Genomic DNA, 232,580 nt, shown 5'->3' on the forward strand with positions numbered 1-232,580 from the left:
TCCAAAGACCAATTGCCCGTTGAGGGAGCAAAATGCCCGCCTTGGATCAGACGCAGTGGCTGCTTAAAATCGACCCAAAACATGATTTTTTAAAGACATTTCTGAGCGTTTTGGCCAACTTTGAGACAATACTGCTCCCAAACTAAGACTGATAATCGCACTCCGTAACAGAGGCATGCTAAAGGAAGGTCCAAAGACCAATTGCCCGTTGAGGGAGCAAAATGCCCGCCTTGGATCAGACGCAGTGGCTGCTTAAAATCGACCCAAAACATGATTTTTTAAAGACATTTCTGAGCGTTTTGGCCAACTTTGAGACAATACTGCTCCCAAACTAAGACTGATAATCGCACTCCGTAACAGAGGCATGCTAAAGGAAGGTCCAAAGACCAATTGCCCGTTGAGGGAGCAAAATGCCCGCCTTGGATCAGACGCAGTGGCTGCTTAAAATCGACCCAAAACATGATTTTTTAAAGACATTTCTGAGCGTTTTGGCCAACTTTGAGACAATACTGCTCCCAAACTAAGACTGATAATCGCACTCCGTAACAGAGGCATGCTAAAGGAAGGTCCAAAGACCAATTGCCCGTTGAGGGAGCAAAATGCCCGCCTCGGATCAGACGCAGTGGCATGCTAAAGGAGGGGTCCCGTGGGGTCGCGAAACTTTTCCTGGGGGTCGCGGAAATTTTTGGCTACAAATTTGGGGTCGCGAGCCGAGAAAGGTTGAGAACCGCTGTGCTAGCTGCTGCAGGTGGTTTCGGCGCGGCCCCTGTCGCGGAGTGCGCGGTGCACGCCGGGAGGCTGGGCGGCGCGGGGACTCCATCATCCCGAACGACCGGCCGGCGAACTAGAAAGGGCGTGCCCAGTGGCGTGCCCAGTGGCCGGGGGACGGGGGACGCAGCAGCGCGCATTACACAATGTGGAAGTTCTCACGGCGCTCATACCTCCCTGCGACCCCTCGTCGGGGCGGGGCGGAGGGGGCGAGCCCGCTGCCGGTGCCAAGGCCTTCCTACACCGTCGCCTGCCCGGGCACCGTGGGCACCGGGAACGGGGCGGGGTGGGCCGGGGCGGGGCTGAGAAAGCGACTAACCAACTTCGCAAGATAAGCTAATAGGTCCAAGAGAGGCGGCTCGAGTGGCTGCCTCTCTCTCTCTCTCTCGCTCCTTCGGGCCTGAGGGTGCGAGGCAGACGGCGCGATGGCCAACGCCACCGTCGGACTTCTTCTCTCTCTTCCCCGAGGATGCGTAAGGACGCGGACCTGTCCAGATAGATTAATTCCTACCCAGACTTGTTAATCTTCTGATAGCCATGCGACCACCATTCAGCGGGGATGCGGACAGTCCAAACAATCCTCGAAAACCGTAAATGGCACCGCTCGCTCCACTAAGTCCGCGGGCGAGTCGTCTTCTTTTCACAGTCCCTCCTCGTCGACGAGCTGGCTAGAGCTTCGAACAGCTGGAGAGTCTAGCACACTGCGGCGGTGCAGTAACCAGGTACAACGCTGCGAGCCGCGATGCGAAGTAGCTGCTGCTCCGAGCGGCAGGTGCTTCACGCCAGTTGAACCGTCACTAAGACTCTCAACCAAACCGGTCCTTATAAACCTCGGCCAACTTTTAAGCGACTCCCTGCAGAATTGGCATAAGTCAGCAAAGGGGCAGTGTGCGTCCCGAAAGTGCCACGGCCAGGGTATGAGCGGGCTCCAGTACGGAACGTGTTTTCCCGTTTACTTTGACCGCAAATTTTGTGGCGAGAAGGACTACTGAAGCGCCCAAATAAGTCGTCCTGCAAATGAATCCTTTCCCGGCATTCCAAAAGAAAGACCCGTTCCCTTCCATCACCTGCAGCGGCTCAGATAAGCGCTTGAAAACGCCGAAATGTGCCACCGAGCGTTGGTTCCGACGCGTGTCGCAAGAGGGTCAAGGCTCCCGGCCGGTGCGGCGTCCGCCTGCCTCCACGCCGGCACGTCCCCGACGGCAAGCCGTGCTCGCATTGATGCGGCATAAACAGTCCATACATTGCCGGCTGGACAAGTCTTTCCAGCGAACGAAACCGCCGCCTGTCGCGCTTGTCTTGCTTTGGGTAGGCAACGCCCGGCAACGCCAGCAGGTCTGTCTCTCTCGCGACCACGATCGAGACGCCCCAATGATGCGAGAGAGGTACCTACTGGCGGAGCCCTTCTCCGATGCCCCGCTGGGGCCGTGCTGGGGCAGCCAAGTGCCACTGTGCGTGATACCGGGCGATCATTGCGTCGCTGTCTCTGTCTCGTTGTGCACTGCCACGGCACTGTGGAGGGGAACGCTGCCAGGGAAAATACTTTGGCGAACAAAACGACCAGCAGCGTCGTTCCGGAGATTCGCATCGCAGTGTCCGTTCCTATCAATGGGCAGTGCAGCTGAAACGAAAGGAACAACGCGTCCAATCAAGCTCGCGCGGTGACGTCATCCTTGTCAGTTTCCCGCCGTGGCAGATTCGCACGCCCTCGCCCCAGAACCGGCCCGAAAAAAGATGACATGCATACAGTGTCGGCCCGCTTTCCGAGTAAAATGGAAACAAATTAAGGAGATTGCCCGCTCCTTTCAGGGCTCAACACCTCCTCATTCACTCCGCCGCGAGTCGAGCGCTGTCCGTCAAACGAAGACAAAACGATGATTAAATGAAGCTCCGCGAGCTCCGTGGTCCCGGAAACGCCTGTAACCAGGGGCCGCCAGGGGCCGCCAGGGGCGCGAGCTCGCCGGGGGAGCATCGCATTAGGGTCGGCAGAACACTAATGCTCTCAAGCGGGCTGTCCAAGGCGTCCCTGCGAGCTTTCCACGCGCTGTCCATCACAAACTTGCGCTTTCAATTACCATAATGCGAGTAAACCGAGAGGCGGGCGGGTAAACTGCGAGAAAAACGGGTGATGAATCGCCGTCCCCGGCGGAAGGCGGCAGAACCAATTTGCCCTCTATGGATAACAGGAAAAAAAAATCCACGCTTGTCGAGATGAAATACGAGTTGCAGCCCTTTCCGCGGTGCAGATGCAGATAAGCCGCGCTCATTACAAACTAGGACTGTTCACGCGTTATTGGCTCGTCACCGCGATGCGAGCGGAGGGGGGCAGAGGCGTCTCCCTGCGATGCAAGGCGTCAGATAGCGGCCCACAGCACCGCACGGGAGCGGCAAGGAGACAGCCGCAAAACGAAGAAGTCTCACTGCCGCCATTAGATGTGCCAATCCCAATCCCGACCCGAATAGCAAGCCGTTGCTGCCGGCGTCCACCAACACCCACGCCGGCTTACCGGCATGGATCCCCCGCCGCTGCTATTTACGTCGAGCGGGCACCGCAAGAAACTAGGTTTTTATGACTCTGGCCATAAAAATTTGATACTCAGAAGACTTTGTTCTTGTCCTCAAGAAGAATGACGTCAGCAGCAAATCAATTTTCAATTTTCAATTTCCTTTAATTTTTAAGAACATTTATTAGTTGTTTTCTTTCTTTTTATGTACACCGACGAAGGTCACTGGACTGTGTGCAGAGGTCAATTTTATGAGTCATAGTCCTAAAATACAGTGCACGTTTACAGGCACGTTTAACAATCACCTATATGACTTGACTGGTAACTAGGTGATCGCCTTTCTTGCTACTTTTTTTTCTGAGCTTGTTTGTTTGTTGCCTCCTCTTTGATTTGGGGTCCGTTCTGAATCTAGCAGCCCGCGAGGGAACAGGGAACCGGGCGGGTCAGGCCGCTGCCCCCTTTCGGGCCGCCCGGCCCGGCTCGGCCCGGCCTGGCCTGCCGGGACTGAGGCCCACCCCGGCAAACTCGGCCGCTTTTTCGGCCACCGCCGTGTCGATGTTGACTTATGGCGAATTTTACTCGGCGGCTCCTAGCGCCGTTCGCAGGGCGGCCATAAATCCTGGGGTGTCCGGGCCGCGGCGGGGCCGTGGCGGAGGCCGGCGTCCCGACGTGGCCCAGCGTGGCGACGCGCTGCCGGAGCGTTGACACTCGTCCGGCCCGTAATGAAGCTAATTAATAGAAGCACCCGATTGCAGCACGTGACGGGCCTCGGTATCGGCACGGCGAGGATGCATTGCTGGGCGATAACGCGCTCCTCGAAGAAGTGGCAGCACTGAGGCTGCCGTCCCGGGGGAAGGCCCACCGCGCTAACAACGGGGCGGGCCATAGTAGTCAAAACTAACGAGCAGTGAATTGATTTCGCGCTCGCGTTTTGACGTCCTCATTATTCCGACGTTGAAATACCGCCCGCTTCCTCCGTGTGAGTCACGCAGCCGAATATCCAACAAGGCACGGCCCGGCGCGGCAGATGCCGCGAGCAATAATTCTGCGCTTTGAGTGACGAGGCGGCGGAACAGCGATAAGCACTCCCGGCCAAAACAACGACACGCAACGGACACGGCGGACACGCGCGTGCGGCGATATCGCGGGGGAGGTCCGTGCGTCACCCCGCCTTGCCGAATTGCGTGTTTTCGTCGGCGGGGAAGCGGCGTGTCGTCGCGCCAACTTACATGCCGTGGTGGTCGTTGTCCGGCGTCCCGGTGCTCCAAATATATTCAAGCTGGGGTTTTTTTTTTCGCGCACCTCGCCTCCCCAGACACCTAGATGTTGTCGTACGGTAAATGTAAAAGCGGCGCGGACGCAGATGGATGGAGTGGCGGCGAGTTTAGGCGGAATACTGGAATCCCAGCCGGTCTGCTAGACCACTCCGCGGCGGGCTGTGCCAGGCTGTGCGCGCCCTGCTCCCACCCACGTCCGGAATGCCAATCTGAATGCGAACTAGGGGACGGCCAGTGACCCGCGCACCGCACGCGCACGCTCGGCGGCCATGCGAATGTGAATGTGGCGCTCGCTTGCAGTAGGGAACCGCTGCTGATACGAGGTGCCGATACGAAGCCCGCCAAAATTCCGTCGGAAATTGTGATCGCAACGGCGGACGGTGCCAAGGCCGAGGCCACGCCGCCCGGGGCCACGCTCGGGGCCACGGCGCTGACACACTGAGTCGATTGGCAGAGCCGCAGTCCGGGCGCCGGGTTCGAGTCCCGGCAACGGCAGCCCGTCCTTTCTTTAACGGAATGGCGAAGATCCATTCCCCGTGCCCGAAGGGCGTCTGCGTCACAGTCATCATTTGATTTTGTAAAGTCGCCGTTGGAAGTTGACTCACGCTTTTTTCCCCTTGCCGGCAAATTGTTTCGGCGGGTCGACCGGTGTCAACTTTGTCGCCGCGGTAGGAGAGGAGCCCCCCGCTGCGACAATGGTAGTAATGTGTGTGTGCCCCTGTCACCCAAGCCGTGAATGGGTTGGGGGAAAAACCGGGCAGATGAAACGATAATTCAATGACCGGCCGGCAGAGCAAACGCGGCAAACGCTGCACCGCGCCGGGGGTTACATTCGGCACGCCGGGTGCCGTGCACGCACTCACGCACACACACGTGCAAGCCTCGCCAAAAGGGTTTACCGTTACCGATGCGCCCCCTGCCTTGTCTCCCGGAGTCGCCGCGCCACGCCACTCTCCCCGCCAGGCGGCGGGCAGCAAATTTTAATCCGATTCTGCGGCCGACAGGCGGACGGCGCGGACGGCGCGGCCTGACCCGTATGGCACGTATCCCGGCAGAGATATCCCCGCCGATACACGGATTTGCAAAGGACTCCGTCGTCGCGGCCGCGGCCGGCCCCGCCAGGACCCGCCAGGACCTGCCGGTGACGCGGTGCGCCACTTCTGGGTCTTCTCGGAACCGCGGAGTCACACGGTGACAATTTCCCCGCCCTCGATCTTCGTTTGGCTGCTAGTTTGACCCGGCCCTCGCCCGTGGGGCCGCGCCGTCGGGGCTCTGCCTTGCACCGGGACGGCCCCGCACTTGATTCGAACGGGCAGGGCAGCGGGGTGAATTAAAGCGCCGCCGACGGACTGATTGCAGTGAGCCACGCCGCCACTCGCCAACACCACTCACACACATTCTGTCTCTCTCACACGCCGCAGGGACGCCTCACGAGGAGTGGGAGAGAGACGCAGCCCAGAGTCCAGGAGCCTCTCGAGGCTGCCCGGCTAATCTGTCGGCTAAAAGAGCGTCCATTAGTGGAAAGGCAGTCCTGCCCGATAGTGTCATGTATGATTCCCTCGTGCTTTATGAGAAAGGTGCCCACTCCGGTAGGCCACACATGCCGTTTTCAATGCAGATAAAAGTTCCTAGCAGAGGATATCTTTTTTTGCTCCGAGTCCTTCCCACGCTCCTTAGGCTTGCATAGCTTTTTTCGAGTCTATATCATTTCTCCTACCTAAATGTTCGCCTACCTGTCTATTTCGCCTACCTATATTTCGCCTACCTAATAAAAATATTCAATAAAATATTGCCATTTTTCGCCTACCTATAGTTCGCCTACCTAATAAAAAAATTAAATAAAAATATTCAACAAAAAAACGAAAAAATCGGCGGCAAAAAGTGGCAATACGAAAGTCTCAAGGAGACCCGCCGATCAGCTTCGGTGTTCTTATGGGAACCGGGCCTTCATCCGACGCTCCCTGCCGCGCAATTCGACAGATTAGTGGGTTCGTATTAGGCTGGCCCACCCGAAGTGCGCGCGGTTTCTGTGGTACAGTGAGAGTCCAGATTCAGAGGCCTTACCTCAGAGGGGTCACATTGGGTATTTGAACCCGCGACCCGAGGCCGAGTCTAGTCAACTCCTCTACCCTGACCGCTCAGCCACCGAACCAGCTTGTCGGCGGCGATGTCGCAACTCCTCTTGAGCTGCCGTTCGAGAAATCTGGTCCCGAAAAAATGGTACTTTGAGCGGTCTCGAACCCGGGACCTGCTGCTTCCCACATCATGCTCTTAACCACTGAGCCACCGGGACGCCATGGCACCCGCCCTGCCTGCGCTGGTACTCAATCTTCTCTGGATATACCTCCCCAAGCAATTGGTCGCCGAAAAAATTGTGTATACTACCGGTCCCGAACCCGGGACCTGCTGCTTCCCACATCATGCTCTTAACCACTGAGCCACCGGGACGCCATGGCACCCGTCCTGCCTGCGCTGGTACTCAATCTTCTCTGGATATACCTCCCCAAGCAATTGGTCGCCGAAAAAATTGTGTATACTACCGGTCCCGAACCCGGGACCTGCCACTTCCCACAACGTGCTCGTAACCGCTGAGCCACCGGGACGCCATGGCACCCGCCTTGCCAGCGCTGGTACTTATTCCTCTCTGGATAGACCTCGTCAAGAAGTCGGTTGCCTCTGCCGAAAAATATGCTCATGGCACTAGCCTTGAACCCGAGACCTGCCAGTCAGGAACGCAGCACTCTAACCACGGCGCTACCAGGTTGCTATGCACGCCACTAACCTAGCGCCAAACTTCAATAGCCACCCATCTTGCTTGATGCTGGACAAATAATAACTTCGGCGATGGGGTGAGCGCTGTGCGTAGCAACCAAGTAGCGCAGTGGTTAGAGTGCTGCGTTCCTGACTGGCAGGTCTCGGGTTCGAGACAAGTACCAGAACCATATTTTTTGGCAGAGGCAACCGACTTCTTGACGAGGTTTATTCGGAGAGGATTGAGTACCAGCGCTGGCAAGGCGGGTGTCATGGCGTCCCGGTGGGTCAGCGGTTAAGAGCATGATGTGGGAAGCGGCAGGTCCCGGGTTCGGGACCGGTAGTATACACACTTTTTTCGGCGACCAATTGCTTGGGGAGGTATATCCAGAGAAGATTGAGTACCAGCGCAGGCAGGGCGGGTGCCATGGCGTCCCGGTGGCTCAGCGGTTACGAGCACGTTGTGGGAAGTGACAGGTCCCGGGTTCGGGACCGGTAGTATACACAATTTTTTCGGCGACCAATTGCTTGGGGAGGTATATCCAGAGAAGATTGAGTACCAGCGCAGGCAGGGCGGGTGCCATGGCGTCCCGGTGGCTCAGTGGTTAAGAGCATGATGTGGGAAGCAGCAGGTCCCGGGTTCGGGACCGGTAGTGTACACAATTTTTTCGGCGACCAATTGCTTGGGGAGGTATATCCAGAGAAGATTGAGTACCAGCGCAGGCAGGGCGGGTGCCATGGCGTCCCGGTGGCTCAGTGGTTAAGAGCATGATGTGGGAAGCAGCAGGTCCCGGGTTCGAGACCGCTCAAAGTACCATTTTTTCGGGACCAGATTTCTCGAACGGCAGCTCAAGAGGAGTTGCGACATCGCCGCCGACAAGCTGGTTCGGTGGCTGAGCGGTCAGGGTAGAGGAGTTGACTAGACTCGGCACTCGGGGTCGCGGGTTCAAATACCCAATGTGACCCCTCTGAGGTAAGGCCTCTGAATCTGGACTCTCACTGTACCACAGAAACCGCGCGCACTTCGGGTGGGCCAGCCTAATACGAACCCACTAATCTGTCGAATTGCGCGGCAGGGAGCGTCGGATGAAGGCCCGGTTCCCATAAGAACACCGAAGCTGATCGGCGGGTCTCCTTGAGACTTTCGTATTGCCACTTTTTGCCGCCGATTTTTTCGTTTTTTTGTTGAATATTTTTATTTAATTTTTTTATTAGGTAGGCGAACTATAGGTAGGCGAAAAATGGCAATATTTTATTGAATATTTTTATTCAATATTTTTATTAGGTAGGCGAAATATAGGTAGGCGAAATAGACAGGTAGGCGAACATTTAGGTAGGAGAAATGAACAACTCCCCTTTTTTCCCAGTCGTGCTTTATTTTTCAATTATTGAAATTTGAGTAGGCACGGCCGCAGACGCTGGTCTTGTCCGGACACTGAGCATGCGCCTGGCTCGGCCTGGCTGATCAGCCCGTTTTTGTTTTGCTCCGGGACTTGCATGTATTTCAATGCTTGCCTGCCCTGCCTGCCCCGCCGGGGCTGGCCACCCCGCCGGGCCGCCGGCCGCGTCCGAGACTGCTGCATCGCTGCAACGCGCTGCGCTCGTGGCGCCCCCTGCCGAACGCGATTCGAAGAAGGCCGCGACCGCAGAGCCGCCGTCTATCCGTTTCACGAGAACCGCCTTGGTTTATATCGGAAACGATAGGCCAGAGCCACGAGCCACGGGACCCATTTGACAGACGGGTTTAGGTTGGCAAGTGTGGCGGCCCAAACGCAACAAGTGTGCCTGAGTTGGCAGCACTGGCGTGACGCACCCGACAGGCTGGCCATGCAGTGGTATGTAACTGATGCGGGCCCCGGCCGATAATTTTGACGGGACAAACCCATGCACGCTAACGAGGGGGACGGGGAGGCTCCAGAGGTGTGCGTATAAAGCTCATCTTTTCATTTATTTGCGTCAGGACCGTCAGGACCGTGAGGGCGAGAGGGGTCAGGGGCCACCCGGACCGACTTTATTCGCAGGGCGAGGAGGCGAGGCGTTATTTGCACGACGCTCCAAATAATGTTCTCGCATTCCTCCTCCGAACCAGGAAAGGCCGACAGTGATGCGACTCGCGCACTAGTGGACCGTAAACTTGGTGCTGGACAGGAAAGGGGAAAATGTCCGCGAGATGTCCGCGGCCTTGGGGGACTCTCCGAGGTCGTATTTAGGTGGCACCGCGGGCAGCCCCCCGCCGGGCGGCCAGACGCAGCAGCCCCACCGCAAAACGACAACAAAGTCAAATAGGGCTGCAGTGCAGTTCATGTCTCACGTCCATAACACGTCCTTGGGCCGCGCCGTCCGTCGGTCCGCCCGGCCGTCAGTCGGAGAGGGCGGCGCAGCGGCGCAGGCCTGGCCGGCCCTGGACGGCCCTTGCAGACGTGACGTCAGCATGCAATGTAGAGCTGCCAACCGGCGCAAAAAAACAGACCTAAGCGCACGAAAAATATTCGTGTTTCTGTGCGGGATTCCAGGGAAACGAACTGACGGCGTTGCCGAGACCAATCTAACAGCGCAGACCCACGGCTTCCTAAAGACGCGAAAGTAAATAAAAATAATTAAATTGGAACCCACGATGCTCGCAATTAGTTTGCAGAACACAGACAGCGACCGGGGTGTCACGGGCCTTCAAGGATCGCCGGACCGAGCGGCCCCTCCGTCTCCCAGTCTCTCACCCACCGCCTGTCAGACTCTCAAATCACCCTCCAGTCAAATTACCAAGCCAAATAGCCCATCATCCAGATTAAACATGTGTCTTCCTTCCAGCCCGGTGTTACTGTTTCGGTACGTAAATTCTTTCCGTTTTATCTCCCGTGAATTTATTTCCTGCTTGAAAGGAGAGAAAGAGACGATCGAAACGGGAGCACGCGGCGACTTGTTTTTAGGTTATGTCGGCCGCTAAAACTTTCCTCGGAGGCTTGGAAATGCGCGCGTTGTTTATCAGGAATTTATTTGGTCTGGCTTTGCTTCGCTTTGCTTCGCTTCGGCTGTCCGGACTCCCGAACGGACGGGGTGACAATGCGCGAGTTACTGCGCCAGTCCCAGACGTGTAAACACGTTTATATTCATTCAGCGTGATAAGGGGCGCAGGCGGCCACGCCGCGGCGCCGCGGCCGCGCCGCCGATTGCACTCCTTAATTGCATCCTCAATAATAACAACAGCCTGTTCGTTACCCAGCAACAATAACTAAAGTCTGTCTAATGGGCGTCGCATAGGCCAGGCCATGGCCAGGCCGGTATCAAAGGCCGTCCCGCCCAATCAGGGACACTCCTTTTATTATGAGAATTATTCGCATCGACGTTCCGCGGATGTAAAGAGGGATAATATTATCGCGTCCGAGTGATGAATAGCGCCGAGCGGCACCGGGGGTACCAACCGTACCAACCCAGCAGCGCGCGCACCACGGGGCTCCGACAGGGCTACCAACCGAGCACCATTCATCATCACCAGCGCCAGCCAGCGCTGTGACAAAGTGTAATTTTTCGCGCAGCCCGACCTAAAGACGTCGTAGGGTAATCCCTGGTCGTCCGCGCCACGCGGCTCCGGGCGGAAAGGGGAGATTACGCTGCGGAGGCGTGCGTGCTGCGTACGTGTCGTCTGCGCCACGCCGCGTTGCCCGTCTGCATTGTCTTGTCCGACACGCGGCCAGGCCGGGGCCGCGCCGCGCCGCGCCGGGGCTCCAGGATGGATGCGTTCGCGACCGGGTACAGGTGCATCGTCTGGAAGAATGCAGGCCGGCGGGCGGGCGAGTGAATAAACCACACAACCCGGCCGGTACTCGAACCCAGGGCGAGATGGGATGGAAAGAGAACGACCCGGCGGATATCTGGCTGCCTGGTAACGAGTGCCCCGGGGCCAGGCGGCCAGGCGGTGGCCAGGGCAGTGCGTATGATTCAACCCCCTTAATGGCGGCGATAAGCGCAAACGTTATTCCCTGCCAATAACGAAAAGTCACCACACCCCGCGGCGCGCTGCCGGGCTCCCTGCGAATACCGGCGGTGAGTAAGACCCGCTCGCGGGAGGTCCGCCCGCCGCACCGCCGCGCCGTGAGCATGATGCCGAGACTCGGCCGAGACGCCGTGACGTGGGCGTGCGTGCTTGCGTGCGTGTGTGAAAACGCCTGTAAGCCCATCGGCCGTTATCGCTTTGCATTTTTCCGGGTGCCGCGCGGCCTGGCCGTGGCGGCCGCGTCTATCGGTCGTCCGGCGGGACTTAGGCGGGACACTCCGTGGCGCCGCGCCACGCCGCGCCACGCCGCGCTTTCGGCGATACGCGCAATCGACGCGCCGCGGGGGTGAATATTTTGGTTGGGCGCGGAGTGACCCGGCGATACTCCGGTGACGTGTGCGGCGTACCGTTTTCCACCAAAAAACTTCTTTGTGATTTTTTTCGCTGTGCGCTGAATGAGGATGAGCCAAAGGGAATGTGCAGGGCGAAGGAGTTCGAAAAGAGGAGAGGGGGGGGGGGCGTCTGCCGAAGGACATTCGAGTCCTGCTCGGCGCGCCGTCCCGAACAGTACGCGAATCACTCGGGCGTCTTCGGGAAGGTGAAGGAACACGAAGACAGAGGAAAGGAAACAACGAAGTACAGTCGTAAGTCCGGGGGCCGGAGGCGGGGAAAGGGGGTGCGGGGCGGGGAGGCCGCCTTGCTCCGGTTGATGAGAACGAAAAAAGGGGAGGGGAGGGGTGCAGGCAGGAACCAGACGGGTCTGCGAGGGTCTTCGGGGGGCTCCGGGCGGAGGGGGCGGGCGGGGGGCGGCCCCGGAGTCTCCGGCGCGGCCGGCACCACGGCCGGCACCACGGCCAGCACGGCGCGCGGAGGGGCGGGCAGGGGCTGATGACCGCCAGGGTACGGCCGGGCCGGGGTAGTGGGGGCCCGGGCCGGCCCGCCGTTTCTGCACACTTAAAACCTTGGCGGTTGGCCGTGACATTGGCTAATCCCGTCCCTGAGTCCGCGCCGTCCGCTCCTCTCGTGCGCGCTCGTGTGTCCTTCGAGTCGAGGGGGTTGAGGTTCAAGAAGCAGCCGGAAGACCACCGCCAGCATGAGGACGACGTGGGTCGCGGCCGTCGTGGCCGCGCTAGTCATCGCCAGCGTGAGCGCCGAGAAGAAGGTCGTGAGGATATCCAAGAGGCCGTACCAGGGTGAGTACCGAGCGCCGTGCCGGGGTGGCCGTCGACGCCTACGTGGTCAAGTAGGACCTATCCGCCAATCGTGTGTTCGGGATCATGCTCTCCGCGACGAGCCCCCGCATCATGTCGCGTGAACTCTGGATTTCGCTCCGTCTGCAGCTCTGCGCTGTGAAGCAGCCGAGCCCCAGTCGCGCTGTCTAGCGATGTCTAGAGCTGCGAGGGCTGTGCGGGGCGGTTCCCTTGGCGGTTCCCTGGGCGGTCCCCCGCGGCGCCTGCACTGGCCGCTGCCCCGCGATCTTGATTCAATCCCCGGCGAATAATTATTCGCGCCGGACGGCTGTCGCCGGGGCCGATAGCGCTACATGCATTCGTCATTTGCACCGGAATGAGTTGATAACCTGCGACGCGCTCTCGTGTTTACTTTTCGCCCAGAGGAAAAACTGACAAGATTGATCGCGTTATTTATTATGCACCATTCCGCCGCGTCCATTTTTTTTCTCCGTCCGTCCGTCCGGGACGCGGGTCGTGCGAAATGCACCCGACGCCTCGTGCATCTGTATGCGGCTCTGCCTCGGCTCTGCCTTGGCTCTGCTGCACCGCCCGCCGATACGCCGTCCGCCCCGGGCTGGGCCGCACGTCCGAGCTTAATGCCATTTCGGCGTGTGTATTTACTTTCGGGAGAGATGCACGCGCTGGACGTGCGTGTGCTGCGTGCGGCCAAGCGGCGGTCCGCGCGCCGAGGGTGGCAATTGGAGATCTGGCGATAGATTGGCACGAGTGCGGATTGGCTCGCCTCGGCGTGTTTTCGCATTCCCTCGGTGACCCTCTCCGCGGCACGGCGTCCCCAGAGCCCAGTCCCCCGGGGTCCGTCCCCAGAGAGGTCCCCGGAGAGGTCCCCGCGCGGTGGTCAGCGAAGTCGACCGAGTTCAATGACTCTGCCGCGTATCTGGGTGGGGCGCGGTGGCCGGCAGCTTCCCTTGCCTTTCCGTGGAGCCTCGAGCCCCTTGGCCGCCGTGCCCCGACACGGTGCCCCGTGTCCGGGAGGCCGAATTTATTGTGTAAAGGCGCGGTGACCGGCCGAGCCCCGAGCCGGGTGGACACCCTCCATAATGATGAGAAATTGTTGCTGCGTCCGCGTCACTCGGCCGGCCCGTCAGCCCAGCGGGAAGGGTTCGCCAGGCGGAGGCTCGCGTCCCTGTCGGCAGAGCGTCTCGCACACGGTGGGCCAGTCCTTGGCCGGGCCTTGGCCGGGCCTTGGACACGCTGCCGCCGAGGGCGAGGCCGGGCGAGGCGAGGCCATTGGCGGCACCGGGCGTCGCTCTAATTTGGGCGTCACGACGCTCGATAAAACCTGTTGCGGCGATCGCGACCAGGCTTCGTCTGCCGGCTCAATTAGGATCGGGCCGCGCTGCTCGCGCTGCTCGCGGACGACAACCTCGACGACCTCGGCGCGGGGTTCGCATGCGACACGCCGCCCACGACACGCTAACGGAACGCGCCACGGCGCCAAAATATAAAAATCCAAACGCGGGCTGCTGCGGCAGCACGTCGTGTGCCCTGTCACTCAGCGGCAGGGACGGCCGGCCGGCCGGACCAACCGGCCCGAACAAGGCGCTGTGTCTTAACGGAACGCACCTCTCCAAATTCATGGCCTTTCTCAAGCGTGTCGGCGTTGCTAGTGAACGTCGAGCTGGTTTGGGCGAATGTGTGCGTGTGCGTGTGCCGGTCGTATCAGTTATGGGGCGGGTAAGGAATGACCACTGTTTTGCAGCCCGTCGAGATTAAGGCTCCCCACTCGGGCGGGACTCGTCGGAATTTCGCTGACAATGAGAAATAATATGCAGGCAGGTTGAACGGCCTCTGCAAGATGCCCGGACGTTCTCCGAGGCGGCAGCGCGCCACAACGGCGTTCTCTTTATTCCGTCGCCCTAACGGACCGTCGCATCGGGGGAGGAAGGGCGACACCTCTGCTTTGGTAACTCAATATTCCGGGCGTTTGTTTTACGCGCTCCCCGTCAAGTGCTCCTTTATCACTTTATTTTATTTTGACACCATCTATCAGCAGTAAAATTTCTTTATACGGTCGCCTTTATGGCGGCACACATCGGCGAGGTCTAGCGGCGGGCGCGATTCCCGGGTTGTCGCCCCGTCTCTGCAAACACAGGCGATCCGCTGCACCGGTCCCGTCCGGCCGCGTCGCGTCGTCGGCTTCGCGGTAGTGGCGTCCCCGTCTCCCCTCCCACGGACACCTTCCCTAAAACACCTCGCCGGCAGGGTTGTAAAAGCCAGACGTGCCCCCGCCAGGCCGCCAGGCCGCTCCTCCCCGCGGCCCTCGCGTTTGCTTTGCGCGACTGTATATCGGTCCACTTAGACACGCGTTAATCGGCGCGGCGCGCGCGGCAGGACGAAGCGGACGAAGCGCACTGAGTGCTCCAGATCGGTTTGGCAGAGTCCGCCATTGCCATTCCAACTTCCCGCCCACCAGCGGCAATAATACAGCGGGGAAGCGGGTCAGCCAGCCAGCCTCCCCACTCGCAGCACGTGCTCCACTTGGCCGAGGCCGCTGACCCCACCGCCTTTTGGCCATGCAGTGTGCAATTTGGCGGTGACGAAAAGCGGCGTCGTTTCGGCCGTTTCGGCGATGCAGGCCGATGACGAGGACGGCCGCGGGGCGTGATTAGAGCTTGGTCGCGCTGTCTCTCTCTCTCGCGTCCCCGCGGTGCCGCCCCACGAGTGCGAGAGAGACAGAGTGGCGCACACTGTTCGGAATCAGTCGGCAGGAGGTCGTCGGGAGGCTCATGGACGCCGTCGGGCCGAGGACCCGGGGCCGAAAGATGCCATAAACCGTCAACAAAAACAACAACAAAATTGGCGCGACAAGGCAGCAAAAAAAAATGGAAGAGGACAGCACTGCTTTCGCTGGGCCACACAAACCAGATATTTGGGTGCGTGTTTTTTCCGGTTCGTGCTCCACTTCCTGTAAATCGCGACACCTTTCTACGAATCCTGCCCCGCCTGGCCTCCGCGCGTGGCTCGCGGAGATTTCGCACGTTTGCACGTGTCTCGATCGAGACTGCTGGTCAGGTGCGGATAAAGCCTTTACAGCAATTTTCTGGGAACGGCACCTGCTCCCCGGGTTGTAACAACAAAGTGAGCAAAAAGGGGACCTGCGAAAATCGACAGGTCCCTTCGCTCGCAGTCATTTTTATTTCCCTTCTTTTTGCGAGTCCTTTCTCCGCGCTGGTCCAGTGCGCCGATTCCTTTGTTGCCCGGGTCCCCGTTTTGGTCGCACTGGCTGGAGCCAAATGTTCGTCGGCGGCGTGCCAAGTGAGGCGGGCGGGGCGGGGCGGGGTGGGGTGGGCGGCCCGTTTTCGCGGTCGAGGCCATGCAGCTGGGCCAGATTCGCGATGCATCCCTGCATAGCGGCCCGGCCCGCCCCCCAAAAACAACAACAAGTAACAAAAGCAAACATGCCCCGTGACGCACGCAGGCGGCCGCCGCGCCGCCCGGACCGCATTCTTGCAGCCCGTCTCGCTTTTTTTCGGCGGGGGCGAAGCGGGCGGAGCGCATTTCGGGCGTTTCGGCGCGACGGCTTCATCGCGGTGCTGCCGATCACCACGCCGGGCTACGAGGATGCGAGGGCGTGCTGCAGTGCTGGCTGTCGCCTCCGTGTAATCCTTGGGCCGACAGCCGCCGCCCTGGCCGCCGCCTTCCTCTCCACGCCGCTGCCGAGCGGTTCCGCGCAAGGCGTTCCGTCGCTCTGCCTCTCTCTCTGTAGGGCGTCCCCACGAGTGCGAGAGAGAGGAAGAGTGGCGAAACTGCGGCCAGTAATCGGCCCGCTCGCTGGAACGCGGTTTTAATTGGCGCCGCATCGGAGAGGGTCGTCCTGGACTCTAGTCCCGGTGAGTCGTCGATAGAATCGACGAGTGTCAGTCCGGAGCTTCTGGCGGGGCCGCCGCGGGGCAGCACGAGTAGTGTCTGATTCCCTACGACAGATTAGCGATTGAGATGGAACGGCGTGGAGGCAAACTACACGGCCGCGGCGCCTTGATGCGCGTGCTGGCTGCCGGCAGCCAAGCTGGCAGCCTGGCTGGCAGCCCTGGCGGGGCGGCTGGGTGCGGCAGGCACCAAGCAGGGTGAACGGCACGGGCCTTCCCTTGGTTCGCGTTCCCTACAACGCAGCACGCCGTACTCCAACACGACTTTTTCTCAAGGGGTTGTTCTCGGTTTCGGCGGCTGGGCAATCCTCTCCACTCCAACCCGACTCCTGGATCCTTCTGTAACTTTTCGGTTGCTTGCTGCTGCCAACAAATCAGACCTCAAAGCCCATTCCCGCTCGACTCGGCAGTGTGCTAGTTCGGCACCGTGGGCGGACCCACCATTGGCCCACCACGGCCCGCCCGGCCCGCTACGGCCAAACGACCGCCGCGTCGCCTGAGAATTATCATGAGGCGCCCTCTGGGCCAACGATCCCGAAGTCTCCTACGCGAAATATTAAAATATTCAATGATTCGTGTTTGAGTCATCGGTCACGTACCAGTTGGCCAACCGGGGGCGTGGTGCCGCCGCGCCTAGCCGGCCCGGCCGCCCCGCCGCAGGCTGCTCTCTATCTCTCTATTACACTGTCTGGATGTGTGCACTCCGCACCGCATCACCGCCGACTGGCGGGCTCGCTGTCAAGCGGACGCATTCTTACATTCTTGCGGTGCGCGAAGTCGCCGCCAGTGTGCGCCGCCAGAGCGCGCCGCTTGCCCCGTGACGTCTGCTAGACACGGTGTCCTCTTACTCGGCTTGTCAACACGACGCCGTGCCGCGCCGCGCCTCGCGTATTAACATCCACATTAGGCCGTGTCCAACATCTCATATGAGTCGCCTAGCCGACTGCCAACCGCGGCCCGCGCCCGGCGCGGCGGCACGGCGGCGGGCGCAGCCAAAAGTGAGGGACGACTCTGAAAGAATACGATTTGTACTCTTTTGCGTTGGTGCACGGACTGCGCGCGGCTCGCTGGGAAGGCGAAGCTGGTCGGCATGATGAATACGGTCCCTAGGCGGCCCTGGCCAAGGCCCTGGCCGGCCGGGACGCGGGGCGGGGCGGCGCGGGGCCCCTGGATGCACCGCGGTTTATTTTGTTTGAACGGACACGGCTCGGCTCCGCCTGCCTCTGCCGGGCTTCCCTCGACCTGCCTCGGCTTATGCTTTATCTGCCGCTCCTTTTGCGTGAGGGCCGAAGTGTGTTCGGCGCGCCGCGCTGCCCCGTCCACTCCGTCCACTCCGCGAGCACGCCCGCCAGTGCGTGTTCATTCCTCACTGTTCGATCGCGGGGAATGCCTGCCTGCCTGCCTGCCCGGCTGTCCGGCTGTGCGTAGTAAGGGTGTGGTGTCAATGCGCCATGATAGGCAAGGCCCCGGACTCGAACGGACGGGGGTACACAGAGACACGGGCAGGAAAAAGGCGAAAACGTATCTTGTGCGCCGTGTCTCAGCCTCGGCGGCTCGATTGTTTGGCCGCGAACACGTACTTCGTATACTTGGAGCAAGTTTCCGAGGATTTACCGCGACCGGCACGACTATTTGTCTGACGAGGCACTTGGAACACGTCCGGTCCCGCCGCCGCCGCCACCGCCGCGAACCGGCCTTCGTTTCGTTGCTTCGCGGACTTCTTTCAAGTCGCCGAGGCTCTGCGAAGCACTGCAAAGCTCGGGGCTCGCGGCCGAAAAGCAGTCTCCATGATCGATCGCACGGCTGGCGGTGCGTCGCGCCAAACTAGAAGCAGATCGCCAAAGCGGCCGATGAGTGGCTGACGCTGGCTGACGCTTGTCGTCGTTTGACGAATGGCGGCGTCTTCGTTCCGCGCACGCCCGTCGACGCGGTGGTCGTGGGGGCGGCCGGCTCCAGGATCGTCTCAGATTCCCCCTCACGATAATGAATTTCGGGCCGCTCCGGAGGCAGGCCAAGGCAGGCCTGGAGGCAGACAGCCGACGCAGCGGGGAGGGGCCGCGCCGGGCCGGGCAGCGCCGTGACCAGCATGGCGGCGCGGCCGGCCAGACCACACCCAGGCCGACCCCGCACCGCGCGCCGCCAAACTGATCTAAGTGAATGTAATGAGTTCCCCGCGAGATTCACGGCGTACTTGTTGTTGTTTCTGAGCATTTGGCACGCCGCGTTCCTGCTGCAGTCACTCGGGCAGTTCGTTCTGGCCGCGTCCCGACTGGATCCCGGTGCGAACGCCTGCGGCCGGCGGCGTAGGCCGTGCTGCACGACGGGGGTGTTCGGCGGGTCGGCCTGCCCGCCAGGCGCTCCAGCCGCCCGACGGGTAGGCAATGCCGCCACACTGCTGCGCTCGGCGGGTCGGCCTGCCCGCCAGGCGCTCCCCCCGCCTTGCCTGGCAGCCCCAGTTCCCCGCCGCCGCCAAGACCGCCGAGCGCGTGAACGGCATGTGATTGCGCGCGCCGTATCAAGATCCTGGCAGACGCGCGGCGCGCACGTAGCATGCAAACTTGTTCGCGTTCCTCGGCGTGATGGCTCGACGCGGCGCTCCATTGTTGCTGGCCGCCTGCCTTTCCGGCGGCGCGGCGGACGTGGACGACGGGGACGACGGCGACGTGGCTGCGGATGGGACCCGCACACTCTTTCCCTGAGATATGGGTTCATTACAGCGTGTGCCTGGCGTGCGGACGGTCCGGACGACCAGGACGCGGCCTGGACGCCGGCCAAGGCGGGACGGCACATAGTATTGTAGCGAAATAAATGCATTAGGTACACGCCAGTCATATCGGCCGGTTATTTATCGGCGACGTCGCGGACGCTCCCCTCCTCGCAGTGTGCCGGTGCAGCGCGGCGTATCCGCTGCGATCGACATGGCGGCTTCATTTCGGCGCCGCCGTCGCCTCTCCGAGTGCAGTGTGGCAGCGCGGCAGCGTGGCCGCGTGCGTCTGCGGCCGCGTGTCTCCGGCGTGTCCCTCTCCGGCGTGGTGGCGGCGGCGTGGGCAGGAGAAGAATTGCAGCCGCTTTTTTCCAGGAATGTCGCCTCTCGGGGCTCTCGGGCCTCTGGGACCGGTCGCGTGACGTCACGGGAAGGGGACGACGGCGACGGCAGCGCGGAGACACGGGACGCGCGGTGGGTGTGGCGGCGGAGGCGGCTCTCTCGGTTCCTCCGGCGTTCAAGTCTCCAGCGCGCTGCGTGCGGCTGCCTACCTCGCGGGCGCCGAATCGAGGCGTGGCCGTGCGGCGCTGCCGCCTGCTCAGGTAGCAGGTGTGATTTGTGGCCCCCGGCGGCCGGCCGTCGCCGTGGATGTGTTTCGGCCTCGCCGTCGTCGTCCTCCCCGATTGCGTCGCAGTGCCGGGCCCGGGGCGGCCGGGCCCGGGACGCACGCTGCACGCTGTCCTCCGCAACACTGCTAATGAAGACTATTGCGCCCACAGTGTAGCCGCAGTGTCGTCTGCATTAATTGCAGCATGCCGCCGTTAATGGCGCGCGGCTTCCTGGAAAGCGTTAAGTGGCCTACGCTCTGCAGAGCATGCTGGCTGGGCTGGGCTGGCTCGGCTGGGCTGGTCGGTCACGAGCTTAATTTGGCGTTTAATTTGCTTTCCAGAAGTAACGACGGCTTAACCGGCCAGCCGCTGTAGTTTCATTGTGGGCTCGGAATGCGCGGCCGGGCGACGACAGAGGCGCGAGCGCGAGGCGTTTGGAGGGAAATGTGTCAAGCCGAATTCCAGTGGCCCAGTGGACCAGTGGGCCGGGCAGCCAGCGACCGTCAGCCTCCAGTGTCGTGTGTCGTCTGGACTGGACGGCTGGACACGCCGTTCCGTTACATTTTGGCGAAATCGCGGCTGGCCGGCCCCGACCCCGCCCCGCCAGGCCCCGCCACGCCTCGCGCCTCTCCCTAGCGGCGTATACGTCGTCACAGGGGGGCCCAGTCGGTTGCCAAACCGTTACGGAAACTGTCCCTGCTTAATCCATCCAGAGATGGCCACAGAGTCAAGAAGCAACCTGTTTCTTTCCTTCGATCTTTTTTTTTGTGTCGTCTTTTTGCAAACGAGGCCTTTACGACGGCCCCCCGAGTCCGGGACGAGGCAGGCGAGCTCGAGAAGTGATGCCACTCTTCTCGCCTGTGCTGCAGTGACACACACACACACACTCACACTCACACACTGTCATGAGTTGTCGTCCGAGGCCCTTGATGACCAGCAGGGCACCTCACTCACGGGGAAAGTATCGAGTAGCAGCAGTGCAGCAGTGCAGCAGCCGTCCCCCTTGCGTCACTCCACCCGTCTGTTTTGCCTTCGTCTTCGAACCAAACGCACTTGCGCGGTTAACGCTCCATCCGCCGCAAACGTTACGCAAACCGATAAAAAATAAACAGGAGGCTTCTCTCCTACCCCCTGGCGTCGTGGACAAGCTGCTTAGGTCCACGTCCGGCTGTGCAGTTCGGTTCGCAAGCAGCAGGGCTCGGCCGGGCTCGGTGTGACTAGACAAATGGCGGCCGACGCCGTGCCCCGCGCCCCGCCACGCCGCCACTCCGCCACGCTCCCCACGAGCGGCGGGTATTATATGGAGTACGTGGAAGGGACGCTAAATTATCAGCGCTTCACGTGCCGGGAGGAATTTGTCGTGCGAATAACGTCCGCCCGAGCGGCCTGAACGCGGCGACCGTGCCCCGGTCGGCACACCGGCTCCGTTCGGCTGCTGCGCTGCTTCGACTCGGCAGTGACCACGCAGTGACGCCGACAGCCCTCATCTCGGCGCGCGCTCCGCAATTCTTTCATGCACTTCACGACCTTCTACACGTCTAGAAATTAGACGCGCACGTCGCCCGTGTAATAAAACCAAAAAAAGGGGGGAAAGGCACTCTAATAAACGTTGTATCAATCTTCGTATTAGACAGCGCAAAAAAAGAGGAGAGCAGGGAAGAAAGGAATGAAGAGCGAGGGCCGTCACTTTGTCCGCTCGCTGAGCGCGAGAAACAAAACGTGCTAATCCCCCAAAGCGGCGCCGCGAGCCGCCGAACGCCGCCATCGCCGGCCTCGGGCGGCTTTGCGGCCGTCCTGGCGGCGATGCACTTCTTGGAGCGCGCCGCGCCGCCACAATCGAGTGCCGGCCACGCCAGACACGCCCGCCCTCGCCGTCTGCAGCAGACCCATTCCGAGAGTCGTGTTCGACGCTCCGTCTCTCTCTCTCTCGCACTCATAGGGCGTCCCCTACGGGTGCGAGAGAGACGACGAGAGCGACTCTCCGCGTCGGTCTGCTCGTAATATGGCAGGTGGTGGCGTGGCGGTGCTGCAGGGCCGTCGCCGTGCTGCAGCTCCTCGCCTCAGCCTCAGCCTGCAGCCTGCTCATGCGTCCTATTGTGTTACAGGCGTGTCGGGTGACGACAGCCGCTCCAGCCGGCAGCAGTTCACGCTGCTGCAGCCTGTCTACCAGCACCAGCGCGGCGTGCACGCCAACAGCTTCCTGACCAGCAACGTGGTCAAGTCCGTGCCGACGGTGTGGATCCAGGTGCCCGCCGACCGCGTCTTCCCCACCACGTACCAGGGCTACCCCGGCCAGCCCAGCAACCCCGGCCCCATCATCATCCCCGTGGAGCCGGAGATCCCCTCGGAGGAGCAGAACAAGCCGCCGCCGCCGTCAGGTGGCTACCCTCAGGTACGAGCTGGAAAACCAAAACCATTCAATTTGAAGTAAACTTGTTGTTGACGCGGGAGTATTCACCACACGGTCTCTCTACCTCAGCGCCCCCCAACCAACATCCCCGACGGCCCGGAGCCCCCCCAGCAGCCGCAGCCTCTGCCCGAGCCCCTGCCGGTCCCCGAGAAGCCCGAGAACCCCCTGGCCAAGTACTGCAAGGCGGAGCGCGGCCAGTTCCCCAGCCCCAACGCCTGCAACAAGTTCATCAACTGCTGGGACGGCGACGCGGTGGAGCAGGAGTGCCCCGGCGAGCTGCTCTTCAACCCCGACGCCAAGCCACAGGCCTACTGCGACTTCCCCCAGAACGTCAACTGCGGCGACAGGCCCGGCCCCGCCCGTGAGTACCGGGACCGCCGAGTCCGCCAACGACTACATTCCGCTCGGTCATCGCCGTGGTCCGCCGCGGACCGCCGCTGACTGTGACTGATTGTGCTTCGCTCTCTTCGACAGCCACCCCCTACCCCAGCCCCCTGCCCCCCACGCTGCCCACAGAGCCCCCGACCGGCACCCCTACCCCCACCCCTGGCGAGCCTGAAGGATGCGTCGGCTCGTACAGGGACCCCAAGAAGTGCGGCACCTTCTACGTCTGCGCCAACGGCAAGCCCTACGAGTTCCAGTGTGCTGGCGGCCTTGACTACAACACTGTAAGCACTCATCCTTTGCGCAGCTTTATGGGAGTTTGATAGCCACCGTCAGACGCAGACCCAGACGGTCCTATTTACTGAAACTTTACAATGAAATGACTTTTTTCTCCACAGGAGCTCGGAGTGTGCGACTGGCCCGCAAACGTAGACTGCGGGTACGCCGTGTCCTCGTCGGCCACCCCGGCGCCACCCACTGAGGAGGGCACCGACGGCGGCGACGGCGGCGACGGTGGTGACGGCGGTGACGGTGGTGAAGGCGGCAACGGCGGCAACGGTGGTGACGGCGGCAACGGCGGTGACGGCGGCAACGGAGGCAACGGCGGCAACGGCGGCAACGGCGGCAGCAGTCCTGGTGGCTACCCTGTTCCCGCGCCCGCCCCCGCACCCGCCTACCCCGCTTACCCCAAGCCGCCCCGCCCCCCAGTCGGCTACCCCCAGAGATACTACTACGCCATCAACCAGCCCGGCCAGTACAGTAAGTAGTGCCGCCCGCCCAGCTCGGCCGCGTCGCCGCGTCGCTGCGTTGGCGGTCGAGCCAAAGAGATTCACTGCAAATGCGACCTGTCCCTGTCTGGCTCCGCCAATTACTCACACGACCACCTTGTGTTCGCAGTTCCCTATTGAGCGGCCGCTGCGAGGCTGCGACTGACTCGCCATCTATCGGCGCGCGGAGGCTCGGCCCTGCCTTTCCCCGCCCGGCAGGCCCAAGGGCAGGCCCGCAGCGCCCCCGCCGCTCCTAGATGGACCCTGCCTCCGCCTCGTCGCCGGCACAGCGGCCCGACGCCCTCCGCGCCTTGGGCGCCAAGCGGCACCACGCCGAACGGAGGGCGCGGCCGCCGCTCGGCCGGCCTGCGACGCGGACCCGAAGCAAACTCGATTTGCGTATTGATAAGCTGACAAGGTGCCATTAGATTTACATTTCCCGACTCCCCCGTGTCCGCTGCCCTGCGGTAGCGGTGCCGGAGACTCGCCGCCCTCCGGGAGAGCGTCAGCGAGCTCCCCGGGGGACGGCCTGCCCGAGTCCTGCCCGGCGGCTGCAGAGGACGGCGGCGGACATGGCGTCCGAGGAACTATAGGGAGAGAAGCGGACTGTGCCTGTGTGCGTGTGTGACTGTGACACTGTGCGTGCGTGTGAGCCTGTGTGCGTGTGAGTGCGTAGTTCGTGCTCTACTTAATTGTCTGTATTGTCCATGTGATGCTAACGTAATTTATTCTGGATTCTACTTTCTTTATACGCTAGAGTGAGTTTATGAGCCAAAAGAGAACTTCGTTTATGGAGGAGAATGCAATTGTAGTGAAGCGAGAGCTTTTGTGGAAATAAACTGTTTACTTTAAGTTTGTCTTTCGTTTGAACCCCGAGTCCTGTTGGTCCTGTCGGCCTCTCCACTCCACTGTCAGACGCGTCGCCCTGCGCCCAGGCCGTGCCGCTCCACCGGGACGTCCGTTGGGTTGCCTGCCGTCCGGGCGGAGCGCAAGGCGCACTGCCACGAACATGGCTGCCCTGGAGCGGCGATACCCCGCGGCTCCAGCGAGTCTGCTCTCCGCATAGAAAATAAAAGTGTATGAAACTCGTGCGTACGGAATCTGGTAAATTACGAGCTCTAGCCGACTCCCAGACTCCCAACTACCCACCGGGAAAGCCGCCTGCTTGACCACTCGAGCGGTCGGACGGAAATCTGCAGAGGCAAACCACGGGCACCTCCGTTCGGCAACAAAAGGAAACCCAGTCGCCTTCCTCTCCGCCCGAAGCGGAAACCACCCGGAGAGAGCGGAGAGAGAGACGGAAGGCGTTCCCGTGTGACCCCTCAGCATTATCGGGCGTTATAATGAGCGGGAAGGGGGAAAACTGAATCCACTGGCGCTGAAATGGCAGCCCCCATTGGTTCGGGAATCGAGTCTTTGCGCGATGCTAAGCGGAAAGCGGCGGCTAGGGGTTCCTTGGCGTTTCGAAACGTTTGGAAAGGCGTCGCTAATTGGAAGCCAGAAGTACTTGACTAGAATCCGACCGCTGCGTCCAAGCGGCTACGCCTTGGCTGCGCCTTGGCTCCGCCACCCCGACCCGTCGCCCCGTTGATGTTGATGCAAGCGCCGATCGGACAGGAACTGTGATGGATCTTGCGACACGCAGCGGAACCGTGTGCGCGTGCGAGTGTGTGAGTGCGTGCCCTCATAAATCAATCCAGCCACACCCCTGCAGTCCCTGCAGTCCGCGCAGTCCGTGCCCCTGCACGGCAGCGTGGCGCGCAGCGTGCAGACTAGGGGGCAGCCGGGCTGAGCCAGGCTGGGCTCGGCTAGAGCAGGAAGAATCAATCAGCCGGCCATGGCGGCCGCGCAGTGCAGTGCAGCGAAGGCCAGGCTGGGTCCGAACAGCGCTTTCGTCGCTCTGTCTCTCTCGCACTCTTAGGGCGGGCCGTAGGAGAGCGAGAGAGACAGGGCGACGAAGCCCGGTCGGCAGGCCGGCGCCGCGTTCGGCGGACAGGAGGGCGGTGGCCGCGAACCGCGGCGGGCTGGGCTGCCGGTCAGAGTCATTGACTCGCGCTGCGTGCTGCCGCTGCGTGTTGGCCGCGGCCCGCGTGGCGCGTACGCAAATCAGGTTGCTAGCTGCGCTGCGGCGCTGCCCTGGCCGGCAACCTTTAGCGCCGGCAGCGCGGCACGCGGTCGGGATGGCACATGGCTCGCCTGCTGCGCGCCGCTCGGCGCTGCTGCTGCTTGCGACACGGCCGGCCTGCCGATCTGCTTCGGGCGGAACAGCGGCTCCAGCAGCGTCCCGAAGCACCGCGTCGTCCGTCGCGCCCCGCCCGGCGGCCCTCGCCGGGTGCGGCCAGGACCAGGACCAGGACCAGGAGCCGGGCGGGCCGGGCCGGGGCGGGACGCGCTGCAGCCAGCCCAGCCATGGCCCAACCGACTGCACCGACTGCCGTTTCGACACCAGACTCCACATTATGCCCACCCGTGCCCGCCGTGCCCGCCGCCCTGCAGGCTGCTTCCGAACATCGCGGTCTCTCTCGCACCGCCGCGGAACGGCCCCGAGTGCGAGAGAGACGAAATGACGAAAGCACGGACGCAGCCCGGGGCCACCCTCGGCGCCACCCTCGGCTCGCAGGGCTGGGCCGAATGAATGGGAAGGTGAACGGGGCGACTGGCGGGTCGCGTCGCGGGTTTCGGTTTCGGGTCCGGTGTTTTGTCAATCAGCCACTAACTGCGACTCAAGGCCGCCTTTGCCTGCCTTTGGCGTGCCGACGTGCCGACACTGCGACCCGACCGGTCCGTCTGCCCGTCTGCCCGCCCAGGGCCCGCCGGCCGGCATGCCTGCTCCATTTCGTCAAGTCGAACGAGCCGAGCCCCAAACCGCGACGAGGCACCGGCACGCCGCGGCACGCCGGGGCACGCCACCGCGAGGCGACAGGCGACACTGCCGGACCACAATGATGACACCGCGACACCCCGCCGCACGCGCAGCGCGCAGCACCCCGTCGTGGAGTGGAGGCAATCAAGCATTTGGGTCATGCTGGCGCGCGCCGCCGACGGAAGGCTTCGTTTCGGCAGGTGTGCCCGGGTGTACCCGCCGACCGGAAACCCCTCGGCCGTCTCGGCGAACTTGGAGCGGGCAGGCCGAGGCGGCCGAGGCAGGCAGTCCCGGATGCGATGCACCCCGGCCCCGTAACCACGGTCACCGGGGCGCGGCCGCAGGTCGCACGCCGGCCGCGGGTTAGGTTAGCCAGACTGTGCTCTCGGGCGGCCCCTGCACGCCGGGTGTTATGTTTGGGGTTCCCCTGTAGACAGTGGCGGGGCCGAAGACGAGTCCAGCGAGTGAGGGGACGGGACGGGCCTTACGCAAGCCGCGCCTTCTGATCGGCAGCATTCCGACCCAGAACCCAGAACGCAGGCCACATGCCCACGCCACCCGCGGCTGGGGCTGGGGCTGGGGCGGTCCCGCTGCCGCCCGGTTAGGACATACCCCGCGTGTTCGGGGCCGCCCGGTGTCGACGCGGGGTATGTCCGCGACGCTCCGGGACGGGCAGCTGCTCCTCGCGGCCCGCGGGTCCCGCGCCGTGCGGGGTATCCACGACGGCCCGGCCGCGCCGTCGCCGAGTCCGTCCGCATCCGGGGTCCAGGACGCCGTCGACGGGGCTTCGGCGTGCTTCGGCGTGCTTCGCCTTCCCCGGCGAGCGTGACGACGCGGTTTGCAGTGTGAGGGAAAAATGCGGTGCGTCACATAATAAGGCTCGCCGCCAAAAAGGTGAATGAAAGGAGGACCGCGAGTGGACCAGTTTCCGGCCAATCAGCGGCAAGAATGGCCCGAATGGCCCGTATGGCGGCGCGGACGTGGAGCGTGGAGCCGTGGCCACGGGCCGGGGGGCTGGGCTGCTGGGCTGCTGGCTGGCCCGCCGCGCCCGCCTCGCCCGCCTCGTTGCATTCGCTTACTTGTGCAATACTCTACACACGCCGGCCGCCCCGCCGAGCCCCGCCGAGCCCCGCCGAGCCCCGCCGCCGGGCTGGTTCCGCAGACTGGCTGCAGCAGGATTCCGGGGTGAAAGGAATTAAGAGAGAAGGCGGAGAGGGAGGCGGAGGGGTGTCCGTGCCGTCAAGGTCCGACACGGGGAGCTCGAGGTGCACGAGGAGCACGAGGTGCGGTCCACAATGGTCAAAAGAGACTGTGCTCGGTGTGACATAAGGGGATGGGGGAGGGGGCCCGGGCGACCGGCGAGTGACAAGCACTATGAAGTGGACTGAGTTAGAGACGTGTTGGTGCCCCTCCCTGTCGTCGCGTCGTTCAGAGCACGCCGTCCTTCGCTCCGAGCTCCGCGTCGGCGCCTGACTCACTGCAGAGCTTACGCGCTGCCCCACCCGGCCCCGCCCTGCTACACCCAAAGTGCCCCCCTCCCCAGCCCCCGGCCTGCGCGGCGCGAGTCTGCTGGCTCGAACCGTTTTACTCCACAAATCGCAACCGGAAACACGTTAGCCAGGAATGCAGTGGGCGCCGGGGAGGGGGTCCACCGGGTCCACGCATCGCGGAAGGCGACGTCTGTTTATCGCGGTGGTGCAGCGCGGCGCCCAGGCGAGCGGCCCGGATCTGGCTCGCCGGGGTGCTGGCCGACGCGACGCGTCACGACGTCACGACGGCCTGCATGGCGGCCTGCATGGCGGCCTGCATGGCGGCCAGCGCCACCGCCCCTTCCGGAACAGAGCACGCCGTCGTCGCGGGCGTCACCGAGGCCAGGCCGGCCAGGCCGGCGGCCGGAACCCACGCGGCGGCGCGGCGCCGTGGCCGTGCGGCGCCGACGTGCAGCCTGAGGTCACGCAGCGCTAGTCCGTTACCGTTCCGTTAACGCAGCCGCTACGAGGTGTGGGGTGTGACCTCACAGGTGTGACGCCACGTGACGTCACGCCAGTCGTCACGCGCACGGCCCGCTTCAGCTGCTGCAGCGCCCCCTGAGCACTGCGTCCTAGGGTGGCTCCCGCGCCGCCGCCCGCGCCGCCAACGTGACAACTTAAATGGCGAACTTGAAACGCGAGGAATCGGCGGGCGCCACGCCCCGCACCGTGGCGTTGCTGGCCGCGCAGGCCGTGCAGGCCGTGTTGCACTTGTCAGGCGATAGCGATCAATTTATGGCCGCGGCATGGAGTCCGGACCGCTAACCTTTTGTTATTCTGGCCGACAGCGCGGCGGAGAGTCGTTGTCGTCGCTCTGTCTCTGTCGCACTCTCGCGGAGTCCCGCTCAGGTGTGAGAGAGACAGAGCGATCGGGCTAGGCCGGCACTGCGCGGTGCATGTGCGTGGCTCCGTCACCGCCTCGCCGCGCGCTGCCAGTGGCGTGCCAGTGGCGTGCCACGGCCCGGCCGGACGATAACGCCATTTTCTAATGGTTCCGCCGGGAATATTCAACGCGCTGCCCTGGCCGTCTGGCCACTATCGGCCGTCTTTTCAGGCGCCCCGCGTAGCCGCCGCGCCGCCGCGTCGGTGGGCGCTGCAGCGCTGCAGTTGGCAACCGCGTATCCGGGCCGCAACAACGGCAACGGCTAGCAACGGCCAGCAACGGCCAGCAACGGCCAAGGGACGGGCAAGCCTGCCAACCCCTGCCACTTCCTGCTCCGCGCGGGACGCGGGACGTGTCAAATGCTGCTTTGTGTGCCTCCGCGTCTGGTACTGGTGCAGTGCGGCGCCCGGACGCGCCTCGCCGCCAAGGTGGTCGAGGTGGTCGACCTCCCGGTTACACTACTCATGACGGCTGGCAGGGCGGCTGGCGGGGCGGCCAACTGCCGAGAGGGAAAGCACGCGTCTCGCGTCATCGAGATGAAGCGGTGCCGTGCCGCCGTGCCGCTCTCCGCGGCGACCAGAAGGTCACCGCCCGAAAAACAGTTTCCAATTACTCTCCGGCAGAAGCAGCGTTCTTCCTCGCAGCCGACGTCTCTGCGCTCGCACAACCACGCACGACCGAGATCTCGGCGACCTCCGCAAGAAATGAGTCTCTTATTTTTGCTGCCCCCGTCGTGAGAAACTTGCGCGGCTGAGCCCCAACCAATGTCGCGGGCACGTGTTGGCACTGGCCCGCACTGGCCACTCCTTTTCCTGACGGGCGGCATTCCTCTGAGAAAAAGAAAGAAGAGGGGCAGGGAAGAACGTCACTGGAGACGCCCGTCTGTGTGTCAGAGGCGCTCAGTGCGGACCACTTCAAATCCAGCCGACCGACACCTTGCTGGCCGCGCTCCACTCCACATCCTGCGCCACGCCACGCCGCCCACCCAGCGGACTGATTCCGCTCGGCGCTGCATCGCTCTGCCTCTCTCGCACCCGGACGGAGCGCCCCGCGAGTGCGAGAGAGGCAGAGCGAAGTGCGGCACCCCCGCTGTGCTCCGCTGCCTTTATTTTGACCGGAAGAGACGCCGCTTCCTTCCCTTGCCGCCCTTTTCGGACAGCCGCCGGACCGCCGAACCGCCGAACCGCCGCGCCTCACTCGAACGCACCCCCAACTCCACATCGCGTTGCGTGCCGCGTGGCCGCGAGCGTGCCGGGCGGGGCGGGGCGCGGCAGGGCGGGGCGGGGCGGGGCGTGCGGCAGGGACGGCCCGCAATGCACATGGCGAGCGCGGCGGCCGAGCGCTCGTCCGAGAAAGTTACGCGATTGGGCCGCGGAGCGAACGAAAACGCTTTGAAGGGAAATCGAATCGGAACGACGGAACGCAGGCATTAAAGCCCGCCATGCGTTTGAACGGAACGCACCGAGAATGACCGGGGAAGACCGGCGTGGTGCGAAGCGGGGTGGGGCGGGGCCGGGCGTGGCGGGGCGGGGCGGGGGGGGCGCGCGCACCGCCGGCGGCCAAGGCGGCGGCCGAGGTGCTCGCTTACTCCATTTCCCTAATTCCACCACATGCTATTCCCGATCGTGCGTAGCTGCCGGTGGCTGCGCGGCGGCGTGGCCGTGCTGCCGAAGGCGCTGATGGTGCTGACGCCGGCACCGAGCCCTCGTGACGCAACGCGCACCGCGCAGCCGAAGAAAGGAGAAAGGGCGCTCTATTACGGCGCGTAAAAAACATCCTCTCGGGTTCCCTCGGTGCGATCCGCCTGCTTCGTCCCCAAGGTCAGCTCGTCGCCGCGTCGCCGCAGGGCTCGTCCCCGCCGTCCCCCAACGCCGCCGTGCCGCCGTGCCGCCCATGCCGGCCGGGCTGTGTGGGGCTGGGACGCCTGCGAGGTAGGCAACCCGTCGACGCGCGCCGCCGCGTGTTGCCTACCCGGGATTCGCAGGCGCTCCGGCGCGCGGCGACGGCGACGTCGAGTCCAAGACGGGGTCAGTGGGGACATTTTTGCTCCGGTTTCTAAACGGAATTGGGCCGGTGTGAGCACGGGTCGCCTTTTGGGCCATCGGGACATGGTCCGGTCCCGGTGGGCCACCCCCACCCTGCCCCACCCCTGCCCCTCCCCTCCCTCTGGCGCTCCCCACGCCCGGCCCGGCCCGGCAGCAACACAGGCAGCAGCCGGTTTCCATTCATCGGTATGATGCAATTGTTTGGGACGACAGCGATGACGTAAGGAATGGCTTGGCTCTTGGCTGGGGCGACCCATGCGGGGGCGGCGCGGGGCGGGGCGGCCGGTCAGATGCATTCTCGGAAAATTCGGACAATGCGCGCCGCGGCGAGGGAAGGCCCACCCGCGGAGAAGTTTTGCGCCGAGAAAACAGGACTTGTTCGCGTGGAGATGGGCATACGAGATCATTCTGTGGACTGAATGAGGTTGGCTAAAAAAGTTCAGTGGAAAATTTCGGAGCTGCGTCTCTTTCATTCTTCGGAATGTCAACTTGAGATTTGTGTTTTAGGGTCCAGTCGTCGCGTCAGCGCTGGAAAAAGTGTGGGCGTAAAGAACAAGTACGTTTTAGTCTCTCAGTTTGTCGGGCCTAATTTGTCGTAAATCGATGATCGTGAACGAAGGCACACCGCTGCACAAAGATCTTGCCAAATTTTTAGGTCAGCCGCGGACGTGTGGAAATGCAGTCGGCGGGTTAGTCGAGTGGCTATAGTACCGTCTTGCTAGCCTGTCGGTCGCGAGTTCGACTCCCTGGGACTTTTTTTCTTTGCCTCTTTTTTCCCTGGCCCCCACTTCTGGCTCCAGACCAAAGACCCGCCGCCGCCCGTCGGTGCAACGACGCCGCGCAGCCCGGCGCAGCCCTCGCGGCACCGCGGCAGCGTCGCCAGGCTCTTATGTGATTGATGAAAAATATGGAAATGCAATAGTATAGGAAGGCCCGGCCGGGCGGGCGGCGATTGGTTTTTAATCGTGCACCCATTGTATGGTAAGCGGGCGCTGGCGGGGCCGCGGTGCTGCCCTGCCGCCCTGCCCCGGCCAGGTCAGCCTCCAAGCTCCCTAGACCGTGCATCGCATATTGGTGTTGCCGCCACTGCCCTGGCGGTGCTGGCGGGCACGGCCAGCAGGCAGGGCGCCGCGGACGCGCGCGGACGCCTTTGCGCAATTTCGTGCCTACGGGTCAGCCTGCTCCTCTCCGTGTGAAAAATGAGGCAAACGTCTTCTGTTTATCATGCGGCATAGCAGAGGCAACACGCTGGAACAGTTCCTCGCTTTTGCATCATAACAACGGTTCCAGAGATGCGCATTGAGTGCGTAGGTTTTTTTTTTTCAGGGTTTTTTTTCAGCGTGATGTGTCGTAGCTTCCGCGGTGCATTCGTTCGCCCATGGTCGATAGAATCAACTCGAGATTCAAATCTTCAAATGAGTCCAGTTGACATGGCCGCCGCCAACGACAGAGTTCTGCAGCTCGCTGCCCGTCCCCCCTCCCCCGCCCCCTGCCCCGCCGCCGCCGGTCCCCGCGGCCCAGAGTTCGCCGATGGGTGTCAGTGTTCGCTGCCTCGCCGGGAGAAAGTGGCCGCGCGGTGACCTTGGCACGCACTGGCCGGGGCCGCGGCCGCTGGCGGTGGCGCCTCCGGGGGTGCGTGGGAAGGGGTGCTGATGCTGTGTGTGTGTGTGTGAGTGTGTGTGTGAGTGCACCGCCGCGCGCCCCGGGGGTAGCTTTCTCGTCAACGACATGCAAGGCAAAGTAGTCATCAATTCTGGTGACAGTGGTTTGTTTTGTTGGCCGACCCCGAGGGCGGTTCGCAGCACAGCCGAATACCCGAGAAGTAACGCCAAGTAGCAATGACCCGCGGTGCGTGTTTGTGTGACTCCCCTCGGCCACACACCGACATCGCGAAGTGTGGTGTGCCTGATACGCTTGCATTTATGGATGTAACCTTCGCTTGAAAATTGTCGTGTGAACATCTTGTTCTCCAAAATCAGAACTGTGGCGGACTTAGTCTGAGCCCGCATTCCTCCGGATTATCCCTTCATAGGGAATAAAGTTGTGGACATGCGCGCGCGCACACACACACACTCGGCTAGCCTTGGCATTTGCCCCGCCAGACGGGCCGGGTCGGGCCGGGTGGCGGCGGCCCCGAAGAAGATGTTTCCTCCAGCGCGGCGCGCGGCGGCGGGCCACACTTTTCACATTATCATTTTGATAGAGCCCGCCTCGCCGCGTCGCCTCGCCGCCGCCCCACCTCCTGCCAGTGCCTTCTGGAACGGCGCTCGCGGCGGGACGTTTTCAGGCGTCGCCGCGTTTTCAAGTTCAAGATGAGACGGCCGGCCTTAACAGTGTGCCGCGTCGCCCGGTGTCGCCGTTTGTTGCTGCGGGCCTGCCGGGCCTGCCGGGCCTGCAGGTGCGGTTTCCGGTTTCCGCCGCCAGTCTCTCGACGTCTCGGCCGCGCTAAGATGGCGGCTGAAATTTGAACTTGGCCGGCCGTGCGCGTCCTTGGGGCGCCCTTCCCGACCTTGACCTTGGCAGTGCGGCGGCGGCGGCGGCAGCGGCGGCAGCGGCCAGGCCCCGGGGGCAGTGGCGCCCAGGGGCCAGGGGGCAGCCAGGGGGCAGCCAGGCCACTGTTAACCTGTTAACGCCGCGCCTTTTCCGCACCACCGCCGCCCTGCAGCCTGGGGCTGTGGCCGCCTCGCCGGACAATGGCCTTTTGTTGTTGTTTGCTTCCACCCCCGCCGCCGCCCCTCGGCCGCTGCAGGCTGCAGGTGGGCGTCGGACTGTCGGACACGCCATTGTGCGTCGCGGCGACAAAAGAATCACACATTCCACCAATCGAATCAGCGAGAGGCTCATCTCGCGGTGTGTCCGTCCGGCCGGAAATGCAGGGCGATGCAGCGCGTCTTGGAGGATGGCGCACCGCGGTCGGCCGCCGCCCCTAGAAGGAGAAGCAGTGCTTTCTCGGCGACGAGAAAAAAAGCGAAACGGAGGAAAATGTGCGCAGTGGTGGGTAGCAGTGGGTAGCGCCGGGGGTCGGCGTCGGCCGCATCGTCTGTCTCAATGGTCTCGACCTGCACCGCCAAAAACAAGCAGCCTCCGTGGGCTTCGACTGAAAAGAGGTAGGAATCGAGTACTAAGGGGGGTACGGAGACAAGCCCGAGCGAGATATTTCTCTTCCGTGGAGGGGAATTTCCCGCCGTGGGCAGCGTTAGTATGCATTGTTGAACAGTGTCGACACACGTGCATTGTGCATCAGCATTGTTCCCTGGAAGGGTGGGGCGTGGCGTGCTGGGGCGGGGCGGGGCGGGGCGGGGCGGGGTGCGGTGCAGCGAGGCGGCAGTGGTCGGGCGCGGGGCTTGGCGGGGCGGTGCGTGCGGCAGGGCGGCCCTACAAGGATGCAGAGCTTGTGGTGCTGGGCTAGGCTGTACTAGGCTGTACTAGGCTGTACTGGGCTGCAGTGGGATGTGCGAATGCGAGCACCGCGATGAGAGACGGTCCCCGGACATGTGCGGACGTGCCGCTTGCCCCAGGCTTGCCCGCAGCGCACGCGGTGCCGGGAACATCCCTCCCACTCTCTCCTCCAAGGACGCGCACCTTCTCCCTTCCTCTTCCTTCCCTTTCACTCAGCTCCTTCTTGCCGCCCTTCACCGTAAGGACGACCTTTCGCTTTAGTTCGCAAAACCTCACCACGAATTTCAATCACCAAAAATTGACCATCTTCAAAAAAAAAGTTGCCGGGTGAATTATTTTGCCCGTCGAGCGTGCTGTCGTTAAACTCCCGTTTTCAATCGGCCCCTCATTGTCGCAAAGTGAAGACAGCCTCCACGACACACACACGCATACATTGTGGGCACTAACGCTTCCTCGCTGCCCGCGCTGGCGCGCTGGCCTGGGCGGGGCGGCGGGGCGGGGCTCTAGCCGGGCCTTGTCTTGCCGCCACCACCCACCAGCTCTGACGCCCGTTGTGCTGTTACCTCACACACTTCACGTGTCCTGTGCTCACCCGCACACAATGCAGACAATGTCTTCACTAAACGCTCGAGGAAAATAAAAGATGAGTGAATGAATAGTTTGGGGCTGCCGGTTTGTTGAAACTGAACCGGGAAAAAAAGGTATATCTTCCGCCGAAGACTATTTCTTCTTTCTTCGGCCCAACAGCATTTCTTCTGCCCCAGAGCACTTTTTCTGCTCAAGAACTTCTTGCCTGCCGGACTTAAGGGTATGAGAAATTGAGGAAAGATGTGACCGCGCAGAAACAACATGATATTTCCTGTCTGATTTCAATTTTGGCTGCCGTAATGGACGATACTTGCGTTTCCCGAGCTGCAAACGAGCCCGAGCCGCCCGAGTCCCCGGCCGGGTGATGCAGGGCGAAGTGCCTGGATCGACCTAACCTCTTACGTCTCGGCGGCACTCTGCGCGGCGGGCGCTGCCTCGGGCGCTGCGCGCTGCGGCGCTAGCTGCACCCGAGTGGAATGAAGCGTTTTGTGGAGTGAGTGTTGTCATGCGAAAAAATGAAACCGCTCCGCGAATGGCGACACCGTTAATTAATGAAGAGAAGACTCGCAGAAGGCGCTCCGCGGCGGGGCGGCGAAGGCGAAGCTAAGCTACATTCGGCAACGCCGCAACACCCTCGCCGCGGGTACCGCGGGCACGGCGACCACCAGCGGGCTCGTTCCGAAAAGGTGCTCTCGTCGCTCTGTCTCTCTCGCGCTCCTCGGGTGCACCGCAAGAGTGCGAGAGAGACAGAGTTTCGGGATCAGGCTGCAGGAAAGTGCCCCACCGCCGCCAGGACCGTCAGGCGACGCCGCGGCAATGGCCGCAACCACCAAACGCGGCAAATTTGGCAAATCGCTTGAGAAAGAGCCACGTGGCAGCAGCATGGTTCGAGCCGCGGTCCGACACACTGCCTGCTTTGCATTCCGTGAGGGCCTGTCCGAGTGATGAGCATCCGTTGCATCCCCCCCCCCCGTCCCTTTCTGGAGGTGCCGCACGTCCGTACGCCTCGCGGGGACGTGAACCCCAAACCAATGGGAGCGACGCGCATCGGACCGCTGCACTGTTCGAGGTTCGAGACCGAAGCCGTGGAAAGGAAGACGGAATGCCTCGAGTTTCGACCGTTGACACAAAATTGTGGATAGTTGGAAACGATCGACATCCAGCAGGAATCGAACACAACGACTATCGGTCAGAGCAAGCCGTACAACGTGCACTCTGCGCAGCGTTGAAGGAATGGGCTCGGCGAATCGAACTCAACTGTTGGCAACCATGTCCTGCCAACACACTGTCGCCGAGTCGCCACCGGGCATCGTGTGTATTTGGACACTTTTGCAGAAAACATTTCCCTGTTTGTTTTCAAGTTTTCCAGTACATCGATGGAAACTTTTAATGGATTGCAACCTGTGTACTATCGACAAAATGTTGTCGAGAACGCTCGCTAAGTGGCAGCGTTGGTGGTCACAGCAACTAACCAGACCGCTTTGGTTTTCATTTCCAACTAACGTCGCTGTTTACGGGGAAGAACAGCATCGAACCCTTGGCCGGTGGGGGCGGGCCGGGGGCGGGCGGCGGGGGCGGGGGCGGGCGGGGGCGGGCCGGGGGCGGGCCGGGGGCGGGCCGGGGGCGGGCCGGGGGCGGGCCGGGGGCGGGCCGGGGGCGGGCCGGGGGCGGGCCGGGGGCAGCCGGCGTGTGGTTCGCGACTCGGCCGCGGGGAGCGCCACTGCCGTTGCCGCCGCCGCTGCCGCGCCGTGTCGGCCGCACGGCCGTGTTGTGGTGGTGGTCGGGGCAGTCGCCCCTGGAGGCTTGGCGGCGCGGCGGGCGGCGCGGCGGGACTGGGGCCTGCACTATAAAGGGCGGTGCGCCTTGGACCGGGTAGCAGTCAGTCTGATCCACCGCCATGAAGAGCATCGTGCTAGTGTTTTCCGCCTGCGTGGCCGTCGGTACGTACTACCGAATAGTGTCCAGTGCAGCCAGTGCAGCCAGTGCAGCAGTGCAGCGCACAGTGCATCATCCTCTTTGGTCGTGCGAGTGCGACCCGCGCCGCCACCCGCGCAACGCCGTTCACCTGTGCCACCTGTGCCACCTGCGGACTCTATGGATATATTCAGCCGCCAGTGCTGCCAAGTGTTACCTCGATCTTTGTTTGCCGTCAAAGTGGTGTTGTTGTTGTTGTTGACGTACTACCTTCGCTTCAGTGTTGTTGATGTCGAAGTGCTCGCTTCAGTAAACTGTCGTGTTGAAAACATGTGAACGAGTAGAATTAATCATCTTGGGGAGAAAAATGACCTCTTCAACTCTGAAGAGAGGGGGAAGGGGGCGGAAGAAATGCTATAAAATTATCTTTATTGTTTGACTTTTCGGTTTTTATTTGCTTTTATTGTTTTTTACTGTGGATTGATTGTTTTGGCATTTGTGCCATCAGCCACATAAAAGTCCAGTTAAATTTTCAATGTCCTTATTAAAATTTCAAATGAATGGCCTGTATATGCGGGGTAACAATGATGAGGCCTTGCAACACCTCGAGGCGGGAACTGTAGCTTGTTGGAGAAGGCGGTGAGCCTGGTCGTGGGTGTGCTCCAGTGTGCTCCAGTGTGCTCCCCGACACTCGAAATGGGCCCCTGCTTTGCCTGCTTCGCCTCCACGGTGAAAGCGGAGCGGGCCGTCGGCGCTCCGTGCCGCGCTCCGTTCCCACGGCTGTCTGCACTTCGATATGCACTCCGGGGAAATCGCTTTTCCGCTCGACGCGGACTTTTCTCGCGTCTCATTTCTCCTTCCGTTTGTCGAGAGCTTCTCGCTCGCATGAAGCACGTTCCCTTTCGGGAGAGATCAAGGTCGCCCCAAGGAGAAAGAGAGAGAGAGAGACGATGCTGTGAACTTCAAAGTAGTCCTTGGACTCTTTCTTCTTCTTTCTTCGTCCTCCCCGCCTGCCCGTCATGGCCTGGCACGTTTCACTTTGATGCCGTTTGCGAAGCCAGTCCGCCGGCTAACTCTTGATTTCCTCCATAAAAGCTGACGACAAATAAGGACAGGGTAGAGGAGGGGGAAAAGGGGGGGGGGGGCGATGCCGGTCAGCTCCGAAAATAGCTTTAATCGTGTCCGAGAGTCCGAGCGTCCCAGCCAGTGGGGCAAGGTTGGCGTCGCTTACACTTTCTGGTTCGGGCTGTAAAACGGTCTGTGCTGCAGTCACACGGCTTTTCACTCAAACCTGCATCGGAAATGCGTGAGAAGTAAAAGGGAGGGGGGCATGGACAGAAAGCTCTAGATGCGTCGGGGAAAGGTGCTGCGTCAAGGGACGAGGGGGAGGGGGAGGGGGGCACGGAGAGAGCATTGGCCTGTGTCCGCACCGTGGCGCCATGCCTATCACCTTGCCCGGCACGGCCCGGCACGGCCCGGCACGCCACGTGGACTCGGGTTCAAATCCCGCCATTGTACGGCCGCCCCTTTTTTTGCGAGTATTATTGCAACTTCCTGGTGGAAGTCCCCCCTGCCCCCCCCCCCCCTTTTCCCCTCGCAGTGTCGAAGCGGAAGAAAGTAAGTGCATGTCCATACTTTGCAAGGCGACCCGGTGCAGTGCGTGGCGCGGCGCCGCGCGGGGAGAGCTTCCTGGAATGGGACCATTGGCGGATCAACAAATTGGCCTTCAGTCAATCCGCTTCCTGGGCGGGGCGGGGCGGGGTGGCGCACGTATGTGGAGCGGGGCCCGCCCGAGGGCGCTGGGTGACATCCCCGTCCCCGTCAGTCACGCCAACAGGCGGCCTCCTCGTGGCCCGCTGGCGGGATCTCGCACACTTTCGGTGAAATAGACGGCGTCCCTCGTGGAACTCTGTGGAAACCTGGAAAAGCGTCGCGTCCCCATTGGCCCACCGCTTTGGGGTCGCCGTCGAAATGGCGGTGCCGGGCCCCGGACCCCGGGCCCCGCATCTGCTGGCAGCCGGTTTGGCAGCCCCGCGGCCCCGCGGCCCCAGCATGGGACCGGCCGGGCCGGCCCGGATCGCCGGGGGGGGCGGGGCGGGGCGGGGCGGGGCGGGGCGGGGCGGGGCGGGGCGGGGCGGACGGGTCGCGGCGGGTCGGGCCATCGACATAACCTTGAAAAGGCAGGGCGCAGCGGCGCAGCGCGTCGCGACGCCGGGCGACGCGAGGCGGTGAGGCAGCGACCCTCGCGACCGCAGACACGCGTGTTGAAAGTGAGTCAGCTAGCCAGACGGCGCAGCGCGACGCGTCGCGACGCCGGGCGACGCGAGGCGGTGAGGCAGCGACCCTCGCGACCGCAGACACGCGTGTTGAAAGTGAGTCAGCTAGCCAGACGGCGCAGCGCGACGCGTCGCGACGCCGGGCGACGCGAGGCGGTGAGGCAGCGACCCTCGCGACCGCAGACACGCGTGTTGAAAGTGAGTCAGCTAGCCAGACGGCGCAGCGCGACGCGTCGCGACGCCGGGCGACGCGAGGCGGTGAGGCAGCGACCCTCGCGACCGCAGACACGCGTGTTGAAAGTGAGTCAGCTAGCCAGACGGCGCAGCGCGACGCGTCGCGACGCCGGGCGACGCGAGGCGGTGAGGCAGCGACCCTCGCGACCGCAGACACGCGTGTTGAAAGTGAGTCAGCTAGCCAGACGGCGCAGCGCGACGCGTCGCGACGCCGGGCGACGCGAGGCGGTGAGGCAGCGACCCTCGCGACCGCAGACACGCGTGTTGAAAGTGAGTCAGCTAGCCAGACGGCGCAGCGCGACGCGTCGCGACGCCGGGCGACGCGAGGCGGTGAGGCAGCGACCCTCGCGACCGCAGACACGCGTGTTGAAAGTGAGTCAGCTAGCCAGACGGCGCAGCGCGACGCGTCGCGACGCCGGGCGACGCGAGGCGGTGAGGCAGCGACCCTCGCGACCGCAGACACGCGTGTTGAAAGTGAGTCAGCTAGCCAGACGGCGCAGCGCGACGCGTCGCGACGCCGGGCGACGCGAGGCGGTGAGGCAGCGACCCTCGCGACCGCAGACACGCGTGTTGAAAGTGAGTCAGCTAGCCAGACGGCGCAGCGCGACGCGTCGCGACGCCGGGCGACGCGAGGCGGTGAGGCAGCGACCCTCGCGACCGCAGACACGCGTGTTGAAAGTGAGTCAGCTAGCCAGACGGCGCAGCGCGACGCGTCGCGACGCCGGGCGACGCGAGGCGGTGAGGCAGCGACCCTCGCGACCGCAGACACGCGTGTTGAAAGTGAGTCAGCTAGCCAGACGACGCAGACGACGCAACGCGGCGGCGAGACGCGCCGAGAAGCGCCGAGACGCGACGCGTGAGCCGAATTTAAAGCAGTGATGTCGCAGTCCGAGAGTCCGCCCCGCCGCCGGACTGGACTGGACTGGACTGGGTCCGCTGGATGCGCTCGCACGGTTTCCCAAGAAACTGGCCAGAAAGTCCGCGGGTGGCCCCCGACGGCTCGCCTCCCCGCCCCTGCCGCCCCCCTGGCGGTCCATCGCCACGTACGTGCCAAGTCGTCGACGGCCTGGTGCCAAGGACAAAAGAGACGCCGTTGGAACTTGGAACGCCCCTTGCGCACTCGCTCGCACGCTCCCATAACCTCTGAGGCAACTCGCTCGGTTGGGCTAGGTCGGTTGGCCATGTTGCATCGGCTGCTGCAATAGATGCACCACTTGCATCTGGAAGTCGCCACGCGGAAACTTCCTGCGGGCTGCGGCTGCCTGGCGGCTGCCAGCTGGGCGCCCTCCAAGTCCTCCGCTAGCGGAGCTACGACGGCGAGCTTGTTTGGCTCCCTTTTCGTTTCCGCGGTGGCTGTTCCATGCTGACAGCGCGGCGCAGCGTGGTCCAGCGTCTGGGCTGGCGAGCCTGGCGAGCGTCGTGAGAAATGCAGTCCCCCTAATGCTGAGTCCGGACGCGGTCCTGGCCGGATGCGGTCATGAGGTGATGTGCACCGGCCTTGCTCCTTGCTGCTCCGCACCTCCTGGGCCGCCAGTCCCGAGTCCTGGCTGGGCGCCTCCGCATTCTCAGTAGAAAGTGAATCTGGAGGTTATGTAACCGGTTCAGTGCGGCGGGGCGGGCGCTGCGGGTGGGGCGTGGCGTGTCGGGGCGGGGCGGGGCGGGGCGGAGACACATTGCCCGGGGGCCGTCCTGCAAGGGTGTACACGCCCCGCACCGCCCCACCCCACCACGGTATAGCACGCCGCGAGAACATTTCGTCATGTTGGTTTGTCTTCCGGGTCCTGGCGGCCTGGTCCTCGCGGCCCGTTCCCGACTCGGTCCCCGAGGCCCAATCGAGTCACGACGGTGCACCGCCACACCGCCACGCCGCCACGCCGTCGCCGAGCCGGGTCAACGAGCTGAGTGCGGGCGGTGTGGGCGGTGTGGGCGGTGTGGGCGGTGCGGGCGGTGTGGGCGGTGTGGGCGGTGTGGGCGTTGTGGGCGGTGCGGGCCGGCGAGCCGTCTGGGGCGTTCAGGCGTGTCGACAGTTCGATCGGAGCGGCAGGTCTCATCGAGATATCGATTAGAGGAGTGGGATTTATTTGCATGTTCATCGGTGTGGTAGGGCTTTGTCGAGAGATCGATTAGAGCAGCTGTCTTACTCGAGAGGTCGACCAGAGAGGCGGGCTTCGTCGAGAGGCTCGCCCGTACATTACCGAGAGTGACCGTCCCAGGAGCGGCAAAATTAAAGCGCGCAGTATCAAGGCGGATCGATCACGGAGCCGCGCGCGAGCCGAGTCGCATCGAGAGGAAGGCGCGGGAGGCGCGGGAACCAGGTCCCGTTCGGACGCCTCGCGAGGCCCACTAGCGCGACCCCTCGGAACCCGCGGCGCGCAAACCCAAGGCAAGCCGAAGGTGCGGGCTGCACGCTGTAAGGTCAAGTTGCGTAACACGCACCCCGAGGAGACCGTTGGAGGGGGGAGGAGGAGGGAGGGGACTAGACGTCACCGTTTAATCCCATTCTCATCTGGAGCAGTCGGGTCCTGTATTCACCTCCGACGCCGGGCTCACGCTGAGTCATTGCTCTCACTTTCCTCGGCCCTTGTGTGTGCGTGTGTGTGCGTGTGTGTGTGTGCGTGTCCCCGTCGGACCGATTGGCCTAATTTTGAAAGGTTGTGTATCGTTCGCACGCCGTGCTCGCGTCTGATGGGCGTGTGTTGGGCCGGGGGTGGACGGGGGGGGGGGGTCTGTCCGGCTGTTGAACGGCGGTCCGCGCGGCACTTCCCGGTCCGGCGTTGCGCAACACTGCTACGACCTCAAGCCGCCCCGCCCCGCCCCGCCCCTGTGGTTGTCACGCTTTTGTTACTTGTCTCACTGTACTCTCAGTTTGGGGCGTGTGCGGGCCGCCCGGTCCCGGTCCTCGGCGTGCCGGTCCTCGGTCCCGGTCGTCGTTGGCGTCGTTGGCGTCGCTGGCCACACAATCGCAGTGTCGGCGTGGCGGCCCGGCGGCGCGGCCGCGCGCCGTGCAGCAAGCCGAGCCATTCCTCACGTAATAGTGTCTGGCGCGCGGCCCACAACGTTTACACGTTACGCATGTGGCGTTGGCCACTTTGGCGAGTGTCGCCTCGTATTTATCTTTGTTTTTATATTATTTTTTTTCGTGACTGGCGGTTGCGTTTCCTTCCCCGTTGTTCGCGCGCGAGGTGGCGGCGGCGGTGGCGGCGACGGCGCGGAGGGTGTGGGAGCGGTGTCGCCATGTGGCAGCTGGCTCCTGGAGTCCTGGCTCTGGCGGCGAGGTTCAGCGCTGTCGGAATGCGGGCGGCCGTGCCTTTGATGGTTCGAGTCTTGGAGTTCATCGCATGTTCAATTCGAGGCGCTCGTAACGGCGATTTCGTCACCGGCGGCCGCGCCGTGTCGAGCAGTGCAGTGCCCAGCAGTGGCCCAGTGCAGCCAGCCGCGGCGCGAGGCGAGGCGCGGTGCCACACTTTTCGCGGGACCTTGTCCGGGTCAGCAGCTCGATTACGAGCAGTGCCCTCGTCGCTCTGTCTCCCTCCCACCCCGTCCCACCCCGCGCGACGACCCAAGTGCGACAGAGACGGTGTGACGTGGCCGACGTGGCCAGGGCGGTCCAGTGCCACCAGAGCCGCCGCGGGACTGCGTGGGACAGCGGAACGCAAGGTGCACCTTGCACGTCCGTCACAGACCTGCAGTCTGATTCCAAACGGTGCGCTCGTTCCTCTGTCTCTCCGCCCTACGGGACGCCCCATGAGTGCGAGAGAGAAGCAGTGTTCGGAAAGTGCCTGCAGGGGCCTGGCGCCCGAGTCGTGTGAGCCCCGGGGGAACTGACCTGCCTCAAGGCTGGGACCTGCACTGCACCGCGACGGCCAGGCGGCGAGGCGCGCCGAGGGGCGTGGACGTACAGTAGCCGCGCCGCACCTCGCCGCCAGGCCGCCTGGGTGCATCTCGGCCACATGCACAGCCCCACCGAATCGGAGCCTGCCGAACAATTATCGATGGTTGCGCGGGGTGGGGGTGGGGTGGGGTGGGGCAAATATGTGCACACACACGTCACACCCCGCCCCGCCCCGCCCCGCGAGGAGGTCGGCCACGCTTCGTTTTTAGGTCAGAAAACCGGTTGCTCTTCTCGGAGAGTGGACCGCCTTTTTTTCAAATGAGCATCTCGCGTGTGCGTGCTCCTGCTCAAGTTATTGTGGAAACGCTGGTGGGGTGCGCGCGGTGCGCGTTTCGAGTCCAGGCGACGCACGCCGCCTTCCTCATCCTCGGCATCGGGGCGTCGGCGGGGCGTCGGCCGGGCCGTTTCGAAAGCCTTATCGGCGTGTTTGCATCTCATCGAGGCTCATCCCATCCCAGCCATCGCAGCGCGCCTCGGCCCGGGGCGTAGCGGCGCGGCGCTCGGGGCGCAGGAAGCGTGTCGACATCCAGGACGTCCAGGACCCGGGCCGCGCCAAGCCGCGCTCGCTGCATCGCGGATCGCGGCGAAGCGCTGCGAAGCGAAGCGTGTCGAGAAATGGGTCGCGTCTCCGGCTGTCATAGAGGGCGCCGCACCGCGCCGCCTGGATCAACCAACGCCTTGCACGAATAACAAACACGCCTTGCACAACGGCCCGCGCACCGCCTTCTCGCGTGTGGCTTGCTTGGGCTTGGCGCGGCTCGGCGCGGCTCGTCGTAGCGGGGCGCGGCTTGTCGCGACAAGGCGGTGGGTGGCGTGACGAAACGTCGCGTGCCGGCCGCGCGGCAACACGCGGCGCGCAGCTCGGCGCAGAGCGAGGCGCCGCCGCCTCCGTGCCCAAATCGGCACGCCGCCGCGCCGCACTAACTGGATGGGGCTCCGGAGGAGAGCGAGAGAGTGCATAGTCCTGCACCTCACTTCGGCCGCGTGTTGCCGTGCCACCGTGCCGCCGTGCCGCCGTGCCGCCGTGCCCGCGGCGAGGATCCACAATGGCACTGACGTCGTGCCGAATCGCGCCGGTTTCGTCACCCCGCGTCTCCGCGCCGCGCCCCGCCTCGCCGTGCCGCCGATTTGGGGACAGCGGCGCTACCTAGCTAGCGCTGCTAGCGAGTCGCTGGAGCAGGAAGCCGCCCGCCGCGCCCGGCACGCCTAGAGGCACGCCCAGAGGCACGCCCTGCTGGGGCTGGGGCTGGGGCTGGGGCGCCGCAAGCACTACACTGCCATGCTGAGACGCGGTGCCGCGCGGTGCGCCAGTTCCTGGGCGCCCACACTGCCAAAGCCCAGAGCCGCCCCTCCCCGCCGAAAAGGGGATTTCGTCAAGCCGATCCGCGGACTGACGGCCCGGCGGCCTGACGGCGACTGCGACGTGTGTAGTCCGGTCTCGCTGCACCGCCACGGCGCGGCCCCGCGGCCCCGCGGCCCCGCCCCGCCACGGCGCTGCCCGCTGCCGTTTAGGAGTGGGGTTGCGCAAAAGCCGCGGGTCGAGTCCGAGTCCTCTTCGAGCCGCACCGCACGGTTTGACGACCGCCTGGCTGGGCGGCCGGTGGCGGCGGTGGCCGCGCGTTCGGTTCAATCGGAGGATGGCCGGCCGTTCACCGTGACACGCTTCATGTCGGCGACGGCGACTCGGAGACCCGCACGCCGGGCGAAGCGCGAAGCAGGCTGTGGCGGGTGCTGGTGAAAGTGGCGGCGGTGGCTGCAAAGTCCGGCGAAGCCACCGCCACCGCCGCACTCGTTGTTTCCATTTATAGCCGTCCAGAGCTCCAGAGCGCGCTGCCATCGATAGGCCAGGCCGACTCGGTGCACTCTGTTGACTCTGTTACGCGATTGGGGCGTAGGGGAAAAAGAGGCTCGATGTCTCTCCTTGTCGCACTCGCTGGCTGGCTGGCTGCCTTTTTGTAAAAACTGTCGGAACTCGCCGTGCCTGACTGTCTTTGTCTTCCCGCAGCGCTGGGGCAGGAGAGCTTCAAATGCCCGGACGACTACGGCTTCTACCCCCACGGCGTGTCGTGCGACAAGTACTGGAAGTGCGACAACGGCGTAGCGGAACTCAAAACTTGCGGCAACGGACTGGCCTTCGACGCCAGCGACGACAAGTTCCTCACTGAGAACTGCGACTACCTCCACAACGTCGACTGCGGAGACCGCTCTCAGCTCGGTGAGTCACCCAAGACAACAAAAATACTCGTCTCAAGAACCCACACTCGTGTCGGGGATGTTTGGATTGTAAACGTTGGTTCCCCCTGCAGAGCCCGCCATCGGCACCCCTCACTGCCCGCGCCTGTACGGCATCTTCGCCGACGAGAAGAAGTGCGACACCTTCTGGAACTGCTGGAACGGCGAGGCCTCCAGGTACCAGTGCTCCCCCGGCCTGGCGTACGACAGGGAGGCGCGAGTCTGCATGTGGGCCGACAAGGTCCCCGAGTGCAAGAACGAAGGTGAGTGCCGGTTTCAGAGCGCCTGCCGCGGTGCGGGTGGGCCGTCCCGCTGCACCGGCGTGTTGAGCGGGCCTGCCTACCCGCCGTCGCGCAGGCGCTCGCTGCGCCTTGACTTCCCTCCGCCGGCCGTACTGACGCCATGCTCCGCCATGCCCCGCCCCGCAGAGGTCGCCAACGGCTTCGCCTGCCCCGCTCCCGGTGAGATCGCCGGCGCCGGCGGTTCCTTCTCCCGCCACGCGCACCCCGAGGACTGCCGCAAGTACTACATCTGCATGGAGGGCGTCGCCCGCGAGTACGGCTGCCCCATCGGCACCGTCTTCAAGATCGGCGACTCCGAGGGCTCCGGCGTGTGCGAAGACCCCGAGGACGTTCCCGGCTGGTGAGTTGAAGACCGCCCCTTTCTTAGGGAGTGACTGACAGCGACACTGACGACGGCCATGCCCACACTGCGCACCCCTGGCGAGCCGGGAGGGTGTCCCGGTGGCCCTGGTGGTCGCGGTGGCCCCCGGTGTCCTGGTGACGCAATGTGGCGCGCAGGGCGGCCATGTAACCGCGATGACAACAATCGTGCTTTCCATTGAGCGGACCAGAGCAGCGGCGTGCCTCCAATGCCCGTGACGCCCGCGGCTCGGCGCGGCCCAGGGCCATGCCTGCCATGCCTGGCACGCCACGCCACTGGGTGGCGCCGCGCCGGGGTGGCACTGGGTCGCCACTGATTAGAAAGTTGAGATAACGCCACCACTGCGGTAGCAGTGCACGCTCGAATGGACCCGGATCACTAACAAAGACAATTTCGTCCTTTTTTTACTCACTTACGTTACTTTGGACCATCAATTCAATGTGAACAACTTCCCTCCTTAAAAAGACACTCGAATTGTATATTTGTTACCTAATCATTGTTGACGAGAAAACCGGGATCTGCCAACGCCTGCATGTCGGCTTGTTTCTCGCCTTGACCCTTTTTGCCTCCACTGTTGCTGCAGACGCAACATGTTTTGTCGTTCTTGTTTTTTCGGGACAGGAAGCCTTAGACGCTGTTCCCAGTCCCTCCGGCTCGTCTGGAAGTCTTTGCGCATGTGCAGGGCTGCATGGGACGCTTCAATAATACCTTTCCGTGTTTTCGTACTTCCGTACTTCTTGCCAGTCCAGGCTCCCCCACCCACCCCCTCTTCGTGTTCTTTCGATTCCGCCTTGATTCGCGCCAAGTCCGATTACTGGTTGGCGCCGTGCTGTCCCCGGTTGGCAGTGAAGGCACTGAGGGCCACTGCCGTTAACGCGTCATCGCGTCCGGCACACGCTCCCCCGCGTCCGGCCGTAGCGACCGTTGCTCATCCCGACATCACTTCCAAGCCGGCAGTGTGTGGCGGGAGCGATTTCGATTCCGAGGTGTCTGTGTGCAAAGCATGCCATTTCTGGAGACAGCTTGTTGCAACCAACTCTGTCGTGCCCCACAGCGAGGACTACTACGGCGACCTGGACCTGAAGACGATCCGCAAGAGCGAGCTGCTGCAGGGCCTGCAGGGCGCCGGCCAGAGCCGCGCCAACGCCAACCAGCCCGCCCCCGCCCCCAAGGCCGCCGCCGCCAAGCCCAGGCCCGCCGCCCCCGCCAGGCCCGCGCCCCAGTCCAGGCCCGCCACCGCCCAGCCCGGCCAGGGCTTCGACGACTCCGAATAGAGGGAGTGAGAAAGAGAGAGCCCCGACCCAGTGGGACCGAGACAGCGTCGTGTGATGCGAGGACTCAGTGTGCCGCCATGTGCTTCAGTGTGTGTGCGTGTGTGTGAATGTGTGTATGTGTGACCGTTGAGAGAGTTGGCCGGCCGTGCCGAGTCGGGCTGAGCCCCAGGCTGGCAGCCTCTGGCAGCCTCTGGCAGCCCCAGGGCTGTGCCGAGCCGAGCCGAGCGGGGCCAGCCGAGCCATGCCGCGGCAGGCGGCGCCGAGCCGGGCCGGGATGCCCGCGCGAGAGTACCTGTGATGGGTGCGACCCTACCGGGCCGCCCCGAACGCCGCTGGGCATGTCAGCGACCAGTGGCGCTAATTTAATGACCAACCCGTACAAACTGAACGTTTATAATAAAATGAGAGAAAAGCCCAAAAAATTGTCCGCGGACGAGGTTCACTCAGATTTGTTGATGTTGTATGTGTTGCGCCGTGTTTCCCCCATCCCCTTTTTTGTTATTGTCATGCTGAAAATGAAATATATATCTGTGTGATTCCTTCTTTTTAAAAAGAAACTTTTTACTTCTTCCTTTCCGTTGCATGGCGTTGGGCTGTAAACTTGAACATACAGCTGTACAGACTTTTTTGTTGTTAATGCTGCTCTATGCACGCTGCACGATATCTTTTCCTCCATGCTGTTTGCAAATACTTTGCGGGGAAGGTCTTCAAGGCAGAGCTCAGCGTTAAAAAGACACGACATTTATTGAAATCGACTTCGACGCATTTACAGGACTATAATAACGATAACAACCACAATCACAAAATACATCAAACAAGGCAGACACAATTACATCTATAATTTGTCGTGAGATAAGTCAGTATGTCTAAATTACAGTAGTCCACGGACATGATCACAGACGAATTCGTGGACAGGAAATAGACGATCAGGAACCTTTGAAACCTGCGACGGCAATGTTTCCCGAAGGACAACATGGTGGGTTTCGCCCCGCCGGAAGGACGCCTCTGGCGCACTGCAAGGCTGACGGGACGCGACGGGACGGACACCGCGACGACCCCTCCCTGTGAATCTAGTTTCTTTCTGAAACCAGCCGTGCGTCACATCGAGACACGCACTTTATACTCAGTCCTGGTTTTCTTGTTCCCCCGCAGCGAGGACTACTACGGAAAGCTGGATCTGAAAGCTCTGAGGAAACTGGGGTACTAGATCGCGTCGCTGCCATCGCAGGAGCGACATCTTCATCCACAACAACAACGACAACAACAACATCCCCTCGGCGGTACCCGTCTCCGCCACGACTGCATACCGGCTGCCCAACTCTCCCGCCCAGCCTGTACCACTCCTTTTTAATATATTCCCTTTGCAAAACCCCGCGCCTCGAGCGACCGCCGCCGGCCAGCGTTGCAAAAGCTGACACGTCCAATTTGGTGAACTGACGACACGGCGGCGTCGCGGCGTCGCGGCCTCAGGCGACTACCAGCCCGACAGGTCGTGGAGGAACCCACCCAGTTCACCGCCAAACGCCTCAGTTTTCATCATTATTATTGTTTTTCTACAGTTTGTTTTTTATAATTTAGTTTCGTTTAGTCCCTTTTTTTGCTCAAGGCGCCAAACTGCGCTCTTGCAAGCAGAAAGCCTGAAAAATACGCTCACTCATGGGTTTTATGCATGCGCCCAAAATGCGCGGGAGGGATGAGTACAACTGTCACTTTATCAGACAGTCTTGTGCGGCAAAAAGCTTTAAAAACTATAGTCTTACATACTATCTAACTAGTGGGTACATAGATTTAAAACTGCACAGAACTCTGTGACTGAAAGCCATAAACGCCATACAAGTGAAATAGCCATTCTAGTAGCCTCGGGAGCAAATTAAAATATATAAAAGCCATAAGCGAAAATGCAAGTGAGCAGTGACAAGAAAAACATATTCTGTTTGTCACGAGTGAGTCTCTTTTACCTAAATGAGTGTTAGAGTGCGTGCGCGCGTGTGTGTGTGTGTGTGTGAGAGAGAGAGAGAGAGAGAGAGAGAGAGAGAGAGAGAGATAGAGAGAGAGTGAATGAGTGAGTGAGTAGCATGTGCAAATGTGTGCCAGTGTAATAGACTCCTCAAGTGTGACGCCAAGCCTGTAATTTATAAGACCACCTCCGAGAGGTGTAAAACAACGTTAAAAATAAATCTTTTTGTAATTTATACCCTTTTTCCTCAGTCCAATACCCCCACTGTGGCGTGCGCAAAAGGTTTTTTTTTTTTCAAGGGAGGCCTTGATGTTTGCCTACTTTTAGGCGGAATGTGTTGCAATTTACGTACCTTCCAGACGCTAGCGACAAAAGGGGTTCCTACCCCCCCCCCATACCTTCCCGTTTAGCACACGCCTGTACCCGCAGCAGGTACCACCCCGCGATGCGACACCTGGGCCCCCCACAATCCGGCCCAAGCCTATCTCAGTGTCTACTGATATACCCCACTCCATGTCCGTCCCCTCGACACGGAGTATCTCCTGCGAACTGCCGCCCGAGGGAAAAAAGGGGGGCTGAACAGCTCGGTAAATACCCGGCACCACGGCGAGGCGTGTGGCCTCCGCCCAGGTGAGTCTACCCTAGCCCTCGCTGGCCATGGTGGTGTTGGGCTTGGCGCGGTTGCTGCCGCTGCCGGGGAACTGCAGCATGATGACGAGGTAGGTGGTGACGGTGCCCACGGCGCCCTGGATCATGCTGTAGTCGAGGTACATGAGGCCGCACGCGGACAGGCGCGTGGGCAGGCGCACCAGCTGCAGCGAGAAGTCCTGCAGCTCCTCGACCAGGCGCTCGCTCAGCCGCCGGTGCACCAGGCCCCGCTGCAGGATCTGTCGGCAACGAGGCGCAAGACTGCAAGGTAGCAGGTTCAAATACCAGCGAGGTTTTTCCTTTCGCCAGCGCCAGTGACCTTTGACTCGACGCAACTTCGACGTGGGCATGCCCTTTCGTAAAAATGAGTCCGCAAACGGAATCCCGATTCCCTCGATGCCCGGGGCCGGGGCCCGGGGCGTCCATAAATCGTAACGCAGTCCGCGGTGTACTCACCTCGCCCATGCGCTGGGCCTCCTGGCGCACCATGTTGCCCGACGTGAGCACCAGGTACATGACGAGGACGTGGATGGTGCCGATGAGCAGGCCCGCCACGTCCACCGAGATGCGCGCCAGCAGGATGTACAGCATGGTGGTGTAGTCGAGCAGCGTGCTGAGCAGCACGAGCAGCATCTGGGGGCCGTACGCCGACTGCAGGTAGCCGCTGATGACGTGCATCTTGTGGTGCAGCAGGCGCAGCTCGCGCACCGTCTCCAGCGAGGCGGCCTCCACGTCGGGGTGCAGGGGCGGCTGGCGCAGCGGGTTGGCCGCGTCGCCCAGTCGGCTCCACATCTCCAGGGTCTGCGGCGTCAGCCCGGCGGAGACGGGGCCCAGCATGGTCAGCAGGCGCTCGTTGGCGGACACCAGCTGCGGCAAAGGAGCTCGTTCAGGCCCGCGGACACCTCGGCGACGACGAGGGCCCCTCCAGTGCACGCACCTGCAGCGACAGCGCGTGCGCCTGGTTGGCGAACTGCATGCACGACAGGTGCAGGAAGGGGCGCGACACCGCGTACGCGCGGAAGCAGAAGGAGATGGCCATCTCGGAGCTGGGCTCCTCGAAGCAGAAGTGGAAGACGGCGAAGGCCACGGACACGGACGCCCACAGCAGCAGCTGCAAGCGGACACGGCGTTACACGGCGTTACACGGCGTTACACGGCGCGAGCAGGCCGGATCTAGAGCAGCGGTTCTCAACCTTTCCGCGGTTTGCGACGCCACAGAGAAAATCTGGCGACACTAAAATACTTTTTCGCGGTCCCAAGGCTGAGAACCCTTGCCAGTGTACTGGGCCGGGGCGGGGCGGCCGGGACGAGGACCTGCACGACGATCCAGATGCGCGCGTTGCGGGTGCGGGACGGCGTCATGGTCTGCGTCTCCTCCTCGCAGTCCAGCAGCCCCTCCAGGCTGTCGATGGCGGCGCGCGTGGACCACAGGGTGGCCAGCTGCACCAGCACCGCCACCGTGGCCTGCCAACACACGCTCATTGACTCGGCGTCCGCGCCACTCGAAACAACATTCCATCCTCGGGGGCGTCATGAGGGTGAAATTCAAACTCGGCGCGAAACCTGCTGACAGACCTCGTTGTGTTGTCATTGTTTCCCTCTCTTTCATGTGCGTGTTTGTGCGCTTGGCTCTATTTGGCACGGTCGCCAACGCCGCCGCCTGCGGGTGCAGAATCGACCCACCCCGCCGACGGGGCCCTTGACGTTGACGGCCCGTGGTCACGAGGCGTCACGAGGCGTCACGAGACGTCACGAAACGAAGTACCGCGGCGCGTCACGGCGCGTCACAGCGCGTGGAGTGTGTGAGGGTGCGTTCCGCACTGCTGCCCCGCGCGGGGAAACAAAACGGGGGCGGCTTTCGAAGCACCTCGCGTCGCAGGATCTAGCCAATGAGGCGGTGTTGTGATTTTGGTTTTATTCTGTAGACGATTTTCGACGAGTTTGCGCGGTGTTGTGTGCGTGTGGACTGATTTGAGAGTTGCTAGCGCCCGCCGAGCGGGGGATAGGCAACCCATCGCACCCGGCGGACTCCCGACTCCCCGGCCCCGCGGCTCACCGTGAGCAGGCCCGAGGCGTAGATGAGCACGTTGGCGAGCTTGTTGAGCTTGATGGAGTCGTCCCCCGACGCCTTGAACACCAGGTAGCTGGAGAAGGAGACGCCGGCCAGGACGGCGAGGGAGTAGATCTCGAGCCAGACGCTCCTGGAGAGGATGTGCTTCTTGCGGATGCCGAAGGTGGCCGCCTTCTCCGTCTTCTCCGTCGCCAGGCTGGGCGTGGCGCTGCTGCCGCTGCTGCTCTGGACGGGCGCCATGCCCAGCATCGCGGACACGGCGATGAAGGGCATGGCGACGCGCAGCATGATGGGCGTGGCGTCGCCGTCCAGGTCGGGGATCTCGGGCACGCGGCCCTTGGCCGAGCGCATCGGCGACGACTGCGGCCGCACGAAGAACACGGGCGCTTCCTTCACCACCATGGTGTCGCTGGAGAGTGGCGCCTGTAGACGCGGCTGGGCGTCAAGGGGTCCGGTATGACGGGGTGCGCGTCCGCCGCTGGACTAGCCGCCTGGCGAGCCGGCCGGCGCGCAACACCTCTGCCTGCCTCGGCCTGCTTCAGCCCCGCAGCAGGTCGATAGGATTCTCATCGGACGGAGTGCTCAAAGAGCGGAACGCCCTAGAGCCCAAGAGGGGCGTCTCCGCTAACTGAAGAATGGCGGCGCGTGAGGCACTGTCAAGCTGTCGGGGCGTCGACGAGGCGTTGAGGGTTTCCAAAGAAAACGCCGCGCAAATGTCAAAATAAATAACGGTGAATTTTATTTCACAACAAACAGAAAAACAGAGTAGGACGTAGTGACGCTATCACACGTTGCGCATATCACATGAGAGTCAGGGCTGCTGGGCTGCTGTCGACGGCGTGGGTCGTCGGACGGATAGGATGGGATGGCGGGTGGGAGTTAGAGGGGCAAGAAGAACGCCACCGCGGACTGGGGGCGCTTCGGGGGCCCCATCGGCGCGTCCACGCCCTGCCTGGGCTGGTACACGAGGCCGTGCGGCGGGCAGGGCCTGGTGGCGGCGGCGGGCGAGGTGCGTGGCCGCCCGTAGAACATGTCGAAGTCCGGCAGCACGCCCAGCCCGCCGAGCCCGCGCCGGTGCAGGATGCCGGCGGGTACGAAGGGGGGCCGCGTCGGCTGCATCATGCGACGGTCCGCCAGGCGCTGTCGCGGCGCGCAGGCGCCGTGGTCCACCACCAGCTTGCCGGCCCCCGCGCCCAGCGACCCCGTCAACGGCGCCCCCGTGCCAGGGGGGCGCGTCCGCGTGCGCGGGGGGCGGCAGCTCGGCATGCCGGCGGGCCGCTGTAGGCTGCAGAGCGGCCGGATCCTGGCCCCAGAGTAGCGGCCGCCGGGGCCCATCCCCGGCAGGCAGGACTCCAGGCCGGCGGGGCGCGCCGACGGCCGGCAGGAGGGGGCGGGCCTCGCGGGCAGCATGACGGCCCCGGGGACCAGGGCGGGGACGGTGCCGCGGAGGTGCTGCCCCGCGGGCCACCAGTGGAAGCCGCCAACGTGCGCCACCGCATTGCGCCGCGGTCCGCTGCCGGCGAACCTGCGACGTGCCCGTCATCGCGGCTTAAAGTAAAAAGTCCACGCCGGGCGCGAGATTCGAACCCAGGGCCACGCCTGACCTCAAGCCCTGAGCGAGGACGGGGCCGCGAGCGGCGACGGCGAGATGCTCGTGCCGCTGCGGCCGCTCCTTCTGGTCCTCCTCGCGCCGCCGCACGTCGCACCACGTCCACCGCGGCCGGGTGCGGAACCGCGACTGGAACTTCTTCTTCTCCGCCGCGGCCGGGCCGGCCGGTGGTGGCGGTTGAGGTTCTGGACCGTCGGACGACGTCCCAGCCTCGGGCGGCGCGGCGGTCGTTGGCCGGTGCTCCTCGGGGGAAGCCGTCTTCACCTTGGAGGCCATGGTCTTCTTGACGCCGTCAGCAGCAGGACACCCTGGACACGGCGATCGTCGGCGCCCCCGCCGGCGCGGTGGCGGCACCGCCCGGCCCCGTGCCGCACACCGCCCCGTTGAGCGTGGGCCGGTCCACCAGGTTGAGGTAGGGGATCTCGGGGGCGCGGTCCGTCTCCACCACGAGCAGCGTGTTCTGCGTGGGCGGCGGGTGCAGCAGGTGGCCCGGCACGTACAGCGTCACTTGCGGCCCCACGGACGGCCAGTAGCGGCCCAGGTTGAAGCCGTTGACGAACACCACGCCCTGAAAAGGAACGAAGGGACAGACGGTCAGTGCATCGGCCTGCACGAGGAAGCAGGGACTAATTGTGTACAGTACCTTGCCCCAGCCGCTCGTGTCCAGGAAGGTGTCCGGCAGGGGCGGCTGGCCGTCGTGCTCCTCGAGGCGCTCCCTGCTGGGGAACGCGTACTCGGGCGGCAGCACGAAGCGGCCCAGGTACACGCCGGGGACGTCCTGCTTGGGGTCGCGGGGCGCGGCGTTGGCGCTGGCGTTGGCGTTGGCGGCCGCGTTCAGGCGGCGCTCCACGCGACGCGCGGCCCGGCGCGCCAAGGCGTCGATCTTGGTCTGGTTGTTGAGCGGCAGCTGCGTCATGGTCCAGCCGCGGAGAACGCGGCCGTCCAGAGTCACGTTGCCCAGGCCCTTGGTGTCGTTGAGGCGGCCGCCGTAGTTGATGCGGCCCTGGTTCTCCACCAGCACGGACAGCCGCTGGCCCGCCTGCACCCCGGACAGCGACAGCCCGGAACGCTGCGGCTTGGTGCGGCACAGCACGCCGCGCCGGGCCTGCGGAGGCGAAGCGAAAGGCCGGGTGAGCAACAAATGGCACCGGAACGAAGAGGAACGACGCCCCTCGAGAAAAGGGCTGCTCGCTAACGAATAGCAGCAAATTTGATAAAAATCGATGACATGGCGTTCATCGCCGTCCTCGGTCTTGCGGACCGAGGGTGGCTCGGATAGGCGTGCCGTTCTCAAGGAGGCGTGCCGGGCCTCAAAGCCGCTGTCAGAGGAAGTTCTGAAAGGTGATGGCGTAATGGGAAGAGTAATTGTGTAATTGTCCCTCGGTCCCCCGAGGGACTGCGTGCGACCGGGGCCCCGGGGGTCGCGACCGTCGCGTCCGTCGCGGCGGTCGATGGGGGGCAGCACGTTAGCACGCCGATTACACCCGCCTTCGATTACGCCACCGGCCGCTGCCCGCCGTGCCCGCCCTGCCCATCGGACGTCAAAAGGGCCTTTTGAATGGGCGCGGCGTGCGGCGAACCTGGGCGCGTGGACGCGTGGACTCCCGGACTCACCCCCCAGCCCTCTTGGCCCTCATGCCGGCGTACGGGCGGTACGGGCACCGGGCAGGGTGGCCGGCGTGGCCGGCAAACGCCAGCAATGGCACCTCGGCTGCCATGGAAACACCCGGGCCTCCGCACGCTTCGCACTGGCTTCGCACCTTCGCTCGCTCGGCGCGAGGGTAGGCCCGGGGCTACACACAAAGGCTTGCGCAGGCCCTGGAAAGCATTGGGTGGCGGCCATTCAGGGGCTGGGCCAGGCAGGGCGAGCGCCGAGGCGAGCGCGTGGCGCGTGGCGTGGCAGCTCGTCAAAGTCGCCGCCCGGGCTGCCGGTCGCCAACGCGGCTGGGGCGCACGGTGGGTGGCCTACCCTGCCTGGCGCAACGCGAGCGCGCACGCACACAGACACACAGACCTGGTCCACGAACACGACACCCCGGTCCCTGATCTTCTGCGCCATGAAGAGGGCTTTGTTGTCCTTCTTGGGCGTGTAGTCGGCGGGGACGCGCGTCTCGTACAGGATGTAGCCGAAGGCCTGGCGGAGCTCCTCGAAGTCGCGGGGGTAGGTGGCCGTCGTCGGCGGCCCCGTGGCCAGCGCCTGGATGTCAGCCACGCGCTGCAGCAGGATGGGTCCGTACGACAGCTTGGGCGACACCCGCAGCATGGGGCTCGCGTCCGCGCCCGTGTACTGGAGAACGGAATCCAGTCAAATTAATCCAAGCGAAGGAGACAACTAGGTGATTCCAGACGCCCGAACGCACCTGCAGGATAAGGCCTCGGATGGCGTGGTACTTGTGGGTGGTGTCGCCCGCCTCCGACAGGGGCGCGTCGTAGTCGTACGACGTGAGCTGCGGCTGGTAGTCCTTGCCGAAGTTGGCGCCCGCCGTGAAGCCGAAGTTGGTGCCGCCCATGAAGACGTAGAAGTTGAAGCTGGCGTTGTTGTCCATCATCCAGCGCAGGCCTCGGAGCACGTCGCCCGACGCCACGGTCTGCTCCTTCTCCGCCCAGTGCGTCAGCCAGCCCGTGTAGTACTCCGAGTTGACCAGCGGCCCGTGGGGCTCCACCTGCGGTGAAGGGTAGTGTGTTTTAGCGCGTACAGGTACCGTGTGCCGGAAACACCGCGCGACGCGAGTCGAACCAGGACGGACCTTCCTCTGCGTGGCGAACGCGGCCGCGGGGTCGCTGGAGGAGCCGAAGTCCACGGTGGCGTACACGCCGGGGATCTTGCCGCAGTTGAGGTAGCTCGCGCCCGCGCCGTCGGTCGTATACAGCACGGCGGCGTCGTGGACGTGGCCGCGGAACAGGTCGCGCAGCCAGATGAGGTAGGGCCGGTCGCACGCCGGGTAGCTGCCGTACTCGTTCTCCACCTGCAGCACAGAGGCGAGGGTAGAGCGCGCCTTGGCCGCCTCGGCCGGCCAAGCGACGCTGCATTGCGCGGCCGGCCGGCCCAGCGATTCCGCGGGGTCGTTCCGTTCCGTCGCTCCGTCTCTGTCCCACTCATGGGGCGGCCCGCAGGGACTCGACTTGCCTGCACCAAGATAATGGGCCCGCCGTTCCCGTACAGCAGGGGCCTGACCATCGGCATGAGCACGTCCAGCCAGCGCTTGGTGTAGTGCATGAACACTGCAAAACAACACCTCTGCGTTAGGTCGTTAGGTCCATACTCTCGCTGTCCCCTGTCCAAAGTGGCTAAATAGCGACGCCAGGCTGCCGACTCAATCTTGGCGCTGCGTTTTGTTTTTCCCTACCAGGGTCCCGCGTGCGCAGCTTGATGTCCGGCTTCAGGGACAGCAGCCACGGGGGAAGACCGCCCTGCGAAAGGAATAAAAAATTGCGTCACGGAGGTCGTCGCGCAGAGCGTCATGCAGTGCAGGCGCCGGTCGCCAACACGAAAGCATTATCATCATTCAGCCAGGAGTGCGACGGCGTGACAAGTGACAGCGCGATGTCCGGCACGCGCGGCCATTCAAAGGGCTGAGTGCGCATGTGTGTTAGTGCGTGCGTGTACGTGTGATGTTTTGCCAGCAGTGCCCTCCTAGCGACAAGCCAAGCTGGTAGTTGGCGCTATTCACTAACCCTCCCCATTCAGGCGGCACGTGCTCGTCCGACTCACCATGTCGCGCTCGGCGCAGATGTAGGGGCCGACGCGCAGGTTCACGAGCAGCCCCTCCTCCTCGGCCAGCTGGATGAAGTGCAGCAGGTTGGCCTCGCCGCCCAGGTCGAACTGGTTGGGGGTGGGCTCGTGCAGGCTCCACTCCACGTACCTGAAACCCAGCGAGCGCCGCGTCGTCACCAGTCGGTGTCTCTCTAGCCAACCCAGAAGACCGGCGCCGGCGGCCGAAATTCTACGCGCGGTTTGAGCTACAGAGTCGCTAAACAGGACTCGAACAGAACGTGTGACCCCATCAATGGATTTCCCTTTCGGAGAGCAATCCATTGGTGGGGTCACACGTCCAATTTAACGACTCTGGAGCTTAAGACCCGTCCTGGATTTTGGCCGACTCTATCGGTTTTCCGGCCCACTGTGCAACCCCGGCCCGGCTCGCCCTTGCACTCACGTGGCCACGGTGTTGAGCCCCGCCCGCTTGAGCTTCCGCAGCCGGTCCCGCCAGTAGACGCGCGGCACGCGGAAGTAGTGCAGGGAGCCCGACCGCATCTGGAAGGGCTGGCCGTCCTTGAGGAAGGCGTCCTGCTCGTAGCTGATCTCGAAGCTCCGACCCCGGCGCCTGCAAAGCAGAACCGAGTTCAGAGCGCCCCGCTGGCCCCGGTGCCACCGCACTGTGTCACTAGTGTCAGCCGGTCCTTACAGTGGCGGCGCGATGGGCGGCGGCGGCGCCGTGACGGCCTCGTTGGCCTGCACCTGCAACGACCAAACAGTGTAAGAGTCTGCGGTCCACAGCCCGCAAGGGCCGCAAGGGGGCCTCGGCGCCTCGGTCACCACACTTGGGAGAAAGGGCGTTCGCTTTGGGTGAGGCGGCGGGGCGGGCGACTGCAGTGCCCGGCTCCACAGGAGAACTAGTCAGCATCCTAGAGAATTTTTTTTTTTTCGGGATATTTATTTTGCTTATGATGGTTGCCACTGTGCAGTAAAGTGGAAGGAGTGGTACGTTCCCGGCCGCTCTGTTCCTTGTTTTCCGGCCAGGCTCGGCGTGCGTTCGGTTCGAAGTGGTTCGAAGGCGCGATACGGCACGGCTCGTCGTTCGCCGCGTCGCGCCGTCCCGGACGCGGCATTGGCGGCGGCACGCCGCGCTGCGCTCTCTTGATTCAAACAGATGACAGGTTGGCTTGCAATGAGGAGATGCCGTCTTGCTCACTGACTCACTGACTCGGCCTAGCTGCCGCCGTGCCGCCGTGCCGCCGTGTCGTACGCCTGCTCAATGAGTCACATTAGTTTGAGCAAGAGGGAGGCTTTGAGGCGGCCAGTGCACCGCCGCCTAGAAGCCGGCGCCGTGGAAGGCCGAGACCACCCAGTCTCTGCCCTCATTCACCAAGGGAGCCAAGGGGCTGAAAATGGCCGCACTGGAACGAGACTTCGGCGCCGAGGCCGAGGCCTTCCCCCGAAAGGCGCGGGCGGCGGCACGCGACACATCGCACACCCGAATAACTGTGCGGTGCGAATGCGGGCGGCGGCGAGCGAGCGAGAGGGGGCGTAAGAGAGTGTGTGCGAGCGAGAGGGAGCGAGCCGGGCGCGGAAGCAACGGGTCCGGGTCCCGGTGTCCCGGTCGAGGTGGGTGGCCCGGCAAGCCCGGCAAGGCCCAGCAGGCCCAGCGCGACGCGGCGACGCGGCCCCCAGCGTGCACACCGTCCGGGCAGTCCCTGTCCCTCCCTTGGGCATGCCTTGGACGAGGATAACGGAAACGGCGAATATTAATGACCGGCCGCGACGGCCACCATGATGGCCACCATGATGGCGGCGGCTCGGGTTACGCCGTGCCGGTGCGTCCCGCGCATCCCAGCGCGCACCGCGAGCGACGACGTCGCGAGGCCCGCGAGGCAGACAAAGAAAAGGCAGCGAGCCGGTGCTCGAACCTCGGACCCGGGCCGGGACTCGAGCAGAGGCCCTAGGGGCGGTGCCGGGCGGTGCCCTGTGCTGCCCGGAGTGTGGCGACGGCCAGGGGAAGCGGCTTAGGGATTGGGATTGGGAAAGGCGCCGCTAAGTCTGCCCGCGAGGCCCGGGGCACGGACTACGGACACCGCGCTGCCGCGCTGTCTAGGCGGCGGCGGGGTGACGGGGGAGGCGGTGGGTGACGGGGGCCGCCGACAGGCAGCAAGCAGCACGATCGAGCTGGGCGGCTTGCCCACCTCAGCCTCGCAGTGCGCCCACCCGAACCTCCCCCGGTCCACAGCTTGCACATGGGACTTCCCTCGGGGAAAACAAACCACATTATTTTTTGTGGTCACAGCGGCGCGGCGCCTCCTGAGTAAACGAAGCCATCCTTGACCAGCGTAACCCCTGCGGCCGCGGCCTGCCTGGAGAACTCATTGAGACCGGGCGCCAGTCTCTGGGTCACTCGGAGCAAGTGGCATCAGATGGCAGGAGTACATAGTTGAGATTTGGGCCGACAGCCAGAGAGGCTTCGACTAGGACTAGGCGGTCACACAACCATTCGTCGGAAAGGACCTGTTCTAGGTTTCCCGGTATTAATTTACAAATCATTTTATGATACAGGACTAAGAAGGACAGCTAAAAATACCCCTGTTTGTTTTGTCTCCGCCGATAAAAACGTGGATGGGGAAGTGGCAATAAGTGGCAAGGCAGGCGTGCACTGCATGCACCGACTGAATCACGCTAAGTGTCTGATAGGGTTGAGCGCGACGCATGACGCGCTGTGCAGCCAGGCACCAGGGCCGGAGCGGAGAAAACAGCGAGGCTCGACGGCCATGCCAATGCCGTCCGCAGGCCGTCAGCAGATCGGCAACTGCGACGCGACGACGCGGCCCGAAGATACGGTCAGTCATGATCCGTTATTGTGCATCTCAGGCAAATCAGTCGACGGACCCGCGACCGATTAAGCGGCCCCATGACGCCCGCGCGAATCGGCCACCGGCGGCGTGCCGAGTGCCGAGGGACGGACTGAGAGGAGAGACCTTGAATCGCCTCGTCCACTGCCTGCTACTGCACTGCCTACCCAAGGACGCAAACACCTCAGCTATCGAAGGGAAGTCCAGGGCGACGCCACCCCCTTCCTTTCCCCAGAAGGGAAAGAGCGCTAACGCAGTTTACTGGCATCCGAACCGCGCCACCGCGGGGATTCGAACCCAGAACCCGGGCTTGGTGCCTAGTCAACCACCCACTCACCCCCAGCAGGGCCAGCTGAGCCAGCGATACGAGCACCGCCGCTGCGCACACGGGGGCCCACGCCATGGCTGCGGAGCCTGCAGATCCCTGGCCGTCCGTTGTATCGTCCCGTCCGAGCCGTGCCGTCCCGTCCCGCGTCTCGACTCACACTGCTGCATGCGCGGAGCGAGGCCATGCCGGCCGTGCCATCCCTGCTGCTGTGCTGCTGCCGCCCTGCGGTGCCAGTGTGCCAGTCTGGTGCCAGTGGCCGTATGGTGGCCGGGCCCCAGGCCTACAGAGACGCTGCTCCAATCCCCGACTTCCATTCATCTTTCACGCAAATCGTCCGCGTTTAACCCTTTAACCGCTATCGCGTTCAAAAATATTAGAATTGCTGTTTTTGAAATAAAAGTAGAGGGGAGGGGATAAATAAATAATGGCGTAACTTTTCAATTACAAGTGATTATTAAGGTTGAGGGAAACAGCAATTTGTTTAACCGGGCAGAACATACAATACAAGTAGTGAGAAAAGAGGGAAAGGCGAGTATGTTAAATATCAAACTTACAGCTATCATTCACAACAGTCAAGAAGCACATAACTCTTAACAATACTTATCCAGTAAGAAGAGCTTATAGTTTCCTCAAAACAAAGTTACACACAGTAAAAGTCATCAAGAGTACCATTTGCAAACACTGAGGAACTAATCAGGGTTGTCCCATTTGTCAAACAAAATATTGGTACACTTCAAAAACAAAAATGTGCACAATGCAGACATTTTATAGTCAAATTACAGTTTGAAGACTAATACGAAACCTTCCCATCACCATCACTCAAACTTCAAACCAGAGCACTCCAATATAACAAAACAAGAACAAAAATAATTAGCATGTTAGCAAAACAAAAATCCCTTTACTTCCACTACTGTACAATTTTTTTTAAGCGGTATTTTTTAACAGAAATCAAACTTAATTGATTATATGGAAATAAAAAGTTGTTTGGAAATTGTCAGATCTCAGAATAGTAATAATACAATTGGTTCTCATTCCAGAACTACTGTTCCCACACATCAGCAATACACAGGATAAATCAATTCTATTCAGCATCAAGGGTCACAGGTAAACATCACACTAACTGGCAGATGAAAAAAAAGCAACAGATGGTAGTTGATTTTGTTTGATTGACACTGGGTAGAGTACCACTTAAAATCTAGTATGAGATCAACTAGTTTTACAACTTTCATTTCATGCCGATCATGGCAAAAGGGGTTAAAACATTAGTTTGGTTTGTATTGGTATTTTTAAAAAAGCCTTTTCCAGAATCTGCCACATTTTAAGGGTTACAGACTTAAATTAATACCTCAGTAGCAGTTTAAAATAAACCACAAGATCACTATGGTCACTGTACTTGTGAAGCAGGCTGCAGTCCTGAAGGTGTGAACTCTTTAACTCTAAAACATTACACTACATTTCTACTTACACATTACAGTTTATCTACACATTTAAACACAACTCTAAACAAAACAACAGTACACATCCAGATATATTCCTCCAAAACACAATCAAACACTTTGAGGAAGGAGGAATATATTACTGTGAGACAATGAATTTAGTCCAAGAGGAGAAAAAAAGTAACAAAACAAATAATACTGCTGCCATGTTATCTTACTTGCAGGTCTAAAAACAACACACAAAATAATTGTAAAGTAAATCAATAAATAAACTTTAAAGGCGGTAACTGAAACTGGCAGGGTTATCAGTAGAACACAACAATATTCTCATGAAAACGCACTTAAATCTCTTTGGTATAAATTGGCTTAGGCATTCACAACAAGTGCAAATAAGAATGATCTGACAGTATCATAATGGCTGACAATAACATGACAAGTTCAAAACAGATTAGTTTGAACGCTTGGTTTAAAAGAGAGCACATTAGAATGGAATTATGAAGGTACAAACTGGACAATGGACCATAGATACAGAATTACCAGAAAAGTTGGGAAATCACACTACCTTCTTCTCTGAAAGCTCTGGTAGTACAAAAGTGAGTGGAACTATGAGAAGCACCATAGTATTCTACCATAGGACAAGTTTGTGCATATTTCCTATACAATCAAACTTTGAGTTCTTAACAATAAAATGATATAAATAAATATTGTAATGATACTACCAAGGCCTACCAGGATAAAATAACATACAAAAAAAACCTCACACATAACAGATCAACTTAAAATAAGGGGTAAAAACAAAGAGAACAAAACACACACACACAAATTAGTGTTTAACTTGAAAGGTACATTTTTCACATGCAATGTCAGGAGTTCAATCATCAGACTTATAATTCCTATCTGAAACATAGACACTGTCAAAAATGGGAATTGAGCACACTCTCTGCCATGTAACGTCATACTCGAATGCAAAATTAGTCTTTGGTAATACAGATAATAGTTGTATTATAGAGCAACAGAAAGAACTATTGCTACTGGAATGTTCAATGGATGAAGACCAATCAAGGATTAGTTGTTGCTGCCACTCCTGTCTGCAGTCTGTACTTCTGCTGCAGAATATCTTCAGTGTCACATCAACAATAAATATTAAAGAAAGGCATTATGAAAGCAGCTGATGAGTGTGTTAAAAGAGCACACTTCAATGAGATGTGGCAATGTGAGATTTATAAACCTTAAGGTTATGTGTTTCTATGACTACCAATTGCTGCACAAGGCGAGGGATGCCCCATAACAGTCATAAAATGAATTAAGGACATAGTCTTTCAAAGGACATTTAAACATTGTCTAGCGTACACCAAATCTTTGTACCACAACAAATATCCAATTTAAAGAAACCTCCAGCAGAGAATTACTACGTATTTAAAGGTGACGGCAATATAGGTAAAGATCATGGCTACACACCCATTAAATGGTCTAATCTATGCCCATTAAAATTTTTTGCCTGAATTTCCATTAAAATTCTACTGGCACAAATGAAAGTGTGAAATAATGTGGAGATTGGCAGAAAAGACTCATCTCATATCTCCCATTCAATTAACATCACAGAGGGTTTGTATGACACTAGGCTGCCCTTACAAGCAACAATTGTCACAAGGTATTCGCAGCTGCATACTCCTTCTAAGTGTGCACTGCGCTTGCACAATCACTATCTTTCTGGGCTGCGCTCTGCTGTAAAAAAATAAACAAAAGAAAATTTAGAAAACAAAACCACAATAAAATAATTTGGATATTCCAAATTCAAGTTATCCTTACTGATGACTAGCAGGGGCCAAGCACATGCTGCAAAGCGGTCCGCGCCCCAAGCGGCCGCTTGCTACAAAGATCAGTGATTGCTGTGATTTTTGCGTTGTGGTTTCACTGAAACCAAAGGCTTTTTTGGTTCCTCCATATCTTCACGCTTCACTTCAGTAAAGCGTTCTCCCTTCAAGCTCACTATTTTGTTGTCTCTGTACCGAACAAGTTTCTTCGGCTCCTGAAAACATTGATTTGAAAGGTCACAATCATGAACAAAGAAGAAACATAACATGAAGCATATGATAAAGGTACCACTTACAGATTTAGGCTGAATTGGGTGGTGTTCACGGTGTTCAGCCTCACGGTCAACATAGCTGTATTTGGCAATAATGCGTGATTTGAGCTCATCATCATTCACAGGTTTCTGCCGCAGTCCTGCCTAGAATCACAACATAAAACAGTTCAGCAAATTGAACTCTTCACCTTGTTTTTATGCATTCTATCATGATTTATTATGTCTTTACTTGTATAACAGCAGTTGAGGCCAGAATACTCAGGCCTGCTTCCTGACGGTCAATGAGGAGCTGAGCTGAAACACCAGGGTCTCCATCGCCAACAGAAACACAATGCTGAATCTCTGGGAGACTTGCCATGGGGAAAAGCTCTTGCAATATAAAAACAGCCTCCTTTTAAACAGAAAGAAAGGAACAAAAATTATAATAATGCCACAAAGACCTACTTTACCTCCTTCAATAATAATGAATACCTACATCATAAACACTTTGGCAGTCACCATTGCTTGAACCATCAGAAGACCCATCACTTGTTTCTGATAACAAATAAACTCGTTTTGGTGGAGTAGTTTCATTGCCAGGGAGGCTAGATTCAGAAGAGCGTGGCGTGCGAGATGGTTGTTTGGATTTGTCCACAGCAAGTGGTGCCAGCAGGGCAGACAGCAGTTCGTATTTGTGATCATCACTATTGACTGCAAATCAAAAAAGGTAAATGAATAATATTTATCACAGCAATTAGTCATGATTTAATTAATTTAAGAGGTGTATACCTTGGTTTCGGAGCTCTCGCAGCCTGGCTTCCAGCTCAAACATCCAAGTAGCCACCTCCACTTGAGGTATTGTCGAAAATTCTTGAACAAACGCTTGCATCATTTCACAAAATCCTTCTATATCAAACTCATCATGATCCTGATTTTCTCCAAGTTCCTCAAGAATGCTCACACAGTAGTTGAGAACAATCTCGTCCACACTAAAATCCAAACAAAACAACGTTAATCCATTAATACAGGCATTTTATTTAATAAAGACTAAATATAAGGACATCAGCTTGCAAAGGTAAATTACCTCAGTTGAGCTGTGGGCACTCTCGTTTGAATAAAAGAAAGGAGCGATTCCTTGATGAGATCCTTTTGATCGGCAATAGTTTGCCCACTCATTCTAAAAAATAAATGACACAAGAATTATGAGGGCTGTTCCATGAAAAGTTTGAATGGAAATGTCACTTTTGTTTACAACTTCGAGGTTAGAACAAACCCTACGATTGTTACCTCAACAAATGCAGGCAGCCGCTTGCAATGAATAAAGAACGGTCCCTCACAAAAAGCAGGAGTCACGAAAAGCAAAAACCTTGAAATACGGCTTGCGGTTCTCCTCACAACCACGAAACACAAATCGCTGTCAAACCACTGCGTGTATAAACAAACGGAATGAAAACTATCAGAAGACAGCGCGGGTGGCGCGGACGGTGGAGATAACCAGAAGCTCGACCCGCTCCCCGCCCCGCCCCTTCCCCTCGCCCATCGCTGGCACAGCAGGTCGCGGCGGCAAACCCGGCCACCCCCCCTGGCCACCCCGCACCCCGGCCGAGTGAAGGGAAGGACGGAGGGCGGAGGGCGGCCCCAGCCCCAGGCCCCTCAGGGGGTGGAAAATCAATAGCCCTACACCAGAAAGGGCGAAAGGAGGCGAGCGGCAAGCGGTAGCGCGGTAGGGCGTGCTGTCTGGAGCGGTGCGGTGGAACAAATGCGAAGAAACACCGCAGCGGTCTATTTTTACTCCGAGGCGGCCACCGACGGAGAACAACAGTGGGGCAGGGAAGTCTTCCTTCCGAGGCACGCGATCCCGGCAAAACGATTCCCTGCGTGCCCTTCACACCCCGGAATCCGCCCGCCACTCGCAAGACCCTTCAACGAGGCGGGAACTCTCCTGGGGAAGTCCCATGAAAGAGACTACCGTGACACCTTGTTTTCGTCATCCGAAATAGAGAGAAACACACACTTACGACCAAGGAGTAAAGCACTAGTTTCGACACTTATAAAACTGAAGTCGGTTCTCCCCAAAGCGGCATAGACCGGCATTGCCTCATTTCACACCTGGACGGCTCGCCGCCGGCGAACATTTGATTTCCTGGCGCCATCTGAGCGGCTGTCCCAGAAGGCTCGAGCGAGCATGTTGACAGTCGTTGGATGGCCAACGACACAGGTCGCCGGTGTTTACAGTCAGACGAGACTCGACGCAGCCGCATCGCCCCGCTGCCTCTGGACTGCAGCTGGCAAGTCTGACCCGCCCAACATGGGGGACATGAGGCCAACAAGACCGCGACAAAGCGGACAGCACAAACATCGGGTGAGAGAAGAGTTCCTCTAGGTTTTTACGGTGCCGTATTTGAGAGCTCGGTTGTTCTGTTGACTGACGTGCTTGCACCGACACCCAACTCGCAGATCCTGGACCGCTTCATACCGCCCCGCTCACTGCGAAGCCACGACTCGCGCTTGTCCACCCTCGCGGACGCGGAGTGGGCGGACGTCACCGCGCAGAGCATCCTCGAAAAGGTAAACAAACCGAGTCTGAGTGCGAGGCGAGAAACGTCACGACGCCGCCGCGCCGCGGTGTGGCGTACCGTTAGGCTCACGTAGCGTCGCAAGGAACTTGATTCGGATTCAAAAGAGCTGTCTTTGTTTCGGTGCAGGACCTGAAAAGCGACCGGCGCGTCGCGTACCGGCGGCTGCTGGAGGACGCCCTGATCGGGGAGCGCCGCTGCGCCCGCGTGCTGCCCCTCGGGCTGGGCGCGGCGGACGGCGCCGAGGCGAGCTCGAAGCACGTCAAGGTGGTCGACCGCCAGGACTGGCCCGTCCGAGCGCGCCGCGACCCGCTCGTCGGCGCCCCGGAACTGTCGGTCTGCATGCCGGAGCTGCCGAAGGTCCCGGTGCGTCGGGCTGCAGCAAGCCGAGCTTGTCAGCCGAGCCATTCAGAAGAGTCGTTTCCTCGCTCTGTCTCTGTCGCACTCATGGGGCTCTCCGTCAGGGTGCGAGAGAGACAAAGCGACGCTCGGCAGTGCGCTCCTTGTCTGACGCTGGGCTTGCCGACAGGGCTCGAGGGCGCGCATGGACCAGCTGATGTCGTGGGGGGCTTGCGGCGTGCTGGCCGTGGCGGGCCGGTTCGGCGTGTACCTGTGGCGCCGGCCCGTCGAGACCAACATGCCGGGGACCGCGGGCGCCTCGGAGCTGCTCGTGAGCCTGAAGGACTACAACAAGCCCATGTCGCTGTGCTGGAGCCCGTCGCCGGACCGCGCCCTGCTCGCCATGGGCACCGGCCGCTTCAGCCAGGTCCAGGTCAGTGTCGGGGCAAGTGCTGCAAGTACTACAAGTGGTTCACCGGGGCGCCATGATGATGTGCGCATGTGCGCGTTGTTGGCAGATGTGGGACTGCGACTTGAAGAAGGAGATGTTCTCGCGGCAGCTGCCCGGTCCCCTGGCCCCGATCAACGCCATCTCCTGGCACCCCTACGAGGACGTCATCGCCATGTGAGTGTGCGTGGCGGCTTGCCGCGTGCGGTGGGACTTCCCCGACGGCCTGCCTGACCGTTCTCGTCCTCTGCCGTCAGGGGGTCCTGCTCGGGCATCGTGTTCCTGGTGACGCCGACGCTGGCGGTCCTCCGGTCCACCCGGGTGTTCGACCGGGTGTCCGGTGGCATCTCAGTCATGTCCTTCTCCCACGACGGCGTGCTGCTGGCTTGCGGCGGCGTGATGGGAACGGCGCTCGTGTGGGACTGGGAGACGGGCGTCGTCCGCGGCGACGAGCTGGACTACGGGTCGTCCGTCACGGTAACGAAGTAACGAACCGCGCGGCCGACGCAGCCGTGTGCGGCGGTGTGCCTACCCGGCCGTTGGAAGGGGCTTCGAGGGCTCAACTCCTGTGTCTCGGCTTGCAGTCGCTGAGCTGGCACCCGTGGCGCAGCTCCGTGGTGGCGTTGGGCACCTTGGCGGGCGACGTCGCGCTGCTCAACTTCTCGTCGCGGCGCACCACGACGGCCACGTACCAGGGCGCCAAGCGCCAGCCAGTGTCCGTGACGGCCTTGTCCTTCTCGCAGCGGACCGCCGAACTGGTGGTGGCTTTCTCCGGCAAAGGTGGGAAAGGCGCGATCAATCAACAGAAACAGCGATGAACACGGCGCACAATTTATTTAGTCCTCTGTTTGATTTTTGTTGCCCAGGCGTGTCGCAGGTCGCGGTGCTGTCGGACTTGACCACGGTGGTGGACCGCCTCCAGGCGCACCAGGACCCCATCAACTACATTTGCTGGAGCCCCGACGGCGCCATCGTGGCCACGGCCGGGATGGACGAGATGCTGTGCATGTGGAACTTCCTGGGCGCCAAGACCACCAAGGAGCTGCGGCGACGCGCCCTGCAGGAGTCCAGGGAAGACCGCAGCGGCGTCAAGAGGCAGTTCGGGTGCATCATTCGGTAGGGCAACGCCGGCACGGCTCATCTCGTGATATTTTACCCATGTGATAATGTACAGAGTCTTTAGATAAGTGTTTGATTTTATTGACTGTTAATTGAGTTTTTATTTTACCTTTGTCAATTTTAGATTTTAGTAATTGTTTGCATCCCCTGTATTTTATTGTGAAATGTAGGCATAAGTTACAATTTAATTGAATTTATGTAGAGCTCACCTCCTGTAATCTGTACTGGTCCAGCTAGATTTTAGCTTTCGTTTGAAATAAATGTCCATCTTGATTCAGAAACCTTGGAAAACGCGTAGGAAAACGTAGGCGCAAGCCTCCCCTCCCCCTCCCCCTCCCCGCAATCCTGTTGGAGGGGGAAGAACAAAAGAAAGAAGCACGAACTTCTCATACTTCGTGTTGTGTTTGTAAACAACAAAAGTACCCCTTAACCTGAAATATCACGTGCATTAGTTAGCACCTTGTTGGAAGTTTTTACTCTTTAGACTTCACTGTACTCTTCTTTAGTTGCGCGACTGCTGCCGAACGATGTGTGTTTTATTCGTGTTTTAGAAACCTAATCCGCTGGCTGGGCGCGGGAAGGGTAAAGGGAAATGGTCGTTCTGAATCGTGCCAAGACCGGAGTGGCCGAGTGGCCCGGACTGGACTCTGGTCACTGGTCTGACCCCCATAGCTGCCCCCGATTTAACTGGTAGTCGCCACACCACGAGCGCACGTACTTATGAATAAACCAACGAGGTGACTGGAGGAGGCGAGTGCGAGTCTCGTCTTGCCCACCGTCCCCAGAAGACGAAGGCGGCGTCAGGAAACAGATACCTCCCCTCCCCTTTTCCTCTTGACCGCAAACCCGCAAAGTTACTCTGCCGCCGTGACCCTGATCTGCTTTTTTTCTCGACCCACAATCAAGATCAGAGACGCGAGGAGGAGAGGAGAGGTCCACTGAGCCACAGGCGAGGCGCGGCGAGGCGAGGCCCTAACCAAGCCAGCATGCAGGAGCTGGTGAGAGCGGTGGGAGTGCACGGCCCTCGCTCCTGCCGCCAGAGTCAGCCTCTGGCCCAGTCTCTGCCCCGGCAGAGTCTCGGCGGTCTTCTCCATGCGGGGGAACGCTGGCACAGTCCGCCCCCCTGGCTAGGAAGCGCCAAAGTCGCCTGCAGAGAAATGTCCCACAGCAACAGTTCATCTGGGCGCAGCTATGAGGTAACGCAACCAATGTGCAGTCTTATTCTTACTGAGTTTCGCTGTGTTGAATGATATTTCTATCCCTAAGGCTGGCCCTCTTTTTGCAGGATGCCGTTGCAGCTCTTAATTCACTTCAAAGCAATGCCGCCTACATCAATAAATTGGTCAAGGATGGAGTGCGATCTACAAATGATGATAACCGGTTGTTAAGTTGTGCAGAAATGTAAGCTGTCAGCTATGCCTTCAGTTCTTGGGTATTCCCTCTAGTGTCATGCTAGATAATTGCCTATTGTCATCTAAATGTTTTATTAAAATTATTCTTGTTCTAGGATTGGTTTGGGTCCAAATGAACTTTCAAATCTCTCTGTCATTCATGTGGCTGGCACCAAAGGCAAGGGATCAACAAGTGCTTACTGTGAGTCCATTTTGCGGCACAATGGTTTTCGTACTGGATTTTTTTCTTCACCACATTTAGTATCATTAAGGGAGCGTATTCGATTAGATGGACGCCCCATATCGACCCTTAAATTTACAAGCTACTTTTGGAAAACATACGATTTGTTGTTGGGCCAAAAGGTGATAGAAACACATCAAATTTTTAAAAATTATTTGCTCTTGGGCTGAATCCTTTTTTCATGAAGTTTAAAATGCTTTACAGATCCCTCCTTCAAGTATGCCTCCTTACTTTGCATTTTTAACCCTGATGGCCTTCAGGTTGTTTCTCGAAGAGAAAGTGGATGTTGCTATTGTAGAGGTAGGAATCGGAGGAGAGCGAGACTGTACTAACATTTTGCAGTAAGTAATGTTTAGAGGAAGGAGAGGCAGAAGAAGATACTGGAAAGTTACTTTGATTTATATTTTTTAATATTTTTTTTTCAGAAATGTATCTGTAGTTGGTATTACCTCCCTTGGCATAGATCACACTGCTTTGCTTGGTAACTCATTGCCTAGCATAGCTTGGCAAAAGGCAGGAATTCTAAAACCTACTGCTGTAGCATACACTGTACCAGGTCATGCTCCTGAGGCTCTTGAAGTCATAAGACAAAGATCTATTGAACGTATGGTAAGTGTCATACTTCTGTTCTTTTTCAGTGACAAAGAAGAAGAGAAAAAGGTTTTTCCCTACTTTTAATTTATTTCATGTTTTCTTTTTTGTAATTTTTTTTTTAAGTGCCCTGTTGAAGTTGTGCCATCTCTGGATCAGTATTTATGGCCTACCCTGCAATCACGGGAAGCTGCTCTATCTCTGTTCTGGACGCAACAAATCAATGCTTCCTTGGCTTTGCAGCTAACAAATGCGTGGTTTCAAAGACGTTTATTGTCAAATTCTGGTTTGTAACTCAAGGAAATCCCAAGAATTCTCATTCCCATGAAGCCATTAGTTTGCTAATTTGAGTTCAAACTAAACACTCATACTAGATTTTTTTTTTTTTTTCAGTCAATACAGTTTTGCCTCCAAATGCCACTCTGAAGGAAGCCCCATCTTTTTCAATCTCTGAAGAAACCGCCACTGGACTGCTAGCTTGTCGCTGGCCGGGTAGAAACCACATTCTGGAATCAGATTGTGGCCGTATTAGGTACTTTTTGGATGGAGCCCATACCGTTGAAAGTATGAGTGCATGTGTGGAGTGGTACAAAAGATCACTGCCCATGAGGTATGTATAATTTTTTTCTTCTTCAATGTTTGAAACCATTTGAATTATTTTCTTCTTCAAAATTTGAAACCAAAATGATTCCACAGTAACTAATAAATGGTTTTTTGGGTGTATTTTAGGCCTGGCCTTCGACATGCCCTTCTTTTAAACATGACAGGAGATAGAGATTGTCTACAAATAATGAAGCCTTTGTTTTCTTGTGCATTTGACAAAGTCTTCTTTAGCCCAAATATTTTCCACTCTCCCATTTCAAAAGGTAGTTTTGTGGTTCTGTGGTTTTTTCTTTTAAAAGTTTATTTGTTTCTTTTTAAATGTGTTAATTTCTTGGTCTTAGGTGACTCAGTGAATCTCAGAGTGACTACATCAAGTCAACTGAAGCAGACTAGAGCCTTATATGATCTTTGGGTGGCCAAGTATCAGAATGTCGAAACTAATGGAAATGATAGTAACATGTGCTCTGCATCTCCTAAAGTATATCTGAAGAACTCAGTCAATGATGCTCTTGCAGAATTACAAGATGAAAATATGGAATGGTGTGTTCTTGTGACTGGTTCCCTACATTTGGTAGGAGCTGTTTTAAGTGTCATTGACCCAGAATTAATCAAGTCTGAGAAATCATAGAATTAGGAACATATGGTGTAACAGATAAAACTTATTTCTCTCTTAACAATTCAATCAGGGACAGCATTAGAATTAATATTTTTAAACTTCATTTTAGATATTTTTGAAATAGACTGAGATTTATATTTTTATATTTTTGTAGAATCTCTTTTTTACTGTGTTGAATGATGAACATTAAAAATGTTTCAAATGTGATCTTGACTTTGATTAGTGACTGTTGGGAGCTTTTGCTGGGAATAGTACAAAAAGATTGCACATCTGATCATAACACACATAATTTATTAGTGACTGTTGAGAGCTTTGGCTCGGAATAGTACAATACATAGATCAAAATTGCACATCTAATGAAAACACACATATAATACATATTTCTTTTTTATACCTGGTTCACAGACCAAATTCTTCACATTCATGCATTCATCCATTTGAATTGTGCAGCAAAAAAGTCTAGTTGGATATACCAACACCTCAGGTCAGGTTTCAGTAACCATAAAGCACACACACGTCTACAAACTTTTAAATCACAGAAATTCAGACATGACCAAAGTAAATCCAGCATAAGCCCAACAAAAGAACATTGAATGGCAAAAATAATGTTGGGCCTAGAAGGAACAGTGGAAGAAATTGATAATGCAACAGGCACAGTGATGTACAGTAGAAAGGATACTCTTGACAGTATAATTAAAAATTAAGCTTGTAGCCATTCAAAATGAGAAAAGACAATCAATCTGAAGCCGATGCTATTATAGAGGGTGTGTGTCTCACCCCAACCGTGGCAGCACTTCTTCCGGATAGTATGTGCGTCTATCAAGCGAAAGGAAACAAGAAATAGGTCAGGATAAAAGCATGATTCAAAAATGTTAGAAGAGTACTTCCAAATTGACAATGGAACAGTCTTAACACACCAAAGAGTCAGGGAGAAAAACATTATGCAACCATTGGCAACAATTTTTCCTCACAACACATCAATCTCACAATATTTTGTAAACTTACTAAGAAACAATCAAGGGGATAAAGACTTAAAGAAAGTAGTCCTTCAGACTACTTCCAACCAGGAGTTCTATTCTATCACAGCCACATTTTTAAAGCCTATAGACCTACATGTAAGTACAGAGAAGTATTTAGGTTAAAATCATTGATGTAAATATGTGATGAACAGTTGTATTTTGAATGTTGATTCTACAAGACCAAGGCATTCCAGTATCTATTGTGTCCTAGATTATTTTCAGTGATTTAAGCCTTTTACTACTGTTATGGTCTGAATATAAGCCCTCCTCCTAAGTCTCCCCCGAAATGAGTTTCAACACCAGGATAAGCTTAGACATAATTTTAGGAGGGCTTACACTCAGACCATTGTGGTAAAAATTACAGTTATGAATGCTGATCATTTTATATATTCCAAGAAAATAAAGAGGTAAATATGGAACAACATAACACTTTAATCATTACAGTAGGCTAGATGGCACTTACATAAAAGGCAAAGTCTGGTGACAAGTCACCTTAAAACCCCCGTCAAATCATTTAAAAAAAGGAAGAAAATAGAAAACCACACGCTCTAGAAATAAAAATGTAGTGCCCTTTGAGCATAAGCCAAGCACTCTGCTTGTAAGGAATTCAGAAAACACAATTAAAATATTAACAAGTATGAATCAATACAGATGAATTGAATTAATTAAATAGACCAATATTGTTCTAAATGCCTTCAGACATTGTTCAATGCACTACTGCAATCTTTTGACTGATTTGGCACGTTTAGGCAAGAAAATAGACTCCATATCCATTTCAGTTTCTGACAAAGACAAGGATCCACCAATTCGACGATGAGCTTCAGCTGTGTCAGAATCACCATCCTAAAAAACGAGAGAGAAATTAAGATCTTGTCTCATAAGACAGTATCTAAAATTTAAAAGCTCCCTAAATACATGTCTGAGTGTAAACTTACATCAAGGATGCCGGCTGATGGTTCAGAGGCATATCCCACTTCATGGGCATCCTCTTCGTCAGCCTCATACTCACTTTCTGAGGAATCTGTCAGTAAGCCAAACAAAATTAGCACAAAACACAAGCAATTTTATCATCTAATAAATACTGTAACCCGAAGGATTTTTAGTAACTCACCACTATCAAGAAACCGGTTGCGTGGAACTTTGCACACTAGCTGAGCTAGATCAGTGAATGTGTATCCTGATGATGATGCTTGGGCTGAATGTGTTGGGTGGTAAGTCTTTTCTGCACTCTGTGATGCTGTAGGATAGGATGGCTGCAGAAGTGGCATCTGTCCTGCTTTCATTAAGCCAGCGTAATAAGTTTTTCCATGATTGTACCCAACATCCTAGAACCCCAAACAGTAAAAATAAATCATTTATAAGTATTTCCATCATAATAAAATGGCTGACATGTTTGAAGGACAGTTGAAATAGGAAGTAGCATACTTGCCTTAATTTCATCAAAACTTCCAAACTGAAGTGTCTTGTATTTGTCAATGGGAGGTCTAATGTACTCGCAATAATCACTATTCTTTACTTCCTGGATGGATATAAGAGAAAATCAAACAGAATGTATAAGAAAGGAGTGCGATAGGTCGAAATAATAAAATCCATGCCTGGCAAGGAAAAAGCCACAAACCTCAAGTTGTCGAACACAGGAAACGTAAGCGAGTCTTGACTGAATATCAGGCATACTGGGAACTTTAACAGGACTTGTAAAGGGGTTCCAGCGTTTCCACAATAGCCACCATCCTGACAATGAATCTCCATAGTTTGTGAGATCCATTTCATCTTGTGATCCAACATCAATAGCCAAAATGTGCTTTGCTCCCATGCTCCTCATCACATCAGCTGAAAATGAAAGCATTGAGGAATAAAGGTAAGATTTATTTGTTTATGGACAAACAACAATAAGCATTACATGTTTATACTCTACAACAGAGGGATCATTATGAAAATACACAAAGCAGCACTCCCAAGCACTGAATGAACTGAAAGACCGGCACAATGATATATCTTTACTGACCAGAATGCTTAATGAAGATTGTGTCCTGACAAATTCATTGTACAATATCCCACCTCCCAACCCACAGCACTTAAAACTTGACCTCAGTCAAATTCCACAGACACCATCACCAAACATGATAAAACACCAACTGACACACCAGAATGAGAATCTGCTCTATAAAAACTGGCAGTTGTTATTCCAGTAACCAGTAATAATCATATAGCGCCTTGCTCCTGGTTAAATTACCTGGCAAATTGTTGACGTAGCAGCCATCAGAAAGAAGATGCCCATCAGTGGGATCACAAAGAGGGGGCAGAATTCCGACAATAGACATGCTTGAACGTACATACCGCCAGGCTTCCCCTGAAATTGTACTAAGCTGTGAATTGTGCCTTCTGAAAAGCACTCACAGCTCGGCACAGGGCACGGGGTATTGTAGGAATAGATTTAAGACTTCTAATTAAAAACCGAAACCGGAAAATATTTTTCTTCATTTCCATCAGTTAATATTCTTTTGATTTAAAATGTATACCATTTTAACTTTTATGCAGTTCCAAATGAAACTGAAAGCATTCATGCCAAAAGTAACATATCTTTTTTTTTTGTTTAAAGTATTAAAGAGATTAGTACAAGTATGCCTATATTCTTTTGACAGTCTGTCTGTTTGCTTGAAACTCACCTCACCCTCCTAGTACAAATGTTGGGGGAAATTGAAACACCTAGCAAATCTATGCCCACAGAGAAGCGATGACTAAAGATTAAGAGAAAAATAGAACTCATTGCCACATAAAGCTAAGCTAGCTAGGCACATTAGCTGTACAAACAAATGTGACCACAACCATTTAAACAGAAGCCCCAAACCAGAAATAAATGCGAACATGCAGAAAAAAATCGTCCGGAACTAAGCTTTTACCTGGTAAGTTGTTGACATAGCCTCCATCCAGAAGAAGATGGCCATCCAGTGGATCACACATGGGAGGCATGTAGCCAGAAAGAGACATAGAGCTGCGACAATAGCGCCATAGGGATCCTGCACACATTTCAAATCAGAACATCCTATGCTCAATAGCATTTTCCCGCACTGCACTTGCGCCTAACAATCGAAATTGAAATTAAGAACAAAACCCAGGTAAAATGGAAGAAGTGATCAAAGCAACTTAGTAAGAGTTCTCTTGTGAAATTGGACTTTTATTTATCTTTAACTTTTTAATAAGTTGAATGGATTTAAACAGTTTCTTAATCTTCTAATTTTGAATTTCAGTATCATTTTTTAATTGCAAAGAATTAAACAACACAAAAAAACCAACACACATTTCAGTGAGGCCGAGCTGTATTTAATTTGTGCTTTAGGAAGCTCACCCAATTTTAAACTTGCTCCAAAGCAGGGAAGGACAAAGATATGCAGAAAAATAAGAAAGCAGGTGTATCCAAAGGGTATGTTACTACCGGTATTTAAGGTCCACAATGTAAGTACAAAGTGTACCTGTGCAATTCATAAGCTTTTGTCACCTTTTGCTGCAGCAAAAATATGCATGCCCACCACAAAAGATGAAGTGGAAAACCACCTCATGCGCTAAGAGTACATTTTAACTTGCACAAACAGGCAACAACTTAATAATTTTTAGTGCAAAATCCAAAAAAACTTATCTCCATGCATGGGAAAACAAAAACAACTGAGTTCTACCACCTACACCTAAGTGACAATGTATCTATCAATACTCCAGAACACAAGAAATACTCAATTATTCAACTTTTTAGCAATGTATTCAGACGAGCGTAACAAAAAATAAAAGACAGTGTCAGTGTGCTAATATTCAGGGCTCCAGTGAAAAAAAAGGAGATGGTGTCAACTATACGAAGATGATGAGTGCTGAGACTTTTTGTTTTCTCTGCTATTGAAAAGGTAACACAATATGTGCATAACTTAACTGGTTTGCAAATGCTTAAAATTTATAAAGGACTGTTTGCATATTTCCCATAATAAAGTTGAGTACCCCAGCAAATTAGTTAAAAAAAAAAAAAAAAAAAAAATACATGAAAAAGAAACCCAGCTGACATTGGTTTGTCCAACATCTGCAAAACCGTAGTTACCTTTCCAACAAAATACTTCTAAAAACACATTTAGCTCATTACAGGCGTAGGACATGAGCATAGAACAAACAGACAAGACAGACTGTCCAGAATGAGTTTTGGCAGTTTTGGGAGTTTCAGAGAGAATTTGATTGAAAGTGGGAAGGAACAATTGGGGAATGTGTCCGAGTGTGAGGCTGAAAGAAGATGATGCTATAAATAAGTTGGTTAATGTCTCAGACAACAAAAAGGAACAGAAAAGTGACTGAGGTTACAGACTACAAGCTGTAGCAGTTCAGCTATGTACGGAGACAAGAAGTCATTTTCCTTTCCAGACAGCTGCAGCTGTGTTTCAGAGCAATGGTCTTTTTCTGGCAGAAATAGAAATCCTACTTTGTGAACAACTTAAACAACAAGACTGCAGAAAGGAAAATAAAATACTTGGTGATCTAAAACACACATTACTTCAAACATCATTGGCTACACTGTATTTTAAAAATAGGCAAGCTTTTTCACTAATATTTATTTATGGAAAATTTCACCCTTTTCTTAGAATGTAAAAAAGGGAGTTATGTACTTTGAAGATATTCTACAGTGGAAGTACTGTAACTTGAGAGAGAAAGAGAGATGAACACTTACCATGTGTATGAATTCTCATGACACTTGATGTGATGTCAGTGGTGACAGTAAAATATGGCAGCCACAAATCTTCTATGTAAGTGTCTCCTAGAGTTCTTTGAATTGTCTGATTAAAGTCTTTGCCAGAAAAAATTGATGTCATTGGATATGTAAGATCTAGAAGTTGCCTCCACCACTGAGTCATTAACTGAGAAAAAAGAAAAGAAAATGAATTATGATACAAGATATAAGTTATCCACAAAGTTGAACAAAAATAATTACCCTTGAAAATTCTCTAGCTTTCTGCGTCATTGTAGTCAAATTTTTTTCCATGCACCACAAGGCACCCATCAAAGCTCCAATACTAACACCTCCTACCATGTCAATGGGAATACCAGCTTCCTGAAAGACACAAAGAATATGGAGGTGAAAGCTGCATACTACAAGCAACTTCTTGAGCAGGCCTTCAAAAAGGATCCATACCTGGATTGCTTTGATCATGCCAACATGTGCAGCTCCACGAGCGCCGCCACCACCCAAAACAAGTCCAACAGATGTTCCTGTGAGGGATCTTGCCAATCGGGAAAAGTCTGAGTGAATGTTGGGTTCTGACGTCAGTACTTTGGCATAAAGCTCATTCTAAAAACGAAAAATTTGCAAGTCAGTAATGACAGAAAGAAACAAATCTGTTCAAGATACATAAGGAAGAGACAAAACATAATATAAGAACTTACAATTCTAAACTGAGAACGTTTAGCAAACATTCGTTTTGGACATTGAATATGGTGATGACTTGAAACCCATGAACGCATATTGAGCCACGTTACGGTATTGTTTGGTGGCTGTCCACCTTCTTTGTGAAGTAAGACAAGTTCCTTTTGAGTTCTGATAGCAAGCTTGTCTACCTCCTTCTCTATTTTGCCAATAGTGGGAGTTTTATCTCCCAAGCCAACTATTAATACACAGTCAGCTTGGCGCACACATCTTTGAGTCCAGGCACTGAATGTGACATCACATTGGTACAAAGAAATGCGATGCTGGTCTTCTTGCTGTGCCAACCAGGAAGTGAGCCTGTACTCATTATTTGGATCCATGATGGTAGCTCCAAGGGTTTTTCGAACCAGCTCTGAAGTGAGTCTCAATGTAGGTCCAATTGCATTTAAAGAGTGATATAGTTCATATGTAAATGCCATTAAAGGAACATCATCTGACACCGCAACTATAGCAACAGTTGAGAAATTAACTTGAGCAGGCCGAGTGTCAACAGTGCGACCAATGCTAGGCTTCTGCCAAGAACCCAAAATACGATGTCCAAGAAGATTAATTAACCTTGTGACAACTATGGGGAAACGCAGTTTAATTACATTAAATAAGCCCTCTGGCAACTTAGCAAGCTCAGAATCTCGCACAGCCATGACAGTAGTACTGCGAGGAGTTTGAGTCACCATTTCAACAATACCAACGAGATCGCCCTTTCCGTACTCAGCAACTACTTCCTTCTTGCCATTGGCATGAGTAATAACCGAACGAAGACGCCCACTCAAAACAATGAAGGTACTGTCTGACTCATCACCTTGCCTACAAACAAACCAAAGAAGTGGATAACAATTATCCCAAAATAGAAGTAATATTACTCAGGATTAAGATGAGACTCTGTAAGACTACCAACCTATACACAGCACGACCACTTTCCATGAAGACCCAGTCAAGAGCAAAGTCCACCTGCCTCACAAACGGAGACAAGCGCTTCACGACAGTATTAGCTATATGAAGTACTACTCTTGGGCGTTCACGCATCAGTCTGTAAAAGAATGGAGCAAAGTTTTAGAGCATGCAGTGATATGAAACTTTATACTAAACGCATAATACTTGTGACTTACCCATAAAATGTTGTTTTTGATAATAGAGCAATACAAGAAAAATGTTTCGCTCTGATAGTGAAAAAGCTTGGTTCACCAGTTAATACAGCAAGGCCTCCCACCATTTCTCCTGGGTGAGCAGTAAACATGTGCACTTCTTCTTGCATATCAGCTAGCTTCTGTGACACAATTAGTGTTCCAGACAACAAGTAAACTAAAGCGACATCCTAGGAAGGAAAGGGGAGGGGGGCAGTTTGGAATAAAAATTGATTAATTTGAGTCAAATAAAACAAATGTTGAAAACAAAATCAAATTTAATTAAAAAGCATACCTTGTGGGATTCTTCTTTCATTAAGTATGTACCTGCAGGGACCTCTCTCAGTTCGACTTTCCCATCTCGTAGGAGGGCATCATCTTCCAAACCTAATTCTCTGACAAAGGCTTCTGTTGCCAATTGAACTTGTTCGGCATGTTGCTTTGGAGTGAGGGAAGGTGCTGCAGTCCTCCTGCGAGAGCTGTGTGCCGAGTGACCTTCTGAGGCTCCCTAGAAAAATATGTTTAACAATTTTAAACCAGTAATTTTGTTTGTTGATTACTGTTATTGAAATAATTTACACATTACCTGACTTGTGCCTGTGGATTGATATGAGGAAGCAGCAGAGTCCCCCTCAGGCAATATATCTGAAGAGATACTAGACTCATGACCAGACCTGGTGCGTCGATGAGTTGGCATAATGTTGATTGGTTGAGAGTGAGGACGACTACTAGATAGAGGAGCAGTATCAGCCTGGTCTCCGTCCTGATGGTCATAAGCTGTGGAAGGTATAATTGAGGTGTTAACTGAGAGTACAGAAATCAAAATGCTATTTTAGCTGATGCCCTACTTCAGTTTAGGGATCTTACCAGTATCTCCGTCTTTCCCCACATCCTTTTGCTTTACTTTGATGGGAGAGCCCATAAAGGGACTCATTTTCCTACGGCCTGAAGTACCCTAGAAGAAAACAAAATCACCAATTGAAACCATATATAAATTTTAAGAAAAAATACCTAAGTACTATAGATTTAAGACAAGTTACTTACAGGATTTACAAGTTCTGCACTAAGACCCAAATACTGATGTAAGGCGGTAAAAGTAACTCGTTGAAGGCGTACCATGATTACTTGCATAACTCTAATGAAAATGTCAGGGTAATCATGAAAAACATCTTGAAAAGCAGCCATAGGAAGACGAACAACAGTTGAGTCTTCAACTGCTTTGGCAGACACTGTTTTGTAGGGATTCGGATGTCCCTAAAATGCAATGAAAATAAATTACATTAGTTTTCTCTGGGATAAAAATATTTAGGAACCTTTGAGTCAAAAATACTTACAGTTAAGACATCAGTAAAACTAAGAAGTGAAGTTACAGATTCTCCTGTCTTCACACATTTTAATGTAAGCACTGAACCATCCTGCCCCGTGATAAAAACATTGACTTTGCCATTTTGTACAATATAAACATTTTCATCAGGGTCACCTAAAATAGATTTTTTCAAGAGTGAATGACTGACTTATGACGGGATTCATAACATGAACTCAACAATACTGCATGGTTGGACCTACCAATTTTGAAAAGGTATGACCCTGCAGGAAGATTAATTATTTCTGTATGTTTACATAACTTCAGAAAAACTGGCTTTTCAAAGTGACCAAACACTCTGATGCTTTGAAGCATGTATAGAGCATCTGGTGGTACACGTTTATCATCTGTGCTTGATATGTCCTCCTCTAAATATTCATTGGGGGGCTCAAGAACTTTGAGCTGCATAGGAGTAGTATCTTTCTTGAGTTGTAGAATACGGCGAGCAAATTTCATCACCAAACGTCTTTTTTTGCCCTGGCCACCATGGACTTGCCCTGAGATGTTTTTCACCTAAGGAAAAAGATATGTTTAAAGAAATAGTTATGGTTTGACCTTAAAAAAAATTAAAAAAAAAAAAAAAAAGAAGAAGTAACCTTGCGGAGCATTTTCCGTCCATAAAATAAAACCTTGTCCCGTTTTCTGAATCGTGGCCGGCCAGAGCCAACGCCAACCAACTCTTTGACTTCTGCTAGGACACGTTCTGCACAACATGAAAATTTACAACATAGAAATAAGAAACTGGATAACAATAAAAATAAATTGAGGGAAGTATTGACAGGCATACCTTTTGTCTTCCATTTCCATATCACAATACAAACAACTGTAGCAAATAATGCTACAGTTAGTGCAAGTGCTGTAATCTAAAGAATGAAAGAGAACAAAATTAACATTTGAAAACCATATTTCTCTTTCAGCAAAACCATGCTCCAAAACAAGAGGTCTAGTGTACCATAACAAGCATGGCCACCCTTTCACCAATACCAGTAGCTAGTAAGGCTTTATGAACTTAGGTCTAAAGTTCTCAAGGCACTTCCAAGAGACAAAGGCATGGATTACAGCTATAGATAAAGACAAGTAATGTAGCAAGAGATTAGATTGGATTGGATGAGTTGAGAGGATCCTTATCTTTTCCCTTCAGAAAATTTTATTCAATTTTCATTCAATATTAGGACAACAAAGTACTTGCACAGTGTGCCAATAGGTAGGTAGAATAGTACTTGTAACTTAATGACAAGCCATGATCATGTCATACCACTGTGTTTCCTTTGAGCATTTGAATTTCAAATGATAGAGAGCTAGCCATAGCTGTGACCTTTCTTTTTTAGGTTCAGTTTCAAAGTTCAATGCAGGAATAGAACAAAAGATGAACAAAGTATAGGTCAATTTTCAGAAAAATGACAAGATATGAAATGAAAAGTAGTTTCACAGCAAAACAAATGTTAGAACATTCAAAAATTTCAATACGTTGGATAGCACATTGACTTCAACAGTTAACAAAGAATGCAAGAGACATTATGAATCATGATTAGTCATATGGACAAGAAAAACTCAGACACAATGACAAGCTTGAGGACAATAGTTTTGATGACATAGTGCTATGAAAGTCTGGACAACATCTGATACGTGAAAGGCTGCACGAAGAAAATGGATGCGCAAATAAAAACAAATACGGGCTTTGTTTGTTTGTAAATAGACTTTGGGCGACACGGAAGTGCAGGGCAGTCCGTGGAGGTTATACTAGAATCCCGCAGACAATACAGCGCATGAATCCCTCAGTGGGATTGTGGGTGGAAACGGTCTTGACCAGGGCACGCTTGCAAATCCCTCTGGCCACTTGAGCATAGAAGAAATTACCTGATATTCGCTGATACTGAACGCCACAGTGCTGAGCGACGACCAGTACACAGACGACAGACCGCCTGTTACGCTTTGTATCACATCTGTCACCTCCATCGTCCGAGCATTCTCTGGAGGTATTGGCGAAGGAGCAGATTAATCCCACCACTGACTCAAAAGTTTTGCGACTCGAAGAGAACACTTGAAGTTGCTCTGCTTTTCAGTTCGTTGCGCGAACTCGAACTTCAATCAGTCAGCTGGTTTACGGTGCGGAAGGGTCTCTTCTCTCCCCCTCCCCTCCCCTTCTCCCCCTTCCCTTTGCTCCCCCTTCCTCTGCACTTCCCTTCTCCCCTTCTCATCCGATTCACATTCACATTCGACCAGAGCCGTCGACGACTGTCATCTGCTGTTCGTTGGCGCGAAAACACTCTTTACTTCAAAACATCGCGCTGTTTTCGTTACCTAGGTAAAGACACCCGCTCCACAAAACTGATTCGGAAGCGTCGTGTGAGCACTTTGTTGGGTGGTCTTCTCTTTGACTTCTCTCGCGGGTCGTACATGCCTCAATATTTGTTTTGAATGGGAGGAAAGCAGCGCGCTGGCCGCTGACCGACCTCCAGCGATACTAGCGACTCCTACTGGCGAAAGCGGTTACTAACCGGCTCCCCTTCCCTTCCCCGTCACGACTGCCTTTCGCTCCGCTATCGCTCTCTCTCGCTCAGTGTTGTTTGGGACTCACTGACGGCAGGTTGCGCGCGTGTGTTTCGTTTCGTGGCCGTCCCGTAGATTCGTTGTTTTGGCCTTTGCGAACCCAACCCGTGAACGAAATTGACGTTTCCTACCTGAAGTGGCGTGACGTCGTTGCGATTTTAATTCTATCGCGGTGTTGGAAACTGTGTGTTTTCGGTATGTTTGTGGTGTCATGGACCGCAATGAACTCGATCATTTGACATCTCTCATAAACTAAGAAAATTAACTTGTCTAGCTGTATTTTGGGAATTTTTTGAGGATTATCCCGGCATAGAATCTCAAAACACTTGTGTGACCCGTATCAAGTTTCCTGCCTCTTCTTTATTTCAGCCTAATTCTGTTTTTTTTTCTTTGGCTTGACAGAATAATTTTGAGGTTATGTCTGTGCCATAGTTTGTGTATTTTTTTGTACAACTTAAAAGTTTTAATTTATGGTGTGAAATTGTAAGACCTATTATCACAATATTTGCCTCTATTCTTCATTCTCCTTTATTGTACAACTGTCAAAGTTTAATCTTAAGGGTTATGGTTGCCTTAATAATATCCTTTTAAGTGCATTATTCTCTAAAATATGAGACTTAGAATATCATGCTATTTTTTTCAGTTAAGAAACAGTACAGTCATTGCTCCAAAGAATTTTGTATGAGAATGAATTGATTCTGCTGGCTTTGAAGTAATTTAAATTTACTGACTTTCAGGAAGTACACTGTGAAATCGCTTCGGCCAATGTGAATCATGGTCAATGGAAAGGAGTGTCGTGTTGAATGCTTTGACACCAATTACAAACCCACGGTCACTTCCCTAAAGCATCAGTAATTGTGCCACAAGGCACAAGTGTTGCTTGAGTTGAGACAAAACGTTGACAAGCTGTGTGCCGCGGGAAGTATGGCATTTATGATGAAGAAGAAAAAATACAAGTTTCAAGTCTCAGTTCTCCTGGAGGAGTTGACAGCCGTTCCATTTGTCAGTGCGGTTTTATTCGCCAAAGTGCGGCTGTTGGATGGCGGAAATTTCAGCGAAACATCTAGCAGGTAAGCACGTCAACATCGCCATTCATTCCTACCCCTTCCCTTTCATTCGGATCCCACTGGAGTAATGAACCACCGCAGCCCCTGTAGACTGACTCCGAGAGTCGCTTCCGTCGCTCTGTCTCTCTCGCACCCGTACGGAACGCCCCATGAGTGCGAGAGAGACAGCGCGACGAAAACGACTCTCGGAATCAGTCTCCTGGAATGGGGCGGGCCGTCCCTCGGCATGAATGAACGACGCGCGTGCGTCTGCCCGTCTGCCGGTGGCGTTAAACCTGTAACCAGGCAGATTCTCTGTTGCTTCTCGCTGTGTGCGGCAGAGGCAGAGGCATAACACAGCCATCAAAGTCGGTCCCGGCCCGGAGCTGGTGGGCGGGGCGGGGCAGGAGGGCCATGGCGCAGCCCATCGGAAACTGTTGAGTGCGGTGGGCGAGGAGCGGCGTCGCGTCGCTCGCGTCGTCCTCATCCTGCCCGTCCTGCCCTAGGCGAGGACCGCGACCCATCCGCCGACCTGGCCGCGGTGCGGCGTGTGACCTTGGCGGCATTATCAGCGCCAGACACTCAAACAGACGCGGAGCGCGGACGGCTTTACTGCATGCGAGGCCCAGGCCCAGGCAGTCCTCCCACCACCGCAAACCCAAAGCCGTGTTTCATTTTTTTCGCCGTGGGCCGATTATCTTCGGCTGCAGCGAGCGAGCCTCGCGGGCCGGGGCCGCGGACCGCGGACTCTGGTGAGGCTGTACGCGGCAGGGCCGGCAGGACCAGGACCAGGACCAGGGCCCTCGGGACGGCCGGGCCGAGTCCCGCGGCGTCACGGCCGAGGCTTGGCCGAGGACAGTGGAGGCGGCCCGGCGCGTCGTCTGCTGGAAACAAAAAGGGCCCCCGCCTGTCCCGTCCCGTCCTGTCCGATGCTCCGCGCCGAGCGCCCCCCACGCCCGCGCACCGCGCCGCACCGCGCCGCACCGCGCTAAGCTCCAGTCAAGCCCGGGCCGGCCGCGGCCCGGAAGTGACGCCACCGAGCCGGAAGCGAAGCAAGCCAAGCAAGCCAAGCGGCGTGTCCTCTTCTCCTTCAAGGTCGCCGTGTATCTGCCCACCGGCCCACCGGCTGCAATTCGGGGGAATGGACGCGGCGCGGCGGCTGGCGTCCCTGTGTGTCAGTGCGCGTTACGCCCCGCGCTTCTGTTTTGGCGTTGGGGGCGGGGCGGTGCCACGACGCCACGGCGCCCCGAAGGCCTCCTCTCTTCTCCTCGGCGCCGCGTGCCGCGTGCCTTGATTGGCGTGCCGTTTGGCCATTCATCGTCGCGGTGGCGTTCGCCGCGTTGGCCGCGTTGGCCTGCCTCGCCTGCTTCTGCTTTTCCGCGAAGTGCTTGGCGTTGCGTTGCGCTGGATTGCATAATGCGAGACGGGGTGCCAGCCCTGCCAGCCCTGCCAGTCCGGCCAGCCCGCCGCTACACTGGACGAGGAAGGACGAGGCGGACGGACGGCGCTGGAGCGGAGCGCGAAGCGCGGTGCGGCGCTGGAGCGTGGACTGCTGGACTCTGGACGCGCACCCTCGCGGTCCTCCTCCTCCGACGACGCGTCCCGCCCTCCCAGTGCTCCGAATGCGGCCCCCTCCCCCGCGACTCCGCGCACGGCTTCTGAATGCTAATCATGGCTAACGTGTCGGGTCGGGTCGGACTGGGGCGGTGCCGTGCCCGTCGTCGCTGCCGCCGTCTTTCGCATTTGCCGCCGTACAGTGGGAAAAGGTGGACTCTTCTCGAGGATGCCGGTCGGCCGGTCGGAGGATGTGGCCTCTTGTCCCTTGCCTTGGCGTGGTTATCGTCAAGCCAAAGCCTTTCCTGTGACGAGCCGCTCGCACTGCACTGCATGGCCGTGGCGCGGCCCAGCGTCGCCCTGCGTCGCTCTGCGTCGAAGCGGAAAATGATAATCCGGAAAAAGGCGGCCGCGTGTCGAGTCGGCCTTGACTCCATTGCCGACTCAATTTCTCTATCCGAAGCCGGGCGAAGCTCTGCTCTCGGTGACGGCCAGGCTGCGAGGCTTCTTGACCGGGCGGCGGGCCGCAGCAGCAGCAGCCAGGCGGGCAGGGCGTAGCGGTGCAGCGCAGCGGCGCAGCAGGCCGGGCATAAGTAGGATGCAGTAATTGGCCGCGTGGCCGGTAGGGCGCGCCACTGATTGACTTTGTATGGGAGCGGTGCTGTGTGTGTGTGCCCGCGCCTGTGTGTGTGCGAGCGCGCGGGCCTGACCCCGCTCGGCAGGGCTCTGGGCCGCTCTGGGCGCGAATGTCGAAAACTGGATCGCGTCGGGTGCCTGCCGTGGTGGGGCGGGGCGGGGCCTGCAGTGGGCGGCCTTGCCCACAGCGCGCGGCTCATAGTCGCCCTTGCCCAACTTTCTTGTCAAGGGAAAAAAGGAGGAGGAAGTGTTTCGGTTTTGAATGTTGAACACTGTTGGGTTTGCTGGTGGGAACGCGGGCTGCTGGTGCGACCAAGGCTGAGGCTGTCTGCAGACGCAGCGCGGCAGCGCGCCTAATCTAATCCTCGGCCGGGGCGTCCGCGGCACGCGCGCAGTGCGCCGCGGAGGGGTGGCCGACCACGCGGACGAGCTCGCCGACGAGGGTCCTGGCGTGGGGCATGACGGCCGTGGCCGTGCCAGACGCAGCCCGCGGGCCGCGGCGGGATGGCAAACCGCTGTGCCGCACTCTCGGGGAGCGCCCTTGATCGCACCCCTTTGCGCCCTGAAATAGCGCGCCCGGTTTATGGCTGCCAAAGTCGTCATGACTCAGCGTGCTCTGCTCCCCCGTGGCCCGTGGCGGCATGGCCCGTGGCGCTATGCTAATCCCTGCTGTACGGCACCGCGCACCGCCCGCCTGGCGACTGCGACACTGCCACCGTCGAGGGGCCGGAGCCGCTTGACTCGCTTGACTCATCCGGAGGCCCATGACCCCCCTCCCCGAGCCCCTCCCCGTCTCCGAAGAAAAACCTCCTTGGCTCCCCCGTCAAGGTGAGCCCGACCGAGTCCGGCGGGCCGACTGGTCCCTGCAGCCTCCAGCGCGCTCCAGCGCCCGTTCCAAAGCTCCAGCCAACGCGGCCACGCGCCGCAGCGCAGCGCGCAGCGCCACTGTCGCGGCCCGCGGCCTCGCCCGGGAAACTGTTTGGCGTTTGGCGTGGCCTGCTGCGTCCTGTGCCCCACAGACCCACCCTCTGCACGTCGGCAACGTCTTGGTCTTGGGCGCGCCCTGGTCCTGGCCTGGGTGCGTGTCGCGGCGTGGCGGCGCGGCCGGCGGTGCGGGCGGCCGTCCGGTCTGGACCGGCTCGGCGAGGCGCGCGCCCTCCCGGTGCCCTCCCGGTGCCCTCTTTGCCCGGCCCGGCCCAGCCTCCCGGTCCAGTTGCCGGACAAGGCGATCCACGTGTGATTACCATACCGCACCGAGGCGGTCGCGGCGGCCGGGAGGCCGGGCGGCTGGGCGGGGCGTCGGCGTGGGCGGCGACACTGCCGGTGATGAGACTATCGCAACGAAACGGACGCGTGACGTCATGGACGCCGTCACCGACGGTGCCACTCGACCGCACGCTTATCGAACGCCGTCGCGCTGTCGCAATGAGCAGAAAGACTAAGTGCCCCGAGGGCCTCTCTGGCGTCCAATCGTCCTGCGCGAGGTGTTGTGTGGCGGCTTTACGCTACGCGTGCAGGGCCGGGCACCGAAGGCACGCCGCGGCACGCCGCGCGTGGGGCAAGGCGTTCGGCCTGGCCGGCTTGGCCAACGCCACGTGCTGTTTCTGCCGCGCGGTCCGCGGCGAGGTCCGCGAGGTGCACGTGCAGGCCCCAAGGCAGGCCCTGTGGGCCGCGGAGAAGGAGGAGAAGGAGGCGCGGCAATTTGGCCGGTCGCTCCGAATGGGAACCGCTTTCGGCCGTTTCCCACGGCACGGCGTGCCCGGCGTGCCTGCAGGCACCGCCACTGCCACGCCTCCGCCGCCGACTGCCGATAGTGCCGATAGTGCGGCGGCGGCGGCGGCATTTCTCATTCGGCTATTCGCAGCGCGCCGTCATGCCGTTATCGGGGTGCGAATTGAACCGGCGAGATAAACAGTGACGCGGCGACGCGGCGACGCGGCGCAGGTAGTGCGGCCGGGCTTATCGGCGCGGCATCGCCCGGCAACGGCCGCGCACCATCCGGAGGGGCGTCTCTCTCCCACCCACGCGCAACGCCCCAACGCCCCATGCGTGCGAGAAAGAGAGCAAACGACTCTCGGAATCAGTCGGCCAGGCAACGCGGCTGCACGCCGTGTGACGTCGATCGGCGACGAGCGATTTGAAAGTCTGAAGGCGACGCGCATTACTTATTTTTAGTCGCGACTGCGTTTTTCGGCGAGTCACTTGTCGCGGAGTCGCGCGGCGAAAATGGTTTTTCCTTCGGGCGGTGACGCGGTGACGTCACGTGGGTGGGCTGTAGTGCCGTGGCAGTGCTGGCAGTGTGCTGGCGCACCGCCACCGCCGCCGCACTTCTGACGTCGCGTGAACGGCGGAGGGGCTGGCGGCGCTCGGCCGGTGGGAAGTTCAAGGCGGCTCGGGCCGGCTCGGCTCACGAGGCGGCGGACGCAAGGCGGGACGCAAGGCGGGACGCAAGGCGCGACGCCCAGAGCGAGATGGCAGTGTACCTTTCGCCGTGTCGACCGTGTCGTGGAGTGTACAGACGGCCGCCCCGCCGCGTCGATTTCGGCTTTTCGCTCGGATGGCGGCAATTGGGCGGCAGACGCCAACCCGCCGGGGCCTCCTCTTCAGTCCCACACTGGAAAAACGCGCTCGCGTGGGCGTGGCAGTGCCTGGCAGTGTGGCGCGCGGCCGGGGAAGGGGTGGCCGTCGTCGGGGGCGCAGCCCAGCGCAGCCCTTCTCAGGGCCCAAGGGCCCAAGGGCCTGGGGCAGCCCGGGGCCTAGGGCGGGCGGGCGCTCTGCGATTCCGCGAACTGAAGGCGAGGCGGCGAAGGTCGGCTGCCAATATCGCCGCCAGCCCACGCCTGCTTTCAATCTGGCCAGCCCTGCGACGCCGCCCCGCCCTGCCCGCCCGCTGTGTTCCCTTCGACAAATCTTTATTTTCGGGTTCATTTCGGCCGCCCGTCGTTTCCGGCGTCGCGGCGCGTCGCGGCGCGCCCGCTTGCTGCTGCGTCCGCCCGATTTCGGGTATTGGCTCGGCGCGCGGCGTGGCGTGGCCGGTCCCCGGGGGCTGGCTGTGCCGAGTGCTGTGCGAACGTCGCGGTCGGGCGCGGCCCCATGGCCGTGCCGGCGGGCAGCCCTGCGCCGCGCTGTGGCGGGGCGAGGCGAGACCTACATTTCGATGGCTTGCTTGGAGGAGGAGGGGGAGACGGAGGCAGAATGGGGGAGAAAGAATGAAAGGAGACGGCTGGAGTGTGCACCCAGAGGGCCTTGCCAAGGCCGTCTCGGCCTGCATTGCCTGCCCCGCTTCGCCGCCGGCGGCCGACGGCCTGGCCGCTTGGCGCGCTGCACCGCGGGCCGCGGCCGACGCCTCTAGGAAAGTGTCTCGCATAGAGTGGAGCGCCCTGCAGCTGCCACTGCTTCGTGGTTGTGACTCTGTGACGACACTCGCTGCTCGCGGCACACCTGTCTGCAGGCCCTGCAGGCGCGCACCGCGTACGCCAGGTGCGACTCCGCCCCCCGCCACGCCCCGCCACGCCCCTCCGTGCTACCGTATGGGCCGCGTCGCCGCGTCCGGGAAGTGTGGCGGGGCGTGGTGGCCCACTGGTGGGGCGGGGCCCGCTCGCCTCTGCGCTGCTCCGCACGCACACTGTCATTCGGCCGCGTCTTCGCGCTTCGCTCGCACGCGTCGCGTCAATGCCGCGCTGATTGGAGTGCCCTGTGATGCCCGCGGTCCTTGGTCCGCGCTCCTCTGGTCCGGGCCGGGGAGAGAGGAAGTGGTGCCCCCGTTCCGTTCCGTGCCGTTCCCTCTTTGCCACCACGGCAGGGCGGCGGCCGTCGTCGCGCCCAGTCGCGCCGCCCGGAGCGCCTGCGGAAGCCCGGGTAGGCAGCCCTGCAGCACACGGGTGTCTGGAGCGGGGCGGCGTGGCCTACCTCGCAGGCGGACTGGCTGGCTGACGGGCCGTCAGTGACGGCTGGAATGAATCAACAATGCAAGACTTGGGGAGCTTTTTACGGAGCGGCTGTTTGGTCTGCCGGCTGGCTGGCTGGCTGGCGGTGGCCTTGACGGTGCGGGTCAGAGCAGCAGGGAGGCTGAGCGCCCTCCGCCGCCCTCCGCCCTTCGGCCGTGCTAAGTGAACGCGGAACGCCAGCACAGGTCGATCGGTTGTAAACAACGTCGAAGGGCGGGTGCGTTGCGTCGGGTCGGAAATAGGTCTCGGGTGCACGCCGTGCATCCCCCCCCCCTTCCCCTCCCCCAACACACACTCACGCTCAAGACCCACTGGCGGGCCACCCGTGTGGCTTTGGAGACTCATTAACACGGGGACTTCCCCGACGTGAAGAGCGACGGCACCGTCTCTCTCTCGTGTTCGGCTCTGCCTGCCGCCAAAAGAAAAACCCTAATGGGCCAATTTTGAAATGCCTTAAAAAGTAACGGGGCCGGTTCAAAGAACGCATCGGAGAAGGTCGCAGCCCGCCAGGCAGCCGGCAGGCCGGCCTGGTGACTGAAGTAAAGTTTTTTTCCTGTTGTTATCTGTGCGATTCTGCGAATGAGCCCCACGCGTGGCTATCGGGCGGGGCGGGCGGGGCGTCCCGTCCGGGCGGATGGCGGGGCTTGGCTCGGGGCCGCTCGGCCAGCCCGCGTTTGCGCGGCGCGAAGCAGCGCGAAGCAGCGCCCCCCGGAAGACGAAAAGGCCGTTATCTCGATGCCGCTGGCTGGGCCCCGGGACGATAAGCATGCATGGAATGTGTCTCTGAACGCGGGGTGCCGGACGCGCCACGCTATGGCTACGCACGCTCTGCAGAAGGCGGCAACTGCGGCGGTCGTCGGCACGCAGAAAGCGGTTTCGTCGGAGTCGCTGGTCGCGGCAGTGGGTTGACTTGACTTTCCTGCTCGCAGCTCCCGCCGTGCCAGTGTAGTGGTTGTAGTAGTAGTTGCGCCAGCCCGGCCTGCCCGGCCACTTGACGGCCCGCGCGCTTAACGCAAATTGCGCGGCTCATACTCGGCTGTACTCGCGGATTGGCGCTGCCACGCTTTTTATCTCCGTTTAGCCAGCCAGCCACCCATCCGTCCGCGGCTGCAGGGAAGTGAAGTGAGTCAGTCCGCGGGAGGCGCGGTGTAATCTTTTGATTTACAACCCCGGCGTTTCATCTCTTTACGACTCTTGCGTCCTCCCGCGCAACGCGGTGCAACGCGGTGCAACGCGCTGTAGCGAGGCGCGGGTTAGTACTCCGTCCGCCAGACTCACGCGAGCAAGAAGCGCTTTTCGGATCCTCACGAGAACCGGCACTCCGACACCGTAAAGGGGAAAGTGATTTGTTTTTGCTGCCGTTTTCCTCGCTCGGCTCTCCTCGGGCCTCGGTCGGCTCGGTCGCACGCCCGGCGTAGCCCGGCGCTCCGTTTAGAGCCTCGGCGGTGCGGCGCGGTGCGATCCTCGTGCGAACTGGAGAGTGCTTCCCCCAGCATGCTGCAGCATCCCCGAAGCCATTGTGCGGCGTTTTACGGTGCCGCTAGCTGCAAGGTAGCTGGCGCTAGCCGCTCGACGCGGTGCTCCGTCCGTCCGCGCCCTCCAGCGGGGCGCCGTGGTGGGCGGGCGTCGACGGCCACGTCCGCAGGATGGCGCCGTGCAAAGGTCGCGCTCGCGGACCCCTCCCTCCGTGCCCTTCCTTCCCCTCCTCGAGTTGCACCGCGTGCTGCCGTCCGACTGTCGCTTTCGTTGGGGTGCCCCGAGGCCCCCGCCGCCCCGCCCCGCCGCGCTTCGCGTGTCGGAAGGAAAGGCCCGGGCCGGCGCCGCGCCGCAAAGGGAATCATGCGCCATCGCATGTTGGCGTGGCAGGGCCTGGCAGGGCACGGCCACAATGGGTTCGGTTCGCGTGGAGGGCCTGTCTGATTCGCAGCCCGCCGTCGCCGTGCCCTGCCGCGGGGCGAGCGAGGCGAGCGAGCGAGGCCCCCTCGCGGTGCCGCGCCACGCCGCCAGCGCCTACACTAGCCTACACCTGCCACAGCATAGCCCAGCACGGGCCGGCAAAGCCCCTGCAGTGCAACACCGCGGCGTGACTGGGCGTGACACGAAGTGTCGCGACGTCACTCGACGTGGCGCCATTTGCAATGACGCCGAGCACTGCGCGACTGCAGTATGCGGAGCGATTGCTGTCTTGGCTCTCTCTCTCTCGCACCCCTGCGCAACCCCTCCACGAGTGCGAGAGAGGCGGAGCGACGGCGACGGTCTGAGTCGAGCACCGTGTAATGCGAAGCCCGGATTGCCGCGTCCACGAGTATTTCAGCGTTTGGCGCTGTGGCTGACGAGGACCACGGCGAGCTGCAGCGCTGCAGCGGGGCATAGCCCAGTGGTTCTCAACCTTAGGGTCGCGACCCCAAGCGGGGTCGCGAAATTTTTTTAAGGGGTCGCGGCGATGCTGGGGTCGTGTTTTGGGCCGATTTTAAGCAGCCACTGCGTCTGATCCGAGGCGGGCATTTTGCTCCCTCAACGGGCAATCGGTCTTTGGACCTTCCTTTAGCATGCCTTTGTTACGGAGTGCAATTATCAGTCTTAGTTTGGGAGCAGTATTGTCTCAAAGTTGGCCGAAACGCTCAGAAATGTCTATGAAAAATCGTGTTTTGGGCCGATTTTAAGCAGCCACTGCGTCTGATCCGAGGCGGGCATTTTGCTCCCTCAACGGGCAATTGGTCTTTGGACCTTCCTTTAGCATGCCTTTGTTACGGAGTGCGATTGTCAGTCTTAGTTTGGGAGCAGTATTGTCTCAAAGTCGATCAAAACGGTCGCAAGTGTCTTTGAAAAATCGTTGTGACTATTTGGTCAACTTTGAGACAATACTGCTCCCAAACTAAGACTGATAATCGCACTCCGTAACAAAGGCATGCTAAAGGAAGGTCCAAAGACCAACTGCCCGTTGAGGGAGCAAAATGCCCGCCTCGGATCAGACGCAGTGGCTGCTTAAAATCGGCCCAAAACACGATTTTTCATAGACATTTCTGAGCGTTTCGGCCAACTTTGAGACAATACTGCTCTCAAACTAAGACTGATAATTGCACTCCGTAACAAAGGCATGCTAAAGGAAGGTCCAGACCAACTGCCCGTTGAGGGAGCAAAATGCCCGCCTCGGATCAGACGCAGTGGCTGCTTAAAATCGGCCCAAAACACGATTTTTCAAAGACACTGCTGACCGTTTCGGCCAACTTTGAGACAATACTGCTCCCAAACTAAGACTGATAATCGCACTCCGTAACAAAGGCATGCTAAAGGAAGGTCCAAAGACCAACTGCCCGTTGAGGGAGCAAAATGCCCGCCTCGGATCAGACGCAGTGGCTGCTTAAAATCGGCCCAAAACACGATTTTTCATAGACATTTCTGAGCGTTTCGGCCAACTTTGAGACAATACTGCTCTCAAACTAAGACTGATAATTGCACTCCGTAACAAAGGCATGCTAAAGGAAGGTCCAAAGACCAACTGCCCGTTGAGAGAGCAAAATGCCCGCCTCGGATCAGACGCTGTGGCTGCTTAAAATCGGCCCAAAACACGATTTTTCATAGACATTTCTGAGCGTTTTGGCCAACTTTGAGACAATACTGCTCCCAAACTAAGACTGATAATTGCACTCCGTAACAAAGGCATGCTAAAGGAAGGTCCAAAGACCAGTTGCCCGTTGAGGGAGCAAAATGCCCACCTCGGATCAGACGCCGTGGCATGTTAAAGGAGGGGTCCCGTGGGGTCGCGAAATTTTTCCTGGGGGTCGCGGAAATTTTTGGCTTCAAATTTGGGGTCGCGAGCCGAGAAAGGTTGAGAACCGCTGGCATAGCCCCTCCTGGTGGCGCGCTGCGCCGTGCTGCGCAGGGCTGCGGACGACCCCTGTCCGCGGTGGTGCACGGTGGTTGTGGCGGTGTGCAACAGGGTGGCCCCGAAGCCCGAAGCCCCGCTAGTGCCTCTCTTTCCCTCCCCTCTGCAGTGTAGTGGCAGTGTTGCAGCACTCTGCAGCGGGGCTCAGCCGCGCGGCGGACACGTCCCCACTTCGACGTCCCCGCCGGGGCCGGGCTGCCTAATGAGGACACGTCTCGAGATGGGTCGCTCTGTCTCTCTCGCACTCGTGGGGCTTTCTTATGGGTGCGAGAGAGACAGAGCGATGAGGACGACTCTCGCAATCAGTCTACGGAACGGGAACGCCCCCGGCGCAATCGCGAATTTCCAGACATTTGTCACCGTTTTGGCCAACTTTGCATTCTCGCAGACCATTCTCATCAGATGTTCACACACATTTACCAGTGCTCTTTGACATTCACTAGCGTTCAGACTAAATGTGTCTACGCGGCTTTCGAAACATACATGAATTCACATTCTCCGCATACGAAATGAGCGAGTGATTCCCCCCTCCCTCGGCTCCGACCGGCGCGAAGTGGAGACTGATTCCGGAGGGTTCCGTTTCGCTGCTGTCTGCACCTATTCAAATACAAGACGCCCCGAGAGTGCGAGAGAGAGAGAGAGACTGCGCGACGACAGCGCGGAATCGGGCGGCGGATGATTGGCTGCACGTGGCCGTCGGTCGGCACGTGGGCGCCACTGCGCCACCGCCACGGCCACCGCCACGGCCACCGCCACGGCCACCGCCACGGCCACGAGGAAGCGCCACGGCCACCGCCCGGCCGAGGCCGCCACCCACGCCACGGCCGCACCGCCACGGCCACCGCCGGGCCAGGCCGCCACGGCCACCGCCACGGCCACCGCCACGGCCACCGCCACGGCCACCGCCACGGCCACCGCCACGCCACCGCCACGGCCACCGCCACGGCCACCGCCACGCCGACGAGGAAGCGAAAGGAGGGTGAATAGAAGCCGCCTGGCCGGGCCGCCTCACGCAGTTCGTCGCGTCGTCGCCGCAGTGGGCGGGGCGGCCCGGCCCACTCGCCGGGATTACTGTGCCCACTCCGTGCCCACAGGGGGTCCGCAGGGAGCCCACACAGGGGCAGCCGTCGCGCCGCCGCCCACGGACTCGACGAGCGCCCCGTGACGTCACGTGGGCTTTGCATCGGGGTGGGCGGGCCGAGCCGGGGCGGCCTAGACGTTACGGGACGGGACGGCTCTCCCAGGGGATCAACCATCATCCCCACCACTGCACGTCGGAGACCTTTCTCGGAGGCCTCGTCGGGGGACCTTGTCCGTCCGGGACCTTGCGGGGGTAGGCGGCTGGCACCGAGCGAGACGACAGCGGGTCACTGCAGCGGGCCTCTGCAGGCCTGCAGGGACCTGCTCCAGACACTCCAGCCTCGCTCCAGCTCCAGCCGTGTGGAAGCCGGGAAGGTTTGCAAGGCCTGGAAGGGCTGCGACCTTGACCGCCCGCTCTCCTCGGTGCCGCCCTTTGTGGAGGGCCCTGCGACGTGCCGTGCCGCGCCCCGCCGTTTGGGACGTTTGCGCCGTTTCGGTGGCAAAGCGAGGCGAGGCTGCGCTGCTGCTCTCAAAGGAAGAACAATAGTCGTGAATTTACATTGGATATCGCAGGCGGTGCTGGCGGGTGTCTCTTTTACGGCCCTCCGCCGCGCTGTTCGCCGTGCTCGCTGTACAGCGCCATCCCCCTTTCCGGCGCTGTCCGCTGCCGCCGCCCGCGGGGCGCGTGTCCTTGGCGGCGAGCCTTGAGGGGAGCTATCTCCTCGTCAGAGTGCCGAGCCGGGCTGGGCCGGGCCGGGCCGCCCTTGGGCGGGTTGGACGGCGGGGCGGACGGCGCCGGCCAGTCAGATGAAGCAAGCGGATTGGTATTGACGTCCCCGCTGCCCCGTGCTGCCCGTCATCCCCAGCACGCGCCCCGCCCCGCCCCGCCCCGCCCCGCCCCGCTGTATTGGTTTTATCTCGACAAGCAGTTTGCCGGGATGAGACGCGGCAGTAAATGGAACTTATTGGCCACTGCGGCTGGGCGGGCTGGGCGGTGGCCATGGAGGGGAGGGGGTGGGGGTGTTGTCGGCGGCCAGCGTCTGTCCTCGCCCAGGCTCCAGGCTGCAGGCCGAGTCCGAACTGTCGGTGGTCGCTCTGTCTCTCTCGCTCTCACGGGGCGTTCCGCAGCGGTGCGAGAGAGACAGCGCGGCGCTTTTCCGTCGTCGCAACCCCCTCGCTAATTAGAGAGTGTCTGCTCGCCGTGACGGCCCGACGGGGCGCCGGCAAGGGCCGACATCGGATAGGAGAGGAAGGAGCGCTGCGTCGAAGAGAGCCCCGCGCCGAGCGCCGCGCCAAAACGCTGCGTTTGGATTGGACACGCGTTGTTTCGGCGCCGTTAAAAATGCACGGCCCGTTTTCGGCGGTGTGATAGGATGGTGTGTGTTACGGCCGGGCGGGCCGGGCGGGCCGGGGCCCCCGGACACGGCAATCTGTCGGGCGGCGGCGGTTGGGGCGACTGAAATATTCATCGGCGAACCGCCGCAAACCGGGATGTTCGTGCAGCGCGCCGGCGTGGCGGGGCGGGGCGGGGCGGGGCGGCAGCGCACCTGTGCGTGGACGTGGTTCGTATTGCGCGCGTCAAAGCCGCGTTCCGTGGGTTCCCTGTTCCTCTTCGGCCCGTGCACAGTGCACAGGGTCAGGGTCCACGCGCCAAGTGCCGGGGCAGTGCCGGGACAGGGCTGGCAGGGCCGCGGGGTCAACGAGGTACAAGTGGCCCGACCGACAAGCCAGGCACGGTCCGCTGCATCGCGCATCGCCCGGCATCGCCCCGCTGTCGCTGCGCGCCGCGACACGGCGGTCGTCGCGCGGCAGGCAGTGGCAATTTAAATCGGAGCGCCGGCCGCTGGAGGCCGGTGGAGCGTCTCGAGATTTGGGCAGGCACCGATTTCTGATTAGTGACTCATCACGGTCCGCCGAAATGGCGTCGCTGACTCGCAGGAAAGGCTCTCTGCACAGTCACACCGGGTCCGCTGGTCACCGCCCTGGGCCAGGGCCCCTGGCGCCGGCACGGCCTGCCTGCCTCGCGGACGCCGAGCGCGACGCGCCGAGCGACGCGGACTTGCCAATCGAGTTAGCCGCTCGTCGCGGCTTTGCGAGGCTTTGGCTGCGCACCCCGCCGCCTCGGTGGGTCGCCGCGGACCCCGGCTGACTCGCTTCGTCGCCCGATCGCGGCCGCCGTCTTCTAATGACGTTCGCCTCCACGTCGCCGATCAGCGCCCTACCGGCCGAGGCGATTAACTTAGTTTTCGACGCAATTTTCTGGACCTAATAACCAAGACGACGTCGACCGCGAAAAGAGAACAAGACAAAAACTGGGGCAATCCTGGATCTGACAAGGAGTGATTGTGCTCTCTGTTTGTGCCGCCTCGCTTTTGTTTTGCTCCTGTCCGAGCCGAGCAGCAGCGGGGCCGCTAGAGCCCAGCCGGGCCGCGCGGCCGGGCGCTGCCGAGCCAGTCTGCCCCGTTTCAATTTGAGCTTACGGCGCCGCGCTGGATGGATAATTACCAGTTAGGGAACGAGCCAGTTTACGCTTCTTTTTATTTTTGGAGTGTGCCCTACTTGTTTTGCTCCATTTTTATTCTTATTCCCTTTGAGTCCTTTTTCCGTCACTCTCCACCTGTGCGGACTTGTGGACCCGGTACGCCCTTTTTTCCGAACGGGAGGGGTGGGGGGAGCGTTTGCTCATTTCACTGCTTTTTATTTCGTTCCAACTTCTGCGCGGTGTTTATTCTCATCCTCTCTGTTCGCAGGTACGGCCCCGCTGGTGACGGAGAGCGATGGCTGTCGGCAGTCGAGTCGACCTGGGTTTGCATACCGGCTGCGACATTTTTTTTCCCATTTACTTTCAATTTGAGCCGCTCGACGAGGGTCAGTGTCCTGAAGGGAAACGGGAGGGCACAGCACTAGGCGTCACTCGGCATGGAACGGGCCGTGCGGTGGTGTGGCCGTGTGCCTGTGGCGTGCGAGAGCGGTTCGCCCCACCGGCCACCAGTCGCCTCTCAGGAAGCAGGGTTGATCTGATGTGACCCTGCGCGCCGCGCGGTGCGAGTGTGCGACGCGCCGCGACGTCTGCCTAGCCTGGCTGCCACGCTCTGTCCTTGTCACCTCGCCGCGGCGCCGCGACGTGGTGCCGCGATGTGGCACATGGCGCCTCCGCTCGGGTGGTCCGCCTCCCTCCCCGCGGCCGCTAGAATTTGTCATACTTTCAGACTATACTTTGAGTGAGGCCAATCGAGAGGAAGGGGAAATGGAGGGGGGGGGGGCATTCCGCGGTCGCGAGGTGCGTGAACATGATAGGCTGGGTCAGGAGCGATCCTCCGCCGCTTGCGGTTTGAACGCGCTGACGCGCTGCTCCAGGACGATGGCGTAGCTGCCTCTGCGTTCCTCGCGACGCTTTTCTTTATTTCATTTTGTTTGGGGGAGGGGGGAGTCTAATCCCGCCAGATTTGCACGTCGCGCTGGCTGACTGCTCGTTGTACTCGTCGGCGTCGCCCGAGACTTTCATCGCGTCGACGCGACGCGCCTCTACAACTTTTCTGCTGCCAGCTTGTCTCCTCAAGGAGCCCCGAGGTAAACGGGCAAGGACAGGGACCGGGGCCCGCGGGGCGGGCCCGCAGTGTCCGGACCAGGCGGAGCGGTGTCAGCACGGCGGAGCTGGAGCCGGATGCACCCGGCTACACCCGGCCATCCGGGATGCCAGGGCAAAGGCACGCCATGACCCGCACGGGTCCGGTGCCGCACCGGTCTGCGGAGGGCAGGCGCGGGCCCGTCGCGTTTCTTGACCCCTCCGAAATGGCCCTGTTTTTGTTTTCCTTGGCCGGGGGCGCCGGGGGCGCTATCCGCCGAAGCAGTCAAAGCAGTACCTGTTGTTGACCCGCCGCCGCCGCGGTTTACTCGTTTTACGGGGCGCTGGCATTCCCCAGAGGGGGCCGCACGTCACCACCAACCCCCTCGGCGCCCCCGACATGAGGGCCCCCGTCGAGCCCGTCACTTTGTTGACGCGCCCGCCGCGCCCCCCGCGGGGCCGCGATGGGCCGAGACGGACGGCGGCGGCAGTGTGGCGGCAGTGGGCCCCATAGGGGTCGATTAGCGGAGCGTCGGGGCCCTGCACGCCCGGCGGGTGGCGGACAAAGGGAGCCCTCACTGCCCTCACTCGTTGACTCGTTGACGGCGTGGTGCGCGAGGCTGCCCAGATGGCGGTCGTCTTGGACGTCTGGGTGTCGGCGGCCACGGCCCGTCCAGCCCGTCCCCGGTGCCGCGGCGTGCCGCCTCTAGACGCAGCGCCGCCGTTGCGTGTTTGCACGCCGTGTGCTTTCGCTGCTTCCTTTTTCGTCGGGCCGGGTTCTACCTGGTTCTACCTGTGGCTGCTTTCTTCTCGCGGCCCCTCCCTCTTCCTTCTCCTCCTCCTCCTCCTCGGCGTCGGCCCGTCGGCCGCCAGGACGTGCATCGGTGCGTGCTGCCGGGGCTGCCGGCCTTCCAGGGGCCGTGGTGGCGTGTCCGCGTGACGTCGAGCGCCGTGCCTCTGGCCGTGCCCCCGCGGGGCCTCGCCTCGCGACCGCAGCACAGTGCAGTGCACAAGGCGGACCGCGCCGCCGTGTGGGACCCGTGCAATCATGGCGCCAAAAGTGGAATGGAGGAGCGGAGTGGCGGGGGAGTGTGTTTTGGAGACTCTCTCGCCACAGAGCGCCCGGCCGTGGCGCGGCGCGGCGTGGCGTCGTCGCGGTGCCTGCGAGTGCCCATGCGAGTGCCTGCCAGGTCTATTTCGGGGAAGGAAGCGACGCGCGCGCTCCTGGATGCACGTGTGGTGCGCGGGGCCGCGGGGGGACGCGTGACGCGTGCGCAGTGTGGTCGCAGGGGTCGCGTCGCGTCACGCGGCGCGGCATACAACGGGGAGGGGGCCAAGGGGGTGAGGCCGGCCAGGCTGTACTGGCGGCTTGGAATCAAGGGCCTCGGCCTTGCCCTTCGCGGCGATGGCGATGGCGAGGCCTTGGCGACTGCTGCCACTGCTGCCTTGGCACCTGACCGCGGTGCTGCCAGCCAGGCCGCGCCACGCCACGCCACGCCAGGCCGAACCCAGCGAGGGCTGCTGCCATTTAGCGCCGCTCTGCATGGCACCGTGCCCTACGAGCCGCCCGCCGCCACCGTGCGCGCGCGCGCGCGTTTGTGTGTGTGTGTGTGAGTGGTTATTGTTTGTTTTGGTGGTCGCTTTGCTGTCGCTGCCGATAGGGTGTGACGTCACTGCCAGATTGCTCCGCGGCCAATCGGACTGCGAGCTGCTGCTGCTGGTGGTGGTTCCGCTGGTGCTGCAGGGGGTGGGGGCGCTGCGGCTGTTACGCGGGGCGGCGGGGCGGGCGGCACCGCGACACGGCACTGCGTCACGCCAGGTCACGCGGCTGGCGGGGCTGGCGGGGCTGGCGACGACGCACGCCATGCGGGTGTGAGTGTGGAGGGCGTGGAGGGGGTCCAAATCAAAGTTCGGGGTTGCCAGTGGCGGTGCCACCTCTTCCAAATATTAGCATAGCCATTCGCCGTGTGGCCGCGGGGCTGCGGGGGCCCTTAATGATTCTCGCCTGGAAGGGCAAGAAAGTGCGCCGGGGGGGGGGAGTATAGGAGCGCCACTGGGGGGCGCCGCCTGCGTCAGCTGGCAGGGCCCGTGAGTTGAACCATGTGGGAGGGCTAGGCCGGCTCTGACGCGGGCTGCGCCCTCGGCCGCGAGCCACCCCTCCCTCTCCGCCCCCGCGCTCCCTGCGCCACCCCAACACACTCGATGTCTATTGGCGCCGCGCTCCGCTACGCTCCGCTGGTGTGCCAGCCCGGCCACCTCGGCCAGCCGACGGCCAGCCCGATTCCTCAATGCCAAGTTGAGTGACCGAGGGGAATTTCCTTGTTGGCCGCAGCCAGCCCGCTGGCCGTCCCCGCGTATGTAAGTCTGTTTCGAATACATATTTCGGGATTTAAATTACCCAGTGGAGTGGCTGCGGCGTCGCCTGCCGGTGACGGTGTCCACGTTCTTCACGGCCGCTGCGGCTGGGCGTAGGCCGGCGTAGGCGCTCACCCACCCCTCCCATTCACCAACACACTCGCCCGCGTCGTATATTTTGGGTACCCGAGAAGGGAGAAGACCGCGCGGGTGAACGTTTTGAAATGTCGCGTTTACGCGCGTGGGTGGCAGGGGCGGGCAGGCAGGCGTGAAGGGTGGGGGGCGGGGACATTTCGTGGATCACCGCGCACGCCGCGACGTGGTCGGGGAGGCCGTCGGGGAGGCCGTCGGGGATAGTGGCGGTGTGGCGGCCGGGCGCGGTGGTATTTGGCCGTTTTCGCCCCGGCCGGCACGCCGCTCCGCCACTCCGCCTAATGAATGCCGTCGCGGACGTGGCGCCGCCGATGTGCAGCCGCGGCGGTTTATTAATATTTCGGTAGTTTGTGACGGCGGCGACGAGCCTTTCCGGGAGGGGGACGCGACAGGAATAGTTGGTGGGCTTGGCGGCGGCGGCGCAAAGGGAATCCTGAGAGGGCCGTTGCCCTTCCCCGCCCTGAAAGGGGAAGGCGCTGAAGGCGGCCGAAAGCCCTGCTGGGCTCGGGGCTGGGCCTCCCCGCCACGTCAATAAAAGCCAGGCGCGCTTTTATATTATCATTTTTTACGGACTCCGCCATGAGGGGCGTCGTCGGGAGTGCGTTGACATTTTACTCGCATCTGGCATCTGGCAAAAACAAAGTAGGGAAACGGGTTTTATCGGCTGGGCCCGGCGGGCTGACGCTGACCCCGGTCCCCCGGCGGCCCGCGCGGCGCGCGGCCTCGACCTCCCCGCCACGCCACGCTGACGCGACGCTGGCTGCCGGCGAGCGCGCGAGCGGAGGGCTTGTGTCGGTGGTCGGGACCGCCGCACCTGGGCAAGGGAGACGAAATGGTCAGAGTGGACACCGTCGTGTTGTGCATTGCGAAGTCGGAGTGGCGCCTCGCGTGCTGTTCCAGGAGTCGCGACGGTGGCGGCCCCCGACTGGCCCCACTTGACTTGCATTGTTGCAGTCGGCGGGGCGTGGTGGCTGCCGGCACTGCCGGGCGAAACGACTGCCTGCCTGAAAGTGTAATGCCTGATAATGTCCCGAATTAGTTGTGTCGCAGGCTCGGCTCGGCGCTCCGGGCGCGCTCGCCTGGAATACGATTGCCACAGCGCAGCCAAGGCGCAGTCCTAGCCTGCCACCCCAGCAGCACAGCACGCCCCAGCCCCGCGGCTCCAGGCAGGCCGGGCCGGGGCGCCCTGCCACCGAGCCTGCCACGCGCCGACAGGCAATCAGGCAATCAGCGAGGCAAGCGGGGATGAGCAACCGCCTCACTTTCGGTGTCGCCAGATTAGATTCGGTCCTTGCTGCTGCCATGGGGCCCAGCCGCTCGCTCGCAGTTTCTGCCGAATCTCGGTGTTTTCTTTGTTTTCGCTTTGTCTGCACGACACAATGACGGCATCGCCGGTGTGCGATGCAGTGTGCTGTACTCGCGTGGAGGCTATTCCGGGAAGAAGATCATGGACGTCGCGGCGGTGGCGGTGGTCGCTCATGACGGCATGATGTCATGTGTGGCGCTGCGCTGCCGGCGCTGCCCGTAGCGGGGCTGCCGGCCTGCCGCGGGGTCGGCCGGGGTCACTCGCGAGACGACGTCGTGGTCGCGGTGACCCGGTGCCATCGCTAGCGTGTGCCTGTGTGTGTGTGCGCGCGCTCGTGTGTGAGTGTGTGGCGGGCTTTGGCCGCGCGGTATGGCACCCCGTGGCGACCGTGGGAAGGGCGCAGGAGAAGTTTTAGAAATGCGGCGCGTTGGGAAGCGGCGATGAAAGGCCAGGCCATGGACATCGACGTCGCAATCGCCTTTTGTCTCGGCTCGGGCTGCCCGATTGGCTGCCTGCCTGCCTGGCTGCCTGGCTGCCGGGCGGAGACGACCTGACGAGTTTATAACGAAGCCCCGGCTGCGTTATTAAAAGTGTATTGATGTTTAGCGAGGCGCGCGGCGCGCGAGGCGACGGGATGAAAAGTTTGCTCGCTGAAATGGCGATGTCGTTATAAGCGAGTTGACGCGGCGGGGCGAGGCCGGCGAGGCCCCCGGCGAGGCCAGGCCAGGCCTCCGGCTTCCGAGGAAGTGGAAGTGGCGGAGTGAAAAGGGGCAGGGGGGGGGGAGGGGGGACGTTCGCTTCGTTCGCTCGGGGACATTTCGCGGCGACTCGTGCGCGACTCGCGACTCCGACTCGACGATGACGGCACGGTGTGCATGGCGGGCATGGCGGTGACGCCACCCACTGGCATTTGGGCCATTTCGGGTGTCGCCGCGGCGTGGAAAAGGACTTGGCGGCCCCGCCCGTTAACGAGATGCCGAACAGCCAGGCCAGCCAATCAGCCAGCGCGGAGCCAGAGGCAGACGGGCAGACAGGAGCATCGCGTGGGACTCGGCTCCTCTCTCTCCTCTCTCCGATCGGTTTTCGTTGCCCGAGGACGCCGACGAGTCACCGGTTTCGCGAGATTCGCGGAACGCGGACTGACGGCCACCCCACCCCACCCCACCCCACCCCGCGGCGCCCGCTGACAGCAGGGGGGACGCAGACGCAACGCACACCACTTTCGATGTTTTTTTTGGGGGGGTTTAGCGTCTTCTCTTATTTGCCTGCGCTTTTCCGACCAAATAGAAAGGGGGTGGAGCTGGGAGTCCAACCCTCTTGCCGCGGGCCGCACGGTGGGTGCCCCTTGCACGTGGACGAACGCGCGACTCCCTGCCCCGTGCTGTGTTGCGTAGTCGCGTTGACAGTGGCGCTGACATTTGGCAGTCCTGAACTCCTCACCGCACCCCGCGCCGGCCTGCGAGGCTCGCAGCGACGCAGCGCAAGCGACACGGCCGAAGTGTCAACTTGTGTACGTCCGGGTCTGGTCTCGCAGCCTCCGGCACGCCCGCCCAGGCATGCCTCTGCGGGGCCGTTCCGCACCCCCTTTCATATGGATGAGCTGAGCTCCGGACCCGTCCGGACCCCGCCCGGCTCAGCCCGGCCACGCCCAGCCAGCCACGCCCGGCCACGCCCAGGAGCGCGGGGCCAACGGGGCGGACACGGACAGGGTGCCGTCGTCGTGGTGCTGGAGCAGCGTCAGGCAGGGTTCAAGGCCACGGGGCGGCTGGGCGGTAGCGTGCACCGCGGCGCCCCGCCTCACGTGTATAACGTTCTCGTGGAAACGTTTCGGCCCCGGCAGGCACGGCCCCGGCCCGGCGCTTGAACGTCACCCACACTGCGCCAGAGGCCGGCGGTACCCGGCGGCCCCCGGCGGTCGGTCTGTGTCATCCGTTTCGTCGGAACCGCGACCCCAGCTGCAACTAATAACGATGCCGGCGGCGGCCCGCGTCTGTCAGACTCGTCTGGCCCGGCAGTGCAGTGGCAGCGAGCAGAGTGCACTGTGCAATTATGTGCACGGTACTGCCGGGTGCAGGCGAATGCGAGCGTTATTTTTTGGCCGCGCGGCCATTGCAACAGGCGTTGGGCCCGCGGGCCGGGCATGGCGATGGCGGTGTACTGCCTTATGGCGCTGTTTGCGGCGCGGCCCGTCGCGGCGGCGCGGCGCGGACTGCTTTTATAGCTTGTCGGCGCACTTAAAGTGCTCGGGGCACGCCGCGGAGCGCAGAGCCGCGGAGTGGCAGAGAAGAGAGGAGGAAGGTGGCGTCTTGTCTTCGGCTTCGGCCCGAATCGCTCAGCACGGCACTGAAAAAAGGACGAGAAACGTTTTCAGCCGCGCGGACTTTGCTGGTGTAGTCAGTGACTGCTTAAATGCCGCAAAGTTGATCAAAACGGTCACAAATGTCTGTGAAAAATCGTGTTTTGGGCCGACTTTAAGCATCCACTGCGTCTGATCCGACGCGGTATTTCGTCCTCCTTCAACGGGCAATTGGTCTTTGGACCTTTCTTTTGCATGCCTTTGTTACGGAAAGCGATTATCTGCCTTAGTTTGGGAGCAGTATTGCCGCAAAGTTGATCAAAACGGTCACAAATGTCTGTGAAAAATCGTGTTTTGGGCCGACTTTAAGCATCTACTGCGTCTGATCCGAGGCGGTATTTCGTCCTCCTTCAACGGGCAATTGGTCTTTGGACCTTTCTTTTGCATGCCTTTGTTACGGAAAGCGATTATCTGCCTTAGTTTGGGAGCAGTATTGCCGCAAAGTTGATCAAAACGGTCACAAATGTCTGAAAAATGGTGTGCCCTGCACGGCCCCGTGGGGCTGCCCCGTGGGGGTGCGAGGGAGACGGCGGCGCCGTTCGGAATTGGCCTGCCGGCAGTCTGCAAGTTGTGTGCGGGAGATAACGAATTTATTTCGGCGGTACTGTCTGGCCTTATCGCGCTGCCCCAAGCAGTGTGGGCTGGGCTGTGCTGGGCTGGTCTCGGGGTTGGGACGTTGGGCCTCGCAACGGACGGCGCGGCACCCCCGGCCGACCGGATGATGACTTCGGCGCGTGCTCAAACACGACGTCGACGACGCGAACGCGCGCTTTTGCTGCTTTTCCATTTTGCTTTTCCCTCCGCCCCTTCCCCTCCGCCCCTCGCCGCGGGCCGCGAGGCTCGACTCGTATTTCGCGACTCGCTGTACAAATTTCCCGCTAACGCGTCCTCCGCCGCGCGCGCCCCGCCGGGCAGCCGCAAGCACGTTCTCCGAGTTTTTTTTTCCGCGGAAAGCGGCGCTGAAACATGGCTACGCTCTGGCGCGAGGCGCGAGGCGCCCGAGGCTCATTGGGAGCGCGCTTCGCTTCGCTTCGGCGAAGGCTCGGGCGAAGGGGTTCCCGCCTGCCGCCGCCTCACCGCGCCGCTATTCAACGACCACCGACACGTGTTTCCCTACACTCACGCGCTCGGCGCTCGTCTTGGCATCGCGTAGCGCGGCGGGGTGCCAGCCAGTACGTGGACGTGGACACGCCGCCGCGCCCCGCCCCGCCCAAGCTGGGTTCCGGAGTCCCGGCATCCGCTCGCCTTGACCGGAAGGCAATCCGGCCAGGCCCCCTAGGGGCTCGGGGCCCCTCGTCCCGCGGCGGTAGCGGTGCAACGAGGTCAGGCGTGGCCGGGCTGGCCGTGTGGGGGCGGCGGGCTGTGCCGGGCTGTGGCTCTCGAGGGGCGCTGGCTAGCTGGGTGGTTGGTTGGCGGTGCATTGCCGTAGTCCCGCCCAGGTTGGCCAGGATCAGGGCAGAACACCTCGGGGAGGCCGGGGCCAGGCCGTGGTGTGGTCGGGCCGCCATACCGCCACTCCGCCACCCTCGGGACCTGGTGTGGTGGTGGTCGGCAGGCACGCAGCCTTGCCCTTCGGACGGGGGAAGTTCAGGGTCATGGGGGCAGTGTAGGAGCAGTGTAGAGGGACTAGGGACTCGCGGGATTCCCGGCGAGTGTCCGCGCCGCGGCTTCCCAGTGACGGTACGAGGAGGGGGAGGAGGGGGTGTCCTTTCTGTCCTATCCGCCCTATGCGTCACCCTGGGGCTGCTGCACACCCATTCACGCCCCGCATGCCCATTGATGCTGGCCCGCTGGCCGGCCGAGGGTTGGGGCCGCGGGGCCAGCTGTATCGACCACCCCCGCGCGCCGCCCCCGCCGCCCCCAGCCGTCTGGAGAAGCAGTGCCGCGTTGGGGGTGGCCCGGGCCGGGGCGGCCAGGGCCCAGGACACGCGTACCCTGAAGGGCCCTGGCGTCGCCTGGCGTCCTGGTTCGGGCAGCGAGAGCGGCGAGAGCACTCCCTGGGCGGGGATGCATCCGGCGCTTCCTAGAAGCACGGGCAGGCACGGATTGGCGCGCAGCTTGGGCTCGGCTTGAGCACTAGCAGACGCGCTCTCCGCAAGCGGCGAAGGCCGCGTGCACGTCTCGGCCTTCCCCTAAGCACGCCGCCCGCACCACCTCGCGGCGTCGACGGCCGCGATGCGCACCTCGCCGTCAACCGCGGCTTGCACCACGCCGTGCGAACCAGGCCGTGTGGTTAGCGTCGCGGCGTCGCGGGTTGACGTGTTGGAGCATGTTGTGCGAGGGGAGTGGCCGAAAGCCGAGGGCACCAGCACCACCCCCGAGCGGTGAGAGGTGCGTGAGGGGAGAGAAAGGGGGGGGGGTCGTCCCTGCCTTTGCCGCCCTATGGGATTGCCGAGGCCGACCTTGGGAAGCGGTACGAACGGGTTTCGGAAGGGTTGGGGGGAGGAGGGGGTTGTGTTTGTAGCAGCCGTCCCGTCTAGCAGCGCGTCGCGGAGAGGAAAATATATTTGCCGAGCGGCAGCGGCGCGCGTTGGAGATGCGCTGGCTGTGGCAGCCTGCGGCCAAGCCTTCGGTGCCCCGCCTGCGGTGTAGGCAGCGTGGGGACAGGCGCGGCGAGCGGGTTGCCTGCGGCACGGCGCCCTCCCATTGCAGCGGCCTGCCTGCCTGTCGGCCGAGGCGCTGGACTCCCCAGTGGCTTTTGGGCTTTTGGCGCGCTCAAGCGAAAGGGCAGTGCGCTCGCAGTGCCCGGACGGGGACCGGATGGCGACCGGACGCCGACGGGACGGGGGCTGCTTCTTTTTGGGGGCTGCCGTGGTTGCGCAACGACTCCGCGGCGTCGCCCCGGAGTGCCGAGTGTCGGGGCGGGGGCCGCGGGGGCGCTGTCCGGGCTGCAGCCATGGCTCCGTCGGCTCTGCCGCTCTGGCTTTATCGACGCGCCCGCATGACGGCGGCGTGTTTTTCCCGCTGCCAAATTGGTTTAGCGACGGGTGGGGTGGGGTCGCAGCCCCGAGCAATCAGGTGTGGGCCCCGCCAGCCCCCGCAACGCCACCGCGGCCCGGAATAGCGTCGCGTCCGCGATCTTCCTCCGGTCGCTGGAGCGGGGCTTTAAATAGGCGCGTCGCGTGCCCGCCCCGCCCCACCCCGCCCGTGCAGGGCCATGCAGGGTGAGGCGGCGCCGTGTGGCGTGGGCGGCCGGCCGAACGGCCGAACGGGTGATGGATGTGTGGGCGTGGCGACGCCCCGGCGACGCCCGGGCGACGCTCGAGGAGGGCGCGCTTTTGCGGGGGCGAGGTGGTGAGGCTCGGGGTGCGGTGTCCTACAAAGTCCCCCCGTGCCGTGTCGGCCCGGAGTTTGCCGCGGTTCTCGGCCCCCCTCGCCTAGACACCCCGTGCTATTACCGCCGCCGCCGTGCACCCCGCGCCCTGCTCGCCCTGCACAAGGGCGCTCGTCACGCCAATGCTGGCCGGGACCCGGGACGCAGCGACGCAGCGACGCAGCGCGGCGAGTTCAATCGGCACGTCCTCGCGTCCTCGCCTCTGCGCGTGGAGCGCGGCCGGCGCTGTCCGGACGCAGCCGGTTCTCGCTGGAGTCCGGGGGGCTGCTCGGGCTGCTCCTCGGCGGGGAGGTGGCGGCGGGGCGGCCTCGCCTCGCGCCCCGCCTAGCCAGGCTCGCCACGCACCGCACGCCCCAATCGCACCCTTTGGTTTTGTAATTGAGGCCGGCGCTTTGTATCGACCACGGCGTGTCTGCGTCAAGTGTTCGCGTGGCCCGGCGGCCGTGTCGGGCCGAATGGGACTTCCGCGTCGGGCGGGGTGGAAGGAAAACATGACACACTAATGTCACTGCCCGGCCCGGCCGCCCGTGTAGATGCTATCCGTCCTTTCGGCCCTCCCCGAGGTCCTTTCCCTCGCCAAGTCGAAGGCCGCCTCCGCCGTCCCGCCGGATTTATCAATATCCGCATCGCCCTTGCGGTCCTCCCATTCGGCTGTTGTCCGCCCCGACTCGACTTGTTTCCTGACTCGCTGGCCTTGTTGTTGCAGGGAGGAGGTGCAGGAGCACAAGGTGCGGTGGAACGCCAAGTTCGAGTTCTTGTGCAAGATGAGCGCCAGCGCGTCGACGGGCGTGCTGGACCCCTGCCTGCTGCGGGTGTCCATCCGACGGGTAAGATCGGTGTTGTTGTTGTTGTGATGCAATCGCTTTCCGCCGTGTACTGACTGTGTGTGTGTGTGGTGCTCCAGGAGCAGAAGGGCGGCCGGACGTTCCAGAAGCTCGGCTTCATCGACCTGAACCTGGCCGAGTTCGCGGGCGCGGGGCTGACGTCGCGGACGTGCCTGCTGGAGGGCTACGACAACAACCCGCGCCACCGGCCCGACAACTCGATGATCAAGGTGCACATCGGCATGAACATGCTGTCCGGGGACATCCTCTTCAAAGTGTGAGTTGGCCGTCTGGGCTCGGTGCTGCTTTCCGTGTGTGTGCGGTGCGTGCGGTGCGTGTGTGGTGCTGACCCATGTGTGTCTCTCTGTCCCGCAGTCCATCCCCCTCACTGAAGCAAAAGCAATTCGCCACGCAGGAGGACGGCACGGAGCGCTCGGAGCGCGGCCAGTACGGCAACCAGTATGGCAACCAGTACGGTACCCAGTACAGAGAGGACTTCTCGAGCGGCTCGCTCGCGGGGTCTATAGCCAGCGGCAGCTCTGGCTTTGGAAGCCTCCCCAAGAAGCGGCCTGCCCTGCTCAACTCTGGTAGCTTTCTTTTGGGTTTGCGCCTCGCGGCCCGCCAGCACGGACTCCAGGGGGAAGGGGAGAGGAATGAGCTTGCATGTGTTCAGCTTTCCTTTTAGACCATCAGTTTCCTGGTTTACAATATACAGGTCAAATTTTAGCTCTGTCAAGGGAATTCCTTTGAAAACACCCCCGTCTCCTGGCCCTTCCCCCCGGGGTCCGTGCGGCATGCCCTGCCCATGCCTGGGCGGCTTTGGCGGCTTTGTCGCGTCGCCTCATGTCTGCCTCACGTCCGCCTGTCTGTCCAGAACTCATTCAGGGCTCGAACAGCGAGCCGGCCGAGTACACCCTGGCGGAGCCTATGCAGGGCGAGATGGAGGATGGGTATGAGAACGAGCCGGGCCACTCGAGGAACTCCTCCAACACGAGCCAGATGAGCAAGGCCTCGGGGTACAGCTCTCTCAACAGCCAGAGCCAGCACTCGCGGCAGAGCAGCTCCGGGGACTCTGGCCACATAAGGTATTTTATTTTCATGCATTCCGCACTTTTACCGTCATTTGTTTGCTTCTATGTTCTTAATTTAAAATATACACACTCACACCACTGAGTTCTAGTTATTGATACGGTATGTTAGTAAATATTTTTTTTATGAGGTGAATGGCATTAATTTGCACGTGTCACACTACTTTATCGCACAATAATTGGTGAGGTAATCTGCATTCTTTCATGCGGTGTGGGTTGACGAGTAGATCATAGTTCATAGCGATGCAGAATTAATAATTTGATCTTAGCAATTTTTTTGTTAATATTTCACCAATTTATATCTATGAACTCATCACCATGTTTCACTCACTGACTCATTCCAAAATTTAAGTGTAATTCGTCTTTCTTTTTCTGGCGAAATTTCAGTTGCATGCGCTTTTTTTCTTCATGTCATGGGTTATGTCATTCCCAAATTTTCTTGATGCTTTAAGTAAACATAAAACTTGTCCCAAAAGTACTGAATATTTTCTTACAATTATGATTCATTTTAAATTCTTATTGGTGGAGCATGCACAAAGGGAGAAACACTAATGAAATTGTCGCCTGCAGGCGAAGGGTGCGAACGTGCCCTGGTAATCTGTGGTGTGCAATCCTTATGAAATCAGCGTCATTTGAGATCCTTCAGAATAGCAGGTACTGTGGAGAGTTTGGAGGCGTGTACTGTATATGAGTGTCTGTCACGCCTGTGCCTCTCTCCCTTGTAAAGTTTTTCCTGCTGTTTCCCTTTGTGCTTTTTTTTTGTTTTGTTTTGTTTTGTTTGTTTGTTTGATATTTGGATTTACTATGTAGGCTCAATAAAATTTAATCACTATTCTGGCTCCCAAAATGGAATGCAAGATGATGTTTACTCCTAACCCATTGTTTTTTTTTCGTGAGACTGTTTTCATGGATATTCTACTTGGCCAGCATTCAAATTGTACAATCTAACAGTAAAGCCTCTCTTTCGCTGTTTTAACCGTAAAATGACATCCACATGTGGCTTATCTAATCAAGGCTGCTTAAAGCTGCTCTAAAATTGTTAGTTTCTAAACTTTCAGTTATTTTTTGGGGAGTTCTGTTTATCAAATTTCTCATACCCATTTATTTGTAGTTAGGTGCATGTCAGTGCAAAAAAAAAATAATGAGCAACATGTAGCATCGCAAATCAACTCTTAGGGAATGTGTTTCTGATAGAGCATGTCTCTGTGTCTGATTTGTTTTTGTTTGTGTTCTTTGTATCTTGTGCAAGATAACAACTGCTTGAGTTTCTCTTTTTTTCTTGCCTCCTTAAATTAAATAATGATGTTAGTACAGTGAATCTTATCTGAAGTTGCCAAAGAATAAAGCTCCCTTTGGAATGTAGATTGCTCAGGGAAAGGTCGTAACTTGCCCCGAAATGTCTTTGTAGCTTCACACAGCGTACTGCGTGTTATTTGATGATGTGGCATGTATGTTTTGTAGGTCCCCGTCCTGGCCAATGAGGGTGCCCGTGCCTCGGTTGTCGCCCTCGCCATCTCCCTCTAGTCCGACCCCCCCTTCCCCCAAGTCCCCCACAGCCATTCACCGAAATTTTCTCTGGTTGCTGCACAGCCCTTTGAACCGGCGAGCAGGCCAAGCCAAGCACCGAGTCTCTGACCCGAACGGTGATGCGAGTTCGGTCCCTGATTGCAGGAACACTCAGCCCTTGCCCCTGTTCCCCATACCCGGCACCCCAGCCCCTGCACTCAAACCTCCGGCCCCGGCCCGCTTCCCCCAGTGGCCAAGCCCCAAAAGCGCGCCCCGCGCCGCCTCGTCCCCAGGCATGCTCAACCTGCACAGCCCCTGCGGACCGGCCCCACCCTCTGCCTTCCCAGCCGGATGTGTTGAGGCCAACGGGGTTTACAGGTAGGTCGCAGCGCGTCGCACTTTCTAACGCGCCCACTTTCAAACGGCGGCCCCTAGGCCTAGGTCATGAGGGTTGGATTGGTTCACCAACATTCTTACGTTAATCCCTACCAGAAAGTTTCAAATTTTCATTATTATATTTGAAAAATGACAGGAACAAATTGACACCATAAAAAGAGAGGAAACGCTTCTGACTTTTGGATTTTTGGCCTTCTTAGCTCTATGCATTAAAAAAATTAAAGCCTCTGAAGGTTTGCCTTGTGTCCTCTAAATTTGTTTGCTTCCTTTTCAATTGTGTGTATGCTTTTTAGTGTTATTGTTACTGTGCAGCTGTATTATTTTTTTATTTATTTTATTTGACAGTTGTTTTTTTTTGTGAATTTATGTAGTTATGCACATAAATGGTTTCAGTTTAGTGTGTTGGCATCAAAGTAACTTTGTAAAAAGTAGGACTTCGTCTTAGTAGTTTTAAAGATGATATCTGTGCCACCGAGTGTATGTAGAAGAAGTGCACTAGAGTATTGCATGTTTTATTTAACTACAGTACTTCATAAGATATTGTTTAGTTTTAAAGTGCTATTTTTTTATTTATTTTTTTCAAAATTAGATATTTATAGTTACTATATTTTATTGGAAGGTACTGCTGAAAATCCTCTGTGAATTTACTACCACATTTCACCATTCTTCACCATGCTGCCAAATGGTCATCATCGAATTCTTTGCAATCCGTTTAACAGGGGTGCAGTTGGACCTTACCGCAAGCTAGCTGCTGTAGCTGTCACTCCTGATGACTTCCCTGAAGGATGTGAAGGATTAACTTTGCAGTCATTACTGCACCGAAGAAGCAGCACTGTGTATGATCTTATAAAATGTTCTTCAATGCCCGCACATTTTTATTTATTTTCTTTTTCAGCACAAAGTAGTGGCAAGCATTCATGCTTAACTTTATCTCATCTGAATGATAAGATTTTCTGAAGACTTTTGCATGTTTTCGATTCAGAGCATGTTTCATATTTGTGTTTAAGGAGCAAATAGCCTTATTGTTTTTGTAATTTTATTTTGTTTCACTCAACCTTTTTTTTTTCTTTTTGTTGTGACCTATGAAAAATTTACTCCAGCACTCCTTGTTTCTGTATTTCTTATTAAAAAGTCAGTTTAGATTAGATTTTTCCTGTGGTAGATAGGATTTAGAGCGCCCACACAGACATTTTCAATCTGTTCTGTAATAAATGGTAATTTTTCAAAGCTGTGTACATGGTCAGCTTTATTTGTTTTCTTCTGTGATTTATCATACTTTTGATCATAAATACTGTTTACCCAAGATTCTGTTTACCAGATGGTTTTAATGTAAGGGACATATGTTATAGTTATACAACCCCTCTACCCAAGTATCTTTCTATAGAGATTATTATATGTTTTCAAGTTCCATGTACCTAAGAGTCATCTCCATGATGAGAAACAGTATGTTATTGAAGTGTTATTTCTTAAATATTTCTGTGGCATAGATATCATCAAAGGAACAAAATAATGTGCACATGTAATAGTTTGACAAGCAGCATTTAGCACATTACCATTATTTTAATCTCCCATGAGTTTATTTCCTTGTTTCAATTATTTTGAATGCCTCCTCATAATGCTTTAAAATGGCTTCCTGTTTGTCACACATAAGTGTAGTTAGGTGTGCCTGATGCATTCCCACTTTCAAAAGTTATAATTCAAGAATTAAATGTGACTTTCTGTACAATTTTTATTTTAAATTTAGTACTTGACACTTTTGTGCCTGTTGTATTCTCACCTTTTTCTTTCTGGAATTCCAGGAACCCAAGTGGAGGATCAGGCTTAAGTGAAACCGGGTCCTTAGACAGAGCCAAAGCAGCAATGGAGAGAAGAAAGAAGGCTGCCGAAGAGAGTGGGGGTGGAAATTCTGTTGGAGGGCGAGTGGAAGTTACAAGAGTAAACCCTGACAGTTTAATAGACGAGCTTATTAAATCAACTAATTTGGAACATCATGATGATTCTGCAGAGAGTGAGTATATTTTGTTTCAGCTTTCTCAAATTATGAAACAAGCTCTTACACCAATATCCTTTTTTACAGCTTCTGGATTGCAGTTGTTTATTGCCAAAGATGGAACTACAGCACTTGGCAGTCAGGAAGTGAAAAGCCAAATGTCAGCCGGTGTATTTAAACAAGTTGTCATGGAGGAAGACAGATAACACAACGATGCTAGCGGATACTCCCTTATTATCTAAAAAGGCAGTTTCCGCACAGTTCGCATCTTAAGCAGCTTTGTATCAAAGAAATTGTTTTTAAGGCATAAACCTTGAGTTGAGCTGGCAAAGGATTGCTTTTTGGTCTGTCCTTCTGCTATGCAGTTTGGTTGACTTAAAGCAGTTGTTTTATATGTGATATGACTGACTCACTCCATTTCTTAATGATTTATATATTAGCCTTTGTCAATTGTCAACATTTAAGTGACAATGAGGGCAGATCATTCTAATGGACTGAATTATAAATCATAGATGTTAGGTAGTGACACATTCATTATTTGTGGATTAAGACTTGATCTGAAAATCATTGTGTAGAACTCATTTTAGTAAAGACCACTCTTGGCAAGACTTTGATGGTTTCAAGGTGCCATCATTGTAATTGTGATTTTAGTATTGGCTCATAAATATTATTTATCTATTCTATACCATAAATTGTTACTTTGAAGTCTATGTTTGTGTATTCTTGTAGTTTTAACTCGCAAGCAATAGTCTGAAGCTTCATTTGCTGTACATAAGTCAGTATTTCTATTATTATTTTCCTTGTGTGTGTGTATGTGTGTGTGTGTATGTTTGAGCATATATGAGTGTGTGGTAAAGTACACTTTTGAGAAACTCTGTTTTGAATGGAACTCATTGTACTCTAGCAGGGATAGAGCAATCATTGAAAAAGAAATTGATTAATTGATTTTGAAGTTTCAAGTTCTATGATGTGAATCACAAATTCAAGTTTCTCTACATCCCAGTATTGTTATTTCATGCAGCATTGTCTTAGAAAACTGGAAAATGTGCTGGCGGTCCCAGTTCTCTTGTCAACAAGTCAAAAGCCACTGATATTGTTTTGTTTTTGTTGTTGTTTTTTTCCAAACAGTGCTTTAGGAAACTTATATTGATAAGGTAATATAATCTGCCTTTCATTTTTTTATAGAAGGAATCTGTCCTTTAATTTTGCCTTTTGTAAAAGTATAGTACTTAAATGAACGTTTTGCGACAGTTTTCTTTATAGTTTTATCAATAATTGTTAATATCAGCACTGTTACTAAAATACTGTAGATGCAACCAATGACAGAGACAGCTCAGTAGGTAGTGGTTATCAAGCTGCACACTTTCAAGAGTGTGCTTCCTACTCAGGAACTGCGTCAAGTACTGTTGTGCTCAACTCACCTACTGTTTTAGAGAAGTTCTTGCTTTCAACAAGACACTGCCATGTTAAGCTCAAGAGCTTCATTCTCGTGCGATGGTACTGTGAGCATTACCATCATATTCTTTTCTTTTCCATTTTGAGTGAATGTTTCGTTTTGACAAAGTATTTTAGTGTCAAGAAATTTAGAGTTTAGGATAGAAAAAAAATTGAGCACAGGGTAAAAAATTATTTAAATTTAATGGAGGACTTTTTTCGTATATTGTCAAGTATAGAAGGGGCATGCATAAAATTTCTATTGTCTCAGTCATATCCTATTAAATCAGATAACCCCTATTTGTGGGTGTTAAATTATCTGTAGTACTCAAAAAGAAGTTGTACATCACATTTCATGCAGCATCATGCTGGCTTCTGTTTTTCATCGTCTCTGTCATTGTTTGAAAGCTTGTGCCTGGTACTGACATCGTGAAAGTTGATCATTGTGTGTTGTCATTCAACCTATGGCTGGCCCATTGGTGTATTTGTTTCTGCTTGAAACATGATATTTGTTGACTTGAAGATTGCTAATAGGTATGTAATATTGTATATAGTAACCAAAATTGTGAAATATCAGGCCTCAGAAACTTATATTGTCGCTCTAGTGTGAAAAAGAAATAATAACTAGTTAAGAAGCCGAAGACCACATTGATTGAAATACATAATGTGTAGTAGATGGACGTACATACATGGGTACAACTGCATGAGTAGACCTACCTCATTGTATGTTTGTTTGTGTGTCTAAAACATTCTTTGCATTTAGTTTTACTTGTTACACTAAGATAAATTTAATTTTATCTACTTTGTTTATCTCGCAGTCAAAATGAAAATTACATATGCATTCTTTTTTCTTTTTTTGTTTTCTTTGACGAGAGGAAATTTTGTTTCCTAATGTGCTTTGGTGAGGACCTGAGGTTGATCTTTATTTTCTGATTATTTATTGCAGGGCTGCAATGTTGCATTTCAGTTTTGTGTTCTTTAGTTTTTTTGGGCAATAATCAAATAATATGGTGGGACTGATTTAAGATCCGCACTGTCATTCTGCTGCACAAATGCCACATGTTACGTATTTTTGAGTTGCTGGACTTCCAAGCAATCTTCCTTATGCTATTCCTTCAGTGTTCTTCCTGATGCTTTGAGCCTGTTTCTGGTAAAGTGTGTTGTATAGTGCTTATTTATTAAAAACCCAGTGGTAGTTGAAGAGTTTTGCTTCATCTTTGTTGAGGTGCCAAGCATACCCATTGAGTACAAAGCAAAATGTAGCCTATTTTTTAAGTTGGCTGGAATTTGTCAACATTATAACAGTTTCCATATTCCTCTGTACCAGAAGCCCATAATTTCTGTGTTTTAAGATAAAGGTGCTCTCAAGAAATTCTTCATAGCTTCTTTTTCCAGTATCTTCCATCCTATTCAAACATGTTTCTTCCATTATGTGGGTGGTTGATAGTTCTTGCATAAACATAACCAGAAATTGTTCATAATATATATATTTTTAATACTGTCTGAAAGTTGCCTTGTCGATTAATTTTTGTGTTGTGTACGTACTGTACTATTGTAAATTTTCTCATTTCCTAGCCAGCTGCTTTTTAACAGCCTTGTTAGATTATAATCAATGATTCCATGAAGAATGCAGTCTCTTGACATCAATAAGCAATCGTGTAGTACTCTTCATTTGATGGACCAAAGATGCATTTGGGCTGTTTTCTCAGTATGGATTTATGTCTGTGGCGATTCTCAGAGCTGGTCTCTGGTACTGTTTTTGTTCCTTTTTTTTCTTTGTTTTGTTTTCCATTGTACCACCTTATAAATTGATTTTTATTTACTGCCTGACGGGTATCCCAGTTGATATTAGTCTTCTCTTCCTCATCTCTTCTCTGTGTCTGAACGTGTTATACATGCAGTTGCAGGGTGGTGTTTTTCTACCTTCATCAAGATGCAAGTCTGTTACTTATCTCGTAATAATCAGTTTTCTGGATTTCATCCTTTCCAAACTTGCTGGTTCATACTTTAATCAGGGTGCACTAAACTAATACTACTTTCACAATCCTTAAAATTGAGCCACCCTGCAATGGTTTTATGTCTACCGAATATATATGAAAGATAAACAAGCTCTTGCCTGTATTTTGGTTCTTGCTCCTGTTTGAAAAGTTGCACCCCATGTGTGTTTCTGGTTTGGACAACTGTATCCTGAAAAGGAAAAGAAGATGCTTAGTCAGAATGTGTGTTAAATGATTCCTGTCAAGACAAATAAATATAGGTTACTTATGTGAAAATATGAAAGGAGTTCAAATTTTCTCTACCTAAACCACCTACACCGCAAAAACGACAGATGCCCAGTCATCAAATAGAAATAAATGACTTTTAGCTTACACTGATATCAATGTGAAAACATTTCAAGTTCTAAAATTTTACTGACAGGGTCCAGAATCAATCACATCTTGAAAAACAATTTGTAAGAATTGTCTGTCATCCACGACGATCAATGTTGGCTTTGCTAGAGGTGCTGTCAACAGCGCAGTCGAGTCATCGCTTGGACAGGTGCTTGGACGGCATACGAGACACGGCGCGCATAAACAGCCCGCGGTGGAAGCAAAAAACACTCTAACTACATTCAGCCAGATTGGCAGTTACTTGGATCGCTTCTCGCGGACCTGCAGAGCGCCAACTTGTATGTCTGCTCATCTGAGCGGCGGTAATGAAGTGTTTCGTTTCTGAGACACGAGCTTCATGAGAAAGGTGTTGCTGCCCCACACCCCGCCACGCCCTGCCACGCTGTGCCTAGCACTCGGCCTAGCATAAAATGGGAGGACCTCAATGCGAAGGAAGCAATTGGACTCTGCGCGGGCCATGGCGTTGACAACGGTACTCCTCCTCGCCGTCCTCGGCGCGGGCGCCGTCGTGCAGGGTACGTGCCCCTCTCTGGGTGGTTCGGTGCGGCCGCGGCCGTCCCGGCCGTCCAGGCGTCGGGTGATGCTTTATCACTGACCAACTGACCGCGGCACGATTTCGTTACAGGCGCCAGGCTGAACAGGCTGACGGGTAAGTGTCGGGGAAGGCCCAGGGCGTGGTGTCCGTGGCCGACAGGCCGACAGGGTGCTGGCTGACCGCGTAACCGCGTGCTGATACACATTTGCAGCAAAGTACGGCCTGCTGCCCGACCCGCTGCACCTCAACAGCTTCTTCGACCTGCCGCGCACCACCGAGGACGCCGTCAAGGACAAGTGGGCGCCGGTGGCGGGCGTGCTCGCCGGCAAGGGCGTCAGCGTGTGGTGCCGCGACGGCGACTACCGCGTCTGCCTGCTGTTCGACAAGCTCGGCAGCGTGGCGGGCATCCAAGTGTCCGTGAGTGCATTGCCGGCGGTGCCGAAAGCAGAATGCAGTGCAGGAGTAGGCCTAGGGTAGTTTGTACCGGGAGCTCTCTCCCGCGCTTTTGCAGCACTCCGTGGAGGCCTTGAAGCAGACTGGCGTCCCCCAGGACTTCAGCACCATCCCCGACTGGACGAGGCAGACCGTGCTGGGCGAGGACGTCTACTCCGCCATCGCCTACTTCGAAGACCCCAGTACGTTGGACAGTCCGAAATGGCACCAGCCAGCGCGCGTCGCGGGTTCGAATGCCAACACGTTGCCCTTTTTGCGCAGGCGCCCTGCAGCGCGGCGAGGGCCGCACCCTCACCAAGGACACCAACACGGCCGAGGGCATCTGGATCGAGCAGTCCGGAGCTGCCCCCCAGAAGATCGCCTTCGAAGAGAGCGAACTGGCCAGCACCACCGCCTACACCCGCCAGGGCTGCCTCTTCGGCCAGGGTGAGTGCTGAGTGGGCCACGGGCTGCCCTGCTGCATGGTGACAGCTGGAAACTGAAGCAGGAGCGGGTTACAAAACTCCGGGTCTGCTGCAGGGCGCCACTACTTCTACAACCTGACGAAGGAGTCCTCGTGCACCGACCGTCGGCCCTACTACATGCTGTACGAGGCCAAGACCAAGCAGATGCTCGGCTTCGGCGTCATCATCTTCGGAGAGCCGCCGCAGCGGTCATTCCCCCACCGGAAGTGGTTCCTCCACGCGCCCTCCTTCGTGGCGCCCGTGAGTACTGTCAGCGACCGCGCGCGGCTCGGCTCGCCCAGCGCGCCCAGCCAGCGCGCAACCCGAACGCGCCAGAGCCGATTGGGTTGCCTACCCGCGTCACGTCAGGCGCTGATGCCTGCTTGAACTTGATCTACTGAACACTGAACAGCCTCTGTTTCCACTCTCCGCAGTTCGTGACGCCCAACGGCCCCGCCTGCACGCAGCAGTGGATGCACAAGTACGGCACCACCTCGCTGCACGTGTTCTTCCGCCCCAAGCCCTGGAAGATCAGCTGCAAGGAGTAACTGGGACTGGACCACCTGGACCTCCGCGGAGCGCCATTAAACGCATTTGCATAAAGCACCTGTTGTCCTCCCTTGGCGATTGGCTGGTCAGTGTACACGCACACACACACACACACACGCGGTGACTCAGGGTCCACGCGGCCGCCTCGACAAAGCCGTCGCCGTGCCGCTGCGGCCGCTGCTTCGCCGAGTGACACTGTTGGCGCCTCTCCAACAGCCACGCCTCCTAGAGGCCTAGAGACCCCTCCCCTCCCTCGTCTTCCCCGCCCGCCCGGCACGACCGGCACGCAGTGTTTGCGCACGAGGACCATGTGATGGCGCCGCGGAGATACGCCCAGCTGAGCATATCTCTCTTCAGGGCCAGCATCGGGATCGGGCAGTCGGGCTGCCGAAGTGCGGACCGTTTGGACCGGAGGGGAGGTCTCCAGGGTGGACACCCCTTCAGGGAATGCCAGTGCCGGGGCCGGGCCGCATGGCGTGACAGGGGAGCGCGGCGGTGCGCGTGGGCCGAAGGCTGCTCACCCTGCCAGCTTTCTCCCACCTGCTCCCTTCCACCCCGCTGGCGAGGGCTGACGCTCGTCCCGCACTCGTAGTGACGCTCTTCCCAGTGTAGTACGCGCCGGTGTAGGGTACGCGAGTGTACGTAGGTAAAGCAACGTGAACGTGGGCCGTGGGCCGGTGAGTCGCTGCCCCAGCTGCCCCCACTACCGGCCTCCTCGGAGCCGCAGCGGCAGCCGCTCCGCTCCGGCGACCGCGCCTCCCGCCCGCGCCCCGCCCCGCCCGCCGGCCCCGCTGACCCCTCGCCGGGCTCGGCCTCGGCCACAACACGCGCCCCGCCGGGGCTCCGCTGGCTGGCTGGCTACGCCGGGCAACGCCGGGGCACCGCAGACACAACCAGCCCGACCAGGCGGCACCAGAAGACAGCCACAGCCCAGCCAGTAGCCAGTAGCAGAGCAGCCCGGCCAGTCTGCCTGCGCGGCTCTGGGCTCTAGCGGCACCACGAGTGCATCGCGTTCGAGTTCGCGTTCGTCCTCGCGGAGTGCAGTGCAGTGCAGTGTCACGACCACGCCGACCAGGGCTCCACGGCGTATGTGATGAGCGGCGATGAGGACGGCGTCAGTCTCCAGCGGCTCGGCAAGCAGCCACAATGGTGAGGATCGTGGAGTCCAGCAGTCCAGCAGCAGTGACCTGGAGTGTCGAGAGCTCCGTTCGCAGCGTAAGCTCGTGCTGCTTTGAGTCAGACTGCTGCCCTGAAGACTGAAGGCTGAAGGCGGCAGGCACGGCAGGCAGCTGGCGTTCGTGTCTGTGAACATCATGGTGCGGTGACGCGGTGACGCGAGCGCGGGACACCTGTGGCGCGCACGTGCTTTCAGTGTGTCAGTGTCAGCAGGGCCGCGTAGAGCGTCCTGAGGCCGCGGCCGCGGCCGCGCGGGCTGCCTACCCGCACCCGCGTCGCTCCGTGTCGAGCGACAGCGAACAGTCTGCCGGCGCGGCGGAACGGCGGCGCATGGTCGCTTCGCTAGGCCGCCAGGCTCTACGCCGTGGCTGCGCAGCTACGCCCCACGTTGGCGCCTCTAAAATTAGGGATCCGCCGCGGCCGGCGAGGCTAGGCACGGCAGGGCACGGCGACACCGCCGTCCGCACCGCAGCAACCGCGGCGTGGCGTACTACCGCGGCGCCGCGACGCGAGGCACGAGGCGCGGCAAGGCCTTCCCGCGCCGCGCTCGTCCTCGTCCTCGCTGCGTTCAAACAGCTCCAACTGCAGCACGGCGGCGCCATGGCGGCGCCATGGCGGCGTCCTGCACCCGCCTGCACCGCGGCGAACGCGGCCCGCCCGCCGTGTTTCGGTTCGGGCGCGGGCGTGCCGGAAGGATGGTGGGAGGAGCCGCTTGAGCCGCCCGCCCGGTGCATGTTTTGGCCGTGATCTATTTAGGCGCGGCACACGCGGCCGTGCACCACACCGGCGTCACGTCGCGGTGTGACGTCACAGTGGCCCAGCCGGCCTGGCCTAGGCCTGCCCTGAGGGGGGCGGGTTCCCGGGTTCGATTCCCAGCGGGTGCTTGACCGTCAGCAGTCGGGGCGCCGCGGGCTGCCGGGACGTTCGCGCACTCGCCTGCCAATTGACACCACGCATTGCATTGTGTTGACACGGCCCGCGGGCCCCAAGGAGGAGGGGGGGGGGGATCAAAACGCCGCACGCCCCTCCAAGAGAAATCGGTCAATCGACGAGCTGAGGGGGCCTGGGGCTGGGTCCAGTTTGCACCAGGAGCAGGCCGCGGTTTCTGCGGTATCGATGTATCGATGAATCGATGTGCATGCATGGCGCCGACACACGGCCAAGCCTAAACGGCCGTCGAAAAAAAATCCGAGCATTTCCGTGCATTCCCTCCTCCTCAAATCCCTTCCTGGCGGCACATTGTTGCCGCTGTGAGCCGTCGAGCCGTCGTCCAACGGGACGGGCGGGGCGGCGGGGACGGTCCGTACGGGTCCCTACCCGCCCCGCGCCACGCCGGGTGCCTCTTCTTGTCCTTGTTCTCTCGGTCCAGTCTCGCCGGTCCCGGTCTCGGGGTCCCCACGAGCGAACGCGTTTCCTCGGGGTTAGCGAACTGCCCTGCCTCAGCAGCACTCTCTGCACCTCGCTGCGGCGGAGCGGCCGCCACGGTTTCATTGCGAGCGTGGGCGGCGAGAGAGTCCAGGTAATCCCCCCACCCCCTCCCCTCGCATTCTTGGCCTTTCCGTTTCATACAGCAGCTGCTGCTGCAAGCTCAGCCTCCTGCCGCGCCCCGCCGGCCGGCGTGGCCCTGCCTCGCTCCGATGGCCACACTATCAGATCCTGACTGATGACTATGACTGTTCAGACCGCCGCGCTGCCGCTGCCATGAGGTCGTGCCGGCCGCCGGCACTCGGGGCAAAAAGCTTCTCGGCGGGCGCGGGCTGCGCGGCCGATGCGATTCCCGCCGCAAACTTTGGACTGACAGAGGGCAGAGGCATGACGAGCCCGCGATGTATGTGTGCGTTGGACGGGGGGAGGGGAGGGGGAGCGCTGAACTTCGCTCCTTGGTAATGACCGGACAAGCAGGCAGAGCAGGCAGCACGCGGATGCGGATGGCCAAGGACGCGACGACGCGCCGCGGAACGTCGCGGAATCCGGGGGCCGTGGTGGCGAGTAGCGACTGCGGCGCGCGGGGCGTCGAGGAGAGCAGCCTGCATCGGCACGGCCAGCCGACGCCGGCCTCTGTGCTCCTCGGATGCTGCATTGACCCGTCAGTTTCGCACAGCCTGGCGGCCTGCCTGCCATCCTGCAGGCCCGCGGCCAGCCCGTCTGCCCACCCTGACGTCCGACAAGGCGCTGCAGCTAGACCAGCGCCAGCTTGTAGGACTCCGCCATGCGCGCACCGCGGGCAGCTGTTTGTGCCCGGCTGCCCAGCATTGATAGGCAAGGCAAGCCGCGCCAGCCCGCCGCCGGCATGCAGCTCCCGGGCGGTGGCGGTCAAGGCCACGCGCGCCAACGCGTACCCAACCCGCCCACCATGTATGGAAACCCCTTTACTACCATTCGCGGGAAAAATGGAAAACGGAGGCACGCACTCACGCTCAGAAATTTGTTTCGGAAGTTTCCGACGCAACCGACCAACGGGCTGGCGGCGTACGTAGGAACGTGCGCGGTACACTCGACTTCGCGCGCGCCGCCGACGCCACCGCCAGCCGCCAAATGAAATCGGTAGTAGCCCAATTCCATTTGTGTTCGAATTAGCAATTAGCGGGCGGCGGCGGCGGGCACTGGGTAGCGAGTGAGCGAGTCAGTGAGTCGCCCAAGGCCGTCTGCACTAATGATGCAGTGCAGGGTGACGCGCCGCGACGTCACGCCTGCCGCGCAGCCGCGCCGCGTCCGCGAGGTGCACGAGACCCTCGTTGGCGCCGTGCCTGACTTGCCTGACACTTTCCTTGACGCGAACCGCTTCTTTGCAGCGTGGAGAGCCAGCAGCCGCGCGTCCCGGAGGCGACGGCGCTCAAGGACGCGTCGACGCCCACCTCTGGCTCGGTGATCCGAGTGTACCGGCGACGATGGGGCATGCTGGGCCTGTACATCGCCGTCATCTGCCTCAACTCGGTGCCCTACATGCAGTACACCGTGGTCGGCAACGTGCTGTCCAAGTACTTCAGCGTCAGCAAGGACGACATGGAGTGGATGACCATGGTGTCGTCCGCCACCGCCACCCTCTTCATCTTCCCCGCCGCCTGGGTGCTTGACAAGTATGTAAGTGCAGCTCCTGCGGGGCCCCTCCCTCCCCCTCGTCGTCCCGCGCCCTCCCCGTGCCAGGTGGCTGCAGTTGGCTGGACTTGCTCATGTTCTTCTCGTCGTCGCAGGGGCTGCGCGTGAGCGTGCTGGTGGGCGCAGCGGGCACCGCGGCGGGGCTGTGGCTGAAGACCCTGGGCTGCGGCCAGGACGGCTACTGGCTGTCGCTGGCGGGGCAGGGGCTCGTCTCCGTCGCCACCCTGTTCGTGGTGTCCTCGGCGCCGCCGCGGATGGCGGCCGTGTGGTTCCCGCCGCACCAGGTGGCCAGCGCGGTGGGCGCCGCGTACCTCGTCATCATGGTGAGTCGTGGGGGTGGCCGATGTCGATATCAGTCCGACGGGGGTCCCTTTGGGGCTTTATGCTGACTGATTTGTGTTGCAGCTCGGCATCGCCATCGGGTGCGCCATGGCCCCGCTGTCCGTGAGCGCTGACCAGTCCGCCGACGAGAACTACTACAGCCTGCTCACCACCAACATCGGCCTGGCCGTGGTCGGCACCGCGCTCCTCGCCGCGGTGTACTTCGGTAGCGTATCGTGTTCCCTTCGACTTTCCTTCGGAAAATGTTTGCAAGGTTTCGTACACTGTAGGCACACTGAAGCGCCGCATGCCGCAGCCTCGCGGGAGCCCCTCGGAGGTCGTTTCCCCAGCTAAGTGGCTGACGCAGCCGATGCAGCCCTCAAACAGAACGGGGACCGGGAGCGATAAAGTCCAGCTTGTTTTGGGCTTGCTTGCAGCTGTCGGACTGACGGACTGTCGAGGCGTTTTCGTCGCGGTGCCGATAACGCCGTGATCCGAATCGCTGCCTATGTTTACCCTGGGCGCCGCCGCGCCGCGGCCGGCCCGCTCCCAAGCGAAGGGAAGGGTGACCCGACCCGCGCGGCCAGGGCGGCCAGGGCAGGGCGCGGAGCCCCGCGGACGCGCCGACGCCGACCGGGCCGCGGCCTGCCACGATTAGATACCGCCTAGCCCGCCAAGCCCGCCAAGCCGGCCAGAGCATGCGCGTGCACGCTCCAGTTCCATAAAGTACAAAAGGACCACGCTCCGACCAAACTAGCTGTGAGTCCTCGCAGTCGAGGGCTAATGCCTACTGCCGCCTAGGCCTAGGCCTCCAGGGGCCCTCGACCGCGAGAACTCACAGCTAGTTTGGTCGGAGAATAGGGCAAGAGACCCACGCCTAGCCCACCTAGCCTCACGCGGCCTAGTCACGGTGCGCTGGAACTAAGCGGTCGCCGACGCCTCCAGTGTTCCAGGACAAGCCGCCGCTGCCGCCGTCGCCCTCCCAGGCCGTGAGGGCCTCGCCGGCCAGCGAGACCGCCAACAACGCCACGGCCTTCTTCAGGTCGCTGCGGCGCATCGGCCGCGACCCTCACTTCCTGCTGCTCCTCTTCGCCTGCGCCCTGTTCTCCTCCACCCTCATCGCCTACAGCGTGCTCATGAACAGGACCGTCGTGCACTTCTTCGGGGTGAGCCAGGCCGTCAGACTCTGCAGCTATTTTTCCCCCCTCCGTTCCTCTGCGGCGAGAATAACGTTCTTGGTGATGCTCAGGATGTCGGCGCGAAGCACACTAGCTGGATCGGGATGATCATGACGCTGCTGGGGATAGTGGGCATCGTCATCATCGGCATGCTGGTGGACAAGACGAGGCTCTACAAGTGAGTTAGGCACTGGCCCACCCATACTCTCTTGGTACTTCCCTGGGTAGTTCTTTTGCAACGTGTTCCTACTTCGCAGGGAGTGGTCGGTGTTCATCTACGTCTGCGCACTGCTCAGCGCGGCGGCCTACTCGGTGTCCGTCAGCCAGGGCACCATCGTGACCGTTTACGTCTCCGCGTCTATACTGGGGTAAGAGCGAAGGAGTGGGCAATTTTAATGAAAATCTCCCGGTAGTCTGCCTTTGCCCTGCTAAACTGTTGTCATGTTCTGCAGCTTCTTCATGCCCTGCTTCTACGTACCTGGACTAGCCCTGGCTGTAGAACTGACTTACCCCGAGCCAGAGGGCAACCCCACCGCCATCATCAACTGGCTCATTCAGGTGAGATGTTCACCGGCGTGCTTATTGTACAAAAGTTGCCTCTCGCGGAAGATTTTTAACCGTAAATTCTGTGTTTCTCCAGCCCACCGCGCTGCTGGTGAAGCTGATGTACAGCCAACTGTTCGAGGTGGCTAGTCCCGACGTGGCGCACATGGTGCAGTGCTCGCTCCTGGTGGCGGGGCTTGTCTGCATCGCCTGCGTGCCCAAGAAGTACCGGCGGAGAGATGCCGAGCGTCTCGGCCACCACGAACCCGTGAAGAACGTCAAGGAGACCAACGGGTCCACCGCCAAGGCCGAGGACGCGGAGTTGGCGGTCCCCGAGGCCAGCAAGCTCACCGTCGTCGACTGATTCAAGTGCTCAATGACTGATTCCAAATTCCAATTTTTAGGGCAGGATCTGGTTTATTGTTGAGGGTCCGGTCCAAACCCTCGTTGAAAGTCAATTTTCATGTGTATGTATGAAGTGTTTTTGTGCGTTTATGTGAGTGTATGTGTATGTGTGTGTTTGTGCGTGTGTATGCGTGCGTGTGTGAGGCAAAAGGGATGAATGCCCTTTTTAGCTTAAGAGGCTCAAACATCACTCGCCTTCGTGTCTTCTGTCCGCTTTTGACATTTCTCACTCCATTGGCAAGAGAGCGGCTTGTGCAGGACACATTTTTATATCAAGGCTTAGTGTAAATACAGTTCTGTTTTTTTTTTTCTAGTTTTCTAGAACCTAATGTTGTCAATCGCGTTACAAAAATGATATTTAAATGTTTATTTTTTAAAGAAAATTATGAAGTCTATTTTAATGACTACCTTGGTGCAAACCACTCCTACCTTATGCCCCAAGACTATACAGTACAGTACAGTGCCCCGCACCTCCCTGCACCTCGTACAGTGTACTGTACCTCCTTCGACTGGCAATCCGGTTTGGCTGGCTTCGGCCTGGCCAACCTGGCCAACCTTCCCTCTCCAGTTCGTCGTCTGCGTTGCCAAACGCCCGCAGTTCGCAAGCGCCCGCAGTTCCCAAATGGAAAATAAAATAAAAAGCAGTTGTTATAACTTGGGTCAAACTACGTACGGGGACTCTTCCTGCGAACAAAATGCGGGGAAAATACACCCAGCCGCACACAGTAGGGACGAACGCCACCTGAGCTTTTAAGTAAAGCCCGACAGAGGAGGTGCACGCAGCACGCGGCCTGAGTGGCCATCTGATGTCTGATAGTTGGACCAGTGGCGTGAAACGTGTGAAGTCGCGTGAGACACGAGATGGACCAAGTTTTGAATCGTGACCTTGCTTCCCGCTCTTGGTGACGGGAAAAGGGAGGGGGCAGGTGGGGAGAGGAGAGAGGGGGGGGGGATGACTGAGGACGGCTGACGCGAGGCTAGCGCTTTCACTGCGAATAACAGGTTGCCCCTCTATATGCACTGAGTGTTTATCTTTGTGTCTTTTCTGCTTTGTGTTTTTTCTTCTTGTCTTGGGTTTCCTATTCCTTCGGTGTCGTGCCCATTGACAGCGCAAAGCTGCACGTTTGCAGGCCTCGCTTTGAACCTACGGAAGGCCAGCCGCTCCGTCCTGTTTCTAATATGTAGCGGAATGGAGGAGTCTCCCCTAAATCAAGTCAGTTGATGTCCTGACAGTTTTAATAACATAACCTGGTTTTATTGCCTTGGGTGTACTCCAATTTGACACTCATGCAGATCAGTTCTGTTGAGGCTTCAAAGAATTTCTGTCCCAGCTGCTTGCGTTGATGAGCAATCCATGATTGTGTTTCAGGCTCATCGAGAAGATAGACGTGCGCAACAGCACTTGAAGGGCGGAAGGTTTAACGAAGCTGTCAAATGTCACCAGCTAGCTGCTAAGTATATTGAGGATGCTATGAAAGTAACTTCTTCGCCACGAGCCCTCGAGTCTCTAGTATTGCAGAAAGAATTCCACGTAAGACAGCTGGAAATCGTTGAGTAAGTAGTAGAAAGCTTTTTGATTTTAATTCTTTATTTGAGTAGGTTTTGTCACATTATGTACAGGGTGTATACCTATGAGCTGAAAGTAGTTGAATTATGAAGCAGGAGGAGGCTGGACATTTTAATTGAGCAGTACTCTAAATAGGAAGATGGAATAAAAGGACCAGCATCTCTAAACCTCAATGCTCCTCTGAAGTATTAAAAATTTTTGGTTCTTTTTCATCACAAATGCTTTTTATCTGATTGTAGACTTAAGAAAACTCAGCTTGGTTTGCTGAAAAAGGCATTAGAAAACAAAAGAAAAATAATGGCGCATTTGAGAGAAAAGATGCTGATTGGAGATCATAAAGGTCAGGAGCCTAAAAACCTCCAAACAGCAATTTACAGGTTTGTGAATTTCATCTATGTTTACTGAAGTGGGCTTAACAATGGCCAAGCAACACAGCAAATTTTAAAGTTGTAAGCCATTAACAATATTTAATGTTGTGTGATCCACTTACAGAACAATGCAAGAGGCTGATTCCTTGCTTATTGAACTCCTTGGAGGAGCTGCCAGTGAAGACACTGTCGATGGTACAAATCAAGAGACCTCTGACCAAGACTCAACGCCAGCACTTAATCCTCTGGGAAGTAAACATCCTAAGGAAGATCGTGTAGTTATTGAAGAGCTGCATACTTTAAACAATCAGCTTCGAGACCTCATAAATGCTCTAATGACACAACTTGATGAAAGTGAGCGGGAGAACAAGGCTTTACGCATACGAATAACCGAACTTGAAAGTGAACTTGTGAAAAGCAATCAAGCTCATATTTCTAATGAACCTGTTGGTCTTCAAGTTATCACTGATTCTACTGGTGGAAACTTTTCACCTTTTGTCCTTTCACCAGTTAGCCAATTAAGTCCAGATGCAGCAGATACTAGAGAGCTGCCCCCACTGGCTCCTTTAGAAATGCCTAAATTTGACTACACTTTGTAGATTAGTAAAACCTTATATAAAATTAGGAAGAACCCTGAAGTATTTATTGCTTTTTTGTACCCTCATTGCATGTTAATTAACTAAGGGGAATACAAGGTATCATTGGCAAACTGTATTTATACTTTAAAAATAATATTGGATCGGAATATATGTAGTTGAATGTAATACTGGTTATAGAAATCAGTTGTAGATTAAATGGCAGAGATAAAATTAGTTGAGTATGTTTCATTTTATTAGAAATCAAACCAATAAAAACGAATTACCTTTATTTTTCGACTATTTTTTTAATATCCGGCTTGACAACATCAGGCTTAGGTTTCCTTGGAACAGATATGTCCTGCTCTGAATCACTGAAATCATCAGAATCACTCGATTCACTGTCACTGGTGCTGCTGTCACTACTGCTGCTGCTATCCTCAAACTCGCTTTGGAGTTCTTTTTTAAGATCATCGTTCAGGAAATCTGCTTTCATTATCTTGGAGGCTACTTCACGCAGTTCCAACTTTCTTCCAAATGACTCCATGCCGCTAAATGATTTATTGCAGAATTTAAGCACCCACTAGAAGCAAAAACAGAAATTAGTCTCCGATGCTCTGAATTAAAGAATAATTATTTAGTTTATTGGCACAAAACACCTTTAATAATAAAAATATAAGATTAAATAGATGACTTACAACTGCCATGTTTGGATTTGCATGGTCATAACAACTGTCCAAAATTTCTGACACTGCTTTCTCATCTGGAATGAAGTCTTTTTCATGCATAAACTTCAGGCATGTTTGGATGGTACGCCATTGGCATCCCCTCGCAAATAGATGCAGAAGATAATCACACATCTCATGTGTAAGACTAATTCAAAAGAAACAAAAGCAGAAACAAAAAGCAGAATAAGAAAATTAAAATTAATTTATCTTCATGTTTTTTGTAAGACTGAAGTCAAGCTTTACAAATAACTTACGGGATTGACACAAAAACATTATCTTTCTCCTTTTCCATTTTGAAAAGAAAAAGATTAACTGCTGATTCTGAGACAACTTTTCTCATTTCAATAGCTTCAGGGTCAGGCAAACCAGTTAAGTTCACAGCCACTTCCAGCATTTTCAAAAGAGTTTCTTCATTAAATGACCCTGATGACATGTAATGGTTCCAATAAGTAGGGAAACTTTTGATCTCAGCATGTACATCACAAGCATCAAAAAGGACCTGTAAAAAGGTAATAAGTTATAGAACTTCTCCAAATCCAAAATGTGCTTTTATTTAACTTTACCTGATAGAATAAAGGACTTGGAGTGTGTGCATGTGGAACTAATAAATTATAGTATTTTATCAAAGTTGGAAAGTCTGCCTTTTTGCTTAGAACATGGAAGAAATTGTTGCTGCAAAATAATGTTAACATTTGAACACTTTTTTTTTTTTAAGAAAATAAGATTGGACCGAACAGAGCAATAAATCTTAAGCATACTTACAAGAAACTTGTTGACCTATAACCATCAAGGAGCTCTCTATTTCTGGAATGTAAAAACAATTCCAAACCATTGATTGCACTTGGCAAGTCTTCCATTACTGCACAGCACTTTAGAATCCAATCAAAGAACAGTAAATCAGATGGATGTTCTGCCACTAATTCTTTTCCTTTTAAGGACTCCAGGATTGATGGCAGAAATACTGCCAAGTTAGCTGTAATAAACACAATTTGTCAACAATCAAAAACAACAGTGCACATAAACTTGCTAGAATATGTTTCATAGCTTACCATCTGGTCTAGTCCGCCCCACAAGACCACGAGCAATCATTCCATACACTCCAATAGAGGGAGTAACACCTGCCTTTTTGAACTCAGCCACCAGTTGAAGCAATATTTGATACCTTTGAGGCATTCCCATGCGACTCACCGCATCAATAGAATAACAAAGAGTTCCTAGGTTTGGCTTTAATCCAGCTGCATTTATTTCTTTCAAAATATTCTATGAAAGATAAGACAATTATTATTAAATTGCTATAAATTTGCCAGTTCTGGGAGAGAGCATATGGTGAAAATGTGCCTACCTGGACCAGCTGCCACTTTACATCAACTTTATCATAAATAGAAATAGTTCTCTTGATTATAAAGTTATATGCATTAATGTCTAACTTAATTTTCTTTTCCTTAGCTTCTTCTACAAGTTTATCTCCTTCGACTTTGGCACCATACATGTATAGGCCACAAATTAATGCGCAATATGGTGCAGATCCCAAAGACTTCAGTGAAGAAAATAAGCTATCCACAAGGGGGTGGTTTCTGGTTTTCAAAAAAAAAAGTTTGATCAAAGTCAATTAGAAATCATAGCTGCAAGTGTGAAAATGTGACCAGATCAAGTAAGTTTTCTCACTTCCAGTGGTTGATTGTTGGGTCTCCTTGACGTGAGGTGTGTCCATAATAACGTTCAGCAGAATTTTCCATGGGTGTGTCATCTTCACAGTTATAGAAGCAAAGCAATTCCAGCAAAGCAAGCTGAGTTTCCTGCCTTATATCTGTTAGGTGTGGTTGTCATATGATTACTGTCTAAAGATTATTAGATGTTATCTTGAGAAACAGCCCTAAAACTACATACCCATTTTCTTCTCTTGCATGAGCTCATACACCTTAATAGCATCTGAAACTTTTGAATCATGTATTTTTTGGAGAAGCATTTCTTCATTTGCATTGTCTCCATTAATTGGTGGAGAAGGCATGTATGACTGTAAAGTAAGGAGAGGAGGTTCGGCAATGAATTGATTGCTGCTCCACAATTTAGAATCAACTGACATTGTCAGCAATACTCACCATCACAGGAGGGTCCGAAATGACTTGAGTGAAAAGCTCTGGATGCTGATCTCTGACCCACGTTCCTGCCTTTTGACCAGCACTTTTAGCTAGTGAATACATTCTAGCCTGTCTGTCATTGTATGGTGCAAGAAAAGGATCATCAAAAAACTTGTAGGCCGGGCCTGTGAAGTCATATGAAACCGTTGTCTCAAGGGCCTGCAAACAAAATAGTTACTGTAGACAGAACGTGCCACAAGTTTAAAGAAACAAACGTATTCTGGAGACATTACTTTTAAAATATCAGTTGGGCCTCGATGTTTTCTGTTTGGGATTTTAATGGTTTCTTTTGATGGAGCAGCAGTGGATGAATACTTGGACCACCACAGCTGAAAATACTGCAAGTTTGATGACCTGAAAGTCAAAATTAAGAATAATAATGATAAAACTGACTTACGAGGGGTTAAGTCACAGATAAAAATAGCTCTGAATGCTAAACTGAGAGGATTGAAACAGACATGAACAACCAAATGGTAACAAATTAAACACCCAAAAATACTGTTGTTTATAAGCGGCAGGTTAGAACCAATGTCGCTATTTTAAAATTTGGACATGTCGCGCAATTGAATATGAATAAGAGCACCTGTAAGTCTTCGACGCACAAGTAATGGAATTCATTATGATAGAAGACCAAAGCGGTAAGGTTCTAATATCAATAAATTTCAATAAAACAGGTCTATCATAGTGTCTACTGCTGCAAGTTCCACCATGCTTTTCAAGCTCGATGCGATGCTCGATACCACACTCGACCTATCGAAAACGATCATACCAACTTCAATCACCTCTATCAGAAATAAAAGATGCATATGCGAAAATCCACCAATACAAACATAGCTATTTTTTTTAAAAAAAAAATGACATTAATGTTCAGTGAAGCGGCGCGAAGCCCAAAGCCAGCGAAAGAACGCGAAACTGAGGGAAAAGTTTGGTTCTCGTGTTGTGGCGTCCCTGGTGGAGCCATGTTTGGTTTCAGGTTTGAAAACTTGGAGGAGTGAGTGAAAGGTACCCGTAGTACTCAACGGAAACCGAGTGCCGCTACTCGTCGCAACCGTTCGAGCAATATTTCGACGCCCCAAATTCATCCGCCAGCAGTATGGCACCGAGAAAGGCCTCTAGTTTGGCGCGTAAATCCTTGTCCAAGATATTTAGCAAGGATAAAGTGGGCAAAACCATCGGGGACTTAAGCTTGCGACTTAGGCCCCGGGAGCGAAGGACTGTCCAGCCAGTCAGGGTGAGCCACAAACCTTTGTTCACCTTATTTAAGTTTGACTTTCGTGCCAAGGAGTAATGAAAGACATTCATTTGAATGTCGTGGCATTTCCGGACGGGGAGCTCACGTTGCTAACGCCGGGCGGAAAACATAGGTTAAGGGCGCCTTAAGGCGCCACCTGCCAAACTGCAGTTTCGCGGTTTTCTGTCGGGCACTTTACGCCTATTGGTTTCGAGATGAAGTGAGCGGTGTTGTCTTCAGCAGCAAAGCATTGATGGGAGCGTCGGCAAGCACCTGCACGTCGTGCACCTGTTCTTATGTTAAGCACGGTTAATTTGGAAAGGAGGGGGGGGGGTGTTATTGTCTGCGTGCTTGTCGCAATGCGAAGGGGCGGGGCCGAAGAAGGGAGGGCACACATGATGGCGTCCCTGCCCACCGTACATTTGCGCTCGCAGCACTCACTAACTTTTTTCATGCTTTTTCCCCACTGACAAGCTAGTGAATTGTCACTCTGGAACAAGCATGAACCTCAGCGACACAGTACCGCCCCCCCTTTTTCTTGTCCATTTTCCCCCCTTTCAGTGAGATAGTCAGGAGATGGAAACTCTGCACCTGATTACTCTCAGAGGTCCAGCCCGAAATTTCCAAGTCCTTTCTCTAGCCTGCCATGTTTTCTTCTCCTTGCACTGTGCTGTACACGGCTGTACACTGTATGTCACGAATACTACACAATTGCTGAACCCCCTCAGCTTGTTTTGTCGTGACGGCGTCGCACCAGCCGCTCTTCGTTCGGACCCAAAATATCAAAGTCGTTAACCCCTTCGAAGCGATCACCGCTATCGTGGAACCCCGCTGGGGTGCTTCTTAAACCGATATGGGGCACGGTCCGCTGCGCCGAATCCGCCGTGCAACATCGGTGGGGTAGTGTCTCCAGAGCGACTCTGCGTGCACTTTCGAGAAAAAGCAGTGTCGCAAGGACTGGTCACTACAGTACCACTGGTCGCCGGAGAGAACGACGAACGTCATCTGGGACACCCACGACACGCTCCGATGCCCGGTGACCAGTGATTTTCATTTCCTCCATATTTTTTCGGGGAGGGGCCGTGTGCCGTGTTGCCTGCCCTGGGCCCGCCGCCGGCCTGGCTGGAGTCCAGGCGTTGAGTCCAGGCCGCTGGCGCGCCGCCCCTCCCCGCCTGGAGTCTCCAGAGACTCCAGAGCCGCTCCGGGAGGCCTGCAGGCCCAGGGCAGTCAGTCCGCGAGTCCCTCACCTCGGTGGGGTACCTCAGCCCGCCTCAGCCAGTCCAGTCCCTCTTCCCTCACAGTGCCGCCCCGACGTCCGCGGCGAAAGCACGGCGCCGCCTTCCGATCGCCCTGCACCGCGCAGCGAGCGGCGAGCTGCACCGCGGACCACGCGAGCTCCACCTCGCGCCGGACCCGCCGGACCGCGCGCGCGGCTGTGTGTGCTTGTGCGTGCGCGCGCGTGTGTGTGTGTGACCGCGTGTTTACTCCAGAAGAAGGGTTGTTGCTGAACTACACTTCTCCCTCTCGCTTGGAGCAGTGATTGAAAAGAACTAAGTGAAATGTGCGTGTAATTTTGATAGACTCGCTGGTTTATTTTTCACCAGAGAGAGGGAGATCCCGGCGAGGAGGGTCGGAAAATTTCGGAGGTAAAATGCTCCGGACCGGTTCGGTCAGAGGCCGGCTTGTCTTAGACACGACTTGTGTTTACCCTCCTTCCTTGCCGGGATTTTGAGTCGTGGTGCTTCGGATTCCTTGCTTGTGCCTTGGGGGGTTCGAATCAGACGAATGCCAGAAATTGTTAACTCTTTGCCGCAAAGGTTCCCAGAATGCCCTTTTCATACTTCGGACGTGGGGGAGACTTTTCAACGAGTGCAGCCACACTGTGCACTCCTCGAGACTGCATTCTGTTCGCATTGGAAAACGAGAAGTTCGCGCTGGGGACGATGATGACGGCAATCTTTCAAAGTTTTCGTTCAACCGCTTGCTCGTTCGCGTTCTCTTTGCAGTAGGTGTTGTAAGGGTGTTTATAACACCGCGTTGAAAAATGACTCGCGCCGTGATTCATTGCACGTTCAGATATGTTTTTCCATCTGCCTTTTTTTTCTTCTCTTTATTTTTTTTTTTGTCGGTGTAGCGATTGGGAGTGCACTGTGCTCGGAACCGCACGGGGATGAGTAATGGCAGCAGATTCTGATTCCCACACGCCCCGCCCCGCCCCGCAACGCCACGCGTTGCTTACTTCTCGCGGTGAGCAGGTCCACCTCGCGCCCCGCCCAGCCCATCTGCATGCTGGGCAGCTTTCTCAGGGCTTCCGTAGGGCTTTCGCAGGGCTTTCGCTGGGCTTTCGAAGGGTTTTCGCAGGGCTCCCACAGGGATTGCGTAGGGCTTTCGCAGGGCTTCCGCAGGGCTTCCGCAGGGCTTTCTCAGGGCTTTCTCAGGGCTTTCGCAGGGCTTCCGCTTCCACGCGTTGCCAATGCTAGGGTGATTAGGCGCAACAGCGAAATGATTATGACGGCCGGTTGGGTCGGCCCGTCAGTCTTCCAGGGCTTTGCGAGGTGGCGTGGCGCGGCGTGGCCCGAGGTTATCGCCAATCTCTTGTAAGCCGCGAGCAGGGCGTAGCAGGGCGCGACGGCCCGGCATAAAGGTCTTGCTGCCACCTGCAGCAAGCATGCTTGGATTACACTGGGACTGGCGGGCAGACAAACGACTAAACTGGCAAACTCAACCCCCCAAGCACAAGCACTGAGGCATTGACACGGGGTTGGTACGCGCAGCGCGCAGCACGCAGCATGGCCGGCCTGTGAGGTGGACCTGGTCGCTGACGTCCGCGGCGCCGCCATGTACCGCATCCGCCTGTACATCGTCCCGGAGCGGCCCGACGAGGAGGCCGACGTGGGCAGCGACGGCGGCGGCACGTCGGGCACCTCCATCGGCGACGACGAGGACGAGGACCTGGGCTTCTGGAGCTCCGGGGACTCGGAGCGGGGGCGGCGCACGCCGAGGCCCAGGACCACGCCGACGACCACGCCGACGACGCCCAGCCCCGCCAAGGAGGCCGTCAAGCAGGCCGCGCAGGCCGCGCACCGAGCGCTCCGCAGAGACGAGGTGAGGCACACGGCGGAGTCCCGCACGGCAAGATGCCCCAGCGAGTCAGCACACTGCGAGGAATCCCCCTGAGCTGGGATTGCCGTCATCGTCGGAGTTTGACCGGCGCGGGGCGCGGGGGAAGAGCGCAAGGGCTCACCGCGCCCTCGCCGTTTAGGCCTGAGTCGTCGTTCGTTTGGCTGCCGGACCGACGTCAGTGCCGACGCCAGGACTACCGGATTAGTATATGATTACTGGAACTGGTCGAGCATGGCGAGCACGGCGAGCATGGCGTAGTCGTGGGCCGCGCAAAAACAAACAGCGAATCAGAAAATGACGCGGCGCGCTCGCCTTGCTCACGTTGCTCGCTTGCGTCATTTCGCAACCTCCCCGCGACGCACGTACCCTGGAGCCAGGAGCCAGGAGGTGACCGAAAAAAGGATTTTGCCCCGGTTCAGCTCGTTCAGCCTTTCGGCCAGCCCATCTCGGTTTCGACCGGTTCTTACGCCAGAGTCCCTAGCCCGGCTGCGGCTGCCGCCAGAGAGAGACAGAGACACGCTGCGGTGCGCTGGTGCACTGCCTGCCCTGCTCCGCGTTTCCTGCTCGACTTGGGCCGTTTAGCGCGTTGCACCGGGTGGCCCAGGCACGGCCCAGGCACGGCCCAGGACTTCCAGGACCGCCGGTATCGGGGCGTCATTCACGGAAATGTTTCTGGAATCCGCGTTTCGACGTTCACGGGAGGATTTTATGGGGCCAGTTGCGTGGTCGCGAGCAAGCGGAGCACACCGGGAAACGTCGTGGGACATCACTGTGGCCCTGGCTCAACTAAAAATATATTACCTCCGATGAATTTAAGTTTTTCGTTCTTCTTTGCTTGTTTAAAAGAAATCCTCGCAGTGCAGGACCCAAGGGTTGTCATGCGCCGTGCTTTCAGTGTCGAAGGTCCACCTTGGCCGCAATGGAAAGTGAGGCTCCTGCGGCATCGCGTCTTTAGTACTGTATCCCGAAATTGTCCGCCATTCGTGTGGCAAGCTGGCAAAGCATGCTGCGGTCGGGCCGCGGTTCGGCCAAGCCGTTCGGCGCGCCCAGGGCTGCCAGGGCCGCCTGACCCGACCCGCATGCCGCCTCAAAACGACGCGGATACATAATTGCCGCAAGTGGCGATTCATTATTTCGTTTCATGAAAGGTCAATTTCGTGCGTCTATCTCTCGCGCTCCCCTAGGTTGAGTGCACCTCTGCCCCCCCCCCCCCCCCCCCCGCGCGTTGCGGCCGGTGCAGTGCATGCAGTCATGACACGGCCGCACCTGTGACCCTCTGTTCTTGCACCGCGCCGTCAAACATTTAAATTGCACGGCCAGAAAAAAAAGAACAATAATGGGGAAATGCGCAGTACGTTTTCTTTCTGCGACGACTCACGTAAAATTTGCGCCCGATTCGAATCTGAGAAACGAAACATTCTCTATATTCACAGTGTGCTCAGGATATCTTTTCGTGTTTTTTTTGTTTATTTTTTATTTTTTAAGGGTGCCCTTGCAGTGCTGCCATTCTCGTCGAGGTGTTGGCCCTGCCGTTGACAGTGTGGTGACGCGATGACGACACCACGCACGCTGCGCGCTGCCCTGGCGCTGCGCATGCTGTGTTTGTCCTTCGCTCTGCACCGACGGCACCGACAGGCTGTCAATCAGGCATGCACTTTCCCGCCATCGCGGTCCGCAACAACGAGAAAAAAAAAATAAAGAGGGCGGAGAGAGAGAGAGAGAATGATAAGAAGGGGCGCCATTTTATTTCTCCTTGAAGCTGCATAGTGTGTGCGCGTGGCGCGGCGTCGACCTGAAGTCCTGGAGGGCGTGTGATGGCGGTGCAGGCGGTGCAGGCCATCGTCCTTCCCGACGGTGGACGCTCCGCCACGCTCCGCCACGCCGCGGCGTGCATGCCGCACTCGCACACGGCTCGGCGATGATGTCATAATCTCCTGAATGGCCGACCCGGCCGACACCGGCTTGACTTCTCGGCTGCCAAAAGGTTTCGACAAAAAGCCACACACACACACACACAGTGCTGCACCTCTCGGCCGGCGGCCTTCGATCTTCGATGCATCGACCGGGCAACGCGTTCTTCGAGAGCCTCGGATGGCGTCGCGGCCCCGCGAGTGTAAAGCCGTGTCGCCATGCAAATGGGCCGGCGGGGCGGCGATGACGGTGTACTTGGAGGCAAAAGGACGACGATGATGCGCGCACAGTCAGCCCCTCCGCACCGCACTGCAGCACCACGCCGAGGCGTTAGCGGCTCCAAATTCGGCTCCAATTGGATCTGGCGGTCTGCTGCAACGCGTTGCGACACGTGGGACGGCGGCCAGGCCGGCCACGGCGGCCAAAACGCTGCAGCGGTTAATTGGAGGCGCATCGGTGTGGCGGTGGCGGCCGGCCTGGCCAGGCAGACGCCGCTGTACAGTGGGCCAGAAGTCGGCGCAGGCGGCCGAAACTCTGGACGTTTTTGTGCTCCCGAGTCGCTGAACAGGACTCGAACCGAACTTGTGACCCCCCCCCCACCAATGGATTGCTCTCCAAACAAGGAATCCATTGGTGGGGTCACACGTTCTGTTCGAGTCCCATTTAGTGACTCTGGAGCTCCAAACGCGTCTAGTGCTTTGGCCGCCTCCACTGGTCTTCTGGCCCACTGTGCGCTTGGCCTTTGCGGGCACGCTGCAGCCGTCCGTGGGGCTCGTGCTTTGCTTACAGTGTGTCACGTCGGAGGGCTGCAACAATGTGTGCAACGGGGTAGCCGATGCCGCCAGCCGAACGCACCAGCCAGGCGCGTTGCCTACCCCGGGCTTGGCAGGCGCCCGGTGGCGGCGAAAGACGAGACACGCTCGGGTTTCCATTGCGCTCGAAAACAAAACATGGTGCACTGCAGCGCTGCGCGGCGATCCCTTTTTGCTGCAGAGGACTCACGGGGCCATACTTTCCAGTTCCCACGACAGGCATCCATCTCCCAAGCTGCACCGCGCCGCGCCCGGCCAGCCGAGGCGAACCAGCCGAGCCCTGCCCAGCCATGCTGCCCTGCAGCCCTGCAGCCGTCTCGTCACAATGCGACGCAATGCAGTTATGCGGAACCCGTCGCCGCTTTCTGCCCTTGCTCTCTCCCTCCGTCCCTCTCGCATTGTCTCCCGATTGTGATGTTTGCAGAAACATTCGGCCCCGCCGGGCCCCACGGGGATCGGAGTGGGGAACGGCTTGTCCGAGCGGACTGCCTCGGAGTCGAAATGTTTGGCGGGTTTCTTAGCTGCAGCCGTTTCGGTTCTCACAGCCGCGCTGTGCCTGCACTGCAATCTCGGCCGGAGACCTGAACGCACGCTGCAGTCTGCAGCGACTCGCCGGCCGAAGCGGCGCCGCCACAGTGCAGTGCTACAGTGCTGCAGTCGGTGGTAAATTGAAAGCAGCACCGATTGCCCGAGGCTCGAATGAATGAGACCTGTGCCATCGTGGCTCGGCTCGGCTCGGCACTCCAGCGGCGCCCAATTCGAGGAGAAGCTCGTTGCGAGTTGGCTCTGGCTCCAGCAATTCCAGCAAATAGAGCAGCCCCTCCCAGCCAAGCCCATCGAACGGCCCGGACCAACGCCCCGACGGACTTTCGTTGGCTCCGCAATTAGAAAGTCATTATGATTGTCGGTGATGCTCGGTGAAACCAAACTAACCCTCGGCCGATTTAATGGCCACTTTACATTGCAGATGCCGGCCGTCGCTGCTCTGCGCGGCGCCTTGGCTGCAGCCGTGCGATTCGCGCCAAACGGTTTGGCCCGCGTTCGAGTCCCGGCCCCGGCCGATGGCTTTTCTTGGTTTTCGTGAAGAAAATTTCTTCTCAGAGGGTGACAGGGCGGCACTCGCGTCGTGACTCGTTCGGCGTCATTCGTTGTTTTATTTCCTCTCTCTCTCCCTTCATTCCACACCGGAGATGGTTCTCATTTACATGCGGCGTAATCTGTATCATCTTTTTCTTTTTCGGTTTGTTTCTTTCGCCTCGGCCACCGCTATAGGCTCCACCGCTAGGCTACAGGCGAAGGCCGCGAAACAAATCCGGCTAGATAATCCCGATGGAGAGCGAGGGAGACAGGCGGTGCGCTTGTCTGCGTGGGAGAACGAGAGCGAGAGAGACAGAGCGATGCGCTTGTCTGCGGTGGCCGAAGCGGCCGGAGGGCAGCGGTGCCCATTTCGGCCCCCGGGCCTCCACTCGCGCCTCATTCGCGTGATGTGTGCGATTATCTCTGTCTCTCCTCCTCGCGCTCTCTGTCGCACTCGCTCCGTTCCTTGCTCTAATAGTGGAAGGAATTAATGGATAGTTGCCGCCGCCGGGCTGCGAAGCGTATTTCTCTCTCTCTCTCTATCGCACGCTCGGCCGGGGCCGTGAACCTCCGCGGCGGTTCGGTTCGGTTTGGCGCGAAAGGGCTGTTTGTTATCGGTTTGCCGCGGAGCCGCTCCGAACGGCGACGCCGCTCTCCGGTCATTTCGTTCCAGATCCTTGCAGAAGAAAGCGAAGTTGCTTCGGTTACGCTGCTTAATTCCCTCACCTACTCGTTCTCGCTCGTAATATCTCGCGTTTATTGCATCGGCACATCCACCGCTAGACAGACGGACGCTGCCAGACAGCCAGTGCGAGACAGGGGGCTTTGCCGCGCGATCCCTCACACCGACCTGTCGCCTCGACGGCCGTCCCGGGGTCCTTGCCGTCCTCGACATCACGACCAGGAGGTCCAGGAGGGCGCGGAGGGAAAGCCAGTCGGGCAGCCCAGCGGGCGGAGCGCGGAGCGGAGGGTCAAACAAATCGCATCGATTTGCCGTTTTTGCTCTCCGGCCGCGGAAGTCCAAGTCCAAGTTGAGACCTCGGGGCGAGCTTGGAGTGCAGGGCGTCTAAACAATTACGTCACCTCGCGGCATCGCCTTGCATTCCTGGCGGCGGTCGGTCGCTCCGTCCGGAGGGCCAGTCCCAGAGCGTCTTGGGGCCCTTCACGTAACGCGCGGGATGAGCGCGCGTGTACACCTTCACTCAAATTTGACGTCCTTGGGGCGCGCCGCCGCCTCTACTGTATATGAGAAATGGGGCAATTTCATTACGAGTTTCGTAATGTTGTTGTTGTAGTTGTTTCAACGACCTCTGTAAATGCCTGTCTTCGCGGTGCCGGGACCAAGTGGACCTCTTTATATGCAGTTTGGAGGCAAAGTTTGAAAGAGCCGCCCACCCAGCTTGGGGCACGCAATGGGTCATCATCAGTCGGCCAAGTCAACTTCCATCACAGTGTAGTAATTTCATTCGTTTTTAACAGTGGCCATGACAGTGACGGTTCAGGGGCGGTGACAGAGCGTTTCACCCCGGAGAGAACAAATACTCAAAATTTCTATGTACGGGGGTGGGGGTGTCTGCCGGTCAAAAGCAAACGGCTTTCGCTCGTGAACCCGTTAAACGTCCCGAGGTGGCGCCTCGCCTCGGCCGTCTGTACCGTTCCATGCCGTTTTGCCTACGCGTTGGCGGCGAGGCGGCGCCCCTCTGTGGTGCTGCGGCGTACCGAGCCGCCCCGCCTCGCCCCGCCCCGCCTCGCCCCGCCCCGCCCCGCCTCGCCCGCCCCGCCTCGCCCCGCCCCGCCTCGCCCCGCCCCGCCTCGCCCCGCCCCGCCTCGCCCCGCCCCGCCTCGCGCCCCGCCTGCCCACGTCCGCGCTCCAGTATCGCCTCACCTAACCTTCGCTCCGTTAGCCAATCCCGGACACGTGTCCAAACACGCAAATTCGGTGACCGCGGGGCACTGCTGCTCCCGTCTGTCTGTTTCCTCAAGTTACAAAAAAAAAACCAAGCAAAAATCTTTTCTACTTGTTTGTGTTTCTTTGGTTCCGTTGTGCTGGATTAGCGTGTGTGCGCGTTCCGGCGAAAAGGACAGTGAAGTATCTCCGGCATCTGGGTCTGTCGGCGTGCCGTAGATAGAAACGCGTTACAAGGGCACGACGCGCGCGACGAAAGTCCGAACGACCGGGCGGAGCGGAGATCGCATCTCGGAAAGCTCAGAAGGAGGCCGGCACTCACTCATTCATCCGCCTTTTGGCTTTGCGCGGCGGGCCACGCCGCCAGGCCGGACTCGTGGAGTTGACTTGCCCGCTAAATCGTTCACAAAATCCTAAACAATTCGAGAACCCTCAGAGCGTTTTAAGTATATCGACTTCGAATACGTACCTTCAAAATTGAGGAATTTGTTCTTTCGCAAATGTTTCGGCCAGCTCAACGCGGCCAAACGTTATCGAAACGCGCTCACTCCCCCTCGGCGGCACGGCGATTCGAACTCCATTACCTCTCGAGATGGCGCTCGAGGCCCGAAGAAAGCCCTGGGCGCTTTCCCCTGCCCGCGGGGCCCGCAGGCCAGCCTCGCGGCTCTCGGCCCTCGCGCGCCAATTTTTCAAACGCGGGGCCCGGCCCGGCTCGGCGTTTGTAGTTTGTCGTCGGGGAATGCCTTTGTTGGCCGCTGGCAGGGCAGCACAGGGCAGCCACTGGCCCCAATGCGTCCCGAAGTCCCGAACGCGTCGCCCCGCCCGGCTCCGCCCGGCAGGGGTTCTCCGGGCCCTCCAGGACAGCCAGGCTTCGAGCTTGCTTTTGTCGCCGCCATTACATGACTCGGCGGCACACTGTTTCCGAGAGTCATTTTCGTCGCTCTGTCTCTGTCGCACCCATACGCGGCGCCCCGTGAGTGCGAGAGGGACGGAGCGACAAAACAGCTCTCTGCTGCTGCACTTGGGCGCTGTGTAGTGCGCTTTTCGGCGCGTGACTGTGCGGGCGGAGTGCGGTCGCGGAGGAGGACGAGGAGCGCGAGGGGGAGGTCGACACACATTTCTTCCGCGGCACTCTGGAGTCCGTATCTGTGTCGTGGTGTCACGGTGCCCAAGGTTCACTTGCCCTTGGCGGGGCATATTAATGGTTCCCTTTGGCCTGCCCCGCCCCACCCCGCCCCACCCCCGCCCCGCCCTGCACCTGGCCGCGCGTCGGCCGCGCCCCGCCTGACCTTAAAACTAGCGCCTCTTTCAATCAGTGTAGTGCAGCGCTGTTGGGCAGTGGGCAGGCTGGTGGGAAGGCACACGAGGGTCCACAGGCTGCAATTTGCGTCGAGTGTTTGGGGAGCCGCGTGGCATCGACCTCTGTGCGATCAGAGTCGTTAGCCCCCGCGAGGGCCTGGCTGGGCCCCCCTCTGGTACAGCAATTTGCTCTGCCGGCTGGTCTGCGGTACCGTTCGGTCGCTGCCTCCACTAGCGCGTTTGGCGCTCTTCGCTCCCAAGATTCGGGATCGAAGGTTCTGCGTCCCCTGACGCGGTGCAAGTTTTAGCGTTCTTGGCCTGCTTGCAGGCACAGGCAGGCAGGGACGGCGTGGGCCGGCTGAATCAATCAGAAGGTCCGAAGGTCTGCGCGGGCTGGGCTATTGTGGCGCATCGCCGCCCGCGCTGCCGCTCCGAATGTGGAAACGGTCTCACATTCCGTCGGGGGCGTCGCATATCGCACCCGACGGTTCAGCGGCGCGCAGTGGGCCGGAAGACCGGCGGAGGCGGCCGAAACTCCAGACGCGTTTTTAGCTGCAGACTCTGGAGCTCAAACCGCGTCGAGAGTTTTGGCCGCCCCCACAAGGTCTCCTGGCAGATCCACTGTGCGGCAGGGCGGGCCCGCTTCAACATTGTTGCACACGCGCGTACATACAGGGCTGCATCTCGGTCTCGAAGTAGGCAAATGGCACGACGGGTTGGCCTGCTGCAAGCCCCGGCAAGCTGCGGCAAGCCCGCCGACCCAGAACCACCTCGCCTAGACCTGACCCACAAGGATGCAGCCCACCGGGCTGGGCCGGGCTGGGTGGCGGTGCGGGTACCCGGGTAGCCCGGCCAGGCCCGTCCAGGCCCAGCCCCGCCGCTTTCAAGGCACCTCACTCCGAAGGGCCGCTCCGTCGCTCTGTCTCTCTCGCACTCGTGCAGCGCCTCGAAGGGGTGCGAGAGAGACAGAGCGATCCCTCGGAACCCTGCACCGCCATTCATGCGACCCGCCCGACCGGTTTGGCGCAACAATGCGCCCGGCTCGTTGCCGCTCGTCATTGATTGGCCGAGCAGGAGAAGAAGAGCGGCGCGAAGGACGAAGGCGACGAAGGACTCGCAGTGTAGTGCCGAGCCAATCGGCGGCACGGCGGCCCCAACCCCCGGCGTGGCGACACCCTAGGGCAGTGGTTCTCAACCTTAGGGTCGCGACCCCAAGCGGGGTCGCGAAATTTTTTTAAGGGGTCGCGGCGATGCTGGGGTCGTGTTTTAGGCCGATTTTAAGCAGCCACTGCGTCTGATCCGAGGCGGGCATTTTGCTCCCTCAACGGGCAATCGGTCTTTGGACCTTCCTTTAGCATGCCTTTGTTACGGAGTGCAATTATCAGTCTTAGTTTGGGAGCAGTATTGTCTCAAAGTTGTCCGAAACGCTCAGAAATGTCTATGAAAAATCGTGTTTTGGGCCGATTTTAAGCAGCCACTGCGTCTGATCCGAGGCGGGCATTTTGCTCCCTCAACGGGCAGTTGGTCTTTGGACCTTCCTTTAGCATGCCTTTGTTACGGAGTGCAATTATCAGTCTTAGTTTGAGAGCAGTATTGTCTCAAAGTTGTCCGAAACGCTCAGAAATGTCTATGAAAAATCGTGTTTTGGGCCGATTTTAAGCAGCCACTGCGTCTGATCCGAGGCGGGCATTTTGCTCCCTCAACGGGCAATTGGTCTTTGGACCTTCCTTTAGCATGCTTTTGTTACGGAGTGCGATTGTCAGTCTTAGTTTGGGACCAGTATTGTCTCAAAGTCGATCAAAACGGTCGCAAGTGTCTGAAAAATCGTTGTGACTATTTTGGTCAACTTTGAAACAATACTGCTCCCAAACTAAGACTGATAATCGCACTCCGTAACAAAGGCATGCTAAAGGAAGGTCCAAAGACCAATTGCCCGTTGAGGGAGCAAAATTCCCGCCTCGGATCAGACGCAGTGGCTGCTTAAAATCGGCCCAAAACACGATTTTTCATAGACATTTCTGAGCGTTTCGGCCAACTTTGAGACAATACTGCTCTCAAACTAAGACTGATAATTGCACTCCGTAACAAAGGCATGCTAAAGGAAGGTCCAAAGACCAACTGCCCGTTGAGGGAGCAAAATGCCCGCCTCGGATCAGACGCAGTGGCTGCTTAAAATCGGCCCAAAACACGATTTTTCAAAGACACTGCTGACCGTTTCGGCCAACTTTGAGACAATACTGCTCCCAAACTAAGACTGATAATCGCACTCCGTAACAGAGGCATGCTAAAGGAAGGTCCAAAGACCAACTGCCCGTTGAGGGAGCAAAATGCCCGCCTCGGATCAGACGCTGTGGCTGCTTAAAATCAGCCCAAAACACGATTTTTCAAAGACATTTTTTAGCGTTTTGGCCAACTTTGAGACAATATTGCTCCCAAACTAAGACTGATAATTGCACTCCGTAACAAAGGCATGCTAAAGGAAGGTCCAAAGACCAGTTGCCCGTTGAGGGAGCAAAATGCCCGCCTCGGATCAGACGCAGTGGCTGCTTAAAATCGGCCCAAAACACGATTTTTCATAGACATTTCTGAGCGTTTCGGCCAACTTTGAGACAATATTGCTCCCAAACTAAGACTGATAATTGCACTCCGTAACAAAGGCATGCTAAAGGAAGGTCCAAAGACCAGTTGCCCGTTGAGGGAGCAAAATGCCCGCCTCGGATCAGACGCCGTGGCATGTTAAAGGAGGGGTCCCGTGGGGTCGCGAAATTTTTCCTGGGGGTCGCGGAAATTTTTGGCTTCAAATTTGGGGTCGCGAGCCGAGAAAGGTTGAGAACCGCTGCCCTAGGGTCGGAGGTTGGAGGTTTTGCTTGTTTTGCACCGCCCCGCCACTAGCCGACTAGCCGCGCTGCGCTATTTTCTTTTCCTCGTCCTTTTGGCGCGACGGCGCGACGCGTTCGATTGGCTGTTGTATAACTCGCGTCGCCTCGTCCGCGGCACTGCCAATGCTAATCGGCCGGCCGCGAGATGAGGACGGCCTAGACGAGTCGGAGACGAGTCGGAGACAACGGAGAAAAGAGGAAGGAAAAGGGAAAGGAAGGCGGCCCGGCCAAGGGCGACGGAGACAGAGTCAGCGAGATGGACGTCCACGAGGAGAAAATAAGGACCACGTCGTTCCGGCCGGTTTCCGGACGGAGGTTACAGTGTAGGGGCGGCCCCTCGGCGCTTTGTGGACGCGGCCGTGATTCGTCCCGTACCGTGGAAATTAAAATTAGTCCGCGGGGGAGGTCTCTCTCTCTCTCTCGCACTCGCGGGGCGTTCCGTGAGGGTGCGAGAGAGACAGGCCAACGAAAAGGACTCTCGGAATGAGTCCGCAGCAGTGCGGGCAGAGCAGGCAGCGCACTGCACGACGGACGGCGGCGTGTGCGGTTCGTGTGGGCGTCGTCTGCTGGCGGGGCGGCCTGGCGGTCGGCGCGGTCGCGGCCCCGCCGACGGTGCCCCGTACCGCGCACCGCGGCCCGCTGCGGTCCCTGGCTGGCTGGCTGGCTGGCTGGCTGGCAGGGCGCGCTGCGGTACGCCAACGCTGATTAGTGCAACTAGCATATTGTGTTACACTAAATGAGTCTGTCGCTCCGAATCGGCTGGCGGCGGACTGGCGGGGAGGCACATCCAGTCCATCACCGCCTTCTCGGCCGTGGCGGTGGCGGTGGCGGCGCGCCGGCGGTCGCGGGGCAGGTCAGTGGCTTGCGCTGCCATTGGCCGCGGAGACGGAGAGGGACTTTCTTGCTTCGAATCGGAAACTTGGAGCACGCCAATCATGCGTGACATCGTTTTATTGAAAATTTGGTTTCCTGCTACTTGGTCAATCTCTAGTGGAGGCAAACTCGCGCTTGGCTCGGCTCTGCGAGTGCTGACCGCTTGCTCATGACTGACGGGGCGGGGCGGGGGCGGTGAGAGGATGACGAGGGGCCGCAGTGCGGTGAGCCTGGGAATCGGTTCGGTACGCCGCGGTGCGTACACCATTAGCGACTAGCACAAAGGTCAGTCGGCGAAAGTGGCAGCCGATAGTGCAGGCTGCATGGCTGCAGTGATGCACCTCGGACAGGTCGAGGCGCTGCTGGTGTCCCGGCGCGTCCCGGCGTCCTTCTGGGGCTCCCCGGCCCCGGCCCGGCTCCCCTCGGGGGAGGCGGGGGAGACGAGACGCGGCCTTCTCCGTAGGAAAAGGAAGACGGCCGGTTCTCTCGTCCACTACACTACACAGGACCGGTGATGGTCTTTCTTAACTTATTGCGTGTGGTTTATTTATTTTCTCGGAGTGTCGCCCTGCTGCCTGGCTGGTGGCTGGTGGTCTTTCTCCTGAAGCCTCCCAGCCAGGCCAGCCAGCCACCGACGACGTCCGTGAGGAAAATCAATCATATCCAGTGGCGGTGGAATTGTTTCCGGGTCTTCGCGACACACACACACTCGCAGGCCGGCGCGTGCACCACAGACTAGTTTCTAGACATCCTGCTGCAAGGGGCTGCCTGGAACTGCACCGGCGGGACAGGCTGCGGTAGACCGGAGTCCCCGGACTGGAGTCCCCGGACTGGAGTCCAGCCTGGAGACTCAAGTCAGCCCGGAAGTTGAATGCCGCCGGATTGGGTCGGGCCGGGAGGATTTCTCGAGGCGGGCTGCCATTGGCTGCAATGGCTGCAATGGCTGGCGGGCCGGAGCCTGGAGCGCCTGCCGAGTGCCGGGTAGGCAGTCCCGTCGAGCTCGCGCGCGCGCCGGGCTGCGTCGCTTGAATGGCAGGCTGACTGGCAGGCCGCCCCGTTTCGCGCTCCGGCACTGTCTCTCTCGCACCCCTTCGGGACTGCCCTCGAGTGCGAGAGAGAGGGAGAGAGAGAGAGGGGGGGGGGAGAGAACGGCGATGACACTGTCCGGAATTAGGAATCGGTCTGCAGCTGGGGGAGTCGGACGGCCCGTGCTAGCCTCCGCGACTTATGGTGTGGCGGCGGTTGTTCTCGTCGGCGTGGCTGCGCGGCGCGTGGGCCGGCTGCCGTTTCTCTTCCGGTGGGATGACACTGCCCCAACGCCGCTCTGTCTCTCTCGCACCCATGCGGGACGCCCCGTGAGTGCGAGAGAGACAGAGCGACGAACACGACTCGCGGAATCCGTCTGCTGGAGTCCAGGACTCCGGTCCTCCCCGCCTGATCGCCGCCGGTGATGCCAAGGCGCCTCTCTGGACGAACAGGGGAGAAAAAAAAATACCGCCCGTCTTTTCCTGGTTTGGTTTCCCCGCCTTTAAATCCTTCATCCAGAAAGGAAAAAGGTTTCACCCGTTTAAAAAGGAAAACGAAGTTTACGATGGGACGACTTGGTGTACCCTGTTTGGAACTCTCCATCGATTTGGAAGTGGAGCACTCCGATTGCACCCGTTGCCACTGATTGGCGATTTGGGCCAGTGCGTCGCTCGCCGTGAGAGAAGTCTGAAGAAGTGTTGCCGATTGACAGGGTGTCGGTAGGCTGGCTGGCCGGCCGGCAGGCGGCGCGCTGATTGGTCCTTGTTGCGCCTCGTTGCCTCGTTGGCCTGCCTTGCAGTGCCTTGCAGTGTGTTGCACACCGACCGCCATTGTTTATCGAGCTGCGCGAGGCTGATCGCACACTATTTACCGCCAAATCTGATTGCGCTGCTCGCGAGCACGGCCAGCATGGCACTGCCTCTGTTTTCTTCTTCTTTCCCCCGCCCGCCGGTGTGTGAGTCTCGTGTCTTGAGCGACTTTTTGCTTTTTCAGGTAATCGGGCGCAGCAGAGCCGCAGCAGCAGCGGCCGCGGCCTCGGCGCAGGCCCTGTACGCCGACGAGAACCAGGCAAGTTCACGAAGGAGCGCAGCCAGCGCAGCGCAAGGCCGCAAGGCGGAGGCGGTCAAAATCCCGGACGGCTAAATGGGACGCGAACCGAACGTGTGACCCCACCAATGGATTGCTCTCCGAACGAGGAGTCCATTGGTGGGGTCACACGCTCGGTTCGAGTCCTGTTTAGTGACTCTGGAGCTCAAAACGCACCTGGAGTTGCCGGCTGCGCCGGTCTTCTGGCAAAGCCACTGTGGAGCGCGGAGCGTTCAATGAGGGTCGCCATGCTGTCTGGAATGGCGCGGCGTGAAGCAGGCGCTCCAAATTGGCACTCTTTGCCGTCCGCGGAGTCGATCGTGTGGCGAAACACGAAACACGGCCGGACGATGATCAAGATGCGTGGGCCGGCCGAGCGGGTTTTCACCGCGCGGAGGCACGCCGACGGCACGCCACTGGAAGTGCAGCAGTGCGACACGCCGCGCGGCGCACGGGAACGCTGTCTGACGCCCCGGTTGTCTGCGTGTCTGTGCCGGAGCGGACGGGGCGGCATGTTGTTATCACACCGGCAGCGCGCGCGCTGCACCCGGTCATCGCCCATGCCGGTCGCGTCCAGTTGACGCCAAGTGTGGCCGGCGGGCTGTCGTCTGCTTTCCCCGCACGCGGCGCCGCGGCCCCGTGCGTTTTGTTTGCACAGGAAGGAAGTGAGAAGACTTTCTCGGTCTCGTTGACACAGCGCGGGGTCGCCGGTGACGCGACCTGCCGCTAGAAGAAGCGAAAAAGCGAAGAAAAAAAAGCGACATGCAGTGTTGCACTAGCAATCGACTTGCAGATTGTCAAAGTGGCCCGTTTAAAGCTTAAAATTTAAACAGCACTCGTTGTGTTGTTGTCGGTTTTTTTTGGCGGTGTGTTCCGACATTGCAGCAATTTGGATTCAATTAAACGGCCGCGGTGGCAGCGTGTAGGCCTGCCGGTGACCGCGAGCCTCGGCGCCCCGCCCCGCCCCGCCCCGCCCGTTTCGCAACGACACCATGCAAATTAGGCGGCGGTCCGGCACGACCGATCGATTCATTACTTTCGTATCCTTCCAAGGCCGAGGGCCACTGCCTTCACAAGGAAGGAAAAAAGGGGGGGGGGGAGGTCAACTATTTGTGCTTTCTTTTTCGAAAAGGAAATCACTCTCAGAACTCGGGCGTGAGTAAGTACGTGTAAGTTCATGGCGCATTAATTATTGAAAGAAACGCCGCGAGACTCGGAGGAGACTTGTTTTGTCGGCCGGCCGTTTACTCGTGCAAGCCGTGCAAGGCCCCGACTTTTAATAAGGTGTAAAATGCATCCCCTGCGAGAATGCAATGCGGCGCCTGCATGCAGTGCACCGGAATGGCTGGACGGCGACGTGCGTGTTGCCGGTCCCATTATCAGGGCGATCGGGGAGCGAGAGAGAGAGAGAGAGAGAGAGAGAGAGAGAGAGAGAGAGAGAGAGAGAAGAGAGAGGGGAAGGGGGAGAGAGAGAGAGGACAGGCTGAACCAGGTCCAGGTTGTCCAGGGCAACGGCGGCGCGGCGCCAGCGCTGGGGGACTCTCGCTTTTAAACACTCTTGCTCTTAACTGATCCTGCCGCCGGACTTCCCTCCCCGTTTTCCAGTGTTCCGCCGTTCCGCCGCGAGATTGCCGCGTCGCTATGCCGCCACTCGCCATTCCTCCCATTTTCACTGAAATAATCCGATCGCCGTGCTCGGCCAAACGAGCCGGGAAGGGAAGTTTGTACCGAATCGGACACGTCACTTTGCTCTGCTTGTCCGCAGTGCCTGCACTGCCAGTGCGTTTTCTCTACTGTCACTAATGAGACCAGCACGGCACACCGGGTGGCACTCGCCGCCCTGGGAGCGACGGCCCCGGGAGACTGTGCCCGCTGTGTGCCCCGTCCGTACCGCACCGCGCACCGTGGAGGCCGAGACCGCCCTGGCCGCTGCCTGCCGCTGCCTGCCGCTGACGGCTCCATCGAGGCGGTGCAGTGCGGGCCGGCTCACACGGCGCCGCGGACAAGACTCATTGACAGGACTCATTGACAGCAATTGGCTGCAGGGCCGGCGCGGCACGGCCACAGGCACCACATGGCACACGGGGGGTTTCTCTCAAACGCCGCCAACTGCCCCTGGAAACGGCCCCATGTGCTCTGTGGGAAGCGGACGGGCCTCGACGTCAGTTCTGTGCTGCAGAATCAGCTCGGTTGACACTCGCTTTGCAGTTATCGCATCGTGAGAGCCCCAGAGCCTTCGGGTGGAATTTTTATTTTAAAAAGGCAAACCGGTACTAGTATGTGGAGTGATTTCGTTAAGTGTAGGTGCATGGGTCGCTTCGTAACTCGCGCGCGAACGTGTGAAAAGGGTGTGCATGGCTCGCGGTGGTCATTCTCACGACCGAAGAGCGCAGCGCGCACACACGCGCGTGCTAGCACGAAAACTCTGAAAAATGCCTCACCAATTTTAAACAGTTCAGACTTTAACGTATTACAATTGTCAAGATAAATATATTTTTTTTGTGAAAAAGTTAAAAATGTATCATTGAACCCACCGGAACCTCGCCTAGCGACTTGCCTTGGCGACCTCAAAAAGACTACCCCAGTTTCATTTTCTTTTTTTCTCTCTCTGGCGTGTCGTGTCTTGCGCACCTCTCGTCTGCGTGTGTGTCCGTGTTTACCTATGCGATATCCCTTGAACCGCTCTAACTCGCCGTGCCATTGCACGCAGAGCTTTCTCCGCCAAGCTCTCGCAAATCTTTTGCCTTTGCCTCCTTTGCCTTTGCCCCTTGTTTCTCGTTTTCGAGTGTGTGCGTGCGCACAGGTTTGTTTGTGTGCGAGAAGTATCATGCCGCGTTCTCAAGAAATAAGAGGATTAAGCGGGCATAAGAGCGGGGCCGAGTCCGCCGAGTCGGCGCGCACGAAGGGGTCCCTGTTCCTGGCGTTCCAGGGCCGGTCATGGCGCCGCCGCGCCGCCGCGCCGCCCCGGGGACCGCCAAAGAGTGCACGCCTAGAAAGCCACACTCGGATCTGCACTCCTCAAGTCTGGGATGGGACTCCCCCAACAGCCGTTTGCCCCGCTGCCTCTCTCACCTTCCTTATCCTTTCTAAACTGGCAACAATTATTGTGTTGTTCGTTTGTGAAGGAATTTCATCTCGCATAGCTTGGCCGCGCAGTTTTCTGCTTTTAAAATGAATTATAAAAAGCCTCGTGATACCTCTTTTTCATTTTTTTTTCTCCTCATCTATTGCGCTCTGCTCTAGACCGCGAACGCGGTGGTGCAGGGCTGCAGGCTCGCCCAACCAACCCAGTCCAGTCCGCCCCACTGTCGGACAATGCGCCGCCTCGCGCTTTCTCTGCGCCAATCAAACACGCCCTTATCACTGCCCCAATTAACGGTGGCGTGTGTGTTTGTGTGTGTGTGTCTGTGTGTGTGTGTCCCTGGACTCTGCTTCCGGGGCGCCAGCTCCAGATCGGCGCGGTCCGGGACGCGGAAACGACGTCTTCGGCCAGAAAAGACCTGTCTCGGCGTGGCGTCGGCGTCGGCCCCACAAAAAGGCGCTCTTTATACGCGTTTCCATGCGTTCCCTCTCCAGCTGCTGGCCGTGCTGGCTGTGCTGGTGATGGACGGCGTCGTCCGTCCTGCCCTTCTTGCCCCTGGCCCCGACGGCCCCGACGCGCGCTGCAGCTCGGCCTCCTTCGCCTCCAACGAGTCTCCTCCAGGAATGCCGGCGCGCGGCCCCGGAGTGCCTTCCAGTGCCTGCCTCCAGCTGCCTCCAGCTTCCAGGCGGCCTTCGTGGCGCCGGGCGCGCCTAGCACGCCGGGCCGGCTGGCTGGCCGCGGGTCGCGGGGGTCGACCGCCGGGCCGTTCGACGCCAGGGGACGCCGTTGGAAGCCATTAGCGTCTGCCGCGGCCAGTTGGCTGCAAGTGTTAATGTTGCATAACAGGTGCCACCCAGCCCGGCCCGGCCCGGCACTGCACTGCAAACGAATGAGGGGAATGAAGCCTTGTCACTGCCCCTGCCCCTGCCCCGGGCCCCACCAGGCCACAGCAGCACCGGACCGTACCGCTCTGGTACCGCTCCCGGAGGCCCTGGGAGTCTCGGCAGCGTGGCAGTCAGTGCATTGCCTCCGCAATCAATCTATGTCACAAGCCCCACTCTTTTTCTCGGCAGGCCGTTTTAGTTTTATTTTGGTCTCTTTTTCTGCCGTTTTAGCTCCTTTTTCTCTCCCCTCTCGCGGTGGGATTTCTTTCTCTCGGCGCGATCAGTCAGCGAGCACCGCGCTGGTCGGTGTAACGAGACTGGCCACGGTTACGCGCCGTCACGCCGTTTGTCACACGCCGCGTCACACGCCGTGACGAACGGGGGCAAAAACGGGGACCGATAACATTGACTCGAGAGGTTATTTAATGTTTACCAAAAAGAAAAGAAATGATTCCAACTCGGCTGTGCGGCAGCGCCGAGCTGGTCTGCACCGCCCCCTTGTGGCGTGGCGTGTCTGTGTGGGTGTGCGGAGGGAACCCGTTCGCGCGACACTGAAGGTTCGATACCTCGATGATTGCTTTCGCTGCCGTGTCTAATTGCCCATGTAGCACAGTGCGTACGGTACAGCTTGGCTTGAAGCAGGTTTCTTGTGCGGCACTCGGCGCGCCTGTTGCAATTTTTTAAATAGTTATTTTAAATGGCACCTGCGTGTGAAATGTGTTAAGACTTTGACAATTTCAAACTTACTGTTCATCCAAACCAATAACTCTCTTCCGCGATTTTTTGTCAAGAAGTACAGTTCTATGACGAGAAAACGGTTGCGGCAGCGCGCCAGTCGTTTACTTTGGCGAGTATATCATCTTCCCTAGTTATGGCGAGCCCCGCCCCGCCCTTGGCGAAAGGGGCGAGACAGAGAGAGTAATGGAAAGTAATGGGAACGTATTGCCGCCGCGCAGAATTTCTCACGCAACTTCCCGTAGCGTCCGCGCCGCATCCGCGCAGAGTCCGCGCAGCGTCCCAGGGCGCCTGCATTCCCTCCCTTCCCCACGCCGCCACAGCAACAGCAGCAGCAGCAGCAACAGCAGCAGATTACCAGATACAGCAACACCTCGCATGCACCTGTTAGACTACAAACCCGCCGCCCTATCGTGTGTGGGAATATCGCCGCGGCCTCACAACAACAACAACAACAACAAGTCTCGTCCCGGGGCCGCCTTGCCGTGGCTGCGCGGCGGAGGTGTTAATTATCGGCGTGCATCGTCGCTGCAAGGATTCGGCGCCCGGTGGGCCACACTGCCATGCTGCCAGGGCACGCCTCGGCAGAGGGTCCCTGCAGGCTAGTTCAGCACAGCTTTCCGTCGTTCTGTCTCTCTCGCTCCCTCGCGGGCTCACGAGAGAGTGAGACTGGCGCCTGATGGTCAGCCTGTCGGTGCCCCGATTAACGCGGGATAAGCACCTCGCCGATGGCGGCGCGGCGGCCGGGCCCTTGGCGGGGCCCGCGGGGCTGCCATTGTCCCCCTCGGGGGTCATCACCACCGCCAGGCACCGCCAAGCAGCAGCAGCCCGTCCCAGGGCGTTGCGCGCCTTGCGCCGCGCGATTGCAGTGTCGATTGCGATATTGATGGCAATCGGTTTGCTTTGTTGCCGGGAAAGTGCAATTGGGTTGCCAGTGTGTGTGTGAGTGTGTGTGTCGGACGGGACGGGACGGCCGGTGTCAAGTCTTGCCCAAGGAGAGCTGGTTCTGGCGTGGTTCTGGCTGGTTGTCGGTGCGCTCTGCTCTGTGCACTGCGCGACGCTCTTCGCGTTCTGGCCGCTTTGCTGCGCCAGCGACGCGCTTTGCCAGTGACAAGCGGACACGCGTGACCTGCCTCAACGCGGAAGGCGTTGCGGTGCTCGCGGTGCAGCTGCGCGGAGTCTCTGCGGCGCGGAGTAGGTCCACGGCCGCTTCGGCGCGCGGGGTATCGCCGGCCCGACTTCCCTGCGGCGCGTCGATACCCCACGCTCGCGCGCCTCGCTCGCCCCGCCGCCGGCGCCGCAAGTCGAATCCGAGCGAACCAGGTGAATCACAGCGGTGATGACGCTCTGGAACCGCGTCATTAATTTCAGTGAGAATATCAAAACGGACTGGAATCTCAGTCCGCGTGTTCCCGTACGTGTTGCTGTGAGGTCCGGCCTGGTCTCGAAGACCCTGGGCCGCGTCTTGGCTTCGGATTGTTTTGACGGATCGGCCTCGCGTTCCTCTTCATCGTGGTCGTGACGCAACCCGCGGATGACCCGGCTCGGAAGCCATCAGCGTCATGGTCTTATTGTTCCCGAGGGCGGTCGGAGCGAAACGATCCGAACAGGTCTGCATTTCCATCGATGGATCGATACGACCGATCGACCATCCGGCCGAGGGTCGAGGGCTTCCAACACGCCCAGAACACGCCGCGCCCAGGACGGGTCCGTTCAATCTCCAGTTTATCAACGGCCGCTGGAGAGGAAAATAGAAATCCCCTTTTGTTCGAGGCCAGCACGGCGTTGGCGCCGCGGCGCGCCGCTCGCCGCTCCGGTATTTTGATTGAAATGAAGGCGGTCCATTTTCTCGGGCCGTCGCCATTCAAGCAAAGCTGTCCGAGCTGAGGCCTCGTTTGCAACGCGCGACTAAGGGGGCAATGGCGCTTGGCTCGGCCAGCACGGCCAGCGCAGCAAACACGGCCACTGTGCTGCACCAAGTCGCTGAATTGCGGTTTGTCGAGATGGAATCATCGCACGGCACATGTGTGTGTGTGTGTGTATGTCTCACACACTTGCCTCGTCAAGCCGGAGGTCCTTGACTCGATGCCAAAGCAGCGCGTTCAAATCTCCGTGCCTCCTCCCATGCGCTTCCCCTCCCGCTCACACACACGTACGCATTTGCACTTACGCCCACGCCGCGGCGTGCCTGACCCAGTCTCTCTCTCTGTGCGGTCGAGTGTGTCGCTCTAATGTGCCAAACGACATGACTCGGCCCACGCCAGCCCCGCCCGGCCCCGCCAGTGTAGACGCTGACTCTCTCGTAGCACTGCGGTAACGCCCTTCGGGCCCTGCGCGTGCGAGCGAGACAGAGCGACGTCATCGTACGCCATCGCTGTGCGGACTGCGGATTCGCCCTGTAGCCGTGCAGCCCTCCGGTCGCCGTGCCAATAGTGCTGGACGTTCGGACCGCGGGACGTTGCCCCTGCGGACTGCGGGCTGGGCGCCCTGCACTGCAAAATGCCACCGCCGCGCCGTCGAGGCTGGCTCGGCTAGTGAGCGCGGCGTCGTCGCGTCGCCAGGCGTAACTTGATTCACAGGGACTCGGAGTGGCCGCGGTGCGCCGCGCTTTGGCCGCGCCAGGCCGCGCGGTGCCGACTCTGCAGCGGGCTCTCGTTGTCGCTGTCTCGCTCGCGCTCGCGGGCCGCCGTGACTGTCCCGACGTGCCGGAGAGTGCGAGGGAGACGGAGCGACGCGGAATCGCCCTACCGCCACGACACGGCGCTGCGACACTGCCGTGCCTGCCGTGCCGGGTAACTCGAGAATTACCCTCCTTTCTTGTGACGCTGACCGCGGCGCGGCGTCCGCGCGGAGGAGGGGCGGGCGGAGGGGGAAAGTGCGCAAGAATCTAAAATTAGTGGCCGTGTGGCCGTCGCCTCCGAAGCCAGTCCTCGCGCCTCTCCACTACCGAATGCACGCTCCGCTCGTCTCCCTCCCTCGCCCTCCCTCCCTCTCCCTCTCTCCGCTGTGGTCAGGTCGGAGAAGGGTTGCCCTAGGACTGGCCGGCCGATGTGGCGCCAAGCGGGCTTTGGTGGCGCGTAGGGCCCCGCCGCCAGGCCCCCGCGCCCCGCGACGCGACCTGCGAAGCGGACAAAGAGACCACTCGCCAAACAAGAAGAAAATTCATGGAAAAACTCGAAGAAACGAAACACATGTGACTGTGGGACACTGGAGGCGGCGTCGCTTCGTTCATTTGGGCGGCGACGTCGCCCAGAAGGCCGAGAAGGCCCTGCTGCTGCAGTGGGCGTGGCGTCATGCCGACGACATGGTAATGCCATCTTCTCGGAATGGGCCGGAAAATGAGAATGCGCGCTCCCCCGCATGTGGAACTGTGGCACTGTAGCGTCTTGTCACCGAAGGGGCGGGATTCGCCAGGGACGTGTCTGTCTGTCTGTCTGTCTGTCCGCCCTTCCGTGTAATGTGACGCACCGCCACGCCGCTGCAGCAGTAAACAATGCCCGGTCGGCGTGCGCGGTGGCGCGGCCCGGGCCGGCGCCTCGCGGTCGAGCGGGGCGAGCTTGACCTAGAATAGTGCCCGCTTGACAGCGCTCCGTCAGTCCGTCACTGCGAGCCCCGCGCCCCTGCAGGGCCGCGCCTCCATTGTACACAACCAGACGCCCGTTCCGCACATCTCTGCTTCTTCGAGGCCCGGGCCGTCACGCGGTACCGGGGCCCGCGAGGGACGCAACGCACTCAATCGAGGCGCCCTCAACTCGATTTTTATCGTTACAGTGTTATGACGATGGGTACCAAGGTTTTCTGACGCGAGGCCAGGACGCACTGTCGGCGGGGTGCGCGGCGCGAGAGCGGCCTCTGACGGCGTCGACGGCGTCGTCGCGGCCCTGGGGGAGGGGGCGTGTCCGGCCTGTGTCCGGCCGGCCTGCGGGACGGGCCCAATTGAGGCGACCAAAGGCGCGAGCGAGGCGGCCTGCCCGACGGCCTGCCGGGCGTCGTCCGAAACCGCAGGGACTGACCGCTGCTCTCGCTCTCCGGCCGCGGCGGGCAGGGGTGCGACGAAGACAGGTGCAGTTCTGGAGCCTCGCGAGGCCCCGCCAGCAGGCGCTCCGCTCCGCTGCTCCGCGGCGTCCCTGGCCTCTGACGTGGCGTGCACCGCCTGCACGGCGCTGCCGCGCTGCCCCCATGCGACACAGGCCAGGGCACAGGCCATCTCTAATGAGAGGGGAGGGGGGGAGGCTGGAGACGGTTCATTCGCGTTGGCCGCCGGCGCGTGCCTTAGTGCCTTTGGTCCAGTGACTGCTGTCCGAGCATGACGATGCCGCCGTGCTGCCGAGTACGTCGCCATGTCGCGCCCGCCGCGCCCGCCCGTGCCGCCCAAACCGGTGCTCACCCCGCCGCCGTCGAAGCCCCTCGTGGGGTTGGGGTGCTACGCCACGCCCCGGCCGTCGGTGTACGCGTGTCCGTCGCGCTACCGCGTCTCGGCGGCGACGTCGTCCTGGGCCGCCTCCCCCTACATGTGCCCGCCGCGCCCCGCCGCGTCGCCGTACATGAACGTGCCGCGGCCGCAGGTGAACGTGGCGCCGCCCTACATGAACGTGCCCCGTCCTTACATGAACGTGCCCCGTCCGTACATGAACGTGCCCCGTCCTTACATGAACGTACCGCGGCCGCCCCCGGCGTCCGCTAGACGGATACCTCCGAGCGTCAGCCCCAAGCCCAAGCCGCGGCCGCCGTCCGGGGCGCCACCACCACGGCCTCCCCGAGAAGAGGACAGCGACGAGGACAACGACGACGACGACGGGATTACAGTGATGTTGCGCGGGCGCGACGCAGTGCTGTACTCCATCCCGCTGCCGCCCGTCTACTCGACGCCGCCGCCCCCGCGCCGCGTCTGGCGGCCGCCGTCGTCCGGGCCGTGCTCGCCGCGGCTGTCGCACCGCCTGAGCGCCGCGCTGTCCTCCTTCGTGGACTCGGCCAGGACGTCCCCCGCGCTGGTCCGCGGCCACCTGCAGCGCTCGCTGCCCCTGCTGCGCGGCCCCAAGGGCAGCCCGCGGCGCGACGCGTCCGAGGTGTCGTCGCCCGTGGCGGGCACCTTCCGCGTCAACCCGCCGCGCCGCGTGCTCACGGAGCCGCCCCCGGTGTTCGAGCGCGCCGCGTCCCTGGCGTGCCTGCCCCCGAGGCCGCCGCCCCCGCCGCCGCCGCGCCGCCCCCCGGCCGTGGGTGACAGGGTGGTGGTGGGCGCCGGGGACGTCGGCGACGTGCTGTGCGAGTGCCGCGCGCGCCTCGGCTCGGCGCTGGCCCGCGTCAAGACGGTGCGCTCCGTGGACGTGATCGTGTCGGACAGGCTGCGCGAGGAGCTGCGCGGCGAGTGCCTGGCGTGCCGCTGGCGGCGCTGGCAGGTGGGTACCGACGTCGCCGTCGTGGCCGTCGTGGTCGCGGCGACGCCTCCGATGATGGCCGCCCCGGGGAGGAAGCCGGGCGAGAGAGGGAAAGCGCTTGTAAGTCGCGCTAAGCGGTAAGCCTGCAAGGCCTGCAAGCCGGGCTTGGGGGACCGGGGCACCGCCGGGGCACCGCCGGGGCACCGGGACTGGCTAGGCCGGGAAAGGCTTCATGGCGCGTAGGCGGCACAGCGCAGGCAGCCATGCCTCAAAATGCACTCCCAAAATTCCTGTCACACTTGATTCGGTTTGGGGCGACAAATCATCAGTTCTGGTGTTCGCCGAGATTCGTCCGGATGCTGGGGCGCTGGCATCGCGCGCGTCGAGCCGTGGCGGTGTGGACTTGTCAAACAAACAGCCCGACATTCGAGAAGCGACGACGCGGCGACGCGCTCCCACGTGGGGCAGTGTAAGCGATACTCTCGGAGCCGCCTGCCTGCAGCCTGGTGCCCCTGGTGCCCCCTGGGGGGTGGCCGGCCTGGTTGGCTGGCCTGGCTCCTTTGGCCTATCAGAGCTGTCGTCATCAGCTTTGTTCGTGTCTCGTTGCCAACGTTCTGGGATGAGCATCTTACCTGAACAAGAAAGAGTTCTCTCGTGTTGACGCCCTAACCATATAAGCCGACTGAAAGTCAGTGCCTTAGACTTGTTCAGTAAGTCAGTGAGTACCCCTTCTTTTCTCATCCGGACTCTCTCGCGTCGCCTTCTTCTCCTTTTCCTCCTCCTTCTTCTTCCAGCAGCCACAGGAGCGCCTTGAAAGCGGCGCAGTTTCCGGGAAGGGTCGAGGAAGACACACGGTGTGGAGACGGACAGACAGACGAACGCACCTCTGCGGCTCAGCGGGCTCAGTGTACGACAGGAAGGACCCCCCCCCCCTTTCCCATACCCGGGCCACACACATGATCGCCCCTCCCCCTCTCGGGCAAGTGTATTCTGTCAAATTAGGGGAAGATCGGAATCAATGCTGTCACCAGGTCGTCTCACAGGTGCGCTCGCACAGGCAGCAGGCGCCTGGCGCCGTTTCGTCCAAACGGTGGTTGATCAGCTGCCCGTGGGACAGTGCCGGCGAGACCAAGGCCGCGGTGTGCTTTTTGGGAGGGTAGCCCCGCCGAGGGCGGCATTGGACCAAGGGCGGGACATAAGGGCATCCTCTCTCAATTAAATGAAAAGAAAAGTGAAGATGACGGCAGGACGACGACGCACAATCGTCCATTGAGCAGCTCGCCGGGAACAGCTTCGTACACTGCTGGTTACGGCAACCGCGATCGTGTTCAAGTGAATCTCTGGTCTTCTTTATTTTCCCTCGGACGAAGGGAATGTCTCGCGCGTTGGAGCGCGCTGGCAATCCGATCGGCGGTTTTACCCGAAATCTTCATTTATTTACGTACCTGCCTTATGCACCAGCAGTTGTCTTTCTTTTTATTCTATTCGAGCTTTTTTAGCTGTGTAGGGTTTTGCGGGCGGGACGGCGGGACCTGCTTTTGCACTGCTTCGCGTGCTTCGCGCTTTGCGCTGCAGGGATGCCAAACAAAAGCCGCAATCTCCCGTAATGTTTACGACGCGTCCGTCAGCCGGCAAGCAGGCGAGTGGGAGGGGAGGGAAGGGGTGCCTATCACCGAGTCACACCTTATCGCGCTGCCATCACTCCCTTGCAGTTTCCTTAGAAACCTCTTTTTTTTAATCATTTTTTTCTCCTCATTGATAAATATCGCCCTGACGGGGCTGCGGGCAGCGGCAGGACAGGACGCGAGCGACCTGGCCGTCGGCCGCGCGTCGCTGCGCATTCGTATTTGCACTGGTTGAGGCTGAAGCCTCGCCACGCAACGCCCCACTCCGCTATCGCCTTCGCCGTACGCCGGTTGGGTCGGTGTTGGTTCAAGGGGCCTGCTGTTCCGAGTCGTTCCGAGTTCCGAGCCGACAGTGACTCTGTGACTTGCCAGTGCGGGATCGGATTGTGGCGGGTCCGCGAAATGGAGATAGCGGGGGCCGCTTCGAGCGGACGTCTCAGGGAAGAACAAAGCCCTGGACGTGACGATGGCCGTCACCGCCATGTGGCTGACTCTTGGCACCGCGATGATGACTTTGATAAAGGAACCTACAGCAGTGCGGCTTCTTCCGCATCCCCGCGAGCGCGAGGTTCGAATCCCGTCGGCGTCGCGCTCCTTTTCGTCGTCGGCGTCGCGACGGGTGCATCCGCACGCACGCACACGACGGCTAGACGCCCAGCCCAGGACGGCGGGGCGGCCGGCAGCCCGAGCTGGCAGCCACGGGGGGTGAGAGGGGTGAGGTGCGAGGGGGTTGGCGGCGTGGCGCGGCGTGGCGTTGCGGCGCGGCACAGTGAGAGAGCCTGGCCGTGGCGAGCCGCGCCGCCGCCGGCCGCTGTTCCTCCTTCTGCTTCTCGTTCTCGGGCGTCGGGTTCGAGTCGTTCGAGTCCCAGCCCAGCCAGCCCAGCCTGCCTGCAGTGTTGGCTGAGTAATCGCGACAGCCGGCTGGCTCCGTGAGTCCGTACCGCGCGACGCCGACGCCTGCCCGACGCGTCGCGACGACGCCGATTGTGCCAAACCCGACGCGTGTGTGACGCGTGCGCGTGTGTTCAGTGTGCGTGTGCGTGCGCGCGGCAGCAGTGTTGTTAGTGCTTGCCGGCGGAGTTGAAGTTTGTTGTTGTTTGTAAGTTTGGAGGAGTGCCGTCAAGTTAGCGGAGCGTTGTTGTTGTTGGGAATGGTCAGCGAAGAAAGTGGACCAACAACAACAACAGTCCGCCCACACACATGCACACACCATACTCTACACGACCAAGTCCAGCAAAGCGACCCTCATAGGCTGTCAAATCTGGCGTCGGCTTTTGTGGTTGTCAAGTCAAGTTCAGTTCGTTATATGCTGCGAGTTGTGTGTGCGTGGGAGCTCGACCAGGGCGGCGACTGGCGACGGCGAGGGGTCCTGGTCTGCGCGACGCGGGGACGGGGACGCCGCTGCGGTGGGCCGGCAGGGCTGGCCGGCGGGCTGGCCCGCGGTCGCTCCCACCCCCGGCCTGCAGCACGGCCTGCATCACGGCGTGAAGGTCGCGGGGGCCGCCCGGCCGGCCGGCTAGTCATTACCGTGGAGAGGAGTACGTCCGTCCAGGCGGTCCAGGCAGCCCCGCCTTCCCCCCCGACTCCAGGACCGTCCAGGACCGTGATGGGCGTCGCTGCTCTGGTGCGGCCGGCCCTTCCTGGATCCGCCCCGTGCAGCCCGCGGCCCGTGGGTACCGGGTCCGCTCTTGAACGACCCGAGTTTTACGATCGGAAATGGCGTTCGGGGCGGGGCGGGGCGGGGCGTCGCCCAGCTGTTCTGCCGTCGCGCCGCGCCGCGCCCAGGTGGAGGGAAGGCCGGCTGGAGAGGGTCACGTCCGCGGGGCGCGGCGGCGGGCGCGGCGTCCGCGGTGTAGTGCGCCTGGCTGAACGCTGCGCGCTGCGCCCCCTCCTGGCCGCTCGCCACTCCCTGGCCCGTGGCGTGCCGTGCGGTGCTGCCTTTGCAAACATATTTGTCGAGTGGGCCGTGGTGCCGTACTTGGCGCGGTGCGCAAATCTAACGGGAGTGGCTGCCGCTCGCCGTGCCGTCCGTCCGGCCCGGCCCGGCTGGCCGCACGCGCGGCCGCTTTAGGTTTTTCGCACGCCGAATGGGGCGTGGAGGCGCCGTGCACCGTGCCGCGGATTGGCGTGATTTGGCGCCCCGGCCGTGGAGTGTGACTGCCGCGGCTCTGGCGGCGCGTTATGGCGGAGCGGGCAGGGCGTGCGGTATATTTCGGTCGCGGCTAGCCGGCAAGGAGCAAGGCAAGAGACGCTGGCGGGACGGGGACGCGGGGCTTGGCCCTCGACGCGGCCCTCGGCTCGGCAGCGCTTTTGGCGGGCCGCGCCACTGGGCGTGCCGACCGCACGCTGGCTTGCGGTGGACGGCGGTGGCCCACCTGCCTGCCTGGGCCGGGCCTCGCCTGGGCCTTCCCTCGCCGCCGAGGAGCCAGTGGCGTAGGTAAAACCCTTTTCCGGTCTTTGCTGGTCCACTGCAACTCCGACTGCGGTATTGCGTGTAACCAAAGGGATTTAGGTTTTCACACTCAAGTGCGACGCGTGTAGAGGCGACCCCGCCCCCGCCCGGGTTCGACCCCACCGCCTCCCCCCGCAGCGTAACTGTTAATTAGCGCCCCCAGCCCCCACGTGTGCACCATCTTGCCCATCTTGGAGTCGGACGGCGCGCCCCGCAGGGCCGCAGGGTTGGCATGGCGACGGAAGTCGCTCGTTGCCGTGACAACGGCCGCGGCCCCGCCCCGCCTGGCCCCGCCCGGCCTGGCCGCTCTGTGCCAGTGTAGTGGAGGAGCCAGAGGCCGCGGCCCCGACTGCGTGCGGCTGCGGTCTCTGGTCCAGGCCGTCCAGGCTGTCCTGTCCACCTGCGCAAATACGCGTTAGAGGCGAGGTGCTAGCGACGGCGTCGTGGCGGCGCTCGGTTTTGGCGGCAACTTTAGTCCGCCCGCGTGATCGGGCCACGGCGTCGTGGAGCCTAATCTCTGTGCCGCGGTTGCATCACGCCGCGTGCAGGGCGTGTAGGCACGCAGGGCTGGCCGCGGCCGCGGGGGGTCCGAGGCCTCGTCCAAGCCCTCGCGTGGGACGCCCCTTTCCCTTTCAAGGGCACGAAGGGCCTTGGGCCGGCGGCACGGAGGGCAGCCCGGCCGGCCTGACCAAGGGCCGAAGGGCGCCGAAGGGCACGGAGCCATCCACGCCCAAGCAGCCCAAGCAGCCCAAGCAGCTCAGGCCGACGCGACGCCCAGCGCGCCCAGCCAGCCCTCGGCGCCGGCCGTCCGTCACTTTCACAACGGGACCCTTTTGCCTTGCCTCTGTCTCTCTCTGACGCGGCCCGGGACGCCTTTCGGCCGGCAGCGGCAATAATTGCATCCTTGTCGCCGCGCCGACGCGACGCCGACGCCAGAGTCTGACCCGCGGGACCCGCGGGACGGCAGCTGGGCTCTGCTTTCGGGGCGCGAGTGTGAGTGCGGTGTGTCCGGAGCCGCCGTCGTGTCGGAAATGTCGGAAACGATCAACTTTTCCCCCCGACAGTGTACAGGCGGCGGCTGGCGAGGCGCGGAGTCGCCCGGAAAAAATGAAGTGCGTGTCTGACTGACTGTCTGACGCGGCGCTCTGATTGGAGGAGAGCTTGCGCGTCTGCCTGCCTGTTTCCTGTGCTGCAGCAGGGCGGCAAGCAGCGGATGTGCACCGCGCGCCGGCTGGCATTTTGGGGCTCGTGCGGCCCAGGCCGAGGTTCGCGACGCCGTCTGCATTCTGTCTGCGTCGCGGCCGGTGGCGGTCCCCGGCGGTCCCTGCGCCCTACTCTGTAAACTGGCGTCCCGGACACCGATGGAGACCCGCTGTCGATGTGACGCATTGTCACCGTGCCGCCCTGCCCCGTTGAGCGCACTATTTACTGCCTGCACACACGCCTTTCGTTTTGCCGTCCCAGAGTCCCACGCGAACTCGATCATCGACTATGAAAAATGGCTCGATTTGAGGCCGGGCCGGGGGGGGGGGAATTGCCTGATGTGATTCATTTCAGTCTTGCGGGGCGTGTTGTCACGACTCGGGCCCGTCCGCACGGAGGAGGTGGGGGGTTCGGCTCGGCCAGTTGAGCCCTGGGCCACGACGCGGGGCAGGGCAGGGCGGGGCCGCCCGGCCGGCGGGTCTTGGGTCTTACTCGCGCCGTGATGGTGGCATTTGCATGGAGAGGCGAGGCGATTACGCGTCGTAAATGGACCGGAATGACACGGGCAGGTTAGGGCCCCTCCCCCTCCGCCTCACCGAGAGCGTTGTCTGGGTTGCACTTGGAGGTAAGGACCCGAGGCCAGCCCTGAGGTGTGCCCGTCGTTGGACAAGCAGTCTCCCAGGTCTGCCTGTCGGGCAGGGCCTTGCTCTTCGCCGAGCTGAGCCGATTGGCTGATGCACGCGCTCCAGGCTGACTCCACGCAGGACGTGCTCTACCGTCCGGAACGTTTGTGTCTGGGAGCCGCGGCGTCTCGGCTGGAGGCGTGTTCGGTTCGGGAGCGTTGCGTTGCGCCCCCGCCGGGATTTATGTACACTGTAGTTTGTGTACCGGAGCACAATGCGCGGCGCCGCGGTGGGCCATGTGGGCCGTGGCCGAGGCACTGCAGGCACTGCAGGCCGTGCGTGTGCATGAGGGCATGCCGGCTGCGTCGCTCCGTCTCTCTCGCGCCCCGGCGCAACGCCCCGCCAGTGCGACAGAGACAGGGCGAGGGTCGGCGGGGGCGTGTGCCACCGCCAAACACGTGCTGCCCTCGACGACGCCGACGTGCACCGCGTGCAGCACGTGTGGCGCAAGCCGGGCGGCCCGAACCTCGGCGCCCTCATGCACCCCACCGCCATGCCCGGCCCGGCCTTGCTTCATTAGGGGTGTATCTGATGCAGCCCCCTTCCCCTTTCCTCCCTTCCGTTCGGCCACCCTCCTCGCCACCCTCCACGCCTCGCGAGCGAGTAGTGCGACGAGTAGCTCGATGACTCAAGCTCGAAACGCACGCAACACCTCGTGGTGGGCCGTTTGGCCCAGGCCAAGCCCCGGCGCTGCGTGCTTTCATTTGGGAGCATGTCCGCGTTGGGACGGCGAGCGCGTGAGAGAGAAAGAGAGACGCATTACCTTCCTTGATTTGCATCCCTCATTCATACATCATTCATCGGGTCGCTCATTCGATGGCTCTCTTTCTCTCATCTGAGGCGAGGCGCGACCGATGGCGTATCGCACGTCAGCGCCCCGTCGTTCGCCTTTTCGGGTCCGAGTCTGGCGGCGAGCACGGCGTGGTGCATGTGCAGGGCGCGGGCGTGGCGGCGCGGCCAGCCGTCTTCGGCAGCGCTAGCGGGGCTGGCCGGGCCGGCGGGGATGTCGCGCTGTCGCGTCGCGGGGCCCCGCGGTCCCGCGGTGCTCTCTGGTGGACATTGGAGGGGGCCAGCGAGCCACCGCCATCGGGTCGTCGCCCCCCGAAAGCCCGAAGCCTTCCTTCCAGCCTTGCCTTGCCTTGGCACAGCGGCGCAGCCATCCACGGCTATTGGTCCGCTGCCGAGTGCACGCAGGGCACGCACACGCTGCGCGGCGCGGCGCGGAGGGACTCGCGGCGTAGGAGGACGGCGACAGCGCCGTGACACTGTGGCTGTGCCCCGCAGACAAGTGAGTCCCGTTAGCGGCGGGCGTACCGCGTTACCGTCGTGTTACCGCGCACCGCGGCGTTTTGAGTTTGGACCCAAGGCGGTGTCTTTCCTGGACGGATCACGGCTTATCTCCAGGCCCCGCGTCCCAGCCCAGCAGCCGCGCGCTGCGAGACGCGCGCACCTGTGATAAGCGAACACGAAGAGACAGCCTGTGGGGTCCTTATCACTCGCACACACACTGACACACGCACACGGCTTGACGCACTCCTCCGCCGTGCTCTCGGCGTGCCGCAGCGCGTGGAATGCCCTGGCCGCGGTGGCGCCAGTGACGCGTGACTCCGCGATGGACTCGTGCTTCCCGCCGCTGGCCGCCCTCAGCCTGGGGCCCAGCAAGGGCTGCGGCAAGGCGTGCAAGGCGCCCCCCAAGGGGGCCCCCTTCGGCGCGCCCCCGGCCGCCGTGCCCACGTCGCCGCCCGGGCTGTCGGCCACCACGGACCACGCGGAGGCCATCGGCAAGATGAACATCCTGCAGGACCTGGACCTGTACTATATCCGCCAGATTGCGCACAACCTCAAGGTAAGGGCGGCAAGACTGGAGGTTCCGCTTCCCAGCGACGCAGCCGCGGACGCACGGACAGCCCTACGAAAGTGGCCTCTCTACTCGGTTCTGATTCGTTTGTTAAGTTTTTTTCGAGCTTCCCTGGCGTTTTTTTTTCGCGCTCCCCGGCCGTGTTTTCCGAAGTAAAAACTAGTCCGTGGAAGTGTGGCCGCGCGGACGAGTGCAGCCATCCCGCGGCGTGGCGATGGACATGGACGGCCTGGTCGCGTTCTCACGGCCGGCCGCCCGTCTGCACCTCGTTGTTGGACTCGTTGGAGGCGGGGGCGGAGCGGCGCGCCGCTTGAGTGGCGCGGCGCGCGGCCGTCAGGTGATGTTGGCGAAAATGGCTGCGCCATCGCCTTGGCGCCGGCGAGACGCTACAAGACGCGGGTGGATGGTGGCGTCGCCCCTCCCCCTCCCCCTGGCGCGTGCCGCGAGCGCGAGCCCCCCGCGCTTCTTCCAGTAGCTCGAGCACCGCGTTATGGACCGCTGCACGCACGCCCCACGATCGGCTGACGGGCATGCGGGCTATTTCGCGCGCGATTCTGAGCTCTAGAGTGCAAGTGTGAGAGTGTTGGTTTTGGCGGCGAGTGTTCCTCCACCAGTGGCTGAGTGTGCTCGTGGTCCTCCAGGACTGCCACCACTGCCAGGACCGTGCAGGCGCAGCAGACGCCATGAGGGACAACCCCTTCCCCGTCCACTGGCCTCTGACTCCGGTGAGTGAGTGAGTGGACAGCGCCGCCGTGCGCGGCTCTGGTTTGCCATGAGAATGAGAGTTCTCGGGAAACCGAGCAGGAAACCATCGCGACATTTGGAAGTGCTTTCGTACCACCGGTGGCGGGGCTGGTTCCGTGGGGCTGTCCCTACCCCCTGCCCCTGAGAATGGCGGCAATGCTGTCCCGGCCGGCAGAGCTGCCGCCGGGACTGCCTACCGATCAGGCGCCTTTTTGGCCAGTCGCAGCCCCGGCCGGCAGTCCTCCGGGCTGGGCCGCTGGTTGGGCCCCCGGCCGACACCTCGGGGAGAAGGGAGACTGCCTGTCCGCAGATTTGGCCAGGCTGCGCGCTGCGCTGCATTTGCAGCGCGTGACAGTAACGACATTTTGATCGCACTGCTTGACTTTGAAAAGTGGATGTGCATCAGTCTGCGGCTGCGCCTAACGGTGCGGCATCAGCGAGCAGCAGTCGTTACTGTGACCGAGGCTGGCGCAGGCTGGCGGCCTCTAATGCGCGCAGCGCGCCTCAATTGGAATTCCCTCACGGCACGCTCCGCGCTCTGGGTTCAACACCCGGCCGGGCCCGGCCGAAACGCGAGCGCGGCCCGCTTGGCCCGCCTGCCCGGGCGCCGTGCCGCGCTGCACCGCGCTGCGCCGCGCGGGGGCGTTGGTTCTTCGTTTCTGTTGTTGACAGTTGGTTCTCGTGACGTCTTGTTCGAAACGGCCCTCACCCACGCCGTGCCGTCGCCGCCGTCCCGGGCACACGGTGCTGCCGGGCAGAACAACAACAACAACAACAACAACATGACTTGACTTTGGGGTGGGTGGGCGTTTCAGACTGCAGGCTCGCGCGAAGAGCCTTGTGATAACGAAGACTGGATTCCAGTCCAAGTATCTCGTCCTCCGAACGCAGTCCTGCTGCCGCGTTCACCACGTGCGAGCTTGGCGCTTCGCGACAGGGTACTGCCAACTGGCGGCTGGTTGTTCTAGTCACCACATCGGCATGGCGGGCATGGCCGTCCGGTTGCCCCCCTCCCTCTCCCTTTCACCTTGCCTCTGGAATTGGCTCTGGCTCGTCGCGAGGAGGAGGATAGAAGATAGACCCCGAGCCGCGGCGGCTGGCTGGGTGGGTCGTCTCTTCCTCGGCGGCGCGGCGCTTCTCTTTGGGCCACTGTCCGCCACCCGATGTCGTGTCCCCCACATGTTCCTCCTCTCCTTCCGCGGCAGGTGTCGCCGTGCCGCGACGCGCAGTACTCTGCCGTGAAGTCGCTGACGGCGTGCTTTTGTTTGTGTGCCCGCAGGAGCTGGACCTGGAGCAGAAGATCGATGTGGAGATCCGGATGCGCGAGGGCACCACCCGGCTGCTGGCCGCGTGCCGCCACCAGACGCAGACCCTGGAGGCGGCCAAGTCGCTGCACACCTCCAACGAGCGCATGTCCGCCTACATGGCCGAGCTGCAGCGCCGCCGCAGGGCCCCCGCCAGGACGCTCAGGTGAGCATCGCCGCCATCGCCATCGAGAGGAGAGGCTTTTTCAATGAAGATTTACAAGGGGTGGGGGCGCTTTGCGCTGCGCGGTGCCTTGGTTTTGTTTGTTAGTTGTTACCCTCACTTTCATTGACCGTCACGAATCCCGTGCGCTGCCCAGTCGCGCTCTGCTGACTGAAATGCAGGCAGGTAGATTCTGATACGTGCCGTGAAAATCGCGCAGGAAACGGTGCGACAAATGAATGGGGAACCAGAAGTCCTTCATCTGCCTACTCAGGTGAAGCTGGAACAGCTGCGGGTTCGCGGGGCATTTCCCGAACGGAGAGGAAGAGAGAGAGGGCTCTTTGCCACTGACGTTCACAAATAGACAGGACACCCTTCCGGCGCGGCCGCGGTGTGGCAGTGTAGTGGCAGCGGAGCGGCGGTGCAGTGCGAAGGAGACAGCGCAACCTGGGCCCTGGCTGGGCCAACCGAAATAGAAAATGAAAATGGGAATGGCTGTTGGAGTGGAATCCGAACGGAAGCAGTGACCCTTGGCGGGGTGGATTGTCTCTCTCGCCCCCAACCGGAGGGTAGAAAGCGGGTTGCTGGCATGCCGTGGGTCTCAAACGGTGCTAACGATTCTGTGTTCTGTTTTCCCGGTCCGCGGGTGATGCTGCAGCCAGTCGACACCCAGCACGGCGCGGGTCTCCGTCTCGGACCTGAGGATGCCTCTCATGTGGAGGGACACGGACCACTTCAAAAACAAGGGAGACCACCGTCGGTTTGCCGTGTTCGTCCTGACGCGGATCGGCACCCAGATTTTGGACTCCACTCTCCTTTGCCCGGTCGACCGGTCGCTCACTGACCTCACCTACCCAGATGTCCATGTTTTGTGAGTAATCTTTTGGATGGAACTGCCTTGGCCGTTCGTTTGCTTCTCTCTATTTGAAAGATTCTTTCAAGTCCTTACTTTTCACTTTATTTTTTTCAGTAATAATGTCCCAACTGATTTTGAGCTTCGCTTGGAAATTTGGGGGCATGTTATGCAGGATGACATGAGCATAGCTTCTACTCCTCACAAAATCAAGCGTTCAATCCATTCCTCCATCAGCCGCACAGTAGGGAAAAAGTTGGCTGCCTCTCTCAGAGATGAACTTAATACTGGTAGAATGTAAGTGTTCCTCTTGTTATCCCTCTTGTTTTTACAGACAACCCCAAATCCAACATTATTTTTCTAATTTTTGTTAACAGTGGACCTAACTTTGAGCTGATGGCCTCAGCGCACCTTTCATTAGATGATGTGGGTGATAGTGTGCACACCCATGATCTTCAACTTGAGAACGTTGGTGGGTAGCCTTCCCTTCACTTACACAAAATGATTAAATTAACCATCTATATTGGAACTGCATACTCAATTTACTTTTTACATTATCAGAGCCCCGAAGCCACCAACTGCCCCTCTTCGGTCACTTTTGCTGTCGTCTTGCTGCTCAACCAGATTGTGTCTCAAGAGAGGCTTACAGTGGCAACGCTCTTCTCCTGGAATCATCCGGTGTCTGGACGCAGATGCATGGGGCCTTGCAAGCCTTCCGCCTTGATCTGTGGAGATCATTAAATGATAAGGAAGCAGCCAAGAAGCCTGCAAAGACTGTTACTGTAGATAGAGTAAGAATCTTCTGATAATCATCAAGTGTCAACTAAGTAATCACTTCTTATTTCAAAATTAAGTTAACTCAATCCCATTTGTAAATTTTTGTGTTATTTTTGCAGGACACTTTGATTCAGCCTGGTAAAAGCGGTTCTCGAGAAATCTTAATTTCCAATGTTATTGAAGGATGTGACAATGTTGTTATCCTCAAAGCTGGTTCTGCGGAGGAACAGCACAAATGGATTCGAAATCTCACTCAGCATAGCAAAGATCACCTCAGGTTTGTGATTTGTTTATTTATCTGTATGGGTTTGATTATCTTTGTTAATTTTATTACCCTAATTTCTTTTTACATTTGTTTCAATTTTACTCTTTGTTTATGAAAATATAGATGGAAACAAGCTGCACTAGAAAAGATGGAAATACAGTCCCCTGGTTCCAACCGTAATTTTGTGAGGCAGTTACGTCAAGGTTCTCTCTATGATGAAACACCATTAATAGGCAAGTTTATTACTAAATCAGTAATTGATTGTACTTATTTTCAAAATTGAAATGGGATTCTGACTTTAATTGTCTCATTTCCACAGAATCAGTTCAAACTGAATTCGCCAACCACAGGCCCACTGTCCAAGATATTTTTGGGCTCACTCCTGCTTCAAGCCTTAGCTCCTGTGCATCATCTTCATCTTCTCCAACATTCCGAGAAAGGTCACACTCCAATAGTAAACCTCGACCCAACTCTGGGACTATAAGATCACACTGGCCATTTTCAAGAAACAACCATGATTAAAGATAAATTTGTGGTTTTACATTTTCTAGATCAAGAATTTTTGTGTTCCATGTGAATTTTGTGAGACCAAATCATGGTCAGACAGTACCTTTCTAAGACTCTATCCTTTCAGCCGGTGTGAAATTTTGTTGTACTGTACTCACTTATTTTGTGCAAGATAAGAAAACCCTCAATAATATTTTTTAACTTAAGATATTTTTTTATGTTCCCTTGTGATTATGATAGATGGTTGCTTTACTTTAAGGTCTCTTTGTTGTAATGAAATGCCACCAATTTTTTCCCTCTCTGAAACCTGTAAGATTTTGCAATCTGGCTCATTTTGTTGGATGTTTAACATCAAATGTTACCTTTATTTTTACAAATTTGTTTTTGTTCCCATTTTAATAGTTTTTAAACATTTTTTGTTGAATCATGAAGTATGTGCCCCTTTGTTTATCCAGGATGTAAGTGAAGTGGCACCTGATATTCTAATTTGTCATTTTTTTGTTCTAATTTTGATTTGTTATCTTGCAAAATCTCAAACTTGAACTAGCTTGAGAACTGTAGGATTGTCATGATAGTACAAGATTTCTAAGTGTAAATAGTGTGAAAAATCTTTATTTATTATACTGGAGTATGGCATCATTATGTGTTTGATTTTGTAGGTTGAAGTACAAAATAATACTGATTTAACAGCCAAATGATACTATTCCTCTCATTGTTACGCCTTGATTTAAATTTTACGTTTGATACTGTTCTCAAAAAGACAATTGCTTCATTGCCCTTGATGAAGGGCAAAAGAAAGTTCAGTGCAGCCTTCTGATTTGAGACTAGTTTTATACGCTAATTTTTAGTTGACCATTTATTGGTCTGCAACTTGCTTTATTGAACTATCTTATCAGCAATTTATATTGAAATGTATGAACATGTGCCAAAGGAAAGACAGTGTATTATTTGTTCACTTAAAAGTCATACAGAGGTGCTCCTCATAGGAGTCTAGTTGTGTGTATCATTTTATTGGAGGTGTAAGCATGGGCACTATACACCTGTCAGTGATAAGTCTGAATCTGCAATCTGTTAAAAGTCCAATGCCGCAATAAAATATAGAAGTGAATTAGCTTTCTGTTCTGAATCGTCCACATTACTTCCCTTCCCAAACTATCTTTGTGGTGTCACTATGTTGAGACAGGATTTGAAGGAAAAAGTGCACAGATTGAACTCACAGTTCCTCTATTTTCTTTTATTTCCTTTGTTACAAGCAATGAGGATGCACTTCGATGCTTCTCACCTACAGTTAATTGTAGGCTTTCAAGGAATCAAAAACATTCCACTTGTAGGATGGGCAATCTGGTGACTAGGAACCATATACACCAAAGGGTGGCACAGCAATAAGGTAAAAAACTAAAGATAAAAAAATTATTAAAATAAAGCTTTGGTTTGCGTTGTTCAAAAGCACATAAATTGTTTCCATGACTAAACTAGAATTTAACAACAATATACAGTAAGACTAGTATCAATAATGGCTTTCATAAAGAACCATGACAACTGAAAACGCCCTATTCAGTTAATTCAGATCTTGAATATACACGCAAAGCATACTACACATGTAAAACAAAATTTAAGAAAGCAGAAGCTGATTCATACTAGACAAAATATAGAGAACTTCACCCTTTAATTATGTAATGAGAAATGCAATGACTAAGGAGCGAGCCACTAACTTGAGTTTCATTTCAAGTCAGACAATTTGGAAGAAAGAAGAGAAATGTTGACTATGTTGTTGAGCAGGGCCACATTTATCACAGATTGGACACTTCGACAGTTCCCTGATCATGCATGAAAAGAACCGTGTAATAGCTAAAAACAATACAATAGGAACATTCACAACTGACAGTGTATAAAAGAGAATTTTTAGTCTGTGCCCTGAATTTTGATTCAGTCTTCAGATACATCAGTTACAGCAGAAAGAGCTTCTTACAATAACATTCATCCATCGTCAATTCACATTAAGGAATTTCAGAATTTCAAATAGAATGGCTATTGCTTTTTTTTTTGTTCAGAGAAACAAGATTAGCAACTTTTTCTTAATTAAAAGATCACAAAAAGATTTTCCGCATAACAACAAAAATAAAGGGTTACATTATAATAATTGAAATGTATGATACTGATATGAAGAAGAAACCATAAGATGCTCAAAAAGTTCATACTAAGCCTATCCCTGCAAAGAGTATCAATACCCTTAGCTTTAAAACCAGAATTAGATGAGACCAGAAGAAACCAAGACAGAAAGACAACATTTCATATCACAAACTGGTGAGCAATTAAAACATTATTCAAATGGATGGCTTAGATGATAAACGGTAATCGTTTTGAAGCAAGTCAAATAATTAGAAATAAATGCAATTCAGACCAGATTATTTTAAAACTAAGAAGAAACCTAAAGACAATTACTCGAAAAGAAAGAGCATCATATCTTTAGTTGCTGGAAGTGGAGAAGACATTCAGCTCCCACTTCCCACAAATCAGAAGAATGCATATAGTGGATCCCGCTCATAACGTTACCCGCATGTAACGTTTCCTGAATATAACGTTGTAAAACTGAATTCTCGAGTCAAAAATCGCGTTTATCCTTTTACCGCTTAAAACGTTTCGCGTTTAAAACGTTGTTAAACTGTGCAAGACAGCCGCAACGCTATAGGCGGGACCCACTATTACAAACTGCCGGAGCTACTCACCAAAATGACATATCACAAGAACTTGATAAAAATATCAATTAGTTAAGACAATTTACTTTTTAAAACCTGCTTTGATATTATTTTTAAACGGGTACAAAATATACTTCTAAGGCCTACACATTAACAACAGTTAAATGTTTCAATTTATAAAAAAACAACAAAAAAAACAGCAATTTTAAAAATGCATGTTCAATGATGAAGAGTTATTGTTACCTCTCACAACTGGAGAGGTAATGGAGGTAGCATCCATCCAATCTTGACATGTTGTAGGATTTCAGACAGAGCGTGAACCGCTTGGTGTACGCACAGGGCTGCGACTTTTACACCTGGTTCTACTTATACGTCGCCGTTGAAGACAGAAAGACAACTCAAATATTCGTCGGCTATAATGGCGAAGCTGATTAAAGGAAAACAGTAACTTTCAGCCCAACAGATGTAAAACAAAGTAAAAGAAGTGAGCAGCCATACTTACCTCATCTGGACAAACCACTGCAAAAGTGAGAAGACACAGAGTAATGACAGCAAGAATGGCAGCAACTCGTAATTTAGCTCTGCTTTCTTTCCATCCCTCTAATTCTGACACATGCAGAAAACGATTGCGCATATCAAGAGGAAGCTCAAATTGAGAGGGCAAAGGGAAAAAAGAATGATAAAAGTCCCGCAAAACAGCGCGAACCATAGCATTCTCATCTTCTTGCTTTGGATCTAAATTGTCATTTAAACAGACAAATTTCCTGTTGAAAGGAACAATTTATTAAGTGATAATTAAAATATAATATTTAAAGAAAAAAATAGTTTGTATTGAGTCTTACTTTGGGTTTCGGCGAATGTCATCCAAATGACCAACAAGATGTGACACATTGGAATGAAGCATCTTAAAAGTAACATCTTTACTCCATTCTCTCACCACTTCATAAGAATATTTCTTTCTCTTCCCTAGGTTTGTTAACATGATCTTTTTTAATTCAGAGCAACTGTTTACCAATTCCCATGTAACAGTTGGCTGCAAAAAAAGTTACCAGAAATTAATTTAATTCATTAAACTTTACTCTACAGTGCGCATGAAGGCTTGGTTCTTTTCATTGGAATGGAAACTTACAAGGGGTGAATCTTGGTATCTTTCATACATTGGTGTAAGAACATTTGTGGGTGTAGCTTCTGTGGATGGCATTTTCCGCGCACAATTAAGCACAAAATCTTCAAATTGTAAGAGGTGATGAGGATTTAAAGGTGCTGGGTACAACCTTGTCATCAGAGTGCGAATTTCTCTATCAGACCATGTCCTGAAAATAACAGATAGGAGGATATTATAATATCCAACAGTATTCTAGGCCTCCTGATGCAATGCTAGAGATAAATAAATTTACCCAGATTGATCTGTATCATAAGATTTGAAGAGTTCCTCAACAGTGACATCTACCTCTTCACTCATAAGGAAATAAAAATATGAAAATGCAAACTGCATATCCACTGGACTTCGCAATTTGTGAGACGAAGTTTCATCCCATTCTCTTGGAAATCTATAACATATAATAGAACATTCTAAAGTCTACAATTTCAAAAGTTTGCATACAAACATTCCACATAAAACTTAAATATTGAGAATTTTGAACACAGTATAACTTTGAAATAAGGCATTACCGCTCCTGAAGTTCGCTCATGATGTGTTTTTCAATTAGATGAGGGGCATGAGCAGGCACGCGTCTTGTTTCAAATCCATATTCTTTATTATACATCATATTGACGTATAAAAGGCTTTCTGCAAAAGAATCGAGAATCCGATGCTTTGATTTTCCATACCATATTTGCCTTTGATTCTCTGAAACATAAGCATTATAATAAATTCAGGAACCAACATGCAAAGGGCCAAACACAACTGCTTCGTGAAGACAATGCTCTTTACTTTAAATACCTTTCTCCATTAATGTTTGATCTGCAGACTCATTCAGGTCATGTTCCATTTGGCTGTGGAGAAGTTGCTTTGCCCTGGTTAAATTATATACTTGAGAGTAACCTTTGCCACCATTCCCTCTCTTGGGTAAAACTTTAGGTGTGCTTGCATTCACAACAACACTGCTATGCACTTTCGCTGTAATGGGGCCTGTTCTATGTTTACCTGCAATTAAGTTTGAAGGCTGATTAAAGCTACTGTTTCTCATCAACTTTTGATTCCAAAAGCCGCCTTTAAATGATGGTCTTGGTTTGCGCTCAGTCCCATTTTCTATAAATGAGGCGTTTTGTCCATGGTCAACAACAATCTGTTCTATTCCATTCTCTTGAAAGTTTCCACTTCTAAAAATGAGAGTTTCGTTCATTTCCATTTGAGGGAATGGGGATCGGTGGCGGGGTCGTTCAGCTTCTTTAGGTTTTTTGGCATTGAGGAGGGCTTCATTAATTTCACTTTCAGAAATTGTCACTGCGCCTGGGAAATCTGCTGCTTGGCCTGCAATCATGCTGCTTTCTCGATAACTATGGCTTCCCAAATTTTTCTTCACAGCAGCTCTCTTCTGACGTACCCCATAATTCATATTGTCATAGTCCCCAAAGGGCTCACGAGGCTTTATCAAGTGATCATCCTCTTCTTTAATTTCCAACGCAGCCTTTTTCAGCCTACCCTTTAAATCATCTTGGGAAAATCCAGGAGGTGGAGGTTGCAAATTGTTAAAGTTTGTATCTGCCATATCCCTCAATAATTGATCAGTGTTTTCAAAACCTAAGTCATATAGATCATCATATACTGAGAATTCATCTCTTGGCATTCGGAGCTGAGAACAAGATATTTGGTTATTTAAACAAAACAAAACCCAAAAGTTGTAGAAGATACAAAATCTTACCTTCAATGAATTTGGTGAGCTATCAGTTTCATTGCAGTCCCCTCCGTCAAAACCACATTCTACAACATTACATTCGGAGTCACAGGAGCCATCAGCTACCCACGACCACAAACAGGTTGGGCTGCAGTCTGGAACCGGCCAGGAAAGATACACCTGGAGAAGATGTGATAAAAGAAATCTTGACATGAAAAACAATTACAAATCTCTACTACAATAGTATAACAGCTACCTTATATCCTTTGGAATTTGTGAAAAAATCCTCAGGCCACACATTTTGGGTGAACATGATATCATCATTTAAATACAGAAACTTGCTTGAAAGGCCTCTTATTCTAGAAAGTAGATTTCAAAACAAGTTTTAAAATTATAAATTTTAAAAGTGGAGAAAAGGTACAAAAGAAGTCAGAAAAATACCTGTGCAAATGCGACTCAATGGCTGGACTACTGAAAGTTGGAAGATGGCTCTGATTGGGGAAAATATCTTTATGGGTAACCAATGTAATTCGAGGATTGTCCAAATCAAGCCAATGAGGTATTTGTCCATTAGTGACAAGATACACATGGCGAATCCATGGAGCATGTTTTTCAAGAGACCGCAAAGAGTATCGTAATTCCTGAATAAAAATTTTAGAGATGTAAATGTTGTAAGATAGCCACTAGAAAGGAATCAACATTTAATATTACATTACGACAAGGTTTCTTACTTCTTTGTCTTCAAATCTTGAGGGTGCATAGTGATCAAATCGACTTTTTAGAGGAGTATTGAAAACTACTGATATTCTGGAAACTACCACTAAATCGCCTGCTAGGCTTAACACTCTTGATTTCTATGGAAACAAAAAACAATAAAAATACACTTATATGGAGATTGATTGATTAATCTAAGGAGTAATAATAAATCAAATTTCTCACCAGTAGAATTTGATCAACTGCTTGAGATGATGGTAGCTTGAGAATGACAAAACTATGCTCAGCATTTGGCCAAATTTCTAAAATACTAAAATGAATGTGTTTCGATAGCATTTTTTTCATAACATTAACAGGCAAAGAAAAGAATTTGGGTACCAATCCAGACAGGCGGATCCATTCTGGAGCTGGCAGACTGTCTTTGAGTTTATGTTCTGAAAGAGAAAGCACAAACATTTTATGGAGATTTGAAAAATAAAACAAAAATGAAAAGCAATCAAGTTTTACCTGTTGTCCAGAAGCCTTGAGAGAGAGTTCCATTCACTCTTTTCAGTGAGAGCACTTTTGAAGCATCTTCTATCGTTGAAAAGTAGATAAGATTTGAAGTATCATTTTTACAAAGTGAAGCAGAAGCTAGATTTAAGGAAGTTGGACCAGTTTCTATTTTGTGTTTTGCTGGTAACCGGTCAACCAGTTGCCCCGATATTTGATCACAGCTTCTGTAAAAGTGAACATAAATTTTAATCCTGATTTTCACTCAAAGGTTTAAAAACATGAGAATTTCTGAAATGTATTAGCAATATGCATACATGGAAGAAACAAACTTTTTACCTGTACAGAACAATGTGTGAAGGTTCACAGTCTGGGTAAGGACAGACAGCCCATCGCTCAATTTCCTCATTTTCATCTTTGTACACTTTGAGGTCATCAATAAGAAAGGGATCTGATCCATTTACCCATGTATAAACTACATCAATCTCTATCCCATCTGAACAAGATCTATAAAGGTCATAAAAGGAAATCAAATCAAGTTTTCATAATATTGACAGCAGACACCTTAAGTCCCAGGATGGAATGAATACCTCACTAAATTTGATGTGTGGCTCCCATGTTGCCTGTTCTCCAACCATATATTCCAAACCTGTAAGTAAAAGAGAGTGCCATCGAAAAACAGTAAAAAAAATAAAATATCAGAGCCAAATTAAGTAATGACTTGAACTTAATAAAATTTAAAGTGATGAAGTTGATGAAAATTGCATGGTTAACACACAACAGAAGTGAGTAAAATACGTGGCAAGACAGTCTACTGAGGCCGACGAGGAGTACACAGAAGTAAAAATTACTAACCTCTCCAGCTTGGATTAGAGATAACACAAGAACCGTCAAAGCAAGACAGGGAAATAGCACTAAAAGAAAATACTTGTGAGACAGAAGGTCGTATATTTTTCGTTGTATGACCTTCCATGTATTCATATTATAAATCGAGATGCTATGGTGAAGCGGCTAAAGCTGACTTCAGCAAAACATTATCAAGAAGCCCCGACATTGATCCGCGAATTTAAGCATTTGAGCGAGTTGTTTTGGTTTGAAGTAAAGGGGGTGAGTGGAAAGGGGGGAGACGACGGGAGGCGGGGGAAAGGGAGGGCGAGGGGAGGGGAGGGGAGGGACGAAACTTATTCACATTCCGATTGGAACGTCGGTTCCTGCGACGAGGCTAGGTAGTCCTAGTCCGCGTGTTGCAAACGGCGCCAAAGTCAAACCGCTGTCATTCCACGCGATTCTACGCGTGCTTGCTCTCTTGCGTTAGTATGTGTGAGTCGCGCACCATTCAGTGAGACCACCGAAAAGGAAGCAGGGGTTCAAAAGAAGCCATTGTTTGTACTTTTACAGATTTATTTGTATTTTCTAAATTGGCGAAACTACTGATTTACATGTACTACGATTCAATAAATAGTCGTAAATTACTAAGAAGTATAATTGCACTAGTAGTTTTTAAAATGGCAAAATATTACATAATTGATAGTCTCACAACGGTATCGCTATAATAATGTGATATATTCACAGCTAACTCTTAATTTACGAGATTAGGTGGGTCAATTGACAGATTCCTAAACGACAGTGAGTCTTATTTACAATTAAATTACGCCACTTATTTACAGCTCTGAACATAATAGGATTAGCACACAATTAAGAACACTTTGGTAAACTACACAACAATTTCATTTCGTCTGTCACTCGCCATCTGCCTTCTAGATCGTGCGTCCGTTCGGCGCATTGAAAAAAACATACGACAAAATTGCACAAACGCATGTAGTCCCATTGCCAGCGGGAACTACCCTACGCTTGATCGTCTAAGGCAAGGATAAGTTTTCACTGGTATTCAAGACACGGCCTCTTGGGAGTTCCCTCGACAGTGGCTGGGTTGCGAGTGAGATGGGGTACGTAGACTACTACACACTGACCAAAACCACGGTCTTTCTAGCCAGATTTTCTATTTGACTTAATTTTTTACCGGATCGCACGCAGGCTACCTAATAGCCTCAGTCCAAGAACACGAACTAAACACATCAGAACCAACTACTCGAGGAGAGATTTTCGGTTTTCTTCAACTATGAACCACATAAGCATAGACCAAGCGCGTGGAGTCACCCGAAAAGCAACTTCCCTGTTCGACATTGGAAAATAAAAATCGGATCGATTTGAGAATTTGTTTTCGCGGAGCAAGCTTTGCATCATAACAATATGTTACCTTGGAGGAACCATCTCATAAACGCTGAGAGTCGCAAATGGGCAACAAAATTCAGAAATTAAATAATGTCTTTCGTTACTCCTCGCCTTTCCCCAAATACGGCCCCCTACACTAATCCCTGAAATGGTTCGCCCTTCAGGAGAGAGACTAGCTGCTGGGGCGCACTGTGGCGTTCCCCAGCCACCACACGATCGTGTCGAAATTCTTGTCCATCCACTCGATGTTGGCCTCGGCCTGCTCGATGGACTGCAGCACCTGGCGCGCGGCGGTGCCCAGCTCCTTCTTGTTGTCCTCGGCGAAGCGCTTCAGCTGCATGAACACCAAGAGGACACATGTTTGGGTTTTTCCACAGGGACTGCCACGGTGCAAACAAAGCCAGACCAGGATGACTTACGTCCATCAACTCGTACTTGCTGTTGATCCGCTTGAACGTGCTCCGGACGATGTTGTTGATCATGAACATGGACGATCCGAGGCTGCAACCGAGGACGCGTGTCAAGAGAACCGTCGGCAGCAACGCGCCGCCCCCCAAACACCCCCAACACCCCCAGTACTCACTACTGCAGCACGCGGTCCCACTTGTCGCGCAGGTAGCGCACGGCGAGCGGCTGGCCCACCACACTGCCCGACACGGAGCTGAAGACGCGCGCCACGTCCTGCTTGCGGATGCCCGAGTTGTCCGTCATGCCGCGCTCCAGGAAGCGGCTCAGGATCCACGTCTCGCGCGTGCAGCCCAGCGCGTTCAGCAGCAGGTCCTTCTCGGAGGCGGCGTTGGTGCGCAGGTAGCGCTGCCACGCGAAGTCCCACTCGGCCTGGCCGCCCTTGCGCAGCGCCGTGCAGTACACCACGGGCTTCAGGTTGGCGGGGATCCTGCGCAACCACACCATCAGACCCATCCATTCGCATGCACCTCCTAAGCCCCACAGCGCCACAGCCCGCTCGCTTACGGGTTTTCCCTGTCCGGGTCCGTGGCGTTGCGCCACCGGGAGAACATGTCGAAGGCCGCGTTGACGCACGGCTCGTGTCCGAAGTTGCAGGTCCAGGACATGAGGGACACCCTGGTGAGCACCTTGAGCAGCGGGTCGTTGGGGTGCTCCTCCAGGCCCACCGACTCGTACAGCGGCAGCATCAGGTCCATCATGTAGGCCTGCGGGAAGAAACGGGATAATGCCACCCTTTGGTGGTTCACGTCGGCGAGGACGGCGCGCGCGCACGCACCTTGAACTTGTCGTAGTGGCCGCTGTCCACGAGCATGCTGTCGATGTAGCCGAGCGCGTTGAGCGCGGCCTTCCAGGGCAGGTAGGCCGTCTCGAGGCGCAGGTAGCGCGTCATGTCCAGGGCCACGCCGTAGTCCAGCACGCCGGCGCGCGCCAGGTTGAGGGCGTCGTCCACGAGCTGGGCGCGGTTCGTGGCGGCGATCACGGCCAGAGAGTGCTGGTCGCGGAGCGCGGCGCCCAGCAGCCGCCAGTTCTGCGTGTCGTAGTTGACGCGGTAGAAGCCCGTCTCCTGGATGTTGAAGACGACCCACTCGCCGGCGCGCGCGCCCAGGTCCAGGGTGGTGGAGCGCTGCCGCCGCAGCCAGTGACTGGGCTTGGTGGTGGCGAAGTCGGCCACGGCCTGCGTCGTGAACGTGATCGGCACCCACCTACAGCACCAAGGCAAAGCGTGAGCAAAAGGCGGCCGCAACGACCCGTGCCGCGCGTTGACGGCGTCCTCACCAGAGCGGCTCCGCGTCCGAGGAGTTGGGCCGCAGCTCGAAGCGGCGCTGCTCCACGCGCGCGCTGCCCGTGCCGTAGTCCCTGGTGACGGTCACGACCGGGTAGCCCGTCTGCAGCGTCCACGTGTCCATGATGTCCCTGACGGTGACGTCGAGGGGCAGAGCGTGGTCGCTATGCGCCTGCGCCGTCAGCGCGTCCCACAGGTTGTTCTGCGTGGCCGACGAGTAGGAGCGGCCGCGCAGGTAGCCCGTCAGCCCCGACGTGAACACCTTGGTGGTGAGGAAGTGGTCCATCATGCGGATGATGGACGCGCCTGCAAGTCGGGGTCGTGAGTGGCGTGAGGGGATGATCGATCTGGCAACGCGTTCGCCCCGAACTGCTACTCACCCTTGCCGTAGGAAATGCGGTCGAAGATCTCGTTGATCTCGTCCGGGTTGAACACCTCGATGGACACGGGGTGGGAGGACTGCAGGGCGTCCAGCCCGAACACCATCTGCACCTCGCTCACCACGAACTGCTCCAGGATGAGCCAGTCCGGCTCCACCTGCAAGCGCACGCACATCAAGTCGTTGCTCATTTACGGGACGCACGGCGACCGCGACGGCGACTCACCGCGTCCACGCCGAGGTACTCGACGTAGCTGGCGAAGCCCTCGTTGAGCCACAGGTCGGACCACCAGGACGGCGTGACCAGGTTGCCGAACCACTGGTGCGCCAGCTCGTGCGACACCACGGTGGCGACCTGCTGCTTGTTGCTGGTGGTGGACACGCCCTCCTGGTACAGCATGGCCATCTCCCGGTACGTGATGAGCCCCCAGTTCTCCATGGCGCCGGCCGCCAGGTCGGGCAGCGCCATCATGTCCATCTTGGGCAGCGGGTACGGGATGTTGAAGTACTTCTCGAGGTAGTTGAGCACCCGGGGGCCGATCTGGAGGGCGTAGCGCGCCTGCTGCAGCGCGTCGCGGCGCGCCCACACCGTGAACGAGCCGTTGCGGAGGGTGGCGAAGTCCGTGACGGCGAAGGCCACCAGGTACGTGGACATGGGCACCGACTCCTGGTAGTGGTCCCACACGTAGCCCGGCACGCCGTCCCTGCAGTCAAGCAACACGCACTCACTCGGAGGCCTTCTCCGGGCCGCCATGACTTCGGCGGGCTAGGCTACTCACACCGGCGTGGAGGCGCTGCTCTGCGGCATGTTGGAGACGGTCGTCATGTTCTTGGGCCGGCCCAGGTGCAGCTTGAAGCGCGCCTTGAGCGCCGGCTCGTCGAAGCAGGGGAACGCGCGGCGCGCGTCCGTGGACTGGAACTGCGTGACCGCCACCCACCTGGCGACAAACGAAACATTCAAGTCAGACCGTCGGTGCCAAAGGTCATCTCGCCTCGTCCAGCGCACAGCACCTCGTCACGTTCTTCTCCACGTAGGAGCTGCGGTAGAAGCCCTGCAGGTCGTCGCCCAGCACGCCCGTGAACTTGATCCTGACCCGGTAGGTGCCGGGCTGCAGCTGCATCCTGGTCTGGATGACGTGGAACTGGCGGCGCCGGTCGCGCCGGTGGCCGCTGATGGGCACGCCCGTGGACGCGGCGCCGTCGCCGACGCCGTCCTGGCGCGTCAGCGACACGGAGCGCTCGTCCACGGCCAGGTCCAGCGCGTGCAGCGTCACGTTGTTGGTGGGCTCCGTCACGTTCATCGTGATGGCCACCTCGCCCCGGAACGAGAAGTTGCCCTGCATGGGGACACACACCACGGACACCCACAGGAAGCGTCGAGTATTATTCATAATCGCAGGACGAAAGGAGAGAAGGTCAGCAGAACAATAAATGTGTACAGTGCACGCGCCATGTCCACGCCGCTGGCCTCGCGGTGGCCTTGCAGGGTCGCGGTGGCCTCGCCGTCGCCTTGACGGGGGCTGCCGTGACCTTGCAGTGACCTTGCAGCGACCTGCAGTGACCTGGCCGCGGCGTGGCGTTGGCTTCGTTGGCACACTGACCTGGAGGAAGGGCAGCAGCCTTATCTCGTAGGCGATGGGATGGACACTCCTGGGCAGACGCACGTCGATCCTGTCCACGGCCTTGTCCTCGCCCCTGGCCGCCGCGTCCGCCGTGCCCGCCGCGGGGGCCGTCGCTGCGGGGGCGGGGCAGGCCGTGAGCGAGTAGACGGCCAGGCCGGTGGCCACCAGGATGGCGACGAAGACGGCCGCCACCAGCAGGGCGGCCCAGCGCGGCACCGACAGCGTGCCCGCCTTGCTGAACGTGGGGCCGGACTCCGCCATGATGGTCAGCGCCTCGCGCGACTGGGTCATTCTACGCGAGCCGCGGCTGCAACAGACGGGGCGTTGTTAGGACGGCCGCGAGCACGGCGGTGTCAATGTCAGTGGAGGTGGACTCATTTGGCGCGCGTGCGGACCGCCACCAGTGGACATTCGGTTTGAGCGCGGCTTCGAGCCGGCATTTGTATACCGCACCACTGATGGCCGCGCGGCAGGAAGGAGCGAGAGAGACAGAGTCAAGGTCGAAGGTCGAGGGGCCGTCAACTCAAAGTGTTTGCTGATTCGTGATTCCTCGATTTCCTTCCGGTTTCTGATGGTTTCTTAGAAAGGGCGCGCTCATGATTGTGCGGGTTGCTGCGAGTTGCTTCGAGTTACTGTCCCTCTTCGAGGACGGGCGGCGGAAGGGGCGCACGCTTTCCCGACGGACGCGGAAATGGCCCGTCTGGAGCTCATACCGTGCGTCCCCCTTCGCCGTCTCGGACTCGGCCAGCGCCCCACCGCGCAGTGGCGCGCAGGGCCAGGACCGTGCCACCCCATTACCTCGCCGCCGGCAATCCAATTGCCTCCCCCTCCAACCCACCCCTTCACCCCCTCCCCAAGATTGTGTTAAGCAGCCAATTTTTGCTCCTCAGAGGATACGAGAGCACACGCACACTCGCACGCGCGCTTACACACACGCACCCAATGCTTGATTCACTTTCCCGCCCGCACGCGCAGTGCGCACAGTGCACCGCATGGCAGCGAGCGGGCGGCGCGGGAGATAAAACCAATAAGAGGCCAACGGTGGCGAGGGGGGAGGGGGAGGCGGAAACTGGGAAACGAGTTTCCCGCCAAAACGACGGCGCCGGAAATGGGAAGTGAAATCGGTTAATGATTCAGGCGTGTTTTTCACCAGTGTGCTAGCTGCCGGAGGACGGCAGGGCTCGGAGGGCCTCGGCTCGGCGAGGGCGGTGCCTGGCTGGCGCGGCCCGCGGCAAGGCAACAGGTCCAGCTAGTCCGTGCCAGTCCCGGCAAAGGGGTTTGGCGGCTTGCGTCGAACGTCACACTCACACGCCGGCTGAGGCGAGTCCCGCCGTTCACGTTCAAGGGGTTCAAGGTCCCGACGGGATCGCCGAGGGCCCCAAGGCCGGCGCCTGCCCCCCGCTGGGGGAGGGCAGGGGAGGGGGAAATTGATCAGGCTAAGCTTCGCACTACAAGACTCAGGGCCCGCCAAGAAAGTCCCCGGGCTCTCTTTGCTATTGGATCCGGTTGCCTCACTCCGGTGGCGATTTCAGATCATTTGACGCAAACAGACGAAAGGGAAGGAGAAGGAAAGAAAAAGGGAGGGCAAGGAGCAGGGAAAATGTACGAATGTGTCACTCACTACTCACGCACTGTACACTCACACGTTGCCCACTCACACACGCACACACATACACACACATACGCGCGCACGTAGATAAACACAATGCACGTGGGAAAAAGGGAGTGTCCTGCCTAAAAAACAAGGCGCTCTCCTTCGCATTGTTGTGTGCGGTCGTTCCCCTCTCCTTTCGCCGCTAAACAGCTAAACAGCTAAACAGGGCCCTCCTGCGCGCGGTCGGGCCGCAGGGAACCTCAGAGAACCGCAGGCCCGCGAAGGACTCTACGAAGGACGTGGCGGCCTGCACGGGCGGCCCTGCACCGCCGTCGAGCCATGGTGCGGCCCGGTCATCCGAGCGGGCGAAAGGAAAGGCGATCTGGGAGTGCACACACACGCACACACACACTGGCAGACTGGACCGCGGTCAAAGTGGCGGTTGAGTGGCTCGAGTGTGCCGGGGCGGCGCGAAACTAGAAACCATAAGCAGCGCCAAAAAACGGCAGCGGCGCGCTACTGCACCGCTGCTTCCCCTTCCCCTCACTTCCCCCCAGCCCGGCGACGACGCCCTGGGGACGCCCTACGGCGACGCCGGGGGGTCCTTCGCCTCCGCCACGCCACGGGCGCTACGGGTAGCGCGGCGGGGCGACGGACGCGGGGTTGCGCGACCCGTCTCCGTCAACCGCCACCTAACCGGCGGTGTTCCAGACGCGGGTGAAACAAAAACGATTAGATAAGGACAGAAAATGGGAAGAAAAAGGGAGAGGGTGATAAAGAAGGCGGCAAAGTTGCCTGGCAGTCGGGACGCCAAGCTGGCCTAGGCGGCCGGAATCATCATCGGGGAAACGTGACGCGGATTAATCTGGAGTGCTTTTCTTTGTCGAAGCGGCCGAACTTTGCAGACGGAGAGGGAGGCGGCAGCGCAGCTGTCCCTTCCTCGTTCGCTGTTCCCCGTTCCCGATCCCCTTCCGGCAGGCCGGCAGGCCGGCAGGACGGACTCCCAGGACTAGACCTGCGGAGGGCCGCCGGGGGCAGCCGGGGGCCGCGGCGACGCTGTGACCCGCAGGCCCCAAGCCCAGGCCCAGGGCCCAGGCCGCGGGGCGCAGGGCGAGGGGATCCGCTTTCTCCGTCCCAAACGAGGCTGGCGACTGGCGAAGCAGCGGCAAGCAGCGCGAAGCGGGCATCAAGGACGGGCAGCCGAAACTAGAGCCCGATTACACACTCATACGGGCACTCACACTCACACACACACACACTCACACACGGACACAGACACACCTGAGGCGCATTCTCGGCGGGCGCGACATCGCTGCAGCTGCAGACTCCATGCCGGCCCACGCTCCACGCCGCGCACCGAGGACCGAGGTTGGCGAACTGGAGACTGAGCCACAGCAAAAGCAGCCGGCAGGGTCACCCCGGCCAACGCCGGCCCCAGACTGCAGTGCGTGGAGGCACGGCACGGCACGGCACGGCACGGCAAGGTGAGGCACATATGGGCAGGACGGGTTGGCGTCGCGTCACTGCGTTACGACGCCCGGTTGCCCGGTCACTGGGGCACCGTCTCTCCCTCTTTGTTACTCCTGTTGTTGCCGTCAGTTTTGTGTAACCTCTCTCACTCTCTCTCCGGCGCTCGCCTCGCCAAGCCAAAGGGGCTGATTTACATGTCGCCGGGCGAAACAAAGCCTGAAAACGCCGCGCCGACTTCCGACTCGACTTCCGTTTCCCCAAGGGCACTCCGCGACGACCCCGTCGAGGAATGCGCGGTGCGCGGTGCGGCGTCGAGCCTTGGAGCTGCCGTCGTCGGGGAGGGTCAGGCCGCGGACGCCGCGGACGCAGTCACACCGCGTTCCCCAGCCCGCCAATCGGCTCCTGGCTCACCATTCCGCGACAGCCGCGGCGCGACTTCAGTCAGACAACTGTCAGACAGCCGACGTGTAGCATGTAGTCGCGGCCAGCCCTCTGTAATTTCGGTCGAGTGGGAAAAACCGCCGGCATGGCAGACCGCCTCGCGCTGTTATTGAAATTTTCGCGCCCGTTTCTTGCTCGTCATCCCGACGGGGCTGCGAGGGGCGGCGAGGCGCGGCGGAGGGGCGCCGCGACACGGCGGGACGGCACGGACGGCACGCTTGGGTGCAATATTTCTGTCAGCAGGTCTTAATCGAGGGCCTCGTACGGAGCGGGGACGGGGACGCGGCCAGCGGCGGCAGCCGCAGCCAGCGGCCAGCTAAAGAGCATCAAACAGCACGGCGGCGGTGGGGGAGGTGGGGGGCTAGGGGCGCGGGCGGGGCGGGGCGGCTCGCGACGCAGGGGCTCAAGTTGTCGCCAGAGATGACTAGTTTTATTTCTTGGATACGAGCGCGGCGCGTCAGAACGCCACCCCGCGGCACGCCGGCACGCCGGCAGGCTTTAAAACCCATTTAGAAGCCCGAAGCGGATGCTATTTCTTCCTGCTCACCTGTGCAATCATGTCCCGGCGCTGCCGAGGGCGGAGCTCGACGTCGAGGCCGTGGATCGCTACTCGGCGAGCGCGCACTTTGACACGACGCGGAGGAACGACGTCTTCGAAACCCTCCACTACTTGCGTCCCCGACGGCCGCTCTTGACCGCGCCGACGGCGAGCATGGTCAGGCACAGGCCCTCGTGCTTGCTCATGAGGCTCAAGAGCAGCTTGAGCACGGAGCGGCGGTCGCACGGGCCCCGGCCGTGCAGCATTGTCCGGCAGTGCGGCCGGCGGCTCGCTCTGGCATGGCCAGAGCGCCGGCACGCGCGCCGCACAAATAAACAAGCCCCGGCACCGGGACTCGAACCCACGCCGCGGCCGCGTTCGCGTCGGCCTTCCTTCCGGGGCTGGAGCCCGACGACTTTCACTGGCGGTGCCGCGGCGGCTGGCGCACTGCGAACGTGCGGACTGGCCCGGCGAACGGCGGGCACTGGCCGGCGAGGCGCCTTGGAGGCCCTGGAGGAGAACCTGGAGGAGGCCCTGGAGGAGGGGGACGGCGGCGTCTCCTCACCACGGCCACCACGACCACCACGACCACCACGGCGTCGCGCGCGAGTCCGTGCTCCACGCTTGTTTCGGCCCGCGTGCTCTCGCGCTCCGCTCCGGACCGACTGGCTTGCCTGTGCCAATGGCTCCAATGCCAACACGGCCAACACGGCGCGGCGCGGCGCTCTCCCCACCGCCTCCCCTCCCCACCACCTTTCTCCCGCGAGGCAGGTGATGCTGGTACTTCCCCGGAAGCGCGCCGCTCGGCGTCAGAGTCCCGCGCCACGGCCAGGGGCGGCAGGGGTCACGGGACACTCGGGCCGTGTACAAGCCCGAAGACAGGGAGGGGCATCGCATTCCCACGAGGCGGATACGACAGTCTTGGGCGGGCGGCGTTTTGAATGTCGATGATTCGCCGGTTGGGACGCTGGGACAGGCGGACAGCTCGGCTCCGGGGAAAGCGCCTGCGAAAGGCAGGGTAGGCATTCCCGCGGCGCGGCCGTGCGTCGCGGCGGCGAGATTGCCTACCCTGCCAGGCGCTCGCCCGGCCGAACTGCCGATTTTGTGGTTTTGCCCCAGCAGAAATGGTTACGATTTTTGAGCACATCCGGCCGTGACGGTGCGTACTCTCTTTGAAACGAGTGTCAGGTCAGATGGAAACGAAATTGTAGTGCGTCGGCCGGAAGTGCTTCAAGCCGCAACAATCCCGGGACGAAATTGTGTAATGACATTTAGTGCGTTGTTACGCGCAAAACGCCGGGACGCCGGGACGCCGGGGAACATGCCGGGGAGCAGGAGGCGAGGCCGCCACCGCCAGGCCGGGCCGTTCGGTCTGTTTTGCTTCGAATGGCCGCGTCCGCCCGTCCGCCCCGTGTCCGCCCGCACCGCCTTTGTCGGACCGCTTGGCGCGCGGCCAGCGACGCGGGCGGCAGAACCATTTCGTACCGTGTTTGCGTCGCTCTGTCTCTCTCGCACCCCTACGCGACGTCCCACGAGAGCGAGAGAGACAGAGCGACAAAGCGCGGCTCGGAAGCGGCCTGCAGCCGGAGTCGCTCGTCGTTCGCGCCGACCCGTTCAAAAGCCGCAAACAGCACAAGCCTCCCCTGTGTTTCGCCGCACTCGCTGTAAACAAGTTTTTGTGCGTTGTTGCGGAGGGCTCGCCCCGTGCGCTTGCCCGGGGCCCGGGGCCCGTCGACGAGGAGGGTGATGGCCAGCGACTCGCCCGCTCGCCTTCAGCAACACAAGGACGAGGGCCCGAAAGTCAATCTGCGGCCTGCGCTGCGCGAGAGAGGCGCGAGAGAGGCGCGAGGGTGGAGTGCTCTTCGGCCTCCTCTGCCGTCAGCGGGCAGCACTCAGCGCGCACCGGAGGGGGCCCGGCCCGGCCTGGCGTCAGTGCGCGGCGGTCGGCTGGCACGGCATCGCGATGTGCCGAAAGCTCGGAAAGCCCAGCCGCGCAGGGCGGCGGGACGCTCCGCGGTGACCGCCACACACGAGTCACACGACACACCGGCGCGAGGCACAAACGTCCCGCCTCCCCCACTCCTTGCCAATCATCACGGACAACGCGATTAGGGACCTGGACCTGCGGTAGGACGCGCACGCGCACATTCACTAACACCAAAACACAAACACGCGCGCGCTCACGCACACCTAGACGCAGCGTGCAACCGCTGCTGCTCACCGCGCTGCCCTGCTGAGGGCGGTGCTGGGGGCGGTCTTGAGGGCGGCCACTCCGAGTCCATGGCGCGCACCCGCACGGTGCTCCGAGGGGCGCCGTCGTCGGGGACGTCGGGGTTGTTGGGGTCCTGAGACCCAGCCCGCCGGCGAGGCGCGGCGCGGACACGCGAGGCGTCGTCGTTGCGACGGTCTCCGCGACGGTCTCCGCGACGGTCTCCGCGACGCTGTGGCGGCGTGGCGTCGCGGCACTTGGACTCAGCGCGACTAGATGCTGGCGGTCCAGACTCAACTCAATCAGCTGGCCTTCCCTCCCTCGCCCGCCGGCCCCTGCGCTCCCCTCGGCCCAACACTTGCCGCCAGGACGGCCAGGACGGCCAGGACCTCGCGCCTGCCACTGCTGGCCCACTGGCCACTCCCCCACCTCGGCCAGATCGGCGGTGACAGTGAGCGGCGAGCACGCAACACGAAAGGGAACCACGGACCAGGGAACCTGGCCAGCTACATGATCCCCTTTCGCTTCCCGTGCCGTCCGTGGCGGCAGTGCCGGCGGACCCCGACGCCCACACCAAGGCCTATGCGGCCGCCAGGGACTTGGGGATGCACACGTAGGCCCACGGACACACACTAACTTGAGGGGGTTCACCCGCTGTGTTGTGCTGCCTATCTGTCAGGCCCCTGTGGGCTAGGTGGTCACCCTCACTTTGGCACGGGGCTGAGTCCTCCGCCTGTTGATCCGGCGCGCTCTGGCTGGGGTGGCGGGCGTGTAGTGTAGTAGACGAGGACGAGTGAGTGGATGAGCTGGAGCTAAAGCCATTTCCACGGCCGCGTGAGACAATCCGCGACAGGCCCTGGGCAGGCCGCGAGAGGCGCCGGGTGGCGGGGTGGCCTTGGCCGTGGCACGGTCGCCACCACCGCGGGCCGCCACTCACACCAGGCCACGACGACGGCGTGGCAGGCGCGGCGACGGCGTCGCGGCGTCTCGCGGATTCGATTTGACACGACGAGATGACGAATTTCGCTCCCAATTTCGGCGCCCCATCTTTCGAGTGGGGTGGCTGCTGGCGCGCATTATGGTGATCGACGGCGGCCTTGCAGCGCGGCGCCGTGCAAATCAATAAGCGGCCGGAGGCGCCGCCACGTCGGCATCACGTTGTTTATAACGAGGCGTCCGCCACGGCGGCACGGCGGTCGGGTCGGGATCCGTGTCGCCGGAAAGTGTCGCCGCCGAGCGCCACGCGGCCAGGCGGCCAGGCGCGCCTCAACGTGCGCAGTACGTCCCGGCCTGTCTTCAAGGCCCTCAAGGGCCTTGTCGCTGTCACGCTGCCGCCGTCAACCTCGCGCGCCGCCTTGCCATTTTCCCCGCAAATTAATTTGGGCGCCAGCGAGTAGTTTGTTTTCCCGTCGTAGGGCGGCGCAGGCCTGGGCAGGGCTGCCGCGGCAGTAAAGCGCTTATCGCGTACAGATGTGATGGCGGAGAGCGCGGCCCGCGGGACTGGCGGTCGACGCGGGGCTGGCGCTGACGAGAACGCGCAGAGCCAGGTGGCAAACGAAAAGAAGAAAACGATTGATCATATTCACATTCACATTGCAGTTTAATCTACGGATTGAAAAATAGTCTTGAAAGAAAACGGACGAAATGGGTACCCTTCCCCTTCGTAAAACTTGCTCATAAACTCCACCCTGAAAATTAGAAAATGATTATTTGTTTCTGTTCGACGTTGAAAATGGACAGGAGGCCTTGAGTAGAGGGTTCCGGTGTGTGCACCGACCAGTGCAGTCGCAGCGTGTGCAGGAAGGCGGACAGTCCCTCCATGAGGACGAGGATGGCGACGGTGAAGAAGGCCCAGCCGGCGAACAGCAGCGGCAGCGGCAGCACCCACTGCATGGCCAGCCCCTTGCGCAGCACCATGGACCACAGCACGTGGGACAGCTCTGGGCGGGGCGAAAGAAGCCGATGATGGACTCCCGACCGGAAAGAAGCAGTGTTGGGGACAGTGCGCGATCTCGACTCACGAGAGTGTGCGAGCGAGAGCGCCCAGAGGCGGAGGTAGGACGCGGTGTGCGACACGGTGGACAGGACGTACTCCACGGTGTGGATGCACTGGTGCACCATCATCTCGCCGAAGGGCTCCTCGTCCTCGGCCGCCTTGTCCTCGCTCTGGTCGTCGCCGTCCTCGTCGTGGCGCCACGTGACCGCGTCGTCGTCGTCCTGGGCGGGCGTCGTCGCGCCCGTCGCCGCCAACGAGTGCGCGCTCTCCGCCACGGCGTCGTCCTCGGCGACCTTCGCGTCGTCGGCGACATCGGCGTCGTCGTCGTCCATGCCGCGGATGGGACTCAGGACGGGTCGGACGGCATCCTGGAAACAGCGCGGCTCGGGGCAAACCGTCCGTCGGAATCATGAATACATTATGAAAATCCATTTCTTGATGTAGGCGTTACGTTTCTCGGTCGCTGCGGTCGTCGTCGCCGCTGCGTGCAGAGGACGTACGCCGGCCTGGCGAGGAGCATGAAGGGCACGCAGGCCAGGGCCGAGTACAGCAGCGCCTGCGCCAGAAGCAGACCCAGTTCCAGAAGGAGACGTGCCGTGTCCGGACGCAAGCGTTTCCGACAAGTCGGACGGCGACTGTACGCGCCTTGATTCAGATTCGGATTCAATTCGCGCCGAGTACCCGTCATTCATCATCAATGTCGCGCCCGGCCGTCGGCATGCCGTCGGGCTGTACCGAGTTCCCAGTGCACCGAGCGTCGCCCAGCACTCGCCGGCCGGCTGACAGACGGGCCGCTGCGAAATACTCATTCCCAGACCCATTAGGGCAGCACAGCCCACCCCTTTCCGGGCGCGGGGTGGGGGGCTGGGTTTCGCCCCCCCCCCCCCTCCCCTCTCCGGCGCCATGCCACCAACCTGCTCCACGCCCGCCTGGCCCCCGTACATCCAGGGGCTGCAGGCCGAGCCCGCGGGGAGGTCGGGGTGGTTGCGCAGCATCATGTTGATGAAGGTGATGAGGACGGAGGGCGCGCACCCGGGGGACAGCGCCACGTCCTCGGCGCCTGCAAGTACACCGTCAGACAGTCGCTCGGCGCTCCACTTTGTTTGCAACTTTGTGGTGTATGCTCTGCGGGCTGTCGTTCGGGAAAAGCTTATGCACGGGGTGCCAGGTAGGCTGGCGGCGAAGGCGGCGCGGGGTGTCGCCGACTGTTCCCACCGCCCCGCGGCCAAGCCCGCGGCCAGGCGGCCAAGCGCGGCCGAGACTCGGCTGTGCTCGGCGCCCCGCTCCGCCCTAAGTGAGCAAAATTACCGCCGCGCCGAGGAAAGCACCGCGAGGGCCGCGGGGCCGCGGGGCTCGCTGACACACGCCGCCATCTGCCATCTTTGTCTTTGTCGCGTCCATTATGTGTCCGCAGACAACGAGCCGAGTCACTCTGGCGGGGAGTGAGTCCTTTCTTCTACCCGCCGCGCGGGGCCGGGCCGCGGTTGCTACGCGAGAGAGCTGGGGCGGCTAACTGGCGGCATCAAGCCCGACGCCGCGCGCTGCGGTATACCTTGCTCCGGCCCGTACTTCCACCACTTGAACACCATGAGGGCCGCCAGGTAGCCGAAGAGCAGCAAGAGGAACAGGATCTTGGGCAGGAAGTCGAGCAGGATCATGACGGGCCTCCGGTTAGCGCTGCGTTTGCGAACAGGAGCGGTGGGAACGAAAAGGAAGGATAGAGCAGGTCTTTGGAGAACTGCTTCAAAAGGGGGGAAACGCTTACACGTGGTTGAAGACGCTCAGGCTCACTCCGAAAACCATGTGAATTATGCCAATTATGATAGACAGCTTCATTTTGAAGGAGTTGAGGAAAATGATTTTGTTCTCTGCAAACTGAAAGGGGTTTGTGAGTGGAGAAACGAGCAAAACATAGGCGTAACAAGTGAAATTTTGATTTTTGTAGCTGGAAAAAGGCATTTTGCGTACCTGCCAGACCGGGTCCAAGCCTATGGGGTAAGGCACGCCCTGGTAATGCTTGGAGGGGTCCAGCGTGGTGGGGCCGGGCTGCAGCTCGGACAGCGGCGGGGCGGACCAGGCGGACCACCCCACCAGGTTCACAGACACGGAGAACAGGTCATTGTACATGAGGCCGGTGTACATGGAGAACAGCCCCATCAGCAGGATGATGTACCGGCCGCCGAAGAAGATGGTCATGATCTGGGCGCAACGAACTGCTGCTTGACACAGTGCCGGTGTAGGAGGCGAACTGCCCCCGTCGGCGCAGAGTCCCCCCGGGTGCAAAACGCCTAGGGCCATAGAAACCCTGGGGAAACCTGACGACTAGGTTCAATGTACCCAGGGGTACAAAGCGCCTAGGTGCCAGGCGAATTGTCCCCCGGGTACAATGGGCTAGGCGAAATGTCCCCCGGGGTACATTTTGCCTAGGCTTATTGTATCCCCCCGGTCGGAGGAGGATGCACGTCGCCTAGGCGCAATGCACCCCCCCCGGATACAAAGACCCTAGGCGAGGAGTATCCCCTCGGCCGGCCGGAGGGGGATACAAAAAGCCTAGGCGCAATGCACCCCCCCCCCCGGATACAAAAATGGGAAAAAAAAAGAAAAAAAAAGGGGGGGCCCTTCTCCCACCTCCGAGATCGGAGGGCCGCCTGCAACTTCGGTGGATCGGGGGAACCGGTGCTTTACAGGCGGCGACCCCAGGGGTTCTATCTGTATATGGGCCGGGCTTGAAGGGCGGGTTTGACAGTCTCTCTCTGCCTTGAGAGCCTTTGCTTTTCGCGGGGTGGTCTGTACCAAATGTACACCCGCTGTCCGGCGCTCTCTCCCAAAAACATACAGCTTTTTTAAGGGCCAGCTTCAAAGGACTTATCATCTCCCCCCGACGAATCAAGGAGGACCCCCCCGCGCCCAAATTTAAGGGTGGCTGGATTGACGGATCGAATACTCCGTCGCTCCAGTGCCGAGGCCAACCCGCCGAAGCGCAGTTGCTTTTTAGACCCCCCAGCGGAGTGGCCAGGTGAATGTGACTCTGACCACTACGCTATCAAGCTTGTACGTCTGGCGTCGTGTTGGACGACGGGTTTGAGTTGCAGTGGAAGGAAGCCAGTCGAAAAATGTAATGAAATGATGGGAGTCGATCCCAGGCCCCTACTCCCGGGACCGCAGGACTATTGCCGCTCGCCCACCACGGCCCATGATGAATGGAGCGGCGGGGGGCGGGGTTTTGACGCGACAGGAATGGACCGCCCCGGTAAAAATTTCACAAGAAGTTTGGGGAGTCGAACCGCCGACCTCAGCACGGAGAAGCGACCCCTCTACCCCCTAGACCACCACAGCACATGAAATTTTGTTGGCTGAAGTCACGGTTTTCAACCACACTGGGCGAGGCAGTAAAATTAAATGTTAATTTTTGTTAGGATTCAAACCCCCCGACGTCTGGGACTGTTCTACACGGCTCCGCTCTGATGGCCTCGAACCGTTCCACAAAAGAAAGGAAATCAAAAAAAAAAAAATTGAGATGCCGGTATTCGAACACCGCACTGTGCAAATGTTACAGACGTTCGATCGCATTTGCACAGTGCGGTGTTCGAATCCCGGGCATCTAAAATTTTTTTTTCGATTTCCTTTCTTTTGTGGAACGGTTTGAGGCCATCAGAGCGGAGCCGTGTAGAACAGTCCCAGACGTCGGGGGTTCGAATCCTAACAAACATTAACTTTTTAATTTTTACTGCCTCGCCCAGTGTGGTTAAAAACCCGTGACTTCAGCCAACGAATTGCATGTGCTGTGGTGGTCTAGGGAGTAGAGGCGTCGCTTCTCCTTTGTGGGGTCGGCGGTTCGACTCCCCAAACTTCTTGTAAAATTTTTTACCGGGTCGGTCCATTCCTGTCGCGTCAAGACCCCGCCTCACGCCGCTCCATTCATCATGGGCCGTGGTGGGCGAGCGGCTAAAGTGGGCGGTCCCGGCAGTAGGGTCCTGGGATCGACTCCCATCATTTCATTACTTTTTTCGACTGGTTTCCCTTCCACTGCAACTCAAACCCGTCGTCCAACACGACGCCAGACGTACAAGCTTGATAGCGTAGTGGTCAGAGTCACATTCACCTGGCCACTCCGCGGGGGGTGTCTAAAAAGCAACTGCGCTTCGGCGGGTTGGCCTCGGCACTGGAGCGACGGAGTATTCGATCCGTCAATCCAGCCACCCCTAATTGGTCGCGGGTGGGTCCTCCTTTATTCGTCGGGAGGAGATGATAAGTCCTTTGAAGCTGGCCCTAAACAAGCTGTATGTTTGGTAGAGAGCGCCGGACAGCGGGTGTACATTTGGTACAGACCACCCCCCGAAAAGCAAAGGCTCTCAAGGCAAAAAGAGAGACTGTCAAACCCGCCCTTCAAGCCCGGCCCATATACAGATGAGAACCCCCGGGGTCGCCGCCCGTAAAGCACCGGGTTCCCCCCATCCACCGAAGTTGCAGGCGGCCCTCCCATTCGGAGGTGGGAGAAGGGCCCCCCTTTTTTTTTCTTTTTTTTTTCGATTTTTTTATCCGGGGGGGGGGGGTGCATTGCGCCTAGGCTTTTTGTATCCCCCTCCGGCCGGCCGAGGGGATACTCCTCGCCTAGGCTCTTTGTATCCCGGGGGGGGTGCATTGCGCCTAGGCGACGTGCATCCCCCCTCCGGCCGGCGGGGGGTACAATAAGCCTAGGCAAAATGTACCCCCGGGGGACATTTCGCCTAGCCGCATTGTACCCCGGGGGACAATTCGCCTGGCACCCAGGCGCTTTGTACCCTGGGTACATTGAACCTAGTCGTCATGTACCCCCGGGTACCCCCTTTTCCCTAGGGGTTTTGACCCCGGGGGAATCCGGGGGCCGGGGGGTAAACCCCCTTTCACCCGACACCCGGGTCCCTTTGGGCGCGCGAAAAAACCAACCCCCCAAAAACGGGCCCGCCCCTTTCTTTTCCAGGCCGCCTTTTTCCAAGGAAGCACCATGGCCAGGCGAACCCCAAAGGGCCCCTAAACCGGCCCCGGTGGCCAAAAAAAGGGGAACATAAACCAACCCCCCGGGGGGGGAACGGTTTTTACCCCCGGGAGGGGAGGGCCGGGGGTCACTTTTTTCCCGGTAAACGGGCGCCGGAGTAGGGGTTATGAGGGTTTTGGGGGAAGGCCCCCCGGGAAATTTTGGTGGGCCCCGGGGGGGGGCTCGGGCGGGGGGTTCACTTACAAGGCCCCACCGGGTGCTTCCCCCACCGGCCTCAACCACCCGTTTCCCCCTTTCTCCCCCCGTTGGCCCCAACCGGGCGAACGGGCCTCCCCCCCTCCCCCGCCCTGGGGGAAAAAAGGGGGCGTGCCTGGGGGGCCGCCGGGTTCCCCGGACGGGCAAAACCCCCGATAGGGGCCTTTTTGGGCCCGCCGTTTAACTTTTTTGGGGGCGTGGGGGTCAGGGGGGTTGGGGGCCTTGACCCCCAAGGGGGCCCCCGCGGGGTCCCGGCACGGCCGCCCGCCCCCCTGTTTCCTTTAAAACCCAAAAGTTGGGCCCAAGGGGCGAACGCCCCACCCCCCCCCGGTTTCCCCGGCTGCCACGCCCAGGCCCCACGGGCCCCCCCGCCCTGGGACGTTTGGGCCGGAAAAGGGCGTGGGGTAAACCCTTTTTTTGACCGCCCCCCCCCCCGGGTCCCTTCCCCCCGGGCCCACCCCGTGGGGGCCACCGGTAGGTCCCGCAAGGCGCACGCCCGGGGGGTTCACGCCCCGGGCTGGCGCGCCCGGGCCGTGGGCCCGGGGAAGGGGATGGGGCCAAACCCGGGGCCCCTTGGTCCGGCCACCGGAGGGGTCCCGGAAGAAGGTTTACGAACACCGGGGCTTTTGGGGCCCTCCAGGGGCCTGCCGGGGCGGGGTTGGGGGGGGAACCCGAAAAACCTTTGGGGCCGCCGGGGGGGTCGCCCCGGAAAAAATGCCCCCTTTTCCCCTCCCCCGCGCGGGGCGTCTTTGGGAAAAAAAGGGCCTGGGGGGCCTTTTCCGGGGGCCGGGTGCCCCCCCCCCCTTCCCCCGGGGGCCTTTACCATAACTTTCCCCGGCCCCCTTCCCGGCCTTTTTTTCTCCCCGGGCCCCCCCGGGGGCCCCGCCGCGGTGTCATCAGGGCGGAGGAGGCCCACTTAGGGCCGCCGATTGAAATGAGCCGCCGGGAACATTCGCAGTCAGCATCACCGAATCCGAATATGGATGACGTTCCGCGCTTACGGTCTTCGGGTCCTTGACGAGGTCGTCCAGGTCGGCCTGGCGCAGCAACACGTTGCCGCGGCTGACCCTCCACAGCATGGTCTCGAAGGCGGGCAGCCGCTCCCTGGGCAGCACTCCCGCCGTCACACTGCAAGGCGTGAGGCGGGCCGTGTCACTCATTTAGCTTTCCGAAGTTGGCGGTCGCGGTCAAGGAGTTGGGCCACTCGCCGTACCCCAGTCGGCCGCGGTCCTCCCCGGCGAACACCTTCGAGGGCAGCTCCTCCAGCTGCGAACACGTTCCGGATTGGTCAGCTATCTGCGGTTACGTCAGGGATCCAGGCCGAGAACGCAACGCACCTCCTTCAGGAACACCTGCGCCTTCTCCAGCACCTGCTGCATCTCGGTCAGCTCCACGAAGCTGGCCTGGAGGTTGGCGGCGTTGCGGCTCAGCTCCATGATCTCACTCTCCGTTTTCTCGAGGTTGGCCTGGCGAGGGCAAAGGGTAAGGCGACGCGCCGTGCGATTCGAAGCAGCAGTCAAGCACCGCGCTTCACGACTGCGGACGACTGCGTAGATGCACCGACTTGGAGCACCCCCTGCTGACCTCCATCTCGATGATGTCCCTGGGGTTGAGCGCGGGCCGGGGCTGGTGCCGCGGGGTGTCCACGGCCACGCCGTCCTTCCCCATCTCCTCCTCGATGTACCGCAGCTTCCTCTCCAGCTCCTCGCAGCGCCGGACTTCGTTCACGAACTTCCTCATCATGGGGTGCACCTCCGCGTTCAGCTACGAGGAGGATCTTGTTTCATTCCACACGCTCTGAACACCGCTTCGTCGCTCTGTCTCTCTCGCACCCCTACGGGCCGCCTTACGGGAGACAGAGCGGCGACGGGGCGGCATCGCTCGGGCTGGCTTACGTCTCTGAACTCGACGACGCCGGCCTCCCCCAGCATGTGGATGGAGGCGAAGGCGGCCTCCTGCTGCACGAACAGCTGGCACAGCACCACCTCCTCGGAGCGGAACATGGCGGCGCCCGGCGCGCGCGCCGCACCGCCAGCACCGCCGCCCGTTGGGTTGCCTGGCGCCCGGCGCTGCTCGGACGCGGGGGCGCTCGACGCGGACGCGGCGGAGGGGCGCCGGGCCGGGGGCTCGGAGTGGTGGGGCACGTGGGCGAACAGGTGGCGATGCCTGCCGGCGAACCGCTAACCTGGAAAGCGATGTCCGCGAGTCGACGCGGCACACAGCAGTGCAAGGTCGCCAGCCTCGGCGCCGACAACAACAACAACGGCTGCAGCAACAACAACAACAACAACAACACACCACTACGGGGACGGGGACAGCACAGCGTGCGGCGCGGCGCTTCCTAGCTTCCTAGCGCTTCCGCCCGGCGCTCGGCCTGCATTGTTCGGACGGTGCGGCCTGTGGCGTGGCGGCCTGTGGCGCTGCGGATGGCGAAGGCAAAGGCAGTGAGCTCCAATTCCCTAATTCGCCACCAGCTGGGCCGCCCAGTGTTGCCAACCTGTCGGCCGGTCGGGCCGGGCCATTGAACGCCGCCGCGGCGGCAAGTGACCGCGTGACCAGCGTGACCGCACGCGTGACGACTGCGTGACAGGCGTGACACACGGGCTGCTCGTGTGACGCGACACTGCAGCACGTCGGGGGCCGGCTCTGCTTTTGAGCACACCCGCAGGATCGCCAGAGTAGTCCCCGGACTCGGCTCTGCTCTAACCCGTTTGCGTAGGTACCGATTCGGCGGCGCGGTTCGGTTCGGTTCGGCAACGCCGCGTGCGGTTCGTGTGTCCCTCCGGTCCCTCCCGCGCGGCGTGGCGCGGCGTGGCAGAACAGTGTCGCGGTGACGCGGCGAAAATGCACCGCTGGAGTAGAACAGGAACTCGTCCTGGTGTGGGGAGTGAATGAATGAGGCGGACGAGTGACGGAAATGACTTTATTTGGTCTGCGCCTCTACGCTAATGAACACTAAATCACACAAACTGGACGTCCTCGTGGAATGAGAATACAACAGCATAATTGGAAAACGCTAACTAAAACACGAGAAAGAGGCTGGCAGTGCAAGGCATCCAGACGGAGTGGCTTTCTCTTTGTTCGTGCAACGATGAATTGATTATTCTGATTGCGACTTGCGGGCAGTCAAAGTCCCAAATCGCCGGCTCTCGTATATAACTTAGGCTAATGTGGTGAGCGTGGTCGGGTGAGCATGGGGGTGATGGCTCGCGACGCGGTAACTCGGTACTACGAGGAACACGACGGTCTTCTAGTCGTCGCTGTTCTCCTGCACCAGGATGTCGTTGATGGCGAAGGGCTGGAAGGCGTAGCCCGCGCCCACGTAGAACTTGCTCATGAACTCCACCCTGCAGGCCAAGGCAAACGTTAGGTTAGGTTCGACTTGGCTGTGGGTTCGACGCCTGTGTTCGCCGATGCGGCATGCGCTCACCAGTGCAGTCGCAGCGTGTGCAGGAAGGCGGAGAGGCCCTCCATGAGGACGAGGATGGCGACGGTGAAGAAGGACCAGACGCCGAAGGACAGGTAGATGAAGAGGCCGCCCAGGATCATGCTGGTGCCCTCCAGCTCCTGCCCGGCCATGATGCCCTTGCGGAAGATCATGCTCCACAGCACGTCGGAGAGCTCTGCGCACAAAACACGCTTTCGTTCCCCTTTTCGCGAGTATCGAGGAAAGAGAGAGACGGCGAGGTACTCACGAGCGTGTGCGAGCGAGAGCGCCCAGAGGCGGAGGTAGGACGCGGTGTGGGAGACGGTGGACAGCACGTACTCCACGGTGTGGATGCACTGGTGCACCATGATCTCGCTGAAGGGCTCGTCCTCCTCGTGCGAGCCGTGGCTGGGCGCCTCCTGGGCCAGCGCCACGCCGTCCTCGGCGGCCTGCAGCTCCAGGCCCTGGGTCACGTCGCCGTTGCTGCGCGAACGCTTGTCCTGGAAGAGGACGTCACGTCAGATTTCAGAGGGCAGAAGAATCAAAATGTGGTTCTTCGGCCTGCTTACGTGTTTGGGCTTCCTCCTGGCCAGCAGGATGGCGATGGGCTTGCCCATCAGCATGAAGGGGATGCACGCCACGGCCACCAGCACCAGGACTTTCTGCACCGAGCCCTGCGACGCGAACATGTACTGGTCGCAGTCCTTGACGATGGGGTTCTCGCTGAAGAGCATCATGTTGATGAAGGAGATGAGCACGGACGGCGCGCAGTACGGAGACGCCTTGATCTGAGCGGGGTCTGCGGGTAAAAAATGACCAGAAATTTTTTAATCATTTATAGTTCCGGTTGATTTACTAGGCACGGCGAGCTCGGCGGGGCCTTACCGGAGGTGGCGTAGTACTGGACCCATTTCCACAACATGAGCATCGCCATGTATCCGAACAAGAGCAGCAGGAAAAGAATTTGGGGAACGAATTCCAGGATTATGTTCAGGTACTTGCGGTTCTGGCTGCAACATGGCACGACATTAGCATGACGTCCTGACGGGGAAAGAGCCGTGTCTCCTCTCAAAGTACACCATCAAGACATTAAAGTGGCGAGCAGAGTCTGTGACTCACGAGCACTTACACATTATTTACGACGCTGAGAGACACGCCGAACACCATGTGCACCACGCCGATGATGATGGAGATCTTCATCTTGAACGAGTTGAGGAAAATGATCTTGTTTTGCGCCGTCTGCAAAGGGAAAAGCCTTCAGTGCCATTCATCGAGGGACGGCGTCAGCAGCCTTTAGAGTCAAGAGAACTTGACAGACAAGACAAGCTCCTTACCTGCCACACGGGGTCCATGCCCAGCACGTAGGGGGTCTGCGCGTAGTCCTCGGTGGCCGGGTCCAGCGTGAGGTGCCTGTGGGTCATGAGCGTGGACTCGTTGTAGCGCGTGGCGCTCCACGCCGTGCCGAAGATGTTCATGGACAGGGAGAACACGTCGTTGTAGACGAGGCCCGTGTACATGGAGAACACGCCCATCATCAGGATGATGTAGCGGCCCCCGAAGAAGATGTTCCAGATCTGAGGCGATGAAATGAAAAACCTTGAAACACCGGACAAGGAGGAGTCACATCATGACGCAAAGCGGTGAGTGGGTGGAAACTCACCTCGCCGCCGTCTTTGATTTTGGACAGCTTTTGCTCGCACATGCAGAGGTAGCCGGCGAACAGGGTGACGATGAAGCCGTGGCCCAGGTCGCCGAACATGACGGCGAACAGGAAGGGGAAGGTGACGATGGTGTACAGGGCTGCCGACAAAGTCGCTCCGTTAGTGCCTTCGTCAACGGGCACCCCTACCCGCCCCCACCCCGACGCGTACCTGGGTTCACCTCGCGGTAGCTGGTGACGGCGTAGGCGTCGATCAGGGTCTGGAAGCCCGCCGTGAACTTGTTGGTGCGGATGAAGGTGGGCGGGTTCTCGGGCGTCTCGATGATGTTCACGAACGACTGGATGGAGCTGCCCACGGCTTTCTGCACGCGACCAGATAATGGCAGTGAGATTAAGCGTTGAGGACGGCGTCCGCACCGCGGCGCGGGACACGCAAGTGGAAGTGGACCGAAGGGACCGTACCCCTCCCTCCGTGAGGGCCTGCCGCACGATGCCCAGGTCCGCGGACGGCACCCAGCACTCGCCGATCAGGCACTTCTTGGTCACGTCCATGTTGAACATGTTGAGCGTGTGGTAGATGGCCTTCATCTTGCGCACCATCACGCCCCACTTGGTCACCTCCTTGCCGACGGACACCAGCACGCGGTGCCGGTGGTCGCGGGTCTGGCCCAGCACCTACAGGGGAAAGGAAAGCCAAACTGAGATCGGAGTGGGAACGTTTGGACGGCCTCGCCATTTTTCGCCAAAGTCCGTACCATGTTGAGGTCCTCCAGCTGCGTCCGGAGGCGCTGCAGCAGGTCCTCGCGCTCCGCGGCCGTGTTGGGGCAGGCGTAGGTGGACGCGTGGTAGCCGGCGCACACCTTCTTCACCCGCGACTTGAGGTTCTCGCCTTGGAAGAAGGCCACGAACACCGACTTGTGGATCTCGTTGCCCTGCGAGCCCAAGCAGTCGCGTTACCGCTCTACCGCCACCCCGGCGCCATGGCGGCACCATGGCGGCACCGAGAGTGCGCTCACCGTGGCGGGGTCCTCGATGGGCTCCTCCAGCTCGGCCTGGCGCAGGAAGACGTTGCCGCGGGACACGCGGAACAGCATGCGCTCGAAGCCGGGCACGCGCTCGCGCTGGATCACCCCGGCGATGAACCTAGGAGCCGGGACAGACAGGCAGACGGGCAGACAGACAGACAGTCAGACAGACAGACAGACAGACAGACAGACAGACAGACAGACAGACAGACAGACAGACAGACAAAGGCAAAGGGGTAAGCGAGGAAGCAACCATTTGGCGCCACCCACGTCAGGCTTTTAAATGCGAAACTGGACCAGGCGTGATTTGTGAAAAGATATTACGATACGTCCAGGTGACAGCAGACAATAAAAGCCCTGTTTCGCATTATAAAAGGTTCGAAAGCGGTTCGCTAGCCTCCGTTTCGTGGGTGGACTTTTTGAACACCTTGAAAGAGGAACGTTTCCTTCGTCCAAGTCGCACGACGGCGTGCCCTAGGCGTGCTCTGGGAGTGCCGTGCGCGTGCACCTACCCGAGGCGTCCGCGGTCGTCGCCGCCAATGAGCGCACGGCTTGAGTCCGACCCCTCTTGCTGTAACACAAACGGAGCTGCAAACAGACCATATTCCTACTCTGGCTCAAGTCCGTCTGTGCATGTGGTGTGGTCAAGTGCAAGGGGCGTCGTCGGTCGCGGCGCGTGGCTCACCTCCGTCAGGAACACCTGGGCCTTCTCCAGCACGTGCTTCATCTCCTGCAGCTCCACGAAGTTGCTCTTGAGGTTGACGGCGTTCTGGCTGAGCTGCACAATCTCGTTCTCCGTCTTCTCCAGGTGCGCCTCCAGGTCGATGATCTCCCTGGGGATGGGCGCCTTGGGGACGACGTCGGGGTCGGGCGTGGGCACGCCGTCCTTCTTCACCTCGGCCTCGATGTAGCGCAGCTTCCTCTCCAGCTCATCGCAGCGCCGCACCTCGCCCACGAACTTCCGCAGGAACAGGTTGACGTTGGAGTTGAGCTGCAGCAGACACGCGGCTCAGTTCGTCGTTGTCCGGCGTTCGCGGGGCGTTGGTTCGCTCGGCCGGGCGGCGCCAGGCGAGACGCTTCGGTGTACTTACGTCCCGGAACTGCACGACGCCGGCCTCGCCCAGCATGGACACGGACGAGTAGGACGCCTCGGGCTGGATGAAGAGCTGGCAGAGCACCATGTGCTCGGACCGGAACAGCGCCCCCATCCTGCAACAAGGGGAAGAGGGCCTTGACGTGCAGCTACAGCGCGGCAGGGTCCTGCAGGCTGCGAAGAGTCGTATCATCGCTCTATCCCTGTCGCACTCATGGTACGCCCCGTAGGGGTGCGACAGGGACAGAGCGACGAAAGGACTTTTCGGAATCAGACGCCTGCATGCTGTGCGCCGTAGTGTGCAGTGCACACACACGGCCGACGCGGTCGTGGCGGCCGAGTTTACCGCGGACTGAATCAACAACCCCCGTGTTGTGTTTGCGCCGCGACCGCCGCGACCCCATGCAGTGCACGCTGCACTGTGGGTGCGCCGCGCCAGCCAGCGCCAGCCCCGCCTCGCTCCTCGCCACGTCACAGGGCGCGGCGCAGATTATCTCCGTCTCCGCCACCTGATGCGCCGCTTCCCGCCAAGATCTGTGGTTTAGGACTCTGGGAAAACTGTCTTAGCCAAGTCTTAAATGACGAAGAGTAAGCCGCGGTCGCTTCGATCAACGGAGAGTGGCTCGCGGGTTGGCGAACGCAACGCGTCGGCGTGTTCCCGTGTTCCCAGACGGAGCGCCCGCAGACAGTGGGGTAGGCAACCCTGCCCTGCAGCGCACGGCTGTTCGGCGGGCTGGCCTAGCCACATTACCATTGCCATTACGGGCTAGACCACGTCGTGGAGCGGGCTGCGCGGCTACACTGGCCGCCGCGGTGGAGGGCGAGGGGAAGGGCTTAGCGCGCCGGGGTGGCTGGGCTGGCGGGGTGGCCAGGGGCACCCCCACCCCCTGCCGCCCGCTCCGGCACTGGCCGTGCAATCTCGGCAAGCCGATTGGATAATCTCCGCGCTGCAGCACGGCCTGCCGGCCTGCCGGGCCTGCTCTGCCGGGCCAGGGCGTCCTTTGCGTTCCGCGCGAAGGCGTCCTTCTCGTGATGCTTTAAGAGGATGCCCCCCCTCCCCCCTCCGCCTTTCCACGGCGCCAAACGGCATTTGCCTGCCGGCAAGGTTGACAAAGAGGCAGATAAGATAGAGTGTCCTGATCCAGGATCCCGTGACACGACGGGCCTTCCCCGGTGCACGCCACCCCCCGCGCCGCCGCCCAAGCCGCCGCCCCCCGCGCCAAGGCCGCCGCGGCCGGTACGAAAGCGCGCAACACGGGCGCGTGGGGCGGGAACGCCGAAGGCAGGGATGCTGCGAGGCGTGCTTGGCGGACGGACGACGCCGATGAAGGCACCGAAGCGTCACCTCGTTTTCCGACTCGCGTGCCGGCCGTGGAGAAAAGGCGATGCTGGCCAGATTATGCAAAGTCACCCCGCCCCGGACGCCCCGCCCTGGCCACCCCGCCCGGCCGCCGAGCCGCCACCCCACCGCGCCCTGCCCCCCGCACCTAATCCGTCTTATTTCAGAGGCAGGCGGGCAGGCAGGGCTCCATGGCTGGCTGGCAGACCCTCACTATTTGAAGAGTGATAAGACGGGGCGCTTCGCCATCGCTTTGCCGCCCGGCCTGCCAGCCCCGCCAGCCCGCCAGAGGCCCACCATCTTCATTATCCGCCTAGCGGCTGCCAACAATGAAGACTTGGATCGGGGCCGGGCCGGCCGAGCCCGAGCCCTCCTGAGCCGCGCGGGCCGAGGCCGAGGGGGTCGAGCTCGTCCTTCAGGGACCGTGAGGTACTCTAGTCCACGGAAAATCTGCAGGGGTAGATTTTTCCGAGCCGCTCGTATGCTCTCGGCGCACTCTCATTGGATGTCTGTTGGAGAGCGATGATTCCATTGCCTCCTCACAGTTTACCTCCGCAGGCATTCCACGGAGAGTCATTTGCTGTGTCTGTATCAGTGAGGAAAGACCACGTGACCGCCTCAGACTTTTCACTCTTAGTTTTCTGGCCGTGCTTGCACGGGGCTATCGCCGTGGTCACTAATTCGTTTCCCTCGGCCAAAGCAGCAGCGAAAGCGAAATCCTCACGTCGCCACTCTGCGACGTGACGTCGTGATCCTCGCGGCCGCGCGTCAGGCCGCCAGGCCGTGAGGGGCGCGGGTCACGCTGCCGTCAACGTTGACGGCGACGTTGACGCCGACGCCCCGCGGCCGCGCCGTGCAAATACCGATAATGCCTCGTCGAGCCTGCGGGGGCACGCACGCGACGCACGCCGCGCGCTAACGTATTCCGATCGGTGGAGGCGCGCCCTGCCGATGCCTGCCCTGCTTCCGGCGGCAACCTGGTGGCAACCTGGTGGCAGCCTGGTGGCAACCCTGGAGTGCCGCTGAGAGCAAACGTGGAGGGTGACGATGACTCTGGACTCGCGGTGTACCGCCGCGCCTACAAGTCTTCCACACTGCACTTTCCGCGCCGTGCGCCGTGCGGAGTTCGGTGTAGCAGCACGTTCGCCGACTCGCGCTGCCGGCGGCGGTGGCGGGTCTCGGTCTCGCCGGCTCGCTGGGGCAGTTTGCAAGTGGGTCAAGGCCGCCAAGGCCGTCAAGGTCGCTGCTGCTGCAGCTGGGCAAGGAGCGCCGCGTACCCAGCATCCCAGCATCCCCACGGCCTGCGTGTAGCACTCCAGCACGGCCAGCAGGGCCAGTAGGGCCAGTAGGGCCCAAGGGAGGGGCGGGGCGGGGCGCGACTCGCGCGACGAGACGAATATGATGTACGTCATCCTCCACAAGTGGGCGCTTCGCTTCGCTTCGGTCCGCTTCGTCCCGCGGGGCCCTGCCGGCCCGGCGAGGCGAGGCGTCGAGGCCCGCGGCGAGGCTCCGAAGCATCATTCGGTTATTGACCGGGCCGCCGCGCTCCAGGAATAGGAATAGGACGGGCCGACGGCGGCCGACGGCCACTCCCTCCGAAGCACCGCACGAAACCAGTACCTGAACCAGTACCTGGACCAGGGCCCCGGTCCAGACTCCGCTCCGAGACCCCACTCCAGGCGTGGGACTGCGGCACCAACGGCCGGCTTGCCGGCAATGTGCGCCGTGCGTTGGCCGCGACGCCACCGGCGGCGCGCTGGTCGGCTGTTTTGTCTCGGTCATCGTCGCCATCACTGTCATCGTCCTTGGTCCAGACACACCGCACCGCCACGGGCCGCGGCCGAGGCCTGGAGCATGGCTGCCGAGGTGCCGATTCGGAATATTCCCGCCCGCTCCTTCCCTTCGCGAGGGTCCGTGATGGAATGATTTCGAGCCGTCTGCTCTATCCGCACAGTCCCGGCGTTTTCAAAACTGCCACGCGATTTGCCAGCATTTTGCTGAGAAACGGAAGAGGGACATTTTCGCCTGCTCCGGCGTCGGAAGGTGAGTGAGAGAGAGAGAAAGAGAGAGAGATAGGGGAGGGACCCGGGCGCCGAGGTCCTGCTTATGCAAATGCAGGTGGAACGAAAAGCGCGCGAACGGCTTTTGCGAAGGTGGGCCGGGTGCGGGTTATTCTGTACAAAAACAGCCACTGTCCGTCACCCGATACGCCCCCCCCCCTCACACACACTCACACACACACACACACACACACACGCGCGCAACGAGTCCCTGCCGTTCGGATAAGACGAGCGGAAGTCCAATGCAGGCAGCAGCACATTTTTCTCACAAACTCTAACTCAAAAGTGATTCAAGTGTGTAGGACGCGTGTTCATCAAAGAATGTGTACGAGTTCGTGTATGCCCCGGAGTGCGTGCAGCCGCGCGGCGACGCCGGCGAGGGTGGCGGTCAGTGGACGCGTCGCGATGGCGGCGCGAGCGGCCTTGCTGCCTTGCTCGGCGAGGTACTCACTCGGTGCGGGGTCGCGGTCAGAGCCGTCGGGGCACAGGGGCACAGGGGCACAGGGGGCCGGGCGGGGCGGGGCGGCGCAGGGCGAAGCCGGCTGCCGAAATGAGAGAATGGGAGCACAGTGCGCCTGGGCCGGGCCTGCCGGCGACTATGTGACTATGTGCCAGCCTCGGCTGCTACGCCGCCACGCCGCTACGGCGCTACCCATACGCGAGAGGGGGAGGGGGCGGTGCACGGGACCCGTCGGGATGGCCTGGGCGGCTTGTCGGGCTTGTCGGGCTTGCCGCGGCCCGTCGTCGCGAGCTGAGGCGTGGCGCGGGTGTGCCGCGGGCCGCGGGGGCGTGGCAGCGCGGCGGGGTGGGGCGGGGCGCCTGAGGTGCACGTCGTATCAGTCCAGGGCGCCAGAGCAGCAGTGCGACGCCGTGGCCGAGGTCGCAAACGCGCCGCTCTCTAGCCGTAAGGATTGCGGTTCGAGTCTAGGGCTCCTCTGGCAAATTTTCCGCGCGTCAACGAGTTGTAGAAATTGGGCAACACAGCTGAAGCAGGACAACTGCCGAGGGCGTAAAGGCCGAAGCTGGGCGGACGAACTGTCCAAAATTCGCAGCGGCGCTCCCAACAGGAAATTTTGGACGAGTCGCTTGATAAGCGCCACTTTGAATGTTGCCGGTAGTTCTGGAAGCTCGCTGGGCCCGCATGGCGCCACTGTCGCTACCCCCCCTTCCCCCTTCCCTTTCCCCGGCGCTCATTCGCCGAGCATTGGCCGAGTGCTGTTTGCTCAAGTGCGCTGCAGCCGTTCTAATTACGCCCATCACGTGTCGGGCACACTGTCGCTGTCGCTACACTGGTAGAGGCCCTGCCAGGCCCGGCAGCCCGGCTGCACGGCACTGTAAGGACACGACTGCGTCCGGAAGGGACGAGGCAGGGCAAGGCAAGGCGGCCTTGTCCCTAAACCTGCTCCCCGGAGTGCCCCCCCCCCCTTCCCCGCTCAGGGCCGCTCCACCTTGGACAGCGGACAGCATCCACTGGCAGACACAGAGAGACCGGCCGTCACTCCGCGGCCCAGGTGGAAACGAACCCGCGCGCAAAAATCGGCATCACGTCAACCAGAAAAAGTAAAAACAAAACAACAACAACGCTGCTGCTGAATGGGTCGTTGCCATTCATATACTGGGGCGAGTAGTGAGCGCGGGGCGGGGCGGGGCGGGGCGGGGCGGGGCGGGGCGGGACGCCCACGCGAGCCATGCGGAACCAGCTGGGCGCGGCCCGCGACCCGGCGCCTCGCCCGAACGCCGAACGCCGACGAGCTGACGGGCGCCAGTTCGCGTTCGGGGCGACCGAGCCGACCGCCGAGCGGATGCGTTCCTAAAGTCCGTAAAGTGGCCGCTAGTGGCCGCGCAGCCACCGCGCAGCTGCAGTCAGATTCAGTGGGACTTCTTGTCTTGGTCACGCTTCATTAAACGCTACTGGTATAACGTCGCCGTCCCCCCACGGACAACCCGAACCATTACAGAAGACGAACTTGACAGTGTTCTGCCATCCTCCAGGCGATGCCGTCACCGACTCCACGGCCTGGCCTCCGCGACTTATGAACATAGTCAAGCGTATTTCTGCTATTTGTCGTTTCCCACATTCCCACTTGCGAGCGAGTGTCTCCCCGTGTGGATTTGCGTGCGTCCGCGCTCCGCGCCTACCCGCGGCCGGCCCGGCCCGACCCGTCTCGTCCGCGGGTCACGCTAGTATGTCTACAGGCCGCCGCGGGCGTGGTGCCGTATCAGGCCCCTCCCCGCCCCACCCCGCCCCACCCCGCCCCACCCCGCCCCACCCCGCCCCACCCCGCACGCCGTGTTGGCGGAGACGACGCCCTTGACATTTTCACCCCCAGCGCTGCCCCCGCTGCCCCCGCTGCCCCCGCTGCCCCCTCCTTCCGGCATGACGAGCCTCGCATCGCCCTGCATCGCCCTGCATCGCCTTGCCTGAGCGGAAGTGAGAGTACTTGGCGACGAGGCGGGCGAGACTTTGGCCGACTTTGCCGCCGCGTTGGTCCAGAGTGGCGGCATCCGCTGGGGCGCGGCGTCTAGCGGCGTCACACCAGGTCTCGTGACACTGCCTGGAGATCGTCTCTGCTGCTCAAACGTTTTCACGGTCGTCGGGCTTGGCTCACCCACGCTCCGCACACGCACTCACACACACAAACACACACACACAGCTTTGGGCCAGATGTGATAAGGCTGGCCCAGGGCGAGCCCCCTCACATTTCTGTTGCTTTTCCCGCCACCGTGCACATTTGGCATCCGTTTTTATCATCCGTCTATTTTGAAACGTGACGCCCTGCGCAGCCCAGCGCGGCCAGACGACCAGGCCGTCACGACTCACGTCGAGGCGACGCGACGCGGTCGTGACGCGACGCGTAGGAAGCCTCCATCTCCATCGTCTGGAGGGACCACGACGCGTCCTTCTCGGCGCCTGCGAGTTAGCCAGTGGCCAGGTCCCCGCGCCGTCTCTCTCTCGCTTCCACCAGAGCCCGGGCGGTCGGCAGATAGTGCGACGAGGATGAGACATCGACACCGTCAACACCGGTGCGGCCGGCAGCGTCAGACTGACTGGCAGCAGCGTGGCAACAGCTTTATCGAACCTCCAACCTCCCCGACGGCGTGCCCGGTTGCCCAGGCCTCTGCCCAGGCTGTGCCGGTATCTTGACACGGCGCCCGGTCCATGCCTGTCCAATGCTTGCTGGCCGCGGCACCGCTTGCCGATCAGTTCGTCGGCACCGGGCGGCACCTGCCTCCTCTCGCGGGCCCCTCCAGGAGCGGGCCTCCAGAGTGAGTCTCCAGTGGCGTCTCCAGCGACGAGTCTCCAGCGGCGAGTCTCCAGAGGTGTGTTTCCAGGGTCGAGTGTCCAGGGTCGAGTGTCCAGGGTCGAGTGTCCAGGGTCGAGTGTCCAGTGGCGAGTGTCCAGTGGCGAGTGTCCAGTGCGAGTCTCCAGTGCCAAGCCTCCAGAGCCAAGTCTCCAGTGCCGAGTCTCCAGTGGCGAGTCTCTCCAGTGGCGGGCCTCCAGAAGCGAGTGTCCACGAGCCGGGCGACTCACCTCGCGGCAGATATCCGGCAGTTGCTTTGGGTAATCCAATCAGGTGCACGTCCTAGCGCGACACATTTCTCCCACCTCGCACGCACTCACACACGCACTCGAATCAAACACACACACACTGCAGACGCGAGCGCGCGCACGAGTCACGCGCGCGGCGGTCGCGGCGCTCGGATGCTGGAGGGAAGCCCAGAGAGGCGCGCGTCGTCCGCTCCGGTCCGCGGTCCGCGCGAGTCCACAACGCCGGCACATTTGATCGGCCGCCGCCACACCGCCGAAGCCCGGGGCCGTCGGGGGCCGTCGGGGGCCGTCGGGGGCCCCGCCACTCTGTGGGCCCGCCGCGCCGCACTCCGCCACGCCGCGCCCCGGGCCCCGGGCAGCTCGTCGGACTCTAGTCAGGCGGCCAGGCCCTGGCCCCTGGCCGCCAGCCCCGCATGGCCCTGCGTGGGTACGGCGGGCACGGCGGGCGGCGGTCCCGACCCGCGGCGCCCGGGCGGTAGGCAGCCCATCGCGCGCCTCTGGCCGAAGTGCGGCAGTGCGGCCCGGCGAAGTGTCGGCAAGGAGCAAGGCAAGGCGAGGTCCACAGGAGGTGCTTGGGAAAACAAAAGAACGCCAAGTGCACTCCAGAATGCGGTAAAAAAATAGTTTATTGCGGTCTGATACGTACATTTCACAACCACACAAAGAAGGGAATACAAAACACGTCTTCATGAATCTTCACCCCCGACCGCCGTTTTCAACCGTCCGCGGGCCCTCGCGAGTGTGGAAGGTGGAGGCGACAGTCTCGATGGCGTGCTGCAGGGCGTGCTGCAGTCCAGGAACTGGGCGGGCACGACCTCCCCCCGCGTCCTTTTCCACTTCATCCGCCGGTTTTGGAACCAGACTTTCACCTGGGGGCGAACCAAGCTCCAATCACAGACGCGTATCCTGATTTGCCGACGGCAATAGAGTTTCCTTCGAGGCTTACCTGGCGCTCGGACAGCCCCAGCGCGACGGCGATCTCGTACCTCCGCAGCCTGGACAGGTAGTTGGAGTCCAGGAACTCGGCCTCCAGCTGCTGCACCTGGAGCCGGCTGAAGGCGGTGCGCTCCTTGCGGCTGAGGCGCGGCCCCGGCGCCGCCTCCAGCGCCTCCAGTTCGTCGTCGTCGTGGTCCAGCACGCGGCACCGCGACTCCCCCGGGGCCACTTCCAGTCCTTCCAGCGGTGGCGGCGACACGGCGTCCCGGAGGGCCGCTCTAGTCGCTCTGGCGGGGAAGGGCTGAGGGGCGGCCGGTGGAGCCGCGCCCCCGACCGCGGGAACCTGCAGGCGGGCTGCGGCCAAACAAGGCGGACTTAGGGAGGTTTAGGGCAAACAAATCAAAGGGCGCGGTCAGGGCAGCGTGCAATGCACCAATGGAATGTTTTCCTCAGCACCGCGCCGCCTAGGGTCTAGTAGGGTCGTACCGCGAACCGCCACATGACTGCTTCCTGCTCCCCGAGGAGCCCCCGCGCCCCGCCGCGGCCCTCAGCAGCTGCAATGGGCCGTGCAGCGCGGCTTGGTGCAGCACTGCGGCGGCGCACTCGCGGCGCTTTGTCGGCACGCCGCCGGCCAGGCCGAACGCGGCAGCGCGTCCGCATCGAGGTCATGGAGAGGGTCACGCGGCTCGGACGCGTCCACTACACTCCACCAGTCCGACTTCAATGCGCACACCCTGTCGAAGCTAGTGGAAACTGGCTGCCGAGTTGCTGGAAATGTGTATTCACTAACACACACGCTCGCGTGCGGACACGGGAAGGGATACTACGAGTCCGTAGACTGCGTTCGTTTGCTCTTTCATTCATGTTTTATTGTTCTGTTCGGATGCGTCCCTCCGCGGTGTGGTGGCGCAGCGCGTTGGCGTGCTCCGCCCGTGAGGAGCACCACCGTGCCGAGGGTGGCGTCTCGCCCAGTCTCGCCGTGGAGGCGCCCGGGGCGACGAGGTTACGAATCGCGGCGTCTCTCCGCCCGCCGCTCAGATGAAGGGGTCTCTGGACGTTCTGGGCGCCCGCTTGCTGGATTTGCCTGGAATCACGAGTGGGGTCACGGCGCGGCACCGTCCATCTTAGCTGAGGGGTGCAGCTGCGGTGTGAGGGGATTCGGCTGGGGGTTCATGAGTTGGTTTGACACTCTCTCCGTCGCACCCAGAACTCTGAGCGGGACATGAACGACCAAACCGACAGCAGTGGCACCTCACCTGGCGTACTTGGCGTGCACGGCGTACCTGGGGGCTCCGGCAGTGGCAGCGCGCTGCGGTGGCCGCTGAGTTCGGCCGGCAGGGGGCTGGGGGCGGGAGGCACGGGGTTGGCCCAGTGGACGGCGTCCTCCAGGCAGGTGTCCTCGGGCACGGTCGACAGCACCGGGCACAGCGCCGGGCTGTCCACGAACACCAAGCCGTCCGCGAAGGGGGCGGGCATCGGGCCGGCGAGGGTGCCGAGGTACGGGTCCACCAGGTAGCCGCCGCCCTGGTCGGCACCCTGGTCGGCGCCCTGGTCGGGGTACAGCTGGCTGGGCCCCTGAGGGGGTAGTGGCTGTGACACCGAGGCGCCGCAGCCCGCCGCCCCCACGCCGCCCCCCGCCGCACAGTACGCGCAGTACGACCACTGGGGCAACCAGGCCGCGGGGGCGGGGGCGGCGTCGCCGTCCAGCAGGAAGGTGGTGCTGTCGGCGTTGAGCACGGGCAGGTCTTGTCGCAGTGACGCCTGCAGCAGCTCGCTCACGTCGGGCTTCACGTCGGGCAGCCCGTCCAGGGCCCAGCCCTCGTCCAACCACGTCGCCGACGACGCCCCCCACAGGTCCGCGTCCCACAGGCTGCCCGAGGACGCGGACGGCGACGACGTGGAGGGTGGCGGCGTCGGCGGGAACACGGAGAAACTGAGCGCCGTGTCCAGCGTCTCCATGACGACGGCGGGGACGACGTGCTCGCCGTGCGCCACGTGTAGAGCGGCAGCTCCTTGCGCCGGGCCGGGCCGGGCCGGGGGACTGAGGCCCCGGCGGCTTATCAGCGCGCACCCCGCACCGCCACCGCCCCCGTCACGTCCTTGGTGGAGCGGCGCTCGGCGGCGGCCTCGGCGGCCTCGGCGGCAGCCCGTTATAGCGTATTGTCCGCGGTGTTTACGACCTGCCGGTTAGATATAGTGCAGTGCGGCACCACGCGTGCCGCGCGAGCAGCGCGACGACTCCGCGACGCTCGGCCCCCACGGCCTCGGCCCCTGCGCTAGGTCCTCGGCCCTCTCGGTCTCGGCCTCAGTCTCGTCCGGCGGCGTGACTCGCGTCGGAGCTCCAGCTCGACTGCGACTCTGCGACTGGGGCAGGGGCAGCACGCCGATGAGCAGCGCGACGGGCAGGCCGAGGACCGCGACGACGTCGCCGTGTCGCCGTCCCCGGGGAGTGGGGCCGCGGTGGCGGTGGCGCGCGGGGTCCGGGGTGCGGGATGGGGATGCACCGCGACGACGTGCCGCCGTTGACTCATACAGCTGCCGCCGCGCCGCGCCCGTTCACGCCCTGTTTCCCGTTAATGCGTTTTATTTTTCGGGAGGACCGCACTGGCCAACGTTACGGTCAATCTCGCACTGAAAATTTTAAAAAGATAATCGAAACCGTCTACCATCCCTCAAAAGGGGCAACTTCTCAACAGCTTTTCAATCGATCTCAAACTGGCTCAACATTTTGTACAGCGCGGAAATCGAAGTAAAAGGCACCGGCGGACCGTTTCCTGAATGGGCCGAATCGACCCACGCGATTCGAATGTCCGAGCTCCCCTACCCAATCGGAGCGCGCAGTGGACTTGCCGGTGGACAGTGTTTGGCTTTGGCCAGATCAGTGTTTGGCAGCCCTTCCTTCATTAGAGTGTTGACTACATTAGGACGCGGGAAAAGGGGGGGGGGGGCTTTAGCTACAGTGGGTGCCTGGTGTACGCCCGCCCCTCATTCCCCGCGCGGTTCCCTTCGAGCTAGTTTCCTTTCCCCGCTGACAGGGTTATGGAGTGCAAACGGCCCCACCCCCTCCCCCACCCCGTCTCCCCCGCTGTCCAGGGTCCAGGCCACGGTGCAGGCGACCCGCAGTGCAGGGCCTCCTCCGTCTCTTTCCGCCTCCGTCAACATATTAGCTTGCGTTAGCAGGAGAGGGCTTGCGCTCCGCTCGCTAAACCTACCTAAACCTAGCCTACCTAAACCCCTTCCCCCTTTCCCTCCCCTCTCACTAGTTGCCCTGCCTCCTCTGCCACCGGGGTGCTTCCCTCCCACGACCCCTTTCGCCCCTTCCCGTTCCATTTCCGCTGGTTGCAGACTATTTCTTTAAAAAAAAAACACACAACAGAACTCGGTTACTGAGCGTGCAATTGCGGTCTTATCTGAATCAAGGTGTGACCTGTGACGTGTTCTTTTCATTATCTGCGTTCGTCATCCAGAAGTTTCTGATTTGTTCCCTGCACCAGCAATATTTGTCACTGATGTTTGAATTTCATCGTTTCTGTGTACTCTATTCTGAGGAGCAAATGTTTCAAATTTTGCGTCTTTATTCAGACCATTGCTGACGAAAAATTGAGCCACCCTCCGAACCTTCGCGTACCGCCGCGTGTCTTCTAGCATTTTCTACAAAACCAAAACAAAACACTGCCGTATAAAGGCGCCGTGCCGTGTCGTTGCGGTAGTGGTCGTGTCGGTCTGTCTGCCTGGCCAACAGTCTGCCGCATGTTTACCGTCGGAACAGCCAAAACTGAAATTTCTTTTGAGTGTATCTCTTTTGCTCGGCGTTGACTTGCCTGGAACGGAGGTAAGCTGTTCAGAAAATGGGTCCCATGTTGTTAGCATGTTGTTAGATTCACTTTCCTCGTTTCTAGCCTTGACTAAAAGGTCCTGTTCGATTGGAGAGGTTAGGATCTCGTAGTGGTGTGTAGTTCAAACGTGGATAACCGCTCGATATTGGGATTATTGTGTTCAGTTTTATCATTTTTTCCGCGCGATTGTTTAAAGTATCATAGATTTTAAAATTCGTTTCTCCATTTGTTGTCAGATTTGCCTACACCGTACACGTTGAACGTTGCCATGTTTCTTTTATTATTATTAATAGTGCAATAATTCTATGTTTCTCTTTCTTTTATCAGAAGAGATGGTGACTTTCACTTGTAATAAGTGTGGAGACTCTCTGAAGAAGCAAAAGGTTGAAGTTCATCGTTGCAAACCCTTCCACCTAACGTGTGTTGACTGCCTCAAGGATTTTGGGTTTGTATCAATTGGTCATCTGAGTATCATCATTTGGAGCCCATATTATTTTTAACTTATATTCGTCTTCACTTTATTTTAGGTATGACTACATTAAACACACGGGCTGTATATCTGAAAAGGATCGTTACAGCGCCACGGGCCTCAATGGCGTAGCATTAAAAAAGACCAAGCAGCAGCGCTGGCTTGAAACAGTTCATGACTGTTGTAGCAGAGCCATTGATGATGGCACTCCGGGCATGAATCCAGGCATTTGTGACCTATTTAAGTATTTGCTAGAGGTATCAAATATCCCTGATAAACCGAAAACATTTACTGTAAGTATTTTAAGAATTTGAAATTCCCTGCATGTATTTATGTGTCAACACTAACTTACATTCTTGTCTTTTTCAGAATTTTGTTAAAAATTCAAGAAGAAGTGAGCCACTAAAAAATATTGAATTTGTATGGAGCCTTTTGGATAAAGCTCGCACGGATCTTGCTGCAAAATTAAATGCTGAAAAGGCAGCTGCTGAAGCTGAAGCTAAAAAGAAAAAGGCAGAAATGATGAAGAACAAGAAACAGGATTCTTCTGATAGTAGTAGCTCTGACTCTGATTCTGACTCAGAAGATGATGAGAAAAGTAAGGCCCCTAAGAATGGAGTTAATGAGGTTGCAAGTGAAGTTGCCCTGTCCAAAAGTGAAAAGAAGAAAAAGAGAATGATGTCAGAAAGTGAATCTGTTATTAATGGAACCTCTGAAACAAGAAAAGCCAAAAAATCAAAGAAAAATCCCAAGACTGACGAAAGTGAAGACTCTTCCAATCTGAACAATGCCTTGGACGCTTGTCATTTGAATGGAGTTGTAGAAGAAAAGCTAAGCAAGAAAGAAAAGAAAGAGCGTAAGAAAAGAGAAAAATATGAGGCTGAGCTGAAGACTTTGGAATCTGTGAACGCAACTGATGAAACTGAGCCTCAAGATGAGCCTATGGAACAGGTTGTTGAAGAAACGGAAACAAAGAAGAGTAAAAAGAAGAAAAAGGCTGAGCAGAAGAATTTGGAATCTGTTGAAGACGAGCCCGTAGAAGAGGTTGTTGAGGAAACTGAATCTAAGAAGGGTAAAAAGAAGAAGAATAAGAAAAATGCAGAAGAAATTGCTCCTCTCGATGAAGAGCCTAGTGACACCAAGGACAAGAAGAAGGAAAAGAAGAGCAAGAAACAACAGCGACAGGAGGAAGCTGAGCGAATTCATGCTGAGAAACCTGACAAAAAAGGGAAAACTGGTAAGCTACAATTTTTCTGAATTTGTTGTGCATTTATACATCTAGATTTGATTAATAACGAGTCCATTTAAATTTCAGACAAACTAGAAAATGGAAAACTAAATGATACCCTGAAACTGGATGAAGATAATGGAGCTGAATTTTCCTGGGACACTGCCATTCTTCAAGTACTTGAATCTCAATCAGACCATGAAGTGTCTCTTAAAAAACTTAGCAAGAAGGTTCTTAATGAATATTTATGTTCAGTTGGAGATGATGCTTATGTAGATGAAGCTAAGATCATAAATAAGTTTCACAAGAAACTGCAGAAGATGCACAATGTTTTAGTTCACAAAGACAAAGTTCGTCTTAAAACTTCAAGGGACTAGGTGTTTTCTGCTCTTCCTGACTTATCTCACCTTCTTACTTAAAATTTTTCAGTAAAATTAGAATTTGTCATTTAATTTGACAAAATTGTAAATGGCAAATGCTGCGTTCTACTAAGCCCTATTTTTTTTTTTTTTGCTTTTTTTTCTTTTTCAATACGTACCTTTACAAACTATCTAATTATTCCAGTGACTTTTTCTTGTACCTGTGATTGCACTTTTTTGAACTGACCAGTGCGAATCAATGTTAACAGATGTCTAGGTCCAAAAACAAACCAATTCCATGTACTCATAAATTGACTTAAGTTATTTGTCTAGGTATTATTCTGGTTACTATTGTATTTCAGTGTTGAGGTTGCAATAAAAACTCTTATTTATTGCTGTATAATTTATTCTTTTATAGTTAACCTTTTTTTACATTTTAAGCAAGTGAAGAAACAATTGAGATAGGAAAAAGTGGAGTTTGCAATGATTATCATTATTAATACGTATTACAAGTCATTAGAAGGCTGTAATTGTCTTTAAAAGGAAAAGCATAAAATAGAAACAGCTTTGTTAGCAAACTATTTCTTCATACCCACTTGGCAAATCTATTTCTACAAAGTACATTTCTATGGAAAAATTTTTACATTGCTGCTGTTGCGTGCTTATCATTACAAACCCATAGATTTTTGGCTGCTAGTTGCTACGTAAGAAAAGCTAATGCATTTGCACATCTTGCTTGTGCACATCAACCAAAGTTACAAAAGTGTTCCTCATTTTATTAGCTGGAGTCAAGAAACTTATTGTGGTAGTTGCACATTGTAATTTGATAATGTGGCATCCTAATAGTGCAGCTCTGTAATTTTTCCTCTGCAACATCTTCAACTGTTGGAGACGTGATAATATTAGTTTAATTGCTTTTCAGAAGAGTCCTGCAGACTTCTTCAGATTGTGCTGACGCCAAAGTGGAAGTTGAGCAAATGTGGGGTAGTCCATTCCAAACACAGATACAAAATCACTGTGTGTCAGATGAAGCTGCAAATAAAGTGTATTACAAAACATCCACAAATTTTGATAAGAACTATTTTCAATAAAATGATTTGCATAATTTGCTACCTCTTTACGGAAAACATCTACTGTGTGTGGAAGGTGTGAAATGTCAGGATCCAAAAGCAGTTGGAGAGGAAATTTATCCTGATCCTCGAACTCCCGAATACAAGGCAAATCTGCAGTCGACTGTTGCGTCAAGTTAGGGACAGGACGTCCTTCGAGATGGGCTCGCACTTCATCGAAAGACTGGTAATCCTGTAAATTGCAAGAACGAGTTTATGAACTTCACCACGGCAAGACCGCACTCTAGCGATTTTCACAAAATTCATGCCTTACACACTACTAAAAATAGTTTCAGCATTACGCACATCCCACAGTCTCGGGTCCCACGACGCAAAGAAACCGGTGAACATCGGCGGCTCGTGGCCCTGGCGCACCAGGACTATTGGATTGCTGAGTTCTCGAGACGCAGGGTCTTCAACAACAACGTACGACATGAACACCTCGATGCGAGAATGGGACCTTGAAGGTACCCGATTGACTCACTCACCCGTTTTCAAAAACTCGATAGCGAGTGCAGTGGCCTTTTGCCTCGCCTCCCGACTGGTCTGGCGCCCGATCCACACGTAGATCGTGTCCCTCGCGTCCAGGATCAGGATTTCGTCCGGACTCAGCTCCTGCTGCGACACATTCGGCAGCTCCTCCACTGCAACGCGAGCGAACGCAAGGCACTGTCAGTGGGTAGGCGCCACGCCGAGCGGGGGAATGCCCTCAAGAGTCGCAGTGCTCTCACCCGCAAATGCGGACGACGAGGCCCCGAGACAGGCGAACAGCCTGGCGGCCCTGGCGTCTTGCTGCTCCGCCTGCTCGCCGTCGTCCTCGTCGACGTCCTTGATGTCCTCGCCGACGCCGACGTTGGTGCCGCCCAGCGCCGTCCAGAAGTCGTCCTTCTCCTGGCCCTCGTACACCACGGCCAGGTCGCCGCCGGCGCCCGCGGACACGGCCACGCGCTTGGCCATCTCGCGCTGGTCGCCCGTGGAGCCGCGGCCGCACCAGAGGAACCAGCCGCCGCGCTTGGAGCGCAGCACGAACACGGCGCCGCTCCGCAGCGACGCCAAGCGTCGCGGCACCTGCAGCACAGAGCGGACAGGGAGGTTGGGGGTCGACTTTGATTCCGCAGGACACTTGAGCACTTGAGCGAATGCGGCCGCACCTGCACGGAGCGCGTGTCGTGGTTCTGCGCGCCGTCGACGCGCAGCAGGAAGCTGGCCGGCAGCCCGTTGGCCGCGTCGTCGGGGGGCGCCTCGCCGCTCAGCACGGCCAGCCTGCCCCTGAAGATGGCGCGCATGGACGGCGGCTCGCGGCCCTCCAGCACGCGCACCACCACGGCCGCGGCCTCGCCGCCCGTCTCGTCGGCCAGCTCGCGGGCCTTCTCCTGCGCCCACAGCGCCGCCGTGGCCTGGCGCTCGCCGCTCGCCGTGCGGCCCAGCCAGTAGAAGACGGCGTGCTGCGCGGGGTGGCCGTAGCGGTAGTGCAGCACGTAGCACTCCCCCGAGTGCAGGCGGCCGAAGCGCTTGGCGGGCACGCCCACCAGCCCCGCGCGGCTCACGCGCCACAGCCGCGACTCCCCCGAGCCGTCGTCCAGCAGCCGCAGCTCCGCGGCCAGGCGCGCGTTGTCGCGCAGCGCGAGCGCGTCCATGCGCGTGTGCACCGTGGTGGCCGGCTTGGCCGCGGACTTGCCGTTCTTGGGGGCGGCCACGGGCGCGGCGTGGTGCCACGTCCGGAACAGGCAGCGGAACTCGGAGGGCTCGCAGCCGTCAGTGACGCGCGTGATGGGCGTGTGGGCGGCGTACCCCTTCTTGCGCACGAAGCCCTGCGCGTTGCGCATCGCCTCCAGGCGGTCGCGCTCGCCCACCAGCCGGCCCAGCCACACCCACACGCCCACACTGCCGTGGTCCACGATGTACGAGTCCTGCAACACAGCCCTGGTCTTACTCGAGGCTCCCAGCCCAGTGGTTCTCAACCTTAGGGTCACGACCCCAAGTGGGGTCGCGAAAAAAATTTTAAGGGGTCGCGGCGAGGTAGCTGGGGTCGTGTTTTGGGCCGATTTTAAGCAGCCACTGCGTCTGATCCGAGGCGGGCATTTTGCTCCCTCGACGGGCAATTGGTCTTTGAACCTTCCTTTAGCATGCCTTTGTTACGGAGTGTGATTATCAGTCTTAGTTTGGGAGCAGTATTGTCTCAAAGTTTACCAAAACGGTCAGAAATGTCTTTGAAAAATCGTGTTTTGGGCCGATTTTAAGCAGCCACTGCGTCTGACCCGAGGCGGTATTTCGTCCTCCTTCAACGGGCAATTGGTCTTTGGACCTTCCTTTAGCATGCCTTTGTTACGGAGTGTGATTATCAGTCTTAGTTGGGAGCAGTATTGTCTCAAAGTTGGCCGAAACGCTCAGAAATGTCTTTGAAAAACCGTTGTGACTGTTTTGGTCAACTTTGAGACAATACTGCTCCCAAACTAAGACTGATAATCGCATTCCGTAACAGAGGCATGCTAAAGGAAGGTCCAAAGAACAATTGCCTGTTGAGGGAGCAAAATGCCCGGCTCGGATCAGACGCAGTGGCTGCTTAAAATCGACCCAAAACATGATTTTTCAAAGACATTTCTGAGCGTTTTGGCCAACTTTGAGACAATACTGCCCCCAAACTAAGACTGATAATCACACTCCGTAACAGAGGCATGCTAAAGGAAAGTCCAAAGACCAATTGCCCGTTGAGGGAGCAAAATGCCCGCCTCGGATCAGACGCAGTGGCATGCTAAAGGAGGGGTCCCGTGGGGTCGTGAAACTTTTCCTGGGGGTCGCGGAAATTTTTGGCTACAAATTTGGGGTCGCGAGCCGAGAAAGGTTGAGAACCGCTGTCCCAGCCACTGCACCGCTTCGCTTGCGCCACTCACCGAGTGCGACAGGTCCGAGTGGTCCAGCGGGCCGCTCTTCACCTCGGTCACCATGCAGGTGTCGTCCTTGTCGGCGCAGTGGTACAGCGTGATCCTGGGCCGGTCCGCGGCGCGCTGCAGGTCCGTGGCGTCGAGGCCGTGCGCGCCGTGCGAGGGCGGCGCCGCGTGGTGCACCTCCAGGGCGGCGCGTCGCGGGTCCAGCGCCTCGGCCAGCAGCGCGAACTTGTCCGGCGGCAGCAGGACCTGAGGCAAGCGAGGCAAGCCACCTGATGTAGCGCTGGTTCGCGTCCCGAGGCTGGATCGTTTCGTCGTCCTGTCCCTGTCGCGTCCCTCCGGAACGCCTCAGAGACAGTGCGATGAAACGATGGCGGTTAGCTCGGCTAACTGGCCGGCTTGGCGCACTGACCTCGCGACCCTCCTCGACCAGGATGAGCACGCGCGAGCTGAGCTCGTCGCGCATGGCGGACGCCACCCGGGCGGCCTGCAGGCGCTCGCCCGCGCCGGCGTAGCGGCCCATCCACAGGACGAGGGCGTGCGGCGTGGCCACGAGGAAGACGCCGCCGGAGGAGAAGTGGCGCCAGGCCACGCTGGCCAGCTCCGTCACCACAGGGCAGCGGCGGCCCGGCCGCCCGGACACCCGGAAGAGGCGGGCGCCGGCCCCGGGGCCCACCACCGCCCCCGGGACCGCCCCCACGCTCACGCTGCCCTTCAGCACCCTGCCAAGCAAAGCAAACAATCAGTCTGGAAATTCGGTCAACTCGACCGCTACTCCTCCCCGGCACGGCCTTACCTGATGCCGGTGTGCTTGAAGTAGCCCAGGAAGCGCGTGGACTCGTGGCCCTGCAGCTCCCTGCGCAGCACGCTGCGCCCGCCCAGCGACTCGTCCAGCTCGCTGGCCTTGTAGGCGGCCGCGCCGCTCTCGTCGGGGCCCGCCGCGCCGCCCACCCACACGTGGATGTGCTGCTCCAGCGGCGCGCTGCGGACCTCCCGCACCTGTAGTGTCAACCAGAGTCAGCGACAGGGCAGCTTCAACACGGCTTCAGCCTCCAGCTGCAGGCCGGGCAAGGGAAAGGGGTAATGATTTTCCCCGTTCTCAGGTTCTCAGCCGCGCCGTCCCCGTTCTTTGAGCGTTTTTTCCAGCCCCCCGTCCGCGCACTCAAAGGGCCCGACCCGGGGTTTAATGACTCCTGCCGAACGCTGCGTAGTGCTGCGTAGTGCCCCTTGCTCCTTGGTTGCTTGCCCATGGCTTGCCCCAGCAGGGCGCCTCGGCCGGGTCGTTCCAGCTCCAGCATCGTTCCAGGCAGCAAGGACGTTGTTCCGGGACGCTCTCCATCGAGCGTGCTTCAGTCGAGACGCGACGCGACGCCTTTGCGGGCTTCGGGCTTCCAGGTGGTAATAAGCGGCTCGAATAAGCAGGCCACTGGACGGCGCGGCCTGGAGGTTCGGTGGAGCCGCTGGAACGACGTAACTCCAGCGCGGCGTGGCGGCAGATACGGCGTCACGGCGTCGCGGCGCGGCGGGGCGTCTTCAGCCTCCACCGCGGGATCGTCAGCGGTTCGCCGTTCGGCTCGACTTTTTCCCTTCCGCCGTTTTACTCAGGCGGTGGTGGCGGTGGTGGCGGCAGCGCTTGGCCGGGCCTCGCCGCGTGAGCGCACCAGCGCACCAGCGTCGGGGAAGACGGCCGAGCCATTTGTAACGTCCCTTCCGACGCCTCCGCCGTCGCGTAACGCCACCACCTCCCCGTCGTCTCCTTGCCTCGGCGAGGAGGTCGCCGTCAATGCGTGCCTCCGCCACCCTCATCACCGTCACCGCCAGCACCGCCAGCACGGCGGCACGCAAACAGCAACCACTCGCCTTCCTCCGCGGCGACGCGACGCGTCTCGTCTCGTTCGGGTCGTTATTGCCTGTTCCGCCCACCTTAAAGTGGGCCGACACGCCGACACCGCGACTCCCTCTGCAATTTTGTTGCCACGCCGTGCTTTTCGAGCAGACGCCCGCAGCGCCACTCTGCGCGCTCCGCGGCCACGCCAGGCCACGCCCCCGCACTACGCCCTTCACTTATCACCCCGCCCCGCCCCGCCCCTCGTCAACAGGTTGAGGTAGGTCAGGCCCGTGTAGGCGGCGGCGTCACGACACGACGGCGTGGCTCGGCGAGCTTCGCGGCGCCCCGGTGCCCTTAGCGGCTTGAAAGGCCCCGGGCGACGCCGCGCGCGCGTGTGTGAGTGAGTGAGTGTGTGTGTGTCTCCAGAGGGCCCGGCCGAGGGAAGGGCTTGGTTGGGCTGCGCGCTGCGCGCGGGCGGCTGCATAGGTCAGAGTTGAGGCGCGGCGCGCTGCAACGACTGCAGTGCAGTAACTGCAGCGCGCCGTCGTGCGATGTCGTTAGCGCATCCTTTCTCTGTTCTGTCCTGCTCGCCGCGGGCCTGCAGCGCAGTGCAGCGCAATGCAGCGCGAAACAGGACGCGGCGCGGCGATACCCCGCGCGGCTCGCTCTGCCGCAACCGGCGACCAACGCCCCCGGCGATACCCCCCGCCAGCTTGCTCGTTCTTCCTTGATAGCGACGTTGGTGGAGTCGGTGAGTGCTCGCGTGACACCGTCCTTCCGTCTTCGCGCGCGGATCTGGGCGGGCCGGGGCGGGCCGGGGCGGCACCGCGATGTGCCCGGCACAGTCCGAACGGCCGTGGTGGACGGGGCACAGGCCTGGGCCCAGGGACGTCCCAGGGTCACCGCGTGTTCCGGTCCACAGCACAGCGCGGCGCCCGGCCCGGTGACGCGACCGCGCCACCGCGCTGCCGGCCGCTGTCGATTTCAGGGCTTCCAGAGAGGCGGGGGACAGACGGACACACTGCCAGAAGCGGCGCGGCTGTTCGGTCATTCAGGAAGAAGAGGCTGTCAATGTTTCAAAACGACGACGCCTCGGGTCGGGTCATCCAAGGGTGAAGTCCTCGGTGCTCGAGGCTCGAGCGCCGTGCGAGGAGCGCGTAGGCAGTCCCGCCGAGGCCGTCTGCGCGCTGCCTGCCTAGCCGCCGCCGCCAGGCGCCACCCCATGGACTGCAGTACGGCCAGGCGCGGCTAGGCTAGCGCGGCCAGGCTCCAGGTTCGGGCCGCCGCCTGGCGCCTAATACGGCGGGCTGGACGCGCTGGACGGGCTGGACGGGCCGGGCTGCCTTTGTTTCTGCTCGAGTGCGATTGGCGGGCATGATGATGAGTCGGACGAGGGGGCGGGGGCGGGGGCGGGGGACGCAGTCAACCATTGTCTGCGAGTGATTCATATGGAACTGCTTGAGTGAGGGCACGGCGGCACGGCGGCCCGTTACTTATTGTTGCGCTATTCGGCGGGCATCGCGGTGCCCTGCACCGAGCCCTGCACTCCCTGCAGCGGTGCAGCGCCGACGCCGGGCTCATTCCGGGCACTGCTTTCGTCGCCGTCTCCCTCGCGCCCTGCCGGGACGCCCCACGCGTGCGAGAGAGACGGCGCGACGGGAGCAGTGCACGCCTTGGCGACCTGCTGCCCCAATCAGCCCCACGGAGTCGGACCAGCCTTGGCCTGCCTTGGCGCTCTGGAGCCGCAGTTGCAGTGCCCGAGTCACGAGGGAAGGGAAGGCCCACAGTGGCCAGAACACCGGTGGAGGCGGCCGAAACTCTAGTCGCATTTTGAGCTCCAGAGTTGCTAAATGGGACTCGAACTTAACGTGTGACCCCGCCAATGGATTGCTCGTTCGGAGAGTAATCCGTTGGTGGGGTCACACGTTCGGTTCGAGTCCCATTTAGCGACTCTGGAGCTCAAAATGCGACTAGAGTTTCGGCCGCCTCCACCGGTCCTGGGTCCACTGTGAGGCCCCACACTGTAGGGGGCGGCTCTCACTCACCCTGGTGTTGGGTCCGGCCGGCAGATCGCGCTCGGCGGAGGCGAACACGAGGTAGGAGTCGGCGTCGTAGAACGTGCCCCACTGGTCGCGGGGGACGGTCACCACCTGCAGATGCTGCAAAGGCAAACAGAGAGAACCGTTTCGTTATTACATTCATACCGTTCGTGGAGTGCAGTAGTGTGTGTGAGTGTGTTTGTTGGCACTGAACGATCTCGGGCGGGGCGGGGCGTCCGCCACGGCCCGTCTGCCAGCCCAATGTGCCGGCCCGTCTCGCACTTGCACTTTCCAGCAACGCGTAACACAGTGTAACACAGTGCAGTGACGCCCAGAGTTGTGTGTCCGATGCTCCACCCCTCTGTGCTCTGTGGGTGCGTCTGGCTGCGTTCTGCGTCCGCGTCGGCCACCGCGGGGAAAGTCTCCTCGCTCTGGGAACCGCGGCCCGCGGCCAAGCCGTCCACTAATTATGGAGCTCGCTGCTTCCTCCAAAGACAAGCAGTGCAGCCTCCATCCCGACGGCCGACGCGTGGAGCCAGTGGCTGGCTAGTCAAGCTGGCCCAGGGAGGGTGCCTGCATGACCGGGCGCAGCGTTGTCGTTGTGTTTTTTTTTACAACAACGGAGACAACGTTATTGTTGTTGATGTTTGGTGTGGACTGGTGTGGACGCCAAGCGCCAAGCTCCGCTTCCGGTGTCGTTGTGCATCATTCGTCCCAGTTCCGGTCACGGCTCGGCGCGGCATTCACCGCGGGGCCCCCGCCGCCCCGGCAGGACTCGAACCGCGCCCCGCCCCCGCCCGGCCGGCCGCGCGGCTCAGAAATGTGACAGACGCGGTCACCGCAAAAGGGGAAGAGAGGGGCGGGGAGGGATTCCATTCTGTGCAGTGTAGCGGCGACGCGCGGCGCGTTTTGCCCTGCTTCAATTAGGCCGGGTGGAAAAAGGAAAAAGCTGATGAAAAGTCGTGCGGAAGCGCGCGGCAACGTTGGCGTGGCGTCTCCCTCATTTTGGCGCGGCAAGTTGGTGCCATCAGGCCGCCCGTCTCTCTCCCACTGCAGGCCCTGGCAGCCCCTGGCGACGCAACAATCAGGCAGCAATCCGTTACCATTCCATCCCAGGCAGGCAGGCAGGCAGGCGGGCTGTCGTCGGCTCGTCCTGCAATTAAAGCGGCGGCGCTGCAGGAGTCGCACCATTTGCATCGCCTTCCTTGCGGTGGCGCAGCCTACCTACAGTGCAGGCGGGGCCGCTGGAGCCTGGAGCCTCCAGCAGCCGCGGAGTGGATCCGAGGAGTCGCGGCGTCGCTGTCTCTGTCGCACTCACGAGGGTGCCCGGAGGGGCGCGAGCGAGACTCAGCGCGAAGGGGCGACTCTTGGGAACCGCGCGGTTGGAGGCGACTGCAGCCCTAGACTGCGACTTCATGAAGCCTGCCAGATCTGGAGGCCCATCCAGAAGCCCGAGCTACTACCCGCCCGATGCCAGAGCGGCGCAGAGCGGCCGCGCGGTGGGGCCTCCCAAGCGCACCTGTCGTCCAGATCTGGAGCCGGCGGCAGGGCGGCAGTCAGGGCGGCAGGCTCGCGGCGCCAGGCATTCAGGCCTGCCGGGCCTGCCGGGCTTCCGCGGCCATTTGGATTATCTGCTATCGCCGTCAAATCCATCACTTTCACTGGCCGCGCGGCACGACGGAAGCGCAAGCGCCAAGCGCCCCGGCGTCGCCGTGGTGGCCCGGCCCGGCCCAGGCCGGCCTAGCCGCTCCTCCGACGACGGTGGCCGACGGTGGCAGAAAGCCTCCCACGTCTGGGAACGGCGCACCGCCCGCACCGCCCGCACCGCGCGGCCAGGAAGGAGCTGCCAGGCCCTCCAGTTTTCGAGATGGACGAAATTGGCGGAGGCTGGGGCGGGCTGCAGCGGGCTGCCCCCGCGCGGTTCAGGGTGTTTTCCCTTTCCGCCAGCTTCCTTCCTCCTTTCTAAACGCGGGCCTCGCCGCTCGCCGATGTGAGCTGGGTGGCGTCCTCGTTCTCGTCGTCCCCGCGTCGTCCCCGCCCCGGCGGCGCACAGCGCGGCACAGCGCGGCACAGCGCGCGTCACGGGTCGCAGCGCCGAACCCTTTGCAGGGCCCATTGTGCCGAGGTCGCCGCCGGTGCAGGCGGGGCGGGGCGGCGCTCCATGCACACCAAGGTCGCCGTGCTGCACATGGTGGTCGTGCCGAGCCTCCGAACCTCTCCCTCGCCTGAATAGTAATAGTTGGCTTGTGTCGCCCCGAGCCATGAGGAAGCGAGTGGGCCGGCCAGGCAGCCCAGCGCTCGCGCAGGTAACGAGGCTTTTAAGCGGCTTGCGAAATGTCCCGGGCCGCCGCGTGTGTCTTGGCGCTGGGACTGCGGGGCCTGCGCGGCCTGCCGGGCCGCTCTGCCGCTAATAAGCGCGGAGCGCCAGGCCATACTTCGAGCGCGCCGCGGCACCGCACTCCCAGCCCCGTCGCCAGCCCCCTTTTCTAATTGGGGCCGGGACTGACAGTCGGGCAGGGCAGGGCTGGGCCTTTCGGCGGGCACCTGTCAGGGCGGTCGGCTTGCTGGCTTCCTGGTCCGCACCCATGCGCCACCGCCACTGCCACCCTCCGCCCACGCCCGGCGCCGCCCTCGCCCTATCGCTCTGTCTCTGTCGCACCCCCGCGGGACGCGCCGTGAGTGCGAGGGAGACAGAGCGACGATTCGGAATGGGCCTGCTGGCACTGCTGGGCGTCCTGGTCGTGGCCATTCAGGTACAGTGTCGTGACCAACCTCCCACGTGGGACGCGTGCGCAAACAGACGGCGGGGCACGTGCAAAGCTCAAAGCACGCCACTTACACAAAGTCAATTGGACTCTTTTATTTTTTGGCGCGGGTCCGCCTCCCACGCTTGTGCCCGTCCGTCGGCCCTTCGAGAGTGTGTGTGTGAGTGTTTTGTTTGTGGTGTGCGCTCGTGGGCGCCGCGGTCGGCCAAACTCACCTCCACCCTCCAGACGTGGAAGCCCGTGGCGTGGCGACCGACGTGCCTGAAGGCGGGCTCCGTCGGACTCTCGCAGCTGTGGCTGCTGGAGCTGCAGCTCGTGCTGCTGGTGGAGTACTGCGCCTGCGCACACATCAGGGCCAGGGCCGACAGGGATCAGCCTCAGGAATAACTCAAAGTCACCTGCGAAAAAAAATTAAGTCCACCTGCCCCCGCGACTGCAACGCGCTACGCGCTGCAACGGGACCGCGCCGCACCGTTGTTCTTCGTTCTCGACGCCCTGGTCCTGGCCCTGGTCCTGGCCCGGGTCTCGAAGGGCGCCAATCAGGCGCCGTGAGGAGGCGGAAAACGGCAAATTTGCCGCTCGATTGGCGATGGGCGCGATCCCTCCGGACCCCGTCGGCGGGTGTCGGCACTACACGGGTGAGGACGGCCCTCGGGCAAGCCGTCGCAACACGAAAGCGACCGGCTTTTCTTTTCCCGGACAACAATCAGTTTTAGCAAAACTAGCCGCGGACGCGCCACTTTCGCCGAAACGCGAAAAGCGAAAAGCCACAGACAGGCGAAAGGGTCGAAAGGACGGCTGGGCCGGCCGATGGCAGCAACAATACTTACCCACTCGCGCCGGTTCCTGAGGATGCGCATCCTGGCGGCGGCGGTGTGTTGCGGCGGTGTTTGCGGCGGTCGTCACGCTCCGTCACGCCTCGTCACGCCTCGTCACGCCTCGTCACGGCGCCACGCCGTCACACCATCGCGTCACACCGCGTCACACGCAGCCAGGTGGTCCCTGTCAACAAGGCAACGCGGGGCTTTAGTTCTCTGTCTTCGTCCCGCCCGCCCGGCACAGTGTTGTCTCTCTCTCACCCCTCGACGGCACCCCCATGAGTGCGGGAGAGACAGTCAGCATGCATCCCGCCATTACTGAGCCGACACCCTTTTCCTGGACCGGCTTTTCCTCCCGGTGGAGACTTTAACGCATCGGGAGACTGCGGGAACCCACAGTGCTCGCGGTCGGTTCGTTTCCGCGCGCTTTTGCCGATGCAGTTCGTTTGCTCCACATCCCAGAGTAGATCCTAAGACGAGTTATCATCACACAGCCGCACCACTTTTTTCCATCTTTCCTTTTCTTTCTGCTTCTTCTTTCTTTCGCCGGGGTATAACACTGTAGGGCCGGGCAGGCCTACGGCTACGCCACGGCTAGGCCGAGCCAGGCCGGGCGCCTCGCCTCGCTTCGAGATGGCCGTTCTCATCACGGTGCACTCACTTTCCTTCGCAGCGCCGCGCCGCGCTGCAACAACAAGCAAAGTGCAGCTTGTCACTCCACTGCTAGGCCGCCAGACGCAACCCGCCTGATTATCATCATTACAGTAACAAACGCCAACACACGCACGCACACAGGCGCACACACACACACAGCCACGGCCAGACGGACGGACAGGCAGACACAGACACAGTAGGCAGGCCGCGCATGATCTGCTTTCTCTGAGTGCAATCGATCCGTTCATCGAGCACGGACTACACACGGAGGCATTGCAAGGCCTGGCTTGACCCTGCTGCCCTCGCCGTTCGCCTCACCGCAGCTCGCGTTACGTGCGTGGGCGTTTGGCAATGGTTCGGCAAATGTTGCTCCGGTCTTTACGGTGGACGTGCGGGTGCTGCTCGTTGATTGATTTTGTTGCGAGTGCACTGTGCACTCCCTGGATGCATTCCCTGCCGCCGCGGAGTGCCGGGGAGTGCCCCCCCCCACCCCCCCCCAGCGAATGTACTGCCGCCAGTCCGGGCGGGCGGGCAGCGAGCAGCCTCAGCGCATCGCTATCGCCGCGCCACATCTCGATACCCCTGTTCGATACCTCGATCTTCCCTACCGCCGCCTGCCCTGCGTCTTCATTACTGACCCACACAGCAATCATTAACATCGCCACAAATTCGCCGGAAATTCCGGGAAACGATCACCTGATTTTAAAAATTTGTCGTATTTAATTTTTAAATGAAGAACGCTTTTTTCCCCTGATTGATTCCGTTCCCCCGCTCGCAAGCTGTCTAGCCCAGCGGTTCTCAACCTTTCTCGGCTCGCGACCCCAAATTTGTAGCCAAAAATTTCCGCGACCCCCAGGAAAAGTTTCGCGACCCCACGGGACCCCTCCTTTAGCATGCAACTGCGTCTGATCCGAGGCGGGCATTTTGCTCCCTCAACGGGCAATTGGTCTTTGGACCTTCCTTTAGCATGCCTCTGTTACGGAGTGCGATTATCAGTCTTAGTTTGGGAGCAGTATTGTCTCAAAGTTGGCCAAAACGCTCAGAAATGTCTTTAAAAAATCATGTTTTGGGTCGATTTTAAGCAGCCACTGCGTCTGATCCAAGGCGGGCATTTTGCTCCCTCAACATGCAATTGTTCCTTGGACCTTCCTTTAGCATGCCTCTGTTACGGAATGCGATTATCAGTCTTAGTTTGGGAGCAGTATTGTCTCAAAGTTGGCCAAAACGCTCAGAAATGTCTTTAAAAAATCATGTTTTGGGTCGATTTTAAGCAGCCACTGCGTCTGATCCAAGGCGGGCATTTTGCTCCCTCAACAGGCAATTGGTCTTTGGACCTTCCTTTAGCATGCCTCTGTTACGGAGTGCGATTATCAGTCTTAGTTTGGGAGCAGTATTGTCTCAAAGTTGACCAAAACAGGCACAACGATTTTTCAAAGACATTTCTGAGCGTTTCGGCCAACTTTGAGACAATAC

At 58.5% G+C, this 232,580-nt stretch overlaps 22 protein-coding genes across 38 annotated transcripts; 10 read left to right on the plus strand and 12 right to left on the minus strand.

Annotated features, from left to right (window-relative positions):
• The first annotated feature begins 12,246 nt into the window (after nucleotides 1–12,246).
• Nucleotides 12,247–24,132, plus strand: LOC117641055 (translation initiation factor IF-2-like). The gene is made up of 6 exons (XM_034378154.1): nucleotides 12,247–12,481; nucleotides 21,825–22,111; nucleotides 22,199–22,490; nucleotides 22,604–22,797; nucleotides 22,912–23,272; nucleotides 23,411–24,132. The coding sequence occupies exons 1-6, from the start codon at nucleotides 12,382–12,384 to the stop codon at nucleotides 23,419–23,421; spliced, it is 1,245 nt and encodes a 414-aa protein (XP_034234045.1). The 5' UTR covers nucleotides 12,247–12,381; the 3' UTR covers nucleotides 23,422–24,132.
• A 12,256-nt stretch (nucleotides 24,133–36,388) lies between these two features.
• On the plus strand, nucleotides 36,389–49,264 carry LOC117641498 (protein obstructor-E-like). Its single transcript, XM_034378874.1, has 5 exons — nucleotides 36,389–36,527; nucleotides 44,909–45,118; nucleotides 45,210–45,398; nucleotides 45,564–45,777; nucleotides 48,225–49,264. The coding sequence occupies exons 1-5, from the start codon at nucleotides 36,485–36,487 to the stop codon at nucleotides 48,277–48,279; spliced, it is 711 nt and encodes a 236-aa protein (XP_034234765.1). The 5' UTR covers nucleotides 36,389–36,484; the 3' UTR covers nucleotides 48,280–49,264.
• A 136-nt stretch (nucleotides 49,265–49,400) lies between these two features.
• LOC117641499 (putative gustatory receptor 28b) lies at nucleotides 49,401–50,365 on the minus strand. The gene is made up of 2 exons (XM_034378875.1): nucleotides 50,134–50,365; nucleotides 49,401–49,916 (listed from the first exon to the last, which is right to left on the minus strand). The coding sequence occupies exons 1-2, from the start codon at nucleotides 50,353–50,355 to the stop codon at nucleotides 49,671–49,673; spliced, it is 468 nt and encodes a 155-aa protein (XP_034234766.1). The 5' UTR covers nucleotides 50,356–50,365; the 3' UTR covers nucleotides 49,401–49,670.
• Nucleotides 50,366–53,156: 2,791 nt separating this feature from the next.
• Nucleotides 53,157–60,428, minus strand: LOC117641299 (beta-galactosidase). 2 transcript variants are annotated; one of them, XM_034378499.1, is made up of 11 exons: nucleotides 60,256–60,405; nucleotides 57,764–57,816; nucleotides 57,515–57,682; nucleotides 57,070–57,220; nucleotides 56,705–56,768; nucleotides 56,485–56,579; nucleotides 56,105–56,323; nucleotides 55,718–56,020; nucleotides 55,372–55,644; nucleotides 54,001–54,462; nucleotides 53,650–53,925 (listed from the first exon to the last, which is right to left on the minus strand). In XM_034378499.1, the coding sequence occupies exons 1-11, from the start codon at nucleotides 60,319–60,321 to the stop codon at nucleotides 53,650–53,652; spliced, it is 2,130 nt and encodes a 709-aa protein (XP_034234390.1). In that variant the 5' UTR covers nucleotides 60,322–60,405. The 2 variants fall into 2 exon arrangements, with proteins under 2 accessions (XP_034234389.1, XP_034234390.1); XM_034378498.1 differs by lacking the exon at nucleotides 57,764–57,816 and having other exon boundaries at nucleotides 53,157–53,925; nucleotides 60,256–60,428.
• A 252-nt stretch (nucleotides 60,429–60,680) lies between these two features.
• On the minus strand, nucleotides 60,681–65,237 carry LOC117641300 (CUE domain-containing protein 2-A). Its single transcript, XM_034378500.1, has 8 exons — nucleotides 65,035–65,237; nucleotides 64,832–64,924; nucleotides 64,537–64,736; nucleotides 64,244–64,458; nucleotides 63,998–64,159; nucleotides 63,793–63,912; nucleotides 63,492–63,711; nucleotides 60,681–63,407 (listed from the first exon to the last, which is right to left on the minus strand). Exons 2-7 carry the CDS (start codon nucleotides 64,921–64,923, stop codon nucleotides 63,562–63,564), a joined length of 939 nt encoding a protein of 312 aa, XP_034234391.1. The 5' UTR covers nucleotide 64,924; nucleotides 65,035–65,237; the 3' UTR covers nucleotides 60,681–63,407; nucleotides 63,492–63,561.
• A 520-nt stretch (nucleotides 65,238–65,757) lies between these two features.
• On the plus strand, nucleotides 65,758–68,510 carry LOC117641152 (protein cortex-like). Its single transcript, XM_034378286.1, has 8 exons — nucleotides 65,758–66,109; nucleotides 66,205–66,315; nucleotides 66,453–66,689; nucleotides 66,853–67,095; nucleotides 67,181–67,287; nucleotides 67,368–67,587; nucleotides 67,695–67,890; nucleotides 67,977–68,510. The coding sequence occupies exons 1-8, from the start codon at nucleotides 65,933–65,935 to the stop codon at nucleotides 68,228–68,230; spliced, it is 1,545 nt and encodes a 514-aa protein (XP_034234177.1). The 5' UTR covers nucleotides 65,758–65,932; the 3' UTR covers nucleotides 68,231–68,510.
• A 110-nt stretch (nucleotides 68,511–68,620) lies between these two features.
• Nucleotides 68,621–71,814, plus strand: LOC117640835 (folylpolyglutamate synthase, mitochondrial-like). 2 transcript variants are annotated; one of them, XM_034377763.1, is made up of 9 exons: nucleotides 68,621–68,758; nucleotides 69,136–69,425; nucleotides 69,515–69,630; nucleotides 69,737–69,983; nucleotides 70,066–70,202; nucleotides 70,287–70,470; nucleotides 70,579–70,738; nucleotides 70,846–71,062; nucleotides 71,182–71,814. In XM_034377763.1, exons 2-9 carry the CDS (start codon nucleotides 69,216–69,218, stop codon nucleotides 71,681–71,683), a joined length of 1,773 nt encoding a protein of 590 aa, XP_034233654.1. In that variant the 5' UTR covers nucleotides 68,621–68,758; nucleotides 69,136–69,215; the 3' UTR covers nucleotides 71,684–71,814. The 2 variants fall into 2 exon arrangements, with proteins under 2 accessions (XP_034233654.1, XP_034233655.1); XM_034377764.1 differs by having other exon boundaries at nucleotides 68,655–69,425; nucleotides 71,182–71,318; nucleotides 71,397–71,814.
• Nucleotides 71,815–71,940: 126 nt separating this feature from the next.
• On the minus strand, nucleotides 71,941–82,751 carry LOC117640834 (neuropathy target esterase sws). Of its 3 annotated transcripts, none has more exons than XM_034377761.1 (21): nucleotides 82,481–82,751; nucleotides 81,411–81,486; nucleotides 81,220–81,326; nucleotides 80,827–81,136; nucleotides 80,595–80,740; nucleotides 80,305–80,514; nucleotides 80,128–80,215; nucleotides 79,847–80,037; nucleotides 79,556–79,768; nucleotides 79,246–79,451; nucleotides 79,035–79,166; nucleotides 78,100–78,943; nucleotides 77,849–78,004; nucleotides 77,648–77,767; nucleotides 77,387–77,573; nucleotides 74,924–75,040; nucleotides 74,309–74,520; nucleotides 74,120–74,209; nucleotides 73,802–74,015; nucleotides 73,626–73,711; nucleotides 71,941–73,533 (listed from the first exon to the last, which is right to left on the minus strand). In XM_034377761.1, the coding sequence occupies exons 1-21, from the start codon at nucleotides 82,577–82,579 to the stop codon at nucleotides 73,405–73,407; spliced, it is 3,933 nt and encodes a 1,310-aa protein (XP_034233652.1). In that variant the 5' UTR covers nucleotides 82,580–82,751; the 3' UTR covers nucleotides 71,941–73,404. The 3 variants fall into 3 exon arrangements, with proteins under 3 accessions (XP_034233652.1, XP_034233651.1, XP_034233653.1); XM_034377760.1 differs by lacking the exon at nucleotides 74,924–75,040 and adding an exon at nucleotides 75,591–75,707 and having other exon boundaries at nucleotides 82,481–82,750; XM_034377762.1 differs by lacking the exons at nucleotides 74,924–75,040; nucleotides 82,481–82,751 and adding exons at nucleotides 75,591–75,707; nucleotides 81,576–81,640.
• A 422-nt stretch (nucleotides 82,752–83,173) lies between these two features.
• Nucleotides 83,174–117,465, plus strand: LOC117640872 (protein FAM102A). 6 transcript variants are annotated; one of them, XM_034377822.1, is made up of 10 exons: nucleotides 83,174–83,368; nucleotides 83,911–84,243; nucleotides 109,098–109,218; nucleotides 109,296–109,492; nucleotides 109,591–109,802; nucleotides 110,090–110,300; nucleotides 110,874–110,957; nucleotides 111,765–112,187; nucleotides 114,005–114,213; nucleotides 114,283–117,465. In XM_034377822.1, exons 2-10 carry the CDS (start codon nucleotides 84,098–84,100, stop codon nucleotides 114,399–114,401), a joined length of 1,722 nt encoding a protein of 573 aa, XP_034233713.1. In that variant the 5' UTR covers nucleotides 83,174–83,368; nucleotides 83,911–84,097; the 3' UTR covers nucleotides 114,402–117,465. The 6 variants fall into 6 exon arrangements, with proteins under 6 accessions (XP_034233713.1, XP_034233718.1, XP_034233714.1 ...); XM_034377827.1 differs by lacking the exon at nucleotides 111,765–112,187; XM_034377823.1 differs by lacking the exon at nucleotides 110,874–110,957.
• A 940-nt stretch (nucleotides 117,466–118,405) lies between these two features.
• On the plus strand, nucleotides 118,406–120,056 carry LOC117640874. The gene is made up of 7 exons (XM_034377831.1): nucleotides 118,406–118,534; nucleotides 118,645–118,668; nucleotides 118,766–118,971; nucleotides 119,066–119,189; nucleotides 119,269–119,433; nucleotides 119,527–119,711; nucleotides 119,885–120,056. Exons 1-7 carry the CDS (start codon nucleotides 118,444–118,446, stop codon nucleotides 119,996–119,998), a joined length of 909 nt encoding a protein of 302 aa, XP_034233722.1. The 5' UTR covers nucleotides 118,406–118,443; the 3' UTR covers nucleotides 119,999–120,056.
• Nucleotides 119,956–127,104, plus strand: LOC117640873 (uncharacterized MFS-type transporter C09D4.1-like). 2 transcript variants are annotated; one of them, XM_034377830.1, is made up of 9 exons: nucleotides 119,956–120,084; nucleotides 123,968–124,256; nucleotides 124,367–124,594; nucleotides 124,677–124,818; nucleotides 125,538–125,758; nucleotides 125,842–125,948; nucleotides 126,028–126,138; nucleotides 126,223–126,328; nucleotides 126,411–127,104. In XM_034377830.1, exons 2-9 carry the CDS (start codon nucleotides 124,071–124,073, stop codon nucleotides 126,675–126,677), a joined length of 1,368 nt encoding a protein of 455 aa, XP_034233721.1. In that variant the 5' UTR covers nucleotides 119,956–120,084; nucleotides 123,968–124,070; the 3' UTR covers nucleotides 126,678–127,104. The 2 variants fall into 2 exon arrangements, with proteins under 2 accessions (XP_034233721.1, XP_034233720.1); XM_034377829.1 differs by lacking the exon at nucleotides 119,956–120,084 and adding an exon at nucleotides 120,877–121,148.
• A 594-nt stretch (nucleotides 127,105–127,698) lies between these two features.
• On the plus strand, nucleotides 127,699–129,520 carry LOC117640959 (nuclear receptor-binding factor 2). Its single transcript, XM_034378016.1, has 4 exons — nucleotides 127,699–127,931; nucleotides 128,088–128,272; nucleotides 128,525–128,662; nucleotides 128,778–129,520. Exons 1-4 carry the CDS (start codon nucleotides 127,908–127,910, stop codon nucleotides 129,250–129,252), a joined length of 822 nt encoding a protein of 273 aa, XP_034233907.1. The 5' UTR covers nucleotides 127,699–127,907; the 3' UTR covers nucleotides 129,253–129,520.
• LOC117640955 (protein PTCD3 homolog, mitochondrial) lies at nucleotides 129,502–132,831 on the minus strand. Its single transcript, XM_034378008.1, has 12 exons — nucleotides 132,678–132,831; nucleotides 132,328–132,448; nucleotides 132,056–132,253; nucleotides 131,844–131,970; nucleotides 131,622–131,763; nucleotides 131,299–131,530; nucleotides 131,006–131,216; nucleotides 130,719–130,929; nucleotides 130,520–130,628; nucleotides 130,211–130,455; nucleotides 129,927–130,101; nucleotides 129,502–129,811 (listed from the first exon to the last, which is right to left on the minus strand). The coding sequence occupies exons 1-12, from the start codon at nucleotides 132,710–132,712 to the stop codon at nucleotides 129,518–129,520; spliced, it is 2,100 nt and encodes a 699-aa protein (XP_034233899.1). The 5' UTR covers nucleotides 132,713–132,831; the 3' UTR covers nucleotides 129,502–129,517.
• A 341-nt stretch (nucleotides 132,832–133,172) lies between these two features.
• On the plus strand, nucleotides 133,173–172,938 carry LOC117640957 (rhotekin-like). Of its 5 annotated transcripts, none has more exons than XM_034378011.1 (10): nucleotides 133,173–133,325; nucleotides 149,225–149,299; nucleotides 169,238–169,428; nucleotides 170,084–170,296; nucleotides 170,396–170,575; nucleotides 170,656–170,750; nucleotides 170,840–171,069; nucleotides 171,175–171,332; nucleotides 171,444–171,553; nucleotides 171,640–172,938. In XM_034378011.1, the coding sequence occupies exons 1-10, from the start codon at nucleotides 133,188–133,190 to the stop codon at nucleotides 171,840–171,842; spliced, it is 1,593 nt and encodes a 530-aa protein (XP_034233902.1). In that variant the 5' UTR covers nucleotides 133,173–133,187; the 3' UTR covers nucleotides 171,843–172,938. The 5 variants fall into 5 exon arrangements, with proteins under 5 accessions (XP_034233902.1, XP_034233900.1, XP_034233903.1 ...); XM_034378009.1 differs by lacking the exons at nucleotides 133,173–133,325; nucleotides 149,225–149,299 and adding exons at nucleotides 161,891–162,117; nucleotides 166,920–167,202 and having other exon boundaries at nucleotides 171,640–171,842; XM_034378012.1 differs by lacking the exons at nucleotides 133,173–133,325; nucleotides 149,225–149,299 and adding an exon at nucleotides 162,154–162,297.
• Nucleotides 172,939–173,034: 96 nt separating this feature from the next.
• LOC117640951 (N-acetylglucosamine-1-phosphotransferase subunits alpha/beta) lies at nucleotides 173,035–179,686 on the minus strand. The gene is made up of 16 exons (XM_034378003.1): nucleotides 179,422–179,686; nucleotides 179,157–179,215; nucleotides 178,906–179,073; nucleotides 178,582–178,793; nucleotides 178,300–178,508; nucleotides 178,092–178,214; nucleotides 177,802–178,001; nucleotides 177,617–177,719; nucleotides 177,388–177,540; nucleotides 176,466–177,318; nucleotides 176,195–176,372; nucleotides 175,921–176,073; nucleotides 175,653–175,836; nucleotides 175,366–175,556; nucleotides 175,026–175,287; nucleotides 173,035–174,950 (listed from the first exon to the last, which is right to left on the minus strand). Exons 1-16 carry the CDS (start codon nucleotides 179,545–179,547, stop codon nucleotides 174,828–174,830), a joined length of 3,297 nt encoding a protein of 1,098 aa, XP_034233894.1. The 5' UTR covers nucleotides 179,548–179,686; the 3' UTR covers nucleotides 173,035–174,827.
• A 1,229-nt stretch (nucleotides 179,687–180,915) lies between these two features.
• On the minus strand, nucleotides 180,916–188,903 carry LOC117640952 (aminopeptidase N-like). 2 transcript variants are annotated; one of them, XM_034378005.1, is made up of 12 exons: nucleotides 188,602–188,903; nucleotides 184,529–184,856; nucleotides 183,939–184,264; nucleotides 183,707–183,865; nucleotides 183,154–183,631; nucleotides 182,929–183,085; nucleotides 182,542–182,854; nucleotides 182,042–182,468; nucleotides 181,771–181,970; nucleotides 181,382–181,693; nucleotides 181,218–181,299; nucleotides 180,916–181,132 (listed from the first exon to the last, which is right to left on the minus strand). In XM_034378005.1, the coding sequence occupies exons 2-12, from the start codon at nucleotides 184,838–184,840 to the stop codon at nucleotides 180,971–180,973; spliced, it is 2,928 nt and encodes a 975-aa protein (XP_034233896.1). In that variant the 5' UTR covers nucleotides 184,841–184,856; nucleotides 188,602–188,903; the 3' UTR covers nucleotides 180,916–180,970. The 2 variants fall into 2 exon arrangements, with proteins under 2 accessions (XP_034233896.1, XP_034233895.1); XM_034378004.1 differs by lacking the exon at nucleotides 188,602–188,903 and adding an exon at nucleotides 187,425–187,465.
• Nucleotides 188,904–192,382: 3,479 nt separating this feature from the next.
• LOC117641153 (V-type proton ATPase 116 kDa subunit a-like) lies at nucleotides 192,383–200,030 on the minus strand. Its single transcript, XM_034378288.1, is given in 13 exon segments — nucleotides 192,383–192,489; nucleotides 192,579–192,741; nucleotides 192,823–193,018; nucleotides 193,249–193,353; nucleotides 193,712–193,857; nucleotides 194,350–194,474; nucleotides 194,563–194,672; nucleotides 194,766–194,996; nucleotides 199,029–199,187; nucleotides 199,189–199,293; nucleotides 199,365–199,493; nucleotides 199,612–199,791; nucleotides 199,923–200,030. Coding segments are annotated over 13 exon segments (1,845 nt in total). The 3' UTR covers nucleotides 192,383–192,401.
• A 904-nt stretch (nucleotides 200,031–200,934) lies between these two features.
• Nucleotides 200,935–209,230, minus strand: LOC117640954 (V-type proton ATPase 116 kDa subunit a). Its single transcript, XM_034378007.1, has 16 exons — nucleotides 209,083–209,230; nucleotides 205,231–205,348; nucleotides 204,825–205,130; nucleotides 204,652–204,746; nucleotides 204,131–204,257; nucleotides 203,870–204,046; nucleotides 203,577–203,789; nucleotides 203,326–203,476; nucleotides 203,115–203,254; nucleotides 202,789–203,028; nucleotides 202,584–202,693; nucleotides 202,340–202,464; nucleotides 202,024–202,253; nucleotides 201,723–201,954; nucleotides 201,458–201,650; nucleotides 200,935–201,374 (listed from the first exon to the last, which is right to left on the minus strand). The coding sequence occupies exons 2-16, from the start codon at nucleotides 205,345–205,347 to the stop codon at nucleotides 201,278–201,280; spliced, it is 2,553 nt and encodes an 850-aa protein (XP_034233898.1). The 5' UTR covers nucleotide 205,348; nucleotides 209,083–209,230; the 3' UTR covers nucleotides 200,935–201,277.
• Nucleotides 209,231–212,789: 3,559 nt separating this feature from the next.
• On the minus strand, nucleotides 212,790–213,618 carry LOC117641155 (homeobox protein MOX-1-like). The gene is made up of 3 exons (XM_034378291.1): nucleotides 213,611–213,618; nucleotides 213,128–213,257; nucleotides 212,790–213,050 (listed from the first exon to the last, which is right to left on the minus strand). Exons 1-3 carry the CDS (start codon nucleotides 213,616–213,618, stop codon nucleotides 212,868–212,870), a joined length of 321 nt encoding a protein of 106 aa, XP_034234182.1. The 3' UTR covers nucleotides 212,790–212,867.
• A 327-nt stretch (nucleotides 213,619–213,945) lies between these two features.
• Nucleotides 213,946–215,141, minus strand: LOC117640960. 2 transcript variants are annotated; one of them, XM_034378018.1, is made up of 2 exons: nucleotides 214,401–215,141; nucleotides 213,946–214,201 (listed from the first exon to the last, which is right to left on the minus strand). In XM_034378018.1, exons 1-2 carry the CDS (start codon nucleotides 215,074–215,076, stop codon nucleotides 214,152–214,154), a joined length of 726 nt encoding a protein of 241 aa, XP_034233909.1. In that variant the 5' UTR covers nucleotides 215,077–215,141; the 3' UTR covers nucleotides 213,946–214,151. The 2 variants fall into 2 exon arrangements, with proteins under 2 accessions (XP_034233909.1, XP_034233908.1); XM_034378017.1 differs by having other exon boundaries at nucleotides 214,374–215,141.
• A 1,647-nt stretch (nucleotides 215,142–216,788) lies between these two features.
• On the plus strand, nucleotides 216,789–219,409 carry LOC117640958 (cell growth-regulating nucleolar protein). Its single transcript, XM_034378015.1, has 5 exons — nucleotides 216,789–216,949; nucleotides 217,281–217,398; nucleotides 217,481–217,715; nucleotides 217,792–218,659; nucleotides 218,738–219,409. The coding sequence occupies exons 2-5, from the start codon at nucleotides 217,286–217,288 to the stop codon at nucleotides 219,025–219,027; spliced, it is 1,506 nt and encodes a 501-aa protein (XP_034233906.1). The 5' UTR covers nucleotides 216,789–216,949; nucleotides 217,281–217,285; the 3' UTR covers nucleotides 219,028–219,409.
• A 151-nt stretch (nucleotides 219,410–219,560) lies between these two features.
• On the minus strand, nucleotides 219,561–230,510 carry LOC117640953 (villin-1). The gene is made up of 12 exons (XM_034378006.1): nucleotides 230,457–230,510; nucleotides 229,851–229,973; nucleotides 226,877–226,990; nucleotides 223,800–224,002; nucleotides 223,416–223,725; nucleotides 223,010–223,252; nucleotides 221,270–222,028; nucleotides 220,850–221,186; nucleotides 220,607–220,762; nucleotides 220,425–220,531; nucleotides 220,123–220,311; nucleotides 219,561–220,041 (listed from the first exon to the last, which is right to left on the minus strand). The coding sequence occupies exons 1-12, from the start codon at nucleotides 230,493–230,495 to the stop codon at nucleotides 219,928–219,930; spliced, it is 2,694 nt and encodes an 897-aa protein (XP_034233897.1). The 5' UTR covers nucleotides 230,496–230,510; the 3' UTR covers nucleotides 219,561–219,927.
• Between the last annotated feature and the right edge of the window lie 2,070 nt (nucleotides 230,511–232,580).

The sequence above is a fragment of the Thrips palmi genome, unplaced genomic scaffold, assembly GCF_012932325.1.
Source record: "Thrips palmi isolate BJ-2018 unplaced genomic scaffold, TpBJ-2018v1 HiC_scaffold_15, whole genome shotgun sequence".
Classification (NCBI taxonomy): Eukaryota; Metazoa; Arthropoda; class Insecta; order Thysanoptera; family Thripidae; genus Thrips; species Thrips palmi.

Excerpts from the sequence above, each read along its gene's own strand:
- LOC117641055 (XM_034378154.1), top strand. The coding sequence starts at position 12,382 with ATGAGGACGACGTGGGTCGCGGCCGTCGTGGCCGCGCTAGTCATCGCC. Across the intron at positions 12,482-21,824 it reads ATCCAAGAGGCCGTACCAGG|GCGTGTCGGGTGACGACAGC; the intron begins GTGAGTACCGAG and ends ATTGTGTTACAG. Across the intron at positions 22,112-22,198 it reads CGTCAGGTGGCTACCCTCAG|CGCCCCCCAACCAACATCCC; the intron begins GTACGAGCTGGA and ends TCTCTACCTCAG.
- LOC117641498 (XM_034378874.1), top strand. The coding sequence starts at position 36,485 with ATGAAGAGCATCGTGCTAGTGTTTTCCGCCTGCGTGGCCGTCG. Across the intron at positions 45,119-45,209 it reads CGGAGACCGCTCTCAGCTCG|AGCCCGCCATCGGCACCCCT; the intron begins GTGAGTCACCCA and ends TTCCCCCTGCAG. Across the intron at positions 45,778-48,224 it reads CCCGAGGACGTTCCCGGCTG|CGAGGACTACTACGGAAAGC; the intron begins GTGAGTTGAAGA and ends GTTCCCCCGCAG.
- LOC117641499 (XM_034378875.1), bottom strand. The coding sequence starts at position 50,355 with ATGCACGTCATCAGCGGCTACCTGCAGTCGGCGTACGGCCCCCAGATG. Across the intron at positions 49,917-50,133 it reads AGGCCCAGCGCATGGGCGAG|ATCCTGCAGCGGGGCCTGGT; the intron begins GTGAGTACACCG and ends CGTTGCCGACAG.
- LOC117641299 (XM_034378498.1), bottom strand. The coding sequence starts at position 60,413 with ATGCAGCAGTGTGAGTCGAGACGCGGGACGGGACGGCACGGCTCGGAC. Across the intron at positions 57,683-60,255 it reads CTCAGCTGGCCCTGCTGGGG|GCGCCGGGGTCGGAGCTTCG; the intron begins GTGAGTGGGTGG and ends TCTGCTTTGCAG. Across the intron at positions 54,463-55,371 it reads GTGTCGTGTTCGTGGACCAG|GCCCGGCGCGGCGTGCTGTG; the intron begins GTCTGTGTGTCT and ends TCGCCTCCGCAG.
- LOC117641300 (XM_034378500.1), bottom strand. The coding sequence starts at position 64,923 with ATGAGTGGGCAAACTATTGCCGATCAAAAGGATCTCATCAAGGAATCG. Across the intron at positions 64,459-64,536 it reads GCGAGAGCTCCGAAACCAAG|TCAATAGTGATGATCACAAA; the intron begins GTATACACCTCT and ends TTTGATTTGCAG. Across the intron at positions 64,160-64,243 it reads ACTGCCAAAGTGTTTATGAT|GAGGCTGTTTTTATATTGCA; the intron begins GTAGGTATTCAT and ends TCTGTTTAAAAG.
- LOC117641152 (XM_034378286.1), top strand. The coding sequence starts at position 65,933 with ATGTTGACAGTCGTTGGATGGCCAACGACACAGGTCGCCGGTGTTTAC. Across the intron at positions 66,316-66,452 it reads CGCAGAGCATCCTCGAAAAG|GACCTGAAAAGCGACCGGCG; the intron begins GTAAACAAACCG and ends GTTTCGGTGCAG. Across the intron at positions 67,891-67,976 it reads GGTGGCTTTCTCCGGCAAAG|GCGTGTCGCAGGTCGCGGTG; the intron begins GTGGGAAAGGCG and ends TTTGTTGCCCAG.
- LOC117640835 (XM_034377763.1), top strand. The coding sequence starts at position 69,216 with ATGCAGGAGCTGGTGAGAGCGGTGGGAGTGCACGGCCCTCGCTCCTGC. Across the intron at positions 70,203-70,286 it reads GACTGTACTAACATTTTGCA|AAATGTATCTGTAGTTGGTA; the intron begins GTAAGTAATGTT and ends TTTTTTTTTCAG. Across the intron at positions 70,471-70,578 it reads AAAGATCTATTGAACGTATG|TGCCCTGTTGAAGTTGTGCC; the intron begins GTAAGTGTCATA and ends TTTTTTTTTAAG.
- LOC117640834 (XM_034377761.1), bottom strand. The coding sequence starts at position 82,579 with ATGGAGGTGACAGATGTGATACAAAGCGTAACAGGCGGTCTGTCGTCT. Across the intron at positions 79,452-79,555 it reads TGAAAGAAGAATCCCACAAG|GATGTCGCTTTAGTTTACTT; the intron begins GTATGCTTTTTA and ends TTTCCTTCCTAG. Across the intron at positions 77,768-77,848 it reads GCATGATCAAAGCAATCCAG|GAAGCTGGTATTCCCATTGA; the intron begins GTATGGATCCTT and ends TGTGTCTTTCAG.
- LOC117640872 (XM_034377822.1), top strand. The coding sequence starts at position 84,098 with ATGGCATTTATGATGAAGAAGAAAAAATACAAGTTTCAAGTCTCAGTT. Across the intron at positions 110,301-110,873 it reads GGGGACTCTGGCCACATAAG|GCGAAGGGTGCGAACGTGCC; the intron begins GTATTTTATTTT and ends TGTCGCCTGCAG. Across the intron at positions 112,188-114,004 it reads GAGGCCAACGGGGTTTACAG|GAACCCAAGTGGAGGATCAG; the intron begins GTAGGTCGCAGC and ends CTGGAATTCCAG.
- LOC117640874 (XM_034377831.1), top strand. The coding sequence starts at position 118,444 with ATGCGAAGGAAGCAATTGGACTCTGCGCGGGCCATGGCGTTGACAACG. Across the intron at positions 118,535-118,644 it reads CGCGGGCGCCGTCGTGCAGG|GCGCCAGGCTGAACAGGCTG; the intron begins GTACGTGCCCCT and ends ATTTCGTTACAG. Across the intron at positions 119,712-119,884 it reads CGCCCTCCTTCGTGGCGCCC|TTCGTGACGCCCAACGGCCC; the intron begins GTGAGTACTGTC and ends CACTCTCCGCAG.
- LOC117640873 (XM_034377829.1), top strand. The coding sequence starts at position 121,093 with ATGAGCGGCGATGAGGACGGCGTCAGTCTCCAGCGGCTCGGCAAGCAG. Across the intron at positions 121,149-123,967 it reads CTCGGCAAGCAGCCACAATG|CGTGGAGAGCCAGCAGCCGC; the intron begins GTGAGGATCGTG and ends GCTTCTTTGCAG. Across the intron at positions 126,329-126,410 it reads TCATCAACTGGCTCATTCAG|CCCACCGCGCTGCTGGTGAA; the intron begins GTGAGATGTTCA and ends GTGTTTCTCCAG.
- LOC117640959 (XM_034378016.1), top strand. The coding sequence starts at position 127,908 with ATGGAGGAGTCTCCCCTAAATCAA. Across the intron at positions 128,273-128,524 it reads AGACAGCTGGAAATCGTTGA|ACTTAAGAAAACTCAGCTTG; the intron begins GTAAGTAGTAGA and ends ATCTGATTGTAG. Across the intron at positions 128,663-128,777 it reads CTCCAAACAGCAATTTACAG|AACAATGCAAGAGGCTGATT; the intron begins GTTTGTGAATTT and ends ATCCACTTACAG.
- LOC117640955 (XM_034378008.1), bottom strand. The coding sequence starts at position 132,712 with ATGAATTCCATTACTTGTGCGTCGAAGACTTACAG. Across the intron at positions 132,254-132,327 it reads GCCCAACTGATATTTTAAAA|GCCCTTGAGACAACGGTTTC; the intron begins GTAATGTCTCCA and ends TTTTGTTTGCAG. Across the intron at positions 130,102-130,210 it reads AATGTTTTTGTGTCAATCCC|TCTTACACATGAGATGTGTG; the intron begins GTAAGTTATTTG and ends CTTTTGAATTAG.
- LOC117640957 (XM_034378009.1), top strand. The coding sequence starts at position 166,969 with ATGGACTCGTGCTTCCCGCCGCTGGCCGCCCTCAGCCTGGGGCCCAGC. Across the intron at positions 170,297-170,395 it reads TACCCAGATGTCCATGTTTT|TAATAATGTCCCAACTGATT; the intron begins GTGAGTAATCTT and ends TATTTTTTTCAG. Across the intron at positions 171,070-171,174 it reads AGACTGTTACTGTAGATAGA|GACACTTTGATTCAGCCTGG; the intron begins GTAAGAATCTTC and ends TTATTTTTGCAG.
- LOC117640951 (XM_034378003.1), bottom strand. The coding sequence starts at position 179,547 with ATGAATACATGGAAGGTCATACAACGAAAAATATACGACCTTCTGTCT. Across the intron at positions 177,541-177,616 it reads CAAATTCCAAAGGATATAAG|GTGTATCTTTCCTGGCCGGT; the intron begins GTAGCTGTTATA and ends CATCTTCTCCAG. Across the intron at positions 177,319-177,387 it reads GCTCACCAAATTCATTGAAG|CTCCGAATGCCAAGAGATGA; the intron begins GTAAGATTTTGT and ends TCTTGTTCTCAG.
- LOC117640952 (XM_034378004.1), bottom strand. The coding sequence starts at position 187,453 with ATGTCGCGCCCGCCGAGAATGCGCCTCAG. Across the intron at positions 182,469-182,541 it reads TCGGACGCGGAGCCGCTCTG|GTGGGTGCCGATCACGTTCA; the intron begins GTGAGGACGCCG and ends TTGGTGCTGTAG. Across the intron at positions 181,133-181,217 it reads GCAAGTACGAGTTGATGGAC|CTGAAGCGCTTCGCCGAGGA; the intron begins GTAAGTCATCCT and ends GTGTTCATGCAG.
- LOC117640954 (XM_034378007.1), bottom strand. The coding sequence starts at position 205,347 with ATGGGGGCGCTGTTCCGGTCCGAGCACATGGTGCTCTGCCAGCTCTTC. Across the intron at positions 204,747-204,824 it reads CCCAGGTGTTCCTGACGGAG|GAATATGGTCTGTTTGCAGC; the intron begins GTGAGCCACGCG and ends GAGCCAGAGTAG. Across the intron at positions 202,694-202,788 it reads GCATGGACCCCGTGTGGCAG|ACGGCGCAAAACAAGATCAT; the intron begins GTAAGGAGCTTG and ends TTCCCTTTGCAG.
- LOC117641155 (XM_034378291.1), bottom strand. Across the intron at positions 213,051-213,127 it reads TGGGGCTGTCCGAGCGCCAG|GTGAAAGTCTGGTTCCAAAA; the intron begins GTAAGCCTCGAA and ends GTTCGCCCCCAG.
- LOC117640960 (XM_034378017.1), bottom strand. The coding sequence starts at position 215,076 with ATGGAGACGCTGGACACGGCGCTCAGTTTCTCCGTGTTCCCGCCGACG. Across the intron at positions 214,202-214,373 it reads GTGCACGCCAAGTACGCCAG|GCAAATCCAGCAAGCGGGCG; the intron begins GTGAGGTGCCAC and ends TCGTGATTCCAG.
- LOC117640958 (XM_034378015.1), top strand. The coding sequence starts at position 217,286 with ATGGTGACTTTCACTTGTAATAAGTGTGGAGACTCTCTGAAGAAGCAA. Across the intron at positions 217,399-217,480 it reads GACTGCCTCAAGGATTTTGG|GTATGACTACATTAAACACA; the intron begins GTTTGTATCAAT and ends ACTTTATTTTAG. Across the intron at positions 217,716-217,791 it reads ATAAACCGAAAACATTTACT|AATTTTGTTAAAAATTCAAG; the intron begins GTAAGTATTTTA and ends TGTCTTTTTCAG.
- LOC117640953 (XM_034378006.1), bottom strand. The coding sequence starts at position 230,495 with ATGCGCATCCTCAGGAACCGGCGCGAGTGGGTAAGTATT. Across the intron at positions 220,532-220,606 it reads TATCGAGTTTTTGAAAACGG|ACCCTGCGTCTCGAGAACTC; the intron begins GTGAGTGAGTCA and ends TTGTTGTTGAAG. Across the intron at positions 220,312-220,424 it reads GGGACCCGAGACTGTGGGAT|GATTACCAGTCTTTCGATGA; the intron begins GTGCGTAATGCT and ends TGCAATTTACAG.